This window comes from Siphateles boraxobius, unplaced genomic scaffold (assembly GCF_051911475.1).
Source record: "Siphateles boraxobius isolate OS27281-9 unplaced genomic scaffold, OSU_SipBor_1 65, whole genome shotgun sequence".
Lineage (NCBI taxonomy): Eukaryota > Metazoa > Chordata > Actinopteri > Cypriniformes > Leuciscidae > Siphateles > Siphateles boraxobius.
In genome coordinates this window covers 4,390,920-4,679,277 of record NW_027509192.1, presented here as the reverse complement: position 1 = coordinate 4,679,277, position 288,358 = coordinate 4,390,920, and the positions used below count along the sequence as shown (strand labels likewise).

General features: G+C 38.7%; 1 protein-coding gene and 1 long non-coding RNA gene across 5 annotated transcripts; both read left to right on the top strand.

Moving 5' to 3' along the window:
- The first annotated feature begins 16,647 nt into the window (after positions 1-16,647).
- LOC143720412 (uncharacterized) lies at positions 16,648-21,825 on the top strand. The gene is made up of 3 exons (XR_013196550.1): positions 16,648-17,054; positions 19,821-19,963; positions 21,418-21,825. It is a non-coding gene; the product is annotated as an uncharacterized LOC143720412 (long non-coding RNA).
- Positions 21,826-50,076: 28,251 nt separating this feature from the next.
- Positions 50,077-274,647, top strand: lrrc4ca (leucine rich repeat containing 4C, genome duplicate a). 4 transcript variants are annotated; one of them, XM_077210331.1, is made up of 4 exons: positions 50,077-50,605; positions 122,390-122,479; positions 248,893-248,962; positions 269,795-274,647. In XM_077210331.1, exon 4 carries the CDS (start codon positions 269,849-269,851, stop codon positions 271,790-271,792), a length of 1,944 nt encoding a protein of 647 aa, XP_077066446.1. In that variant the 5' UTR covers positions 50,077-50,605; positions 122,390-122,479; positions 248,893-248,962; positions 269,795-269,848; the 3' UTR covers positions 271,793-274,647. The 4 variants fall into 4 exon arrangements, with proteins under 4 accessions (XP_077066446.1, XP_077066443.1, XP_077066444.1 ...); XM_077210329.1 differs by lacking the exons at positions 50,077-50,605; positions 122,390-122,479 and adding exons at positions 196,145-196,477; positions 196,558-196,596; XM_077210328.1 differs by lacking the exons at positions 50,077-50,605; positions 122,390-122,479 and adding an exon at positions 194,302-195,751.
- Positions 274,648-288,358: the final 13,711 nt, after the last annotated feature.

The following is a 288,358-nucleotide window of genomic DNA, read 5'->3' as shown; positions in this document are numbered from 1 at the left end:
TCCCTTAATCAAGAGGAGTAGAGCGCGTTGATTGGTATTGTAGACCTCTCGCTGCCAGGAATCAATCGCGATAGTTGTCATGGCGTGGAGTCGTGCATGAATGATTCGTTGGGCTCAGAAACGATTCGTTGGAGACAGTCGAGCTTGTCGCGGTCAAGGAACCCCACGGACTGCATGTTGTTGTTTTTTTTATTCAGTGGATCTGCCAATCTCGTTGTACCGCTGGCTTATCAGCAATATTGGACGCACCTGTGAACAGAACCTTGCAGATACACGTGCACACCTGATAAACATTAACCCACCCTCACATGTTGTCAACAGTCAATGTTCTCCTTCCGTTACACTAGCACCACCCACTTTAACAACAGGCCCACCCTTTTCTTTAAAAAAAAAAAACCTTTTCATTTTGTCAAGAATTATTACAAATCGGTAAATAAGCATATCATATGTGCTAAAATAGTCTAAATGTTTAGTTTTTTTCAAGTTTAATAGCTTCCTCCCTATTATAAACGAAGCATTTTATCGAATCAAGCTCTAAATGGATCCTTGTTGTGGATTCAATTGGGCGAGGTGTCGTCACTTAGCACCATTCGAGTTTTCAAAACAATTTTAAAAAGCTGGTTATGTCTATTTTGATGTTTCTGTGCAAGTTCAGCAGATTAATTTGCACAAGATGTTTGTCACATGCACGTTGGGGAAAGCGACAAGGGTGAGTTTCATTTAGCCTACCCAGTTGTTATTTTTTAGCCTGATAAGTTACTGGCTTCTGAAATGTTTTTTTTTTCAATGCAGCAAACTTTGTTGATATTGTGATGCTTGATACGTTTTGCGTTAAAGGGCTGTTAATCTTCGTGGATGACCGTGAATTGGCGGAAGCCTATTGTATTAGTTATTATCTCATATAGCCTATAGGCTACATTTTAATGCATCTTCTATGTATAATAAGCCAAGCAGTCTGTTCTTTATGAAATCGAAAGAAACGAATGTTGTATGAAATCATCAAACAGGTCTATTGCTACTTATGACCGGAATTAGGCCTAATGGGTGTGACTGATCTTTATGAGCTCTTTTGGAGCATGTTTTACTTGACGTTGTCAATGAACAAGTTCCGTGCCCGAGTATTGATTAAAACCATCGGGCAGTGTTGTTGATCTGTATTGTTGAAAACTTAAAACAATTAAACAGAATTGTAAAAATTTTCGGTCTCATGTTATATTGTACTATGTTTTGGGGGAATTCCTGGCCACTTTTACAGTCTATAGGTGTAACGAATAAGATTCGGAAGCAAGTGCAAGTTAACTCAGTTTATTAATAGTTGAAGTAGAATATATATAGTCCAGGCGAGACAGGCTAGTGGCGCAGGGACTCCGATGGCCAGATGAAACAGGTGCGGGAAGTGACGAGGAGTGATGAACAAACACGACGAATCCAGAAACATCCACAGGAACACGACAGGAACAATGATGGTATGAGACTGGAACATGGAGCGATCAGCAACACCGGACACCAACAAACAACGATCTGACAAAGGAGATGAGAAAGTGGTGAGTATTTGAAGGGAGATGGAATGAGTTGCAGCTGGTGGAGAGAAGTGATTGCAGCTGATTGCTGGATCATGGTAACGAGTTGGCACGCCCACACACACATCCGCACTCACTCATAACACAACAAAAGCACATGACAAAGAGGAGACCTAGGATTTACAAACCATGACAGTACCTGTGGGCGTACTCCACCATAGACAGTTGTTGACTCCACGAGGAAGGATTCTTGGAAACTAAACATCGTAACGTTCTCTCCAAGTCCTGGTTGGCTCGCTCAGATTGACCATTGCTCTGGGGATGAAACCCTGAGGACAGACTGACAGTCGCTCCCAGTAAATTACAAAATTCTCGCTAAAATTTGGACACAAATTGGGGTCCTCTGTCAGAAACCACGTCTGTCGGGAGGCCATGTAACTGAAAGATCTGGTTAATGACAACCACCGCTGTCTCCTTGGCTGATGGTAATTTGGGCAAGGGAATTAATTGGGACGCCTTCGAGAACCGGTCCACCACGGTTAAAAGTACCGTGTTACCCTGGGAGGGTGGGAGGGCGGTAATAAAATCTAGAGCGATATGGGACCAGGGTCTCGAGGGCACCGGCAGCATTTGGAGTAACCCGTCTGGGGGTCGATTAGAAGTCTTACCAGTGGCACAAACTGAACAAGCCAAAACAAAACTGTGAACGTCACAAGCCATAAGAGGCCACCAGAATCGTTGCTTGACTAAAAACTTAGTTTGATTGACTCCCGGATGACAAGCCACATGGAACAATGCCCCCACTGAATAACGCTGGACCGTAATCCCTCCGGCACAAACAAACGATTCGGTAGGCATCGAGCCGGAGGCGTTACCCCTTCCAAGGCTGTCTTCACCTTCGATTCGATCTCCCATGTGAGTGTAGAGATGAATAGATTCTCTGGTAAAATGCACTCGGGACTAGACGGGCGTTCGGAGAGGACAAAAATACACGATAAAAAATCGGGTTTGATGTTCTTGGAACCCGGGCGGTACGAGAGAGTAAAATCAAAACGACAGAAAAAAAGAGCCCACCGAGCCTCCCTGGAATTTAATCTTTTAGCCGTGCGAATATATTCCAAATTCTTGTGATCGGTCCAGACGATAAAAGGTACCCCCGAACCTTCCAACCAGTGGCACCATTCCTCCAATGCTAACTTGACTGCCAACAACTCTTTGTTACCAATGTCATAATTCCGTTCGGCTGAGGACAAGCGATGAGAGAAAAACGCGTAAGGGTGCATCTTGTCGTCTGAAGGAGAATGCTGGGATAACACTGGACCTACCCCCACCTCTGACGCATCGACCTCTACCACGAACTGACGTGACGGATCAGGGGTTATCAGGATGGGAGCTGAAACGAAGCAGCTTTTAAGTTTGGTAAACGCCGCCTCAGCTGCGTCTAACCACCTGAACTTTGTTCTGGGAGAGGTCAAGGCAGTCAGAGGTGCGGCTAGTTGGCTGAAGTTGCGAATGAAACGCCGGTAGAAATTGGCGAACCCCAGAAACCTCAGTAGGGCCTTACGGGAATCTGGACTTGGCCAATCCACCACAGCCTTGATCTTCTCAGGGTCCATGCGCATTCCCTCAACCGACATGATGTATCCTATGAAAGGAACAGACTGTGCATGAAAAGCGCATTTCTCCACCTTGACAAAAAGCCCATTCTCTAGCAACCTCTGAAGTACTTGTCGGACGTGCTGCACGTGTTCCTGGCGAGAAGAAGAAAAAATCTATATGTCATCCAGGTAGACATATATGAACTGATCAATCATGTCTCGCAGCACGTCATTGACAAGTGCCTGGAAGACCGCTGGGGAGTTGGACAGACCGAACGGCATGACCAAGTATTCAAAGTGCCCCCTGGGGGTGTTAAAAGCGGTCTTCCATTCATCCTCCTCCCTGATGCGGACCAAATGATAGGCATTACGTAAATCCAGTTTCGTGAAGATAGATGCTCCCTGCAACCTCTCGAAGGCAGAAGACATCAACGGCAAAGGAGAAGTATTCTTTACCGTGATGCTGTTCAGCCCTCAAGGTCGCAGAGATCCATCCTTCTTCCCCAGAAAACAGAATCCCGCCCCCGCTGGAGAAGAGGAAGGGCGGATGAACTCAGTTGCTAGAGCATCAGAAATATATTTCTCCATGGCCTCTCTCTCTGGAACTGAGAGTGAATATAACTTGCCCTTAGGCGGAGATGTACCTGGCAATAACTCTATGGCACAGTCATAGGGACGATTAGGAGGGAGAGAAGCAGCCCGAGACTTACTGAACACCTCCTTCAGGTCCAGGTACTCCGCAGGCACGTTAGATAAATCCACAGTCTCCTCTTGAAACACAGGGACAGAAACAGACGGACAAGCAGACACTAGACAGGACTTATGACATTGAGCACTCCACGCCGACACAGACTTCAACTGCCAGTCCACTTTAGGGTTGTGCTGGGCGAGCCAAGGATGACCAAGAACGATGGGGGCCAGGGGAGTGTCCAGGATGTAAAAGGAGATGGTTTCAGTGTGATTGCCTGACGTGATGAGAGTGACGTCTTCAGTGACTAGTGAAATGGTGGGGAGTTCATGGCCATTGAGGGCGTGTACGGCAATCTGATGAGTGAGGGACCTGAGGGGAACTTGGTGGTTGCGTGCAAAAGTGTGATCCATGAAGTTACCTTCGGCACCAGAGTCCAGAAGTGCTCGACAGTCGTGACGGTGGGTAGACCATCGGAGTCTAACTGGAAGGAGAGTAGATGTTGATGAGGTCTTCTCGGCGGAGATCCCACCCGATAGTAGCCTCATACTTACTATCGGGCTGGGCCTTTTAACGGACAGTTGTAGGCGAAGTGTCCAGTTCCTCCACAGTACATGCAGAGGCCCTGGGATCTCCGCCTTTCCTTCTCCTCCCGGGAAAGCTGGGCTCGACCCACCTGTATGGGCTCGGGATCGTAGACCGGGCTGACCGCGTCCCCGCCTCCAGAACGTTGTCCTTTGAATTCCCCCGAAGAGCGGTTAGTTGGTACTCGCCGTTCCACTCGTGAGAGTCTGGCGTCCACTCTTAACGCTAAAGCGATTAAGTCGTTGAGTTTGGGGGATAAGTCCATGGCGTATATCTCTTTTTGGACGAGGTCAGCCAGCCCATGCAGGAACATGTCCCACTGCGCCTCCTCGTTCCATCCTAGGGTCTGGAACTCGTTCGAGAAGTCCGACACGGATAGCTGTCCTTGACGCAAATCGGCCAGCACTCTGGCTGCTTCTCTGCCGGCCACCGCACGGTCAAAGACTCGCTTCATTTCGTCTGAGAGCGCTTGGAACGAGGCGCAGCATTCGTCCTGGTTCTCCCACACCGCTGTTCCCCCTAAAGCCGCTCTCCCAGTCAGTAGCGTCAGCACAAAGGCGACCTTGGTTCTCTCCTCTCGGAAGGTTCTGGGCTGTAGAGAAAAATGCATTGAGCATCTTGTTAGGAAAGCTCGACAAAAGTTAGGTTCACCTGAGTATGCCTCTGGGGCTGGTAAGCGGGGCTCCGACTGGGAGAGGTCCTCTGGTGGTAGTTGGGGAATCGGTGGTGGGGGCGGCGCAGTGGGAATTCGCAGCTGTCGGATTTGCTAGGTGAGCCCGGACACCTGCGCCACTAAAGCCTGAACAGCGCGAGCTGTGTCGTTGAGATTTCTCTCTTGGTTCTCCATTCGACGTCTTCTGTTGTTAACAAAATCCTCCAGGCTCTCTGAAGTGTGACTCGCTGCTTCCATCTTGGGTCAGATCGTTCTGTAACGAATAAGATTCGGAAGCAAGTGCAAGTTAACTCAGTTTATTAATAGTTGAAGTAGAATATATATATATAGTCCAGGCGAGACAGGCTAGCGGCGCAGGGCCTCCAATGGTCAGATGAAACAGGTGCGGGAAGTGACGAGGAGTGATGAACAAATACGACGAATCCAGAAACATCCACAGGAACACGACAGGAACAATGATGGTATGAGACTGGAACGTAGAGGGATCAACAACACCGGACACCAACAAACAACGATCTGACAAAGGAGATGAGAAAGGGGTGAGTATTTGAAGGGAGATGGAATGAGTTGCAGCTGGTGGAGAGAAGTGATTGCAGCTAATTGCTGGATCATGGAAACGAGTCGGCACGCCCACACACACATCCGCACTCACTCATAACACAACCAAAGCACATGACAAAGAGGAGACCTAGGATTTACAAACCGTGACAATAGGCCTTAGGTCTATAGAGAGATGCGCTAAAGCACAGCCAGGTATGGTATGTAATGGAGATTCCGAAGCGCTCTTCTTTGGTCAGAACCAAGGAGAGCGATTGCGGATAGGTGCACCGAAACTTTTTACAATGCAAAAAAGAGCATCAAGCTATTAAAATCTCTATTATGTAAGCATGACATTACAGTATATTAGTCAGTCATTTTTATTAGGTTAAACAGTGATTTGATAACGTTTTTAATTTTAGGCCCACCCACAATTGGTCCGGCCAATCCATAACTGGAATCCTGGCGTAAACTGATGTAAACTCAGCATGTTTCCTAAATATCTGCAAACTTATTTATGCTTTAGTAGAGAGAAAAAAATACATACATCACCTTTGAGCGATCTTGGAAAATTTAGCCTTTTGTAGATTCATCCCAAACACATTCAGATGACATTGACTACGTTTACATGCAGCCAATAACCCGTTCAAAACCTGGATATTAGCAATACCCCGGTCACGCACGACCATGTAAACCCCGGCAAAAACCAGAATATGTGACCAGTCACGGAAACTAGGGACACAAGTCGGTTCTGGGGCATTTTGAGTTATTCATAGATTCTGAGAGTGTAATATCCAAGCTTTCCAACGATGTGTAACATGTGGAAATCTGATAATATTTGGAGAAGTTGTGGCCATTTTAAAGTAGGCACTTAAAAAAGCTCAAAGAGGAGAAAACGAGCTCTAAAGATTGTGCAGTTCTCACCTGTCTCTGCTGCTGGGGGTGACAATAGGGCTCATTTACATCTCATTTAGATAAGCCATACCCCCTGTAAAGCTCCTCCATGTGCTTTACAGCTTTTTTTACACTTCGAATGAGTGCACTTCTGCCGCACTAGGCGAAAAACAATTGTGCTGCCCCTCTATTTGCAACGTACCAGCAACAACACACAAAGACCAATAATGCCATATAGCCTGCATATAACGCGAAACCAGCAACAACACATAAAGACCAATATGCCATATACATATAACGCAAAACCAGCAACAACACACAAAGACCAATATGCCATATAGCCTGCATATAACGCAAAACCAGCAACAACACACAAAGGCCAATATGCCATATACATACAGTATAACGCAAAACCAGCAACAACACACAAAGACCAATATGCCATATACATATAACGCAAAACCAGCAACAACAAACAAAGACCAATAAGCCATAGGCCTACATATAGCGCAAATAGTGCGCAACGCTCGCGTGCCCAAAATGTCAACAATATTAAAGTTTATGTAGGAGGCAAATGCCTGCTGGCATTTTTCTTTAAGCAGTCATTTCTGCAATTTTCCAAATAATCACATTTCACCTCCTCAAATTACTGTTGCAAATCTCTTTACACCACTTTCTTATGTGCGTATACACACACAAATGAAATGTCCACAAGCACATTATATCATCAGCAGGTTCAGCATCTTAAATAACGACTAAAGAGCAAATGAAGCTTAACTTTCATTTCAGAAACACGCACGGCAGGCCTTCATCTCAGCAAAGGTCTCAACTGCATCCTCTATTTCGATTCTCCGTCACATATGAAACAGCCAGCCACCGCTGTCAGCGAGCCGAGCCGCCGTATTGAAGCACTGAGGGCGCGCGCGCCCATACCTCCGGTTCAGTTTCCCGAGCCCACGAAGTGCGGCGAAAACATTTCGGTGTAACTGCCAGACGGTTCATCTCGTCTGCGACAATCTTTGCGGCATCCATCTTCATTGAATTTTGATATCAGAGAGAGCCGGCCAGAGCACAGCATAATAAGTAGCCATGTGGTTGACTTGGAGGGCGGGGGCAAAAGCGCCGGGTTATTCAGTATGGAAATACACACAGACAATGACACGCCACGCCCCTACTGCATGCTAGAATCTCCGAAAACAAGCCGATTTCAACCTCAAAATGTAAGCTTTTAAATATACCAATACTGCTATCTCAAACATGGAGAGGCTTCTTCGTGATTTCAATTAACAGATTCTCCAAAAAATTGAAAATCACCAATTTTGAAAAAAAACTCTTCTTTCTCATTTTGCTCGAAAGTTGTGCTGCCGACTTGTGTCCCTGGTTTCTGTGACGGGTCACATATGCTCATATCCCGGATTTTTAAAACCCGGATATGATACCTGCGGTACCCCTTTTCTAACCCGAATTTTTGGTCATGTAAACACGTATCGGCATATCCCTATAATGATTTGTGTTCTGCGCATGTTCTATTCGCAAGGAATCTTGGTCTTTTGAGTAGAGGAACTTCTCAGCACATACAAAAACCCTCGTGCAGTATACCGGAAGTAAACATGGCGAGACGCAGCACAGCATACATTTGGAGCGAGGTCAGTACCAGCACCAAAGCGCAAACAAAGGCGATCGCTATCTGCCCTGAAATATTCATTATCCGCGTGCTGCTGCTGTTGTTGTTGTCTTTGGATACAGGAAGAAGAATCGGAAATGATGCATATTGCGTCTTAAGGTTGTCCGTACGTACAGACGCTAACCGTGCATTGCCGTTTACATCGGGATATTGCAGTTCCATGTATACAGGAGTAACTCTCTCTGCTCACGCATGTAAACGGGTTATTCCTAATGTTTCAGAAACCTGAATAGTGACCTTAAACCGACCATAACCCGAAAATTGGCTGCATGTAAACGTAGTCATTGTTAATTGATGCGTCACATTTCAGGAGTAGTGTGTAGATGAGTTTACCGGTCTGTTGAGATTACTAATGTCCCTTCAGTCTCTGTATTCCCATTCAGCCACTTATTAGCAACACCTTTCTTAAGACCAGTAAAAGCTAAAACAAATTACAGGGAGGTAATACTGATGTATTTTATCCACTGTAATAAAAAGAAGTTGCTGCCTTAAATTTTTAAGTACAATCAACTTGGATATTTAAGTCATTTTAACTCAAATTACATTCAAATGGGTTGAATCTTGAATAACTTATAAAAAAAGTTTAAAATTGCTTCACTAATTTGGATGAATAAAAGCAATATAAAAACATGTTGTCATAACTTATATATACTGTATATATATATATATATATATATATTATTTATTTTTTTATGTGTCATAGAATAAAACATGAAAATATTTTGAGCTCGAATCAACCAAAGTGTAACGTCTTGTCTAGTTTTGGTTTTGTTTCATGCTCTTGTTTCATGTCTGTCATGTGATCCTCTGTTCTGTGTATTTAAGCCCTCATGTTTGCCATGTGTCATTGTCAAGTATTGTTTCCTGTAACCACTTTTGTGTCTTGTAAATTCATGTTCATGTTTTGAGTTTCATGCCACGCCATGCTTTTGTTTTATGTTAGATCACATTTTTGTAAATAAACTGCACTTGGGTTCTCTCTACAAACTTGCCTGCAGTGGACTTCCCTTTACAGAAATTCATTTTTCGGCATTAAACCAAAAACCAATTGACTTCAGGACGATGGAACCAGAAGTGTTAACATGCTAAATGGTTTCTCTCATGACATGAAATGACAAGAAATATGAAAACATGAAATAACAAAACAAAGATCTCAAAGCATAACAGGCTTAATTGTGCAAGTCGAGGTGTCTGGAAAGACGAGACGTGAAGAATGGCCAGTTAACGTCCTAACCAATAATAGATCCTGACTGTGAGTCAAACCTAATCTTCAACACATAAAAGTCTCATTTCAGTGCAGATTTAATTTTCAGAAGGCCACGTGACGGCCACCATCAGTTTGTAGGTGCTGCAAATCGGATCACGTTCGCACACCCTCCTGACTTGCCGTCCTACGGTTCGAGAGTCTGTGTCCTCTCCAATTAACCCGTGAGACTGCATGCACAGTCCCAGTCCTGGCCCAACACGGACCCTTGTATCACCTGCGCTGTACATACAAATCACTTTCAAGCCACCTTACTTCCCGTTTTTCCTTCCCTTGTTGTTGTAATTCTGTCCAGCGAACAAGGTCATCCATCACATTGACAGAAAGGTGCTGCACAACTCCGCCTGGAGCACGAGGTGTCTGTCCGGGCCCTGTTTGTGCGTTTGCTGCCTGATCGCTTTTAAGATGTCAGAGCCTTGCTGTAATTTGTTGATCAGCCAGCTCATCAAATAAGTGTTTACGGCCATTATTGCCGTTATTTGCTCTGTGATGTTGGCATAAGGTAAGCTTACCGAACACAACAGAGCCGCAAGGTAGTTACCAAACTATGGGAGATGAGATAGCCTAATCAATCTGTTATAGCCTACGTTGTGGTGCCTAAAATTTAAGAGATAGCTATTGATTTTAGGATTTCTTGTGCCAAGAAGTAAAATGGTGAACTTTCTGTGGAAGACACACACAGTTGGAGCTGTACTTAGGTTGAGAAAGAGCAATGGAGATAAAAAGAAGCATTCTTGGACCAAAAACCACATAATGCTTTCGAAAGAAAAATCATTCATATAACTTACATGCATATATATTTACAGTGCTTGTGAAAAAGCATTTCCCTTCATTTTTTCACATTTTTTAATGTTGAGGCCTTTAACTGTTTTAAATTAAATAAGTTTTCACATCAATTTACACTCCACATCCCATAACGACAAAGAAAGAAATGATCTAAACTTCAATTTGAGTTAATCTGTGGTCCTGTAATCTTGTTAATTTAACAATCAAAGTGTAGAAACATCTCACAGATGATCAAGCGAAATTGAAAAAAAGGTTTGACTTGTTTAATGCAATGTAATTATTTCAGTTTTTTTTTTGCATTCTCATTTTGATATATGGAGTGTACATTGAATTTAAAGCAGTTTAGCATAAGGCTGCAATATTACAAAATGTGAAAAAATGAAGGATTAAAGAAATTATTACAAAATGTGAAAAAAAAAATTGCTACAGTCTTAAAAATAAAGGTTCTTTATTGGCATTGGTAGTTCCATGAAGAACCTTTAACATTCATGGAACGTTTCAATTGTACAAAAGGTTCTTTAGATTATGTTCTTCACAATAAGAAAAAATAGTTCTTTTAAAAACTGTTCACTGAAAGGTTCTTTGGGAACCAAAAAATTGTTCTTCTATGGCATCACTGTGAAACCCCCCTTTTGGAACCTTTATTTTACTGTAAAATATTTTTACAGTGTAGACACCATCTAGACATGGTGTAGCACAAAGCATGTGCTATCAATTGCATAAAAACTTAAAACTGGCCTTGACTTTGTTTGAGAAACTTTGTCAACCGCACCAAAGTCTCCGACCTCGCTAATATACACGCCATAGAGCCACGCTCGCGCACTGAAACATAACACTCCGTCCAGGGTCTTTTGTAATTCATCAAAGATTTCATCTGCCAAGAAAGCACTTAGGAGAGCAGCACAGTTGCAGAATTGTAATGCAGTTTTGCAGCAGTATGTATTTGATGTTCTTTGCTCTGTGAACTAAATGCTGCACTATGGGATTCCAGCTTGAAACCAAATCACAGACTCTGTTATGAGAATAGACTCATTTTAGAACTTAAATGGCACACAAGCAGTAAAACAAATGGCTTTATAATCACTAGTGTTTTAAGCTTAAGTGCTTTGCAAACACATTCAAATACATTTTTAAAGTGTGTGTGTCCTAGCGGATTGCCACCTACAAAGCTATTAAGATTGGTTGAAGTGCTTGTGCTTATTCGTTTAATTTAAAAAACAGAGCAAATAGGAGTCGGAAAAGCAAAGATGAACTGGTGAATGACACTTCTGTGCCTCTCTGAACAAACAAAAACAACATTCAGATGCCCAGAATGCAGGTTAAGAGTGGCGTGGAACAGGTCAAGTTTGATTCACTGTTCTCGATATCACAGTAACATCAGCGAGTCAATAGCCCGAGGGTCCAGCCGCCATGCAAACATCATTAGTCACTGATTGGGGGCTGTTTGATCACCCCACACAAGAGTCCCATTGATTTTACCGGGACCTGGGAATCAACAGGCGCCATCCCATAGTTTGAGAGATAAAGGGGAGGAATACTTACTAGAAAAAGATTTTAGATTAATCCCAGCAGCATACAACTGGTATCCTTATAAGTGTAGATATTGATCGGAAGGGTAACAAATTATTCAAAGGCCGCCGTTGCAGCTCGAACAAAGCACGGAGCAAAGGTTGGTATCGATCTCGGCTCAGTCACGTGACGTTGTGCTACTCTCTGTCCTTAAGCCACCTCTCGTCGCATGAATAAACTTAGCGGACACTTTGAATGAGATCAATTTAAATTGAGTTGAAATTACTTGAAAATAAAAAAAAAGACATCTTCTTGTAATTACACTCAAGTTAAATTTTAATTTGTTGGTACATTTCAAATGCATTAAAAGAAACTGCCTGTGCTCTTTGCCTTTCTTCTGCAAAATCAATTTCTCTATAACCAAAACAGAGCTTGAAGGATTTATGTGTTTTTCTATTCGGGGACTTTTCTGTCCCAAGGGTGGATTTTTATTAAAAAATAACAGATTTCAACTTTTTTTTTTCTCGTCGTATGAAGGTCACATTAAAACTGTATTGGAAACTTTTGACCATGCTGTCAATGTTTTATTTTTGCTACTTTTCTTTTGCTTTATTGATATTAGATTATAGAAGTATAGGTTTTATTGATTTAATCTTATCCCAGACCCAGATTCATTATAATTAAGGAAATAAAATTATCATAAAAATAGAAAAAAAATTTAACATTAAGATAATCTTAGTGAAAAAAGTAATGTTTGCAAATGATTTATATAAATATTTATTAGATTTTTTGACAAATTATGCGAAACATGAAAATGTTAATTATGTATCAAGACAAAGTTGATTATTTTATTTAAACAAAATGTTTTAAATTATTTCCATCACCATCATTTCCATCAGTGTCATTTCTATCATAGAATGCTATTAACATAATACATATTGTCTTATTTGGCTGCGAGGAATAGAAGCAGAGAAACTTTTACTGAATTATTAACAATGTGTTTCCCTTCCAAGGGAACTCAAGCTGCGTTTGAGACGCGGTGGGAACGCTCTGTGTGGTTACGTCGTGAAGCACGTGTAAAATCAGTCCAATGGAAGCCCGCTACAACATAGGTGACGTCATAGACCAGGAAACTATAAAGCAACCCTGAAATCAGACCGCGATAGCTTCTGTACCTTCAGCAAGCGCTCTCTGTATATCTGTCCATGTCTATTTATTGTTGTCTGTCAAGCCCAATATATATTCAAATATCTATCATATAAAATGGCGAGCAAGCGAGATTATAGACGGTGTGTTGTTCCCTGCCCTCGCTATATCACGGGTGGGGACATGCATCAGTTTTGTGTTGCTTGTTTGGGAGTGGAGCATGCCCAGTCAGTCCTCGAGGGGTCTGATTGTGAGCATTGTATGAGTCTATCTATAAAGACGCTCCGCTCCCGCCGATTATTCTTTGAGGAGGACAGTTCGGTTCGTGTTCCCCAGGGTGCAGGTCCTGCTGCTGCTGAGGCTCAGCGTCGACTTTCCTCTTGGGGTTCGCAGATGGATCTAGTAGCGGGGCTTGAGACGTTCCCGGCCCTTTCTCAGCCCTTACCTGTTGGATCCGGTGTCTCTGCACAGGAAGGAGCCCGCTCTGCGGCTTCTCCTTCCCGGGCTGGGGCACCAATATTGCGGCTATCCAGTTCTGAGGATCTGGATGTCGCGAGTATGGGGGATTTTGAGTGTTCGCCAGCTCATACCCCTGCTGATGAGGAGCTTATGGAGGTTTTATCTCGTGCTATAGCTAAATTAAATATTGACTGGCCAGCCGATGATGTTGATGTGGTATCTAGAAAAAAGTCTGTTAGATGAGCGTTTTCTACCATCTAGATCACAACCTCCTCGTCGGGAACTCACGTTCTTTCCCGATCTCCACACTGAGGTGTCGAGATCGTGGATCAAACCGGCATCTTTCAGAGTACATAACCCTCAGACCAGTAATTATAGCAAAATTCAAGGTATTGAGCCTTTTTGGTTATCTATCTATGCCTCGCACAGAAGAGTTATCTTTATCGAGTTATCTTTCCCCCGAGTCATCTTCTCCTCTGAAAGCCCCGACGTTACCCACCAAACCTTTAAAAAATACATTTTTGTTGGTGGGTAAAGCGTATTCGGCAGCAGGTCAGGCCGCGGCATGTTTGCACACTATGTCGATTCTCCAAGCGTACCAGGCTGACCTGCTGAGGGACATAGACGATTGTGAGGAAGTTAGTGCTGACGCAATTCGAGAATTGCGTCGCACGACAGATTTATCTCTCCGGGCCACGGAACGCCATTTATGATTAAATTTATCTGAAATAAAGGATAAAGATAGATCTGTTCTTCTGGACGCACCGCTGTCACCTACAAGTCTGTTCGGCGACGCTATAAATTGTTTAGTCGATAGGTTTCAAGAAAACAAAAAAACAAGCGGCTGCGTTTCAGAGGTTTCTTCCTCGCCGGTCTTGTGTCCCCGAGGCTGCTCGTGGTATAAAGTCTGAGCAGCCTCGTCCGTCTACGAGCTCAGCTCACAGAGATCAGCAAAAACAGAGCGTTGCCGCTCGGGCAGCTCCTCAAACTATGGTTCCTGAGTGGCGGTCGCAGCCCAAGCCTGTTAGGGGTAGACAAGATCTGAGGACTGTTATCTCTAGGAGAGCTTGGTCTAAGAAGAAGTCCTGACGACAAGGCTATCAGGCTTCTGAGGGTGGTCCCCTCCAGGGAGGAACGATTCCAAGGAACCGTCCCTCCTTGGCACCCTCAGGGGGGCGACTCTCAGAGGAGAGCCGCAGCGTTGCCACTTCGGTTGTTCCCTGCCGGTTCGCCGCTTCAGGGCACCGAGGTGTCAGCGTCCCCGTGCAATCCTCTGAGGAGGGTTGTAGAATGGTCAGTTCGGTTAGTTCCCTGCCGGTTCGCCGCTTCAGGGCGCCGAAATGATTGTTCAATCAAATCCAGAGGCCAGTCTCGAGAGACTGGTTCCCTTATCGGAATTTCTGGCAGCGTGGAAACTTCTGACAAATATTTCTCTATGGATCCTGCACATAATAGAAAAGGGTTACAGAATTCAGTTCAGTTCTCGTCCACACACATTTCAAGGGGTCCTCCCCACGGTGGTGGACTCACAGCAGGCTCTGGTTATGGAGCAAGAAGTACTGACACTTCTTCGAAAAGTAGCTATAGAAAGGGTTTCTCCTCCCAGCAGAGAGTCAGGGTTTTACAGCCGTTCCTGTTCCAAAGAAGGATGGAGGGTTGCGTCCTATTCTAGATCTGCGCCAGTTAAACAGCAGAGTTCAGAAACTCAAGTTCAGAATGCTTACACTCAAACAGATTGTATCACAGATTCAGTCCGATTTCATTGGCTTATGAAGCGGCCGGACAGCCTTCACCTATGGCTGTGCGGGCCCATTCTACTCGGAGTATGGCTGCCTCTATGGCCTTCATTTCGGGAGTTTCCCTTCTTGACGTGTGTAATGCGGCAGGATGGTCCTCTCTGCATACATTTGTCAGGTTTTATGACCTTGACCTCTCCACTCCTGGGGCGAGGTTGCTTGCTTCTTAGTGTGCGCAGGACTTCACACAGAACGGGCATTTGTCACTATGGCGTAGTGGGTATGGGGTTCCCACCGCATCTCAAACGCAGCTCGAGTTCCCTTGAAAGGGAACGTCTCAGGTTATGTATGTAACCCTGGTTCCCTGATAGGGAACGAGAGGCTGCGTTGGCCTGGCATACTTCCTGCATGCCCTGATCGACTTGCTTCAGGTTTTTCAGAAGCTATCGCGGTCTGATTTCAGGGTTGCTTTATAGTTTCCTGGTCTATGACGTCACCTATGTTGTAGCGGGCCTCCATTGGACTGATTTTACATGTGCTTCACGACGTAATCACGCAGAGCGTTCCGACCGCGTCTCAAACGCAGCTCGAGTTCCCTATCAGGGAACCAGGGTTACATACGTAACCTGAGATGTTTTTTAGCATACCCATAATTTATGCAAAGTTCTGAAAGTTAATCCTCAAGTTTTGTTAATTTACTCATACTAAATCATTGAGCTCTCTTACATCAAGTACCAAAAACAGAATGAGCAAAACATCTAATTAGTCAGAATTGTGTATTTCTCTGAAGCCCAAACATGTGAGAACCAGAACTGATTAAATATTGACTGGCCAGCCGATGATGTTGATTTTTGAAATACATGGAGGAATGTTGCTATCTGGCGAAGAAGATACACAGCTTCTTAATTATTATTCAAAGTAAATAATCTTCCATATATATTTAAAATATTTACTTTTTTTTAACAAATTTGCTCTTAAATCAGACGCTCGCTCGATTTTGAATTCCACTTTTAAAATCCTGTTTACAATGTTAAGTAGGTTAATGTTGTGATTTAATGTTTTTTTTCCAAGTATCAGAAAATATACCGTGGCAAGACAAGAGTCCATGATGAGCTTTATCTATTCAGTTTATTAATCTTTTTCTATTCTATTCAATCCTTAAGCCATCAAAACAGGTTCTCATCAATGGTAAGTAACAAAACAGTGTCAAAAACATTATAAAAAATAATACGAACAAGGGAAAAAAAAAAGCCAGAAGCTGTGACATACACAAAGCAATACCAAGAATTAGAAATGAATCAAGACCGCAGTGCATCATGGGAAATCGACTGCTTTGGCTAATACCTCGATTATGTATAAAAAGCTTCAAAGGGACCCTGTTGGACTTACTCGTATTGAAAGACCTCATGCTCCTGGGTTTCCGCTATCACTTTGAAATATTTTTACCTCAGCGGATCACATCTTGTTGATGGACAAACCAGTGTGACATTTTTTTCCTTTGTGTTTTTTTCCCCAGCCGAGCAGATAATATACTCTCTTAGTGGATTGTAGAACCGCACCTGTTTGCAGGTGTTGAGGTGGATCTTTATAATGGTGCGGTAATGAGTTTTAAGCGTCAGAAGGTGTTTCCTGCAGCTGCTTGAGTCTCTAGTGCGGGAACAACAGTGATCAGCCATCCATCACGTTACAAAAGGATGGTCTGGTTTGACGCTTCCTTCATTCTGTTGTATAACATCCCATTTTATCATGCATGGCTCAAGTGGTCTTCTGTAAGGAAAAGACACTATAGGTGGTCATTCCTCATATTTTTCTAGTTCTGTTTGAACTTTGTACTCTTTTTTTTCCTGTTTTTCACAGAGAAGCCTGAGATGAACCACCGATGGCCTGCGGTACGTTGAACCTCAAGCTGAACGCTTTTGTCGTTTTGACAGCTACATTGACCTCGGCTTTGCCATTTCATCTTTCAAGACGAAAGGTCTGTGAGTTGGTGTGGCCGTCTGAGAGCTCACTCTTTCTTTCTTAACACACACGCACGCACGCACGCACGCACGCACGCACGCACGCACACACACACACACACACACACACACACACACACACACACACCTCATTACAGTTATCCTCCACCTGGCCTGCTCTGCTTTTGAGCTCTCAATCTCTGGTGACATCACTCCTCTGACATCATTGCCTCCTATGAAAGAAGGGTTAATTAGGTCCAACTGTTCCTGGCCCTTGCGATCCAGCCATCTGTTTCTTCACTCGCGTACCGGACTTACATGCTTGTTGTTGAAACTGATGCAATCAGCAATATGTGATGATCCTCGATTGGTTGCATTGTGTTTGGATGAGAATATACTATATGCTGTGTATAAAAATATAATGAAATATAAATAAATACTTTTAATTATAGTTTTTATTTTTCATTTGACATACAGCATTATATATTAATATATTCATATATATATATATATATATATATATATATATATAAATGAAAATAACTTTTTAGCAATTTAAAATATCCTTGCTGAATAGGTTTCACTTACTAAAAAAAAGTAAAAATATATACTTTTGAATGGTAGTTTATGTATTAGTTTATTACAGTTTGTTTACAATCGCTATGACAATTTTTTCAATACTTTTAACAAATTTCCTAAACTCTTAACACAGTTAGCATTACATCCATCTGTGTAAGCTATACTATTAACACATTTCTTGTTGCTTTAACACAACATGCATACAATTAACACAAATTTAAAATGCTTGAACTTCTTTTACACACAAGCTCAAACAAGACCAAAACAATGGATTTTTACTGGCAAATTTACCAATGCTTTAACACTGTATGTCAAAACAGATAACACCATGTTCTAAACCTAACCCAGGCTAAAGTCAAGGTAAATAGCTGTTTACGGTATATTGTGAATTGAAACACAAATATATCCCCTGTATTATTACTGAGAAACAACTGATTGAATTATTTAAATATATAAATTTATTTTTATTTATTTTCTTTATTGCAGCAATTCTGTCTCTGTCTTCGTTTTTTCATTACAGTAACCGTACATTCTATAAAGCACTCTGAGATCGGTCTTTTTTTTAATTGAATTTCTGCAGCAAAAAACCTAAACCCAACAAAACAAAAATGTAGAGAGGGTTCAAAAGAAACTGCAGTGCAAAACACAATCTATGATCAATACAATATACTGTCTGTTGTATAAGGGCATACCCGATACATATAAAATAATGCAGTTTTTGTAATTCCATCTGATGTTAGTGTTTTTATGACATTGTGCTATGGTTGACTAAATCTTCCTGTTTGACGAGAACATATGTTAGTGTTTTGAAAAATTATTTGATTTTGAGACATATTTGCAGTGTTTTGGTAGACATAGTGTATTGTTGATAGTGTATTATTGTATTTTGAAAATCAGTGTTGGAGTTTAGTTTACAATGTGTGATTTTGAGCATGAAATTACCTGTTTTGCCAATTGTGTGTTGTAGGTGTGTTGGTGCATTAAGAGTTTAGGAAATTTGTTAAAAGTATTGAACAAATTGTCATAGCGATTGTAAAAATCTGTATTTAACGTATTTAGGGGTACTTTAGACTCATTTTGTTTTATATTGGTGTATTTTATAATGTTGTTTAAAAAAAAAAAAAAAAAAAAAATATATATATATATTTATTTATTAATGTTGTTATGTATAAATGGTTTCTCGTAGACAATTGTGAAATCTGTGGTTGAGTGTTTTTTATCTTCTTTGACAAAGCAATGGCCCTACTATAAGTGTTGCTAACCTAGTGGACCCCCGAAAAAAATAGTGCAAATGATTCAGACAGCTTCAAATATTGGAATTTTATGGAAATTTAGCAGCAAAAAAATAAATAAAAAATACACAAAGCAAACTTTAGACTTGACGACTGTCAGACATGAACCACAAATGTATTCAAAGATAACATCCCTTTTACTGTAGTTCCTTCCTCACTTATCATTGAAAGTTCAATTGGCCTAACACAATTGCAAATGGTTATCCACCACAGAGACCCAGCTACGCTAAACGCTTCAAAAATTTGCTGTTTCAGCCAAGGCTTTGTTTACATGTTTGGGGACATAAGTCTAAATGATTCATAAGAGAACTGGAGCCACGCTGGACGGCTGACAGAAGCGTTATGAGCGTTCGAGGCTGATAGTATCTCTTTCATTTCCTCCACACAATGCCCTGAAAACAGAAGCCCTGTAGAGGACTGGGGCCTGTGTTCAGTTCTGATAACCTTGAAGGGGAGATGGAAGAAATCATTTACTTTCATAAGGATATGGGCGCTCTAGTCCCATCTTGCTGCCTGAGTGGGCAAAATGGATTTGATGATTTCTTTTCCACTATGCTCTTGCTCTAATGATTTTAATACGCCATTGTCTCTTCCAGATGTTTTTATACATTGTTAGGGAGCTGGTATTACTCTAGATGTTAAATATTCATCCGGATGTGAAACACTAAAGTTGTAAAGGGGAAGAAAATGTATTTTTTTGTATACAATGCATTTGTTTTTGATGATTCAAGGTGACTAAACATGGATTGGGTGTTAAATAAATCTTTGAGTTTCCAAGAAAAGGAAGGCACAATCGTGCAAACAAAGAGAACACAAACTTTATTTACGGTTGTACGTGAAATTAATTTTCTCACTCTTGCGCTTTCTCTCACCTTTTCTCATCTCTTTTTCCTTTGATCTGTTCACCTATAGAGAAATGCAGAATTTCTGTTGAAAGCCTGCGTGGATGCCCAAGAGGATGAGGATACTGCTTTGAGGTAAAACACAACCGAGATGTGAAAGTCAAGGGCACGGCTATAGAAACTTATAGTTGGAACACATCTAAAAAGGAACAGGTAAGATTTGAGTTAATTTTAAAAGAACAACAACAACAACAATAGAGACACTGTTTACACTTGATTAGACACAATTATTGTATCATATGTACATAAATATTGATTACAAATTGATTAATCGTGATTAATCGCATATAATATAAAAGTTTATTTATATAATATATGTGTCTATATATATATATATATATATATATATATATATATATATATATATATATATATAATATTTTTGGTGCTGGTAAATCGATTAATTGTGATGTGTGTATATATATCCATATTATGTTAGATGTGATTAATTGTTTTGACAGCCCTGCATTTTAAATAAATGTAGAATTATTTGTAAGAGGTTGTCAAAGATTCTTGACAAGGTGGTTGTTTATTTTTAAAGCTGGTAGTGTAAATTGCGGTGCATGTTGTCACACTATATAAGGTAAATTATCACAATGGGTAACCTGACATTACTAACAAAAATCTAACTCAAACTCAATCAAACTTTTGACACATTTGTGTAATTGCACTTTTGACTAAAAATGAATGTGAAAATTAGCCGCTGTGTAATCATCCATAGCCAGGATTAAGTCTTAATTCAATTAGGTCATTAGCTTTTATAAACGTGCCTTAGAAAAAGACGTGACTGACGGGTATCTTAAAGACCAAACAATGGCACTGACATATTTTAAGATATACCAGTGCAAGTTGCTTTCAGTTAAAACAGCTCAAACATGCATTCTAGTTTGAGACAAGGTTTACGTCTTGTCTGTGAAACCTAAGAATGATGTTTTTTTATTACAACATATAGCTTCCAAAAGGCAGCCATGAACACACGAAATGGAAACAGACCAACATGTGCTGTATTCCGCAGCTCCTTGATCAATTATTTCTTAACGCGTGACACAGGGAATCGGAGATATCCTTGAAAATAAAACAACTCGTGTCATTTTTCTTTTCTTCAAATGAAGAGCTTTATTCCGGTGTCTGCGGCACAGCATGTTGCCTTTTACGATGTACAACTTCAAGCGAAGCACGTTTAGTTTCTACTTTTGAAACAAATCCAGAAGATTACAGCAGACAAACATCCCATGTAGAAGATCTATTGAGAGCGAACGGCTGATATACCCAGTACCACATTACCGTGCTCATTGTTTCGCTTTTTTTCTCTTCTTCATGATGGAGGATTAAGCAGTGTCTTTAAATGGGTGCCAGGCTCTTAGCAAACAACCATTCACAAACGGAAAACGCAATCGGGCAAATACTGTTAGCAGACAAAAGGAACAGGGTGCATGTCTGCAGACACGGAAAAGCCATTTTAGTTTGCTTGTCAGAGCACACAAGGGCATGAATATTCATTGCCCTATATTTTCAGCTGTGTTTTATTTATTTGTTTAAATTATTTCTCTCGCTCTGTCTCTCTAACACTCTCTTACACTTTTCTTTGTTTTTTCCCCTACGTATAGTTTCACAAAAGCGCAGTTGAGGTCCAAAAGCAGCAGATGTGTTTTCTACCTCAAAGTCTGGGATTCGGCGCACGAAACAAAAAAAAGCGAAGAACGGTGTTTGGCTTTGGAGCAAGAAGCTATTTTCTGCAAAATTCCTCCCAAACCCATTGAGAGAACTAACTACACTTCCACCAAGGATTGCCAACCATGACTAAATGAAAAGTGTTTTGTGCCAATATTTTAGTGCTATTTTTCCATCAAAATGCATCAGCATTGATAATTGCAATTTGATTGTTTAATTGCAATCTCATTAGCAATTTTGAACTATATGCAGTACACATGTAACGTTTGTACGTTTGTATATGGAAACATACATACAATATAAACATGCTGACTGCATCTAAACTTTAGTAGTCTTTACACATGCACAGCTTTTGAAGATTAAGAATCTTTATGAATTCTTAAATATATGTGTCTATTTATATTTTACACTACCATTAAAACGTTTTTGGAAAGTAAGATATTTTTTTTTTCTTTTCAGCAAGGACAAAATTAATCAAAAGTGGCAATATTGATTTCTATTTCAAATAAATATTCATAAATCAAAGATTCCTGAAAAAAATGTATCAGTTTCCACAAAAATATTAAAGAGTTTTCAACATTGATAATTATAAGAAATATTTCTTGAGCATAAAATCAGCATATTAGAATGATTTCTGAAGGATCATATGACACTGAAGACTGGAGTAATAATGCTGACAATTCAGCTTTACATCACAGGAATAAATTACATTTTAAATTATATACAAATAGAAAACATTTATTTTAAATTGTAATAATATTTCACAATATTACTGTATTTCTGATCAAATAAATGCAGTGTTGCTGAAAATAAGAGAATTACGTTCAAAAATAGTATTGACCCATTTTGCATTTTTGGTTGTACTGTTCATCATAAATGAAATGTAAATTTTGAAATATGAATACAATCAGCCAATTTTTTTTGTTTTTTTTGTGCATTTCATTGATGCATATTTCCCCCCGGGGTTTGTTGCTATGATAATTAAATAGTCTAAAATGCTTTTTTTTTTTTGTGCATTTCATTGATGCATATTTCCCCCCGGGGTTTGTTGCTATGATAATTAAATAGTCTAAAATGCTTTTTTTTTTTTGTGCATTTCATTGATGCATATTTTCCCCCTGGGTTTGTTGCTATGGTAATTAAACAGTCTAAAATGCAAAGCACATAAAGGCATCAATTTGAAATATGTAGTCAAATTGTCAAGTGTTATAATTTGCCTAGGTAAAAGCTAAATTTATGTGCAGTGGTGTGTGACGCTTTAGTACGACATTAAAAACCATTTATCGTTACAGATGCAAATGAAGTCACATGTCAGTGTGCCAAATTAAAACTGATTGCATTTCAAAGGAATTTTACCACTTATTTTAATCAACCACTATCTTTTTATAGCTGCAGGCATAAATGTAGCATTGTGTTTTCATTTTCAATGTGGTCAGTATACTTTAGAAGTCCTTTTTCAGAACTAAATGCTCACATATTTGTACTCTAAATTTGAATATTTATATATATATATACATATATAGTCCCCTGGTTGACTTAAATCTCAAATGGCACACGTGGCGTATAACAAATAGAGAATGTCCCTTATTTTCCACTGTTAAAGTTGGCAACCACTGCATATTTAATTGAGCAGGTAGAGCAAACAACAACACAATGAGTGCAGAATACCCCAGGGATCCTGCTCCGGATCCATTAAAGTTCATCAGCAACTTTGACAAAACACAGCCGAACGGGAACTCGAGTCACCGGCGCTCCTTTGAGAGAGGCGCAGAATCAGCAGCGACATCCCCAGGTGTTTGCATAATGAATGAAATGTTATTTGTCTGTTGTATCGGCGTCATGCTTATTCATGCTGCAATGAGACAAAATAGTGAATGGATTCCTCAGGTGACTCATGCATAATGCAGCGCGAGCTCAGGCGCATCACCTTTGTGTGTGTTCAGGCTTCTCATTGATTTGCAGCTCTTGAACATAGCCCAGACTCTGGCATGATGAGATGGTGGCCTTGGGTTACTTTATGTTCAGTGTGTAGCTAGTGGAGTTATTCATTATCAGGGTGTTATTCAATTACACTAGAGAATCTTAAGGGGATGGTTTACGCAAAAATGGATATCCTGACATTATTTACTAACTCTCGTGTCATTCCAAACCTGTATGTTGTTATTTTATTCTGTGCAACAAAAAAATGATTTTTTTTTTCGAAATATTCTCAATTCTCTCATGTATAAGGACAGTGTATAGTTATCATGACTGTCGAGCTTCAATTAGAAAAAAAGTGGTGCACTATATATTCCAAGTCCTCTGAAACTGAAGAAGAAACCAAAATTGAAAGCGTTATTTATCAATTTCTGGCTTGTGAATTTTTCTGATAACCGAGACTTTATATCTCACAATGTGACTTTATATATCATAATAGCAACTTTATATCTGACAATGTTACCTTATATCTCAAAAGTGCCATCAAAAAAGTGGTGCACACAACTGAAAGCTTTCTGGCTTGTGACTTTTTTCTCATAACTGACTTTTTTTCTCATAATAGTGACTTCATATCTCACAATGTGACTTTATATCTCACAACTGCAATATCTTGCCATGAGACTACTTTATATCTTGAATATGTGAATGTATTTCTTATTTTAAAGTTTATCTCACATTCTCCTTTTTTTTTTTACTCCGAGGGGTGGAAATAGGCCTTCATAGAGAAGAGCTGTGTGAAGAATCTACAGAAATGTAAAAAATGGGACAACATTAGGGTATAAATAATGACAGTTTTAATTTTGAGGTGAACTTTTCCTTTAAAAAAAAGAATCTCCAGATATAACCAAATGTAATGAGGTCACCAAACAAATCTATAAACGTAGATACAGTATAAGATGCCCTAATGGCATACTTGAATAAAAAAACAAGTTTGACGGTTTATGGTGTGATTCTCTCTTTCTGTGTCTGTTTTTCATTATAATCTGAGATCATTCCTTTTTTTTCTCATATTTCTTCTCAACTCCCTTTGCAAAGTTCTGGAAATAACTGCTAGAGAGATAATCTGTCTCTCTTCATGCTCAATACTATTCACAAGATGCATAATTTATATTTTTCCTCTAGCTCCCACTGTTATTGGTATGAGTAAGTATAATCAAATTTTTTTGCTATTGCAGTTATTTGTTTTACACATTTAGCAATTTTCTCATCAAGCTGTTGCAATTATAAGTTAAATGCACCATAAATAAAAGGCATTAAGATGACAAATATAATATGGGATAGTTGTTGATTCAAAAGTAATTTTGCAGAGCATTCATGAACCATTGACTGCAAAATTTCCCTGATAAGATGAAAGATGTAATGTAATGCAACTTATGATTTTGCAGCAGAGTGAATCTTGCAAACAAAATCGGTTAAAAGAGTTTCAACAAATATTAGCTGTGCTTACATTGTGTCACGTTGCTTTGGGTTTTGTTTCATGTTTATATTTTTGATGTCTTATTTTGTAATTTTGCCTTAAGTCATTCTTTCAGTTTGTCATGTGCTTCCCTTGCTCCTCATATCTTCTTCTTCTTCTTCTTCTTCTTCTTCTTCTTCTTCCAGTTTAATGGCGGTTTGTCAAACCAACTTAAAAGGTGCATTTCCAGCACCTACTGATTTGGAGTGTGGAGCGTACATAGATTTAACTATCTAAAGTGTTCCCCTTGTCCATGTGTCATGTTCTTATTGGGGGACTAGTCATGTGTCATATGTTCTCATTGGTTCATTGATTATTCACAGGTGTTCCTTAGTCATTAGTCCTTGTGTATATATAGCCCTCATGTTTCCATTGTTCTTTTGGTGCCACTTTATATTAAGTGGCTTTAAGTACTTTTTACTTACATTGAAAAATAAGTACAATGCACTTATTGTGTACGTGTTGTATTGTAAAACACTTTTGCTGCCATTGAGGTGTGATACGGGTAAGGTAAGGGTCAGGTGTGTTGGTATGGGTAGCTTTAAGGGTGGATTAAGGTGTAAGGGAAGGGTCAACAGTGTAATTACAAATGCAATTACATAATTTATTACAGCTGTAAATACATGCAGGTATTTTCAAAATATAAGTACAATGTAAAAACATGTATGTACACAATAAGTCCATTGTATCAAATTATTAATTTCAATGTAAGTACATAGTACTTAAAGCCACTTAATATAAAGTGGGACCTTTTTTTTTTTTTAGCTTTGTGTGTGTAATCTCTATTGTTGAGTTTATTTTTTTTTTATTCATGTTTATTTCATATTACAAGTCAAGATTCAAGTCAGGTCTTTGTTTATTTTGTATTTTATTCACGTTTATGTTAAATAAAGTGCACATGGGTTCTTATTGCAACTTTCCTTCAGTGGACGTTTGTTACACGTGGACACCTAAAATCTGACTGTATTCGGAAAAAAAAAGTCTTTCCGATTGAAACAAATGGTGTCCATTGAATTGTACATTGTGTCTCATTAATTCCTGTTAGTCACTGATAAACACTCCCATTAGAGGGAAAAAACCTAGTATGTAAATATATGTTGTTTGGTTTTGAGTTGGTTTATAAATATTAATTTTAAATTCAAATTTTAGTAAAAAAAAAAAAAAAAATCTGGTAAGTGTTATGCTGGAGCTTTGGTTATTCGCTCGTCTTCGGCCTGCCACTCTTGAGTTCCCCAAGTAAAGAAGAACGGTTGGAGTGTAAGCTAAATTTAATAAATGTCAATCTCCTTGACAAGCACAATTACACATCAGCGAGGCATGCCAATTACATAGACGTTCACACCCTGTTAAACCCCGGTCACACTGGAATGTTGATAAGCTCGCTAGCCTCACAAAGTACACACAAACACCACACATCACATTCATGGCCGTGAACATGCTAGTATGTATTTATCTATTTTCAAAAAGATTAAGACAAAATATGTGACAGGCAAAGATTAACTAGCTTTTTATATTTTCTGAAGAAAATGGCTGCTAGATTGTTTTGGGTATTTGCAACGCATTCTCATCCCAAGGCGTCATTTTATTCACACTTTTGACCATGCTTCCAAATCCGACGCGCATGGCACCCTTTAGCGTCAGGTAGATGACGCTTATCCTCGCGCGTCATCTATCGCCTTTAGCGTCAGTTAGATGACGCTTCCGTTTTTAGCGTCAGTTACATGGCGCTTCCGTAATGGGTAGGTTTAGGTCTGGGGTAGGGTTAGCGTCTCATATTGACGCTAAAGGGTGCCTTGTGCGTTGGATGTTGAAGCATGGTCAACAGCGTCAGTTAGATGAGAATGGGCTGGTATTTGTCAGGGTGTTACTATGCAGTTGCTAATGTGTTCTGAGAGTAAAAAAAGAAAAAAAAAAGAAAAAAGATTGCCAGGGTGTTCTGGATAATTGCAAGGTGGTTGCTTTCTGACACAGGTAAAACATTTTAAAAAAATCCCGTAATACGATGTAACTCGCTGCTTAACGTTGAAGAAATAAACTAGCTAATCACGACTGTTTCTCGATACCATAATTAATGCTAGGTGTTTTGCATTATGGACATGGCATCTGAGGACTATTTCTACTTTTTCTCAGTTATTTTGCTGTATTTCCCGATTCAATCATTGGCTCGATCTTACGTACTAGAGCACGTTCGCACATGCGCAGTCTTCAAAAACGGCGCTTTACATCTCTTGACAAACTAAAACATGTAAATGACATTTGTATTTTAAATACATATTTGTATTCTAAATAAAAGATATAGACTGTACTGGATGTTAGCTTGTTTATTTGGCTCAATATAAGGATTTACTGAGTCCACATATCATGCAAACAAGAAATGATGCTTCTAACCACAGGTTGAAAACTGTCGTTCCAACCACACGACTTTGCAATGCTGCTTGCGAATGTTCGTTAGAATTATGGTTTCAGGAATCACCGACTTGTTGAGCTATGCTGATAATGACGGAACTTCCAACTACAGTTGGCTAAAGATGCTTTTGGGAAATGCACCCATGAGGTTTTTTGTTTTGTTTTTGTTATTGGGTGTTTTGGGATGTCTTTAACGCAGTTAGTAATTCAGGGAAGAAGGAGGCGGGAATCGGCAAATGTTCAAACACTTTAATCTTAAATAAACACAAAATGAATGTAAAAGCGGCAGCCCCTCATCGACGACGCACACGCATAAACATATCAAAACATAAAATAGTCCAGTATCCAGATGTAAAATCCTATGTAACAGCATGCTTGATGCTTGGAATCCTGGCACTTATGTACCGTCCTGCAAAAGATTTCACACAGGGAGATTTGTAGCCTTTAGACACAAAATGAGGCACCAGCGCTACTTCTAATGCTTCAGAAAAGCCACCTCAGCAAGGATTTCTCACACTTGGGCTCAATAGCGCTGTAATGTTCTGTAAGCTTTTCACAGGAAAGAGCACCTCTCTGCAAAAAAGCAGCAAATTCCTCCTATTCGACTGAAAACTTCCTCCTGCTTTCTAAGCTCACTTTTTCAATGTAATATTAAAAGAACATTCGTCTAATCAGAAATAGACTGATAGACTTTTGTCCTCCCATGTTTTCTTAAATAGCCTTTATTTCGGGGTGTATTTGCCTGATTTAGATTAATTCCTTTAGTGATTGACTGCTAAAAATAACAGCGTGTGCAAATAAGTGACACTATCATTGGCCACAATTCATTCTTTATGTGTTATTGGCTAAACATATGCACGCACACACACACACACACACACACACACACACACACACACACACACACACACACACACACACACACACACACACACACACACACACACACACACACACACACGAGTGTGTGTGCAGGTGAAAGTTACAGGAAGTGCTGGATGATTTAGACCAGTAGCTTCGGAGAGAGTAGTCCTGTACCTTTAGTTTGAAAAGGCCATACTCCACACATCATCCATCACCACTGTCACAGACTGGCCAACCTGCCTCCATTCACACTGAAATTTCTCTCCCCACCTCTCAATATATCTTTTTTTCATGGCCTCTTCTACATTTCTATCTCTCACTTCCCCCAGCCTCTCTCTTCTCAACTGTCTTGCTTTCTCTCTGTTCCTCTCCCTCATCTCTCTCCCAACCTGCCATACTTGTGTTTAATAGATGAGGTAGCCATTTTCACTTTTTACTTTTCAGTAGCAGAGAAAGACTGAGGTGGAGCACCGTCTATCACTGCCATCCCACCGGAGAGAGAAGGCCGGCATATGGGCGTGTATACTCTTGGATTGGACATCCCATCGTGGATGTTATCAGTGTTGCCAACAATCTGTTCGGGGCTGCGGCAATGAATGCTGCTTCTAAAATTCCCAACAGAACCTTTATGCATTACAGGAGGATTATAGGTACTTTTGAATAAATTAGAAAAATATGGTGCTTGAGGGGTTTGAGCGACATTAATATGCCAGGATTTGAAGTTTGGGATCTTTGGGAAAGTTTGTACATGTGGTGCATTTAGCAAACAGCATAAGGCATGGTTTAATTGGAAATGAGGATTTTTCTCACATTTTTTTAATTCAAGAGTTCAATTACTTTTTCCAAGTACTTTTCCCCAGTAATTTAAAAATGTAGCTTTTTTTTCTTCTTCAGAGAATGTCTTAAATTGAGTGTGTTTTTCTTATTCCACTTTTCAAGCATAAATCTATTAATATTTTAAGGAAAATACATGCATAAAATGGATTGTTTTTTACATTTTTTTTAATGAATGACAGTGTGAATTATGTCAGTTTAATTTGGTTAGTCTTACAATAACATTATGGAAAGAGTGTTCTTTATTATTATTATTTATACCATTATAGTATGTATTCATATTTTCAATTAGCTTTTATTTTTATATTTTCAGTTTTCATTTCAAGTTTTAGTATTTTAATAGTTCTTTGGGTTTTTAATATTTTTATTTAGCTTTACTTTATTTTATTTCAGTCTGATGCCATATTATGCTGTTTAATATTTGATGATCACATTGTGCATACGCAATGTTTCTATCGGTTGTTTCTGCTACTTTTTCATCTGTGTTTTGATCAGGAGATTCAGTACTCTTTCAGAAGATGCGCAACAGCGCCCCCTACCGTGACAGTGAAAACATTGAAGTCCGGAAAATTCCGTCAATGGCAGAGCAAGAGTTAATATTTTTAACAATAACAAAAAAGAAGGTGCAAATAGTCATGCAAAACTAAATTACGTCTATTTTTGGAACAAGAACCCTAGACTAACTTTGTAAACGGACTAGAATGATTCCAAACTGTAGATTAAAGCAATGGTACTTGAAAGGATGAAAGGATGAAAGGATGGTCATGATGTAAAGCACGTACTATGGCTCAGTACTGTTGATTTATTGTTTAGCACTGTTGTATTCATGTGTAAGCAGGCTGCACAGTTCAAAGTGTTTAATGACTACAGCAGTGTTATAATGGCATTAAAGGGATGTTCCAGGTTCAATACCAGTTAATCTCTATCAACAGCATTTGAGGCAGCATGCTTACAGTAATGCACTTCAATAAGGCAAGACAATCAAGGTTTTAAAAGCAAAAAAGAGTAATTTGATCAGTTAAGTTGTTTAAATCATACTTTAACAGCGAGACTACTGTTGGTGGATGAATTGTGTGTTACTGATGTAATTCCAATGTAAACAGGCGCTTCTGGTAGTGTTTAGGATATCATGTTAAAGTTTCAACATTTTTTATGATCGCAAGTGAAGTTTACTAGATATATTTGAAAGGAACTTTGCACAGACATTGTTGTTAAGTGATTGAATAACCTTATTTTTATGTTTTTAAATGTGAAGGTCTCGTGACTGTATGTTTTATATTAATCAATCCAGTGCAGTGTTACACTTTATCTTAGTGTCTTTGTTACAGTAAATTATAGTTAATATTAATAAGAAACTAACACTAAACCAAAGAGTATAGAAGTAACAAGAGGCGAAACTCAATAGAACGTTCCAGTATAACAAACGCGCCCATGCGCAGAGCTGCAGCTCCGCCATCTTGGACTGAACGCAACACAGCTGTCATAGAATTGAACAATACCGGTTCCAATTCAAAAGCGGTTAAGGGAACTAAATAGTAGTTTCTAGTTTTCAATATCCCTATAGTATAAACTAAAACGAGGTGTTGAATAATGTACAACAAAATAATGCTTATGGATCGGTTTATTAAACAATTTCGTAATAGAGCATGAAGCTGTCAAATATGCTATTTATTTACCCCAATAACTTTTAGGGATAACTCCCGTTTTCATACTGCACAATTTTACAACACCAGTAACAACAGCCCATGTTCATCATGAAATGATTAACACATTCATTGAAAAAGCCAAAACACAATGAACAGTGAGTAGGTGAAAGGGACAAAACATTAGTCAAGAGAGAATATTAAATAGTAACAGAAGGTCAACACAAAATGAACAGTAATAAAATTGGTGATGGTAAGTAGATCACATAATTTCTGGCTGCATTACACACAACAAATAAAACACTGTTCAAGTAAAGTGCACACGTTTACTACAAATAGAATGGCAATGATAAGTATATTAGCTGTTCTATATGTTTTAGTCTCTAGTTTTATTATAATTTAATTCATCTTGACTGATAAAAACTTTGTACAACACATGTTACATTTGATACAGAAAGAGAGAGTTTATGTACAGATTTACAGATGACTTAGCTTTAAAATAAAATTCTGTAGCGCTTCTGTTTTGGGCTGTGAGAGTTGTCGATTTTGGGTCCGTAATATATGATGGATTCTGACTCTATTGAATAGTTTCACCATGTATAAAAGAGTGTTTTTGCACTTTTCCTTGTCACACACAACATCCCTGCACTCACTGTTGTACACCTCCATGCTTCTATTTACGTATGGAGACGTACGTGCGCTGCTCACTTTAACGTTAATAAAAACCTTTTCTACTTTACCTCGCTGGATCTTTGGGGAATCTATGAAATACTAGTTGATTGGTTGTACACTGGTAGTTTTTGCAGTTGATGGCAGAACACTGTTTTCTTTGTTTCCAATTATTTCCAGACATAATGCTGTACAGTTGTGCTAATGGTAAAAGCATTGGTTCAGTCCAAAATGGCGTCAGCACGACAGCTGCGCATCTAGCGATTGTTACCAAAACTGCAATGGAGTTTCGCCTCTCGTTACTTCTATACTCTTTGACTAAACCAAACCCTACTTTTAATACTAACCCTATAATACGTACATGTTGTTAATTGGTATTACTCAGGACTTAATTGTATAATTACACTGTAACAATGGAACCTTAACATAAAGGGTTACATTTTATTGTAAGGTGTCGTTGTTACACTGTAATTATACATTTAAGTAATGAGTAATATTAAGTAACTACATCTAATTACTATAGGGTTAGGATTAGGGTTTGGTTTGGTTTAGGGTTAGTTGCATGTAATTATGCATAATTTATAGTTATTACTATGGTAACTACATGTAACATATGTAACAATGACATTGTCAAATAAAGTGTTAAATAAAGTGTAACCCAATGCTTTGCTCCATAGACTTCTTTTGTGTGTTACAGTGAACACAACTTTTGCTTGTTTTTACAAACTGAGGGATAAGGTTAAATTATTTTCAGTTGTAATGGATGGGATGCCATGGATGCTGTTGATCAAGCTTAGCTTGTGTTGAACTCATAACATTCATTTAATTTAAAAATGATTTGCATGTTCATGCAGCATTCCGCACCTCAATTAACAATCTGTCTTTAAAATCTTCACTCAAATGATAATGAGATAACGCATTAATGTTTCTGTACATCAAAAAGTCCCACCTGGCATTAAAAAAAATATCTGACTCGGATCAACCGCTTATTAATTTGAGAGCAAATTAATTGCATTTTAATCTTTTAACATTCAATTGAGCGCCTCTGTATTTGAGAATGACAGAAAGTAATTTCGTTCTGCTGCTCGTGGAGTCAAATGTTCCCGATAGTTCACCTGTTTTCAGCTAAGTAGGTGCAGATACCATAAAAGTAAAAAAAAAAAAAGAAACCTGGTGAAAGGAATATTCTCTGAAGAGGAAAAACAGTGTTCTGTACACACTCAAATGCACAACCAAATAGAAATCATTATTTCTCTCTCTGCAGATAATTGATGTGGCGGCTTGCCGGAACGCTCAAACCTATTTTGTAAATTGAATGAGAAAAAAGAAAGAAAAAAGGAAAAAGACGCATATTGTGAATTAAATCTCTCTAGTTGTGTGGCAGGACATTAAAATAAGCATACATTTACCAGGTTCAGTTTTTAAAATGAAAATTATGTTGTGTCACTGACCCCTAAAATGTGTATGTACCCCTAAAATGTGTATGTTTTACGTTCATTATGGCAAGCAGCTAACAGTCCTGACATGGGGGGATAAGCTTATTAAAAATGAAATATTGAACATGTGAGGGTGTTGGTAAAGGGTTATGCAAGCACATTTTTTGCCAGTCCTGATTTTCCAGATTGAAATGCAAATGGAAACTGAGAGAAAGGGATTTTGAATGCCACTGGTGTTCAACCACGGCACAGTCCCAAGGTGGCCAGCAAGACCATCTGCTGTTTAAATAACCTCTCACCCTTGGCCCTCCCTGGAACCCACAGGGGCCACCTGTGTACGCCCGTGACAGGTACGCACCAGTCAGTGGAGGACACAGGACTCAGATGCTCTCAGCCCAGCTGGAATTCCGAGTGGCCCCGTGTAACCTACGGGATTACCGTACTATACATCCCGCCCACATTGAGAGGTTGGAGGGAGGGAGAGTTGAACAGATGTAGAGACTGAGACTGCTTGGTGCTGAACAGAGACGGGGCTATCACGCAGAGACAGGGTTTAATTACTTACTACGCCGAGACACTTCTGCAGCAGGTGGCACCGCAAGCCCACCGCAAGTCCACCGCAAGCCCACCGCCACGTCTGATTGGAGGGCACGGAGTAAAGTAAATTGTAATGTGTTGCCTTCAGGCACACACTCTCTCAAGCACATACATCTATATAAGTGTTTTTAAAGTCAAACTTTAAAAGAGGAATTAGAATAACTGAATGAATTAAAACCGATTCGACAAAAACTGATACAAATTATTTGACAAAATTCATGATTAAGGTACAGTTTTAGGTTAAAAGCCACATTTGGTTTTATTTTTGGTAAAAAAAACACAACAGCACTTTTCTGAAACCAGTTTGTCGATATGTAATAAAAGATTATAATCTATAGAACTATAGGTCATTGCAGATTTGATCTGGAGATTATTTTTGTAGATTTATATAGCTAATTAGAATTCCTGAAATTATATATATATATAGAAAAAAAATATTACAAAGCTTTTTTTCTTATGGGTCTCACGGGGGTATATATACATATATATATATATATATATATATATATATATATATATATATATATACAGTCACCTAAAGGATTATTAGGAACACCATATTAATACTGTGTTGACCCCCTTTCGCCTTCAGAACTGCCTTAAAGGTGCAGTGTGTGATTTTTAGCCACATCTAGCGGTTCGGCTGCGAGTTACACTAATGGCTCAGCCCACTGCTCACCTCTCCCTTTCGAAGAAGCTACGGTGGATAAAACGGGACAAACATATTGTCGACTGAGACAGCAGAGAATAGCCAGAGTTAGCCAAGAGTGTATAACATTGTCACTGTTTCTGTACCACAGTCCATTATAAACCACATCATGGATAAAGCTTACAAAGCCATAGTCAGGTGAGGATCAAGGGTCTTAATATATAATATAATAATAGTATAATAGCTGATTGTCTCACAAACGTAACCAGCACATTTACCCCCACATAGCAAACCCCTAATACAGCGAGGGAGAAGAACCACATAAAACTATGCAACTATATATTTTTTCTAACAGGGTAGTAAAAGTTTAGCTGGCTAAATATGAGCTGTTACTGTGGCTGAGCTGGTTAAACCGAAAAGCCTTGTTTAAACTCGACGCATCCGCATGAGCCCAAAGGTGCGCACAGCAAAAATGGCATGATTGTAACAGCGTGCATGCCTCCTCATCCCCTAGACACCATCAGAGCCGGCCCGAGCCTTTTGGGGGCCCTAAGCAGAATTTGATTTTGGGGCCCCCTCCCACTACGCAGAGTCACCTGTGCTTGACGATTATTGACACAAATACCACGCATAATGATACATTATAAATTAATACAGTGAGGTTATGTCTTATTAATACAAAATAAATACTTAATAAAAAATAGATAGCCTACTTGAATAAAAAAGTTTTAACTTTTACTTTACTCTTTTACTAACTCTCTGAAACTTGACAAAACTGAGAAATCAGAAACATAATAAGAGCAAGGGTTCAACAATGGCAATTATTCTTGAAAACTGTAAAAATATTATTATTTCTCAACTGTCTCAATACAGTGTAACTGTCCTCGAAATCTTTTTTTCTTTTTTTTGATTATCATTGTAACAGACTTTGTTGGATTGTACATGACAGAATCCAACAAAGCCTGTTACTATAATACCGGTAATGATGTACTGGCGCTCGTTGTATATGTGTATATGTGTGTATGCAATGTATTTTTCCCCTCGGGGCTTGCCGTAGATAGGAATGGGTCAATTGTTGCACAGAACACACCGTAAATAATCATGCAAACATACTTTTATCTTGCTCTTTTTGTCTCCTCCTCTGTCATTTTTGTCTTTCTATTTTCGGCACCAGAGGGATACGTCCTTTTTGTGACATGGCTTAACATTACCGTGACTATGCACAGTTGCGCACGAATTGTCTATGCACGCGCGAGGTGTCTAGATTATGCGCATGACTTAAACGCTGGCAGACCCAGCAGCCGTTGTAGGCAGGTATATTGATCATGAAATCAGAATTTTCTTGTCTTTAATTATTCATTCATTCATTCATTCATTCATTCATTCATTCATATTAATTCATTCATTTATGTCACTTGTTTAAGTCATCTAAAAAATTTTTTTGCGATTTTTCGACTCGAAAAAATCGAGCGAACCAAGGGGCCCAAAGCAGCCGCTTAGTTCGCTTATGCCTTGGGCCGGCCCCGGACACCATTTACTACACACAATAGGCTTTTTTTCTCTGTAGGCTTTTCAAAGCCATAACACAGCGAGGGAGAAGAACTAAGTTACATGAAACAATCTTGCAGTTGATGGAGATTTGTGGGATGCACATCCAGGGCACGAAGCTCCCGTTCCACCACATCCCAAAGATGCTCTATTGGGTTGAGATCTGGTGACTAGGGGGCCATTTTAGTACAGTGAACTCATTGTCATGTTCAAGAAACCAATTTGAAATGATTCGGGCTTTGTGACATGGTGCATTATCCTGCTGGAAGTAGCCATCAGAGGATGGGTACATGGTGGCCATAAAGGGATGGACATGGTCAGAAACAATACTCAGGTAGGCCGTGGCATTTAAACGATGCCCAATTGACACTAAGGGGCCTAAATTGTGCCAAGAAAACATCCCCCACACCATTACACCACCAGCCTGCACAGTGGTAACAAGGCATGATGGATCCATGTTCTCATTCTGTTTACGCCAAATTCTGACTCTACCATCTGAATGTCTCAACAGAAATCGAGACTCATCAGACCAGGCAACATTTTTCCAGTCTTCAACTGTCCAATTTTGGTGAGCTCTTGCAAATTGTAGCCTCTTTTTCCTATTTGTAGTGGAGATGAGTGGTACCCGTTGGGCCCTTCTGCGGTTGTAGCCCATCCGCCTCTAGGTTGTGCGTGTTGTGGCTTCACAAATGCTTTGCTGCATACCTCGGTTGTAACGAGTGGTTATTTCAGTCAAAGTTGCTCTTCTATCAGCTTGAATCAGTCGGCCCATTCTCCTCTGACCTCTAGCATCAACAAGGCATTTTCGCCCACAGGACTGCCGCATACTGGATGTTTTTCCCTTTTCACACCATTCTTTGTAAACCCTAGAAATGGTTGTGCGTGAAAATCCCAGTAACTGAGCAGATTGTGAAATACCCAGACCGGCCCGTCTGGCACCAACAACCATGCCACGCTCAAAATTGCTTAAACCACCTTTCTTTCCCATTCTGACATCCAGTTTGGAGTTCAGGAGATTGTCTTGACCAGGGCCACACCCCTAAATGCATTGAAGCAACTGCCAGGTGATTGGTTGATTAGATGATTGCATTAATGAGAAATTGAACAGGTGTTCCTAAAAATCCTTTTGGTGAGTGTATATATACCTTAATGAGACCCATCAGAAAAAAAAAAAAAAGCTTTGTAATATTTTTTCCTTCTTTTTTTTTTTTACATCAGTACATTGTTTGGACGGAGTATAAGAAAGAAAGTGTGTGGGGGAATCAGATTTTTTTTTTATATAATAATTTATGGTATGCCATCAGGTCTCAGTTAATTAGACAATGTAACCAAAACAATCTTTTTTTATATTACATTTTTATATTCAGTATACCATTAATTGTTTTTTTGGTTCCAGGCTTTTCTTTGTATAACTTGTCCACTGTAAAACGGATATGAGAATAATGTTAGTAAATGATGTTTAGAAAATGTTTATATTTGGCATTTTGTATGCATACTAGTATACCTGCATTTAATAAGCATTTAATGTAAATCAGGGTGTTCAGGACTTCAAAAGCGCCGGGAAACTTCAACCTGAACAAACTATGCATAAAGATTATTAACTATGATATGAAAGACATTAGAACATGATTTTATTTACTATTTTACTGTACACAATATGTGTGTAAACATGGCCAAAAATGGGTGTTATCATTATTTACAGTGTTTCTATTCATTGTCTCTAATTTGCATAATAATGTCTTCTTTGTGCAACAGTAATATAATAGTGAGAGTAACTTGGCAACAGTTTCATAATATCTCATATTTCATAGAATTCCCTATTCATTTATTATGTCTCCCTAAAAATGCCAGATGTCCTGTTGTCCTTTACAGTGGTCATGTATGAAACTGATGCACGTCTCATAACAGAAAGTCATATTCAGATTTTAAACCGCACTAAAGTTGTCTTCCAATGTTAATTTTCGACAAAAATGCAACAATATGTATCATGGATAGTGATAATATATATTTTGTATAGTTAAAATAAAAAATAAAAATTACTGTGTGAGAAATTAAATTCAAGTTTTCAGAGTTTTAGTGTCAGTACTACATTAAACTACTATATATAATGTTGAATATGATGTATAATAATGCAATGGGGGAATGAATATTCGTGGTTCTTGATAATGACAAATGTCTTATGTTACCAGGAAACCATTATTTGAAATATATAGTCAGTGACAGAGTGCAAGCATATTCGTCTAAAATAATTCAGTATTTTCAGCTTCAGAATCATGAATATTTTTATTCTGGTGTCACCATTGTCTTGTGCATTGGGTTATCAGCACTAAGTACTTATTCATTTACACCCACAATGTAATATCAAATTGAGAATTTTAATCAACCACACATTTTTTGTTAACCTTTTATCATATGTCTTGGAGTAGCGTAATAATATCGTATCGTGAGTTCAGTATCAGGATATGTATAGAATTTGACATGACGTTATCGGTACACCCCTATTAGTCTGTGCGGAATTTAGTCATTCAGTCAATGTCAGTCATATTTACAGTCCAAGGAGAGGGAATTGTCATGGTGGAACCTCCAAACATTTGGTATCTCTAAAAAGCACAGAATGTTCTCTTTGCACAACATCCAGACTTAAAATGTGGCTTATATTGTCTTAAATAAAATGAATAAAATATAATGTCCTCTACAGAGGAAAAAAAACATGTGATCGTATCTTTGTCAGCATCATTGTTCACAGGTTTGCAACAACCAATCTAATGCTTTTTCCTAGTTATATTACAAAAAGTTTCCAAAAAAATCTTTTCAACGAATGTAATATTGTCCCTGTAGGCCTATTTTTTTTATTTTTTACTTTGATCAAGATTTGATAATGCAGTTCTGCAACGAACTAGCGTTTTCATTACATCTCCGAGCTTTATCTCGCCTGAATAACTATTGCAGCAGTGCTTTCCTGCACATAATATACAAAACTAAATAAACCATGTATCTTAACTTAGAAATGCTGTTCTAGACAATATCTACTGTATATTCACACCTTGGCACTTCTGATTACCCTTACCAGACTAGGCATGACCGTTGCTAAGAAACTGTTGCCGCAGTGAGGGCTAATGCACGACAGATAAGTGGATTTCTATGTGAAAATGCTGGGAAATTAGGGAGTTTGGATTATGTCCTCTCCTGAGCCACACTAAGCACAACTCATCCTCTGAGTGGACTTGACACACGATAAAATGCCTCTATTTTATGTAATCCCAAAGATAAATCTGTTAGCACAGTCTATAACAAAATCCACAATTCTCTGCTAAACAAACAAATGGCTGACTAAATCTTATACATCAATGCAAGAGTGATTAAAAGACAAAATAAGAAGAATGATGAAAAAATCAATCTTGCGGGACTTTTGGAAAGACATGCATTCCATTTGGTCGCCCGCCAGCTCGTTTTCGACTGACAAAAGTTCTGAACACTTCAGTTGTTGCATCACAATGCCAAAAATCCATTGGTCCAGGATCCTGAACACGCGTCCTTGGCAGGTGGCAGGCTTTGCTTTGGCTCGCATTCATGTGTGTTTCATTTAAGACTTTTAAATGTGGCAAATCTGAACCTGCCAGGAAAGGGATCTCTCAAACATACAATACTGATCAGTGTTAAAGCGACAGACAGGGGACATTTGTGCAAGTGGCTATTGGAGAGTACATTAAAGGAATAGTTCAACCAAAAATGAAAATGTCTCATCGTTTACTTAAGCCTTTGTCATTCATTTCATATGACTTTCATTCTTCTGCAGAACACAAAAGAAGATATTTAGAAAATTATCTCAGTGAGGTTCAGTGAAGAGGTCTGCGTGGGACACAATTTTCAGACCCGCTCCCGCCCGCTCCCGCAGTGTTCAGTCCCGCTCCCGCCCGCTCCCGCAAAGATTTGTCATTTTTAGTACCGCTCCCGCCCGCATCTGTGATATAATGTCCCGCTCCCGCCCGCACTTTCTGTCTGACGAAAGGTCTTGGGGAAAAAAATGCGTGCACACAAAATTCCTTACCAATACTTGGTAACATATTTATTGGTCCCATATTACGAACAGCATAATATTCACAACAGTACTTTATCTGAAGCACTAGAGGCGCTCTGTTCCTCGTCCATGCTGTCTATTTTGAACTTGAACTAGCTTTCGAATTCGAACTCGGAGCAGCGGGAAAGGAATTGTCTCTAAACAAGTGTGCGTGAGATTAGGCCCCGCCCTACCCGACAACATTCACAAGTTTAGGCTGCTTAAAACGTTTTTATTGCTGCCAATCAGAATCTCCCTCACAACTACAAATTATGTACGCTACTTTAATCATTTATATATTTTACTTTATACTCATATTTAATTTGCGGGAGTGCAGCGTATCATCCCTCCCGCCCGCACCCGCAAGTGCACCTCATCATCCCGCCCGCTCCCGCAATGACCTTTAAAAATTTCCCGCGGGAGTGCAGACCTCTAGTTCAGTGTTGTTTTGCACCTCAATGCATTTCTTTATATGGACAAAATCAGTTGATAGATTCAGAGAAAAGAACCATGACGGTGAATAACAGAATTTTCATTTTTTTGGGGTGAGCTATCCATTACCATTTGAAATCGACATGTTTGACTTTGTTATTGTGGTTATGACTCAGGCCCCGTTTCTGGAATTATAAGATGCGTTGGTTTCACTTTATTTTGATGGTCCTTTTAACACATTCTAGAGGCTATGAGTAACATTGCACCAACATGTCAACTAACTCTCATTAGAGTGTTAGTAAACTATTAGTAGACTGGTTGGGTTAAGGTTATAATAAGTTGACATGTACTTGCAAAGTTACTGATAGTCAGTAGAATGTCTTTTGGAGGACCATCATAATAAAGCAGATATTAAAGGGGACATATCATGCTAAATCCACTTTTTTAGCCCGTAAATGCATTTTGATGTATATTTGAAGTGTTTTATAAGTACAGAAAAGTTGAAATTAGTCTCTTCAGGTACTTCGTTGATATCTTTAACGACATATTTTTCAACCTGTTCCGATTTTTCTGTTATCTATGACGTTTTTTTTAACTATTACGTCACACTATTTGCAGCGGAACTGCCAAATAAGGACATTGACTCCCGGCCCAACACTTCGAGCAATGCGCCATTTTTATTTCTCGCTGTGATTTTGTAGTCCAAGCTCAAGGATGCAGAAGTTACGAGAGGGTAGGTACAAATGTTCGGTTGTTGGATGTAGTAACCTCTTCGAAGTGCCTGGTTGCGTTTTATTTATCAATGAAATGTACCCACATCTCTGGGTAAAGTCATTTTTTTTGTGCGCAAAGCACTTCAAGGACACCTGCTTCTGCAACCTCCGCCAGTATATAGAAGGATTTGCCGACAGACTTCGTCTGATTGAGGGGTCAATTCTTTCTATCTTTGGAGACGACGAACAGAGCACTTCGGTAAGCTGTAAATAACGTTAATAAAAATAAAGTACTTTACTTTCTCAAAACACACGGTGGTCATGGTTTAGCAGTACCTTTGTCTTTATTTTTTATTTTTTAAGTACACGTCTGCAGTATTAATGTTGTTGAGTTTCATCATGACAATGGTCATTTAGCTGCTGTATTTTCGAATGCTTTTCTAAACGTACCATATTATCAATATTTTTAGTGGTAAGATTGGGCCGTAGTCATTTGTCTTGTTAGTGTGCTTGTTTTAACAAGATAAACTTTCACTTTATTTAGAGGGCTAAACCAACAAGTCACAAACCAACATTTGTGAATACAGTAGCATACCATTGCGATACATCCATCTGAAGACGTTGTTCTGCAGGTTCGTCGTCTCAATTTTCAACTCGCTCCGGGTCCGGCTCTGGCTCGAACATGTAAGGCTTGATTGACAAGTCTTCAGTTGTTGACATTTTGTTAACGTGTGAATAAAAAGTTTCTGTGCCGCTAGATAATCGTATATCTCTAATCAAACTACAAAAATGGCCGAACGGGGTAGATTTGAACCTAGTGTCACCTCTGCGAGCTGGAGAGGGGGCGGGGTATGAAGTGTCTCATTTGCATTTAAAGAGACCGCACCAAAACGAGTTGCTCTCAGACGCACATCAGAAAAGGGGTAGAAAAGGGGCCTGTGGAGCTATAATAATGAGGAATTCAGACCCAAGAATTGCAGTTCCGCTTTATATAGACCACAAATGTATGATTTATATGTAAAAAGGAACGATTTTAAAAGCATGATATGTACCCTTTAAGCAGACAGTCTGCTAATAATTTAACGATAGTTGACGTGTAGGGGCAAAGTTACTTATAGTAAACATAATTTTAAAAAGGGACCATCAAAATAAAGTGTTACCGATGCGTTTTGGTTGATTGGATCACAAGTAGACAATGGAGATACATTCCCGTTTGCACCTGGTGTTTTAATCCCTCTATTTTGTGGTTATTTCGAATAAACTTCGAAAGCAATCCGTTCGAATGCGTTTTCGACTACCTCTAGAAGTGGTCGAAATGGACAAGTTCAAAACGTTTTAGACCCCGTTTACACCTGTATTTAGCTTCGTCCACTTGTTATCCAACCGACTAGAACAAATCTTAATACCAGGTGTGAACAGGGTCTTAGGGAGATGTGGACATATGTATTATTATTATTAATTACAATTATTACAATTTAAATGTTTTCTTTTTGAATTTATTCTAAAATTTCATTTATTACTTTGATGACAAAGCTGAATTTTCAGCTTTGAAAATACATGATCCTTCAGAAATCATTCTAATCTACTGATTTGCTGCTCAAGACACATTTCTTATTAATATCAAACTTGAAAACAGCTGTGCTGCTAAATATTTTTTTGTGGAAATTTGGATCAAGATTTTGTCAAGATTCTTTAATAAATAGAAAGTTAAAAAGAGTAGTATTTAATAGATTTTTTTCTTTACTGTGTCTTTTGATAAATTAAATGCATCGCTGAATAAAATAATTCATTTCAATAGAGTGAAGATATAGTGGAGTTGAAATAGAAGTAGAAATATCTATACTACAAGTTGATTGTTTTTCAATGGAATGCAGCATTATTGCGTGTGTTTGTGATTCATGGGGAAAATTATTGTAATTTTTTTTTTTATCATACTCGATTTTCCATTTCAGATACAACCTTTCCCCTGAGGTTACGGATAAATAATATTCATCAATAATAAATAAGCAAAGATTTACACAACCATGATAATTATTGAAATTGTGGTGAATAAATTCAAGCCCTTTAATAAACATTCAGTTTTACTTGTGAATGTATCCCATTATGGATGTTCAGTACGTTGCACATGCCGTTTCATGTTGTCGTTAATGCCGATTGTATGATGAACCTTACAAAGACATCAAAAAAATTAGAAGAAAGGCTTCATAACCACACAATGTAATAGCTTGACATGTTTGGTCATCTAGTTAAAAGGAATGATTGAGGAACATGGCAGCCAGATGTTCAGAAGAGAAAACAGATTGAGTAGGATGACCTATCAAGTAAAGAAGACTCAACGCGTTTTATCATGACTCTGATACGGATAACCTTATCAACAACTTAGCAGTCCATGTCGGCTTAAAGATTTTCTGCTCGAAAAGAGACAGGCGGCAAGAATGACAGAGAGAGAGAGAGAGAGAGAGAGAGAGAGAGAGAGAGAGAGAGAGAGAGAGAGAGAGAGACATTGGGAGAACAAGAGAGAGCGGTCTTTTATTTTCGTTATTTTTTGTAACATTTCCAGGATGACAACATGTGAAATCCCAGCGATAAGAGAAGGCTACGTCTTCGGAGCCTGGCCGTCATGCTTACGCGATAAGACAATCTCTGTAGGAATGGCTGCTGATGGCTGATTCATCTGAACCTTGAGGATATGAAAAATTAAATAAGGTGGAAAACAAGGTCAGCGGTGGGTTTCTCGACCTTGCCCGCAGGTCGCGAACTATGTAATCCACAATCTCCTTTTTTCACGTCTCTCTTACACAGTTAAGATGTTCTTGCAATCAGAACACAGGAGTGGCTGCGATATGCAAGCAAAAAAAAAAAAAAAAAAAAAAAAAATTATATATATATATATATATATATTGTTTTCTAAAAGGCCATGTATTCTGACTAAAATGTATTAGCAAGCAAATATACATTTTTATTGTGTAATAATATAATATTATTTATTTTTTCTGAATTGCAAATAGTGTGATTTTTTTCCCTCACACTCTTTTATTCTATTATTCCAGTGGATATCTCAGGTTCCCTTTCAGTAGCTCACGTTCGATGTAGTCGACATGTCGACTGATTGGGATCACGCCAGGGACCCAGTCATCTTCGAGTACTATTGAAAAGAGCCCATGGAATTGGCCTACGTAATTTTCATCACACACTCCACCCCCTTGGCACGAATATAAATATGGAAGTGGATGCACGCACTAGTTGCCTTTCGCTTCGGAGCCGATCGTTTTATGTCTCTGAAGAGTGCTGTTGTTTACAACGAGCGAGTGTGTCGGTGTTCTTCTGGAAGTCTGTCCCAGTACTGTGGTTTCTACAGCGCGAGTGCAACGTACATGTTTGTGTTTGTTGACGGCTGGTTAGAGGGCGGAAAAGTGAGTGCTTCACTGTTTCAGTTCACTGTTCAGTGTTGCCATGGTCATTCCCCTGTGTGCTCCGGCACTGGTGATGGGTCCCATTTCCTGAAAGAGCAACAAGGGTGCGTTTGCGTCTTTTTCAAGATGTCATTCCAACCGTGCGTTTTTGGATGTGGTCGTTCCCTGTTCCACTCTGACGGTCACAATTGTTGCATCACGTGTTTGGGCTTACAGCAAGCTGAAGCAGCTTTTGTGGACGGTTCATGTTACCATTGTGGGAATATGACTGTCGCGGTGTTGAGATCGAGACTCGCCTTTGTCCGCAAAGCTGGAGTCCCCATTACCATGCCCCACCCCCGGGTGCCATGTGGGATGGGTGATCGGCGGATAGTACTGGATGTCTTGCCATTGACCCTTCGGAAACGGACGTGGCGGAACGTCCGAAGCCAGGCCTATCACTCGTATGCACTGGTGGAACCTGTGTTAGGCTGGGTCCATATGTTGTGGTGCCTACGGCGATCCCATATGTGTATTCTTCCACGGTACGGCTCCCTGCGGCGAGCCCGTGTCTTCCCTCGCTGTCCGGTTGAGTCTCCCCCCTGTCATAGGCTGGAGCCACCCCAGTGACATTGCATGTGTTGTACTGCCCGGTCATCCGCCCCGTCCATATGTGTATTCTCCACATGTTACCTCCCTTCGGGCAGGATGTGGCTACCGCAGCGTTCCTTCCTTCCCAGTGGTCTTGTGGAACAGCAGTAATTTCCCTGGACTAAGCCCTGTCCCATCTCCGCCTCAAATTATGCGGGGGAATCAGAAGGCTTTTGTCTAGGGACTGGAAGGTGGCAGCACTATTGGCATTTTAATTTGGATCCCAATCAGTCGACACGACGACTACGTCGAACGTGAGCAACTGAAAGGGAACGTCTCAGTTACGTATGTAACCCTCGTTCCATGAAGGAGGGAACGGAGACGTAGTCCCGTCGCCACTATTGCTGCACCACCACTGACTGACTGACTGGCTCCTCAGCGAAAAAGCAACTAGTGCGTCCATCTGCTTCCGTATTTATACCTGTGCCTCGGGGACGGAGTGTGTGATGAAAATCATGCACGCCAATTCCATTGGCTCGTTCCAATAGAACACGAAGGTGACTGGGCCCCTGGCGTGATCCCAATCAATCAACACGTCGACTACGTCTCTGTTCCCTCCTTCAGGGATCAAGGGTTTCATATGTAACCGAGATGTTCATCTTAAAAAAGTAAGACACGTTTCAAGCACATTTTTGGAGTTGACTGTATAAAAGCTTCGTAAATGTTTCACACTGTGATGACATATCTTTAATTGTATTGTTTTTTAACCAGTCAGTTTTGTCCTTATAGCATATAGCATTTTTTGTAGTTCTTGCTAACCTTTGGCAAGTATTGTGTGTATGCTACAAACAGAAATGCTAACTTAGTTTATCCAGCTTATTAAAAGAGGTGTGATATTACTTTTCTATACTGTAAGCAAACAGATTTGAGGTTCCCTTTCGTAGTCACTCCAAGTTACGTCGGATGACGGAGAATGGGGGTTTCGCCTAGAAAGCCAATCATCTTTGTGTATTATAAAACGAGCCAATGGCGATGAAATGCCATGGGTCTGCGGAATTTGCATAGCGTATCTCCGCCCCACCTCGTGGGTATAAAAGGAGGACGCCGGCAACATGCAGATATGTTTTCGCTTCGGAGCCAAGAGCTTCTCTTCACTCAACAAGCCAAATCCTGTGACATCATCTTCTTCGAGACGAGCGAACTCTCCGGTGCGACGGCCTGCTGCTGCCTCCACCCAGCCGTCGGTACAGACACCTCAGACTGCTCGCCGCCGAGGGCGCCCTCCTGTGGCTCCCTCCCCTCCCGCACGGCCCCACCAGCAGCCTTCACCCGGGCCGCGTCGTGGAGGAGGCCGCAGGAAGGCGGAGGGCCGGGGGAGAATCTTTTGTTCTCCCGCTGCTCACCCACGGGTGGGCAGTACCCTATTATGGTCAAAGAAAGAACCAATACACCCATCACTGAGCACACAGAGCCGGTTGACAGTGCGCGACGCCCCGGGCCTCGCCGCTCTCATCCCTCTCTGTCACAGAGTTCTCGGACCGCATTGTGTGCCGCCTCCGGGCCTCGCCACTCCCGTCCCCCTCTGTCCCAGAGGGTGCGGACGACAGTGTGTGCCGTCTCCGGACCTCACCACTCTCGTCCCCCTCTATCGCCAGACCCCTGGCAGAGGAGATCCCCGTGGAACGCTGGTCCTTCCCTGGTCTCCTCTGTCAGGACGCGGAGCATGACCGCGCCGCCGCACCGGGCCGCTTTGCCACCCTCGCCTGGGCCGGTCACTCCGCTTCACTGCCCCTCCGGGGGGACGCCTGTGGTTTGTATGACCCCGCTGGTTCAGTATCTGACAGCTTGGTTGGAGCTTCCCAGCCTTTCTCGCTGGGTCGCCCGAACTATCAGGCTCGGCTATGCGATTCAGTTCGCACGGTCTCCTCCCCGCTTCAGGGGAGTTCGCTTCACTATGGTCGGTGGCAATGCCCCTATCATGAGAGCGGAGGTTGCCACCCTGCTGGCGAAGGGTGCAATCGAGACTGTCCCTCCAGCCGAGATGAAGTCAGGGTTTTACAGCCCGTACTTCATTGTCCCCCAGAAGACCGGTGGGTTGCGGCCGATCCTGGATCTGCACGTCTTGAACCGCTCCCTTCACAGGCTGCCGTTCAAGATGCTCACGGCCAAACACATTTTCGAATGTGTGCGGCCACAGGATTGGCTTGCAGCGATAGACCTGAAGAACGCCTACTTTCATGTCTCCATTTTACCTCGACACAGACCGTTCCTACGGTTTGCTTTCGAGGGGCAGGCATACCAGTACGCGGTTCTCCCCTTCGGGCTAGCCCTGTCTCCTCGCGTCTTCACGAAGGTCGTCGAGGATGCCCTTGTTCCCCTTCGGGAACACGGGGTTCGCATCCTGAATTATCTCGACGACTGGCTGATCCTAGCTTACTCTCGAGACCAGGTTTGCGAACACAGGGAACTTGTGCTCCGGCACCTAGCCCGTCTGGGCCTTCGGGTCAACTGGGAGAAGAGCAAACTCTACCCCGTGCAGAGGATCTCTTTTCTCGGTATGGAGATCGACTCGGTCGCCATGTCCGTGCAGCTTACGAGCGAGCGCGCACACTCGCTGCTGACTTGTCTTCGACAGTTCGCTGGCAAGAGTGCGGTCCCATTGAAATTGTTTCAGAGGCTCCTGGGGCATATTGCATCTGCAGCCGCGGCAACGCCGCTCGGATTGCTTCATATGAGACCGTTTCAGCTGTGGCTTCGCGATCGAGTCCCGAGGTGGGCATGGCATCATGGCACGTTCCGAGTCCCAGTGACTCCGACCTGCCTTCAGACCTTCACTCCGTGCAGGAACCTCAGTTTTCTACGGGCCGGAGTTCCCCTAGAACGAGTTTCCAGGCATGTTGTTGTCTCCGCAGATGCCTCTTCCACGGGTTGGGGCGCCATGTGCAACGGACATGCTGCCGCGGGCTCCTGGACAGGACCCCAGCGCCTTCTGCATGTCAATTGCCTCGTGTTGCTGGCAGTACGCCTTGTCCTGCACCGCTTTCTCACGTTGCTCAGGGGTCAACACGTACTAGTCCGTTCAGACAATACCGCGACTGTAGCTTACATCAACCGTCAGGGTGGTCTACGCTCCCGCCGTATGTCTCAACTCGCAGGAGACTGAATCCTCCTCGCCCTCCTCTCGTTCCCTCTTGGGACCTCTCAGTGGTCTTAAATGCCCTGCAGAGGGCTCCCTTTGAGCCTCTGCAATCAGTTGAGCTTAAGTTCCTGTCTATGAAGACAGCGCTCCTGGTTACTTTGGCCTCTATCAAGAGGGTAGGGGACCTGCACGCATTCTCCATTGACGAAGCGTGCCTGGACTTCGGGCCCGGTCACTCTCACGTGATCCTGAGACCCTGGCCTGGATATGTGCCCAAGATTCCCACCACTCCCTTCCGGGACCAGGTGGTGAACCTGCAAGCGCTGCCCCTGGAGGAGGCAGACCCAGCCTTGACACTGCTCTGTCCAGTACGCGCTCTCCGTGCTTACGTAGACAGAACGCAGTGTTTCAGGACCTCAGACCAGCTCTTTGTCTGTTATGGTGGGAGACTGAAGGGAAAGGCTCTCTCAAAGCAGAGGTTGTCTCACTGGATAGTGGACGCCATTGCTTTGGCTTTCCAACAGCAAGGCCGACCGTGCCCCCTTGGTGTGACAGCCCACTCCACCCGGAGTGTGGCTTCCTCTTGGGCTCTAGCGCATGGCGCCTCACTGGCAGACATCTGTAGAGCTGCAGGCTGGGCGACACCCAACACATTCACCAGATTTTATAATCTCCGAGTGGAGCCTGTGTCCTCTCGTGTACTCGCTTCAACCAGCTAGTACTGGACCCGCTCAGGTGTCTTCGCTTGCTCGCCATTCCACTCTACGGACTGGATATGTGCAATATTCTCCTCAGGTGAGCCTTCCTCTCCGAAGCCCTGAGTTCCTCCAGCACTGTTGACGCTGGTGCCAGTGTCTATTGCCTGTGCGTCGGCTAGGTGCCTCCGTGTGCTTGGTTCCTCCCCTGAGTAGCCCCCACATCTGTATTTCCACTGTAAGCCTCCTTGAGCATGTGTCTTTCCCTTGGCAAGTCACCTTGCCTCTCCTGGAGTTGAAAGTTGCCACCCCACGGGCTGGTCACTCCAGTGTTCCTCCATATGTAGCCCTCCAGCCATATGTGTATTCTTAAGTCCTCCCTACGGGTAGGCATGCTGTGGCATATTTCTTCTGAGATATGCTTCCCAGTGTACCTTGGTATTCCTGTGCTAAGTAGGACTCCTTCGTCCGTGCCAGTATCACGACAGGGGGATCAGACTTTCGCAGGGCACTGGAAGACAGCTGTGAAGGTGGCGTGATTACACGGGGACCCCCATTCTCCGTCATCCGACGTAACTCGGTGTGACTACGAAAGGGAACGTCTCGGTTACGTATGTAACCCTCGTTCCCTGAGTAGGGAACGGAGACGTTACGTCTCCCTGCCACTTCCGCTGTACCGCTGCGTAGACGCCTGAGTTCAGTCTCGGCTCCTCAGCGAAGACATATCTGCATGTTGCCGGCGTCCTCCTTTTATACCCACGAGGTGGGGCGGGGATACGCTATGCAAATTCCGCAGACCCATGGCATTTCATCGCCATTGGCTCGTTTTATAATACACGAAGATGATTGGCTTTCTAGGCGAAACCCCCATTCTCCGCCATCCGACGTAACGGATTTACGTTTTTTTGCGCAGAATGTGATAAAACAGGCATGTTGCAAGATGACAATCTCACAGTTATGACTTTGTTTCTTGCAGTTGTGACTTGATACCTCACAACTGACTTTATACCTCACAACTGTGACTTGATACCTCACAACTGACTTTATACCTCACAACTGTGACTTTACCCCTCACATCTGTGACTTGATACCTCACAACTGTGACTTTATACCTCACAACTTTATACCTCACTACTGTGACTTTACCACTCACATCTGTGACTTGATACCTCAAGTCCGAGAACAGAGAGAGAGAGAGAGAGAGAGAGAGAGAGAGAGAGAGAGAGAGAGAGAGAGAGAGAGAGAGAGAGAGAGAGTGAGAGAGAGAGATGTCCATTTGCCCAGGGCAGCATCTAAAATTGTCAGAGGTGAAGGAAGACAATTGCGTCTTTAAGGGTTTCAGACTAAACAGCTTATTTGTATTCCTGTCATACTGTGCGCCTCCTCACGTGTGACTGAACGAGGACGGGAGGCTTAGAGTGATGATAGTGAGGAGGGAGGTAAGGAGGGAAAGAGAGAGAGATGAGCCTATATGTGATGCAGAACAGAACAAGCTTTAGTTGACGAGGGAACACTGGCAAGTGCACACTCACACGCTGCCTCATACATACACACACTAACACATGTTCGCAGAAAGAATGAGAGAGGGGGGAAGCAACGCATGGCATCTTAAGTCAGCGCTTTGGTGTACGGATGTACGGTTTCACTTCCAAACCCGTAGTCAAGGTCTTGTCAGTCAGCAGCACTTCAACAAAAGACTCGTGCCAAACAACATGCGGCATCTGTGATTCGGTCCACAGGTGAGGGAGGAGAATCGAGTCATTACGTTGAGAGATGATGCGCTCCTGAACTTCTGCCCTCTTAAGGCTGAAAGAAAAGTTAAAATTACATCTGAGTTTGAATAAAAGGATTTTTTTTTTTACTAAACACGGATTTTGGAGGCTGCATTTTTTTGTATCTGTGCACTAAAATGAAGATACTTTTGTGATAATGTCCTGGGAACTTGCAAGGTCAAACAGGCAATTTTGTGTTTCGCCGAACGAAACAACTCCAGATCCAGCAAGTCGTCACACTGACTTCATCAGTGGTGAGTACCTGAATGACTTTTATGACATATTAACATTATTGTGGTTGTCATTTTAAAAGATATTTTGGCTCATTTGTGAGCAACAAAAACTTTAGCATCTGATTTATCATTTTTGTTTTATTTGAATTAATTTATTGTTCTATTCATTTTATTATTTTATTTTTTAGATATTTTAATTATTTTATTTTATAATCCAGTTATTATTATTATTTGGACATTTTAGCTGGCCATTTTCTTCATTTATTTATTTATTTTTTAGAAGAAGAAAATAAAAAAGTCTATATTTAGATTACATTAAATGGATAGTTAACTCAAAAATGAAAAGTCTGTCATCAATTACTCACCCTCAAGTCATTTCAAACCCGTAAGCGATTCATTCATCTTTGGAACACACATGAAGATATTTTTAATGAAATCTGAGAGATTTCTGTCCCTCCATTGACATGTACGCAACTGCAACTACCACTTTGACGTTTCAAAAAGTTCATAAAGAGATCGTAAAACTAATCCATATGAATTGAGCGGTTTAGTCCAAATTTTCTGAAGAGACTTGATCGCTTTATATGATGAACTGATTGAATTTAGGCTTTTATTCACAAATAAACATTGATCAGCGAACATAAACATAAGCTCGACCGAACCTGCTTGGCACGCAAGAACAAACCTCATTGGTTCTTGCGGAAGCTCAAACGTGCTGCTTAACACATGAAAATTAACCTTATTGGTTCTCTAACATTACACGAACATGCTTGAGCTTCTGTTTACCACAACTGATGAGTGTGATGATGTCATCATGTGAATAAAAGTCGAAATTCAATCTGTCTATCCATTTAATGTATTTGGCAGAGAGTTTTATCCCCAGTTGTTTACTGATTCAAGACATAGTATGTGTTTCCATTTGGTATCAAACTCATGATGACCTTGATGTTGCTGGCACCATTTCCTACCAAGAACAGAAACAATTTCAATAGCATTAGAACATAGACAATTAAAAGTGTTTGTCTCTTTTGTAAGATCACAATAGTGTCTCCCAAACACAGTCATCTAATGTACCAAAGCTTTTGAGACATAATTTCTGTGACAGTATTGGTTAGACTCCAGAATGCCACATGTTTGGCTTATATCTCGCTGATACCTGAAGGCATTTTGGGGGAATTAATGGAAGTGGTGACGTATCAAAGAATCTACTAAATAAGTAAGATTTAAGTTTGTCCTCAAAGTTCCTATTTTATTTGAGGAGGAAGGACAGCTATCTGCTCATTTTAACTGACAGTTCATGTAACGACCATGTGCTGCATATCTATAATGCTTTCTGCTTGGACCGTTTTATCCAAAAGAAAATTGCATTCAAGTAATACATTTTATCAATGCATTTCCTTGGAATTAATTTAACCCAAGGTATTTGTTTGAGGTACAGGGCAAGTAATTTCCCAATATGTGGCAGATGATATGGGACGGATGTCTCCATTATTACATGGCTTCCCTCTGAAAGTGTGACTGCTTGTGTGATGAGTTGCTTCCTGCGGTGATTGGGGCACAAATGACCAAATGGGAATAAAACTCGGCAAACTCTGCATTCGTTTGGTCTTCAGGTTTCATGAAGCTTCTAATATTCTGCAGATTAGCCTCAGGCACTAATTCATATAATCTCAAAAATGCAATTTTAACGGCTTCAAAAGCGACACTTGTGTTCAGACATCAGAGATAAGTGAATCTCTTGAGCCTTACCTGCCAAAACACACAGCAAAATCAACTTCCAAATGTTCAGGCCAACCCAAAGTAGCTACCTTAAAATATATATTTATTTAAAATAATATATATTTTTATAGTAATTTAATTTAATACTGTATGCACATATTGTCCTTCTGATGCAGAATTCAAATCGCATTGGGTTTAAGTAGGACATTACTGATTTTAAACCTGGGATAGTGTCTATAAAATTAAATATTTTATAATTTTTTATATATATAATTCTTATTTTTACCCTTGACACAGATTTCAAATCTCGTTCATGTGTTTAAATATAGCCTAACATTTTTAAAATAAAAACTGGGTTCACGTCTTAAAAATGTATTTATAATATTGTATAAAAATTTATTTTTCCCCCCTTTATTGGGGAACAATTGGACAACATTATTGATGTCAGACCATGTGAAACATTGATTCGTTTTGGAAGAATTTGATGTAAAATGGGTTTTATTGCTGATTTTTGACAAATCGGAACACATTTCGAGATGTTTTTGAGATCTTATGAAACTCTAAAGGAGACATTTGTGAGGTTGTGCATGTCAGGAGAACAATCTGGGAAAAGGTTTCCATTTTCATCTGTATTTAATCGTATTGGTGTCAAAAGCAAGCGAGATATGAATAAGCTTTTTCATTTGCGATTTATTCTTTGCCTGAAGTCTTAGTTCTTTCGAATGCCCTCGCAAATCCATTTTATTTGTAATAAAGCGGGCAACAAGCATTGACGATGGCAAACTAGGTATTTCTAGTGCTGTTAAACCACATTTCTTGCTCTCAAACAAGGTTTAACAGTTTCACCCAAAGACAGAGCTGATGATCTCCTCTTCCCCCGGTGGTCCTCAGAGGACCAGGGAGACAGTTGTCTTGATTATGTTGTTAGTAGAAGTGCTCATCTCGTCTTAATGCAATTAGGGATGTGACAGCCTTCTCTGTGAGTTATGATGTTCAGTGCGCTGCACAGCTCAGTGTATCACAAAACCCATGACACCACTGTGATTGACAGCATAATAACTGACATTGTTATGAAAATGAATGTGGAGGTAAACTCCTGCTCCTCTGTGTCTGTCGTAGATCGCAGACAGGAAGTCGTCAGATGTAACATCTCATATTATGATATTTTTGGCCCTTTTTACACACACACATATACATATATATATATATATATATATAATATATATATATATATATACACATATATACACACACACTATATTGCCAAACAAATTGGGACACCCCTCTTAAATCATTGAATTCAGGTGTTCCAATCACTTCCATGGCCACAGTTGTTTAAAATCAAGCACAGAAAGGTTTGATGAAAAAGTTTGATGGAGGGGGGATTATGGTGTGGGCTTGTTTTTCAGGGGTTGGGCTTGGCCCCTTGGTTCCAGTGAAAGGAACTCTTAATGCTCCAGCATACAAAGTCATTTTGGACAATTTCATGCTCCCAAGTTTGTGGTAACAGTTTAGGCCCCTTTCTGTTCCAACATGACTGTGCACCAGTGAACAAAGCAAGGTCCATAAAGACATGGATGAGCGAGTTTGGTGTGGAGGAACTTGAATGGCCTGCACAGAGTCCTGACCTCAACCCGATAGAACACCTTGGGATGAATTAGATCGGAGACTGGTAGCCAAGCCTTCTCGTCCAACAACAGTGCCTGACCTCACAAATGCGTTTCTAGAAGAATGGTCAAAAATGACCATAAACACACTCATAAACCTTGTGGAGCCTTGTGCCTTCCCAGAAGAGTTGAAGCTGTTATACCTGCAAAGGATAGGGTAACTCCATATTAAAACCTACGTCTATATATATACTGTATGTGCATGTATGTATATGTATATATACAATATTTTTTTAGTAGTATTGAATGTATTAAGTGCCTGCCAAGAAATAACACAAACAGCTATTTTCTTTGTCCATTCTTTGTTTGGTCGTGGTGTTTTAAAAATTCACAACAGTCTCTGTGAAATGCCCACAATCAAAATAATAAAAAAATAATAGATGGCTCAAAGAAATGCTGTCATTTTTTGATTCACCCAAATTCAATTTTGTGGAACAGAAAAAGTAAAACTTTGAAGCTTTAAAGCAGCATAAAGCATGCAATAAAAACACACACTAAAATAATGAAACTATTAAGAAAGTGATGGATTCATGTCATGTGATTCAAACTTTCTGAGATGTTCAAAGATTCATAGCTTTTTGTATGAGGAACAGACTGAATCATATAGACCATTTTTTGTGAACAGGAACAATGTATTCATTCAAAGAGGATTCTTGAATGAGCCAGACAATGCTACTTCTTTCATGAACGCACCAAGAAGTGTTAATGTCTTCAATTTTAGTCTGTATTCCACATAAATCTATAGTTTGACTTCAAAAGATTTAGACTATTTCTATTGACCCTTTAGGATTCATCCATGGTGGTTGTTGTCATTCACTTTCACTTTAAAAACAAGCATGATATTCTTAAATAAATAATATTTTGTGTTTCACAGAAGAAAGTCGTAAAGGTTTAGAACAACATGCAAATGAGTAAATAATGACAGAAACTATTCATTTAAATAGGGTAAGACATCAGTCAGTCACACTGGAGAGAGGATTTGTCCTTTCTAGGGCAACGTGTGTTCCTGTAAGACCATCTGTAGCTTGTGTGAGTGTGTGTGTGTGTGTGTGTGTGTGTGTGTGTGTGTGTGTGTGTGTGTGTGTGTGTGTGTGTGTGTGTGTGTGTGTCCATCCATCTGTGAAATGCACACTTGTCTTATTAGTGTCTCAACATAACCATATCCCTGTCAAATGATGACAGCTCTATTTCCAAACCCGCCATATTGGCTGATTGAGTCTGTCATTGGTACATTTTGGGGATGGTGGAGTAATTTCTTTACTTTCTCCAAAACATGCTGTGGCTTTCCAGAAGATCATTTATTGCTCAAATGTTGCTTTATGTATCTTAGATAAAGTTCACCCGTGAAAATGCTGTCATCATTTAACCACTTGTAATTTAAAGAACATTTTAATTGTTTGTGTCCCTACAGTGAAAGGTCCAAAACAACTTGTACAGATTTTTCTTGCAACATGACATCATGACTTTGCGTAAACATACACGCCACTTTCAAGTCAAGTGGCGTGTTATCTATACGCATTTTGAGCTATCCGCGTGTTATGTCCACGCCGAAACGAACCGTCATCTTCCGCGTGTATGCTACGCCGTTAAATGTCCGAGTGAAACGAAGAAAAATGTATACCTACATCTGGGGAGCGATATTTTTTTCCTAGGATGGTAGGGGAAGACTCATAAATGGTAGTAACCCCAGTGACGGGTAGGTTTAGGGACGGGGTTGTGTTAGGTCATATATATATATATATATACAGTAATGTAACGTTAAGTCAACGGCGTTGATAAAAACGCTGAAAAGCGATTATGCGTGTTGATAGCACGCCAAAAATGGAAATACGAATTGGCGTGTCATACATACACCATTTCATGAGATCAGTCTGTTTCTTGTATGGACCAAAAAACAACAACAAAAACAAAACATATTTTGTGATCCACATCAGATGGGTTTGAAACTGCAGAATTTAAATTTTGGGGTTTTGATTTACATTTTTCTTTCTATTCGTTTGGTGGTTTCTGGAGTTATGTTGTAATCCGATGTGTCTATTTGTTGTTCAATGAATCTAGGAGAAACTATTGTTATATTAAAGTGGTCTATTTAGTGATTTTTCCTATGAGTTCATCGATCACTTGTTACTAAGAAATGTTGCATATCTTTGTACAGCCAAGAAGTTGAGAGGTGTGGCAAAACACTGAGTGAGTAATAACTCAGAATATGATTTATAAGCAGCTCCTTAAAAGTTGACGTTAATCTAAAACCAACCATTATTCAATAAATGCTGCAAATGAAAATGAAATATTAGCAATGTGTATTGGCTTTTCTTTGCGCACAGCTTTCAAACAAATCAGTTAAAACACTAGCAAGAAATAATCAACTATACAGCTTATAATTAAAGCAAATCCACACTCCCGGCAGGAAGGGATGAAAATAATTGTTTTTCCATGCAATTGGAGATGCCCAGGGGGTCAGATTAAAGAACGCCTCCAGGCTACTTCATAAACTTCCCTCGTTGATGCCTTTGAGATCTGACTTTTAAAGTAATGACATCAAAACATGGTCTTTTGCTGAGAGTATCTCTCTTCCTCAAAGGTCTGAGACATGGGAGCCTCATGTCTCCTAATTGGAACTGATTAAAGTTTTCAATGTTGTTCACTCCATCCTGCTCTGTTTGCAGTTCTTTCCCAGCCCTCTGTGACCCTTATTGCCCTTTGATGAATGAACAGCGTGTTTTTAACACTTTTACCATGATCAGTTCCAATAACTGTACTGTTATGTTGTGCTCAAATCTTTCTCAGGTTAAACTGCAATGTCTTTGAACATATGTTTGTTTTTATGTAGAGGCAACAAGATGAAAAATGATTAACTAATTTTAATGACAGAGAAATAGCATAATTTGGACCATTTCTGAAGCACGGCAAGACGACAAGAAAATTATTTCATTCTATTTTCTTTAAATAAATGACTATAAAAAATTGATTATACACCATTTCCCCCCCACCAGAATATAAGCCAACTTAATTTAGGCTGAATTTGCTACCCCGAAACTTGCAAATGTTTGACTGATTCTGGAATATTTAAATGTTATTAAATGTATTTACCTTTATGTCCAAAAGTTGGTGTTGCTAAAAAATGCACAGTTGTTTTTCAACATTGATTATAATGTGAAATGTTTCTTGAGCACTAAATTAGAATATTGAATGTTTCCTGAAGATAATTCTGATAAATTATATATTTTTTAAATATATGAAGATAGAAAAATCGCTATATATTATGAGTTTAAGGCCTTATTTTTGTCTTTAGGTTTCCATATTAAAATGTATAAAACATGTCTGTTCGATTGTCATTTTTTTTTTTTTTTTGACTGAGATTTTCTTTTTCTTTTTGAGATTCAAAAAATCTGGTCATTGTATTTTACGAGATTTTAAGCTGTTATCAGAAGCATCTTGGCAGCAGCCATGTCTAATGTCACTGTAATGTGAAGGTTTTAAATGTATTGTGCTAACAGATTTCCTACAATTACGTAATGTGATAAACAGAGAGCTTCCTCAGCATTGCCGTATGGGCTAATGCAACCTTGCGGTTCCTCATATCAGATCACAGAACTCGCGGGAAAGTGATGATTCTGCATTTCTGGGACTGTAGGGAGATTCACACACTGGTTCGCTGAAGCCTGTCGCTTTCACGCCCATTAACATCACATCTCTCTGTCCAGGCCTTGTGTATTATTAGCCAGAGGGATGATGTTAACAAAGTTTGCATTGCTTCCCTATAGTAATAGTTCAGATTATCATGCATGGTTATGCTTTAGATATCACTGCTGTAAACAGCTCATTTTCCAACTTCAGAGAGGGGCAGTTGCTGTTTTGATTAGAAATGAAATAGATTCCTTTGGGGCAAGTGGTGACCAAGACTTTAGAAGTATTAGTTATCATAGATTTATGATGAAAAATACATCAGTGTCAGAGCCAAACTCTAGTGCAATGAAATAAAAATGAATTTGGACTTAAAGTCAACATGAAAAGAAAAGTAACCCTATTTACTTTCATAATGTAAATTCTTTATCTTATTATGAATTACCCATTGGTGCATGTTAATCTAAAGAATGAGAAAAACATCTGAATTGAATACATTGCAAGTTACCTAAAATGCCCAAAAAGCTATGTAATGTTGGGGAAAGTTACTTTTAAAATTTATGCATTAGAACATTGCGTTATTCCCTAAAAAAGTAACTAATTGTGTTCTACTTTTCTACTTTTTCTCACCTGGGCAGGGCTTGCTTGTTTGTTTGTTTTTAAATAATAAAAGAAAGTTATATTTTTGGCAAATGTAAAGGCCCTTTTACATCAAAAGTGAAATGATTAAGGCTGAAGGAAATGCAAATTCACCCCTGTACAGTAGAGGGTGCAGCTCAAACAAACCTGTCAGCTGTTCTGTTTTTCTGGATCGCAGAAGAATAGGACACAGAAAAATAAAGTTTTTTTTTTTAAATAAATGTGATAAATCTAAAGTCATTTTTGTTTATTAGTATGGTTGAATTGGATCATCAAAGGTCAGCAGCAAAGACATTGGTTAATAAAGTGAGATTAAATACATAAAGTATATTTGTATTATTTTGTGTGTGTGTATATGTATATACACACACTTGTATACATAAATTATGTATACATAAATTACTATATATGTATATATTTGTTTATATATATAATTGTTTATTTAATGATTGTATATTATTCTATATATCATGTTATTTTACATTATAGAGACTAATGTTTTACCAACATTCTTTGATTTAATATTTTTTTCTTTCATACTAAAATAGCATTTATTGTTGTTCCAAAAAAGGTAGATTTTACATTTAATCGTTACTTTCGAGTTTGCCCTCTGTACTAAAATACATTCAAGTATATGGAACAGGTCTGACTGGAGATCATCAGGTTGACAAATTATTATGAAGGAAAAAAAGACCAGACTGGAGCCTCATATCTGAGCCTCTCTTTTTCAGAATTAATACAGAATTCTCAGAATTATGTTATTGGTCAAATTTACTTTGAAAAATGTACTTGACAAAAAACGTTTTATGATGACCTTTACAACCAAGTTGATAATGAGGTTCCTAAAACATTGCAAAAAAAAAAAAAAAAAAAGAAGTCCAAAAATATAAGGTAAAAAGGTATTTCTGTGATTTCTTAAAACTTTTCTGTCCTGGGCAGTGTTGCGTCAACTGAGATTAGCATGCTGTAATTTTGTTTAAAAACCTAGCAAGCTGACTGACATGCTGCTGCATGACAATCTTGACAAACTCGGTTTCCGCTACATCTGTTAAGTTTCTTTAATGCCATGATGATGCAACACAGCATAAAGAGTTGGAACAGATTGAAACAGAGAAGGAAAAACTCTCAGCGCTGGTTTATCTGGCAGACAGGGGTGTGATTATTAAGGAACACCTGTTCAGCAAGCCAGGGCAGGTCTTGCAGATTGAACACGGGCTAATGAAGGTCTCCTCTGGTTAATTGTGTAAACTATCAATAGAGGAAGAAGAAAATGCCGAACACGGGCTTGATCCCCCAGTGTCAGGTCTTAGACTGTTGGGGTCAGATCTTCCCCTCGGATCGGGATCATGCCTGCTTATGTGTGTGTATGAGTGTGTCCATCTTTAAATTGCTTGTATTTAATTATTCGAGGGGACGATAGTATAAATGGTCTTTTGCAATATGGCCAAGACTTAAGTTGTAAATTGATACTAATGCCCACAGCTAATAAGCAAAAGCAATGTGGGAAATAATTTCTATTCTGACTTAAATTTTATTGGAACTACAACCTAAAATCTGAATTGGAATTTATATCAGAATATCGTCGCTGTTGGGCGGAAACCTAGTCTGTGTCCAAAACTGGTACTTTTCAGGAAGAGGAAGTAGGAAATTAAACACTGTGTTGTCAACGTTGAGGTTGTGGCTTTCAGACATTTGCATGTCATTATATTATTAAAATGTGACAAAAAAAAAGTTGAAAATAAAATAAATAATCAAGCTCAAATGGAGTTATCATGTTTTTGACCAGCAAATGTCAGGCATATATGTGTTTAATCCAACATTAGAACGGCCACATCTGAGCTGTACTTGTTAAAACAACCAGTTCTTTATTTACCTTTGCATCACAAGCAGAGATTCATAAGCCTCATTAGTGGCTGTTTCTATGGGAGGCTATACTTAAGCTGTCCGCCATATTGGAACGGTCAAAGCCGATTTGTCATGACAGCGGTCCGTGAACATCCGAGAGAGTGAATGCAACCGTAATTAGACGCATGTGTGAATATCTTTATCTGCAAAAGACTTCGGCAGAGGACTTTGCTAAACTAACACAATAAGACGAAGGCATTAACAACACAACATTAAAAAGTTACCATAGTAAAAATAATAATGATTTATGACAACAACAAAAAAAGACAAAATATGAAAATATGACTTTTCTGACTGGCAACAACATTTTTTGAAACATGAATATTTTATATTATCATATTTTGTATTTATATTTTATTTCCAACTATATCACCTTGTAGAATAATTATTATTATTATTATTATTATTATTATTTTTATTATTATTATTTTATCTAATATTATTAAATTAAGCTATTTATGGAACATTAGCATTTTTTATTATAACCATTTTATAAAAGCAATATGCCACTAGAGATTGCGCATTACAGGGGTATGCACTTGCTTTATGTTGTACATTTTTTTAAACATGGTAAAACAACTGACCTCAAATGTTTGTGTGTGTTAAAATCACACTGCTTTTTCCTAAAATCTATTTGTACATACATCGTGACTTATAATACAGTCACATTGTATAAGATGTTTACCCATTGTAAATGTCTAAGTTACCTTTAAAAACAATGGCATATAAAATAGTTTGCTCTTGTGAGGTGGAGCACAAAAGAAACAAATAAATCAATGAAGAAATAAATAAATAAATAAATAAATAAATCAGAATTGAACGCAACGGAAATGAATAAATATTTGAACTGTCTCGGCAGTCTCCGGGAGACCTTTCATGCAATAATTGAATAGTCTGTGGGAAAAAAAACCCCGGCACTTTCCACCTTGAAAAGAAATCACACCACAGCCCTTGAAAGATTGAAAGTTTTCTCTCTCCAAAATGACACTGCCTATCTTTATGATGAGGCTTCACTTCCTCATGGAAGAAAGTATATATTTATATAAATATATTGGCTTTAGATAGCATGCGGGCCTTTTTTCATGTTCACTTGCTTTTTATCTGCACAGGGACAGAGGCTTTGGCCTTCGCGGACCGCGGTTGGTTTGAGAGCTTGTGGTTAAAACACTCTAAAAGTGGCAGAGGTTTCAATCTATAGGACTCACTCCAAACCTCATGCAATCAGTGACCTGGACAAAATACTGCTGACCCCTGAGATTCCAAAACAAAAACAGGAGAAAAACAATAACAGTTGGAGAGGAAACAAGCGGCCCTACAGTGTCTCAATTATACGCAGGTCCTGCTATCAGCGTCCGGTAAAGGTTGTCTTATGAGTTAATTTGTTAAAATTCATAATTACCTTAGAATCTGCAATGAAATAATTAAGAATTTACAATGCATCAATTTAACGAAACAATTAAATTTGACAAACAGGAGATTATGCGTCAAGATTTTGTGGCCGTGAGCAATTGCCCTATGCCACGTCTAATTATATCTGTTATTGTTTACGGAGTCTGTGCCAATTACGGCTCGGGATAACTCTATCTGTGCTTAGCCAAGTTTTTTTTTCCATGTTCTTCTTTCATAAGAGATATCCTTTTAGACGCAGCGGGCTTGATTCATTATTTGTTTATTTCTTGAAAGTGAATAAATAAGCAAACTGTTGGTTGTTATTGCAAGCACAAAAACGCTGCAAAGCGAAATGCATTGACGTTACACGGGAAGTTGTTAAAGCCATGTATATGCGGAGATACGAGAAAACGCTCACCCCCCTTCAGAGAGAATTATTCATGTCAGGCTACACGAGCGAGCATTCCCTGCTAAGTGAGCCCCAAAAAACTTGCCTTTTTCATCTTTCAATTCAGACCAGCAGCCCTTGACAAACCAAGCATTTCTCTGTTGTCATTTTGATTTCCGAAGAGCTTTTATGAAAGCATAAACACTGTATCCTTTAAAACTCCCGAACCATAAACGTTTTATGGCAACAAGTTGCACAGTATTAAACTCCGCTCATTGATGCTGATTAATTAGAGACAAATAAATAAAGCTGCTTTAAGTTACTCTTCAAGTTCAGCGAAACTCACAGTCTATGTAGTGTCAATGTAAAAGTCAAAGTCAATGTAACTATAGTCATTTAGTTTCAATTGGCTAATCAATATAGCATTTATAGATATTGTCTTGATATTGGTAGTTCTAACGGAATTCAGTGTTTGCTTCACCATTAAGTTTGTGACTGTTTCTGAAAACTAAGGAGGGTTTGGTTTGGGTGGATGATAACCCTTTGAGGTGTGTTACAAGAATATTCCGGGTTCAATACAAGTTAAACTTACCCGACAGAATTTGTGCCATAATGTTGTTTACTACAAAATGCTATTTTCATCTCGTCGCCAAATTGCTTTTTAAAAAAAGAGCAAAAATCGAGGTCACAGTGAGGGGCCAATTTTTGGAGGATTTAAAAACAAAAATATGAAGCTTATATTTTTATAGAAAACACTTATATTGATTCGGGACAACATAAGGTCACAGCAATGGCAAACCACAAACATCCAATCAATTCCCTACGAACAGTTCAAGTCCTGCCCTACTTTATTTTTCCACATTTGAGAAGCTGTTTAACTCATACACATATGTCACAAAAGGGAAGAAAAGACTATTACGACTTCCGTTTCATGTCGACTCAACTTGTACTGACTATAAGTCTCTCACGTTGTGACCCTGTTGCCTACATTCCCCGATGGCCTTTATAAATCGTAGCTTCCTAATCCTCATCTTTTGGCACCATCCGTCTGTACGTTCTACTCTCTGTCGAACCATGAATCCAAGCAGCAAGGCTTCCTCTGAAACTACATTGTAGAAAAAGTCTTACATGGTGTACAGACCGGCAGTGCAAACCCCACAAATCGTGTTCACATAACAGTTTGTAAACTTACAACACCTCAGAGATTGTTAGCAAGGTCAGCGACAAATCTGCCATTAGATTAGCAGCAAAAACCAGACCAAGCGTGGAAAGATTTTGGACATAATAGTGAACTAACCGTAAAAATGGATACCATGGAAACCTAAGTGATATTTCGTACAAGGCCGTGAAATACTCTCTCTCTCAGGCAATCGGGAACAAGCAACCTTGTGTTTACTTCTTGAAGCATAAAACATTTGTGCTTACTAGTGCTAGTGGTGAGAAATATTGAAGCAAGAAACTTCAGCTCTGGCTAAATTGTGCAGTTGAAAACAAGCTTTTGAGGTGCAATAAACATGCTTTTTGACGGTTTTTATACCAACACTTGGTTAGCAATTATTTAAAGTCCCCCTTTAGTCAGTCATTTTAACCATTAAAACGCACCTTTGATCACCACAATGACATATTTAAATGTTTTTTTCCTTGAAAAAAACCCCCATCATGCTTTAAAATAGCTTGAATGTAACTCTACACCCTTGCCTCCTGTAGTATAAGCGGTTCTATGAATATGCAAATTAGCCCCGCCTATACTCACTCACACCAGCTCAGAGATCCACTCGTTGACAATCACATGTTGATGTTATTGGTTACAAGGTAGTTTGTGATGCCAGAAACACCAGAGATTTCAAACCGCCTTATTGAGACTATCTTTAGTTCACTGCAGTTTTAAGGAGAAAATACTAAGCAATGGTGTTGACTTATGAATTTACACATGGTTTGTCTTAAAGCATATTAAAAAAACACCACATAGACATATAAACAACATTAAAAACTTGATTTTCAACACAGGGGGAATTTAAATGTAATACCTTGTGTTCTCTTATGTTCTCCGAATCCCACAATAGCCACCTAGGAGCTACACTGGAGTATCAGACTTGATTTGAAAGAAGTCAGAAGATATTGGAGCTTTCAATGGACAAATTTAAAAGGGATATTGTGATACTGTCCAGAGACTGAACAAGATGGACATCACAAATGCTGAAGAGTTGGTCAAAGCTTTTAATCCACTGTCTGAACAGACGAATCCCACATCGGCTGTCACCGCTTCATTTCCTGTCTAGCTCCATCAAGACATCCTGGTGACTCTTCAGTGGTGAAAGCGATCAAAGGGACCATCCATCAGGATTTACGGAAGCAGTCCGACATTGGCTTGAAAAAGAATAGTCGCTGGGTTTGAAAACTTCTTGTACCTAGAGGAAATGCAGGAGTTGAATTCTGTAAGCGTGCTTATATTTTCAGTATAAAAATAATATTAGTAGTTAAATTAGACTGAAAATATTACATTTAAACCCATAAAAAAAATGCCAAGCTGTGTTCAGTTTGCCTCTGAAATGATGACACTTATTAAAATATAGTTTTCAAAGGCTATTGTGGGAGGAACTGAAATGCAAAAACATACATTTATCACCAGTAAAGTGAAATATATTTGAGATACCTGTCAACTAAGCGAGTTGCTGTTTGTCTAATTTCTTCTACTGCAGTCCTTGGAGAAAAGTGAATGCATAATTGCAACATGACATGCAGTACTGAATTGGAATAGTTGATGTAACACTAAATATAATTAATATGGTACTGCCAGGTACCTGCCACTTCTCACTCCTACTGAGCTGTGGAGATTATTGAAGGGCAAACGCGCATTTGTACGTAAGTATGTGTGTGCTCACAAGATGAAGTTAAAGGCTTGACTAATAATGGTCTAATCTGTACCCATTTCCCCACCGAATTTGCAGAGCAGGGTGTCCTTAGGGAAGTTTGAGTTCTGTGAGCCAGAAATGGCATCCCACTGCGCTGAATGAAAGGTAGGACTAATAAGAAAAGGACATGGAGTGCTTCTCGCAGTCTTTGGTTATCTAACAGCTTCTTTTAACCTAAACTGCACCCTCTTGACCTTTTTCCTAATTAAATAAGTGCATAAAAATGCATATAAGTGCTGTTTTGTAAGATTGACAACTTCAGAATGTAATCCTATTCGCAAAGAGGCATCATTTAACCTTTGCGAGAGCGATATTGATTTTATTCAAATGTGTAAAATTAGTGTAAGATTAGTTTAATATTGACTAACTTACATTTTAAGCACAATATTTGCTGTTACCTATGTTGTTTTGGTTGCTGTTTCTATGCCAAAAAAAGTCTAAAAAAGCTGTAGTAAAATTTAACAATCTTGAGACAATGCAGAACCCACACTTTTTCCTGAATGAATCTGAATCTTTTGTTTTTGTTTTTCCGAACGAATCAGTGTTTTGAACAAATCTATTGAAGCTTATTTCCTACACAGAATACAAAATAAAAAAGGTAATTGCGACTTTTCTCTCACAATACTGCCTTTTATTAATGTAAATGTTAATATTTAAGATATATATTTTATGTATAAACTCTCAATTGCGAGAGAAAAAAATCCGACTTTATATCTCGCAAATATCTGTTAAAATGTTTTAGAAGTGGATGGATGAGTAGTTAACGTCTCAGGTTACGTATGTAACCCTGGTTCCCTGATAGGGAACGAGACGCTGCGTTTGAAACGCAGTGGGAACGCTCTACCCGGTCTCGGGTAGAGAAATGCTTTCACCATACCAGGTGCAAATTCCAGACATGAAGGAGCAACCGACAGGGCATGTAAATCACCAACTCTCTTGATGGAAGAAATCGCAAGGAGAAATATAGTCTTTAGAGTGAGGAATTTCTCTGAAACCTATTCGATGGGCTCGAAGGGAGCCAAAGCCAGACCCTCAAGTACAATGGCCAAGTCCCAAGCCGGTGCTCTAGAGTGCAGTGCAGGTCTCAACCTCAGTGTACCATGGAGAAAACGAGTGATTAAAGGATCTCTCCCGATAGAAGAACCCCCCAGAGGGGTGTGGTAGGCAGATATAGCCGCCATGTAAACCTTAAAGGTGGAAGGAGATAATCTGTCAGAGAAACGGTCTTGCAGGAAATCAAGAACTTAACTAACAGGGCACTTAACAGGATCTAAGTGACGTTCACCACACCAAGTGGAGAATCATTTCCATTTCAATGCATAAAGTCTTCTCGTGGAAGGAGCTCTGGATTGGAGGATGGTCTCCACGACATCAGTCGAGAGACCGGATTCCCTGAGCCGGGCCCACAGTTTCCACAACTCCAGCCGAGGGTGAAATATCGTGCCCCCTGCCTGGGACAGCAGGTCCCTACTGAGTGGAATCTCCATGGGAGAGCCGTCCAGAAGAGACACTAAGTCCGAGAACCAAACTCGGGTCAGCCAGTAAGGGGCTACTAGTAGCAGACAAGCCCCTTCCCGGCGAACCATTTCCAGAACCCCCGGAAGCATCGATATCGGGGGAAAAGCATACAGGTGCAGCCTCGGCCACACCTGCACCATAGCATCCAGACCGAGAGGAGCTGGGTGCATGAGGGAAAACCACATGGGACAATGGGTTGAATCTAATGATGCGAAAAGGTCTACTTGAGCCTGACCGAACTTCTCCCCCGGGCCTCAGCCCCTGTCTCGACAGAATATCCGCTCCCACATTCTGACGTCCCGGAATATATACTGCCCTGAGTGAAAGTAATCTCCCCTGGGAGCATAGGAGGATCTGATGGGCCTGTTTGCCAAGGTGACGTGACCTCAGACCCCCCTGATGGTTGATATAAGAGACCACCGATGTGTTGTTTGTGCGGACCAACACATGATGGCCTCTCAGGTCTGGCAGGAAATATTTGACTGCTCGAAATACCGCCATCATCTCCAAACAATTTATGTGCCAGGAACATTGTTGGTCTTGCCAAAGACCTTACGCCGAGCGGCCACTCATGACCGCTCCCCATCCCATGAGGGAAGCATCTGTCGAAACCGAACGCGTCAACAAGAAGCCCCCAGCACTGGGTCCTGGGCGAGGAACCAAGGTTTCTTCCACATGGCCAAGGCACGAAGGCATAGCCGCGTGACCTTGATCCTGCAGAACGGATTTCCTCTCGGAGAAAACCCCTTGGTCCTGAGCCACCACTGCAGGGGTCTCATGAACAGAAGGCCAAAAGTAATTACGTTGGACGCAGCTGCCATGAGACCCAACAGTCTCTGAAAATGTTTTACAGTGAGTGACTGGCCTAGTCTCACATTCCTTGCGGCTATGAGAGTCGCAGAAATACGTGCAGGAGACAGACGTGCCTGCATTGTGGTCGAATCCCAAATGACAACTAGAAAAGTGGTCCTCTGAGCAGGGAGGAGCACACTCTTCTTGGTGTTGAGCCGCAACCCCAAACTCTTTATGTGGGACAGAACGACATCTCGATGCCGAACTACCAACTGCTCTGACTGAGCTAAAATCAACCAATCGCCGATGTAATTTAATACGCAAATGCCCTGGAGTCTCAAAGGAGCCAGAGCTGCATCCACACATTTTGTAAAGGTGCGAGGTGATAAACCTAGGCCAAATGGAAGAAACCGATACTGGTAAGCTTCGCCCCTGAAAGCGAACCTCAGGAACTTCCTGTGATGAGGATGGCTAGATACATGGAAGTACGCATCCTTCAAGTCTATTGTGACAAACCAGTCCTCGGACTGAATCTGTGATACAGTCTGTTTGAGTGTAAACATTCTGAACTTGAGTTTCTGAACTCTGCTGTTTAGATGGCGCAGATCTAGAATAGGACGCAACCCTCCATCCTTCTTTGGAACAATGAAGTAACGGCTGTAAAACCCTGACTCTCTGCTGGGAGGAGAAACCCTTTCTATAGCTCCTTTTCGAAGAAGTGTCAGTACTTCCTGCTCCATAACCAGAGCCTGCTGTGAGTCCACTACTGTAGAGAGGACCCCCTGAAATCTTGGCGGGCGAGAACCAAACTGAATTCTGTAACCCTTTTCTATTATGTGCAGAACCCATGTAGAAATATTTGGCAGAAGTTTCCATGCTGCCAGAAATTCCGATAAGGGAACCAGTCCCTCGAGACTGGCCTCTGGATTTGATTGAACAATCATCTCGGTGCCCTTAAGCGGCGAACCGGCAGGGAACAACCGAACTGACCGTTCTACAACCCTTCTCAGAGGATTGCACGGGGATTGGCCTCTGGATTTGATTGAACAATCACCTCGGTGCCCTGAAGCGGCGAACCGGCAGGGAACAACCGAAGTGGCAACGCTGTGACTCTCCTCGGAGAATCGCCCCCCGGAGGGACGGTTCCTCGGAATCGTTCCTCCCTGGAGGGGACCACCCTCAGAAGCCTGATAGCCTTGGCGTCAGGACTTCTTCTTAGATCAAGCTTTCTTAGTGATGACAGTCCACAGATCCTGTCTACCTCTAGCAGGCTTGGACTGCGACCGCCACTCAGGAACCCCAGATTGAGGAGGTGCCCGAGCGGTGACGCTCTGTTTTTTGCTGACTTCTATATGTGGAGCTCGTAGACGGACGAGACTGCTCAGGCTTTATGTTGCGAGCAGCCTCTGGGACACTGGACCGGTGAGGAAGAAACCTCTGAAACGCAGCCGCTTGTTTTTTGTTTTCTTGAAACCTATGGACAACACAATTTATAGAGTCGCCAACAGACTTGTAGGTGAAAGCGGTGCGTCCAGAAGAACAGACCTATCTTTATCTTTAATCTCTGATTTAACCATAAATGACGTTCCGTGGCCACCAGGGCTGCCATTGAACGGCCCACAGATTTGGCCATCTCCTTGGTGGCCCGGAGAGATAGATCTGTCGTGCGACGCAATTCTGCGAATCTGACGTTGCAAGGCAAAAACCCCGGTTTTCCTGTCTACACGACAACACTGCTACCGCCGTTTCTGAATATCCTCTCCCTGGCAGGGTTTTTTAAAAATGTTTGGTTTCAGTGATCTGATACTGCTTTTCAGTGTGGACGAACAGCCGAACCGCATAAAAAAAGTCACGGTTATAAAAATACCTGTGTCCGTGTGGTAGAGATGCGCGGTTGGCGGTTATAGCCGCGGACTCCGCGGATAAACCGCGGATCGGGGGGATGACGTGACGAAAAAAATATTTTAATTAAATTCGGGCGGGCGGTTTCCAGTCTCGCAGCTGTCATCAGCAGCGCCTTGTATCAGCGGATGGCGGGCGGGTGCGGTTTTTAACATTGGTCAAAAACGTTGGTCCGGATGGATGGCGGACGGATGATGAGTTTTGTGATGCGGTTGTGGATGAAATTATAGCCCATCCGCGCATCTCTACTGTGTGGACAAGGCCTAAGTGCATAGTATACAGTGCTTCATTTGGGACGCAACTAATGTAACCTTCAGAAAGAATAGCTGAAAAATGCCTAGCACTAACTACACTGATAAACATAAGCAGAGTGATACAAACTGTTAAAAGACCATAGGGCCGAGATGTGTTAACTATGGAGTTTTAAAAAGACTCAAACAAAACTTTACTGTCCATTTTGACTTGTGGTACATTCAAGAGATGAAGCCATAAAAAAGCCTTTGACACAGCAAAAATTATTGTGCCTCCTTGTTTAAGTTGCTATGGGAGAAGAAATCAGTGCTCTTGACAGGATCTCTTTTCTCCTCACGAGTGCCTAACAAGGCCTCAGCCGTTATTCCCAGCAGGAAGACGTCACATAAAGAGCGGTGGGGATCAATGGAGCTGAGTCTTTAATATTCTCTACATAAATTATAGCAGTGCTGTGAGACTGCGGATGCTCTTGTCTGAGAGGGGATGATGAAATCAATTAGAATTCAAGAATGCCCTTGTCCAAGATACTTTTTTTTTTTTAGAATCAGTGATAGGATTTAATGTCAAGTTGTATCCTGCTGTATGGTAAAGTGGGAAGCAAATGATGGATAACAGAAAAAGTGCGAATTATAAGGGGTATGACTCCCATAATTACACTGTGAACACCCCATTACAAGTATTGTAGTATACCATTACTCTTTAAGAGTTTTGATTGGCTGTTCATCAAAGCATCAAGGGAATGCTGCCCCCCCCCCCCCTCCATTTTGCAGAAGTGTAGTGCTTACTCATGTACTTTTGTGAAAAGTTTTATGAGTAAGTAAAGTTTTATGAGTAAGCGTATTATGTTTAAATTGGAGCTTTATAAACAAAAATATTATCACTTGACAAATAAGTAAGGTACATTTTTTTTAATATTAATTTGTTTATTCAAATTTATCTCCAAAATAAATATGGCCTTGCACTTGGGGGAGCATTGTGAAAAAGCCCCTTAGTGCCTGTCATGTATCCACAAAAGTTTGATTAAAAATCCGACACTTGCCGATGTGCGAGACAAACCTCCCACGTCCTGAAAATGACCTGTATAAAATCCTTTAATATTTGTATATTAAGAAAAATATAAGCATGGACAGAGGTGTAGGTGCTCCACCTGAACACCATAATATCCCACTATCCCAAAACTGACCCCTTTACTATTTAATTCACACTGAAGCGCCAATTTTATTTAGACAAACCCAGAATATGTGTTTATGTTGATAAAGCGTTTTATTTTGCATGTATGCCATAATATCCAATTGGCTCCTCACATAAATCCCAACTGTTTTTTCAGTTCTGTTCTTCATAGTGGCTCGTCTCCAGCTTATCTTATTTTTTAATAAAACGCTTTTTCCCATGGGCACCGCTTTGCCTGGCAGTAGTCTTTATTTCTTGCCGGCTTTTCAACCTGGCAAGCTGTAGGGGATTCGGCCCCTGGGATGTTTCTGATCTCCACACGCGTATCTCCGCTTACATGTCAGTCCCCAAAGATTTCGATGACATTCATCATGTCTGCTTCAAGAAATTAGTTTTTATTGTGTTATGTAAAGCGACTGGGGAAATAATTTAACAGTAAACACACAACTAAGGTTTTAATGACATAAACTATGCATCATTAACAAACAACACAAAGCCCCTGGCAATATGTCGGGACCTCGATTGGCTATATGCTATTTTAATTACTCACAGAGGAATAAAACATAACATCAAAACTTTTTTTGTCATCATGCATGTAATCATCACATGAATTTGTGATCAATACAAATGCATTACATACCTAAATGATACATAATTCTGGAAAAAATGAGAATCACAATTGTTTGGATTAAAACAAAGATCACAATTCTTCCACAATTCTAAACATGTTATAATAACATGTCAAATAACATGTCAATTACTAGAGGTTCTGACAAAATATGAATTGCTGCAGTCTATTTAAAAAAATAAAAAAATAAAAATCATTTGAATTATCATTATTTATTTATTTTTAAAAAAGAAAATTGGTTTAAATTATTAATTCAATGAAAACTCAAAGACTTCCCTTGTTTCAATACTAGATAAATCGTCTCAGGTTACGTATGTAACCCTGGTTCCCTGAGAGGGAACGAGACGCTGCGTTGAGACGCGGTGGGAACGCTCTGCGTGATTGCGTCGTGAAGCACGTGTATAATCAGTCCAATGGAAGAGCGAGACGTCATAGGCGGTGACGTCATAGACCAGGAAGCTATAAAGCACACCAGAAAACAGACCGCGACAGCTTCTGAAAAAGCCTGAAGCAAGTCGATCAGGGCATGCAGGAAGTATGGCGGGAGAACGCAGCGTCTCGTTCCCTCTCAGGGAACCAGGGTTGCATACGTAACCTGAGACGTTCCCTTTCAAGGGAACTCGAGCTGCGTTGAGACGCGGTGGGAACCCCATACCCACTACGCCATAAGACAAATGCCCGTTCTGTGTGAAGTCCTTGCGCACACTAGAAGCAAGCAACCTAGCCCCGGGAGTGGAGAGGTGTAGGTCATAAAATCTGACAAATGTATGAGGTGAGGACCAGCCTGCCGCATTACAAATATCCTGAAGGGAAACACCCGAAATTAAAGCCTAGATGCAGCCATACTCCTAGTAGAATGGGCCTGAACAGCCACAGGTGAACGCTGTCCGGACGCTTCATAAGCAAGTGAGATAGCCTCAACTACCCACTTGCTCATTATCTGTTTAGATGCAGGGCAACCTATCTTAGGTTACCCGAAGCAGACAAATAATTGTTCTGATAAACGCCACTGAGCAGCTCTGTGGACCTAAGCATCCAAAGCCCGGACAGGGCATAACAGATTTAAGATTTTCCTGATCTGGGGTATTAAAGGTGGAGGACAGAAGGCCTGGAGCACAAATGACCGCACATTTAGTAGGGACCTAGAAATACAACCCGATCTGGGGTGAAGAAATACTACCACCAACCAGGTGCAAATCCAAGTACGTGCAGGCCTCAGCCTCATGTACCACGGAGAAGACGAAATTAGGGATCTCTCCTCAGAGATAGACCAGCAAAGAAACATTCATTACAGAAATCAAGTACTGTACCAAAAAGGGCAGAAACGAGATTCAGAAGGCGTTCTCTGCACCAGGCAGAGAACAGCATATTAGTCTTCTCGTGGAGGGAGCTCTAGACTGGAGTATGGTCTCCACGACCTCGGTCGAGAAACCTGAATCTATGAGCTGGGCCCCCTCAGAGGCCGAGCCCACAGTATCCACAACTCCAGAGCTCCCAGGAGCAAAGATATCGGGAAAAGCGTATAGGTGTAGTGGCAACCACACCTATTACATTACATCCAGTCCAAGCGGAGCTGGATGCGTGAGGGAGAAACACAAGGGCAATGCATTGTACAAGCGATGCGAAAGGTCGACTTGTAGTTTGACCGAAGTTCTCCCTAAGAAGCTCCACCACCTCGGGGTGAAGTCTCCATTCCCCGGGCCACAGCCCCTGCCTCAACAGGATATCTGCTCTGATATACGAGACCATCAGTGTGTTGTCCGGACCCTTCGCCGACCAACCACTCATGATTGCCCCCGACTTGTGAGGGAAACATCCGTCGATAGCATTATGCGTCGACAAGAAGCCCCCAACACTGGGCCTGGGCGAGGAACCAAGGTTCTTCCACATGACCGAGGCACGAAGGCATAGCCGCGTGACCTTGATCATGCGAAAACGGATTTCCCCTCGGAGAAAACCCCTTGGTCCCGAGCCACCACTGCAGGGGTCTCATGTACAGAGGGCCAAAAGTAACTACGTTGGACGCAACTGCCATGAGCCCCAGCCAAAGACCGTTCACCGAGCAGCCACTCATGACCGCCCCCCATCCTGTGAGGGAAGCATCCGTCGATAGCGTGACGCGTCGACAAGAAGCACCCAGCACTGGGCCCTGGGCGAGGAACCAAGGCTTCTTCCACATGACCGAGGCACGAAGGCATAGCCGCGTGACCTTGATCATGCGAAAACGGATTTCCCCTCGGAGAAAACCCCTTGGTCCCGAGCCACCACTGCAGGGGTCTCATGTACAGAAGGCCAAAAGTAACTACGTTAGACGCAACTACCATGAGCCCCAACAGTCTCAGAGACTGTTTGCAGTGAGTGACTGACCTAGTTTTACATTCTTTACGGCTGTGAGAATCGCAGAAATACGTGCAGGAGACAGACGTGCTTGCATTGTTGTCGAATCCCATAATACACCTAGAAAGTGGTCCTCTGAGCTGGGAGGAGTACACTCTTTTTGGTGTTGAGCCGCAACCCCAACCTCCTTATGTGGGACAGAACGACATCTCGATGTTGAACTGCCAAAAGCTCGGACTGAGCTAAAAATCAACCAATCGTCGATATAATTTAATACGCGAATGCCCTGGAATCTCAGAGGAGCCAGAGCTGCATCCACGCATATTGTAAAAGGTGTGGGGTGATAACCTAGGCCGAATGGAAGAACCCGATACTGGTATGCTTCGCCCCTGAAAGCAAACCTCAGGAACCTCCTGTGATGAGGATGGATAGATAAGTAAGCGTCCTTTAAGTCTATTGTGACAAACCAGTCCTCGGACTGAATCTGTGACACAATCATATTTAGCGTAAGCATAATATGCTGTTTAATTGACGCAGGTCTAGAGTAGGACGCAACCCCTCATCCTCTTTCGGAACAATGAAGTAATGGCAGTAAAACCCTGACTGTCTGCCGGGAGGAGGAACCCCTTCTACAGCTCCTTTTGCAGAAGTGTCAGTACTTCCTGCTCCATAACCAAAGCCTGCTCGGGGTCCACCACAGTGGGGAGGACCCCTAGAAATCTGGGCGGACAAGAACCGAATTCTGAACCCTTTTCTATAGTGTGCAGGACCCACCGAGAAATATGTGGCAGTAGTTTCCACGCTGCCAGAAATTCTACTAGGGGAACCAGTCTCTCAAGACTGGCCACTGGATTTGGTTGAACAGTCAGTACGGTGCCCTGAAGCGGCGAACCGGCAGGTACCAACCGAACTGACCGTTCTACGACCCTCCTCGGAGGATCGTATGGGGACGCTGACACCTCGGTGCCCTGAACGGCGAACCCGCAGGGAACAACCGAACTGGCAGTGCTGCGACCCTCCTCAGAGAGTCGCACCCCAGAGGGCGCCGAGGAGAAACGATTTCTCAAAACCGTCCCTGCCCCGAAGGAGCCCTCAGAAGCTTTATTAGAGATGACAGTCCTCAGATCTTGCCTCCCTTTAAATAACTTAGTTCCAATGGCCCTCCTCGGAGGATCATTGGAAAAAGCAGGCACCTCGGCACCCTGAAACGGCGAACCGGCAGGGAAACCGAACTGACTGCTCTACGACCCCCCTCGGAGGATCGTTTGGGGACACTGACACCTTGGTGTCCTGAACGGCGAACCGGCAGGAAAACCGAACTGGCAGCGCTGCGACCCTCCTCAGAGAGTCGCACCCTAGAGGGCGCCGAGGAGAAACGATTTTCTCAAAAACCATCCCTACCCCGGAGGGGACCACCCTTTAGAAGCCTGATAGCCTCGGCATCAGGGCTTCCTATTGTCCAAGCTTTTTTAGAGATAAAATAGTCCTCAGATCTTGCATATCTCTAACTGGCTAGACTGCTACCGCCACCCAAGTCCCCTTTGATTGTGGAGGAGCCCAAATGGCGATGCTCGCTGTGCTGCGAGGAGCTTAGTAGACTGAGACTGCTCCGCCCAGCATTCTCAGGAACATAGATTGGTGAGGAAGAAACCTCTGGAACGCCGCTGAACGGTTTATTCTTAGTTTTTTGAAAGCGGAGCATCCAGAAGAACAGACATAATTTTATCTTATTTTTCTTTACTTTTAAATCAGAAAAACGTATAAATATATATATATATATATATATATATATATATATATATATATATATATATATATATATATATATATCAGTGCGTGGCCACCAGCAGGAAAACAACTGAACTGGCCGTGTGCGACCCTCCTCAGAGAGTCGCCACCCAGAGGACGCAGAGGAGAAACGATTTCTCGAAACCGTCCCTCCCCAGTATAGTTTATCTGTTTTTGCACGACGCAATTCTCGAATAGCGTCAGTGCTGACAACCTCACATTCATCCATGTCTTTATAATTTACCCACCAGCGTTGCCTAATAAAAAATTTTTATTTAGATGGCTGGTGGGTAACGTCGGGGTTAAAAATTATGACGCCGACTCGGGAGAGAGAAAGCTAGCAAGCGTCTCTTTAACCCGAGGCACTGTCATACCATGATACTTAATACCCATAGCATTACTATAGTTAGATGTAGGGCATTAAACACATAAAATAGAAACCGACTTATTCCACGATCTCGACACCTCAGTGTGGTGTGGAGATAGGGAAAAACGGCAGTCCCCGACGAGGAGGCTGAGATACAGAGTTTTTCTGTTTTTAGATATATTTCATCTAATAAACTCCTTATTTTCACTCTCATAAAGCTCAGCTGGCCAGAAAATATTTAACTAGCAACAGCACTAGATAAACCTCCTTTTAAAGCTCCTCTTTATTCAACAGAGTTATGAGCTGACTTATTTATTCATTTATTGAAAACTCAAACATCTGCCTTTTTTTAATATCTTTATTTGTTTTGTTCTCTTTTTCTAAACAAAACACTAACGATACCAATTCCTCGGAACTGGAAATCGCCAGCACTGGATCTGGCAGGTGAAAGCTGAGATAGGGCGGAGCCCGTCCCAACCCCCGCTGTCAGATCCGTTTGCGAACCCCAAAATGCGAGTCGCCACCGTGCATCAGCAACAGCGGGACCCGCGCGGGGAGCGCGTACCGAACCGTCCTCCTCGAAGAACGCCCGGCGGGAGCGGAGCGTCCTCACGGACAGCTTGTCGCAATGCTCACAGTCAGCCCCCTCGAGAACTGACTGTGGCATGCTCCACTCCCAAATAGTAACAAAAAGCTGATGTGTGTGTCCCCACCCGTGATATAACGTGGGCAGGGAACAACACAAAAGCTGCTTGCTCTCTTTTGCCATAATATATATATATATTGCAACTTGACAGACAACAATAAATATGACAAGGACAGAATACACAGATCGCTTGCTGAAGGCAACAGAAGCTGTCGCGGTCTGTTTTCTGGTGTGCTTTATAGCTTCCTGGTCTATGACGTCACCGCCTATGACGTCTCGCTCTTCCATAGGACTGATTATACACGTGCTTCACGACGCAATCACGCAGAGCGTTCCCAGCGCGTCTCAACGCAGCTCGAGTTCCCTTGAAAAGGAACTGTGTTTTGTTAGATTTTTCGTAAGCATGGAATCTCTTTTCACTTCTACGCAGATGATATGCAGGTGTATTTCTCTCTGCATATCATAACTGGCTGTATATATTGCACCTGAGGGGCTTTTATTTATTTAATGTTATTTGTGGTTTTATTGTTGTGTCTTTTATGGCTGTGATTGTCTTTGTATGTGGTTCATAAAATTGGTTCTGAACTTTGGTCAATGGACTGTTGTTTAAATTGTGCTTAAAAAATACAACAAAAGAAAATAAGATTGTGTGGGTGTTTGAATCGAGATAGCGATCATTTAACGATTAATCGAGCAGCTCTGCACACCTAATATAACAATGTAAATATCTGCATATTCTATCCATCTCCATTGGATTGAAAAAGACTCAGAAGTTGACTTTTGATAGGAGTGTTGAGAGAGCATGTTTGGGAGAATCTGCCTCTTTCTGTATTTTTTATTTGACTCTTTTTCAACTCTTAATTGCTACAGTTTTCCAGAGGGACCCTCAGCCAAGGATGCAGCAGGAATGGATGGGTTTATAGTGGCTAAAGGCTCCTATCACATGGCCACGGCTATCTCAGAAACAGCTCCTCATTCAATTCACTGCTATATTTAGCATCAGTGACAAAAAAAAAAACAATGACCTTTTATTGACAGTGATTGCATTTATGCACTATATGATGAAAGGATAACAATATATGCATCCATGCTCATCTATGTCAAGGACTGTAATTAGTCTTTCAAATCAGAATAAGAATGCAGCTAAAGATTCACTCATCAAATGAGTAGACTTCTTGATTAAAATTATTCATTTTTGAAGCGCACAGCTTATCTCTTAGAAATACTCAAAGAAAATATACATTTAAATACTGCTAATATCAATATGGTACAATTCACATGCTTTGAGGAAAATTAACGTTGTTCATTTTCATATCTTGCTGCGCAAAAGTCTTAGGCACATTTGTATTTTCATTCAATTCATCCAGTGTCCCTAAGTGCATGGCGAAATAAGACACTTCGGTTTCCCTGACATTAAAAAATGTTCTGAAGACGAGCAAGTCTGTTTTTCTGTTCTTTTTCTTCTAATATGGCTGCCCTTAAGCCCTTCAGAAAGAGGCTGAGTGAAGCACTGTGTACCTGCACTAAACTGAAGGGGAATAATCCATACAAAGTGCGAGGCCAAGTCCTAATAAGGGAACTCATGTGCCTCTTTAAAGCTTGCGAAACCAATTTGATAAAAAAGGCTTGTTTTAGACTATTAACACTGATTCAGGCATAACATTTTAGAGACCTCTGCAAATGATTACATTTTTTTTTCGCAGTCCAGAGAAATAAATCCGCCTTTAACAGCTTCTTAGGAGCCAAATATGTAATTGTCAAAAAGGAAAGAACGGGAAATGTAACAGAACGTTACTATAATAAGCCATTAGGAAAATTCAAGATGTTTTTTTTTGCGGGGTGGGAGGAATCTAGGTCCCAGTTCCTTTATTAAATTAATAGCGTGCGACACTGCCCTTTCCAATAGTGACTGACTGATTTTATAGGGCCCTCTGGAACTAAGCACTAAAGGCAGGACTGGAATCAATGCCTTGGGCCCTCTGCGAAATGAGCGATGTCATCACCTGTGATGAGTTTAGTGTTTCGCTCCTAACACGCATTTGAAAATAGGAGATCACAATTTTTTTTTCAAGTGAGTTTAGTTTTTCTTTGTCATGCAGCCATTTTGGAACTAAATCCTCCCATCTGCTTCTCCGCTTTATGTCCCACTGTAAAACATTCCTCTCAATGGCGAGGTTTTGAACCAGCGCCTCCTGCAAAATTGGTGGCGCAAATAACCGTAAATGTCTCTATGACCTGGAAAAGTAGGAATCTGAATTATTGAGCTTGCAGAAATGCATCCGTGTTGTCTTGCTGAACTTAGCCATGACCCATCTCTGACACTAAATCCGGAAACTATGTAAGCTGAATTGATGCCTACATAGGCAGCATCCTGATTGAAATGAAATCAAAGCGATTGATTTGGAACAGTCTACTTTTTGTGGAGCGCATGTGAGACTTGATAGTAAGAATTGGACCCTAATCTAAAGTGTGTCCATTTATCCTGTTTCGCATGAAAATAAATGAGATTATGTAAATAAGAAATATGTTGCAGAGTACACTTTTACGTCACTAATTGCCAAAAACAGGGCATGTGGGCCAGATCTGGGCCGACACTATGTTCCTGTCTGGGTGGTTCCCTTCGACAAAAACCCAATAGGATTTTTTTATAGGCTTTTGGATGTCAAAAAATATGCTTTGTGATCAACAAAAGTTCATGATGCTTACACGTTTTGTCCATCAAGATTATTTTCACTGATGAACACAACTCTTATGAATTTTGAAGCGTAAATGCAGTCGCCAGAAGTAAAAAGCTAAAGGTAGGCTATAAATGAAGTACACCATGGTCCCACGATTTCAATATCACAAAGCTTCAAACAACTCTTTCTGTTTTTATCTAAAAAAAAACATTTTTCCTAAAAGTTTGAGTTAGAATTGTTTGTAAGAGCATGATTATAAGCTGTAAAAGTGGACTGAGCTTACCAGTTTGACGTGATGTCATTTAATGTCCACGACAGCCTCTGTTGTCCCATTTATCTACTTGTTAGCAACCACCTGTTTTCAAGACACGTAACAGCTTTAAAAATCACGAGTGAGGTAATTCTGATGTATTTTATGCCATAGAATAAAACGTGAAAGTGTCTTGAGCCTTATTTAAGCCATTCAACCAAAGACCTATTCAAAATAACCCATTGGCTTTGAGACGAAGGAACTGGAAGTGCTAAAATGCTAACTCATTCCCGGTATTAGACCTAGAAAAATGCTTCATCTCTACACTACTCATCAAAAAGTGCAAATAGCCCACCTTATAGACAAAGGCTATTTACATTAACTCCACCCACAAAGAAATCCAGCTGATAACAGGATCGGAGCATAGAGTTAAAGGCAGGTGCTGTTAGCTTTTGACACAACAGATCCAAGTTCGAAATCTGCCTTTTAACAAACTCATTCTTCCCATTACATATCAGCTCAGAAAATAAGTTTATTTAAAAAATAAATAAGAAAATATTCGAAAAGTGGATATGAACTACCTAACGTGTATAGACTAGGGCGAATAAAGTGTTTAATGGTCAGGTAGGTGTAGGGGAGGGCTTCAGGGAAAGGGACGAGTAATGTCCCAATAAGGCAGCATCCATTTATGTTTTTAATAGATATAATCATACTGTAACAAATGTTGTGTCTTAGTGGTTTCCCTGCTTCGCCCAATGACCTATTTTTCAGTTAGTCATCCTAATTTAATAAATCAGTTCACCTGTTGTTAATTCACTGTTTCCTTAAGTGTCTTTGATTTAACGACTGTTTACTGATTTATTCCTGTCGTGTGCTTTGTTCAGTACAGCTACCCGTGACACATACACACTGAATATGTTGTTATTGCACTGTTTTATCATATACAATACACTGAGTGGCAGACACAAATAGTATGCGCACCAAAAGTATAAATTGCATCAAACAACTATTACTTTACTATTACTAAAACTCAACTATTCAACTATTACTAAAAATACTTTTTGTTGCTATTTACACTTAGTGTAAATAGCATCTATCGCTATTTGCACAGTGCAATTAGCAGCTACCTAAAAAATTGTGTAAATAAATCTAATCAAGTTCATTTTGTGTTTCAAATAATCAAAAAACTTTACTCATTTATTGGTCGAAGTTGACTGTGGAGTTTTATTTTAGGATTTATTTATTTCTTCGGCTATTCAGCCTACTCGTTTTGCCAAGCCAGTGCTTAGGTGTCCGTGACAGCTGGCGGTTCACAGGTTAAAAGAAGCTCTCCGAGCCTCTGCGTGAGACTCCTTTACCTCAGGGAGCTCATTGCTCCCAGCCCTCTCATTCAGCATCACCGGAAAGGTTCCTAACCTTGCCTCGCTGCTTTAATTTTTTAAAACGCTGCTTGAAGATTTGAATTTCTGCACATCAATCTCCGGCTGTGGCGCTGGCGTGATTAATGGCCGCCATCGATCATGACGCCGCGCCGCTCGGAGGCCGCGTGCCGTCACACAGCTTTGCTTTAGAATAATGGGTGTGATCCTACACCTTCATGTCAGGAAGTGGGTGCACACACTCACGCGCACACGTTCACGTAGGCTACCCATCCCATCGATTCAGATCAGTTGTGACTATATGCGCATCTTTCTGAGCTGCCTGTCAAATCAACCGAGAAATGCAAAAATGTGTGTTATTTAATTAGTCAAAAATGTACGTTAGGTTTAAAACCATTTATTAAAATTGAGTTTTGTATTGTACAAAATAGATATAAGTTTTAGCATTGTTATAAAATATATTTTAATTATATAATTAAATACATTTTAAGTCTTCCGTGTGAACGTGTACAATAATGTGAAAGTTTGCTGTGCTGTCAGACTTGTCATCTGTCACGGATAATCCTATCAAGCTCTAAATACAAGAAAAATAACAATAAATTTAGTTCTTTTCACTTGTTGCATTTTAATTCAATAAGATTACTTAAAACAATAAAACATTGTTTTTATTTGACATTTAATATCAATAATTAAATCAATAATTAAAACTTAAACCCTTAAACAACCCTTAAAACTAATCTTTGATTACAAAAATGACATAACGTTTTTTCCTGTTAAAAAAATTCTTCATGGCTTAAAACAGCTTGAATGCAACACCCTTGCTTCATTTAGTATATGGGGAACCATGAATATGCTAATTAGCCCTGTCTCCAGTAATGCCAGCTCACAGATTCACTAGGCCAACTTACTGAGGTAAACGCTGCACAATGGTTTCGCTCTTTACAACAGCGGAAACATAACGGTAATTAATATGATGATTAGCCTTTTGCTTGACTACGTTATCAAACAGATAATAATGTGCGGCTAATGTTACACAAAACATGTTCCCCTTCACCATCTCAGAGTCAGGCAGCTGCCTTCTAACAATTATTAGAAACACATTGAACAACTCAGAACGTCAGTGGAGAAAGGCATGTAGGTCATCATAGCATATACATCATACACCCACTATATGGCTAAATATACCCGATTTTTCATATCAACAGAAAAATATACTTGAGATTCTTGAGATTCCACTGCTTCATTAATGATATAAAGCCTATGGCACTTTGATGTGATTGGTTACAAGGTAGTTTGTGAAGTCACCAACACCAGCAATTTCTTAACCGCGTTTTTGAGACTGTCTTTAGATCACCGCGGTTTTAAAGAGAAAATACTCAGCAAATGTGTTGACTTATAAATTTGCACATGGTTTGTCTTAAAGCACATTAAAAACACCACAGACATATAAACAACATTAAAAACTTAATTTTCACCACAGGGGGAATTTAAATGTAATACCGTGTGTTCTCTTATGTAATATTTACTCATAATATTTATTCCTGCTGGTAATGTAGTGGAAAAAAGTTAATATTTTCAGCGTAAATATTATGTGTAAATATGACATAAAAATGCATATTAATATTGTGCATATATATATATATATATATATATATATATATATATATATATATATATATATATATATATATATATATATATATATATATATATTTATTTATTTGTGGTAGAAATTGTATGAGAAATGTTTGATATAAATAGGTAATTACCTGTATATGGTTCACAACTTCTTTCTGGTAGCATGATAATGTTTTCTGCACTCTATGGCGCTAACCATGATTTCATGCTAGCTATTCATCAACGTCAAGGGAAATATTCGTCTGTCTTCACACTGCCTTTGTGGGCCTCATTATGACCAGACAGGAGCACAAAAACAGCCAATCCCTGTGGACCACGCAACAGACCGGGAAAAAACTGGGCTCTTTTCAACTAAGACATCATGTGGAATTTAAAAAATAAAATCACCCTTGTTAGCATATGCACCAATTTATCTGATGACAGTAAAAACTGGTACTTTTTGAGTTTGCTTTCCATCTTCGGTCGCATGGTATTTGCTCGCATTGTTTCGTAAATGTCGCTTCCCTTTTACAACGCCCGCAGGGGTTGAAGTTGATATGTGGGAGTATTATATTGTTGCCTGTTGCTGACATTTCGAATGGATATTGCTGCCTTATTCCCCAAACAGCGAGCAGACTGTCTAACGCTTGTCTCGGCTTCCGCCCTGCAGAAAGCATGCGGCTCCGGCCTGAAGATCTGGGGGAGAATAAAAAATAGTGCACGGACACGTTAAATTGTCCATGAAGAGTTCAATTCTTGAATGAAATTGAAATAATCTGAGCCCCCAAGATTCAATCCATGTGAATGCCTGAAAAGACCCCTTTTGTGAAGCATTATAATGCCTAAGCTGTTTCCGAACTCAATTTGGAAGTTAATATGTGTCTGCCGTGTCTGAAAATGGGAGGGCGAATGAAAACAGATAGTCTGAACGCTTTGTAAAAATCGGGTTCTTTACACGCTAGGCGCTAAAGAGATGGTTTGTCAGGGTGCAGCTTTTCAGTATGTATGTGTGTGGGGGGCATTTACTCATCAACAGACTCTGACAGACTTTTTTTTAATGTATGTCCAGCATTGGTTCCAGAGGACAATCTGTGGAATTCTGTGGAATGGAACGACACTGAGAGGATTGATAATTTAAAATGCAGTCAAATGGTGAAAATATTCCATAAACAGTTCTCAGTTCACTTGATACCAGCATACTTTTGAAAATTTCCATTTACAGTAACCCACTGGTCAAACATTTGCCTTCTTATGCTGCCCTTATGTAATGGAGGCCAGCTAGTAAGAGCTGTGAGTGTAAACCTCACTCCACCAATCTCAAGAGGCACACTAGCGTCATTGTTAGTGCCCACCTCCCATGCCGCAGACCCCCCCACTGCGCAATGTGACGTCAGAGTGACGTCTTTTCTATGTCATTTTTGGACGTCCAATTTCGGTCCACTGAAGGGGTTGTTTTGTAACGCCAGGCGACGTCTTTATTCGACGTCTTTTGCACGTCTAATATTGACGTCGGTGGGACTAAATGTGGTCGTTTGTAGACGTCTTTTCAACATCAAAATTAGTATCTTCTATAACTTCTATAACTGTAGTCCCATGTTTCAAAAGGGTAAAGGACTGTTTTAAAGGATGTTTTCTGTACCATGTATTTACATTTATGCATTTGGCAGACGCTTTTATCCAGTGACTTACATTACACATTTACATTCCTGCTTTCCCTGGGAATCAAACCCACAAATTAGGCGTTGCACTAGGTGGCCGTAGCCCAAGTGCCAACGCTCTACTGTTTGAGCTACAGCATTACACGTTTGTATGTGTCAATTACCACCTTCTGGTTGAGAGAATCAAATGGTGTTTTTAGAAATTATCTTAAATAATTATAAATAATCTGTATTCATATGTATTAATCATGTTGATAACAACAATGTTGATATTTGTAAATAAAAAAAATATTGCATATTAATCATGTCAATTTCCTGCACCTGTAATAGACGTCCAAATGAGGTCCAAAAAATGACCCAGTTCAACGGTCAAATGTTGAACGTCAACATGACGTCCAAGTTGGGTCATGGTTGGACGTCCAAATAGTGGACCTAGTTTGGACGTCGAATTGATGTCCAGAATTGGTCATGGACCGACGGACCCAATATAGACATGATCTGCACGTCTATCCGACGTCCAGTGTTTAGTGGGCCCGTTCGATTCCTGTTCGAATTGGGGTGAGTAGGACCGGAGGGGTTAAATATTTGCCGTTTACACCTGGTATTAAGATGTTTTTTTGGTTGATCGGATCACAAGAGGATGACACTAAGGCCACATTTACACATTGCCGGGTATTTAGAGAAACAAATATTTCCCCCCCTCCATTTTCAATAATAACATTGTGCACACAACATCGTTTTCAAAAAGGTTGCAATTTACATCAACCTGAAACAATATGCCGTCGAGCGCCATCATAACTATGCCAAACTGTGCGCTCACATGACGTTAAGGATTTTCTGGCGCATAATGTGACGTTTGAGAACCTAAAACCCCGTTTCTGCCAGTTGACACAGCAACACCACCGCCGTTATCAGAAATCTCCACTTTGGCCGGAGATTTTAGAAATAATCGTTTTCTGTATATAAAAATGGGGGTTTCGTGTAAATGAGAGGCCAAACTGCAGGGAAATATCTGCGTCTTCCCTTCGTGTAAACGGGGCATAAATACAGGTCTAAACTAAACAGGGTCTAAAACGTTTTGAGCTAGTCCACTTTCGACCACTTCTGCAAAAGATCGCCTACTGACCTTAGGTGTCAACATAATGGGGAGCATGCTAGCCATACAGGATTTAAGCTATGTCGTCTTAAGACCCAAGTTTGGTTTAAAGATTAAAAACGTACCAAGCACAATGTTCTCTCACCATTCCTGATTTTTATCACACACTCACAGTGTTCGGCGTTTTCTTGCGGCTGTCAGAGCAGAAACGAAAGCTGTTGCTCTCCATATGTCTTTCCTTCGTCTCTGGGTGCCCTCATATGTAAATTACGTGAGCTTATTTTGTCCATTAAATCGAAAGATCTGAAAAAACAAAAAAACGTGTTTACCAGCCAATACACCCTCTCCCCGAAAAAATCATGATAGAAGTGGTTGAAAGTGGATTAAAGATATGGATTAAAACTCCAGGAGTATGTTTGGTCTAAAATTAACTTCAAAAGCGGCTCAACATGTTTCATCAGGTAAAATTGTGACCTGTCACATTAGGTCTGTCTGTGCAGAATTATTAGTGTTGTAAAGATAGATCGGGAAAGTAAACAGAATGGAATTGTAATAAATGGAACGGATGCAGAATTGAACCAAACAAACTGTCCTCATATCAATTGCACAGCCGAGGGGTTTTAAATTGCTTCTGTTGTATCCACTTCTGCAGTTTGATTGCTCTTAATTGCTTCGCTTTTTATTTTATTTTCTTCAGGAGACTGTTTCCTTGTAAGGACCCAGTTTTTGTGGTCTAGATCACGTTCAGGGGTGCTTTTTCCAAAAGTGTCGTTACCCAACTGGGGTGCGTTTCCCGAACTTTGGTCACAAGATCCGTCGTTACCAACACAATTTAATGGAACTTGCGACCAAAGTTCGGGAAACGCACTCCAGCTTAGTTTATAAAAAATATTACTTCTTACCAAGGGGGTAATCCATCAGCCGGAAGTTGAAGCCTCGCGGGAGCCGCCATTGTAGCAGAACTTCACCTGCTGTTAGCATTCCATTGACTCCCATTCATTTTGGCGTCACTTTGACAGCGAATAACTTTACATCTGAGGTGTCCAAAGACTTCATTTGTCCATTATATATTTCTAAATAAACACAAGAATGTATAAAAGGCTCCATTACTTTGTACCTTACGTTATGGCCCCGTAGAAGCCGTTTTTGTTAAAAACAGGCTAACGATTGCGTCATAACCACGCGACTTTTTGTCACACAATAGAGACATTACCGTATAGACAGGAGGAGAAGCTCGCAGGCAATCGGGGGGACGTCCCGTCAAGGGAGAAGCCCATAGATAATGAGTCCATAAAAGCAACGGGACAAAATATTTCAACAACGTTTTTGGGGAATTGGAAATAATTCGGTATGTGGCAAGTTAATACATATGAAGTGATTAACGTTGGCAATTTTCACGCACAGCTACTAGAAGATTTACGTCTGTCAGACAGGTTGCTCACGTCATCAAGCTTAGTTTGAGTCGGTTTGAGTCTGCGCGTCAGGAACGGAAGTGCTAAAAATGGGCTTCAACTGTCAAAACTGAGTTCCAATGAGATGGCTCTGTCCACTTCTTATACTGTCTATGCTTCTTACATCATTTATTCACCCTCATGTGGTTCCAGAACACAAATTTTTAAAGAATATCCTTTAGAAAAAAAAATCACCTAGTTCCAAAATGTCTAAAAAAAAGTATCGTACAAGATGAACAGACCTTTATTAAAGTTGTTAAATACTGAAAATCTTCTTGGCATGTTCTTGAAAAAACGTATAGTAGCGATGTCTTTCGATTCTTTTGAATAAAATGTTTTCAAAAGAACCACTTGATCAAGGTCATAACAGTGTTATTTTAGAATTATTTATAAACGAATATAGTATTTAATAATATTTTGTATGAGATTTGTTTATTTTTGTTTGTTTTATTTTTAGTAATTTTAGTACTTTGTAGGTTAAGTTTTTCTTCTAAAGTATTTACATTTATTTTATTTCAGCATTATTTCAGTTACTGAAAATACTCTTGAATAGTTTTAGTTTTATTTAACAACAAAAACACTGGTTCGTTAAACTGGTTAAATAATTCGTTCACAGGTTTGACTGAATCTATTCAGTTCAACTCAGTAACCCAATTCAGTTAAAATAAGTGACTCAATAATCTGTTTGCAGTGTTTAACATGTCTCTGGTGTGGATGTACAATAACAATATCTCCTCTAAATGGGTCTGTTTGTCACACAAAGTGTTTTATACCATGTATTCTCCTTTTCCATATCACTTTTAGGAATAACTCATGTAATTTTCTTCCCTGTTTTCAATTCCAAGCCTCTTAAAAAGCCACTAGTTCTGGTATAAAAAGGCATAAAGCGTTTTCTACCAGCAGTGCTTTGGATGCACGCTTGCTTCAGCTTCAGGGATACGTGAAATGAGAGGGGGATCATGACTCAAAGGCTGAGCCCAGTGCATGAGTATGGGTCACAGAGGGACACAAGCCGCCCTGAGGGTCCAGGGTGGGTCATGTGGCCTGAAGATAACAGAGTGACCTTGATATGGTTCATCAGCTCAATCTGCAGCATTTTTATGTTTGTGTTAATGTGTGGGGAGTGAAAGAGAGAAAGGGATAAACCGTGATAGAAATGGAAGACAGGAAAGTCCACTGGCGTTCTGTGATGAGCTTAGCACTTCACAAGAAAACCAGCATCATATTGAAAATTCATATCTGAACAGTATTGTGACGGCTAAGCAAGCTTGTTTTCGTGGTGTGCTTTGCAAATGATAAATGAGAATAACCAGCTAACAACATAAGTCCGAACAATGTTTTTGCTAATGTTCCCATGAAGTGATAAAACATTTATTTATTATAATGTTTAAAATATCCTCTTTTTTAAATGCTTTTCTTGGTTATGTGAACATTTAAGAATTTTATTATTCTTCAAACATAATGGGAATGTTACTTTTGAATGTTCTCTGAACATTCTGAAACAAGTAGCAGCATTTAAAAAATTACACTCTGTAAACTTTATAAATGTTTTTTTTGTGCTAACGTTTTGAGAACATTATTAAAGACCATATAACACTTTGAATGGACATTCTACAGACGTTACTGGAAAAATGTTTGTTCATAACTTTGAAAGAAGCTTGCCTGAACGTTAGCAAAAGCTCTGAGAGTGTTCCCTGTTAGCTGTGTAGATTCCCTTGCTTAACAAAACAACCTTCACACGCTCAGTGTGACAAAGTCAGCTAAAAGTGTGAGCTCAAAACAGAAACCCTGCTCTGCTCAGTTACTTTTCCATTTTGTGTTTTGTTCATGCAGCACACATAGCGCTAGACACCTGAAAGTATGACCTACTTCTACCCTTTGAACAGAGGTCTTTGCTCCATTTTTGAATGCATATACCCTTTAGAATGCATTTCTGGGAATGTGCACCTTTCACACTTGACTGTTTTCCCCCCCAAAGACCTGTTGAAAGCTTTCTTTGGCAGGAGCATCTATTTGGTGGTGACTTCAGAGGCCTCGGCTGCATGAGAGAGATTGGCCTGAGGTACAGCAAATGCTTGTATTCGCTTGGTGTGTCTGTGTGTGTGTGAGCAGGTAAAATCCCACCTTCTTCTTGCTTATCCTCAGATTAAAGCATCTAGGCCCCATGGTGCCGGCTGTCAGAGAGGGCGGCATGCGGAATCAAATCCGTCGGCCTTCAAAATGAAATCCCGGAGCCGGCTGGCCCAAATGATTCCTGAACACGCATATCCGATGTACGCTTCCATCCCCCTTGACAAGACACCACAGGCAACCGTGAATATATGTTAGATTTCCCCTACTGTCGCTCACACTGGGCCTGTCGTTTCTTCTGTTAGCCATCTCTCTGAGACATCAGTCTCTTTTTTCCCCCATTTTTATAAACATACTGTACAAGTATGTTAGGATGGGGGGTAAAACAGAACAAGAGGGAACAAGAAATAAGAGTTTCAAATGAACTCTTTTAGGGTTTGTGCAGGTTTGTTTCCCAACATGTATTATATTAAGTTGTGTTGTGTGTAAAGGTTACAACATATATTTTAATGTTAAAAATACAGATATAATTCAAATATACATTGTCCATTTATATAACTCCTTTATATCACACAAATATTATATTGTGTGAACAACATATACAAGTTATATATACACAAGAATATAAGTATATATATATATATATATATATATATATATATATATATATATATACATACATATTATATATACAAGTATATATATATATATATATATATATATATATATATATATATGTATGATTTATTGAAAAGCATTTTCAAAACCATCAGTTCTTTTCCCATTCAGGGCCTTGTTACCTACATAGTAAACAGCAGCTTGCAGGTGTTTCCAAGATGCCTTATGGGTTTTTGGTTATATGCAAATGCATGAAAATCAGCAGCATCAGTTGTATTACTGCCATTTTGGGATTATTATAAGGCCTCATTAAGAAGATGCAATATGAATATGTGAGTAGGCTACTCAACATGGTTTCATTGTATTTTCTCAGCGTATTTAGAAAACCTCAGGCGATTCAACTTTCTGCCACCAAGGATGAAATTCTGAGAATGTGATGTATTTGCTGGTATTTTAACGGAGATTTGCTTGTTTGAATGAGAGCTTCAGTCTGGCAGGGAGTTTCTTTGGTTTGGTTGCTCTCCGGCTGTCCTCTCTAGCATGCCAGATAATTAGCATGTGGTGGTATAAATAGCTGCCCCGGCCTGTTGAGAAACTTCCTGTGCCCTCATAGGTCAGGATTCTTACAGCTCAATAAACTCTGAAGTTATGAACAAATATTAATGAATGAGAGTTTTACTGTCTGTTCGTGACTGAAAAGATCTGTTATTATAGGCTAATTGACCCAAAGGATGTTGAAAATTGTCATTGTTTGAAACTTAGGGTGCTTTCACACCTGCCTCATCACTAGGGGTGGTGATGGCGCAGTGGATAGGACACATGCCTTTGGTGTGAGAGACCCGGGTTCGAATCCACCGTGAGACACCAATGTGTCCCTGAGCAAGACACTTAACCCCTAGTTGCTCCAGAGGCGTGCGACCTCTGAAATATAGCAATTGTAAGTCGCTTTGGATAAAAGCGTCAGATAAATGTAAATGCCTCATTTAGTTCGGTTGAATCGCACTAGAGTTTGTTTTCCCCCTGGGTGCGGTTCGTTTGGGCGTGTGTGAAAGCATCAATCGCACTCTGGTGCGCACCAAAAGCGGACCAAACAAGCGTACCGAGACCTCCTCGAAGAGGAGAATTTCTTATTTATATTCCGTCTAGACTTAGTTGTTTATGGGGGGATTTGCGAAAGGATAAAGCTTGAGCTGATTCTGAACATATTTTGTGTGAATTCTCCGAAAGTCTGCAGGATTTTCCTCTTTGTTTACTTCCGAGAGTTCTGTTGGAATTTTCCCGCACGTTAATTCTGACCAATCTAAGTGCAGTTGTGGAAATACGTTCAAGACACATCTGGCCAACGAGTGATGTGGATGTTGTCACGTGACTGCATTTTGGTTCGTTTCATCAACTCGTCAACTGATTCGGACCTGAGCAATCAGTGTGGTGTGAAAAGGAACCAAAACGCCTGAAAATGATACAAAGTATAATTTTTTGCCCTTAATCCGGACCAAATGAACCAAACTACAGGTGTGAAAGCACCCTAAATCTTCTGTGTGTTGTATTAACTTATTATTGTGTTGAAATGAGAGTATATGTTATGACACTGTTAACAAGGGCTTTATCTTAAGCTTTGATTTAAGAAGCAACAAGACTTACACTTTTATTTAAAAGTTTGAGGTAAGTGAGACTTATAATTAAATTAATAAAATAAAATAATTAATTAATAGTCTTACTTTTATACAGCAATGACATGTTCATTTGATCAACAGTGAGAGTAATATTGATAATGTTAAAAGATTTCTTAAAAAAAAAATGCTGAAATAAATTGTAGGCTACACACATATATATACACACACACACATTTCAAAATATATAAAAATAAAAAGCAGTTATAAATTGTAATCATTTTATGATATCACTGTTTTTACTATTATGCTCAAATAAATGCTGCTTTGGAGACTTCTTTCAAAATCATGAAAACAAAATTCCTCCCCCAAACTTTTGAACAGTAAAGCAGTCGATATAATTGTGATTTCTCATAATGAAGAAAGAGTTACAGCATTTGCGAAGAGATACTGAATAACTAGCACAAAATGGGACTTAGTTATTTGTTTATTGGCTAATGTTTGTAAGTTTATATTTAGATGTTGTTTGCACTGGTATGTTTACTTCACAATTGCCCGGTTATTCAGGTGGATGGTGTATTAAACCGCTAATCAGCGAAGATGGCCGCACATCTGGGCGTTAATTACTGTTGTCTGGTGTTCTTGCTGACTCAGAGCAAACGCAGACAACGGGATTAAACTTTAAAAACAGCGGCTGTGCTTGACAGCACAGGACATGAAGCTAAACTGAGACTGATAAGGGTTGGAGAATTAACTGTATGGTAACCATTAGACAGATGTATTGTGATACGTGGATTTCGTTTGACGTGAGTGTGTGTGTGTGTTGGTGCGTTATTGTGCGATTACAGTGTAAAGCTGTATTTGTCATTCGTGACAATGGAACAATGAACTTGACTGTTTGTGGCCTGAGTTTCTTTCTTTGTCTGACTTTGTGGAAAAACGAAAAGTATAGATTTTTAACATTTAATTTTTGATGAGCTTAGTTGCAGCTAACAGTTTTTTGACCCTGTAGCCACAAGCCGAAGGCTGAAGAAATCGAGGAAGTTTACATTGGAGAAAACAACACACTATTGTAAAGAAACGACACTCTCTTTTATTCTAAATCGCCAAAACCTCACTCTGGTGCCGTGATTAGCATTTAGAGCTCAAAAATATTTTAATAATGATATGACAGGCCAATTATTCTACCTTATAGTTTTTATATTTATAGTATTAATATAATAATAGCACATATTGGTTTAAATATACTTCCATGTTTTACGTCATTCACAGAAGTTATATTAGGGTATGTTTACACGACAGTGACTTAAAGTTATTTGTATACAGAAGACAATGCTGTCAAAACAAACCCTGTTTACGAATCCGCGAACACAATTAAAAACGCTGTATTCTGCTGCCTGGCCAGTAGTTGGCAATGTCACTTTGTAAAGAAACACTAGACTGAACACGTAATACTCATGCGCATGATGTCACCCTTTTCGCAAATTTGTGTTTATGCAGTTTACAAGGAGACGATAACGGTATCGTTTTCAGAAACTTGCCCTTTGAATCACGTTTTTAAAGATTAGCATTTTCAGGCCCCCGAAATGCTGTTGTCGTGTAAATGAATGGCCAAAACACATAAAAAAGTTTTCAGTTTTTAGTTTAATTTAAAAAGTATTGACGTATTGATACCTGACCATTTTTCAGAAAATTTACTTTGACATAAAACTCAGTCACTGACGCTTCTGTTTCAGTCTGAAGCTGCTTCCACATTCATTATTATTAAATGCAGGATATGCATCCAAAGATTTTTTTTCAGATGTGCGATTTATTCTTAACTTCTTAGAGGATGTGACTGTTTTCCTTGATAATGAAATATGCATGAGCTCTCCTGGGTTCACCCAGATGCTCCGTTTTCCCTCTCTCTGAATCTTCTTTATTTTCAATGTCGGTTTTTGTGCCAAAATTAGAGCTTAGTTTTCTCTCTTTTATTCTTCCCAGAGATAATGTAATCTCTTCATCAAGACAAAGTTCACCGGGTTATTTTATTTCAAGATATTTCTAATTTACTACATTTTCATATCTGTAACATAACCAAGAAGTGGGAAATACTACTGTTAAAGAATTACATGAACAGCTTTATTCTTCACTTTGTATTAAAAACAGAAAGGATTCTTTACACTGCCAAATCAGTTGGCCATGCTTTTAATGTGAATTGTATAGTGTTATATATATTTAATACTATTTTGAATTAGCTTTTATTTTTATATTTTCAGGTTTAATTTGCAGTAATTTTGTGGGGGTTTTTTGTTTTGTTTTTGTTGGTGATTTTTATTATTATTTATAAAGCTTCTATTTAGCTTTAATTTAGTTTCCATGGCAGAACTTTCTAAGTGTTTCTTCTAATATATAAAACAGTAGCCTATACATACACACAAATATATATGTGTGTGTGTGTGTGTGTGTGTGTGTGTGTGTGTGTGTGTGTGTGTGTGTGTGTGTGTGTGTGTACACATGTGTATATATATATATATATATATATATATATATATATATATATATATATATATATATATATATATAAACTTTGTTTTATTTCAGCTTTATTTCAATTTAAAAAAAAATTGTTTTAATTAACAATTACAACACTGGAATCCTAAATGTATATGTAGTTATTAGTTTATATTAGTTTTTAAATATTCTCTCTATATATTTCTAGGAGTAATAGTAGTAGTATTCATTGTATTGAATTTTAATATGGAATACCTGTAATTCAGTTAATAAACAAAACATATATAAATAGAAATAATAATATATTGGCTCTACTAATGGTGTGACCTTGAAGTGGGTCATCTGTTAGGAACTGTGTGTCTGGGAAAACTTTCTTACTTTTGCGTTTCAGTTTGGTAGTTTGAGCGGTGCAGAAATTACATTTCACCTTTAAGACCTTTCAGCAATATTTGTGCAAGTAAATGGTTGCAAACTAACAAGTAGCCTGTTTATGTTGGTGTTGACCGTTTTCTGTTCCTGAAGTAGCCGCCCAAGTGGAACATAGCGTCAACCCTATTCTGTTATGTCTCCACCGAGTGCCCCGAGTCTCCTGAGCCCTCTAAACAAAACAAACTATGCCTGGGCGTCTTTGCTGGCAGTGAACGTGTGTCAATTCTCACAGTCCCTTCCCAGCCTTGAGTGAACTAATTGGCTATAAGGCGCTGTGTTCTTCTACTATGATTTATCAAGACTCCATGGCACTACACCCTCAAGGTTGAATTTGCTCGCTGAACAAAGTCGGACAAGAAGGGAAGGTTGTAGCACAGATGTGATTAGCTAGAGATAAGAATAAAGCACAAGCTTTGGATCCTTGAGATTCTTGGGGCTCCAGTGGTATCAAGACAAGCCGTAACTGACCGTGCACATCGGCCATGTCACCTTTTAAGACTATAGGATGAGCTTTCAGCAGTCAAAGCACTAAGTGTGATCCCATTGTAACATTCATACGTCAAAGTGCTACGCTTGTCCTGCATCTGCTGTAAAAAAAAAGAAAAAAATAAGTCTTGTTAATTTAAATGATGTTTGTGTGTCACCCTCTCAGGGCCGCCGCATGAATCTTTCAGAACAGTCTTGAAATTAACTCTCTTTTTATCTGCTTTTAACAACGGAAATGAGAGCAGATCTCACACTCAGATGTGTTCGACTCTTGTTTGAAGAGCTTTTAAAGCTGCTGTAACTGGTGGCATATGGAGAAAAATTCCGACCGGTCTTTAGGACTAAACTGAAATGGTCTTTCAGGAAAATCCGTAAGCTTTTTAGTAGCATTAAGCGGATGTGGACATTATTTTGAACAGCAGGTATGATTTATTGATCCTAATGGTGAGCTGATTGGAGACCTACAAACTGTAAGAGTTAAGAGCCAAACATTTTAGTGTAAACAAAAAGATGTTCTAGAATGGTTGCCAGATCATTGGAAGAGTTTCGATGGCATTTTCTTTTCATCTTTCTTTAAAGTGAAAGTGATGTTTGTAAGCACAGCATTGCTTTGTCTAACCACGGTAACCGCAACATTTCTGCTTTTCTATAAGTGCCACTCTCTCTGTTAGAGAATGAAGTTGCGTTCAACCTGTCTGTCGTTTTTGTTCAGACCAATTATATATAACATAATTAATCATTTATTTGGCGAAAATGGGAGGTTTATTATTTAATAAAACCTCGTCAAAACTTTTATTATATTTATTTTATTTTATAGTATTATTTGAACTGTAAAGTTTAAAATGTTACAATATAGACATTGGTATTGTTTCAAAACGATGTTGCTACCTTTACAACATAGTTCTATTCTTATATCAAAATTTTCCGAAACGAGTTTAATTGCATATTCCAATAATTTTTTGAACAAAAGTACAATTACAAAAAACTGGGAAACACATCCCTGAATGGTTGTTATCATGTTGCTATTTGGTTGCTAATGTGTTTTGAATGGTTATTGGCACATTGCTTTTCTGAGTGGGTGTTAGCGTGCTGCTGTGTAGTTGCTACAATGTTCATGGTTGTTAGCATCTTGCAATGCATTTGCTAGGGTGTTTTGAACAGATATTAATGCCTTGCTATGCAGTTGCTAGGGTATTCTGTGTGGTTGTTTTTGTGTTGCTATGTGTTTGCTAGAGGTTTTATTTTGAAGCCATGGCTGAGGCCATGTGTCCACCAAAGCGTTTTTAGCTGAAAGAATGTCTTGTTGTGTGCGCTTGTTTACTTCACCATTCAGCGTTTTATTTTATTTTTTATTTTTTCAGTTGACACACTATATACCCTATGCACCAGAGAAACAAGCACACAGCCATCTTTAGAATTTTATCTTTGAACTTCCTTTTGCAGTAGCTCTGTATATTTATGGCATCGCTGTTGAGAAGTAATTCGCTAGTGAAGTGGATTTACTTATTGTTGATTTAATGAAAGTTATTGTAGAGCAATGTTACATTGTAATGTTTGAAGAGGAAGTCATAACAAATGTCAGTAGACCGGGAAGAGTTTAAAATGAGCGGTTCATTCATAAATCCGTAAGATCTAACCTTCATGCTTTGGAAATGCAAACAGGAAGACAAGAAATGGGTGGGGCTACATACAAATTCACATACAGGGCTACACATACTGTATGTGCTGTATGTGTTAATAACTGATTTTGCAAATAGTTTGTTTCTGAATATAAAAATATATTGACACAATGTAACACTTGCTCTGGCACTTGTTTTGGATGAAGCGATGTGTTTTTTGTTGTCATTTGTTATCGTACAAGCAGGATGTGACGGTTAGTCTGTGATGTATTTGTCCCGCCCGTCCTCCACTGTGATTGGACGGCTGAGTTAAAAGTGACCGTGATGAGTGCTGCGTTTTACCCAAAGTTGAACATTCTTCAACTCTCGGGGACCAGTTAAAAAATGCAGAGCGCTCATTGTGAAATAGACGCTTATCACCTCATCACGTTGCTGCCATTTTAAAAACGTGGCACTCCCATTGAAAACAATTGGTAAAAAAAATACGTTTTCGTATTTCGTAATTCGTAAAAAAAAAAAAACTTCGGTGGACACACAGCCTTACTATGCAGTTGTTAGATTGTTACTAGATTAGTCAAAAGTCAACTCTATTCAATTTAATTTTTTTTGTTGACATTTTAGCATTCACTAACCAAAGTCTAATTGTTTTGAAAAAAATTGGCACAGCTTTCCTCATTGAACTGTACCATTTGCGCTATTGTTTGCCCATATTTCTGTCTGTAGCACATAGTATTTTATAATATGCTTGCATTAAAAACAAGGCCTCTGGGATTTGCACACTGGGATGTTGTAAAACAATGTTTGAGTTCTTCGCTCTGTGTTTGTTTACTGTAGAACAAATCATCTATGTACTTAAGTGGGCTATGCTTCTCTGTGAAGTCTTGTTTATGCCACAACTTTTTTCCCTTCCATTGGTACAACTTAAACTTTGACTCCTGGGGCTCGTTTTATGTCTGAATCACCAATCTTCCGTCTATATCTCTCAGCATCGCACGCTGATGTTTTTCAGCCTCTCACAGCCTGCGGAGCATCCACTCTGAGCGTCTGTCCTGTGATATTGTCCTCCCAATCTGTCACTTCATTTCAGATGAATCGGCCACTGCTCGGCTTGCAGAGCTTGTGCCACCGCATTCACGCAGAGGTCGCAAACGTTTGACCGCCCGGGGTCGTGCGAACGGCGCTTGCATAATTCCCGCATAACCATTTGGAACTTAATGTAGTCTGTTACGCTCCGATTATATTATAGATTGCGCAAAGATGCAGATTTCCACCCCCCAGTTTTTTAAGCCACTGGCCAGTGGATGACAGAAATTACAAATAGATCTTCTCAGACTATGTTGGAGCTTTTCCCTTGGAGGGAATGGAGAGATAACCGCTGTTTGGATGGAAAGGGCTAAGGCAGAGTGCTATGGCCAGCTACATAGACCCCTCAGGAAATGGGAAAATCTACTGCATCAGTTTGAAAGCGTATCAAGTTTACGAGCCGCCAAGTAGAGGATAAATTCCCCCTTATTTCAAAGCCTCCAAAACGGTTTGTGAATTGGAAATCACACTTGTGAATTGTTGTTGAGTTAAAGCTAAATTAGAATGAAAGACCTAGAAATTGGATGCTAATGTCTTGAATCCAATATTCATTTTACCCAAATGCATTCCACTTTGCTAACTCAAACTTCATTAACTCAAGCGGTTTTGCTTTTTTATAAAGTGAGATAGATGTAAAAAGGGTGTCGCAAGGGTTCTTCCGGTCTAATGATTAAGTATCTTGCTTGTTCAACACAAAGGCCGCTGGTTAGTCCTGAGTACAGGCATCCCTGTAGAGTTGGGAATTACTAAAACTACAATCCTGCCCTCAAGCAAGACACTGGCAGGTTTCTCCAGTGGGACTATCCCTACAAATTAGTGTACTGTAAATTACTTTGCTTGAAGAACATTTTTTAAATAACTATTAGCATTAGGAAATATTTTCAAATGTATATTTGATGACCAAAGATGTTTTATGTCCCCTAAAGCACAGAATAGTACTTCTCTCACAACAGTTTCACAACGCTATATCGTCAAGGCAGTCCCATGAGGAGCTGGGACATTTTAGGCGCTGTGCGGTGAAAACTCCCACATAAACTCAGTTTTTACACTGAGGTCTAGGAAATAGGTTGAATCTCACAAAGAAATGTCTAGGTCAAATTTTACCCAAAATAAAACCAGAAATCATATTTTGCATAAAGAAAATGAATGCCTATTTTAGCCATTTCTATTATTATTATTTTATTTTTTTTGCCTTGTGACATTGAGCACATTTCCATCCCCCCAAAAAAAGACATATACATTTTTTTTAATTAAAAATATTGCCTATAAACCGGAATTATGTTATTCAAAATGTCGTTAAAGCACTTATTAGTTTGTCATGTTGTTGAACCTACATGGATTGTTTGGTTATGTGACTTTAGTCATATTTCACCACAAACCAAAAGCAAAGATCATATTTTTCATGAAAACAAAAATGTAAGCCTACTAATTAAATTTTAGCCATTTTTTTTACATTGTGATGTTATTGATAAGGCATTTGAGCACATTTCCATCCCCCCAAAATCCCATTTTGTCCAGCAAAAAAAAAAAAAAAAGTTTAATAATTAAAAAAAATCTGCATAAATGGTATTCTGACAATTGGAGGACAAACTGTGTCTTATTGTCATGGAAATAATGGGATAATGAAAATAATCTTAACTGTGTGCACACATATTAGTTAATAAAGTTATTGAACCAGAAGTCATTTAGCATTTTTACATTTCCATCCTAAATTCTAATTACTGCAATAAAAAATTAAAAATAAAATAAAAAATCATTATTGTTTGTGTGGAAAAATCTCATTCAGTCCTAACCCTTAAAAAAAAGAAAAAAATTATAATAATTGAGGAATGTTAATAAATCAGACAACAGGGGGACAAAATGTGGTTATTGTCATGGAAAAATGTAATAATACAAAATAAAAAATCCACTTATAAGTTCACTAATTTGTTAGTGATGATGTTGTTTAACCTACATGCACACTAATTAATATTAATAACCTAAGCCTTGAGGAGTGCATTAGCCCCGGGGAGACCTAAAATGGCCTTCCTTATGACCCTAACACAAACAAGTTTTGTCTATTTCGGCTTTGATATATTTTAGTTCTCAGGAGTGAGTGAGAAAAAAAATTGAACCGCATTTGTCAGCGAGTTCCCATGCACTACTGCGGTTCATCCTCACCAGAATCTAGTTTTGTGCGATTCATATCTCTCAGTGTATTGTGCAGCCATCCTGAGAATAAGTAAAGCTGACAGTGGCTCTGCATTCCGAGGGACTGCAGAATGTGGAATGCTACCTCGAAGAAGGTTCAGTTCACTGAACTTTCCATTAGGGTCAGAGCTGGTGTAAAATTGCCCCTGCTCACAGAGAGTATATTGTGCCCCAGTCTTTAGTCTGCTGTGATGGATTCTCAGCTCTTCAGCTGGGAAACATCCGGACCACGTCAGTACTGTCGTAAAGCCCTTAAAGGGTTTTTAAAACAATGTTAAACGGCATTTGCGACCTTTGAAATATGACGTAAAGTGTTTCAGAGTGCATCTGGATGATGGAAAGTAAACTATTGTTGATTATTATACGTGATTCTAGAAAACTTTTTTCAATCTGCTGTCAAATAATGTTGCATAATGAATAAACTGTATATTTCATGTCTATTTAATTATTCATTTAGGAGTTGGCTGTAAAATGTGCTGTAATTATTACTGTGCTATTATTGCAAAATAAACTATTTCTGGGTTATTCCAGACCTATTAGCTTCATGTTGAAAGTCCTGCTTACCCATTATTTTCTGATAATGACTGTCTGTTAACATGACAGTTTTCAATCATAAAACGGATAACTTTTTATGCGTTTTGGCCGTTCATTTACACAACAAAGGCGTTTTGGTGACCTGAAAACAAACTTTTGAAAATGGGTTTCGAAGTGCAAGTTTTTGAAAATGATTCTGTTATCATTTCTGTGTAAACTACAAAAACGTGAATTTGTGAAACCGGTGACGTCATGCGGATGCATATCATGTGTTCAGTCTATAGGTGCTTAGTTTATTTACAAGGTGACATCGCCATATACTGGCCTGGCATGAATAACACAATGTTGTATTCGTTTCCGCGAATATGTGTAAACGATGGCTGCGTTAAAAAAAAATAATTATCCCATAATTGACTCAACCTCAAGCAATCCTAGGTGTATATGACTTTCTTCTTTCAGCCAACCACAATCAGAGTTATATTAAAAATATCCTGCAAAATATCCATGAATTAAAAATCTAAAACGAGATGTTTTAAAGAGAAAAGTTAGATGAGCTTGAGTGTGTTGCCCTATTAGTTTGAATAGCGAGAGGAGTCTACTCTCAACTAAGCTTACGCTACTCCTACATCACATAATGCGTCGGAACTCGATTTTCTCGAGAACGCGTGGACGGACGTTAGCGGAAGCTAGTGATTACAGTTTATAAAGTTATAATTATGGATATGTTTCTTGCAAAAACGCATCGCTTCACTTTAGAAGGCCTTTATTAACCCCCTGGAGCCATATGAATTACTTTTATGATGGATGGATGCACTTTTTTGGGGCTTCAAAATCTCAGTTACTATTCACTCCCATTATAAAGCTTGGAAGAGCCAGGGTTGTGTTTGGCTGGAAGAAGAAAGTCATATACGCCTAGGATGGCTTGAAGGTGAAAAAAATAATGGGAACATTTTCATTTTTGGGCGAACTAACTTTTTAACTCCATCTCATCAATGACGTACATCCATACACCATTGCTTACGTTAGATGACTATATTGCACAAAACATTTGGTAAAGCATCATAAGTTGTTCAGTTACATTTAAAGATTTCATATACAAACCTGGCATTTTAAAATACTGGCCACACATGTGTTTAGTGGCCCAGGCACATTTTGGTTTGAACGCTGAGGCCAGTCAGCCCCTGGAGAAATTCAGGTTTTAGTGTCACAATAAAGGGCAAAGGACCATCTCATCCAGAGGGGACTTAACCTACTTCTGCATAAGAGCTTTGCCTCACAAACAGTTTCTGAGCGTCCTATTTATGCCTGTGTTGTGTATTGTGCCGAACCTCACTGCATAAACCAGTGAATTTTATTTATAGACAGACGTGTTTTGCTTATTGTCATTATCTGTTCTTTGCATCTCTTTGTTAATGTAATACATGTCGATTAGCGCTCTAATTAAATGCTAATATAATTGCACCCAATCTCTAATTAACAGCTAATAAGTACATGAAGGATATCAAGCGTATAGCCCCTGGTGGAATCATGCCTTTTAAAAGTAGCGACCTTTAAACACTTTTTAATGCTGCATGGGACTAAACACACACACACACACACACGCACACGCACATGCACATGCATATGCACACGCACACACACACACACATGCAAAAGAACCTTTTGCAGTAACAAAATTCCCATGATAATTAGCTTGGTTCATCAGTAATCTGCAATACGGTGGTGTGAAACATTTAGACAGGGTATGTGTTCAAGTATACAATAAAAAAAAGAAACTTGTTAAAGGGATCCCCCTGTCAGTTACACTTAATTTCGATAGTCCACTTTAGACATTCTACTAACTAGAGGTAACTTTTCAACTACATGTAAACTAACTCTCATTAGAGTATTAGTAGACTGTCAGTAGACTTTTAGGTTAGGATTCGGGTTAGGAGAATAAGTTGACTTTTAGTTGTCAAGTTACTTATAGTCAGTAGAATAAACAGTATGTTGGGAAACCAACAAAATAAAGTGTTAGCAGATGATATTAAGCAAACAGTCTACTAATACTCTAATGACTGATGGTTGGCATGTAGCTGCAAAGTTACTTTGTTAGTAGAATGTCTAAAGTGGACTATCGAAATAAAGTGTTACCCTTCTGTCATCATTATATTAATTGAGTTAATTAATATCTCTTTTTTTGTTGCAATTGTTTTGATATTTTGGATAGTATTTTGATATTTTACCTTGGCTGCTGCACATTATCAGCTCCTGCTTTAATTGATAATTTTGTCATTATATTGATCTATTGAAGTACATTTATTGTTAGTAATAATTATATTTTTGTACAGAAATAAATTCATATTTTTGAAATGGGAATATTTTTTTTTCACTGAATATTTCAGTAATAAAATGTTGGTCTTATTAGTATACAAACTTTTCATATTGCTTCAAAACCGTTAGATTGCAGTGCATGAGACTTATATGGTGTTTTATTATTATTATTATTATTATTATTATTATTTTGGAGCAGCATTTTATGGACAGCCTCAGTCCCCATTCACCATCCATCATTATATATAAAAAAAGTGGCCAAGGCGTTTATCAAAAATGTATGGAAGCTTGTTTCCGCCACAGAATAAAACATTTTAAAAGATAATTGCGACTTTTTATCTCACAATTGTGAGTTTACCTCTCAGAATGAAGTATAAAGTCAGAATTGCATGATATAAAGTCGCAATTGCGTGTTATAAAGTCAGAATTGAGATGTACTGTAAAGGCTCTATTGTGAGATATAAACTCACAATTGTGTGTTATAGTCAATAAACTTGCAATTCTGACTTTTTTCTCGCAATTGACCCTTCGCAGGGAGCTTGATTGACAGGTGATCTGACCAATCATACTTCGCCATCCACCATTTTGTCCGAAAAAAGCAGTCAGGAGAGTTGGTAGATTAACATGGGAGGATTTGAACTTGAAAAAATGAATATACTGACGCCTTTCCGCGGTCAAAACAACATTCCTTCTTATGTTCATTCATGTTTATTTGATGCTATAAATTAACTAGAAGGAAGAGATGATCGGTTCACGAGCAGCTTTAACTGAGGCTCACAGGGATCTGTCACGACACATTAAAGAGCCACAAAACAGTAATTATTGTTTAAATTTGTTTTTAAAAATGACCAAATTTGAAAGGTGAGACTTAGAAAAAGTAACCTGGTCTGTCCTGTCTGTCAGCGTATTGTCAGTCTCCTCTCTGATCCGCGATGTATTTTTCACTGCGTGAGAACATGGTGTGTGCGTGAGAGCGGTGTAGCTCGTCGGACATAGCGACAGTAACTAAGGGGGGCGGGTATTTCCGAAGGGTCAATTGCGTGTTATGAAGAAAATGTCTGAATAGCGAGTTTATTTCTCACAATTGCAAGTTTATATCACGCAATTGTGAGATAAAAAGTGTGAATTGCGAGATCTAAACTCGCAAATTTTGTCAGAAAAAAAGTCAGAATTCTGAGATCAAAATTAACAATTACCTTTTTTATTCTTTATTCTGTGGCGGAAACAAGCTTCCATAGAAATGCACCTGTTGTGTTTCCCAAATAGTCATTCAGATAGTCCCCCTCTTTCGCCTTTCTATATTTCCTGTGCCGCCCAGAAATGCTGATGTGGATATAACTGATGAGAGCTGCGTGTCTCTCCTTTCATCTCCGGCCTGTCAGCTTAGTTTTTGTGTAATTATATTAATGGGGTGTGACAGGAGCGTAACGTATCAGCAGTCGGAGATGAGCAATCGCCCAGAGCCGGTCCTCGACCAGCACGAGTCAGCACAACCCCCTTCATCTGCCTCGCTAGCATCTCTCTCCTCTGTACTTGAACCGTGCAGAGACAGGGTCAAGAAGACTGTTTTTTATAAAGCAAAACATATGTAAGTGTGTGTCCATACAGCTTCCTGTCGGCCTTGCTCTCTGTCTCTGTATTTATCCATCTTTTCCTCCCATAACACACATAATATTTATGCCTCAAGTGCTTAAGCTAGTAATGCTGTAGCTATACTTCTTCACAGGTTGAAATCTCACGGTAACACTTCCACATGTCTTCCCCCCTCCTTACGGTTCCCTCAATATTGTATAAAGACTTAAATATTAATAGGGAACTTTTTAGTAGAAGCTCAGCTATGTAGTGACACCCACGTTCGGGCCTGAAGTGAGAGTTGAAGTAGTTAGCCCGTGCGGTCGACTTATTGATTGGTTGACGTTGACCCGGCTCGGAGGAAGTCTGAGGCTCATCAAGATCTGTGGCTGTCTGTAATTGATTATTTCTGGACTTATTAAGGGGCGAACATGCTTTTAAAAACTCCATTTGTATTTCAAAGCTACTTTAAGTAGCCATTTGTTTATTTTCAATATATTTAATACAAGCTCTCACTTGGATGGGCTGTGAAATGCTTGCAGTGTTCTGAATGTTTTAGAATGTTTCAGCAAGTTTATATAAGCTGTTTATGCCTGTTTCTCTATGGCTGTTCAGTTCGGTGTCTGCCTAGGGCAGTGTGACAGTCAAAGAGCTCAGCAGCAAGTGAGCAATGCTATGTCGCCTAGCCAAAATAACCGACTTTCATATATCTCTGCATACAGCAGCTGTTTGCTACAGCGATAGTGAACTCACCAGAGAGGCACAAAAATATCACATTTGTCTGGAGAGCTATGTAACTGCAGCTTAAACATAAATGTGTATATGCATCCACATTGATACAATATTATCTACATTACTAGTGTTGGGGAAATTTGAAGAAATTTTTATTTTATTTTTTTTATACACCCTCTGTTAGGCACAGTTAACATTTTTTCATTGATCTATTGGAATTTGAGAACGGTGTATATATATGAGAGAGACTTTCAGAAATATACTGCATGCAGGGCGTCATGCCATGAAATTAGTTAAGAAAAGTTGAACAGCACTTCAACAGTAATTAAAAGAGCTTGTTGGCTGGGCAGTAATGAAATCTCTCTCTTAGACTACATATTGATCCATGTTTGCTGGAGGAAAATACTGGGATGATTAAAAGCTTGCTGATACAGGCCTTTCCTCTGGACGACATGTTCTGGTTTTGCTCCTGTGTCAACATGGTAAGGCACATGGTGGCTAAAGTGGATTTTAAAGCAAATTCCTTATAATGTAGAGAGCATTATTCATTTGCATTAGCCATAATTGGAAATACAGATGTAAATGTGTATTTTCCAGGTATTTCTTTTTCATATAGATATAAGTTTGACTAAGTATAGGAAGTATTAGGGACCTTCACGTGACCAAGTTTAGCCTATATCACCCAAAACCTGTTTAAATGTTATAAAATACAGCAGATTTCAAGTCAGTGTTAAAATGTTGTGCAGACATTAGAGTTCATGAGTTTAATTGAGAAAGAAGGTTATTATACCATCCTTTTTATCAACAAGATGCCAGCGACTCACAGCAATACCAAATCAATGCTGCTAACAGTGTGAACCACCTGATGTCAGCCTCGGCGCTATCAACTAATGTCAATTGCACACCAGTGGTTTTTGTGTACGAGAAGGTAAAAGGCATGTCTGTTTTCAAGTTTATTTTGTGTGCTGATGTTGTTTAGAAAGTGAGCAATGAAAACACTCAATATCACACTTGCCACTGCGTCAAATAGCACAACACGTTCATTTTCAACAGTGTTACTGAGGTCAACAGCCACTCTGGAGAATCTCACTCCCAATATAACTGGTTCTCAACTGGACATGACTAAAAACTTTCTACATTTTGTGTGCTTTATTTATGAGGAACTAGTGGCAGTCCTTACTCACTTAAAATATATACACAGTACTGTATGTATTTATTTATTTGTGTGGGGAAGTGACTTGACGTGAAGGCCAAGTATGGCAATTTGGAATTTGTCCTCTGCATTTAACCCATCCAAGTTAGTGCACACACATTAGGACCAGTGAGTAGTGAAAACACACACACACACACACACACACACACACACACACACACACACACACACACACACACACACACACACACACACACACACACACACACCAGAAGAAGTGGGCAGCCATTCATTGGGGCGCCCGGGGAGCAATTAGGAGTTAGGTGCCTTGCTCAAGGGCACCTCAATCGTTTCCTGCCGGAATTGAGAATCGAACTCTCTAACCATTACGCTATGACTGCCTTTGAGGAACTAGTGGTAGTCCTGACTCAGTACTGTAGTTGTTTGTTTGTTTGTTTGATTAACTAGTGGTAGTCCTGACTCACTTAGTACTGTATATTAAGTAATTAATCAATTAATTAATTAATTAATTAATTCATTCATTCATTCATTTAAGATCAGCTTGACTCAGAGAGGGCATTTGCCAGTTTGAATGGGCATGATTCTTCTGTGTGAAAGTGTGTGAAATTAATGGTTCACGCAACATTTCTGGCACTCCAATAATCAAAAGTCCAAGAGGAAGCATAAATCAAATGGACCTATAAGAGACCCTTGTGGTATTCCCATTTGAAAAAAATCCTCTGCCAATAAAATTAATGGCTCCAATTCATCAAAACTGAAATCATGTTGCTTTAGACTGAAATCATATGGCCTTTTATCAGTGATAGGGGTGCATTGGCAGCTGTTTATTATTTTTGAATACACTCTAAAACGAATATAAATGAGAGGGTTTGTTACATTAGGCTTTCTGGTGTGACTGATGTCACATCAACAACATATAATGGTGTTAGAAATAGCCTTCCTCGCAGGTAGTAATAGCAGGTGTTGTGTGTCTGGAGATGCCTGCTGTTATGGCACAATTCCATTTATAGGCATTTTGTTCACTTTACAGTCTGTCTAGCACCTGCTTGTATTCTACAAATAATATACTGCAAAAAAGAATGAAACAATCTGTATCCCCCCCCCCCCCCCCCACCTCCCCCCCTTTTTAGGGGGAATACTTTTTTTGCATAAAAAAACTAATATAGAGATTAAAAAAAAATATGTTTTTAACCCATTAGCAAATATTGTTGTTTCTTGTTTTAAGCAACATTTTAGCAGGAATGCAAGGAAGATTTTTTAAAACCTATATATAGACTTATCATGAGCTCTGAGGTATGAAGTGATTTCAAAGTGCTTGTATATTGGTGTATGTTTGAACATTTGGCAAACATTGCATCATAAAAGTATTTTCAAGTACTAATTTTACTTCGACTGAAATGATTGTGAAAGAATAAACAATATTTTTACAATCTCAAACTCTTAAGATTCTATGTTCTGCCTGTCATTTCATGCTCCATTTCTTTATGCTTTTTTACTTGTACCCTTCTAATATTCCCCTTCATCTTTGCCATTTCAGAACATTTTCTTTTTCTACCATATCAATATTTCCTCACCTTCTTCAACTATAAGGCATAAAGAAAGCATTCAAAAGTTGAGAAACTTCACTCACTCCATATGAGAGGTTCCACAGTTCTCACACACGCCGGTACCGCCCATTCAATTCAGTCGGCTCTCAGACTGTCCTTTGTATGGAGTGATCGCTCTCTGAATCTTCCTTCTGTGCTGGATGAAAGCGCAAGGTTAAGTGTATCATCCTGACATCAGCCAAACATCCCTTCTCCAGAGCCTGAACATAGCTTTGTCATTAGAGTCCCGTTTCTCTCATTCCATCTAGAGGTGGAACATCCCTAGGCTTTCAGGTCAACTGTGTATCTGTGCAAGCATGAATATTTCATCCTACAGCATTCTGGAGATGCCATGCAGGAATTATATCATGGACTTACACTGTAAGGATAAAAAATTCGAGATGCATCAAAAATCGTTGCTTTCGGCATAAAATCTAGCTCAAAAAATTGATACACGATCTTTCAGTTTGGTATCCAGTTTTGATGTTTACAGGCAAATAATCTCCTACTAAAGAGCCTGGAATGTTTTTGGGGGCTAAAATGTGTCTCAAACCCTTTGGTTAGTGTCTGAATGTTGCTCTCGGTATGGTACCAGAGTCATGTTGTTTAAGTTTATTGCCTGACAGATTTTCCGCCTGAGGTTTCAATGGAACAATCAAGTATACCCAGGAGCCAAACACCACTAGAGCTCCCCTGATCTGTGTTTGAACCGCACATCACCCTCTCTGGGCATGTTCTGACAGATCAATGCAGCAGGTCTTTTCAATTAAAAAGATTTGCTGCAGTCTTCCTTGTGAGATTGAATTATTGACACACACATGTGACCCGAGAGCTTTGATTAAATCTTAACTGTGGAGTTGTGTCTTTTGTAATGTTTGGCCCCAAGACACACACAGGTCCTGTTTTTTTCTTCTGACAATTTGACATTATAAACAGTGGGGACTGATAACATTTTGAACATTTGTAGACCTGAAAAAAGTATATAGTGGAAAAGTTATGCTTTTGGCAAAATAAGTTTGGCATGCAAGCAAATTTGTGACAGTGGCCATGACAATTTTGTACAAAAGGATAATTTCTCTTATATAAAATGTTATATGAAATTTTAAAAGAATGCAAAATATTTTTCACTATTTTTCTGAGACTCTTTGAACTCACAATGTGTTTATGATCTAACTTTTTTAGTTTAAGGAATAATATTGCTGCAAGTTTGCTCTTCTATAGCTCAAGATACTTTGTGGGGTCTGTTCATTTTGAACTAATAGTCTTAAGAAATAAGACAATTGTTGACATACAGTAAACTATAGGGTAAAACAATTCAATTGGATTGCATTGCTCTTAAATTTTGGAAGAATTTGATAAGAAGTTTGAGTTCATATTGAGATCTCTGACTTGTTATTGCAGATTTTACTGTCTTGGGAATTTTTAGCATCAATGAGGTCTTTACTAAAGTTTAAGCGATGACATATGTGATATTAATGGGGTATATTTCCTCAGGAGAAAAATCTGAGAAGCAGGAGACTTAAAGGGGTCACATATTACATTTTATTATTTCCCAGAGGTCCTTTTACATTATTAGTAAAGTTTTAGTGCCCAAAAAACTTAGAATTACACGGCCATTTTCCACAATGTCTTCAACCCTTACAATTTCACAATCCCAAAATGTCGCCCTCTTTGTAAAGCCGGACAGGAATGGTAACATGCCACTACACTGTGAAAGAAGTGTTGGTAATTCTTTTGAATAAGTAATTACTTTGCCACCACTAAAAAGAATGTTCTATGCGAGTAGGATAAATGTATTCCTGACGTGCTTCATTCGTCATGCTGTCGTTGTCATGAGCAACCAGTGTCAGTTATGCCGCTTTACTGCCAATCACAAATCCTTTCACATGGCCTCATGGGATAGTAAATGTGCACTTCAGAATCTCGCCGGAAATACAGTAGTAGGTCATTCGGGTTCTTTTCATCCACTGTTAGTGTTTTATGAGTACTCTGATTTCGAAATACTCTTTTTACACTGTTTGTTGCCTAGTATATAGTAGGGAAGTATGTGATTTTAGATGCAGCCCATGACTGGGTGGACCACTATTACTGGGTCCTGATCACCCGATATTTAAACCTAAAGTCTGATTTCAAAGATTGGAGGGTTCAAAATGAGTCATTTTGTGCAGCGCCATTTCAATGTTCAGTGTTTTAAATTCTTATGAAAGTAGATTTTCATATTGAGATGAAGTTTTTTCATTTTAATCTCAAAAGATCAAGGACGATTTGATTCCTCATGATAAGACCTATCTGGGAGAAACAGTTGAGATATTAAAGAAATGTAATTTGTGATTTGTCTTTCCTGTGGGTTTCGTCTCTTCCAAAGAACCACTGATATAAATTAGGTTGAGAAGAAGCGACGCTGAACTCCATCTGGAGTTCTAGAATTAGAACAATGAGAACACTTAGAACTGCAATTATCACAGCTGACTGTGATTCCACATTAGTCGACGTTGACGTTCAGTTTGCTTTCAGAGCGAGAGGTGACTTTGCACCAGGAAGAAGGAGGAGGTGGAGGAGAGAGGGACCAGATTTACACTTCTCTGCAGTCCCAGTGTATGTCATTAAAGGCAGGGGTCCATGTAGCAATTCCACTCCCGTCCCACCTCACTCTCCGGCCCGGAAAGCCTGACTCCGATCTGATTTATCTGCCCTGTCTCTCAGCCCCGGCTTTTCCCGCCAGTGGGGGAAACAAAGCTGACTAGATTTACGCCTGTAGATGAGATTAGATTCGCCTTGGCACGAGCACATGGCTCCGGTGATGGTTCAAACCACTCCCCTCTTCGCCCCCGTCCCGCCCTCCCAGCCGAGCTCTGATTTGGCGTCTGTACGGCCACTGGGTCCAACTGATGGATGCTCGCTTGTGCTCTGCCTCTAAAAATATTCTCTGCAAGACACGCTGATATTAATTCACTCTCGCAAAGCTTCTGTTCTCTGTTCTCCCTGTGTGTCCTCTTCCCTTGTCCCCCGGTGAACTCTTGTCCTCTATATTTATTATCCTTTTGTCGCTTTGACATCGCTTTTTCTTCCTGCTTGCCGCCGCCTTCAACTTACTTTTCAAAATTTGCACACATGGGTTGGGCTATATGACCAAACAATTATATCATGTCAAAGGTCATTTTAGATCACGGTAACTTTATGGTACAATGTTTAGTCAAACAGTCATTATCACTGGAAATTGAATCATTATGAATAGGGTTTATTATGCGATATAATAAACAGACTGACTTGTCCATCTTATTACATGTTGGCTAAGCAAATAAAAATAACTTAATTGGTAACACTTTACATGAACTAACCATGAACAATCCATTTGTTACTATCTTTGTTCATTTTTGTTAACGTTAGTTAATACAAATACAGCTGTTCATTGTTTGTTCATGTTAGTTCACAGTGCATTAACTAATGTTAACAAGATTTTAATAAAGTATTAGTAAATGTTGAAATTAACATTAACACAGATTAACAAATGCTGTATACGTGCAGTTCATTATTAGTTCATATTAACTAATGTAGTAAACTAATGTTAACTAACGAACCTTATTGTAAAGTGTTGCCACTTACTTTTTTCCCCAGTTAAAATATCTACAATTGATTGAAACAAGATAAACATACAGAAGCAAAACTTGCAATTAATATTATGGGGGAAAATACTATGGAAGTCAATGGAGCTCATCAAATGTTTGGTTACTGACATTCTTTCAAATATGTTCTTTTGTTTTCAGCAGAATAAAATAAATTCATAAACGTTTGGATCAACTTAAGGGTGAGTAAATGATGACAGAATTTAGATCTTTTTATCCAAATTTCAAATACTTTTTATTTTGCAATGTTGTGATAGTTGTAATTCATCTTGTGGCTGGTTGGTTTGATTCATAGCTTGTTACTTTTTTTTTTTAACAAAGATCTTTTGGGAAAAATATTTTCGTAACCAAGGCCACTGAAAAAGTTGCACATGTGCACTCTATTGAATTCCATCTAAGCAACCACGGACAACTAAACTGCTTCATTTTGTGCATCCATTGACAACAAGTTCTCCCTCTTAGTCTGATTTGGACACATTCCGCTTTGCATTGTCACATACGTTTCTTCCATAAAGCAGTCCTGACCAGGCAAATATACCTACAACAGTATCCTCATATCACCCAGTCCTAATGTGTGTCTCTCTCTCTTCTCTCCGTATCTCTCAGCTGCAGTTCTTTTATATAGCACAGGTCGCAAGTGGGCCTACCTGTTAGTATCTGTTTAATTTGTTGCAACAGGGTAAACCATGCAGAGTAAAGAAGATTAATCTCCTCATACACACTGAGGTTTGGTTGAGGCTCTTATCTCACAGATAAATGACTCTTTACTCACTAAACATGTTGCATTGTGTAGTTTTGAATGGTCTTGTTTACCTCCAATGTAACCCGCTCAGGACTTGATTTATGATAGCACCTTCCTCATCGTTTGGGTTCTCGGTATACATTTTTTGGTGGTTTTTCTGAGGCTCATTACTATCTGTAAACTCTTCAGATTCTGTATCCCCTTCAAAAATAATGATCAGGGATCTTATTTCTATCTTATGCGAGATGCAACTGAAAATGACACGCGTGTAAGATGCAACTCTGCACAGTTTAAGTCCTAAGAAAGAATGCGCTTTTACTTCTGAAATGAAAGACCCTGGAACCTTCAAATGTTTTTCCCCAGCTCCTCTTCCATCGCTCACTCGTAGATTAATGATTCGTTGCGTGCCGACATCTTTCAAATCTCAAAATAGGATCCCAGCTTTTAAAAATAGTTTTTTATGAGCCCTTCCAGCTGATCTGTGAACCCGACGATCATTTTTAATAATGCGCTAATCATTACAGGGACTCATAAACTGCAGCACCCACTGCGAAGGCAGGGCGAGCCGGGAGTGTATCAGTTCAGGTCTTGGCAGCTGTTTGGAGGCCGACAAATACAGCAGCCAAAATCCGGTGGCCGTTATAAATGGCCCTGTCCTTCAGAGAAAGATAGCAAGGACTTCAAGACTGCTGGAGACGGAGAGAAGTAAAGGGAGCGGCAGAGAGAGAGAGAGAGAGAGAGAGAGAGAGAGAAAGATAGAGATAGAGAGAGAGAGAGAGAGAGAGAGAGAGAGAGAGAGAGAGAGAGAGAGAGAGAGAGAGAGAGAGAGAGAGAGAGAGAGAGAGTATACTACCTGCTTGGAAAGTGCTGTATTCAGGAGAAACATAATACCGATGATCTGAGGAATCGTGTCAAAATTGAGGGATCGACTCGCCCCCGGTGTTAGGGATTTCAACATGCAGGGAAACACTGCAAAATCTCTCCCCCACTCTTCTTCAAATCATTTCATATCACCTATTCTATAAATAGAAGTATCAGAAAGGCCCAGAGAGGTCATGTACCTCATGTTGCTTCAAAACTAAATGGCTTACTTTCTTCTGTGATCAAATACAAAGTTCTGTGATGAAACTCTAGATGGCGCAGGCTAATAGGTCCTTAACTCACTCTGCTTGCAATTACATAATTCTCTAAAGGGCACAGTTGATTGGTTCCTGCTGTATCAGTAGCCAATGAGCTCGCTGCGCAACCTTCAAATACTGGTCAGCATTTTCTGTAGCAGTTGCAGTGCGCTTTCAGAAACCCTCCACCTTCCCCAGCTCCACCTGTATAGAGCTGCTATGGCTATGGGTAGTTCATGTATGCTATATTATACAGCAGCAGCATGTTTTATTTGCTCACAGCGGTGTGTTGTGTATGTATTGGCAGTAGCAAGTCCCGCACAGCAGTAATAACCAATAGCAGCAGCTTAGCAGATCTGTTCCGCCACGACCAAACATATCAACATTGACATATCCATTGCCATGCCAAACACTCCAAGAGTTGTCATGGCAGAAATTATATTTTGAGAAATGGCCCATTTTTTTTTTGGCCCATACAATGGATGTCAGTATGCTCTACTGTTGTTGTTTGTCTTCAAAATGCCTTGTTTCAAAATCTCCTTTTTCTAAAGTGATGACTATTTAAATTTTTTGGTGAATATAAATTAATATACTTTAAAAAAAAAATATGTATTCACGTTCCTCATAATCTTTAATCAAAATAACGTCCACCTCCCTCTTTCAGCGTCATCTCTTCTCTGATGATGTTCATGGCTGGAGGGCTGGACAACCTGTCACTCACATGAGATCCACCAATAGTAAACCACAACCATCCAATCAATTCCCAATGGACAAAATCAAGTCCTGTCCTACATTTCTTGTTTGAGAAGCCGTTTCACTCGGATATATGTCATAATATGGTAGAAAAGAGTATTGCAACTTCACGCCGACTTTAAAGATGAATTGTGTAATTTCTGTTGAAAACAGGGTGTTAGTCAACTGCTGTTTTTTTTTTCAAGTTTAGGAGTCTTTGTTGACAAAGCAACTGAGCAATGCCTGTTTCCTTTTTTAGCATCTGTGTAAGCTGCTAAGTGATGACTCAAACAAGTTTATAATAATACAACTATAGAAGTACCTGGAGCCCTTGTAAGTATGTAAAAGGTCATATGAGAAACGGCACTCATTTTCTGAGTATAAATCATTTGAAGTGACTGAGGCCAAATAACCTTCTCGATGAACATTCACTAGAAACCAATTCATAGGATATTCAAGTGCCTCGGTTTCTTTTTGGCGACACAATGTACCGTGATGAGAAATGACAGGGAATGCGCAAATTCATCTAACCACCTTCTAACGCTGGTATCTCACACACACACACACACACACACACACACACACACACACACACACACACACACACACACACACACACACACACACACACACACACACACACAAATAAGAATGTCTGTGTGTATTTCAGCGGTTACAGGAACAGAATAGGCTGCGTGCTGTAATTTTCAAGTTACACCTCATCAGCCATCGCTGCATTCCCAGACTGCTTTGCATCCCAGACTTATGGCCGCGGTTCTGGGGGATAAGGAGCGTTCAGCACTTTCCGTTTAATCAATCTGTCCGTGAAGGTGACATTTTCAATTGATCCGCTGCAATTTACTTCACCGAGTGTCAGTCCTATTTTCATCCTCTGCTGTTTTAAGGTGCTCAGTAGTGCCAGTGAAGCCGTCGTGTGTGTTTGGAATATGAGAGGCGCTTTCATTTGAAGGGGTTTCAGGTTAATGCACTGTCCTGGAGCCAGGAGAGCGTTTGTGTGTTTACCTGGGTGTCATTTCCGAATGTTTGTTTGCTGTTAAATTCTCTTAATCTTGATTATTTTCCCAGCTTTCCCATCTGTTCAATTATTTGCTAATTAGTAATTAGTGTTAGAGATGATGATGAGAGTAGAAAATTAATCAGTTGCATGACAAATGAATGTAACAATGATGATTTTTACCAAAAAAGACAACCTGTAAACAGTGAGAAATAAATGTCTATATCATAATTAAAACTAGAAACCAATTCATTGGATTCATAGGATATTCAAGTGTTATATTATATATATATATATACATATATATATATATATATATATATATATATATATATATATATATATATATATATATATATATATATATACATATACATACAGGTCCTTCTAAAAAAAATAGCATATTGTGATAAAGTTCATTATTTTCCATAATGTAATGATAAAAATTAAACTTTCATATATTTTAGATTCATTGCACACCAACTGAAATATTTCAGGTCTTTTATTGTTTTAATACTGATGATTTTGGCATACAGCTCATGAAAACCCAAAATTTCTATCTCAAAAAATTAGCATATCATGAAAAGGGTCTCTAAACGAGCTATTAACCTATTCATCTGAATCAACTAATTAACTCTAAACACCTGCAAAAGATTCCTGAGGCTTTTAAAAACTCCCAGCCTGTTTCATTACTCAAAACCGCAATCATGGGTAAGACTGCCGACCTGACTGCTGTCCAGAAGGCCATCATTGACACCCTCAAGCAAGAGGGTAAGACACAGAAAGAAATTTCTGAACAAATAGGCTGTTCCCAGAGTGCTGTATCAAGGCACCTCAGTGGGAAGTCTGTGGGAAGGAAAAAGTGTGGCAAAAAACGCTGCACAACGAGAAGAGGTGACCGGACCCTGAGGAAGATTGTGGAGAAGGACCGATTCCAGACCTTGGGGGACCTGCGGAAGCAGTGGACTGAGTCTGGAGTAGAAACATCCAGAGCCACCGTGCACAGGCGTGTGCAGGAAATGGGCTTTAGGTGCCGCATTCCCCAGGTCAGCCACTTTTGAACCAGAAACAGCGGCAGAAGCACCTGACCTGGACTGTTGCTCAGTGGTCCAAAGTACTTTTTTCGGATGAAAGCAAATTTTGCATGTCATCCGGAAATCAAGGTGCCAGAGTCTGGAGGAAGACTGGGGAGAAGGAAATATATATATATATATATATATATATATATATATATATATATATATATATATATATATATATATATATATATATATATTTGTTGAGCACAAAATCATCATATTAGAACGATTTATGTATGATCATGTGACACTAACGAATGGAGTAATGGTTTAAATGGATTAAGAAAAAGTTATTTTAAATTTTAATGATATATCACAATATTGCTGTTTTTACTGTTGTATTTTTGTTCAAATAAATAAATCCTTGGCAATCATAAGAGAGTTCTTTCAAAAACATTAAAAAATCTTACTGACCCCAAACTTTTGAACATATATTGTCATATATATAATATAATATAATATAATATAATATAATATAATATAATATAATATAATATAATATAATATTTTATATAATTATCAGAGGTGGACAGTAACAAAGTACACAAAGTTTGAGTATCTGTACTTTACCTGAGTACGATTTTTACTTTAACTTCACTACATTTGAAAGACAAATATCATACTTTTTACTCCACCATATTTCTGTCAAGGTCCTTGAGTAGAAAGTCAGGGGAGGATTTTGGTCAAGTCAAGTCACCTTCATTTATAAAGCGCTTTTAACAGTATGGATTGTTTCCAAGCAGCTTTACAGTGATAATAGAAATTACCATAACAGATTGTTTAGGCTTTACCACAGCTCTAGGAAAAAGTTATTGTCCAGAAAAGTTCATTTTGATTGATTCACTTCCGTTGCGAAGATCATTAGTTATTAACTTAGGGGCCGCTAACACGACACCGTTCTAACAGAAAAACCCTTAACGTGCTCCGTCCGCCCATCCGCATAAAACATTGCCTGGTGTCTCGAGAACACACTCCCTGAAATAGGTTCAAAGGTGCAAATGATTATCCGTTATCTTTGCGCAAACCTCAAAAACGCAAACCCGCAAAAACGCAGACGGCGCGCACATGCACATCATGTGTTCAGTCGATAGGTATGCGAGTTTGAATATATATGTGCGCAGGCATGTAGTCCTTCTTCACAATTCAACCCTCAACAAACTTGGGTTTGGTTGCAGGGGTTGCATTTTGGAAGTGAAATGAGAGTCGGGTTGACGTCAGAACCCGACTGATGTTGAACCACAATACAGCATCTGTCCAACGTTGGAGATTGACATCAATCTGATGTTGGATTCTGACATCAACCTGATTTTAATTTTCAACGTTGGGTTTGGTCTTCTAAATGCAAGTTGTGTCATAGTTTTGGAGCATACTAGCTTATAGATAACAGTAAGGTTAACATATGAATACTAAATGTCAAAAAACGTTAAATAGGGCACTATTTGAGGGAACAGCCATTTGGGTGCCCGAAATCATTGTGGACGTTATTGACTGCACTTATTCAATCTCACATTCAATCCCTCTACTGGAACTGTGGTCTGGAAATAAATTTGATATTGATATGAGGGTATAGGGGCGATTTTAGACAGAACCAATATCTGATTAATGTTAATATTTTACTAGTCTTCTCGACTAGATGTCATCCTTTTTTTTTTACCTTGTAGGATTTTACAACGGGATCCCTGTCAATTATATTATATTATATTATATTACACATGCAGTAAAAAAATAAAATAAATAAACAATATTAAATCTTTATTCCAAACTTTTGATTACCAATGTACATTATCTTACATTATGAACCAAAACACATTTTATGATTTGTTAAAATTAACAAAAAGCTTTACTTTCAGCATGCTGGACAATCCTCAGTTTCTTAGCATGAGCGTGGCAATGGCAGGCGGTGTGAATCTCATTTGGGTCAGTCTGTATTAGGATCTGAGCGTGAGTGGGACGGACAGGCTGTTGAGTCTATCCAGCTGGCCTCAGATCAGTGGGTTTAAGAGCTGCCAGGTGTCAGATGCCAACTAAAGAACAGGCTGGAGGTGGCGCGGCCAGTTTAAATGACGCCAGTCGTACTGTCCTGTCGGTTAGAGAGGCATTTAAATCCTGCAATATTAATCAGTGCTGCTATTGTGATGGTGAAACAAGTGATACGGTTATTTATCTCCATTTCCCTCCGTCTCGGTCTCTCTCTCTCGGACTATTATTCACGCTCTATTCTCTGCGTGCTCGAATCCATGTTAGAGGCAGATGCTCAATTGGAGTCACATACGTTCATGTATTCAAGTTTGTCTCTGCCATCTTGATTATCATGCAAATCTGTTACTTCCTAGTACTTCATGCAGGCAGGGGATAAAAACAGACATATTTTGCAGAGCTGACATTAATTTGATAAAAGTGGATTGCACAAATCTATTGAAGTGGGGACTGAACCTCAATGCATTATTCAAAAAGGCTTTCGTCAATGCACAATCGAGCCCTGGAAATAAAAGCACGCAGAATAATCTAAGACACTATTTTTCATGGATGTTGTGCAATATAGCTCATATACCTTGCTGCCATATTACGGCTTTCTTTTTCTATATATTTCTCTTTCTGACTCACTCTTTTGCATATTTCCCCCAATGTGGGGAAAAGTCAAACAGATCTATTTTAAGTCCCTGTGGAGAAAATCAAGCTTTTAATGTTGTTTATATGTCTATGAGACGAACCATGTGCAAATTCATAAGTCAACATCATTGCTGAGTATTTTCTCCTTAAAACTGCGCTGACGTGATTGGTTACAAGGTAGTTTGTCATGTCAGAAACACCAGCGATTTCAAACCGCGTTTTTGAGACTGTCTTGGTTCAAGCATTTGTACATGGTTTGTCTTAAAGCATTTTAAAAACACCACATAGACATATAAACAACATTTAAAGTTTGATTTTCACCACAGGGGGACTAGGTGAACTAGTGAGAGCTCTATTATGGGCCGTTCACACAGAACACGTTTTTCCATTCCACTGCACTACTTTTCTATTATTTTTGTATGTAAACACGCGCTAGACGGACATGCTTGGCCATTGCGATCGAGTCTTGCACCTTTTGCAGCGTCTGTTGCATAGTGCGGTATTCTAAAAACACAGCTCTCAAGTTAAAATAAGTTAAATTTTAAAAGACGCGCCTCAAGACATTCAACTGTCCGCGCTTCAGGTTTTTCAAAGCAAAAACGCGTTATGTGTGAACTAGCTCTTATTCTGGTTGTTGTCTGCCAAGAGCCATGGGTCAACTGAAGTCCCCAGGTGGCCCAGGTGGCCCTGGAGGCCCCGAATTCACTCGTCCAGCTTGTATATAGGCACCCCTCTTAAAGGAAGGACCCCTGAGCGCAAGACACTTGCCACGTCTGTCACAGAGGAGCTGTGCCAGCCGACAGATCGCCTCACTTTGAAGCCAAAGGCTCTGACACTGCAGTTATAGGCCAAGAAAAAGAGATGCCAATATTAAAGAACAAGAAAGACTAGACTAGCCTTTGAAGTAAAGGAATTTCACACTATCTCCCGCTCTTTGATTCACGCTCCATAATTTTGCATGAGGAGGTCTCCCATGGCAACCAAGTGCATTTAAATTATGTCATGTCCATCACTAAGAAGATTTAAATATCTGAAATCTAAATTTTGTTTTTGAAGACATCGAAAATGTAAGCCGCATACTAATGGAGAGACAAATGTATAATTTATGATGTCAACATGCAAAGTATAAGAATGTTTATATTTATCATCTTAAAGGAATGTTCCAAACAAACAATTAAAGTTCTGCATTATTAATTCACCACGTCATGTGTTGTTCCCATTGTTGTTTTACTATTATTTAAATACTTTCAATACTAATAGTGTTTATTAATATTTTGAGTTACCTTTCATCTGTAATATTTGTAGTCTTTGCCCTTTAAACACTTTCACAAAGCAGTTTCCATTTAAGAAAACACAGAGTTTAGAGGGATAGTTCAACCCAAAATTAAAATTCGATTTTCATTTACTCACCCTCAAGTTGGTCCAACCTGTATGAATTTCTTTATCCTGCTGAACACAAAAGAAGATATTTTGAAGAATGTTGGTAACCAGACAGTTTCAGGGCCCAATTGACATCCATAGTGTTTTTCCATATTATGGAAGTCAATGGTCCCCCAAAACAGTTTAGTTACAAACATTCTTCAAAAGACCTTCTTTTGTTGTTAGCAGAAGAAAGAAACAGGTTTGGAACAACATGAGGGTGAGTAAATAGGGGCTTTCGCACCAGAGGAACCTTTAGTTCCTAGAACTATTGGCGGAAGTACCCGGATGTCGGCGAGTTCGCACCGCAGGAACTAGGAACGATTTTATTTCTAAGAACTTTTTTGGAGGAACTAATTTAGCTCCTCCTTCAGAGTAGGGTCTAAACCAGTACAATAGGAACTATCCGTGACGTTAGTGTACGCGGATTGAAACACCAGCCCCCGCCATTTTTTACAACGAATCCGGCGTACGTCACTTCAGAGTTCCTATTGGCAGTGCAATTGCAACCAGGAAAATGTTCCTATGCGAACAATTTTCTTGGGGAACCAGCCTGGTGGCTAGATCCTAGAGCTAAGTTTTTAGAACTACCTGATGCGAAAGCCTGTAATGATGACAGAATTTTTCATTTTTGGGTGAACTATCCCTTTAATAAAGCATATAGAACCATCATGTAAGCCATGTCTATCAACGCCATAAAGTAGCTGCTTAGTATTCATGTCCAATCCCAGAATTCCTCTCACCCCATGTTTACCCTGTTGTCTCAATTTCCCCTTATCACCTCCAAAGACTCGACTCAAATTGATTGCTATTAATTTTATGGTACAGAGAATTGCTTTGAATATATTGTGTAATATTTATGCCAGGTTCACACACTCGGTAACATAAAAATGAAATCGTAATTGCTGCGTCTTTCAGATTGTGGATTAGAAGTGCTCTGAATGCCTATGCATGTGTGTTTGTGTGTGTGACTAAAGTCATTAATATTCCAGCTGTGTTCAAATATCTGTCTGGAAGGCCTTAATTATGACAGTCGGGTACCTGGCAGACCTAGAAATCAGAGTTGGGGGGGAAATATCAATTGATTCACCCCAGAGGCCCTGCTGTCAATAATTACAATGGCTTGGCTACAGAATTCCCCATTACAGCCCATTTCCAACCACAGTTACAATGAAACTATTATCAATTGGATTACTTCAAGGTTTAAACTGGCCACAGTGGAGTGCATATCAATGGAATTTCAATTAAAAGGAACTGGGATTCAAAGACAAAGAGCAGTGGTGTTGAACAGGCGTGGGCTTGTGTGAGCTGCTATATTCACAGTAAAAAGAGAGTAAGTAGAAAGCTCAAGATATCACAGGGTCTCAAGTGAGCCCTTTAGATGTTACAAATGAACCAGTGCTGCTTTATTTATTAATGTGCAAAAAATATACAATGGGTCCTAAAGTTCGAGACCATTAGAAACTAGTTCCTGTATATTATTAATGTCATTTTGAATTAGAAATCTCAGATTGTATGTATATATATTTTTTTTTAATGTCACTCTCTATTTATTTAATTTGATTAGTAACCTAGAAATAGTGTGGGATTAAATATTATATACATTTAAAAACAAAAATGTCATATTCATTTGACATCATTTACTGTAGTTTATTTATGTGTGGGGGGGGGGGGGGTATTGCATTTTTTTTCTTAATTATGCATGCTGCTAAATTTATATTTTTATTGATTTATTGCTGAGTAGTTTGAACATATAAATGGTTTAAAAAAGTGTGTGAATTCAAAGAATAAAATAAAATAATCCTGGCCTTTCAGAACTGTCTGTGCACTGAAATTGGTTATGGGAATTATCTGTGCAAAGAATAAAACAGGCAAATGAAAAGTGGAAAGTAAGAAATGAAAATCATTATCTTGGGACATAACATGGAAAATAATAGACTTCTCTTATTAGTTGAGTTTTGAATGTCATCTTAGTCAAATTTGTAATGGCCTGTAAATTACCCATTTCATCTTTTTTCTTCTGACTGGCTGAATATTTTGAACATGAGGCATGGCTCTTATGTTTGACGTTAATCAGAATTTGCAGTCTTTATCAAATAAATTCAATATTTAAGAAATATGCCATTCCTGATGACACTGATGAATTTCCAAAGGGGTTATTAAATAATTTTGAGCCTGAACAAGCAAGACAGATTCTAAGAAAAGACAGATATTTCTTCCTTGGAAAAAAGGATCAATAAATATTGAAAGACTAAGGATCTTCTATTATTTATGAACTGGGATGGATCAGAATTTTTCCCTCCTAAATATATTGTAATTTTTAATGTCTGAGAACAGCCTGTAAATGACACCGCATTTGTCTCATTTAGTTTAGTCTCTTTCTGTCTTAGCGTTAAGTACTAATAGGAGAAATTTTTAATTGTAGTGAACAAGGTTGTTGGGAAACATGATTCATTTTAGTGAACCATATTGTTAGAAATTACGATTTATTTTTGTGAACCACATTGCTGGGAAGCATGATTCATTTTAGTGAACCAGTTTGTTGAGAAGCACGATTAATTTTTGTGAACAAGATTGTTGGGAGACGTGATTTATTTTAGTGAACCAGACTGTTGGGAAGCTGATTAATTTTAGTGAACCAGATTGGAAACCTAATTCATTTTAGTGAATCATATTGTTGGGAAGCACGATTCATTTTAGTGAACAAGATTGTTGAGAAGCATGATTCATTTTAGTGAATCAGTTTGTTCAGGTGCTTGATTTAAATGGAAAAACACAAACAAAACAAAAAACAATTCACCAGTTCATTTGAGTCCTCCTCTTTTTATTAAATAGTGCTTTCTGTGTTTTCAACATATAGAAATAGAAAGTTTTGTTAGTTGTATTAAGTTTGAAATGATCTGTTAACTTTAAAGCTGTCACCTTAATTAAGATAATCGTCATTCATGCAAATGTGTAACTTGTAGATTAGGAAACTACAGTTTCAAGGAAGCTTCCCAAACACTGTCTTTCAACTTTGAAATCTTTTAAGCATTGAAATCTGTGATCTGAGAAAGCCTCAATCTAAAAGTTTATCTCAAAGCAATAAATGACATTCATATAAAGATATGAAGGAAGCTTGATATTATCAGAAATTGAATCACATTTATCTTCTCCCTGAATTCTAAATGTGTATTTTTGCTCCAGGTATGAGCTGGTTGGATGTGGATTTCTAATACGGAGGTTGGAGATTTATTTGGATTTTAATCGAGACTTGTTTGAACTGTCGTTGTACAGGTAAGTATAAAGGTTTCTTCCTTTTTTATCACGGTGAAATGTTGTGTATATTACCATTGACCATCCTGTTTGAAAATGCAACTTAAGCTTACCCATCAACAGTAAATTGTTGAAAACAAATAATGAACATTTTTATGGTGAGCTTACATTTTTCAGTTTATGCTAAACATTTAATTAGTCCTCGTGAGTTTAATCTCTCTAAAATGTTAAAAAGCAACGAAACTGACTGGAAAAGTATACCTAAAATTCATGGAAATGTAACTAAAATTCAAAGAAACGTTTGGGAACCCAGTTTGCACCAGGTAAGAAACCAGTTTGCATGTTAGCTGTGTTTCAAAACACAGCTAACATTTTAAAATGGATTTTCCAGCACTATATATATAACGTATTTCACAGGTGGATTCTATTGTGTCATTTTGATTGAACAGGACTGCAATGATCAGATCACCTTCCCAACCCTTAGGTTTCCAGCAGAGTGTGTCTCGCAACCCTATCTGCAATTTTCTTAACAAGACAAATGAGAACGTGTTGGATAACTGTTAATTACATCCATCAGCGGCTAACAAAGATTAGCACTACCGTACCTGTGGAGCTAACAGCTGTTTCTAGCACCAAACGGCTTCAGTGGGCCTATCCTGGACGAGCTTTTCATATTAATTTATGACAAAAGTCATTTAATCTGAGGGATCGTTTTCATATGCTGTAATGGATATTACACAATTGTGGATGGTTTGTGAGTCTCTTTAGGGCTTAAATAAACAACAAGATGAAATATTGTCTCAAGATTTCATTCGGTTAAATTTGTTTGCATGGTTTTTCGATGAGTGGGAACCGCTTTACCTTGAGTCTGTGTTGATAGGCACTGCTGTGAACAAAGGGTGGTGTTTGGCTATTTGAATATTTTGAATGTTCATGTTTGAATCTAATCTAGAAAACACTGCGGTTGTATTTCAGTCTCTCTGTAGAGTCTGTAATAGCTTTTGAAATATTGGGCTTCAAAGGTTGTGATTTTGCTATACTGTTTGATATATTTGCATTGAAATTTCTAGGTAGGACATTATCCTATTTACATGTAAGAGTGATAAAGAAAATACAGAACACGATGTGTACCAAATGAGTGAAGACAAGAAAGACTTAATAGCATCCATCCATCCATCCATCCATTCATCCAAAATTATAGTTTTAGTAATTGTAGTACTTCAACCTAAACTTATTTTATTTCATTTAGTTTCAAGGACAACACATCACTTTTTTTTTATTAAGTTGAGCTTTATATTAAATAATGAAAACGATTTGTTTTAGTTTTATTTTTATTTTTAGTTAACAATAATACTAGTTTGTGTCACAGTTCCAAAATAAAAGAAAATAATCAAATCGCACCTTAGGATCTTGAGAATTATTTAATTCAGTCTGTGCATTTAGTTCACATCATTATTTCCAAATGTTGTATCCCATGGTTTTCACAATATAAAGTTTTTTTTTCTTCTTCATTTAATGTCCTGCTAAAACAACTATTTTGCATATGTACTGTTACTAAGCTATAGACCCAATGCGGCAGAGAAACAAGCCCGCAGCCATCTTTAGAATTTTGTGTTTGAACTCCCATTTTTGCGGTAGCTCTGTATATTTCTATGGCATCACTGTCGATGAGTATTTAGCTGGTGAAGTGGATTTGCTTATTATTGAGTTAACGAAAGTTATCACGAACATTGTAATGTTTAAAGCGGATGTCATAACAAATGTCAGTACAACGGAAAGATTTTAAAACGAGCGGTTAATTCATAAATCCGTAAAATCTTACTTTCATGCTGTGGAAACACAAACCGGAAGACAGAACTGAAAATGGGAGGGGCTCCATAAGGTCTATAGGCTACTTGACATTAAGGGGGCTCAATAACCTCATATACAGTAGCCTATACGGCAAGCCCCCCTTAAACATTATGTCCCAGCAGGCCCTGACAGCAGACGTTGGAGTTTAGAAGTACTTTGGAGGCCAAACTTTAGCTCTTCCACAGCTAAGACTATTTTGAAGTATACAAGTGTTTGTGGGACAGGCTGTCTGTTCTCGTGATGGTTCTATTTTCCCGGTCCCCACATCGCTGCTGGATCACTGATCGGCTGTATGTGAGGAACCGCTCCAACGAGCCCCTTCAGCATTAATTAACATGGTCATTAATCAAGTCCAGTACAGATAGCGGCTTAATCCTGCTGTAATGCACTTTTCTGGAGGGGAGGCTCCAAGAAGTTAATTGGATTTGATTGGATATTGCTATGATAGTCCCACACAGAACATCTTTAGCTATTAAGTGAAGTTGTTGCCTTTGATTATACTGTTTTGTAGTGGCATGTGTTCAAGCCTGACGTGAGCCTGATAGAAGTGCCCTTCAAAAGGTTATTTAATATTATTATTATTATTATTATTATTATTATTATTATTATTAAAAGGTTATTTGACAGCTGAATTCTTTTTGAGTTCGTCTCTTTCAGCTATGTTTGTTTAACCGTTCATAAGCGTCTCTGAATAAGCAGCTTTATTATGTCAGCCACGCTTAAAAGAGCACATATATTGTTTGATGTGCTATTTTGAAAGAATAAACAACAATTTTAAAGGGAAAACGCACTGAAAAATAACGATTTGGCATTCACCTTCATGTAATTTTTATTTTCAGTGAAACGCCTGTATCCACACCCTAAAATAACCATTAAACTTAATCCATATCAATTGTGTGTTATTTTCCATTTATTCTAAAGTCAGGCAGTAGCATTGATTCAGTCCGGTATGAGTTTGTGAATCTTTTCATTCATCAAAATTCATCAAAAAAAAAGTTTAATTGTTTCTGAGCTGCACTACACTTTTTACATCATATGCTTTTGATTAATTAAACTTTATGATTCATGCATTAAAATACCGCTTAACAGTCATTTGTTTTCTCTGTGTTGTTACCTTTACACTTAGTTTTTTTTAGTTTATCATTATAGTTATTCTTAATGTGAACAGGCCTTCTGTTTGTGAATCAGTCTGAAGTGATTGCATTTTTTTATTCTCTAAAAAGAACTGAATGTTTGTGAGTAACTAAAAAGAATAGAAAAGTATCTGCTCAAAAGAGTCATTTGTTTGAGAATTCGACTACATTGGCTGCACTATATGTTCCTGATTCATTTAAAAGAACCAATTCATAAGAGTCATTTGTTCATGAATCAGACTACATTGGATGTGTAGAATTGGCTAATAAGAATAATATTTTTGTGAATCATTCTACATACTGTACGCTTTTGCTTTGCTTAAAATAACTGGTTCATTAGACATTTGTTTGTAAATCGGACTATGCTGGCTGCCCTGAAGTCATTGCTTTGCACCTATAGCAACTGTCTGTTAAAACACTCTTGACTCTCAGTACCAACCAATTGGCTATGGTTGTATTTATTTGACAGTGCAAGGCGATACAATTTAACTGGCATTGATGGCTCAAATCTCAAGGAGGGTGTATGATGCGGTCTGCCCCGCAATTCTCCTCCTCATACCCGACTGAAATTGGGGCAGTACGTGAGAGCCTTGACCGGTTGCAAACACCCCCCCCCCTCCCCCTCTCTCTCCCTCTCTCTCTCCCTCTCTCTCTCTCTCTCTCTCTCTCCCTCTCCCTCTCCCTCTCTCCCCAAGGCCCCTTTCCTGTGTTTTTTGATGGCTCCCATTGAGCGCAGTAGATGTGATAGGCCTTTATTCTCAGCTTGTGGTTTTACACATACACATATATTTTAAAAATGGGGGTTGGGCATTTAATATTCATTGAAGGGGGAAATGAGAAAGTGAGGGGACAACCTTATTAAAATCGAACAATGTCTTGCACTTTTTCTCTCCAAACTTCTTTCTTCCCACATTAAGACTTATGGTGCCTTTTAAGCTTTATACTTTCACTTCTCATTTCTTTAAACGGGATGTAAGAGACAAACCGGAGGACTGCTAGATTGCTTCATCTTGGCAGGACACTGTTGTTTTTCTTAGGTCATATGCCCATCAAAGTGCCCCTATTATGCTTTTACGGATATTGCTTTTCATGTAGTGTGGAATACAGCTGTTTGTGAATGTAAAAGGTCTGCAAAGTTTCAAAGATCAAAGTCCAAGATAAATGTTATTGTTTCCCAAAAGAAAGAACCAATTCTGCCAGAAAAAAAGTCAGCAATTCCAGGTTACCTCCTGCACAAACAGATTTGCATAATGCCCGCCTATGATTGGCTGCTTGCGAACAACACCTACTTTGATCAGCCCTCAAACACTGCAATTGTAGCTGAGGCCTGAAGAGTTCATATTGTTGACATGTCGAGACGACGCTGTTTTCTGCACTGAGACAGCAAATCCTTATTGCATGCACTTCCAAGGGATGAGGACTCGAATTGATACGGTAAAAAATCATTACTGTTCATTTCGCTGTGTATGCAAGTGCTAAGACAGCCTCCTGAGATGAAATTCAGATATGGTAATGGGCGTTTAATTTCCAACTAGTGCTGTAAGCGGTCGACCAATCACAACAGACTGGGCCATCTGACCAATCAGAGCAGATGAGGCTTTCAGAAAGGAGGGATTTAGAGAGAACGAACACTCAATCGAACTATTTCCGGCACGGTGAGAAAAGAGGTGATTCTGCAATGTACAGTATATTTTGAGAATAATTGGATGCATGTAAACTGATTGTAGGAGAACTTCAAAAATAAAAGTAGGAACTATTAAAATGGTATAATGGGTACTTTAAAACACTTTATTTTATAATCAAGTTCAAATTTCATTATGATCAAGGAAACTTGTGTAGATATGAAACTTATATGCTTTTCTTATTTTTTTATTTATTTTCTGGTGACATTTAGCATGCTCACCATAGAGTATGGAGGTGTTTGGTTGAATGAACTCCCTGAAGTGAAAAGACCTTTTCAGTTGATGTTCACTGGGTTCGGGAAGACACTTGCCCTGTTTTCCTGTGGGATTTGGGGCTCTGTTGTTTTGGCTTTTGGAGACAAGAGCTTTTTCATAACTGTGAGACCCTACTGATGGCGGTTGAGGGATGTTCTTGGGTCAAACAAGGTGCCTTAATTTGTTTTATTTCACGGCTCTGTGGAATACTTGATTCTGATGGGTCAGTCGTGCCATCCAGCGGTTATTCCCAGATAACAACCGCTGAAAACAACCGGGTTGAGCCTGTGTCAGCAGCGCTACTTGCTAGGAACGTTTCTTCTTTGTGTAAGTTTTGCATTTGGTGAGCTAATAAAATATTAAAACTCAGTCAAATCAATATTTTGTGTACAGTTATTTAATTATGCCATTCAGTATCATGGACTCGCTCTCTCTTATTTCATACAAACGCAGCTGCTGCCATTTTGTGACTATTGTGTAGTACACTGTTGGATTATAAGATACAAATGGGTAAGATTTTAAAATGGTTTAATCTGAAATCATCTCTTATCTCCATATTTATTTATGTTGTGAAATGCGGTGTTATAATTGGTATGACTGCATACCGTTTGAACTTGCCGCGCTGGCAACTGCTCTCTCCACAGAAGCTTTGCATTTAAAGACCAAATAAAATATTGCAACTCAGATCAATAATTCGTGTCTAATTATTTACTCATGTGGCAAGTAGCCGTGTAATACACAGGATAATGTACATCCGGCCGGTTGTTATCTCAGAATAAACCCCCGACAGGGTGATGATGACCCCGATGCCAAGCGAATGTACATTACGTACAATGTACAAGGCTGGATGTACATTATCCCTTCTATCTATCTATCTATCTATCTATCTATCTATCTATCTATCTATCTATCTATCTATCTATCTATCTATCTATCTATATAACTGTCTATCTATCTGTCTATCTGTCTACCTATCTATCTGATATTCAATCATGTTTTCTCCCCGTATTTATGCATTTATATTCATAATCATAATGACAGTGGATGTATGAAGTCATTTCCTCTCAGGGCCACAGACACACTGCATGCCTGCTGTGCAGCAATGCATGTTGTATATGGTGGCAGCTAGCACAAAACCACTGATGCTAGCAAAGGTGTCATGCTTCACTTAGTGCCCTGCATGACCTGGATGTGTGATGTCTCATTCCCTCTCTATCTTAAATGTTTAAGTGGCTTTACTTTGAAACTCACCTCACATACTGTAATCCCCGCGGTATCCTTGTCTAAGATCTTATATGGCTTACCTACAAGACATAGATGTAAGAAGCCTTTTAGCAGATCATTTTATTCAAAGCTACTTAATACAATTATTACATTGACAATCCCCTGATTCAACCTGGGATTAAGTAGTAGAAACTAAAAGCAGTGACATTACCGACTACATTTTTCAGTAGCGTAACAGTAATGCAATAAGATGCTACATGTTAATGTCATGTTTTTGTGACACCTGTGTAAGTGCTGGAAATTCTGATGAATTCTTGTGAATTGGTTTGTTCACTGATTCGTGTTCTTGCATATGATTGTTTTTAAGAAATATAAATTAAATGTTGCTATTCATATAAATAAGGGTGTAAAATTGTAGTTTTATGTAGATGTGTATTTCATATCTGCATATGAAATTCCAGTTTTAATACATTATATATATAATGTATATTTATATTATTTTTTATCATATTTCATACATAAACTTGTCAAGCACAAGATTTATTCATTTTCACTTATTCAAGTTCTTGTTACAAAATTAATATTAATAATTCATGTTTAAAATGCCACCTATATACATTTATATTGTATTTAAATGTATTTATATAGGAACCAAAAATAATTTAATTACTTTGAATTGTTCCGTAATCAGTAAATTGCTCATCCTGTTATTCAAATTTCAACATTGTTATTGTTAACTAAAACTAACAAAAAGTCATTTAAACATAATTTTTGTCAAAGGGGTCACTCACTGTTTTGTGTAACACATTACAAGTAACGTGAGATGTGTAACCAGATTAAGTAACTAGTAAAGTAATGCAGTTCAAATAAGTAACGCAAGTTAATGCTTATTTGAAGAACCCACAAGAACCCACTTAATGCTAAGCTTTGTATTGTTAGAAAACAAGTCATATTTTTGAATGGCCGTGCATTATTCGCTCATTTTCCCCTGAGATGGAAGAAATAAGGATTTTAATGTTGCACTTCCTGCTTATAATGATGTAAAAATCGTCATGTTGCGTCATTCTAAGCAGGAAGTCCCATATCTTTGTAGAGGGGTTCAAACTACAAACACTTTTTCCTAATTTTTCCAGGGGGTTGAACCCACTCACACTACAGATTACAGATTAGTGGGTGGGACTTCACTTTCTGAAACTAAAAAAATATGCTCCATCTTGTTTGGAAGCTAAGCTAACAATCACTGTGGAGCCAGATGTGAAGTTACAACAATGGCAGAAGGTGCTCAATATGATATGGAAGAAGAGGATTTTGAAAGTCTGATGCTCGAATCAGATGTTCGTGGCTACTTTTACGAGCCGCAATTTAGCAATAGGGCAGCTGAGGCTGATGGAGGAACAGGAGGCAGAAGACCTGCCTGTTGCGAACGAGGAGCCTGGACTGGCTCGAGCGGGGGCGGACTGGTGGTACCTGTGTTCTCACTGTGCACCTACGGACAAACAGATAGAGTCCTGTGTGATGTAAATATATCGGGTAGTTCATCGCCCTCAACCACTGTTTGCATCGGGCTCCACATCTCTCGGTAGGGAATGAAAACATACTTTTTGCCAACTAACTAGTTAGCCAACTAACTAGAAATGTTGTGTAAAATGAATTTCAAGCTCTGGTGGTAGCTAGCCTTGTAGACGGAAGAGTAATTTCTCTGATAGGCGGATACCTCATAGGTGCTGTTCTGGATTAGTGGGAGTGGCTTGCGGAGCTGTGCAATGTGGTCTTTTCTCAGTCAAGAAGGCACCAATTTCAAAATGTCTTTTACATTTCGATATGACCCACTTTCAATAAAGTTTAATGTTGAAATGGGTGAAGTGTCCCTTTAAGTTAAAGCATAACTCGTTACTTTTCACAAAAAACACAAGTAACGCAATTATTTACTTTTTTTTAAGAAGTAATGCAATATTATAACACATTACTTTTAAAATTAACTTTCCTTAACAGTGATATATAGACACACTGCGTGTGTGGCCAACTTGATTCAAATTACAACTCATGAATTGCAAGGGAGGCAGTTATCTTTATTTTTTGTTATTAGGTTGTAGTGAGGCTACTTATGTTTTCAAAAGAGCCACTTGTACAGTAGCTTCAGAACTGTAGCTTTTCAAATTACAAAGCTGGATCCTCAACACAGCCCATCAGTATCCTTAAAAGCTACAGGCTAACAGACTCACTCCCAGAGAATCCACAGGAGTCCACCCGGAGTTCTGCTGGAGAACAGAGGGAAAAGGAGTTCAAGCCCTTGAAGTTGTAATGCAGGCCAGAGTGACAGTCCTTCAACTTCCATTAGTGGAGAGCACAGAGAGAGAGAGAGAGAGAGAGAGAGAGAGAGAGAGAGAGAGAGAGAGAGAGAGAGAGAGAGAGAGAGAGAGACAGAGACAGAGGCGAGTAGATTGAAGGATTGCTAGTGAGGGGGCGGTCTAAATGACCTGGGGGAGTTTCAACCATCCACACATTGACAAGAGAGAAGAGGACCACTTGTCCCTGGAGTCATATGAGGTGGAAAAAGCCTGGACCGGATCTCAGGCACACATTCCCTGCATTCCCTCAGATTCACACATTAGCATGAAAACAAACAGGACATGCGCAAAGTTCATTCTGTGCTCGTCCTATTCGGTTTCAGTGAAAAAGAACTGCTGGACTGAGAACATGTCCATATATATATATATATATTTTTTTATATATATATATATATATATATATATATAATTTCATATAGAAACATGTCAACCCCTCAACCCCATAATTGTTAATAATTAATATCCATTACATACTTGATTTTACATACTTAATATGAATATTCAATGTTTGACAAAAAATGGTGTAAGGTTAACTTCCAAGCAATATACACAAAATCTGCTACTAAATTTCACAAAATAACAAAGTAACACATTGAATTAAACACAAAACTTTAAATCAGAAGGACTGAAATTGCATTTCCTTGTAAAACGTACTTCAAAAATCATTGTTTAATTTACAACCTCCGAAAAAAAAGTTTTTTTTAAATTGTATTGAAATTTTTAGATATTTTAACTTGTTTAACAAATTTTACCAAACTTCGTTAAACCAAAAATGGTTGAATTTCACTCTTGATGGTGTCGAGTCAATGCGTTTTTTGACGGCCACCTTTCCTTCCTCCACTACCTTGGCCAAGCATCATTGCATTTTCCAATGAAGCTTTTCGCGCCACATGACCGACATGACCTCATTTCTCCCAAGTCTCCTAAGACCCAAGACCTCCCAAGTTGATAACTCTTGGTGTCTATGGTATCCTTAAGAGCCTCCAACACCACAACTCGAAGGCATCAATACTTTCATTGTTTTTTTTTCATAGTCCACCTTTTACATCCGTATGTTGATATAGGGAACACAGTTGCCTCGACTAGCCTGCATTTGGTTGAGAGGTTGATATCGTTGCTCCTCCAGATTTGGTACATGCTCAGCGCATCACATCCTAATAACATTTTGCCCTTCATTTCATGTGTGCAGTCACCGGTTTGGTCAATCACAGATCCCCAAAAGCAGAAGTCCTTAACACTTTCAATTTCCTAATTGAAATACAGATTTAACACCAAAGACACATTTAGCTCTGTTTCTATTTGTTTGGATCATAAAGCAAAGCAGCAGTTGAAAACGCTCAAGGAATTGTTTCTGGGTAACATTCGCTCATTAAGATTGGGATTACTTAGCACCATGCTAAATGACTTTGAGTTTCTCAGGCTCTCGTTTTTCTCACATTATTATCCTTGTCCATTTTTCTTCTTCTCCGCTTCATTTCTACTGGCATTCACAATGTATTACACATTTGATTTATAGTTGCTCTTGATGTTTGTGCTGAGGCATAATTCAGGGGTGGGAAACTGTATCTCTTGGGCCTGGATCAAAGCCGGCGGTGTTCTCACATGGGTCCAGGTGTTTGAGAGTCACAGCAGGAAACCAATAGAGCCGAGAAACCCAACAATCACAGAATACAATGAATGAATGAAAGAAAGCAATGATCTGAATAGAATACTAGCTTGCTTACTAAATTCTATCCTGCTCAAAAAGTATTGCATTAGTATATTCAGATAATTGTGCAGTTATAAAATAGCAGGGGCTAATTGTATTATGCTAACCTGTGTACTGTATGCATACTATGAACAGTACTGCAGAATTAGTACAAATATGCTAGTATGCTTTTTCGCATGGCAAAAGAGAATGAATAAGTCACGCAAATTTCCAGGTCAACCAAAATCCTGACACGAGTGTCTGTTGCATTTGGTCATTAAGTCTTTAAAGTGAAGCAAATACATTACACACTTGGAAAGGAGTGCATACTAGAATAGGCATCTGCAATTACCTCATTTGCCGTTGTGACAGTTTAGGCTAAAACCTGAATATTTACGAAAATGCTCTGGCAATAATTGAATGATTATCAAAGATTTTCAGTCTTAGTATTAACAAAAGGCTTATTCACATTCCGTACAATTTAGCAGGCCACCGCTGGTTGTTTCTTCAAAGAAGGAGAGGGGTTGTTTTTGTGGAGATATGGAATCATTAAAGAGAGCAGCCGCTGCCCCTGCTGTACTGCATTCTTCAAAGAAAATCTATTACCACTTCCTCTGCTTCTCCTCCGCTGGAACCCTCAGTCTGGGATTCAATTTACTCTGCAGACGAGGATTAAAAAAAATCATACATTTATTACCCAGCTTAATTTTTCTCAGTATTGCCCAATGGTTGAAAAATTGTTTTAAATCCACTCATATCTCAACCTTATAGTACAAGCTTTTCAGGTTTGCAATTCGAATACAGTACAGCAGGCGGAGCGTTTCAATACAGAAGTTTTAAGTCAGAGGTGTCTCACAATTGATGGGCTTTGTTGTTGAGGAAGTACGTTTTTGTGAAACACTTGCATTATACACAATGCACTAATATACCAATTTAAAAAGAAATTTTAATACTGGACATTTGTTAGGCTGTGATGCCTAAATTCACTTTCACAACTATTATTGTATTGTTTTATTTTTAAATTATTAAATTATTTTCATATTAAATCGTAAAAAAAGTTATGTTTTCCCATGAAATTGGGTTGAATTTGCACAAATCCTTGCACTGAATAAGATATAAGCTTTTTTCTAAAAATCGTAACAATTCACACCATACAAATTCATACAATATCACCACTTCGTAAAATAGTTAAGTTTTAGTTCCAGTGAGATTGGGTTGGATTTGCATACATCCTTGAAGTGAATAAGATGCAAAAACGATGCGTACAACTTTTTGCTTACTTTTTTCAAAATTCTTACATTTTCGTACAATTTACTGTACACCACACAAATTCATACGAAATCGACACCTTTTAAAATAGTTCAGTTTTCCCGTGAGAATGGGTTGGATTTGCATAAATCCTTGCAGTGAATAAGAAACAAAAACAATACCGTGCATGGAAATAAACACCACCATCATCTAGTGCAATTCATTCAGTGAATTCCCCCACAGTGTAATTTGCATGGGTCATAAGAATAAATATTTATGTCATTCTTGGACATAAAAGAGACTCCTAAAGAGCCTAGATCTCACACAGGCATCGGGATTGACATCAGATGATTCCCTTATCAAAGAAATAAGAATTTTTTTACTGAAGAGAACGCGTATCAAAGCGCTGGTCAATTATTTAAGAGTATGCATGGTGGAAAATGTTTCAGCAAGTTGCTTTTACAGCAATGGACAAGGATACACACTTGGCCCAGTTGGACGGCTGGCCAAAAGCAGACTTCTGGTTTGGGTGTGTGCTCAAATCAGCAGGCCATGGCCTTTCTTCCTTCTTTCCTCGCCATATGGAGATTAGCAGGAGTTCAGAATCTAAGCGAGCGTCATGATCAGAGGACTTTCTTCCTCTTATAAACAGGCAAGGTAAAATGTCTCTTGGTAACAAGATAGGACTTTCATTCCCCCATCTTTAAAAGTCAGGTTTGCCGGTGCTCTGGCGCACATCAAGAGCTAAAATCGAGTTAACGTGTTTTCACAGTCCTCCGCCGTTATCGAGGGATAATTAGAGCCTATAAACTTGGTTCGCCTGAGTGTCTCTTCAGAGATGAATGTGGACTCACACTGTTAAGTTGCTGTTGCGGGCGCTCAAATTGCCTGTTTGCTGGAATTACCTCAGTGAAGTGTCGCTCATGGTGGCATTCATCTGTATGGAGAACACCACATCTGTGTTTGATTACAGGTTTCAATCCCTGTTTTGCAGTTTCATCTCGAGTATAAAAAACGCAAGAGAACGGAACACCCAGGGAAGGAGGAAGCAATGGATAAAGCGAGGAAAAAAGTAAAGGAAAAGAGCCTAGTTTCGATGTTGTCACGCTGTCACATTTCATTCTGGTGTTGACTCTTGTCTCTGGTTGAGTTTGGGGTAATTGGAAGAGACTGACGCTAAAAATGGCAACGGAAAAGTGAGGCCTGTCAACTCGTGAGAGGAAAAAAATCACAGGATGTGTCTCATTAAATGTTTCAAGAGGTCTTGAATGGGCAAATCCTGCAGGGTTGAGACAATAAACTGCTTTTTGATCCCTGCCCATCACAACACCTTTGGAGTGTGTGATGCGTTTCCTACCTACTCCCGCAGACACCTGAAACACGAAGTCAAGAATCTCTGACTAAAAAATAAAGAGACAGTGACTTCGAGGCAGATTTGTACACGCTTTAAAGTCAGTTCTGATTGGTCAACAGTGACGGTAACTTTGAAAAGACGGTTGATTTGTGAGGCTGTTTGATAAGTAAACCATACATGCGTTCAGTACTTGTTTGTTATGACGCATAGATTTGATAAAGCTTTGTAGTCATCCTGATACCAGTTTTCTGTTTGGTTTAGATTTAATTTTTGGTTTAATTTCCAACCTTAGCGGAAATTTCCTGATCCGCTGATGTCACATAAGCCGCATGGATTACTGAAAAATGTTAACTTAAGGGATGCAAAATATGTCTATTTTTTTGTGTTTTTTTTATTTGTGTTTCACTAGTAATTAGGTCACATATGGATGTAAAAATAGTAAATTTTGCATTTTATACTCTATATATCAACTCAACTGTAATTATAGGAAAACTAAATAAAACAATACATTAATTAAAGCTATTAAATTAAATAAAGTAGGCCCTGGTGGTCCGTAAATAAAGTAGTCCCTGGTGAGCCGTTTGCATCTGAAGCTCTTCCTCTCTCTCCATCTCTGTTCCAGGTTCCTATTGTATTCCATGACAGGCCTTGATGGTGTAATGAATATGTATACACTGATGTGCTTAAACTCCATGGCGGATGATTGCCTCTCAGCTCTGTCAGGCTGCACCGTGAGAGGCTCTTTTCTCGAACAGAAGCACCGCTCGCAGTAACATTTGGTCATGCGTGTCACTGACAGCGCAACCATGAATGTTTGTCAGCTGCATTGTACGTTATTGAACGCGAGCCCAAAACCGGTCTCGGGCTGCGGCCTGCCAGATTGGCTCGCGGCTCCGTTTAATCAGGGAGACAGACCCCCCACCTCAGACCTGAATTCCTATGAGGGTTGTAAAAACAGCAGGAAACATTTGTATAAACACTGCTTCTCTCGCAACGACAAACATGTAGAATATTTACCTGAACGTGATCCAGTTACTTTGGGACCGTTACAAGAAAGTTTGTTAGGTGTAGTATGAATGTGTGAAAGTAATCCGGACGTACTATCCGTCGTGTTGTCATTGTTATGTGCCCTACAGTGTCACACACACACACACACACACACACACACACACGCACACACTCACACACACACACACACACAAACATAAGTTGAGTTTTCATGTTTTATGGTGACTTTTCCATAGACATAATGATTTTTATACTGTACAAACTGTATATTCTATCCCCTTACACTAACCCTACTCCTAAACCAACCTATCACAGAAAACTTTCTGCATTTTTGCATTATCAAAAATCATCACTTAGTACGATTCATAAGCTGATTTCTGCACTGGAAATGTTAAATACTCTTCTCTTTTCAATCTGACTAATTTCATACAAATAATTGTTTCTTTAACAATAAACTTAAAATAAACTTTTTTCCCCCCCACATTTTATTACAGTTTTTTTCTGATTGCTTAAGCTCATTTTTTTGTAACTATTGGCTATTTTTGCAAAACTCTACACACAAATAAGAAAACCTTTCACCCAATTATCAAAACATTGTAATTCTCTTGCAAAAGCGAACACAGCTAGATTAACTCTTCACACCTTCGTAAAAATGGTGTTTTCGTATCAAACAGTAAACACAAGCCATCATCTACTAAGCATACAATGTGTCAACTACACGCTGATGGTATGAATACAAAACACATCTGGCTTTTGCTTTCTCTGTGTACAGATGTCAATTTGAGGTCATGCTTTTGTCATAGTGTAATGTAAACATACAAGGATCCAAACTTCAAGTATTGGTGTTTATTCACACTCATCAAAACCAAGACCAAGTCAGAACACAAAATAGTAATTTCACAAAAAAAAAAAAAAAATACAATCAGCCTACATCATGTCGTCTTTCTGGGTCCGGCCACAAAATTTCGTCCACATCGCATGCGATATCCTCCAGTCCAAGGCACCAGGGAAAATATCTCCATGAATGCCGTATCCAGGCGTATGATGCCGTATGATGCCTGGTCAGTATCTCCACATGCCTCCTCCATTGCCTGTAAAAGGGCTACCTGTTGATGAGGATGACGGTCGTACACTTTCCAGCGCCAGGCAGAGAAGAACTCCTCGATGGGATTTAAGAATGGAGAGTATGGAGTGAGGTTGAGTGCCATGAAGAATGGGTGGTCTGTAAACCAGTTGCGGACCAAAGCAGCCCTATGGAAACTAACATTGTCCCATATGATAACATACCGGGTATGCTCTGGTCTCTGAACAGTGAGCATGTCATGTAAGGTGTCCAGGAATGCAATAATGTGTGCAGTGTTGTATGGGCCTATGGTTGCATGATGGTGAACAACACCATTTTGGCTTATAGCTGCACACATGGTTATGTTACCACCACGTTGTCCTGGGCCATTGATGATGGCACGGTGTCCAATAATGGTCCTGCCACTTCTCCTGGTTTTACTGAGGTTAAAACCGGCCTCATCTACAAAAAGTAGCTCATGACCCATGGCATCTGCTTCTAGTTCCATCACTCTCTGTACAAGACAAAACAAATGCAACACATCAGGCCCATGCACAGCACTACAGTATGGACTTCCAAATTCAGAACCAATGACACTATAGCTTACCTGCACATAGTCATATCGCAGTTGCTTTACACGTTCTGTGTTTCTCTCGAAAGGAACTCTGTAAATTTGCTTCATTCTTATTATGTGGCGCGCAAGTACACGACTTAGTGCAGAAATGCTTACACTGTGTATATTTTGAAAGATGGTGTCATTATCAATTATGCGCTGCTGTATTTCACGCAGTCTTATTGCATTATTGGCAATCACCATGTTCACTATATGGGTCTCTTGCTCTGGAGTGAACATTCTTCCTCTGCCCCCAACATCTGGACGTCTAGCAATTCTGTAAAGTAACAATTTCAGTATTTTTGCATGTATGGTACTGTTGTGTTTCTCATTAGAGTATGGCAGTGCTAAAAAAAGTACTTACCGATTCTCATTTCGAAATGTCCTAATGATGCTTGCCACAGTGTAGTGGCTCAAATTAGGCTGAACCCGTTGGCCAGCTTCCCTCAGGGTCATCCCATGGTTGATGACATGGGCCACTATTGTAGCTCTGATGTCATCAGTTATTCTATTTCTTACTCTTCTTACCCTTCCTCTTTCCCCTCCTCGTCCTCTTCTTGCTCCTCCTTGTCCTCTTCCTCCAACTTCTTCACCTCTACGTCCTCTCCCTCGGCCTCCTCGTCCTCTTCTTGCGCCTCCTTGTCTTCTTCCTCTAACTTCCTCTAACCCTCTCGCTTCTTCACCTTCACGTCCTCTTCCTCCAACTTCTTCACCTCCACGTCCTCTTCCTCCAACTTCTTCACCTCCACGTCCTCTCCCTCGGCCTCCTCGGCCTCCTCTGATTCTCACTCTTCTCACTCTTACTGCTCCTTCCATTGTACTCCACACAGACAGTTTACCTGTGGCTTATTTATAGTGCTTAGGCTGATTGCAAAGTGAACTAATTATCTAAAACAGTTTGCACATGGTAAAGTGTGCTAGACAGTTGGCAAAATAGTGTTAATGATAGCCATTGTGTATAATTTTGCTAGGAATGTGTTGGAAATTTGGTAATTGAGTGTAAGCAGTGAGTTGTGTTTAAAGTTCTGCAAAAAGAGTGTTGTGCAGTGAATTGTGCCTACAGTTTTTCAAAGTGTGTGTTACAAAATTGCAAACTGAGTGCAAAGCAGTGTTTGTGCTTTTAGTTTTGCATACTCAGTGAGTGGTTTTGCTATACGTATTAATAGTTTTAGAAATTGTGCTACAAGAACCACAATTAGCGCTTTAGCATTCAGAAAAAAAACTGTAAATACATTGAGTAATGATTCACATTGCAGGGTGGGAAAGTAAGTTAAACATTGAATTTAGTAATTTATAGATCCTCCTTCAGCAGAAAATATTTTCTGTAGCTGCTTATGAGAATTTTTACCAATTTTGGTCCATACCTATATCTTCCCCCCCCCCCAGAAAAGTACAGCTGTTTGTGTTTTAGAAATTTAGTGTGTGTGTGTGTGTGTCTGTGTGTGTGTGTGTGTCTGTGTCTGTGTGTGTGTGTGTGTGTGTGTGTGTGTGTGTGTGTGTGTGTGTGTGTGTGTGTGTGTGTGTGTGTGTGTGTGTGTGTGTGTGTGTGTGTTCGTGCGTGCGTGCGCATATATAAATATTTAAAAATATAAATATTTTTACACCATTTTTGTTGTTAATCCATTAGTATGCATCACCTTAATGCACGGTTATATAGCAGTGCACTTGTTTACTAGTACACTTGACTAGTCAGTCCTCAATCCACAAATAGCCATGATGAAGTTCCCCGGCAGACACTCAAAATCAGTCCAGTTGCTTGTTCACATGAGCTGTTTGGTTCAAATTCAATTCGCTTAAAAAAAAAGAAAAAAAAATTGATTGAGTTCAGTGTGTTTTACAAATTTAAATTAATTACAAACAATGAATTTATTTTGGTTGCATTAGCTCATTTGAATTAAGCAAATTGTGTAAATTGCAAAAATACAATATTTTGAGTGATTATGTGTTTGTATTGATTTATAAAACTGATAATGATTCAATTCTGGGTTTGCATCTTTGATGTACAGTTTGTTATCAACACAGCGCTAGCTATTTGTGAAATTCACTCGCTATTTGTCAACTGCAGTTTGCAGAGAGCAACATCACATCTGATTATATAAACCGTAAATTCTCTTTACTGAGCACTTGCTGCTCTCACATAGGGAGCAATTATGCAGGAATCATTGCTGGATGCTGCTTGTCCTGGATTTGTTTCAAAAATAAATTATTCCCCTGATGTGCATTACATGATTAATGCTGGGTAGCTGTGCAACCCTATGCAGAAATCTTATTTGAAAGAAGTTTAGTGGTCAGAGTCGTCTTTTTTTGTCATTTAAGGGCAGTAGAGCAGTTTCTAGTTTTTCCATGATATTTGAAATATAAAGTAAAAAGCAACCTAATTCAAATAGCACTGTTCCAAGGCAGTCCGAATGTGTTTGGACTTTTCACTTTTTGTATCATTCCACTTGTCTGTATTTGCACAAAATGTGAATTGTGGTGAGGATTTTCCATGAATGCTACATTCAGCCTGACAATAAGTGACATTCTAGCAGGACCATATCGATTAAAATGAGGAGAATTAATATATATTTTTCAATTAGTATAATTATTTCACTCTAATGCTAAAAATCTGTAAGACAATTATTATAAATTAATAAAATGTAAAATATAATCACTGTCACGCAGAAACTTTTTATTTTTTTTCATAAATGATTACTATTGGCCACCCTTTATGTCTGTCTGTGGATTTTTAAAATATTTACCCAATGAAAAGTATTAAAAATAGCTTGTGACTAAACCTAGTACCGTTTATACTGTCGGTCAAACCTCATAAAAAAAAAAGAAAAGAAAAATTAATTCAGGAACTAGACACGTGACTGGCTGCATCCAAAATCTCATATTCTATGATGGGGTACTTGTTTTGAATAAGTACTTACTTTGCAACCATTAAAAAGGTATATTCTATATAGTATGCATGTGTGTCGTATGAATGTAATTTGGACGTACAGTACATCTGTCATGCTGTCATTGTCATGTGAGATGTGCATATTCACTCTTTATAAGCAAGTCATTGAATCATTTATTTAACCGATTGATTTTTTGCCCAATGACTTGCTGCTGTGAGCATGCAAGATATACTGATGCTGCATAAATAAACATGCATAAATCAAGGAGCAGATCTAGACAGGTGGAGCTTGGGGAGGTGGAGAGGTTCAGAGTAAATCTGATAGCATGCTCCAGGACCAGTTTACAGCAAACAATGAACCAGACTATTTAATCGTTGAGCAAGCAATCTCATTGGCTGCTGGATCAGCAGAGGCCAATCAGATTAAGCCATTTGTACTTGTTTGCAAGTACTCTTGATTTGTCAATCCTCAATCAACATATAGCCGTGATGAAGTTCCCTGGCAGACACTCAGAATCAGTCCAGTTGCTTAGTTCTGCTCACCATTACGCTTTCGCATAGTACACTGATGTGGAATGCTATACTGAAAAAGCATGTATCACTTTATATAGCAAGCCTGAGGTTATAGTTTAACAAAGTGCACATCCAGTCAGGCCACGGCACTTAAGAATTGCCGTTCATGGCTCAAAGCTAGTGGGAATTTAGCGTGTTTAAGCATTTTCCATAAAGTATACTGGTTTATAATGGACATTGTCCATTACAGTTGATCTAATCCTAGGCCATACCATGTTTTAAATGAGTTTATAAAAGCAATTTTTTCTATAGGTCGGGTTGTCAAACCGCACTCAGCTGTAATCCTTAGGGAATACTGTTTTATTTTCAATGCTAAACCAGTATACTTCAGACAAGCAGGCTCAGACAAACCAAACATCCACGAGTCCCAAGTGGCCAAATGTTCTCCATAATCGCAAAATGGCCCCGCTGTCTCATTTGAAAATGCTGAGTGACAAGTGTGCTAGGGCCTGAATGCACACACACACTTTATCATATCAAAAAAAAAAATGCCTCCACAACATATTTGTTTATGCAGCTGACACCATTCGATTACATCTGCGCAGACATGAAAATTGCCCTGCTTTTTACGTCCCTCCCTGCATCTATTTAAATTTGACTTGTCACGCTCCAAATGCTGCCGCTGTCAAGCTGTAACGACAGGCTGGCAATGGCTTGACATGCAACTAAATATATAATAAAAGAAGTTGAATGCGGTCAGCAAAAGCGCTTTCCATCCTGCCCCCTGAAAAGTTATTACTCGCGCACAACCGGGTTTTAGGTCTTGGATTAGACTCTAAGTGCACATATTTTTACCTGTTTTTACCCTCCGGAAGCGTGGGCTCAGATCTAAAGGGGTGTTTTGTGACAGAGGAAGAACACAACAGATGTTTATGGGTATGTTGTCGGTATGTTGGCACTGCTATTATTGGAAATGCACTTCTCTGACGAACAGACAGACAGACGAGAGAGAGAGAGAGAGAGAGAGAGAGACAGCTGTTCATTTTCCTTTTCCTCTCTCACTTTCTCCACCTCTGAGTGACCCACAACTTAATTCTAATTGCCACGCAGGCCTTTTAAGTTCCCAAGCTGCAATTATGCTCACAACTGCAGTATTGACAGCCTTTATGTAAAACTATAATAGCAGAGAGGGTGAAAAAGTACTAGGCCAACGCGTTTTCGTTCAGAGCCAGCGTCACGTAACTGAAAGCAGCAGAAACAGAGGAGCAGGAGAGCGAGGCGTTGGAGAGCACATTTCGTTTGAATGCAAAATACAATTTCACCGTTAGATGGGAGAAATTCCTACACAATGTCCCTTTAAAGGTATAAAAAATTAAGGGAAAATTGGCAATTCTTTCATCATTTAATCCTCTGTATTATATATTTTTTTGATCTTTGTAATCATCAAAGGAGTTTTTTTAACGTTTTTGAAAGAAGTAGCATATGTTCTCCAAGGCTGCATTTATTTGATCGAAATACAGTTAAAACGGTAATAATGTGAAATATTATTACAATTTAAAATAAATGTATAATATTTTCATATTTTTAAGAAACACATTTATTCCTGTGATGGCAAAGGTGAATTTTTTGAATTTTTTGCGTCGCTTCAGTGTCACATGATCCTTCAGTAATCATTCTAATATGCTAATTTGGTACTCAGTAAATGTTTCTTATTATCAATGTTGAAAAAAGTCATGCTGCCTTGTATTTTTATGAAAACACACACACACACACACACACACACACACACACACACACACACACACACACACACACACACACACACACACACACATATATATATATATATTATCTTTAATTAATAGAAAGTTCAAAGAACAGCTTTTATTTGAAATAGAAAGCCTAACCCTAATATGTAACATTACAAATGTCTTTACTGTCACTTTTGATCAATTTAATGCGTCCTTGCTGATTAAAAGATGAAAAAAAAAAACGTACTGACCCCAAAGTATATTTGTAAGTGTATATTCATGATTTGAAATAATCTGACAGATTCAAACGTGCAATGCTCTATGTTTCGGCACATACTCAAGCCATAGTTCCAACACATGCGTGAGTGTTTATTTTTAATCAGTTGTATTATTAATAATATGTTCATGCTAACTCTGTTCCCATTTAACAGCTCACTGTCAGATCAGAGTTTGCGAGGAACATATGCCCCCTCAACAGTTTCCGGATGTGATGCATTTTTACTTATTTTAGCGATGAAAGCACATTTACAGCTCATGCAGGCAGGGGACAGTCCCCACTTCGGCTGTGCTGTTTCATGGAGTTGAAATGATGCCTGTATAATTCATACATCATCCCTATGGTTGTCAAACTCCAACTGTCATGGGAAGCTCTGATTGAATCACCAATGTGAGTAAAGCAACCCTGTTTTCCTCCTGATCACGCAAGCAGAAAGGGCCCCAGTTCAAGATAATTTCTTACTGACATGGAGACAAATCATAAGACGCACCAGTGATATACAGTAATAGATGATTCTCTATGAGGGGGCGAAACTTTTTATCCGCACAGATACGTCTTATGCTCAGTGGGTGATGTGCATCTGTACAGTTAAGCTACTCGAAAAAACACTGAAAGTGTCCCTCTTGAGGTATTATGCATGAGAAAGTTGCATTTCAAACCCGTTTTAGATATTATGCATGAGAAAGTTGCTTTGCTAGAACCATTTGAGGTATAATGTATGACACAGTTAAAGTACAATCTTGTTCTGTGCCATGTTCACAGCAACTTTTTTTTCCACTTAGCGAAACATGGAATTAATATTTTGTATTCAACAGAATCATTTTGTTTTTCTGTCACATCATGGAATGACACAATGACACTTCAGAGACTGATTTTGTTCACAGCAGCCATACGAAGCGGAAGCTAGCAAAATGTTCAGCTAAAAATGTGTGTTTTTTTAGTGCAGTTAGCAAAACCAAAAGTTACTATTTGGGGAATGAAAGAAAACAAACTAGTATGCTAATTTATCTACATTTTTCAGCAGCATAACCGAAGGTCATCCGTCTTAGTGTAGTTTTTCCAGTAACAAACTACTTTTTTACTAACAGTTAGCAATTGTGTTAGCAAAGTGTTATATTGTTGTTTTAACATCACACTTGTGCATAATAGCTTTCATGTAGCTACATTTTGTTGGTAATCTTGACTAAATTTTTACTACTTTAAATAAGGAGTACCCTTTTGGATACCATAAATGCTTGTCAGTACATTCGGCAGTACACTTTAACCATATTTCAAAAGATAATAGAGTACTTATGAATTTACATATTATAAAAAAAAATTACATAATCATTTTTCCAAGGTTCTTTGATGAACAGAAAGTTCAAAAGAACAACATTTATTTGAAATGGAAATCTATTATAACATTATAAATAGTGTAATTTGGAAGAGATGGAAATCTGTGACGTTGTACTAGGAGTGGTTCGTGACTCGAAAATGCGTTTCAATGGCAAGACTATCAATGCCGAAATGAATTTAAGTTGTTTATGTTCATTATTATTGTAATGTTATGTGCTTTGAGACATGAGGTAAATAATGCCGCCCCTCGCGATGCTTTGCTGTATGTGTTCATCTGTTTTGAAGGATGCGTGGCTTTGAAGGGAGGGTGGTCTTATGCTTTCAAAGCTAGCTCGCTATTGCTAACCTCTCCGAAAATTGCCTACCCTACCTTTAAGACCTTCAACAACTCTTTTTCATACTGTAGTTAAACTTATAAGCCCCATTCAGGACAATAACATTTACTACGATGGCGTAATCGCATTCTAAATAGGGAAATGGAGTGTATGCTGGAGGGGAACTGTGAAGGAGGCTAAATAGCACTCAGCGTGGGCCATACGACAACAAGAGAGGGAAGGATGAGAAGAAAGAGTCAGAGATGAGGGTAATATAGGCTCAGCTGGAGAGAGAAGAACAATGTGATGGGTTAGGTCTTCTCCCATGGATACGCTGAGACTCAAAGCTGCGTGAAGGTGGCAGGCAGCCAGTGTGTTTTCATCCTCAGCTTTCATTAACTGTGGAATTATCTGCTATGGATCATGGTTCCCGAGGCTACCTGGTGTTAGCATATGTGCAGGTGCTTTAGTCGCCATAAGGCAGTGCGTTGAGAAATGCAGCTCAGATCTTCTGTCATTTCCTCCGTCTCTTTCGATGTTTATGTAATTTTTTGAGTTTTGAAGTAGTTTTTATGTTAGTTTTTATAGATTTTTTTTCATATATATTATTTGTTTGTAAAGGAGATGAGATGAGCAAATGGAGATTCTTTTCCCCATTTTTTTAATATCTACTTTATGTATTTAATCTCACTTTATTAACCAATGTATTTGCCTTCGCTTATCCAATTCAACCATACTAATTAGCAAAAATTACTCAAGATAAACATCACATTTGCTGATTTAAAAAGAACATTTAAGTAAGAGTGCTTTGACACTTTTTTTTCTCCTCCGTCCTATTCTTCTGGAATCTAGAATGGCAGAACAGCTGAAAGGTTTGTTTGAGCTGCGCCCTCTACTGTACAGCCGTGAATTTGCATTTCCTTCAGCCCGAGGCTTATTAATTTTACTTTTGGTGTAAACGAACTTAAAAAAAACAAACAACTAAGCCCAGCCCAGGTGATAAAAAGTACCGCAAAAGTAATGTAAATAAAAAGTAACTAGTAACACAATAAGTTACTTTTTTAGGGAGTAACTTAATATTGTAATGCATTACTTTTTAAAGTAACTTTCCCCAACACTATTATAAATGTCTTTACTAGGGGTGTAACAATTATATCGGGTCACAATATATCGTAATACAAAAATGCAACAATGTGTATCGTGGATAGTGACAATATGTATTGTGTGTAGTAATGTTAAATATAATATATAATAATGCAATGGGGAATATTTTGGGGTCCTCATAATGCCAAATGTCTTATATTACCAGTAAAAAGTGGCCAACATTATTTTAAATATATAGTCAGTGAAAGAGTGTAAGCATATTCATTCATATTATTATGAGCATAAAATAATTATATTTTCAGCTTCAGAATTATGAATATATTTTTACGGTGTCACCATTGTCCTGTGCTTTGGGTTATCAGCACCAAGTCCAATTCATTTACACACCCAATGCAATACCAAATTTAGCATTTTAATAAACAGTTCATTTTTTTGTTAACATTTTACCTAACAGTATGTCTAGTAGTATCGTGAGTTCAGGATAGTGATATGTATCGAATTGTGACATGAGGCTATTGTTTCACCCTTAGTCTTTACTGTATACTTTACGGTTGTTTTTGATCAATTGTGCCCTTGCTGGATTTGCTTTTATTTAAACATTACGGAAATTACTCAAAAAAGACTGCAAGACATTAACAACGCACAAAGAAAATACATCTAAAACTAAGCTACATGCTAGTAAGAATGTATAATGTTGTGTTGTGAATATATTTTTGCCATGTCAGCACATTATATGTAATGCAATATGCCAAAAGCAAAACATGGAAAAGTTTTTTATTAAATTTATCATGTGATAATTGTATCATTCTATACTGTGACTATGATCATCATCTAACTAATTTCCTCTTAAATCCACTGGCGCACCAACGCTATCTCACGACCAATTCGTACGAATTTGTACGAGTGATTAAAAAGTGTCTAATTCGTATGAATTCGTACGACCTCACTTGTACGAATTTGTACGACCCACGTGATGGGTAGGTTTAGGGGCGGGGTCATGGGTAGGTCATTCGTACAAATTCATACGAATTGGGCAACTCTTAAAATATGTACGATTTAGCAAAAATCTTACTAATTCGTACGAGTGAGGTCGTAGGAATTCGTACAAATTAGCCACCTCGTAAAATTCGTTTTATACGAATTGCTGTGAGATCGGGCTGGGCACACCAAACAACATGTTCTGAATCAAATCTGTATTTCCTTAATATTCTTAAGGCTTTTAATGATTAGTAAAGGTATTATTTGTAATTAATCCTCTTGCGTAAAATGAGAAACACTGACAACTACAACATGTGATACTGTTTTGCCTTTTTGAAATCTCATTCTAATCGGTTCACATCTAAATGGAGCAAAATGTAAATCCGTGAATGTCATTACCCTGAACCTGGCCTCTTCTATCTTTTACTTTCTGCTTATGTGCTCCAATAAATTTGCAAATGCATGCTGCGTGTTGCAGTAGCACCATAAAAGCAGTCCGCAATTGCTTCCATCGGCAATGCTATTAGGACCGGCATCAGTATTCAATGCATGCTGCGTAGCAGTCTATACATGTACTCAGCGGGCCTGTAAGATGGTCTCACGTAAGGGTACAGGATGAATTAATAGATTGTGTGCATGCGAATGAATCAATGGGCTAATGCAATTAGTGTCTGGCTCTATGAAGCAGATGCAGCCGCATCCTTTCCCTCGACCACTTTCAAGAAGAATTAATTATAATTTAATTACTTAGAGCATTAATTATAGTCACAAAATCTTATTTACCTTGAATTATTTACGATTAAAGCCATCGATGGTAAATCCAGCACCTTAAAAGTGCACCGGCACCAGATTTGTTGCCAGCTTTTACCTGTGGATGAACATATGTTTCCTGTCTCTTAGCAGACTCCTGTCCGCAGGCTACCGCTCGGTGTTTTTCAGGGGCTTCTGGTTTTCCTTCAGGCCCGCTAAACTTGTTTCCCCAGCCCGGGCTGACGGCACCTGAGCTTTAACAGGAAGGCGTCCCTTCAAGGCTGCTGATAAGTTTATCTGAGGGCAGTGGGACTCCATATCTCGGTTGCCTTTGGCTTGCCCTGGAGCCTGAACCCACTTCAGTCAACCTCCCTTTGGCAGGAGAGAGGAGGCCCCCGGTGGCAGGAACCTCAGGGGCCCACAGCACTGACTGTATGATGAGGAAATGAAGACCAGGTCGGTTTGCTCAGATTCGTGTTTCTGTATAGGACATGACTACACTGATGGTTAGTGTTTGTCTTGTGTGTTATTGTTGATAGTAATGCATCATCTAGTCTGCATTTTTATCAAAAAGGGTTTTGGCAACAATCTGTTTTAATTCAAATTGTTTAATGTAACTGACTATACACTTTGACTTTAGTTTATTTTACATTTACATTTTACATTTACGGTGACAAATAAAACCAATTATTAATTAAATGAACACTATGATATAGATAAATATGAATATATTAATTTTAAAATGAATAATATTATAAATATCATTATACATAAATTATACATTTTTCATGTATATATATATATATATATATATATAAATATAAATATATAATTTATATTGATGTTAATGTCAATATTCATGACACTAACAATAATTATATATTAATAGTAATTAATATAATTGATTATCTGGATAATTTTTCATATAAAAATAATAAAGTTAGGCATTCCAGATATTGATTGAATTTTTTTCTCTCGATCTTCTTTAAAAAAAAAGTATAAAAATACGATAAAAAAATCTTGCATATATTCATTATTAATGTTAATTTTAGTACAAAATAAATATCATTATAACAATATATTTTTATATAATATTTTATTATTTTTTGGTATATTAATATTGGTTTTTAATATAAAGTGGGGCACTCCCAGACATTATTGACTATGATTGGATTTTTGATTCTTGATTTTCTTTAAAAAAAAACAATATATATTAGTGCATATGGTACACAAAGTTAAAGATTTTTCCAGTCTGTTTTCCAGTTGTGTACTTTTTTTTATCTTCATATTATCAATGACAATCAATACTTTTGTTGAGATTTGTACTGGTGGTAATGTCATGTTAATTTGTACTTTTTATTTCCAAAAGTTGCTTTTTAGCAACTTTTAAAAATATATTTTATTCAGTTCCGAGTCCTCCGACACAATCCCTTTTGAATATATAAAATAGTGCACAATCCTTTTGATGATACTTTTTTGTGTGTCATTTTACAGCTTGATTGCCCCCATCCTCATTCACTTTCTTTTTGTAACATTTCTGTGCATATGATTAATAACTGTCTCGCCACCACTATCGTTTGTCTTTTAATCTCGGTTATTCTCATCCCGGTGAAGCCATCAGGATTTCTTTCAAATCCAAATGAGTCTTCTTAGTAGTTGCTTCTGTCACCGCTGAGGAGTTCAAAGTGGGACAGTGGATAGGCGAGCAGGCGAGCGAGCGGGCGAGCGGGCGGACAGCTAAAGGTGTGAGCTGTTCTCTCGGGCAAGCTGAGGGTCAGGGCAAGTCAATCAAACACAATCGTTTGGGGGGCCTGTTAATGACTACCCATCTGTTGGTGCAGCCCGGGTGTGTTGTGTGAGAGTGAGAGAGAGAAAGAGAGACCGTGTGAAAAGAGATAGGGTGCTTGAGGTACACGGTTTGAGAGAAATGATCCAAAAATGTAGGGCAGAAATGTACAGTGAGGAAAGCAAGTGGTTATATATGTTTGATTGCGGAAAGCAATGTGTTTTGCCTTAATATACATGATCAGATTAAGATTTTTACACATACAGTTAAATAATACAGTAAACCAAGGGCTATATTTACTAAACCCTCTTTTGGCGTTAACAACTACTATTAGGATTTACTAGACACGCAATGCGAAATTAGCATTGAAAAGATGTGAGCATGGATATTTTTGTGCTCAACCTCATTGCATATGCATTTGAAGGAGTTTCCCTGTCAGGACTCTAAATTTATTAGTGGAGAGTATTTAAGCCAATCATACAGTGTGATTTACTTTATTTTACTAAGGTTTGCCGTAGAGTTGTCAAAAGTACAGACTTCGGTACTTTCATTGTTTCATTGTGTTCACACGCTCAACATATGTCTCTGATTGGCCATAGTGTTGATGCGCTCATCATATACGTCTGTGATTGGCTACAAAGATCAATTCTTCAAAAAAAAATTGTCTTTGTCACTCGTCATCGATTTCATTTCATTTGAAAGCTGCGTCTATCATCCTGCTTTTAAACGCTTCCGTGTGTATCTATGAAAGCGCTCGGTGAAGAGCATAAAGATGTCATTGTTGATCATTGTAGCCAATCACAGACATATATTTTGAGCGCATCAATGCAATGCCCAATCAGAGACATATATGTTGAGTGCTTCAACACAATGGCCAATCAGAGGTGTTTACAAATCCGTTCAACAGCGCTCCAAATGCTAGAGGGAAATGCTGGTATCGTCAATTTATTTATTTTTTTAATAAAATAATTAACTTGGTACCAAAAGTCGGGACTTGGTACCAAAGACGGTACTTTTTGACAACTCAGTCAAAAACAGATATACAGTTTGCAGTATATAATGGTATCCACGGCATTATTTTACCATCCAAAAAAAAGCATCACACATGTGTCCACACAAATCATGACAACATGAAGGCACATGGCTGATGAAAAACACGAGGATGGACATGGACACAAAAAACACACACGGACAGAAGAGCATATGGCGCGAGAGAACTTGAAGCCGCATGCTCACACAACAAGACAGAGCGCAAAGACAATTAGTGAATGCTGATCCCAAGGGTTTTTTTATTTTGAAATTATTTCAAACTCCCATCATTCGTCTTTGTATTTACACATCATCTACGTAAAGAAAGAAAAGAGGTTTCTGCTACTATGCCGGCAGATATGCTACTTACTGTACTCACTTAGGCAGCATGTTTTTCAGACATTTCGCAACTAATGTTAGTGAATTACTTCAGAGTGAATTGCCGTTTCGGAGTCGACGCAAGGTATTTTACATTTTAATGAAAAATGTTGTAGATGTTTTTATTTTATGTCGTATTTATTGGTAATTTATTTCTTTTTTTTTCAACTCTCCAAATCGAAGTGTAGTGCACAAATGCACCTTAAACACTGAGCTGATCATGTTCCTTGACGGTTTATTGGATTGACTTCATTGAGGCTGCCATTGTGATCATGCTGTTTTGCCCCCAATTTAAATGGCAGCAACTTCTTGAATGCACCAGTGGCGGCATATAAAAGATGATAAATTGACCATTGTCCTTGATTCTTCTCTTCCTTAGAACAGACTCCCCTAATAAATTGACCCCAGTTTCATTCAGCCATCAGTCAAACAGGCCTGAGAAACGTAATAACGGAGGATAATAGTGCAGTAATAGGCCGGGGAGATCTGGGGAGTCTCGCGTCTTGTTATCTTCCTCCACGGCTGGTGCTCGTACTACTCTGCGGGCAGGCAGACAGGACAGAAGGTCAGTGCGTGCCCCTCTGCCAAAACTCGCAGGGTTTTTCCCTTTTCCCCCGTTTTTTCCTGTGGATTTTAAAACCTCCTGATGAGACTGTGTTTCTTTGAGATGCCATCTGCTCCTCTATGCTTCTCTTACAATCCAGATTGAAGAAACAAACAGGAAAATAATTGAATAGGCAAAATGTCAAACCTGTCAAGAGGTTGATAGACAGACATATAGATCCCATCACAATTAACTATCCATATCTATCTATCTATCTATCTATCTATCTATCTATCTATCTATCTATCTATCTCCATCCATCCATCCATCCATCCAGTAGGTTTTATGAATAAAACAAATCCACGTGATAGTAGATATGCACGATTTGGGGAAAATGTCATATTGCGATTATTGAGGTCAATTTTGCAATTGCGATATAATATGGTTTCATGAGTCAACTTGCTTGGTTCTAAAGCAAAATGAACACACAGATTAGTGATCATTCTGAAATGTGTATTTCTCAACTCAAACTAGCAACAACAACTAAATGATTGATAACACCTATAATGATCAATAAGCCAACGATGTCTGGATAAAAATGACCCCTCCCCATTTTAAACATTTATTATAGCCATCCAACATTACAGTGATTCCGTCATTATAATTGAAAGCTATACATTTTTTTTAACATTTATTAGGCTTCAACAAATATAAAAGCTTTTACTTTAATACTGGCATGATACTGGCGCGCGTCTTTCTGTGAGTCACAGTCAGGACATTCACGGGCAGCAACCATGAATGGTTTAAAAGCATTCGCACAAATAAGAGCGGTATCCTGTGACACTAGCCAAAGGATGACAAAAAATAGCAGATGGTGCGTTAATTACGTTAACAACCCTAATTTGTTTATTTCATATAAAATCGGAGCATTTTGCGTCACATAGTCGCATGGGATTGACATCGCGATTGAGATATGATTAAAGTCCCATGTTACAGAGTCATCCCTGATGTTCCCTGCTTTAAATATTTCTAAAGTCTGACTGCAACATTCAAAGATGTTATGGATTGAGGAGATATACTCTATAAGGTCAATAAAAGGTCAAACAAATCACAATGACATTCCAGAAAGTTCTGTGCTTCCAACTTTATATCAACAGTTTGGGATGTGTCTTTTCTGTTCCAAAATGACAATACTGCTGTGGGGAAAAAAATAGTTATTCTACACCAGACTCAGCAAATCATTTCTTTATGTATCTCACTTTGTGTGCAGAGACATTGTCATGCCGGAACAGAAGAGAACCCTCACTTAATTGTTGCAATTCTTTAGAATACCATTCATTGTATGGGGTCACTAGGATTTGTTCTCTTAGAAATGACAGTAATAGCCAAACCTGTTCAATTTAACAAGGCTGTATACTCGTCCATATCAGTTGCACATCAATTGAATTCTATAATGCATAGTTGCAAATCTATGGTTTGTCCAATGAACTATATTGCTTTGAGGAAACATTGTTTATTGTGATTATTATTATGTTAATAATTGAATTACTTATTGAATATTGTTTGGACTGTGTCATATTGCTGTTGCCACTGGTTTATATAGTCAATAAGTTACTCAAGGCTGCACATTTACCACTGCCTTATTAATATACATATTAGGGTATGGATTGTTTGGTATAATAATACATATACATAAACTCATAATGTGTCTCTGTGTAAGTGGAATTGCGTTTAGGGGGCGTAAATCATTAGTGGTTTGCATTACACATATTGCTTTGATCAAAGTCATTACATGGCCATAATTCAGCCTTTCATCTTTTATAATTCTTAAGCTTCTAATGGGGAGAGCTGATCAAGGGCTGTGATGATATAAGGTGTCTTTACAAGCCGAGAGACTTGCAGGAAGAAACCCCTGGAGATGTCACACCAATTACCATCAGGGGCTGAAGGAGACCTCGATTTGCTCGTCAGTCTGACATGTAGGGCTACAAAAAAGTGCAAAAGAGACGTTTGCAGAAACACAAAATCCTGCCACTTGAAGAAAATCAAACAAAGTCACTTGTGAGAAACTGAACTCAATAAGATTGAACTATTCAAGGCACCTTTTTACTTCCTTTTTATACTTTTTGAAAACTGAAATGTTAACTTCACAAATCCATGTTTTACTGAATATCTTGTTTCAATCAGAAATATGTTAAATTACAGTAGTAAAATTGACTGTTGGTGTATGGTGGCTTAATCATTGTTTAATATTAATTTTTTTGATAATTGCATAGCAAAATAGCATTTTGTACAACCACAAAATATAAAAATCAAATACAAAAAATAGTGGTTTCCTGTATAGCCCTGATAATCAGAAATCAGAAACAACTGAGCACACTGGGTTCATTCCTTGCGGAAAGTGACAACCGCCGACTGGTCGTTGCACGAATCAAATCCGCCTTTTGTCAGACAACTCGAGAGGATTCCAATCCAGCAATGAGAAGTGACAGCGGACAGGCTCGTTCTCGTAAGCCAATCACTAAACACGGCGAGGACGTTTTACATTGATTAAGAGTTTATCACGCAGCTGGACAGCGACTGCAGAGCCAGAGATGAAAAGTCGTTGAGAGAAAGTTAGAGCGGTTTTTGACAGCCATGAATTTTAATACTCTTACCTACCAAAGTGGCTATATTGCAGTAAGACAAGGCACTGTTTTTGCAATCAATAAACTTGAAACTATGACAGTGACTGCATTAAATGTTCTGTTTAAAAAAAAAAAAAAGTAACCATAACGGATGGTAGAGTTGAGTAATATATTTTATATAATCTTTAGAAAGAGTACCTTCATTGCTTGTCAAAGCCATGTTGAAAACAGATACAAACAATTCTAAAAAGTGTCCCACCAGGCCTGTGAATGTCTGGGACACATCCCACGAGCTCTACCAGCCTCCAAAGAATGATTTAACAATTGAATCAGAAACGGAGAGCTGTCTGGTTTGTTGTAACCTGTTGCCTTTGGTTGTTTTTAGCACAGTTCTGCATCGCAGTCACAATTATCACGCGTAAATGGTCAACATGACCTTATTAGGTTGATTTGAAGCCAGTGAGTGAACGGACCACACACACACACGCACAGACACACAGACAGACACACACACACACACACACACACACAACACACACACACACACACACACACACACACACACACACACACACACACACACACACACACACACACACACACACACACACACACACACACACACACACACACCAGTTGTCAGTTATGTTAACTATTGAAGTTGTGCCATAGTAGCCTAGCTAAAAAAAGCTAAAATGTGAATATGTAAGTCTGTACCTGCGACTGATGGATTGATGAATAGATAGATACACAGACAGATGGGTAGACAGACGGATAGACATGGATAGATATACAAATTGGAGAGACGAATTGAAAGATTAATAGAGAGGTTAATTGACAGATAAATACATACAAACAGCTGAATGGATAGATGGACAATCTGAGAGATGGATGGATGGATGGATGGATGGATGGATGGATGGATGGATGGATGGATGGATGGATGGATGGATGGATGGATGGCAAATAGATAGACGGACAAATTGATATGTAGATAGACAAATGGATAAATGTACAAATTGCATCGACAGACAGACAGATAGACAGATAGACATATAGATAGATAGATAGATAGATAGATAGATAGATAGATAGATAGATAGATAGATAGATAGATAGATAGATAGATAGATAGAACATTTTCATGTGGATAGAAAGTTGAATGATAAATTGAATGGAGAAAACAGATGAATGAATGGATAGACTAATTGACAGAAGGATAGATAGAGAGTTTGAAGAATTTGAAAGATAGACAGTTGAATAGATAGACAGATAGTTGAATAGATAGACAGATAGAAGCCAGTTTAGTTATGTTCAAGAGTCCCACATCCAGATCTCCTGAATCTGAGCATGTGATTGTCTTCTTGCTGACCTCAGTGTGTGTGTCATGACAAGTGTCTGTGATTAAAGAGACAGTGTGTGTGCAGTAAAGGAAGAGAACTCATTACCAGTCTGATGCAGTAATAAGAGTATCTCTGTCCTGTGGGGAGCATTACTTACAGAACCAAGGGTTAGGACTGGCCGAGGACCTTTATAAACGCCCGCATTAATGAGATCTCGCAGGCCAGCTCTAATGGCTCTCTCTCTCTCATTCTTCCACTTCTAAAAAAGACTACAAATTCTGATATATTCCACTTTCTCATTGTTATTAACATTTCCTTTATTAACTTTTTCTTTTCTTTTTCAGGGTCTGTGTAACCTTGAAAATCAGGTGCAGTGCACACATAGTCTTATTTTATACAAGCTGTGCACATTATATTGGATAAGAGTTGATTTCTGTGCTCCAGGAAGAGTTGAATTTGGCATAGGTCAGAAAAGATCCTATTAACAGTTGCAAACACACATGTATAGACCAAACAATGACCAGACCTGAGCCATTGTACAAATTCTGGACCTTTAAGACAGAGAATGAATAAAAATAGGGCAATTTTGTCACAGCTGTGGCACAATTTGCTCATTGCAAGTACAGTATGTGAAATTGTGTATGGGTTTGAATGTCGCTTACCATCCCACCTCTCTCTCTCTCACTTTTTAACTTTCCAGCTTTTTATTTGTGCTTTTGGACAATCATGCATGTATATATAGACTATCATACGATATATATATATACCCATGGCTCTATATCAACCATGTGCAGTCACTGCAGGCAGAATGAAAGTATAATCTAACTGTTCATCAGTTCAAGAGAGGCTTGTCACATTTGAAACATGGAGCTCATTTACTCTAAAGGGCATAATTGTGAGAATAGATGAAAGTGTTACAAATGCAAGATTCGCTTTCATCTCCCTCTCGCTTTTTCTCTATTTCTTTCTCTCGCTCAGTTTTTTCCCCCCCAATCGAATCTGGCAAAAATAAACCCTTTGCTTTATTTCCTATAGTTGAAAGACTACAGTCACAACATTTCCACGTTTATTGACGTTTGAACCGTACTTCTGACTAGATATTTTAAGAAAAACACGCCGTTCGGCACCACAATATCATGCATTACTGATCTGTATGATATGTAGAGTGTTAAGACTAAAAACACGATTGATTCAATCGATGCCTGAGATGCTTTTGTGCGCAAAACTCCTACCTTTCATTGTATCCACTTTTGTGTCTGTAATTATTTATAATTCAGGCTTTCTCCTTGAAACTTGGGAGAAAGTAGCAGTTGAAATGGAGTCGAGCGCAGACATTGCAGCAAACACAGGGGAAGGGCGGAAAAGGAACAAGTACGCACGTGTTGTTGTCTCACCCCAGATAAACTTTAGTATTTTCAAAGATGAGTGTGTTCACTGGAAAGAAATCATTCCATGGAGTCGAGGAGGGAGTAGCTGTTCGCAGGTATTACAGTAAAGAAGAATCTGAGTGTGTTTCTCACCCAACACAGCCTTGACATGAACTGGATGTGTCAGTTTTAAAAGGGCGAGGATGATGGATTCTGGCAACACAACAGAAGCATGGTGAACAGAAACATACAGTAGCACTGTACGGGATAGTTCACTCAAACAATGGACATTATATAATTTACTCAGTACTCAACCTCATGTCGTTCCAAACCTGTATGACTTTCTTTCTTCAGTGGAACACAAAAGATACATTTTTAAAGAGTGTCCTCATAAAATCACTTTTATTTTACAAAAAAAGTATATATTATATATAAAAAAAAATTTTTTTTTTTTTTTTTGTAAAATAAAAGTGAATGAGAGCTAGGGCTGTCAAGCACCAAAATCAATAACAGATTTAATTAAAAAAAATTCCTTAGGTGAGCTGTTAACTATAGTGCGATTGAATTGAGTAAGTGAGTCTTTGTACTCAATTATCAGATAAGTCGGTTTAGTGAACAAATCATTCAGACCGACTTTGTGGACTGGAATAATTGATTTATTTGATAAGATTTTATTCGAAAGAGTAATTCGTTCATGAATTGGACATTGCTAATGCTTCATGCTATGCAGGGCTGATGTCACAATCTTCAGTAAATAATGACTAGGGATGCGAAATATATCGGTACCATATTAGTTATCGGTCAATATGTTTGTAAATGTAAAAGTATTGTCAGTATTTATTTATTCATGCTCATTTTACTCTACATTTAGATTACAGTTGGTGCCATCTAATGCGCACTTAAAGTTCATCTTTAAGTACACTAATAATTCAATGACTTACATTTTTAGAAAATCTCAAAATTAATATCCATTTTTCATGCTGTACATTTTGTGATGCCGGAATTCACATGTAGATCACTTGTAAATCATTGATTGTAGTTTTTAGCGTTTTGTTTTTTTAGACGAAATAGTATTAAGTAAGTTTAATATTGACTATTTATCAGCACAACATGATCAAAAAAATCATTGACATCAAATACAGTCAAATCAGTCCATCCATATTAGTCATTATTAGGGATGGACCGATTTTTTGGACCGAGTCAATAATTTGTTCATGCTGTGCTGACAAATTGTCGATATATTAAACTTATTTAATACGATAATCACACAAAGAAATCATATGACTTCAGAAGATTTGAACATTTGCAATTTTTTTTTTTTTATGTTTTTTTTTTCGCTCTTATATTCTTCATAAATTCCCTTTTTTAGCTACAAGGGAGAAGAAAAGCTGTACATGTTTGTATGGAAGCTTGTTTCTGCCAATCCAGAATACAAATAAAAAGGTAATTGTGACTCTCCATTACGTAATTCTGATTTTTTTTTTCGCAATTGCAAATCTATATCTCACAATTCTGAATTGTGTGATATAAACTTATATAAAAAAAGTATGAATTGTAAAATAGTAGTCAAAATTAACTTTTTAATTTTCTATTACGTGACGGAAACAAGCTTCCATAGGTTTGTAAAGACATGAAGCTGAGTAAATAATAACAGAATTTTCTTTTTTTTGGCTGAACTATCCCTTCAAGCTCTCCTTTCCCACATCCTGTTCTGTAATTATCAGAGATCTGCAGGGTGCCATTTGACGGTATTGATTTGTGTGGCCAGACTTGACACACACAAACATGCACATACATACACTTTGCACCAGTTTTGTGAGAATGCCTTAGGCCATTAAGTCATTATCTGCTGGAATCATCATTCCCCTTTCCCCTCAGCGTAAACAGGAAACTATGAGAAAGCGAAATAAATCTAAACAAACCACAAAACCCCATATTCACGTGTGTAGTTGGATGTTTCGACAGTGTGTGCCATCACAACAACATATTTTATTAGTTAATATGCTCTAAAGGGAAGGAAGGGTCTAAAAGAATGATACAGTATAAGACAGGAACGGAGGGTTTCAGACCAATTTCTCCTTAACTTTCACAAGGATTTTAGTATGCAGGAATGGGCAGCTAGGAAGCCTCCATGCTATTTCAGTTCTTTTCATTATTCGGCTCCCAAGGCTATGATGGAGAATGGGTGCTTTTCACCCACACATGTTAATAAAACTCTGATGCAGAGCCCGAGTGAAGTCTCAATTCTTAGCCTTTTGCCATATGTCCAAGTCAAATCCATTTTGTTTGCTTTTTTGTTTTATTACTATATGATTTAGTTTCATTTGATAGGCTTATGCATAATTATGGATAATTAATTTGTAAAATGTTAGGTTTTACTTGAATCATAACATCGTGTAATCTTTTACATTATCTGTAAAAAGTTTAGAATAATTAAAATTGTGAAAAGTCTCTTATGCTCACCCAGGCTGCGATCAAAATCAATAGCACCAAATCAGCATATTAGAATGATTTCTGAAGGAACATGTGACCTTGTAGTGTACTGAAAATGTAGCTTTTAAAAAATATTACATATAACAATATTATATTGTAATATGAAACATATTACAATAGAAAACAGTTGCAAAATACCTTGAAATGCAATGTAAGTCGCTTTGGATAAAAGTATCAGCCAAATGCATAAATGTAAATGTAAATATCAGTATCAGAACTGTTACTCACTCAATGGGGTATCTGTTGGGTTGTATCTTGGGATGCTCAGTTGAATGGCTACTGCAGTGCAGGGGAAACATGTGTGACCTTGAGCTCCTTTCAACTCAGAGGCTTTTAGGATACTCAAGCCTGATATTTATGCTACATTTGATAAGGACCCATGGCCCATGACCGATCCCTCTCCGCTAGGTTATCTGAGTGTTATACAGGCCAGCGATGACTCCTCGGAGTGCACCTCACACATCCTTCACACCTTCTAAATCGTGACAGATTCTGAGCAATGGTTGCCATGGTTCACCCTGGGCATTTTAATCAAGCTCAGCGCTGCTATCCATTCACTCCTTTGATTTCTTAGACAGCTTTCCAGGTGCTATTATAAGATCTCTTGTTTTTTCTCAAATTACTTAGACCAGCTTAGACCAGCATGCATTTTCACGGATGGTTAGTGTTTAGTGTTAGTAAGGCTAACAGAACAAAATATAGCCAAAGTTAACCAGCAAAATGTGTTTACGCTTAAATTCAAAGTTCTGGAACGGAACTCTAGATGGCGCAGACTAATAAATCCTTAACTTCAACTGCTTGCAATCACTCCATTATCGATAGGACACAGCTTGGTTCCTGCTGTATCACTAGCCAGTAACTCACTGCTCAACCTTCAAATACTTGGTTAGCATTTGCCTTCGCAAGGCAGCACTCTTTTAGAAATCCTCCACCTTCCCCAGCTCCACCTGTATAGATCTGCTACAGGTAATTTGTGTACAATCTATTGTACAGCAGCAGCATGTCTTACTTGCTCATGGCAGCAACAATAATAGCAGCAGCGTAGCAGATCTATTCTGCCAATATCAAACATATCAACATTATCATATCCATTAGCATACCAAACGCTCCGAGAATTGTCATGACAAAACCACTTTTATGATAGATTTGGTCCTTTTTTGAAGCTTGAAATGTTCACAGTCTCCAAAATGTGGCTTGGAAGGACATAAGGGTCAGTAAACGATGACAGAATTTTATTTATTGGTATACTATTTCTTTAAAAATGTAATTTGAAAACGTGGTTACTGTAAGTACCATCATATACAATTAAATCATCATAATTATTTAAGTACTTTTATTCAGACTCTGTCTCAAATAAAACTGTCATGTTGCCTTTGGCAATGCCTCCTAGTTGTCATCTGCAGGGTTGTGGGTTCAAAGCCCAGCAGGCCACCTGTGATGTTTACTTAATAGTTACCGCTGTCCTGGCCCTACATTTCTATTGCCCACAGCAGGCCTTAGGTAAAACACTTAACCCAGAGGACTACTGTACATGTGTGGGGGGTGTTTATTATGGCAATTAACAGCCTGTTGAAAAAAGGAACAACAACAATGTGGATAATCACTAAATTCTTGAATAATACCTGTCCTGATTAATGTGGCATAAACAGTTAAACGGTTTTCTGCACTTTACTCTGTTTGATAAATTTGCACGTTGAGGATTTAGTTCACCTATTTCACATAGTTTATTGTGTGAGATAATCTGTTCTCTGAAATCTGTTCGTTTCGAGGTTAGAGTTTGAAAGGTTTATGAAAATCAATTATGGTGCTTTTGTTGCGTCTCCAAAGACTACAAAACAGCTGGTTATAGCTGTTCCATAAACTAAAATGACACAAAACACATTTGTGGTTTGTGTTTAGTGTGCTAAATAGCAGAGTTTTAAATGACAAACCGAGAGAAGTCTAAACTTTGTTTACGCCTGAAACTCACTGTAAGAGATTATATACCCAGCAAACACAGAATGTTCCCCTAACATTAGTATTTGGTTCCTGTTTGGTTCTTTTTTTGCAACCATAAAGTAATGTTCCCAGAACGTTGCAGGGTAGTCATTTTTAAATAACCTAAACATAACCATTATAAAGTTATTTTTAGATTATTATTTAATAACCATGTAAAAAAAAAACAAAAAAAAAACTTGCAGATGTTTTTGTGTAACGACCTACACAGAGCTCTAAGACTAGTTTACAGCATTTATGTTGAAATGAGATCAATCAAAATGCTGTGATCGGGTTATTAATAAAATTCAAGGGTTTGAATAATACTGATTATTGGTGTCCATACATACATCTTCCATACCGATTAACAGCGTGGTAGTGATAGCGGAGTAAAGTGGTTAGGGAAACGTTCTGGGAACATTAGAATAACGTTAATCAAGGTTAAAATAATGCTAGAGCAACGTTAAAATAATGTAGAACAACGTTAGTGGAACGTTAAAGTAGAGTTAGAATAAATTTCTACAAAACAAAAACTAATGTTCTATTTCCATTGAGAAAACTTCCTTGTCTAACCAAAAACAAACCTAAAGCATTTTTTCAGACTCTTATGTTACATCATAATGCCCGTAGGTGGCAGAGCCGGCCCGAGCCTTTTGGGGGCCCTAAGCAGAATTTGATTTGGGGGCCCCCTCTCACTACGCGGAGTCACCTGTTCTTGACGATTATTGACACAAATGTCACGCAATAGTGATACATTATAAATGAATAAAGTGAGGTTATGTATTGATACAAAATAAATACTTAATAAAAAATAGATGCCTACTTAAAAAAGTTTTAACTTTTACTTTACTCTTTTACTAACTCTTTGAAACTTCTTAAAACAAACTGTCTCAAAAAATATAAAATAAATTATTTGCAAAAAATAATGACAAAACTGTGAAATCAGAAACATAATAAGAGCAAGGGTTCAACAATGACAATTATTGTTGAAAACTGTAAAAATATTATTATTATTTCTCAACTGTCTCAATACAGTGTAACTGTCCTCAAAATCTTTTTTATTATTATTATTGTAACAGACTTTGTTGGATTGTACATGACAGAATCCAACAAAGTCTGTTACTATAATACCGGTAATGATGTCCTGGCGCTCGTTGTATGTGTGTATGCAATCTATTTTTCCCCTCGGGGCTTGCCGTAGATAGGAATGGGTCGTGCGCACTTGGTACTGGAGTGTTGCGGGTTTTTGGAGTTAGTGATCTGATGTGTGGTATAATAAAGTGGAGAAGAGTTCAAACTGCTATGTTTTTTATTTATTCAAACTGCTACCCTTACACTTAGAAGGTTAAGTTCCCCTGCGGCTATTTTCTCCAACTTAAACCGATACCGTGACTATGCGCAGTTGCGCACAAATTTTCTATGCACGTGCGAGGTGTCTAGATTATGCGCATGACTTGAACGCTGGCAGACACAGCAGCAGTTGTTGGCAGGTATATTGATCATGAAATCAGAATTTTCTTGTCGTGAATTATTCATTCATTCATTCATATTCATTCATTCATATTCATTCATTCATTCATTCATTTATGTCACTTGTTTAAGTCATCTAAAAAAAAAAAATTAAACTCGATTGGGGGGCCCCCTGGTGGCCAGCAGCCGCTTAGTTCGCTTATGCCTCGGGCCGGCCCTGGTAGGTGGCGATAAGTGAATGTATGAGTGAATCACTGTGAAGCGTTTATTCAACCGATTTGTTAAAAACACAGCTTGGAGACGCGTAATCGTTTGTTTGTAACTATTTTCAACGGAAAATACAATAATAATCATGAATCTAAAATGTAAGTTGTTTTAACGTTTTGTATACACACTCGCAATTGTGTCAGCACAGCTGTGTTTACCTGAGGGTTGCCTGACAACACTTGTTCGTGTGCTATTGTCTACTTTAATGTTATGATTTATCTGTTCATAGTGAGAATTTACTTTTTTGCTTTTGATTGCAAATATTAGCATTCTACACTTTTGTTGTAGCCTATATTATGCAGTGATTTCTTCACATAAAATACAAAAAAGACTAACGTGCAAAACTGTACAAAATGTGTCCATTTATTCCAACCCAAAAACACTGTGTGAACATTTACTGCTCATCATCACAGATCAGCAACTTTCTCCAAGAGTGATGAACCATAAAGTAAAGTGGGTGATTTTAACAGGATGAGATGGTGGGGGCAGTATCCTTTTTCCCCATATATATATATATATATATATATATATATATATATATATATATATTTTATATATATATATAAAAATATAAATATATGTATATGTAGGAGGTATTCAGTACTCATAAGCCCTCAGAATGAGTAGGCGGTCGTGTGGGATCTTGCTGTAGGGGTAGCAAACACGGGTGATTAATTTCATGCTTTATTTATCTCTCCATCTTATCAAAACCAGAGCAAAGAACAAAAAACACACATCAGGATTGACTTGCTACGACAACCAGTCAAAACCTTTTTTAGAGCAAAAACGTTGACCCTGCTGGTGGTAAGCTAGGCCTCTAGGGCTAGAGAATGATCACATCACTCTGAGATCCCGCTACAGACTTTTACTTAAAGGGAAAAAGAGCTGGAAAAAACAAAGGAGACTGTTCCGAAGCAAAACTTGAAAGAATATACACGAAGCCGGCAACCGCAGGTAAATCCGCAATTTTTGAATTCAGTTAAAAGAGGTGGAAAATCTCCTCAAGTTGTTCTCCTGAGTGCTAGAAAATCTAAGATCTTCCCATGAACTTTGTTTTTATCTGTGTACTTTGCGCTTTGTGGCAAGCAGACAACGTAGACACACCTTGCAATTTCCAGACCCCAATGTCAATTTGAGAGAAATGCAAGAAGGGAAAGAACAATAGATGAAAGATTCAATTGCAATTCAACAAAAGGCTATGAATCAAAAGTTTCTGTGCGCTATGTGAAATCATTTTCTCTGCATACACTTGCTAGGCTGGAAAGTTTTTCAGGAAGTTCTTTAGTTTCAAGAGGTACAGAATACTGAGTGAATTGATATATTTTGCCGGTTTTCAGCACGTTACGAGAAACAGATGGAAACTTGATGTCTTAAGCCGTCCATCTGCAAGAGGTTGATGTAAGTTGGTTTCCTACTGGGTCCACATTGAGAGTAAAGTGGATAAAGTGTGATGATTCCTGCTGGGTAAAACGGATACGGCTCAGCATGCTACTCCGGACTCTGAGGGAACCAGAGAGGATTATCAAAAACCAAGAGCTAGAGCTTCAACATCAGGTGCTGTAGACGAGGCTTAAGCAAGTTAATTAGGTTTTATATTTTTCCCAACCGCCAAGCCAACTGCTTGCTGAAGTTTGTATGGATTTTATGAAGTCTGTAAAGTTGTATGGGTTCCTGGAAGCTATGTGCCGCAATAGGCACACTTGGAAAAACAACCTTGTTTTAGGTTTGAATCATGTGTGAAAAGAAATGGTGGCAAATCAGATGAGATTAAAGAGTTGCAACACTGCTGGAGAACTTCTGTTATTGATGTGATGTGTGAGCATTGACAGTTTGAGTAAGATTCGGACGTTCTGATGTAAGACGTCAGCTCTCTGTCTGATGCAGTTCCTTCATGCCATTTGCTTGTGGGCTTTTGTGAGGTGAAACTCTTTAGCTTTACTGTTCATAGCAAAAATGCAGTAGACTAAACACAGGCTATGTTGCCATCCAAAGACAGTTCTGCAAGGTAATTATACCAAATTATTTTGATGGCTCAGGCATTTCAGAATGACCAAATCAACATTTGAGATGCTGTGCGATGACAATGGTCCACTGGTCAGTCCAGTTATCCAAGCACATCCTCTGTTGAGGCAAAGTCACGATCACATGCATTTTTTGCATTAAGGGATTTATTCGGTAAATGTGTTTTTATCGTAATTTATCTTATTATGTCTTCTTACCGGATGAAAGATTATCCATCTCAAATAAACACATACATTTTTAATGTGCATTTTTAGAATTTATGCAAACCTTATATATGAATATATGCGTATTGGTGTTTCCATCCAGTGTTTTTTCATGTGCTATCCCAAAATTTGCATAAAAGTATGTGGATGGAAATATAGCTATTGTTAAACAAAAAGTATCAGCGCCAAATAAATCATCTCCCTGTCCCATTCATGTTGGTTAATATAGCCTAGATGTATTTCCTGACAATCAACAAACATCTGGACATATTCTATTTCAGTCTCACTAATATATAAATGTGTATATAAAATTGTTTTGACAATATAATTTATTAATAAAATTGACTTTGTCATATTGCCATCATTATCCTTTTGATAATGCAAAAAAAGTAGGGGCATGAATTGATCAAAACAGGATTTATATATATATGTATATATATATATGTATATATATACTATATATGTATGTGTGTGTGTGTGTGTGTGTGTGTGCGTGTGTGTATGTATGTGTATTATTATGTCATTGTGGCATGATTATCCTTATCCTGATTGATTGATTGTAGTTTTGTATTTCCAAGCCAGAATAGACATCCATTTCATAGAATGATCCATTAATTAGGTTTCTTGTGTGACAGTTTTGTAGTCGTGTGTTACATTACTTCGTCCAGAGGACAGTGGAAGCCAGAGCAGCAATGCAACATAATAAGTGTATCTTAAATGTAAAACTTTTGTAATGCTATTCTACAGTGTGTGCAACTAGATGTCACAATGACATCTTTCTGGAACACGACAGCAAATGTTCGGATTCCCACACTCCGCCGCGGACACCCTTCCTGTCTCCACATTCTTGATCTCATTCTGCTGAGATGGAACACCTCCAAGTCTCATTCAGTTTCACTCTGATAGAATCACTCCCAAAAAAACAACATTCGCAATGAGCCACATTGTACTGCGGCACAAAAGGGACCAGGGTTGTTCTAGCCTTATTATGCCGCTTGACCTTCTAGTGCAGTTAAAGAAAGGAATAAAGACGTAGATCAATTAGCTAAACAATGTCCCCACCAAAATAACATGGATTTCTGACTCATTTTACTGTTCGCGAAAAGTAGTTAATGCGCACACATCCTGAGGAGGTGCTCGGCTCGCAGATTAATCTTTCCTGCCAATCTAAAAATGCCAGTGAGCACCTTTTCTGCATCAGTACATTAAGAGCACATAAATCACTAGATGTGTCTAAAGAAGGAGTCTATCAAATGTTATAGCTTTTAGGGACATTTCAGCTAATTTAGCAGAATTTACTACATGACATAACGATGATGAACCTACAGTGATTTTTCTAGTCAGTATCGCACAAACATCTTAAAATGGTGTCCTCTTGTTTGGCTCTGAATTAAAGTTTAATCCAAAAAGGTCTAATTTCTGGAGAAAGCTATTTTCCTTCCCATTCATCTCAATGGCAGTTGTTAGGAAGTAACTGCAACCTGCTGCCGTATTATCTTATTTCCATTTTTTTTTTCAGTGTTGTACAGTGTGATTGACTGGAACATTTCAGTTAGAAGTGCAGAATTTCAATTACTTCAGTATCTCAGCAGTAGACATTAGCCATGTACTGCTATATACATTATTATAAGCTTGTAGATTATGTGCTGGAAAGAACCAAAGGAAAAGTGTGTAATTTCACCATTTATAATTTCTCAGCAGTGTGGGCAGCCTCGGGATGTTCACTTACAGTATACCGCTGGATACGTATTTTAACTTCTTTTTACCCACTGCACACTACTTTCCCGTTCCCGCTGGATTCTCTCCTCTGAACTTAAGCTTAATAAAGCCTGACCCTCGTCGTTGGTCCATCTGTCGTATTTTTTGAACTCCGTTGTTGATGACAACTATTACTGCACGCACCACAACAGACTTTTAAAAATGGTGGTTGAAATAAAATGTCGTGTGGAGTGAACCAATCAAAATGCTGAGTGAACTCAACCAATCGGCATGTTCAGCGCCCAAGTCCTATCCACCGAAAGCTCCTGAACTTTGAAAAAGTACTACCTCGCCAGCAGGGACTTTCTGAGGGGGACATCTTAAAAAAATAAATTGAAAAATTAAACTTAATTTAGGCCCTGGTTCTTGTGGTCGAAACACACTAAGTACCACCCCAAAGTTCCTAGTACCTGGGGAACGTTCCTGCAGTGGACATCCTGCTTAAAGTGGACTATATTGCAGCAGCCATCTCACCCTGTAGCCCAAGAATGGTTGCCCACTGAAGCTAAGCAGGGTTGAGCCTGTACCTGGACGGGAGACCTCCTGAGAAAACTAGGTTGCCTCTGGAAGAGGTGTTAGTGAGGCCAGCAGGGGGAGCTCACCCTGTGGTCTTTGTGAGTCCTAACGCCCCAGTATAGTGATGGGGACATTATACTGTCAAAGAGCACCGTCCTTCGGATGAGACGTTAAACCAAGGTCCTGACTCTCTGTGGTCACAAAAAATTCCAGGATGTCTTTCGAAAGAGTAGGGGTTTAACCCCGGCACCCTGGCCAAATTTGCTCAGTGCCCTCTGTCCATCATGGCCTCTTAATCGTCCCTATATATATATATATATATATATATATATATATATATATATATATATATATATATATATATATATATATAAATAAATATAAAAAATAAAATATAACATAATAAAAAATATAATAAAAAAATATATATACATATACACTAATTGGCTTCATCACTCTGTCTCCTCTCCTCCTGTAAGCTGGTGTGTGGTGGGCGTTCTGGCACAAAATGGCTGCCGTCGCATCATCCAGGTGGGTGCTGCATATTGTTGGTGGTTGAGGAGATTCCCCCTTCTATATAAAGCGCTTTGAGTGCAGAGAAAAGCTCTATATAAATGTAATGAATTATTATTATTATTATCGAAATAAGTGTAACCAAAAAATGAATCCCTGATTGTAAAATTCACAGACAACCCCGCAGCGTTTGTTTTTTTTTAGAAGCAAATCCATAATATATTGTTGATTTCACCACACAAGGCAAGTGTTTCTGGGAATGTTCCGTATTCCAAATCAAGGTTAACTGCATCAACATTTACTCATTTGTCTCCACTCAACGCTGGCATAAATGGCACGCTGGTGTTTTTAAGAGACCAATGGCAGCAGCTGGCATAACCGTTGCTTCAAATCACACTGGACCGCAAATGCGGCTAAAACTGCTTGATGGTCAACAGGGTCGTTTCACCCGCTCTCCTCCCCACCTGCTCGATTTTTCACTCCGTTCTTCCACGATTTTTTTTTTCAGTCAGTCTGACCACATCTCCTCTTCCATTGAGCAAAAAGGTCTTTGAGCATTGAAAATAAGATTCGTATAACAATTTTTTTTTTTTTTTTTTGTATGTGTATTTATACTAAGCACTGGCAGAGATCAAGTGCCTTTTTACCAGCAGGTTTCTTTGTGTATTTCCTCACTACAGTTATTTATATTCTCATAGTGCAGAGAAGGAACCTCTTACACTGACTCAAATAGAGAATATGCCTTCCAGCTATTTCTGCGTTTCCAACCCTTCCTCTCTGCACATGAATGCCAGTCCCTTGTGTAATTGTTGCTCTACTGTATTTTTCAAACAGGATTTCATGTGTTTGTATAGATGCCGTCGGTTCTGCCAAACCAGCTGATGTTAACGTGAAGAATCCGGCTGGTTTCCCTTGCGATGGCTCGGTTTGTGCATTGTATGTTATTCACTTGCCAAAACATTTGAGCGTCCCTCCGCGGCTGTCATGTCTTTCTGTTCAGTCTTTACACAACATTGTATGGCCCTGCCATGGGAGTGGATCGATAAAAGTCCCACTCGCAATTTAATTGCAAAAGGATGCAGGGAGAAGAGAGTCCTTGATGGGAAAGCGAAGAGTAAAACAATTCTTTTATGATTTAAGAAACCTTGGCTAAAGAAACGATGCCATACAGAGAGCCATCACGATTGGAGTGTGTCCTGTGAAGATTGTTTTTCACAAGCTTGCGGCGGATAATACTGCGAGGCTGTTATGAGCCTTTTAAAACGATGTCACTCTGTGGAATTTCTTATTTAACAAGCAATTCATCTAGCCACCCGCCTGGCCTTTTTTCCTGTATGCCAAAACGCCCTCCTTTGCCGCCTTCAATTTGCTTTCCGGTGTTGTCAAAACGATGGCGGCATTATTCGCTCATTATGTGGATAGAGTCTGTGGCTTGGATTTGCTCACTAGATGGATTGCTTGGGCTATTACCTTGAGGCCTTTATACACACCAGGTTATTACTTGTTACAGAGAGTTAATTGCAGTGGTCTGATGCTTGCTTAAATCTACACCGCAAATCATTTATAAATAATTACCGTATTATTGCTGTATTTCAAGCTGTGAACAATTATTTAATATTTGGATGCACAGGAGAACTTCTCTTGAAAAATTTCAGCATAATTCACTAATTCACATTAAAGGGGACCTATTATGCAAAATTCACTTTTGCATGGTGTTTGGATATAAATGTGTGATGGCAGTGTGTGTACACAACCACCCAGCAGTGATAAAAATCCACCCACTCCTTTTTTTTAAATCCACATAAATCATAAGCAGTGTCTCCCAACGACCTGTTTTCAGAATGTGGCTTTTGTGACGTCACTAAAGCCACAGGCCCCGCCCACGAGTGTTGACAGACACTGCCGTTCTAACAAAGAACCGCCCTGATCGAGTTCACAGCGAGTTGAAAGTTGTACACATCCGCCATTGCTGCACTGACTAGAATGTCTCCCAAGTGTTGTCGTGTAGCTGGATGTATTAATCCACATAGCTCTGTTTATTTACTGGAGCGATAGGCCTAACATTATTGATCATGGCAGTAATGAAAGTGAGAGCGCACACTTTATTACAGTTCATAGGAGTTGTTTTACGGATATACAGTTTACCAGTTTATTAAGTACCCCCTGAAAAGGTGTGTATAATATTTGTTTACTGTTAGTTGTAACGAGTGTTCTCTTACGAGAGGTTCTCTCGTATTACTTAAGTATAGCTTACGCTACGGGAAAGATTCATCTTTTACGAGATATTGAAGCCAAAAAATTATCCTTAATTTTTGTATCCATTGTCAACGCAGTGCCGCAGCTAGCAGACCTTGAGCAGGCTGTCTAGCGTGCTCATAGGCTGCCCTGTGGGAACTGCTGCAGCCTACCACTGAGCCTGACGTGACGTCACGTCCAATGAAGGGCGCTCGTGCCCTCACAGCGTCGAATCCCGCCAGAATGGTCGTGGCTTAGCGTATATAAGCAGGCTCGGAGGCTGAATTCTCAGATTTTTATCTCTTCAGCGAGCTCTTCGCATCGCTGGATCTAGAGAAGCCGCCGCCGCCGTCGAAACAGCGATAAGCCAGCTAAGGACAGTGCCTGAGGAAGCCGGCTATCTTCGCCACCTTCAGCCTTCCGTGCCAGCTACGCTATCCGGCGACGTATCCTTTCTATTCTATCTAAAAGAGCGCGAGACGTCTTTTTCAAGATGCCCGCTCCACTTGTGGCTCGTGCAGAGCCCCTCTCAGTGTCGGAGTCCGCCACGTATCTGCGCTCTCTGCCTGGGACTGGACTACGCTGCTCTTGCCCTCTCTAACGGAGGATGTGAGCACTGTGAAGAGCTTCCGATGTCGACCCTGCGGGCTCGACTCGAAGCTTGCAAAACTGAAGCTGTCACTCAGACCTTTGTGGGACAGCGCAGGAAGAAGCGCCGTTCCCAAAGACCTCCGGAGCCTGCGGGCGCTGCGACACGCTCGCCGGAGTCCCTCCCTCGAGCCTCGCCTTCTCCGCCGCCCTTCACCGACGCGCAGCCGGCGGCTACGGCCCGCTCTGCCCCCGCGTCTGACGATGAGGCGGAAGGACCCGCCACTATGGACAACTGTTCTATCCTGGCTTCTGATAGTGAGGGATGGTCGAGTTCTCAGCACTCTGCCGCCTCCTTGACCCAGGAATACGGCAGGGCCCGCACCGGAGTGGACGCTGAGTTGATGCGCCTCCTCTCATAGGCCATTGACTGCCTCGGGCTCGATTGGTCGCCGCCCAAGGAGCCCGCGCACAACAGACTCAACGGCTGCTTTCTCCAGAGTCACCGCCGTCGAGCGCCCGCTGCCAGGCCTGCACCCGTCCTCCCAGAGCTGCACTCTGAACTTTCAAAATCGTGGAACGCTCCATTCTCTGCGAGGCTCCAATCCTCTATCTCCGCGTCGCTCTCCCAAGTGGACGGCGCCGCCGAGAAGAGATACAGCTCGATCCCCAGGGTTGAGGAAGTGATTGCTGCACACCTTTGCCCGCCCTCCGAGAGATGGCGCTCAAAGCCTGCTTTGTCGTGTAAAGCTTGCAGGACTACATCCTCTCTTTTCGGTTGCGCATACGCCGCCGCCGGACAAGCAGCATCCGCCCTGCACTCCATGGCTGCTCTACAGATCCTACAAGCCGATCCCCTCCGTGAATGGGACGAGAAAGGCCTGGATCCAGCTGCCGTAACGGACCTGGGAAGCGCGACGGATCTTTCCCTTCGTGCTTCCAAGTCTGCAGCTCAAGCCTTAGGACGGTACATGGCCTCTCTGACTGTCACAGAAAGACACTTATGGTTAACTCTGGCTGACATGAGAGAGTCTGAGCGGATTGCCTTCCTCGACGCTCCTCTCTCCCACTCTGGTCTCTTTGGCCCTGCAGTGAACGGAATCGTCGACCGATTTTCTGAAGTTCAGAAAACCTCTCAGACTGTGAATCTGTTTCTGCCCCGTCGCGCTAGCGCCGCTGTTGGTCGCCCAAGTGACCGGCCGCCTGCATGAGCCACTACACAGCGCCCAGTTCAGCCGAGACAGTCCAGCCAATCTTCGCAGCGACAGGGCGGCCGCCCCAGATCGCGCTCAGCTAACCGCAGCAGACACGTGGGCCGTGGCGAAAGATCACGCTGAAACCTGAGCAAGCGAAGTCCTCCTAGCAACAGTGAGATAGAAAAGACGGTTGGGTCTCGCCGCGGCCGGACCACCGTCAAAGTTTTTCGCCCTGTCAGTCCCATTAACAAAGGCTACTGCAGTGAGTTATTTAGCAGCCAACGAGTCGGTAACACAACCGCTCGCCTGGACACAACCGCCTTTGTGTCGGTTTTTACGGCGAACCAGAGAAATCTCAGAAAGAGCATAATGTCTGGTTATCCGGCTCACGCGACAGTGTTTTAAGTGTAGAAAAAGTGCCCACATCACAGTGCTCACCCCTACACACAAACACAGCAATCCCCGTGTCATCCGCAGAGCCCACTCTCATAAAGCTGGCCAGTGCCGCTCGAGTGTTAACTGCAGGAGATGTGCCCACATGTCCCCCACATCTACTATCTGCCCGCTCTGTTACACGGCCAAGTCACGCGCTTCACAAAGTGCAGACTCATATCAATCAGGTTGTGGATGTAAGTCTCGTGCCCGCTCGCAAGCGCTCACGCTTACTAACAAGCACTTCGCACACAGCGCCGCTCACGCACCTAGAAGTACAGCCTTACATGAGTCAGAATATGAACGTAAGTCTCGTGCCCGCTTACAAGCACTCACGCTTACTAACATACACTTCACCCACGGCGTTAGACGCGCGCCACAAAGTGCAGCCTCATACCGGTCAAGCTATGAATGTAAGTCCCGTGCCCGCTCACGAACGCCCACGCTTACTAACATACACGCCGCTCGCGCATCACAATGTGATTGTAAAGCGCAACCCATTCACAGCTTTCGGGATGCTATGCATGAATCAGCCTGCTATTGCTGTCAGCGAGCCGCCCCATTCAAGCACAGAGAGCACGCGCACCGCGCTCATTCCTCCGGTCCAGTTTCTCGAGCCAGCACAGCACGGCGATCAGAACCCGGAGGTCATTCTGCCCCTAGCTGCACATATAAAAGCATGGGAAGCGATTCCAGGGGTATCAGAATGGGTGCTAAGCACAATAAATCAGGGCTATGCTTTACAGTTCGCTCGCCGTCCCTCACGCTTTCGAGCACGGACCACGACGACAGTGAATGCGGAAGTAGCACATCTACTTCGCTCAGAAATAGCAAAACTGCTGTGCAAAAGGGCCATAGAACAGGGGCCGCCTTCTCTGAGCGAGTCAGGGTTTTACAGACGTTATTTTCTCGTGCCCAAGAAGGACGGGTGTCTCAGACCCATACTAGATCTGAGACATTTGAACAAAGCTCTTATGATAAGACCGTTCAAAATGATTACAACCAGACAACTCCTAGCGCACGTTTGCCCGAGAGACTGGTTTATATCTCTCGATCTGAAAGATGCCTATATTCAGATTCAGATAATACCCCCTCACAGGCCATTCTTGAGATTCGCCTTCGACGGACAGGTTTATTAGTATACTGTCCTGCCGTTCGGTCTGTCCTTAGCACACATTCACGAAGTGCATGGATGCGGCACACGCCCCGTTGAGAAATCAGGGCATGCGAATTCTGAACTATCTGGACGATTGGCTGGTTCTAGCACAATCAGAGTCAGAAATACTGTCTCACAGAGCTGTGCTCCTCAGTCACCTGGAAAGCCTTGGTCTCACGGTCAACTGGACCAAGAGCACATTAATGCCCAGTCAGTCAATTTCCTTTTTAGGAATAGAACTGGACTCCGTGGCTATGACGGCCCGCCTGTGAACTCAGCGCGTGCGCTGTGTTCAGCAACTGGCCACTTCTTTCCAGAAGGACAGCAACTCCCCTCTGAAAACATTCCAGAAGATGCTGGGTTACATGGCTTCAGTTCCTATGTGGGATCTTTCTTTGGTCCTTGAGGCCCTGAAAGCATACCCCTTTGAACCTTTAGACTCTGCGGATCTAAAATACTCATCACTTAAAACCGTTTTTCTGATCGCTCTGTCGTCAGTCAAACGTGTGGGGGACTTACGTCTGTTTGCTCCGCGTGTCTCGAGTTTGGCCCGAATGACTCAAAAGTCATCCTCAAACCTAGACATGGATATGTTCCTAAAGTGATTGGCACACCGTTCAGAGCACAGGTCATTTCGCTATCGGCTCTGCCAGCATCTTTTCATTTTGTTTGGTGGGCACACCAAAGGTCTCACCGCCTCGAAACACAGTCTATACAGATGGATAATAGATGCGATTGCAGCTGCTTATACAGCAAAAGGTCTGTAATGCCCCTTGGGCGTCAGGGCTCAGTCCACCAGAGGCGTAGCCTCTTCGTGGGCATGGTCCAGTGGAATTTCTATCCATGACATATGTGTGGCGGCGGGCTGGGCCTCCCCGTCCACCTTTGTCAGATTCTACAATCTGGAAATTCCCGCCCTGCAGGCAAAACTACTATCAGTCTAAGTGAGAGGTCAGTTCTGCCTAGGTACTATCGTGCGCAAACTACTCTCATGTGACTAGCTCTTCTGGTTGAGCTGCACTGTATCAGGTTATGTGCTATATGCTTATACATTGACCGGCATCGCCGCTCTGTATTACCTGTGAGTACTTTTACTGCGCTTACATAACATGCGCTTATTCCCGCTGATCTGGGATCCCCGTATCTTTCTGGGACTCATAAGTGGATGCTGGCGCGCACGGCGTTGACAAGGGGTTCCCGTAGCGTAAGCTATACTTACGCAATACGAGAAAACCTCTCGTAAGAGAACGTACTCGTTACCTAACGTAACCTCGGTTCTCTCTAGAAGAGGTAACGAGTATTGCGTAACCTGCCGTGCTTGCGCCACGAGCGTTTTTCCGCTTCCATCGATGAAAACCAGAGAATTCAGCCTCCGAGCCTGCTTATATACTCTAAGCCACGCCCATTCTGGCGGGCTTCGATGCTGTGAAGGCGCGAGCGGTCTTCATTGGACGTGACATCACGTCGGGCTCAGTGGTAGGCTGCAGCAGCTCCAGCAGGGCAGCCTATGAGCACGCTAGACAGCCTGCTCAAGGTATGCTAGCTGCGGCACTGCGTTGACAATGGATACAAAAATTAAGGATAATTTTTTGGCTTCAATATCTCGAAAAAGATGAATCTTTCCCGTAGGCGTAAGCTATACTTACGCAATACTCGTTCCCTCTTCTAGAGAGAACTGAGGTTACGTTAGGTAACCGAGTACGTTTTTTGTACTTCGCTGTGTATGTTGATAATAATAAAAGGGAGAGGGAGAGAGTTTATGGATAATACTTTAATATGGACTTCTTATAACGTTAGCAGTGTTTATTCAGCTCTTACAGTGATTTTCTAGAGTGAAATTGACGCTTCATTTTTTGTGTGATGTACAATAAACTTCATTGAACTCCGGGACGAAATGAACACGGCTACTTAGAGTTTATGTTTTGATATTATCATTCCGTGAGATGAGAGATTGTCCTGACACACATCCTACGAGCTCATGAGGCGCCGCCCTCTGGGCCAGCAGCAGCTGCTCATTTGCATTTAAAGGGATACACACTAAAACGGTGCGTTTTTCTGAGCCTCAAAAAGTGACAATTTAAACATGCTGTAGAAAATTATCTTTTGGGAATTTTGAGCTAAAACTTCACATAAACACTTCACATACCATGATGGGGACATCAGAGACTTATTTTACATCTTGTGAAAAGGGGCATAATAGGTCCCCCTTTAACTTGTTCCTTACCTTGTTTTTATGTTAAAGTGCCCTCTGTTAGTCTTTTTTTAAAGGTTCCTAATTTTGTTTTGGAGGTCTCCTGCAATAGGTTTACATGCATCCAAAGTAAGAGAAAAAACACTAACTCTTTCCCCGTCATTGACGGAAATTTCCAGCTTTCCGTGTTTTCACTGGTATACGCTAGGGGGCACTATGACACGTCTTCTGATAGAGTACTGAATCTCCTGATCAAAACACAGGCGAAGAAGAAGCAGAAACAAGAGCAATCATATGTAAGCACATGCATTATATAAAATAATGTGATCATCCTAATTTTCCTAATTTTAAACGGCATATAAACCAGCATATAAATCAAAAATTAAACAGCATGCAAATCAAAACTGCCTATTGTAACTGAGGTAAATGTTGACCCAGGAATAGCTATAGGACTGTGAAGCTTTGGGGGTGTTGATGGACTAGTTGTTTTGATCATGGTTCTGAATCTGATCTGGATGTAGTCTTTGACAAAAACACGTTTTTCTCATCTTTTTCTCTAAATGTTGCTTTTTTGAAGAAACTAAATATTCTGGGGGCCATGAAACTTTTGTGTAAATTATAAAAAATGCTGGCGATGGCTGGCATTTTTTTCAAAAAACGTTGGCGTGGAAAGAGTTCATTTTCTCTTAATATACATTGCACATCACCTCAATTTAAAGAGCCAATTGAAATTTCAGTCTCTCTAAACCCCTCCTATCTGAGAGCGTCCTCTGCTCTGATTGGTCAGACGGCCCAGTCTATTGTGATTGGTCTACCGCTTTTAGTGCGTGTCGGAAATGAAGCACCTATTACCATATCTAAATTTCAGCTTTGGATGCTTCCTCAGCGCTTGATACACAGTGATATGAACAATGGTGTGGTTTTTCCCTATCAATACCGGCTCGAGTCCTCATCCTTTGGAAGTGCATTAAAATGGATTTACAGCACTGTAAACAGAGTCTTCTCGACATGTTGATAACACAAACCAAACTCCAGGCCTCAGCTACAACTACAGTGTTTGAGGGCGGGTCAAAAGACATAGTTTACATGCAGCCAATGAAGTCTGTTGACAAAAATTATCAAAATGTGTTATATAGGTATGTAATAGGAAGTGAGACTGGAATTGCTGACGACTCGTTTCGGCAGTTCCGAATCAACCCTTTTTTTAAGGAGACAATAACTTGATTTGTCATGCACTTTGATCTTTAAAACATTGCAGATGTTTCACAAACAGCCCTATTACATACTGCATCAAAGAATATATTCGAAAAAGCATAAGAGGGGCACTTTTGGAGAATTCTAAATAAGTGAAAATAAATGGCCGCAGAGTGAATTGACTTTAGTAGGCTTATTTAAACGTTGTGAATTTGTTGTTTTATTGAATGATTTCATAACACCTGGAATATTGAACGTATTGAACACATGGAACACATTTATGACAGTTGAGTTATTTTGTTCTTTTGTTTCTTGATATTTGATTTGATACCAATAAATAATAATAATAATAATAATAATAATAATAATAATAATAATAATTTACAAGAACTTTACAATAACAAAGCTGCAATAATACAGCTACTTGCCGACTTTGTATTTATTTTTTACACTATAGTTTTTGGGAACCCAAGTATTTTACAATCTTTTCTGATGCTTTTACAATATTTTCTAATGCTTGTTTAACTTGTTGTAGATAAGTGACTAAAGTAACCAACAGTGAGTAACCAACGACTAAACTCTTTCCTGACCTTTGTGTTGCTTTATTTAGTTTATCTTGACAACAGTCATCTTTCATATAAAACATGTCTTGTTTGCTGCTTGGTTCCAATATGACGTCTCCAAGAGAATCTGCCTGCGCTGTTCATAATTTAAATCTTATTTTCAGCAAATTAGCTCAGAGGTGACGAATAAAACGATTGCCAAATTTAATATGACCTCTCAATTAAACCTGCACAATTATGTGTTAAAGGAGAAAAATAGCATTTAAAAACATATTTTGAAGAATCAAGCTGATACTTGTGCATTTAAATTGTGCTTCCATTTGAAATTGTGCTAAATTACCTCCAAGTGTTGACTCCGAAAAAAGCGCATTTATTTAAAATATAAAGCATCTAAATCTCACTGTATTTAACTATCAATTCAAACTTGAATCCATGTTTTTATCTGGGAGCTGATTTTGACGTACCGAATTTATATCTGTCTGCTTTGTGTGAACTGCAACTGATCCAGCTAGCAATTTGTTATCTCCACGTGCAAGCTGTTTCTTGAGGGAGGAAGCCTGCTGAGGTCGAAAATGTATCACTTTTTAATGTTTAAGGCACCTGCAGAGGCATATAAAGAAACAGCAGGATGTGGGGGGTGAGAGAACATTATTTAGGGGTCAAAAGTCTTGATATATGATTAAACATTTATTATGGTTCTTCCATCACATTTTATTTGGAAAGACACTCACAAATCATAGTGCACGACCCTTGACCCCCCCATCCCCTCATCCCATGATCTTAAATACCATAGAGTCTATTATACCATTTAAAGTCTGCATTTGGGTTACCAAGGTTGTGCTTTTTGGCAAGAGTAGGTCACTCTCGGAAGAGCACAATCGCATCTTATCTTTTTTTTTTTTTTTTTGCATCACGGATTGAAATGTTCTCTGCATCACTGTAGTCAATTAAATCTGCATTACATGTTTTTTTAAGGCAGTGTGAAAATTATGAGATATTAAGTCAAATTTATGAAACAAAATTGTGAATGTGCAGTATGGATTTAAAAAAAATAAAACAGAATAAGATGAATAATAATTGCAGGCTTGGTAGATTCATTCTTCAGCGAACTACATCTAAAGGTTATTTAAACACTTTGATGGCGGATAAAAACAACCTCCGGTCTAATGCTGCTGTTGTCTGGGGTTGTTCATAATGGCTCTTCATCTGCGGACAGTAATTACACCTTGTAGTCTTTTATTTCTGTAAAATGTGCTGTGCTGATCAATAATGTCAAGTTTACTCTATTTGGAAAACAAAGATTATATATATATATATATATATATATATATATATACTCACTGGCCAATTTATTAGGTACACCTTGCTAGTACCATGTTGTACCCCAATTATGCCTTCAGAACTGCCTTAATTCTTCATGGTCAGGATTCAACGAGGTGCTGGAAACATTCCTCCTTCCGCACTCCAGATTTTGGTCCATATTGACATGATAGTACAGTTGCTGTAGATTTGTTGGCTGCACTTCCATGATGCAAATCCTCCATTTCACCACATCCCAAAGGTGCTCTATTGGATTGAGATGTGGTGACTGTTGAGGCCATTTGAGTTTAGTGAACTGATTTCCATGTTCAAGAAACCAGTTTGAGATGATTTGAGCTTTGTGACAGCCATCAGAAGATGATGCACTGTGGTCATAAAGGCATGGACATGGTCAGCAACAATACTCAGATGTTTGAACGATGCTCAGTTGGTACTAAGGGACCCAAAGTGTGGCAAGAAAATACCCCCCACACCATTACACCACCAGCAGCCTGATCCGCTGATACAAGGCCGGACGGATCCATGCTTTCATGCTGTTTAATCCAAATTCTGACCCTACCATCTGACCGTCTCAGCAGAAATCGAGACTCATCCTACCAGACAATGTTTTTCTAATCTGTTGTTCAATTTGGCGAGCCTGTGTGAATTGTAGCCTCAGTTTCCTGTTCTTAGCTGACAGGAGTGTCTTCATGTGTGTCTTCTGCTGCTGTAGCTCATCTGCTTCAAGATTTGACGCGTTGTGCGTTCAGAGACGTTCTTCTGCAGACCTCGGTTGTAAACAGTGCTTATTTGAGTTAACGTTACCTTTCTATTTGCTTCAACCATTTTGGCTATTGTCCTATGACCTCAGGCATTAACAAGGCATTTTGTTTTGTGAGAAAGAACAGGTGTTCAAATCCCAAACTAAAGTAGTTCAAAATTGGCATTTAAAATCCACTTGCCTAAAATCAAAAAAAAGAAGCGCATGCAAGTTTGACAGTGCATGATCCTTTTGATCCTATAATTATTGGATCTATTTACTTTTTTAATTGGTATAATCTAAAGCCATTGAGATTCACACCATGACAAACTGAATGTTTGATTGGTATTCATCTTCGTAATTTTGAAAAGACACACATTAGTATTTTTCTTTCCATGTTTCCATTCACCAGCCTTGGTTATTTATTCCTTTATCAGGCGGTAGTAAACAGTGATATGCAACCATTAGGTAGTTTAAAATACGCCTGGAAGCTCCATTATATGTATTTTCTTGTCAGAAAACGACGCCCCTACTCCAAACTTAAGTAGAAAAAAGGCCTCCTTCATCGTCGAGATCCTATTTGCAGTGACAAGATTCAAAGAGGCATGTTGTGTTGCCTTTTCATTTATCTGCTGTGCGTACTACTGTGCAGGTTCATAACACTAATTAAGATGCAACTTAGAATGTCATCGGCCCAGCAGGAGAGAACCTTTAACACTAATGCAGAGTCTTCCCTTGCCAGATCTGTACATTGATATGCTGTTTTAAAGAGATATTTCAGTCTGAAATGGACCTTAGGTGTTTGCTTGAAAAAAAAAAATCTTAGGATGTGTTCACATTAGGCAGGTTTAGTTTAAAAAAAAAACTCTGGTGTGATTGCTCTGTTAGTGAGATTCATTTGAATAAGTGTGAATGCTGCCACCGAACCCTGGTGTGCACCAAACAAGCAGACCAAGACCCCTGAAAAGATGAGTCCTGGTCCGCTTCCAAACAAACTCTAGTCTTGCATATGTAGCGGGACCTTAAGAGGATTAAACTACCTGTACATGTGCACAACTACGCCACCCTGTTTAACCAGCGAAATGTGTATACTAGTGAATTTAACCACCTACATAGGGACACGCAGGAGCGTAATTTTCCAAAAGGAGGGCCAGAGACGTGGATACGAAAAATACAAAAGCTTTATTTTAGTAGTCACAACAATCTTAAAAAAACTGGATCACATACACAATTCTCAAGAGACCAAAAAGGAGGCCGAGGCTTACAATGGCAGATACAATATTTTAGTGAGCACAAGGCTCCTACCATCACTCTTACCACCCTGTGCACAGGTATCAACACACGCACTCCAATAAAGTCAAGCATGAACGCACAGCACTCCGTGACAAAACCCTCCACCACCGCACGTGAGGGCCTACTAGCGGCCTGCCTTGAAGCCTCAGCTCCTGAAACGAAACAAAAATTACCACACTGGCATCAACATTCAACAAAGACGCTAAATAAAAATAAAAAAAACATTTAAATTAATAAACCAGAAAATCATGAAACAATATTACAGTGATTGAAGTCAGAATGGGCACCATAGCTGATTAGATTTCACTCACTGTCCTTCTAACACCCGTAAAGCAAAACAGAGATGAAGCAAAAAAAAACACAAGAAACAGTCACAAACAAACCAAATAAAGCAAAAAAAAACATTCACAAAAGAATACACTGAGAAAATAAGTAATATACCAAAAGTAAATAAAGCAAATCACAACAAATTGAAAGACTAGTTATAGAAAAATAAAGAAAGCCCGGCGATCACGTGGACAAATGCTGGAGAGCAGGCATCACCCGACACCTAGCTCGACCCCGCACGCGTTGACGAGAAAGTTTGTCACAAGAGAGAATCCGGATACACAGAACAGCAGCGTCAAACAGCGTTGCCCCACAGGCCTCGCAGAACAGTCTATTTCTCCTAAAATGTGAACACAAACATATACTTGCAGTATAAAAAGGGAACGCTGCACAATAGTGGTAGTTTCACGTACCTTTATTTCATAACCAGGCGCACGTCCACATCGTACTCACAGAAAGATATCATACCACCATGTACAAAGCACGGGAATGCGAGAGAGGCACGTGAAGGGGAAGTGGCAGCCACCAACAGCCCACAGCAGCGAACTGTCCTGAACTAAAAACCAATAATTAGTAAAAAAGAAAAAGATTCCACATCTGGCGCTAACTATTCAGCCATGCCACAAGTACCTCCAAGCGGAAACGTATGAGGAACCAGGAGAGGGCGGTGCCCAGGCAATGACGCACCACGCAGACGACACTCACACGTAAACAGTGACACGAAACCCTTTTTTTATATGGTCCCGCACCGTTATGATTGAACTCACGCCCGAACGCATTTGGTTAATTGGACGCAGCAGTACGTCCCGCTACACATAGCCAGACCAGACTTTCCCCTTGTTTTCTTCAATTATGCTAAAACTACTGTTGATGGTGTTAAAAGGGGTTTTCATATCGGGTAGTTCTAGAAACATAGTTCTAGGAACTAGCCACCAGGGTGGTTCCCAGAGAACTATTCATTCCCATAGGAGCATTTTCCTGGTTGCATTTGCACCGCCAGTAGGAACTCTCAAGTTACTTCAGCCACGCTGCTTGTTGTGACTTTTATTTTGACGGCGTGGCAGAATGTCAGCCAGAACGTGAGCACACAGTGATCGCATTCTCTGTGTTTAATACGTTATTAGATAGAACTGTTATACATAGAAAGTAGACTGTATATGAAAAGGTGTTAGCATATGATGTGTGGTTGATGTCCGGTGTTGCTAGCAGAAATACATAATCAAAAGTTGCGTTGAATTTTTTCCTTAGCGTAAGAGGCCCATCTATCACTGTTTTCCATGTTTGTGGAGTTAGTTTCTGGATAAATATATAGGCTATAATCTGTGTGTTTATACAGCTTTTTTTAAATGGCGGGTACTGGTTTTTCGCGTTTGTTCAGCCAATCAGTGTATACTAACGTCAATGGTAGTTTCTATAGTGCTGGTTTAGACACTACTCTGAAGTAGGAGCTAAATCAGTTCCTCAAAAAGGAGTTCACGAACACTCCAAAAAACGGCATTTTTTTTTTGTTCGAGGAACTATGAAAAGGTTCCTCCGGTGCAAAAGCCCCTATGGAAACACCAAAAAAGCACACAAAAAAAACACACAAAAAAACCCACCATAAATTTGGTCCAAACAATGTGTGTCTTATATGGAAGAATTTTAATTTTGGAATTAACTATTTTTGGGTGAAAGCTCTCAGTAATATCCTCATCAATCTCTTCGCCCTAGTGGCCCTTAGTACAGAGACACCGATAAGAGGCGGAGCCTGATAATTATTTAGATGTGCCCTGATGTAGGGCTGTAATAAAGAAATAAAGTCCACATCCAGTCTGTGTTGAAAATCAGGAGTGTGCTCTTCGATTGCAGACCCTCCGGGCCAAAAGAACCCTTGGATAATGAGTACGATGAGAGATTAGACTGGATCAAAGTAGAGATTAAACAGGGCAGCAAACACATCAATGCTTCTAATTAGCAAGTCTGTGAAATTTGCTGAATTGGTGCAAATATCATGGATGCCACTGAGGTGTTCATATCATTCCATTAATTTCCAGGAAACCTATTGATTGTGCCAAACCCAAAATCACACAGAAGAGGTAAGAGGTGCAAGAAGACCTATCTTAAATAGGGAATCTGGTGAATTATTATTTGTGACACATGCTTTTGTGAGTCACGCTTTTTGGAGTGATTATTAACTGTGATTAGTAATGTGTCATTTCACAGCTGTGATTGCAGTGAATCTTCAATACTTTGATCAAAAAAGACCTCGCTGGTACTAATGAACAGGCCCAAACAGAATCCGCTGACTATATATACACTCACCTAAAAGATTATTAGGAACACCATACTAATACTGTGTTTGACCCCCTTTTGCCTTCAGAAGTTCCTTAATTCTACGTGGCATTGATTCAACAAGGTGATGAAAGCATTCTTTAGAAATGTTGGCCCATATTGATAGGATAGCATATTGCAGTTGATGGAGATTTGTGGGATGCACATCCAGGGCACGAAGCTCCCCTTCCACCACATCCCAAGATGCTCTATTGGGTTGAGATCTGGTGACTGTGGGGGCCATTTTAGTACAGTGAACTCATTGTCATGTTCAAGAAACCAATTTGAAATGATTCGAGCTTTGTGACATGGTGCATTATCCTGCTGGAAGTAGCCATCAGAGGATGGGTACATGGTGGCCATAAAGGGATGGACATGGTCAGAAACAATGCTCAGGTAGGCTGTGACATTTAAACGATGCCCAATTGGCACTAAGGGGCCTAAAGTGTGCCAAGAAAACATCCCCCACACCATTACACCCTGACCACCAGCCTGCACAGTGGTAACAAGGCATGATGGATCCATGTTCTCATTCTGTTTACGCCAAATTCTGACTCTACCATCTGAATGTCTCAACAGAAATCGAGACTTAACAGACCAGGCAACATTTTTCCAGTCTTCAACTGTCCAATTTTGGTGAGCTCTTGCAAATTGTAGCCTCTTTTTCCTATTTGTAGTGGCTATGAGTGGTACACGGTGGGGTCTTCTGCTGTTGTAGCCCATCCGCCTCAAGGTTGTGCATGTTATGCCTTCACTGCTTTGCTGCATACCTTGGTTGTAACGAGTGGTTATTTCAGTCAAAGTTGCTCTTCTATCAGCTTGAATCAGTCGGCCCGTTCTCCTCTGACCTCTAGCGTGAACAGGGCATTTTCGCCCACAGGACTGCCGCATACTGGATGTTTTTCCCTTTTCACACCATTCTTTGTAAACCCTAGAAATGGTTGTGCGTGAAAATCCCAGTAGCTGAGCAGATTGTGAAATACTCAGACCGGCCCGTCTAGCACCAACAACCATGCCACGCTCAAAATTGCTTAAATTACCTTTCTTTCCCATTCTGACATCCAGTTTGGAGTTCAGGAGATTGTCTTGACCAGGACCACACCCCTAAATGCATTGAAGCAACTGCCATGTGATTGGTTGATTAGATAATTGCATTAATGAGAAATTGAACAGGTTTTCCTAATAATCCTTTAGGTCAGTGATTCTCAACTCCAGTCCTCGGGACCCACTGCTCTGCACATTTGTTATGTCTCCTTATTTAACACACCTGATTCAGATCACCAGCTCGTTAGGAGAGACTCCTTGATCTGAACTGAGTGTGTCAGATAAGAGAGACATACAAAATGTGCAGAGCAGTGGGTCCCGAGGACTGGAGTTGAGAACCACGGCTTTAGGTTATTGTACATGTTTCGTGCAGTTTATAGCTGTGTGTGTGTGTGTGTGTGTGTGTGTGTGTGTGTGTGTGTGTGTGTGTGTGTGTGTGTGTGTGTGTGTGTGTGTGTGTGTGTGTGTGTGTGTGTGTGTGTGTCAAGGTTATTATAGTTTTGCATTTTTCATTCGTTTTTATTTTTATTTCGTTTTGACTTTTTGTTTTCAATTTCAGTTTAGTTTTAATTAGTTTTTAAAGTGGGTTCGCTAGTTTAGTTTAGTTTTTATTTTTTGAAAATGCTTAGTTTTAGTTTAGTTTTAGTCTTTTTTTGTAATTTTGGTTATTTGTCAGGGGCAAGATTGAAGAAGGTCCAAAAAAAAGTATTGTGTAATAATAACTCAACAAAAACATCATACAATTTTAAAATATGTATTCAACAATAACACCAGTAGCTACATAAAATGTAAATATGTGACCCTGGATGACAAAACCAGTCATATGGGTCTTTTTTTGAAATTGAGATTTATACATCACATGAAATCTGAATAAATAAGCTTTCCATTGATGTATGGTTTGTTAGGATAGGACAATATTTGGCTGAGATGCAACTATTTGAAAATCTGGAATCTGAGGTTGCAAAAAATCGAAACATTGAGAAAATCGCCTTTAAAGTTGTCCATTTATGTTCGCGATTGTGCTGCATTCACTCACAAAAATAAATGTTTTATACATTTACGGTAGGAAATTTACCAAATATCTTAATGGAACATGATCTTTACTTAATATCCTAATGATTTTTGGCATAAAAGAAAAATTGATCATTTTGACCCATACAATGTATTGTTGGCTATTCCCACAAATATACCTGTGCTACTTAAGACTGGTTTTGTGATCCAGGGTCACATATGAGCACAAATATGTAAATAGTCTACACAACGCTCCACAGTAAGTGCAAAATGTGTAAGTGACGTGTGCCAGGAAAAAACCTAAATAGCCAACAGACGAAAGAAGACACACATGAACGGCGTGTATCAACACATTTATGAGCCACACAAGACATTGCTTGGAGCTCAATCTCTTTACCTCTACAAAATCCACACGCCGTACTAAAAATCTACGTTACACATCTTCTATACAAAATGCACAACCTATACAAATCCCACAGCTGTACAATTTTCACACCCATACTAAATTTACCCTATACAATACTCATCTGGATTGAAGCAGCAAACATTCAGTGTTAGAGTAAAAAAATGACATAACATTATTTAGCTTTAGCTAATATTTGAATCACAGCTTATATCGTGTTTTGACATCGACAACCCAACTGCATTTTAGCTCAAACTTTCTAAAGAAGCCGCAATCGATTCTCGGGTCGACATTAACACACTGACAAAATTGTATTCAGAATTTAAAATATTTGTTATACTACTTTATAATGTGTGATTGTGTAAAGGTGTTCACGAGATACCAACCTTTCGCGAACTTGCTTTCAACGAACACTCGTTTTCATTCAGACGCGGTGTGCACGGAGGGGAGGGGCTGTGTGTGTGTGTGTCTGTGTGTGTGTGTGTGTGTGTGTGTGTGTGTGTGTGTGCATGCGCGCGCGTGTATGTGAGAGAGAGAGCAGGGAAAGGAAATGCAGCTGAACGAATACGCTGCATTTTTTAAAAATGATTAACGAAACACAATATGTGGCGGCCGGTGCGGCGGCCCATTGACAAAGACGAAAACTAAGGATATTTATTCTATAATTTTATTTTATTTTAGTTAGTTTTGCCATTACAGTTTTAGTTAGTTATCGTTTTTTGTAATGCCTCGTTTTTATTTTTATTTCAGTTAACGACAATGTTTTTTCCCACCTAGTTTTCGTTTTTTCATTCGTTTTCGTTAACGATTATAACCTTGGTGTGTGTGTGTGTGTGTGTGTTTTGGCTGTCGATTTAACATGTCAATTTAAATAAATTAGTTATGGAAAAATATCGTGTTAAATGATTTAACGCATTTAAAGCACCCATCCCAGCACAGACCTATAGCTCATCTTACATTTCATATAGTCAATTGTCGACAAACATGAACAACTCACTGCATGATGGAGACTATAGAATGCGGTTAGAATTACCCTGATTGGGTAATTAATTGGGGAATGAATCTTGCGTTTTCAACGAAATGGGTGAACCAATGATTCAATGGCCTATTCATACAAGATCCATTTACTTAATTCCTGAATGAATCAGCCATTTGATCGAATCAAATTAATTAATAACTCAATGACTTACCCATCTAGACATTTAACACCACCTACTGGCAATTCAAGTTTTTTATATGTATTGTAGAGTATCATTTCGTTCCCTTTTTGTCAGTCATATTTGACGTTATGTCGACATTGGGGCTCCCAAGTTTGACCCCTAATGTGGTCACTCAACATAACGTCTCCGTTCACTCCATCAGGGAAAGAGGGTTACAAAAGTAACCAAGACGCTCCCTTTCTATCAGTCACGTTCAACGTTATGTTGAGTCATGGCATTAGGGGTCATACTTCGAAAGCGACTGACAGAAAGGGAGCAAGGGTTACATCAGTAACCGAGACATTAAAATATAAAACTATTAAAGGGTTAGTTCACCCAAAAGTCCTCATTTTGTTATCATTTACTCACCCTCATGTTGTTTCAAACTTGTATGAATTTCTTTCTTTTGTGAAAAAATGAACATGTTGGTAACCAAACTGTTATGGTTACTATTGACTTCTACTGTATGGACAAAAAATACTGAGACATTTCTCAAATTATCTTCTTTTATGGTTCACAGAAGAAAGAAAGCCATACAAGTTTGACGAGTAAATTATGACAGAATTTTCATTTTGGGGGAACTATCCCTTTAATACCCAATTAAAACCGTGCCAGTATTTAATTGTAATCAGTGTAAATGCATTCATGCTACCTCTGAGCTGCAATAAACAGTCTGTAAATATATCTAAATACCAATTCAGATGCAACTTCAGTAAAAAAAAAAGTTTGTGGAATAAATTCTGTTGAATAAAATACTTTTTGTAAAGTCTACTTGATGCTTTTCGCTCATATTGTATTTGTATTTTTTTATACTAATTATAGCAGCTAAGAATAATTTATACCCTTGAAAGAGCAGGTAATTGTTGTTAGTAACTGCTGATGTTGTGCGCTGGCTGAAGTTTGAAAAGCTCTATCATATATAGGCAAGAATAGAATATTTCGATAAACACACACAGATGTGTGGAATAGCATGTGGAATGATGTGCATTAGAACTTTGTTGCAGATTCTTTATGGTGATGCTTTTATGCCGGATTTAGCTGTCTACTTTGGCAAGTATCATGATGATGTGTTCTTACAACCTTCGAGAATGATGGCAGAAGCCTTGTATCAGTGGTGCTTGCCATATAAAGGAAATATATCCGTTTTGACGCATGCAACATGGATATTGCATTATCCCACTTCCCTCACATGTTTAATTCAGCTGCTAGCAGCGTCTTCACCCCAGGACAGAAAAAAAAAACACAGCTGCTCTCCTCTTCAAACTCTGTTAGATCGTATCTGTGTTTTCTGTTTGTGATGTAAGTAAAAGATTAGTCTGCAGAATGTAAAACGCAACCAGATGTTTCAACGGTCAGGCAATGACAAGGTCCTAACAATGAGGTGTCCTGCAGGGTCTGTGATATTGACCCCCTACCCTGTGCTCGATATGTTACGCTGCATAGTGATTGTTTTGCTGTGTTGTTTGACCCTCCTTTAGTTGTAAAGTCCCAAAAGATGGAGAGGACGCAAGGACTGAAGGGCGACAAAGATTTATTCTCTCACGTGGAGAGTCAACTCTACTCTTTGTTTTTTTCCTGAAGGACGCAGCAACATCAGCCAGGACAAATAGAAAGAGGTTTTTTTTTTTTTTTGCAGGCTGCGCTGCTGGAAGTCTCAGGGTGTGTTTTATTTGAGGTTTTCTCTTCGCATAAAACTCATGATGAGTTGTTTTTGCCGTCATTTTGTTTTCTAAAGCAAACTTCAGAGTTGCTCCGACTTAGGGATTTGTACTGAGAACAGGTTCATTTAAAATGTAGAATCGCTACATGGAAGACTGTAGCAAATAATGCAGCAGTTGTTTTTGACGGTAATGTAACAAAAAGTCCAGAGCTTTACATATACATAAAAAAGAAGGTGAAACTTTACAATAAGGTCTCATTTGTTGACATTAGTTACTGTATTAACTAACATTAATTTAACCATGAGCAATACATTTGTTAAAGTATTTATTAAATCTTGTTAACATTAGTTAATCAAAATACTACTGTTTATTGTTGTACATGTTAGTTCACAGTGCATTAACTAATGTTAACAAATACTTCTGATTTTAATGATCTATTTGTTATATTTAACATCATCCAAGATTAATAAATGCTGTAAAAGTATTGTTCATTCTTAGTCCATGCAAACTAATGCTGTTTACTATTGTTAACAAATGAAACATTATTGTAAAGTGTTACCTTAATAATTATAATAATAATAAAATATGCTGTTTAAAGTCAGTGGCGGATTTAGCAAATTGGGGGCCCAAAGTGAAGGTAGGTATGGGCCCCCCCCATCCCTTCTTTAAAAGAGAACGAAAAAAATTTACCGACTGAAAGCTAATCTACAGGGAAGTAAAGGTTGGAGAGGAGAAAAAAAACCTTCCCCTTTAAACCCTGCATACATTTCTTTACTCCAAAATGAAGATGGAAAGGAGAGAACACACAAAGTGTAGCACTACACAAACTAAGTCATGATGGAACAAAACAGAGAATACGGTTTCAGATAACACCTGTCTTTGCCAAAATGCCAGGAAAACCAGCATGGTTTATTCTTTTTTTAAAGATCAAATTAATATCAATATAACCAGCAAGACAGGTAGTTATGGTAAACCCCCACAAACAGTCATATAGCCTACTTAGCAAAAATCACAAACAGCAACACATAGCAAATATAGCCAAGATGAATAATTGACTTTGTATGAGTGAGGGAAATTGGCATTGCACTTGAGATTGACATTTCAAACATTCTACAAACAAACATTTTTATAGGTTTATATTAGTTTATATATTTTATAATGTAATAATTTCACAGCTAATCTACAAATTAATGTAGAGACAACATAAAGACAGTATATTTTAAATACTTGTTTAATGGCATCTTTTTATGAATGAAGGTCAGTGGACCTATGACTGATACTAATACAGCTATTGATGTCTGGATAAAAATGATTTTTTCCCCCCTAATTTTAAACATTAATTATGGCCATCCAACATGACAATGTAATTAAAAGCCGAAAAATTAACATTTATTAGGCTTCAAAAAATATATAACAACTTTTTATTTCCGCGAACTTCAAACAATCATCAAATAAACCCATAATAAATGTCATATTTACTTTTGCCCTTTCTGTAGGATGTAACGTTATAACTTACACTTATCCTCACCTTGCATCACTTCACATAACAGCTGCTGCTGTAGCGGCATGTATCCCTAACAGAAGGCGTAAAAAAGTTTGTCATTTTTGGCAGCGTTGCCAAATACATATCGGCGTCTTTTTTCTTTTATTTGAGCCGCTTGGGTAACTTCGTTTCATTTTCGCGTTTAGACCATAGACTGGTTTAGACTCGTCTTGCTTCGTTGTGTACTTCCCAGTCCTCCTGTCATTGTGTGTTTATCTTTCGCCGTTTCGTGCCTCAGCACGCATCGTTACGGACTAGTCCATTCCATTGAGAAAGTAAGGTGTGTTATGTGTAGGGGCAGATAACCTTGAACTGGACATTTTAACTACTACTTCAACATTTCAACGTATTTCTTAAGAATATTAATAACATTTACTATGCTTTTGAAGTGTTCACGATGATAAGAGGCTTTTTCATTTTTTTTCTTTTCTATTTTTTTCTTTTTTTTTAAGTCGGTTGGGGGCCCCCCTACTACGACCGCTGTTAGGGGGCCCCAAGCAGCCGCCTACCTATGCCTCTATGTTATGACCGCCACTGTTTAAAGGTGTGGTCATTTTCACATCAACATTTCAGCAAAATTTCACTGGGAACAAAAATCATCAGTTGTACTGATGATACTTTAGTACTGTATGTATATGTACTATAGTACTGTAATTAGCATCGCTCAAAAAGAGGTCAAGCCAACTAAGCAGCTTTCTGTTCATCAAATTTGAGTAACTAACTTGAACAAGGAGCGGAATCTACATGGGGAACTTTTTGCGAAACTCCCAATCTTGCCAATTCCTATTGAAATGACCGAATTTCACCTACAAAATTCCACCGAGCAAAGGTAAATGTGACCAATGACCACAGCATGATCAAAACAGCACTAAAATACTCTGGCATTACTACTAATATTCAGCAACACAGCAAGTGAATCTAAAGTGCAAAACAAAGTACAGAGTGTTTAGTGTGATTCCCAAACAAATGACTCTTATGTGCCGATTCTACCGACAAACTGGGCTTTAATTTTGATTATTAGAATGCATTCTGCAGCCAAGAGAGTAAAATTGGCACTGGACAAACTTACAAACTTCTTTTTGCAAAATATTCTATGCAGAATAGTTTTACTGCAGCCATCAACCACCTTAAAAACTCCAGAAACAGTGTAGCAAACTAGCAATGTGCTAGCAAACAGAACCACAATTTTTTTTTTTTTTAGAAAATCTATGTTTTATGTGCTAGTGGATGCAACATACCTAGGGTCTTGTTGTGTGTTGACATGCATAAAGGACAAGCATTGACATCCTGTCTACTTCACCATTACAGCCAGTGAGAGGTAACGGCATGCTTTAATTTAATTCAGCTTCTTCTCTAAGCTCAACCTGTTTCGGAGTAAATTGAAAGCACTTTGCTATAGAAATGTTCCGTCAATCACCTCATCCTCTGGTGTCCCTGTAGAGAAATGAATTGTTACATTAAGATAGATGTTATGGTCATTCAGATGGTTCCCACAGAGCAAATAACATCCTAAGTGAAAACGTAGTGGTCGCAGGAGAATCATCGGAGGGCTGTAAAATGAAAGCTTTAAATCTGGACCATTAGATAAGGCTGTCATAACAAGGCTACCTTGCCATCATGTTGCTGTGGACATATAATTCAACCAGGAACTGTCAGATAATGTATTTATGTTTCAGAGATGCATTGAGAAGTGTTAGATGATGTTAAAGCCATTATTAAGTGGGCCTCATATGCATTTGCTTGTGTGAATAGACCACAATGTAAACTGGACTGTCAGTCAAAGAAACACATCTGCCCTTTAATGTCAAACAATTAGAATGACTCAATCAGACAGCAGGAGAGGAGGAGCAGATCTTATTTAGCTGATTTGGCTGCGTTTGACGGACAGGTGGACAGGCGCACGGACAGATAGATGACGAGATGTCCGTAAAGCGTGAGGATGTGACGGGATGCTGACAAGCATGTTCTGCTAAAAGAATGAAAAACGGTTCTTAAAATTTCACTCACAAAAAGTTTGGAAGTAAGTCTTTTTTTTTTATTTACATGCAAATCATGAGTACACTCTAGTCTTGCGTAGCCAGAACTTCAGACCGACGGAAGCAACCAGTCACAGTTTAGGGGTGTGAAAATGTAAAGTCAATGTCCCCACAATATCAGACCGGCGTGCATTTGAGTGTTGTGCAATTTTACTGCAACAATAATCCTGTGAACTTCATATTGACCCTGAGAAGCGCTCATTGTCCAACAGTTTATTTTTCCATGAGGGGGTTTGGCTTCATTATGGCTTTGTTTCTAGGCGGACCATTAAAAACGCGACACACACCTCTCCCGAAGTGTTTCCCATTTTGTGTGCCTTATGCTTAGGCGTTCAGCCAACGGTCTGAGGCTGATATATATATCTGAAAGTAACTTAAAAATATGAGTTTTAGATTATTTGATTTGACGTCACCTGTTTATGCTCCTAAAAGCAAATATATGCATTTAAAATGGACTTTATTTCTCTTTGGGAAAACAGACCAAAATATTCATTGGGTTGTATCCAAATTTTGGTCCTATAAAATGCATTTTAGTATGATGCCAACTAGCAAAAGAGCACAACGGCCATTTTTAATGGAAGTATTTTCCCCATTAATTGTCTTCATAGCGATTTAAAGAAAACCCTTACTAATGAGTACTAAGCCTTTCACTAGCACAGCCATTTTTAAGATGAATCACTACATCACAGCTTTTGATCTGAAGCAAAAGAGAAAAAAAGATAGATTTATTATAATTATTTAATGTGTTTTATAAGAGTATGAACTACAATCTCTTGAAGCAGTGGTGCAAGAGAATAAAAATGACAGTAAACATATATGGATGTATGGTCTGTATTAACTCAACCAGATCCCCTGCTGCAAAAAAAGTTATTTTTTAAAGAGATGTAAATGAAGAAGAAAGCCAAAATATTGAATACCATGGATGAATATTTACTGCAAAATCCACTATTTGTAATTACTTTGAAAAAGGCAGCATCATTATTTTATGTTTACACAGACATTGGTTGGTCTATTGATAAAACCAGTTGACTTCCTTTCTTGTTGCATTATGTGCCAATGGTGACAGTTCAAAAATGAGGGGGAAAAAAGCACTTTTCAAAACACATACTTTTTTTTCTTTTAAAGAAGTCTGAAGAACAAATAATATTAAAACTAGAAATCTATTTAATTTCCCTACATCAAAATAATTTCAAAGAATTTACCTATAGGTACCAAAGTATTATTTTTCCAAAGTTTGCGAGTATTAAATATATCTCAATATGATTATAGATTCTAATTATTAACCAAGTGTTTTTTGTTATTTTGATCTTTTAAGATCCTTTAGGGTTCAGTCCCAGAGACATGGGCATCTCAATGCGGATCCATGTGCTTCTATCTTTCTTTCTTTTTTACAATGCACTCCCACCTATGTCCAAATTAACTTTCTTCTTCTTTAGCTATTTATGAGATTGGAAATACTTTTTGATCATGATCTGTGCGTTTTGCCATCACACCGTGAGCGTACCGCATATATTACTGACTTCATAACCGTCGGAGGCGTGTGCAGGTTACTAGAACGCGCTTATGATCTGCGGTTTGAAAATTGCATGCTTGCTTTCACGCACCAGGTTTCCTTTTTTTTTTTTTTTGCTCAAGTGGTCGTAAGGCAGAGTGCAGCGTCTAGACAGGAGACGGAGAGTCGGTAGATGGCAGTCGTGTCCCTTCTGCACTAGACAGGAAGAAGCAGCGCATCAAACACTCACACTTAGTACCCAGGCTATACACAATCACACACGCACATGTGTGCGTCAAACAGGCGCTATACAGACATGTCCGAACGCGCGCACAGCCCCTCATCATATAATCTATAGCGTTCAGGGTTATTGCACTCGACCAATCATTCGTAAGATGGAAAAAGATTATTGGACCATTGACTTTTACGCATCCAAGAAGACGCCAGTGAGGACAGTCAGAAGAGTGAGACTTTGGGCTGAGGGCTACATCAATACGTGTTAGAAGATTCTTGGTGTCACCAGCGGAGTGCGCTGAGCCGATGCCCACCGTGAGCCGCGCGTCATTGGACACGTCTGGGTAGCACACTAGCACTTCACACCAGAACTTCATTCACCGAATACATCTCGACGTATTCGACGAGTCTCACCTCTTTAGATGTCCCTCTTCGCGGAGTGACTCACTTGTAGCTGTTCTCCGATCGTAATACGGCTCGGCGCGGAGCGCAGCATCATTCGCGTGGATTTTCGTCGCGTCAGTGGATTGCATTTCGTCGGAGTTGAGTTGAACTGTATTGAGTATCTGGTGGGATGTAGCTTTTGATGAATACCTCGTCTCTCACAAGTTTACGCGTATCTGAAAAGGAACTACGACAGTAGGCTGCTATACTAACCAATCAGCTAACTAAGAAAGGGATGATTTGACTCAAATTTGGCGCATTTTCATCCACTTTCCTGAAGAGAGAAAGAAACTCGGAAGATTGTGTCCTTTTTTTCCTTTCCAGATGATTCTGAGTTTCTTGGATATGATGTGATACACGAATATTTGCGTTTGCCAACGCACGAGGCTTTCTCTCGCAAGGCATTCCATAGGACATAATCACATTTCAAGGAAATAAGCATCTTGAATTCCGCACTGGGCTGCGAGTAGAAATCTAATCAGATCGGGTGCGTAAAGGGGGAAGAAAAGTTCATTTTTAAAACCATGACTGTGGAATAAGAACATCAGCTGTCTGCGTTTAAGGGCTGTTGAAGATTGAGATGAAGAAGATGCAGAGAATGGTCCATCTCAGGGATAAAACCCATCTATGCCCATTGGCTGAATGTGAAAACCCAAATCTGTGGTGTTGAACGCCAAGAATGACACGCAGAACCAGGGAGACGACGAATTAATTGATTTAACAGCAGGAAAAGACTTGGTACACCGGATTTTGATGATGCAGGGCAAGAAAGCATCGAGATATTTGCTCTAGAGGCACTCGACCATATGATGGCATTGACAGGAAGACCGAATGGATATACGGGAGCGAATTTCTTCTCATAGAAGCTTCTAAAACTGCTCTTGGGTAGCTTGGATAGTCCGAAGTACACGCTGAGGAACATTTCGTTCGCACCGCGCTACGTTCCTTTAAGAATTGCGGATTGATTTTCGTGCTTTGGACGCGAACGGAACGGTGATTTGAACCTCACCGATTGGGAAAGTAAGTCATTCATGTTTTGATATTTGCATCACTGGACACTTTGACATCTTTCTGACACCAAATGTTTCTGGTAAAGGTTAAGTATTTAAAATCAATAGCATCCTTATGTAGCCTTAACATGTAAGGGCACTTAACATACAACGGACAACGTGGTGATTTAAAACGGTAGTTTGAACACTATGAATATGAACGGTAGTTCAGTATTCATATGTATCCACAGAAGCGTTCTCTCACCGGCTGTGTCTCTCACCGGCTGTCTCTCTCTCTGCCACCCCCGTCTCTCTCTCTCTCTCTCTCTCTCTCTCTCTCTCTCTCTCTCTCTCTCTCTCTCTCTCTCTCTCTCTCTCTCTCGTGTGTGTGTGTGTGTGTGTGTGTGTGCGCGCGCTCCTGCGTGAGTGTGTGATAAATGTGTGCGCTATTGACAACTGCACAGTGTTCCACCTTTGCGGTCGAATCTTTCTTTCATTCATTCATTCATTCCTCCATTCATTCAGTCTGAATGTGATGCCACATCCGTTTTTAGGAATATTTGTTTCGTCTTATTTCATACAATTATTGATGTAAGCTACGAATCAAAATGAGCAGCTATTCAGATGGTTATCAGCTTAGACTCGGTCAGAATGAGGGTTATAGTGCAGAAAGCATTGTTGGGCACTGGAGGCAGAAATGCGGGCTGTTGCTGCTTTGCTTAGTGATTGGTCCGACTCGTTTGTGCATACATATAAGGTAACACTTTATTTTGTAGTTAGACGTTACTACTACGTGTACTTACTATAGTAATAACAGTATATTATGCATAATTACAGGTAACCTACCCTAAACCGAAACCTAACCGTAACTCTATGGTAAGTACCAGTACTATTTAATTCATATTACTCAGTACTTATTTGAGTAAGTATGTAACTATGTCAGCTGTAACAGTTCAACTATGGCATAATTTAAACTCAACCGTATTTTTGTTGCTAAATTGTTTTTGTTGTATTATAATATTTTACTGTGAAAGTATACACATTGTCTTGCAGATTTTCTGTTTAAAATACAGGGTTTAAATTAATACTTTAAACGTATGATTTTTTTAAAAATTCTACTGTATATAGTGTGAGCATACCAATATGTTTATTTAGTTAAGTTTTACTGTAGCCTTTATATATATATAATTGACAAGTTGCTAATGGTAACCTTGTTTAGAATAGATTAAAACAAATTAAATGCGTATAGTTGCTAATGGTAACATTGTGTAGTATAGATTAAAACAAATTACATGCCTATAAATGTCATTCACTCGTATAGCTTGTATATGTATATCTACAGTGCTTTATGAACAGGCCATAGAATAGACATGATATGATTCAGGGCTGAAGAGTTTGGCCTTTCTCCGGGAGCTGTCCGTGGTGCTGAAATCCCTGCCAGAAAACCGCATAACCGCTCTACTGTTTGTGTTTCTCTGCTTCCTTCTGCCTTATGTTGCTTTGCCTCATGATTTTTTTTTATTTTTTTTATGTTTTATAATCAACCATACAAGCCAACCATATTGAAGTGTGAATTACATTCTTGCAGGAAAGGAAAGCATCTACATCAGGATAATATCGAGGAGATCCATTTAAAGCGGATAGACTTGAACAAACGTGCCTAGATTAGCCATGCGGCATATTCTGAGGTCATAGCTGTCAGTCATAGTTAACTGTCCTCTCTACCCGAGGAAAACGATTATCTGTGCCTTGTACCACAGGTACCGGCGGTTTTCTTTTTGACTTCATTATCATGTGTAACAAGTCAATAAAACCTTGGCAGAGAAGTTGTACTTTTTAATTTGTAATGAATAGCCAGAGCAATCCATGAAACTGTCTTAATTCAGATCAGTTCAGGATGTTTTGCTTTTCCTGCACCCCGGTTGATGTGTATTGGTTTAAAACGGAAGTGATAAATGAAGCTACAGCCAACAGCTTATGCTGTGTGAATGTGTGATCTGAAGGAGCTGACCAGGTTGACCTTGAAAGCAGAAGTCAGGCAATCTTTGACTGTATTCTGCGCTTACTTGTTCTGAAGACACTAGCTCATATAGTGCATAGAGCATCTTCAAACTGCAGTCTTGTTATTATGTTTCTTCGCATGAACCAAATCTCCTCTCAAGCTCGGTGTATAAAATCTAGACTTTCATCTTTCCTTTTCCTTTTTAAGATCAAGAATGTGAACCTCTAGCTCTGCTTGATGTTTTGAGGTCACGAGGTGAGGTTCAACGTTTTTCTGAAAGCCAAGTGGAATAAATTGGAGGCCGTGCGTGTAATGACTGAATTACATCCATCTGTCTGACGATCTCCATTTTGTCCCTTCGAAGCAGGCAGTGCACGGCCGCCCACTCACCGTCACCCTTTGGGAGAGCTTCCTGTTGGCCGGACGCCCGATCCGAAGCTTAGAGGCCTGCGTTAAAACAAGACCCCTTTCCTGATCTGTTATATATATATATATATATATATATATATATAGATGTTATGTATACAGGAGGTTGTAGACTTGTAAAAAGTTTAATAATTTACTCACCTTCATGTCATTCCAAACCTGTATGATGTTATTTTTTCTATGAAAATAGAATGTTATTTTTCAAAAATATTTTTTTAAAGAAACTAATTTAGTAAGGATGCCTTAAATTGGTCAAAACAGTGAAAGTAAGGACTTTTAGTTTGTTGCAAAATATTTCTATTTCAAATCAATTTTGTTCTGTTCAACAAAGAATCCTAAAAAAAAAACCTATGGTTTTATGGTTTCCATAAAAATATTAAGCAGGACAACTGTTTCCAACATAATATTGATAATAATAAGAATTGTTTCTTGAGCACCAAATCACCAAATTGAAATGACAGAAATACATTTAAATTTAACATATATTTAAATAGAAATAATAAATCAGCTATTTTAAATAGTAATAATATTTCAAATTATTCATTATTCGATAATTAATAATTTATTATCAAATAAATGCAGCCTTGGTTGTCATAAGAGACTTCTTTCAAATGCATAAAAAAATCTTACCAAACTTCAAACTTTTGAAAGTTTTTTTTCTCTGTTTTTTTTCGGTTCATACGCTGTTTGGACCCCATTGATTTTCATTGTATGGACAACAGGATTGCACTTTATTTTACAGTATGTGCACTTACAGTGTACTTACCTAAGAAAACACTGGGTAATATAAGATAACTATATGGGTTAAGGTTAGTAGGTTCAGGGTTAGTACCTAGTTATTACCTAGTTATTGCAATTACTATAACAAGTACATAGCATGTATATTGGGAACATGGCTGTAAAATAAACAGTTGCAGTATTCTTCATTATATCTTATTCAAAAATATTTTATCTTCTTAAATTCCACAAAAGTAAGTCATACAGGTTTAGAACAGCATGAAGGAGAGTACATTTTGGCAGGATTATCTTTTGCGCTGTTACATGTACGTGTGAATCGGATCATGAGTAGAATAAATGGTGTTGAAAATGAACATGCGGAACTATATTTAGATTATTCCAGATCCAGAATGTGAACCCAAATAATGACACAGGAAGTAAGAATAGAAAGTTGCCGTAAACAGTGCCAATGTTTGTCTTGTTAACAACCGAATATAAACAAAGCCTTCATCGCATTTGCACAGTCAGGCACCTTTCCCTATTCCCTCAGGTGAACAAAGGACTTTATCTTCGCTCTCTTCCAGGCACTTGATGGAGGGAGAAAAAAAAAGGAGTAGAGGAATGATGGAGTGATGTTGCCTTGGGGAGACGAATTGGGCCGCTCATTTTATGTTCCTTTGCTGTCAGGAGCTTTAGCATGATGAAGCTGCCGGGTTGGGTGGAGAGATGACATTTGTTTGTTGGTGAATGATGCAGCGTGATTCATGTTTCTGCGGAGACGCTCCATTCCTCACTCCATACATCTTCCAAACTTTTCTACTTGCACATCCCGGCATGGGAACCGCCAAGAAAGGTAGAACATCCATTTATCGAGTTTTTAAAAAAATTTTTTTTTTTAGGTCAGTCATAAAATGCAGATGTCAATACATTTATTGTCCAGCATTAAGATCAAGCTTCGCATTGTAAATGATTTGTGGAATTGCCTCGGACGAGATTTTTGAGATTTATTTAACCGGTTATGTTGTCACGTAATTGATGAATGACATTGTTTTTCAAGCCCCAAAAGAAATCTGGGTTTCATATCAGTAGTATGTATGGGGTGTTTTGATGGATTTCTGGAAACATGTGCAACTCAGGGCTTGTTTATTTTACTGTTCGAGTGTGACAGTGGTAATATCCCATGAGTCTCTTGGGTGGATTCTACAAAGTGATGCATGAAGAAGGATTAATCATGGTTAAAATAAAGCCACTTCCTTGAGATGTAAATCTAGTCCCTCTCTTTGTCCTTTTCCATTGAGAATCACCTTTGTAGGAAGATTTAATGAACAAAACTTCAGAATAAAAATACATGAAAAAAATAAATATATAAGTAAAGCTCTAGAGATGTAACATACATTACGTGTACCAGGATTGGGTGTAATTCAGAACTGACTTGAAAATGCTTTTTATATTCCTGAATCTAAACAGAATTTTAATGCAGTTGGATGGTTATTAGAATCTGAATGAAATGAAGTACATTTTGAAAGGATTTTAAATTCAAATACGTTCATACTAGATTTTCAACTAGAAAAGCACAAAAAGCGACAAGGATAGATATAGATAGATAGATAGATAGATAGATAGATAGATAGATAGATAGATAGATAGATAGACAGATAGATAGATAGATAGATAGATAGATAGATAAATAGACCTTAATTTCTTTTCGACTGAAGAAAGATAGACATGAACATCTTGGATAATCTTGGTGTGAGTAAATAATCAGGACATTTTTAAATCTCTCTTTCTCTCTCTCTCTCTCTCTCTCTCTCTCTCTCTCTCTCTCTCTCTCTCTCTCTCTCTCTCTCTCTCTCATGTATATATACTGTATATATGCTTCTTTGAGTTACAGTTCAGTAAATGTGTCTTCCTGTCATTCCAATTAAAATTCCAAAAAGACTTCCTCTGAAATGTGGCAAATTCAGTTCAAATTTAAACTCGTGAATTGCAAGGGAGCCAGTTCTTCAATTGTGAATTTTGCCCAACCCCAAATGTGTACAGCATTTCCCTAACACCCGTGATTCCCAAGCTTTATCCGTCAGTTCTGCGATTCGCACCCTTTGCTATACACAATAAACACTTTGAAATCAGAGAGATTAGTGTAAAACCCAGCTTGGGCGTGAATTAGCATTCATTTCTTAAACTGCTGGAGACTGCTATCAATAATGCAACCCATCTGTCAAAATTTTTTTTTGCATCCCGAGTACAATTTCTCCCAGGAGGATTTGGTTTAGTGTGAAAGGCAGATTAAATGACGAGAGAACCTTGCTTGATGCGGTACCTCACTCTCCATTGTCTAAATCTTCCATGTCACAGCATAGAGATTTCTTTCCCGTGAGTCAAACTCCAAGGCCACGTACGGTAGGTTATGTAGGTAGTGTGTATTGATTGATGGGCTGGAGTTGTGGCGAGGATGACATTGAATTGATGTTTTTGTCTTTTTTTCCCTGTCTTAAAGCAAGTGGGTTTTCTATGTCAGAATTCAGCCGTCAGCAAATGCTGTGTATTTTGTATTCACTGCACTGGTGTGAGCGAATGGGCCGGTCGACCTTGCTTCATAGAGAGGATATGACCATATATAACACAATAACACATCTAAGAGCTTTTAAACAATCGTTTCAAGTCTTCTAAAACTCTCTCTTCAGGATATTGAGCTAAGCTGCATTTTAGAGGTTATCCTTAAAAGGATAGTTCACACCAAAATAACAATTCTGTCTTCATTTACTCACCCTCAATTTGTTCCAAAACTGTATGAGTTTCTTTTTTCTGTTGAACACAAAAGAAGATATTTTTGAAGAATGTTGGTAACCAAACAGTTTTTGGTCCCCATTGAGTTCCAAGTCAATGGCTACACTGTCTGGGTTACCAACATGCTTCAATATATCTTCTTTTGTGTTCAACAGTGCAAAGGGTCATTTTTGGGTGAACTACCACTTTTAGTCCAAACCGGTGTGATTTGTGAATGAATCATTAAAATAGATCAACTGATTCATTGAATAAATCTGACTCAAAAGAATGATTAGTTCACCAATTAGACAGCACTACTTGTACTTTCCTCAAAAACAGAGCATGGAAAGCAAAGCGGATCCCAAGATGTTCAGTCTACTTTACCACTCTTAGCAGTCATAGGGCTTGTAAAGTATTAAGTAATTGGAAATATTTGGAATGACATGAGGTGCGTAAATTATGACAGACTTTTCATTTTTGGGTGATCTATCCCTTTAGCAGATGTGTTCTGTGCATTTTTGCTGCATGTACGTTTCACCCCAGCCCTGTACGTTTCACACACACTTAAATTGACCTTCCATTCATCTCCTTCTCTTTGACCTGAGTGTCTTGAAGTGTGAGCGTGTGTTTTTCTCGAGTGGTGTCTCATCCACAGACCCTCCTACGGGATGAGCGCAGCACATTCCTCCAGTCGATGCCCTAATCAATCAGCACTCTGCTTCGCCCCATCAGTCTTCTGGAATAATCTCCCCGACATCATAAAACGGCCATCTTGATGTGCTGGATAGACACCGTTACCCCCCGCACACAGCCTGTGTGTGTGTATATATATATATATATATATATATATATATATATATATATATATATATATATGTATATGTATATGTATATATATATATATATATATATATATATATATATATATATATATATACATATACATATACATATATATATATATATATATATATATATATATATATATATATATATACTAAAATTAAAATATTATATATTAAATTATTCTAATGAAAAAAATTAATTATTATGAAATGCATTTTTCCTATATATGTATGTGGCCTACAGTGCATATATATGATACATGATGGTAATATATATATATATATATATATATATATATATATGATGGGTCAGGACTAATACAGGAATTTTTGTTGAATAATTATTATTAAAATATAAAAAAGACAGAATTTGATTGTTTTTAAGGTTTCATTCCTCCTTAAGACTGTTTTATTGACAACTAGCATATAGTTATTAGCGTTATGAAGGTACATTTAATTCATAATAAATAATTTACACATATTTACACCTATTTTTATTTTTCACAGTGGTGAGTGGATTCTATCTTAAATGCATCTCATTGGCCATTGTAGAAATCAACACATGTCTGCGATTGGCTACATTGCTCAACGCTGTAAACATGTTATAAATAGAAACTCGTTCTGGCCTGTAAATTGTTTTTATTTAGTTCTAGTTATTCTTGTTGCTTTTGTGCAACATATGAATAACAATTTATTTGTTTTTAGATGTTTTATTTTTCGATATTTCTATTTTGCGTGAGTCCCGCAATTCCGCGAATAGTTATTCTCCTGCAACCCGCGCACATACGAGTACCTTACCGCGCCACACTCTGTTGCGTTGGGTCCCGCGGGAGTGCAGGTCTCTACATCCATCGACTGAACAGCATTTTCTCGACATGTTTCCGTGTTGTTGCTCAGCAACGATGTTGTCTGGGGCAAAAGGAGGGTAGGACGGTGGGCAGTGTTTGGGGTGGCACTTAAGGCGGTGACTGAGTAGTTCTGACATCACATTTTAGGCACAGCTACTTAATGCAGACTGTGTTCATTTGTCTGTGGATTGACTGTTTTGAAACGTATGTTAGTGTAGTGTTAGTATGTTAGTAATGTTAGTTGCATAGCCCTTAGACCTCTGCTATCATGAACATTTTTAAAACATTACATTTTTAACAATATGGTACCTTTAAAATACAACAGCAGTACGACAGCTATGCACAACCACCTACGATTTCTAACAACCACAGCAAAGGCAAATCTTAGTGAGACGCACACACCATGAGAGGAATTCGGGGGAATTATCAACTTCTTTGAACCCAGTATACACCGTTCCATCGAATGCTACACTCTGGAAAACAACTGGCCACAAATACGACTCTCTAAAAGCGGACATTGCGCCTGAAATGAAAGGCAAGAATGGCTGTTTATTTGATTTTACTCTGTTACATGAAAATTCAAATATGTAATGTCATAATTATAATGTTTACTTATGTAATTTTTGCATTACGCTATGAATTAATCACAGTATCATTTAATTTACAGTAGCATGAACCAGGAGTAGTCGAGTAACTCGAGTATTGTTTTGATGAGAAATCGACTAGCAGAAATCAGTAGTCGTGCAACCCCTAATATATATATATATATATATATATATATATATGTGTGTATGTGTATATGTATATATATATATATATACACATATATTAGGCCTATATCAACACAAACTTTCATTTTGTAATCGATTAATCGTGATTGATCAATTTGACAGCACTAGTCTTTACACATAAAAAAATATAGCTGCCTTATTATTTCAGAAAATTGGAGACTCCTTCATAGATAAAATCATCTAGTTTGGGGGTTCATGGCATCCATAAGTTTGAAAACCCCTGCTCCAATCAGCCGTCCTCAGATCTGTGGCAAAGACAGCATGTCCTTAAAAAACATAGCTAAAGCAGGCCTCATGACTCAATAATGAGTGGTGAACTCCCCCACCCAACCCAAATCTAAGCTCAGCTAAAAGAAAATGACCTGAATCAGCCAGCAAATTGAGTTACGTCCGAGCTGACGTCAGCGACCTCTGAGGAGCCCTGCAGCTGGGCAGAGACGAGCCGTACCTGTGGCCGACAGCGTGCACTACAGGTGTGTCCATTAATGTGTGTGCGCAAACTGTGCCTGGGACAGTCTCCCTTTCTGGGTTGCACCTGTGAGGCATCTGTTCAAGGCGGTGCGGAACTGGTCATATTAATTCTGCTGCTAAATTGAAAGGTTAAAGCGAGCAGCAGAGGAGACGGATTGCCGCTCACCTGGTTCATCTGCTAGTAAAGCACCTGTTTAACTGAGGTGAGGTTCAGTTGTCCTCCTGTCATAGGAGAGAAAGAGAGAGAGAGGGGATTGTTAATGATGAAGCCTGGGAGAATCTACATTTAATAGGTTATTTGAGCGAGCAGAATAAAATAAGAGCCGCTGGAGTTGATTGTTCTTATCAGAGTTCATTAATGCAATTTCCTCTCACAAAGGGCTTGTGCAGAAAAGCTCTCTGCCTCAAATAATGACTGGATCAGCCTGTGCAGCCCTCTGCCACTGAATAAGACACTTTTTTTTTTCTTCTGCCGTGCACCAACGCCGGCTTTGGTTATTTACATATAGAGAGGCTCTTACGGACACCTCCGAGCCTGTCTTGGTTTTGATACACTTTAATCGTGAGTACATCATTCCGCATGAGAGCCGTAAACGGTTGTTGTAGCTCTTCAAGGTGTGGCTGTGAAACTGATCGACTGTGGATTCTTAATATACTGGTGTAAGTGTCAGGCTCTTCCCGAACCAGGACCAAAAGTTAAAGGACATTCAAATATATTTGTAGTGACAGGTTGACCTTAAACCATTCAGAATTGAACTGAGAATGGCTTTTGATTTCCAGTTCGATTCCTGAATCTGAGTTGGCCTACCAAACAGGACGCAGAATTAAAAATTGGAATGTTAGGAAGGTAATTTCGTATGACTGTACTTTTAATTAGAAAACTTTGAATGTTTGCTTGACAAAGCCTTATTTGAAAGTTCTAAGAAGGTTTATAGACTTATTAAAGGCAGGGTAGGTAGAACTCCCCAAAAATACTTTTTTCCAAATTTGTTTAAACTGTCTTTATATATCAATGCATAATTAAAATGTAAGTACTCTGGAAAAGAAATGATAAAAATCGAGTGTCTGTAGTCCTCTCAGGACTGTAATAAACACAGCTCATTATTCCATTCGGGACGAAATAAATGATTGGCTGGGGCGACTGTCACTCTCCCTCGCTACCATGGATACCACCTCTGCTGATACAGGAGCAGCCCAAATGCGCGCACCCGTTTGAAGAGGCACGGATGCTAGTAATAACAATTATGGCAGAGAAAGAACAGTCAAAATTCTCAGTACCTGCATATAGAGGCAGCGAAGTCAAACAAGTTAAAAAAAGGAAGGCAATATTTTGAAAAGGCTACGAACAAAAAGTCTTTGGATAAATCAAGAAATCATACGAGAATCAATATCGGCGTGGCTTTCCAGCGGTGGCGACAACTGAGGGATCTCAAGGGGCTGAAAAGTGACTCCATGATGGCTTGATTTCTGCTGGACAGGTAATCTTGCTGTTTTCATTTTTATGGCATTAATTTTTTCATGAAGCATGTATCACTAGCACACGTAGCTACTTAATATAGCTACCTAACATTATGTGGAATAACTAACGTTACACTGGCTTATCTATGACAGTGTAACTTTGGTGTTGACTGGTATAACGTGTTAGTGAGCCAGGGTTGAGACGATAAATAAGCAATGGGCCTATCTTCAGTTGAAAGCTGTTTTGTTTAATTTCGCCAAATCTAACTTTAGGTTAAAAAGTTTAGGGGATCTACTTTTTATACCTAGCTGCTTTACCCTCTGCCTAAACTTTGTTCCTATGTTCACCGTGAACTCTACCTGCTCCGTTTTTTCACGTTTGGTTTGTTGCTCTACATATGTTTACCTATTTCTTTATGTTGTACCTGTGTATGTTATGAATCTTACAAATTCACCTTCATCACAGTGTAACTGATAGTAACGGCAAACATGTATCAATGAAGCTATTTATAGCTTTGCCTTATATTGAGTTTGATTCGGTTACGGGCTAGTAAAATATTTTAAACTTTACCAGTATCGATATGTGAGCTTGATAGTGAGTACTCACCATGTTAATTGTTTATATTCATACTGATAAAGTTAGTTATTTTATTACTTGTGATTCTGACATGATGTCACTACATGCACTGCTCTCCTCTGCTCGGCTCTGGTAAACGCGTCCGACTCATAGGTCCGACTCTTCCAGCTGAGCGAACGGCCGGGATCGCGTGTTCATGTGTTTTGGGGGCGTGGCTTTGGAAGGAGCCGAGAAGGGAGGGGGTGACTGGGAGTTAATGGAATAATGAGCTGTGTTTATTGCAGTGCTGAGAGGACTACAGACACTCGATTTTGATAATTTCTTTTCCAGATTACTTACATTTTAATTATGCATTGATATATAAAGACAGTTTAAACGAATTTGGAAAAAAGTATTTTTGGGGATTTCTACCTACCCTGCCTTTAATCATGGATGGATGGATAGACAGATGAACAAATAGATGGGTAGAGAGACATATGATTAGATATGCAAATTGAATGATACATATATGGATATACAGATAAACAGATGAAGAATAGATGGACAAACGGATGGATGGATGGAGAGATAGACAAATTGATGGGTAGATAGACGTGAAAACCGGATAGACATTGAAAGATGGATAGAATGATGATTTATATAGATAGATAGATAGATAGATAGATAGATAGATAGATAGATAGATAGATAGATAAAGGATAGATGGAGAAACTGATGGATGGATGGATAGACATGCAGAGAGATAGACAAATTGATGGTTTGTGTATCTATTCACGTCTATCTACCCATATAGACAATAAGAGATGGATATAAATAGATGATAGATGTACAAATTGACAAATAAATAGACAGATGGATGGATATACAGACACACAGACAAAGTATAGATGGAAAAACGGATGGATGGATGGATGGACATACAGAGACATAGATAGATAGATAGATAGATAGATAGATAGATAGATAGATAGATAGATAGATAGATAGATAGATAGATAGATAGATAGATAGATAGAAGGATGGATGGATGGATGGAAGGATGCTATACCTATTGAAACTGGCATAAATCAATTAAAAATAAATGAATAAATGAAACAAAAATGAATTAAATATAGTATTTCAACTAAACCCAGCTACACAGCCCAACACTAATGCCAGGACTCTCACCAGCAAGAACGCCCACAAGTAACCAAAAGTTCACTGACCTAGCAACATCACTATCAATATGAACAGGGAATTATTCAGCGCAGCCAATGTTATTCCTGAAAGTCATCTGAAGAAAGTCCAGCAAAGCTTCTGTATGTTTTTGCCCACAATTTGTTTGGTTGAGATCAGAGAATAGTTTGTGTAGTAAACAGAGATGAAAGCAGCGAGAAGGCAACTCAGGCCATGATGACAACAGTTATTCTCTAACAACTGGGTGAGTCAAGAGAGTTCACATCAGGTCTCGACAAATCCTCGCTTGCCCTGAAGTTTGTAGATGTGTGTATTTGTAAATGTAGGCCTACACTGGAGACCTTTTGTAGTACTGACCATGATTTGTGAAATTATCACTTCAGCCATTTACCGTTTCCACTTGGATAATTAATAAACAGTTTTCCTATAAAAAAAATAAAAAAAACATTTTAGTAAATTGTAAAAGTTTTCACCTCAACTTCTCACATTGATTGTTAGGCTAAATCTTTTTTTTATTAAATTAGAAAAATGGAAACAATAGTAGATCCGTAAATAACCCTCCTGGGTCTGTATATACTGGCTATCGCCATTGAAAAAAAACAAACATTTCGGTCGACCGCTAGTCGTTTGTGAAAGGGTTTATTGCATTTCCTCACCACTTTTGAGATATACAGTACGGAAGGTTCATGACATTTTGATTGAATTACATTGACTTAAACTTTCAGGCTATCCTCCTGATGCTGCAATACGATTACCATCTACCCCCGATGTTTTTATATGGGCTTAAAGATAAAGGCATCCATCCAGCCAGAAACAGAGCTCCAGGCAATAACAGCATCCCACCGCACCTGAGATGTGTCCATTCAGGTCCATTAAAGCACAGCTGGTGTCATTTAGACTCGGAAAGGACGATTCCCTTCGCATTTTATAGAGTTGGAAAAACAGCGAGCCTCTTAGCCACAGTGCTCAATCACTCCAACACTCCAACACAGCGAAGCGCATTTTGATATTCAGACGTCAACATTAGCCTAGCATACATCATCTGCTCCGGGCTGAATTAGATGCTCACATGTGAATGCTAATAGGTAAAAGTTTCCAAGTAGAAATTTGAAAGGGAAAACAGAGTCTGTTGCCAAAATATGCTCTCCTGAGTGATTAATATGCATCAGATAAACTTGTAAGCAAAGCATACAATTGATCTAAAAAGACTCAGTCAGATGTGTGTATGCTAGATTATGATGTAATGATTGCGGGCTAGCATACATAAGTAAGTGCTTTTATAATAGCATTGAGGAGATCTATTTGTGCCATTTTAATAGATAGCCGTCTAATTGAATCTAATCTCATTTCTGCTTCTCTAGAGTCTTGTTCTCCTGGTGGTCATGCAGAAAGATGTGCATGTGCATGTGTGGTGTAGTGAGATTGTGTGCATGTATGCATGAGAAGATTTGACCAGACATTATTCATATTCTGTCACATGGTCTAGTTTATTTCTAAATGCCATCATAGAATTGGAAAGTTAGATACTTGAATTTATCAGTGCACTTTATTTAAAACGAAGAAGAAGTCGAACATTTGGTTCCATTTCAGATGTCATATATATAAATTAGGATAAAAATAAGGTTTAAAGTAAAACAAAAGCTGAAAGACTGCAGTCACTCAAGGTAAATTTGAATTTATTATAATTATTAAACAATTATTATAATGGGTATGTGTGATGTTGTATATTTACATTTAGAGTTGTTAGATGCCTGATTTTGATATTGTTATTCATAATAGTTTACCGTTTATACCTGTAAAACGGCTTTCATATAATGTAATGAGATATAATTTGTAAAATATCTATAATAATATCCATTTTTAGAGTTAGCACTATTAATTGGTATAAGTTTGAAAATAAGGTAAATGGTATCTCTTATTACTAATATTAGTTTGTGTAGTCCAATATAGCTGCACTGGCTCAACCAATTGCATGAATTTGGGGTGGGGCCCTATCTGTTTGTGTAACCAATGACAGGCAGTTGGAGTTTGAAACAAATCTAGCAATTCGTATGATGATGCTAATTCCGCAGAAAGCTTTTTTTTTTTTTAGGTAAGCTTAATCTTGACAGCTTGGATGAATTCTTGGAAGAATAAAATATCTATTACCAACTTTATTTTAGAAATATATATTTTTTCAATTTTAGGAGTTATCAATATCTGTGAAATTGAACTTTATATTACTTGGTATTATATTCAAATGAAAATAAGCTATATATTGTATTGCTACTGTTATTTAGAGCATATCCCAAGCATTCAACATAGCAGCACTGGCTCAACCAATAGCGTGAGTTTGGGGTGGGGCTATTTGTTTGTTTGACTAATGACAGGCAGGGTGATGTACAAGAAACCTGTTTGATAACAGTATTTACTAGTTTTGCAATTCTGTGAAATTGGACTTGATATGACTAGGTATTAGGTTGAAAATAAACAGTGGTATCTCTTCTTGCTATGCTAACTGTTGACCGCTCCATGGTATGAGGTCCCGTATCTTTCTTGCTCGCTCTCTCTCTTTACCGAAGACTCCCACACCTCTTTGGCTTAGTACCCTTGGGCCTTAGGAAGCTGTTGAGATGTAGAGTGAGATATGATGTGTTACAACTGTGGACACACTCGGCTGTGTCCAATTCTCTTTCCTTCTCACCTTGACACTCTCTCTCCTTTCCTGTCTTTCACACTTCCTCTCCTCCCTTTCGCCTGGTTTGGTCTGTCATCGCTCATCATGTTTCCCTCTTCATCGCTACTCTGCATCCTTTTGTTTTCGATTGTCCTGCGATTCCTTGTTGGCATATATCTCTTTCTGTCCCACCATGACTCTGTTCTATTGTCTACTACTGTCCACAACCATACCTCCTTTCTATGCTGGATGAACGAAGGTGTTTGAAGGGGGTGGATGATGCCAGGGCGGAAGCATATGTTGCTGTCCCGTGTTGTGTGCCAGACCTTTCTCCGCAGGGGGACACCATTGTTTGGCATGATATCACAAATCCTACATATAAAAATGATATTAGAAACATTATAAGTGCTCATTAGCTGGACATTTTAGCACAATTTCAGCAAAGTTAAACTGTTGTCGTCAGTCATTTTTTTATTTGAAAGTTATTGAAACATTATTTTGGCAAGTAGTTGAGTTTTTAGGCTTTCTACATTTAAGGTTTCCCAAACAAGGGTTTTTGAACCTCTTGGGGTCCATGGAGAAACTGCAGGGAGTTTGTAATTTTATCACATTATTTTACATTCACCTTATTTCAGAAGTTGTAGCATTTCACTAGATTTGTAATGAGAAGTGCTTAGAAACCTGTTTTCAACCTGTAGTTTTCTGACAAAATTAAAAGCCTGAGGGTTTAATGTTTGAAAGTGAACAGTTTAAGACATAAAAATTAGTATTGGAACTTGCAGTGTAAAATACAATTCTTATTACACACACACACACACACACACACACACACACACAAAAAAAAAAAATATATATATATATATATATATTTAAACTGATTAAACACACCATTGTGAATGTGATGTGGAGCATAACTTATATTGTAAATAAATAATTTTAAAATAAAAACAATCAAAATAAAATACTTACTAAAAAAAACACATTTTATTTTTACTTTAAAGTCATGAGAATTTTGAACATGCAAATATGTTGTTTGTATGGGTGGTTTCACTACAGTGATTCAGGCTGCAAGACTGCCAAATGACTAAAGAAACTGTAAAACTGTACATTTCTTGTCTATTACTGTACCACCCACTGCTACTTATAACAACAACAACGGAAATAAACACAGTTAGAATAGCAAAATATGTGGGAGAGCATTGCTATAGTGACTACATTGTATTAGAATAGCTTGCACTTCAAAGTTAATACTGAATCAAAACTAGTTTGCACATAATTCATAATTGAAATGGTTTAATAACAGTATATGGTTACAGATACACATGAATTGGTTACAAAATGTATACGGTAATAAAACAGTTAGAAGTGTTTGAGTACTTTGAAGTGCACACTACAAGGAAACAAGCTCATCGTCTGGTGTATTTATTGACTAACAGTTTTGTGGTTTCTGTTGTGTTGTTAACGTCATGATGGATTACTGGGACAAATAGTCGACTTATCGTAAGGATGCTAAAAGACGCCAATGCAACTTTCCTGAGAGGATTTTATTGTGCAAACCGCTGCAAACGATTAGCATGCTAACAAAAGGTACACTGCTTAAAGTATCAGAATTAAAAATAGAAAGATCTCAAACTAGTCAACTTCATTACCTAACAATGGTTCTTAGACAGTACAGCGGGAAAAAGAGCTTTACAAATATGGGTGAGATGGTGGTTGGAGGGACATGTGCTTGTAGCTAGCTAGCATTTTGGTGTACTTTTTTTTTTGGTTCCACTACCTAACCCTCCATTTGCACTCTTTCCTTTCACAATTTAATTGGTCTTTTGCTCGTCGAAAACGATGCAAACCTGAACACTGGTTAGTTTTAAAAGTTTAAAATGTGTCATAGCATCTGTCCTAAAAGAGCGTCAGTTATTTTTTCGTGTTTTCACAGAATTAAAAAAGGAAAGAGCGACTTGCAGTGTGTGCTTAGCTTAACGCCTCATTGATTTTGAGTGTATCAGTCTCTGCGATTTGTACAGTGTGATAAAACAAATGTACAGTGTGATAAAACAAATGTACAGGTAGGAAGACAGAGGCTAAGGAGCCATTTATGCATAAAGAGCGATTCCTAGATTCATATCCTTTAAAGGCAAATGACCCCAATTTGATTTTGATGTGAGCGCAGTCTATGATCAGTGCCAGATCTCATACTCGTCCTGAATGTAGGTCATACCCATAGACTGTAATGAGCTATGAGTGACAGTTATTTTGAGATTAAATATTAATAAGAATAGAGAAATCTATTTATGGCTGGATTTTTCCTGGGTCAGGAGAGACGGAACGAACAGGGCATTCTTAGAATGAATACTTAATTTGAAAAGTAATACTTCACATAAAATATATTACAAGAAAAAAAAAAGGGTTGTAGTAATACAGTGCAAATAATACAATTATTTGGTTTGATTTTTAAAAGGAAAGTTCACCCTCATGTCGTTCCAGACCTGTATGACTTCTTCTGTTTCTTCTGTGGAACATATGTGATTTGTTTTTTATTTTATTTTATTTTATTTTTAATCCATTCAGTGGAAGTCAATGGGTTCCAATCGGTGTTGTTTTGGACCCCACTGGCTATCATTATATGGCCAAAAACAGTTTGAAAACATTCTGCCAAATATATTCTTTTGTGTTAAGCAGGAAAAAAATAGAAAAAAAACATTAAGGTGAGTAAATGATGACAGAATTTTCATTTTTGGATGAACCTCCCGATTAATAAAGACACTTGATGCCCAATGTAAAATCTTGGTCCTGAAGCAAAATCAGTTAAACTGCTGATCAATTATTCATAATCACATCTTGAAAAGGAAAAAAGACCTTAGCACCTGTCTGAAGCTAGGCTGCAAAATGGTCCTCTGCACAAACTGCCACACAAACTATTAAACAAAACATATTCAAATAGAGCGCTAACATCTGGCTCACTGATCCCAGAGCTGTTTTTAACACAAGCCAACTCACTTTGCCCCTGCTGTTCTGTAATCCCGGTTTGATCAGTTGTTTCCGCTTTTCCCAATTTGGTGACTAACCCAAACTGTTTTATCTCCAAGAGAAGCAAATGATGCATTTAAGCAGGCAGGAGAAGCTATCTGGGGGCTGTGACTTGGCGAGTGCAAATTAAGTCTTGATGAAGACGGAAAGTGGGCCGGTACTTCGCCATCAGATGCAGCGCAGTGACTTTAGCCCCTTTGATGAGACGTTCATTATGCACGGTTAAGGAATGGCAGCTATCAATCTGCAAATGAGCCGTATAAGTTGTATAAATTACTCTAATAGTGTGAAGCGCTGCCTAGATGTGTTGGAAATGGAAAATGACCCTAATTGATTGCCGTAGGGACAAGTGTTTTCTCCCCTGAAGTCACTCTTGCTCTTTTTTCATCCTCGTACCGAACCCTTCAGAGGCAACTGTCATTTATTCTGAGCTGAATATCTTCCCAGCAGCCCCCACAGTGCACAGACATTCAGCTGGAGGTTTTGGTTTCTCTTAGCAAACTAAGAATATACAGAATCACGATTTCTACCTTTCAAAATGGTGAAAGTTTCAACGATTAAGGGTGCTGTCATACTGAATTTGGTCATAGTCGCAGCTGATTGCGAGTGTGTGGCCGATTGAACGTTAAAACTTTAACATTTTCAACCTTCATTTTAATAGAAACCTTTTTTTTATTTTACTCAATATTTTGTCATACTCGTTACTTTTTTCATTTGGACTAAAATGGCATCTAATTTATTTGAGTTTTTCACATTCTAAAATAACATTTAGTTTACATTTATGTTTACATTACAGTGTAAATTTATTTGAAAAATGGAAACCACTATTCAAACATTTCACATATATTCGATTATATTAATTTCTGCTTGTTTCACTTAAATGTTTGAACTTTTTTAAATCTAATTTTAACCTTTTTTGTTTTAGTCGCTTTGATCAAATTTAAATGCAATCTATTTTTTCGTTTTGTATTGATTAGATTTTAATTTCAACTAAAATTGCATCCAATTATATTCTGCAAAAATAATATTAAGTTTATGAAAAAAGTGCATAATGAAAGACATATTCAACATTTTATATTAATTATATTAATTAATTAAATTCACTTATGCATATAGAGTAAAAAATTTAACACAGTTGTGATTTTTTTTTTGTTTTAAAGATATTAAAGATCAAAGGTAATTTACACATTCTGGCTAGCAAGTAACTTAATTCAAGGCCGCTTCAAGTTATTTTGTGCAGATGCAAGTTCTATTATTGCCATATTTTTTTCTGAAAATTTTGTTAGTGGATTGTCATTATGCAGTGTTATTGTTATCTATTTTAATGAAAAGTTTCATTATTTTAATGCTGCAAAATTGTCTTTGTTTGTTGTCCTAACCTTGACCACAAAACATGTTTAACACCCAGTTTTAATCTTTTTAATAATGTATCTCACCTAGGTATAGCCATTTGACAAAAAGTGATGATAAAACTAGGATCCATAATGCAAGCTGGAAAACCAAATGCACAACCTAACTTATTGATGGTGAAGGGTGAGGTGGGTGAACCTTGCTCATCAAAATCTCTTAAATATTCATCATTCAAGTTGTGATGCATATAGCAATCATGCACCTCTATTGAATATCGATTTACAGTGGCATAACAGCAGGGCCACACCATGATGCGTCAGCTGGAAAAGTTGTGTTGTTTTCCTGGAGGTTGAGGTTAAAGCCAGAACCATACAGGCCTTTGCCCTCAGAGACGCTGAGTCGACAGACCTGTGCTGGGTCTCTCTGACACACACACACACACACACACACACACACACACACACACACACACACACATATAAACACTTATACACGCATAATAAGACCACACAGTGAACCTTGCTCGGTACCGTACACAGCAGCGTCTTTTATCTGATGCTAAGCCTCGCGTTTTTTCTCCGCATCAGTAACGCTACAACATTGCACGTCCCTAAGGCTCTGTGTTGCTGTTTTCATCATTCGTTTTCAAAAGGCTCATGAATTTTTTCAGGAAACGCTATTGCAAAAGCAGCATGTTTAGCTTCTCTCATGCGTGGCTTTCCACCTTTGGGGAGTCTTCTCTTTTTCGCGAGTCTGAATACACGAGTACAGAGTGTAGTCTGACCGGTCTCATTTGTAGTCAATGAACGAGCATAATTGGCATGTTTCTATTTGTCCTTTGGGTCCCTATAGGCTTCCGTAGTGCCATTATCAAAGAGCCCCTTGTACTGAGGAAAACGGCAGGTTTTCTGTTCAAAGACCTCCCTGTGGAGGACGACTGCGGGTCTGAGAGGCCGAGCAGGGGAACGCTCACCTCAGGGTCTCTGGTAGACTCAGGCAAACACACACCGCCTCAGACCAGGCCAAGGAAAGGATCCCTGTTCTTTCCTCGACCCCAGATTTTAGAATTTCCTTTCCTTCTATTGCTTTCCACCCTCATTTTCTCTCTGAGTATGGAATGGAATAGTAGCGTACTGCTTACAGCACAGTTGTATTACATGTGAAACTGAATGCTGTACACAGTTACAGTTTATGATTCAGATATTAGTATGCTACAGTGTTGTCACATACAGTATACTTACAGTATGAATCAGAGCAAAACTCATGAGATTATCATTGCTCTGTCATATTAATGACATGTGGTATGTCATGGTTCATATGTCAGTCATGTGCATTGCATTGTGGGATATTACAGTGCCCATAAAGGGACATGGTGGTGGAGAAAAATTAGAGGGGGAAGGAAAAAATATATTTCAAAACATTTGCGCCCCCAGCCCCCCACACAAGAAAATGTACGTTCGTTCACAAACAACTCAATAGCTCTGCAAGCAAACGTAAAGTTTCTTGGAGAACGCAAATATTTTGCAAGCAAACGCTTTATATAAATAAGGCTTTGAGTAACGTGTTACCCTTATTTTCTACAAAACCAGTACTTAGTATGCCATTCTGAACATTCTAGTTCCTTTTGTGGTTCAAGTCTCTCTTTCTTTCTGTCTGTTTCTCTCTCTTATAACATTTTCCAAATCACATTGTCTATTTTATTCTTTTCATTTTTATTCTATTTATTTTTACCCCTTTCAGTGCTGTATTATTGTGTCTAATCTGTATGGCTTGTGTTGGATGTCATGTAATTGGCTGTTTCTCTCTCACATCATTCTACCCCCACTGAGGCGGTCCTTTTGCTCCTCAGCACAGTTCCTGCTCAATTAAAGTCACGTTCTGCTCAGTTTCTTCCACACCGTCCCTCAGGCACAGTGACATGAGAGGAAAGCTGCATATTGACTGACACACAAATACAAAGACACATGTATACAGAGAGACAGATATATATTTAAATGTTTTAAGAGTTAGTAACTAAATGTAGTGAAGATACCTACATTGTTTTAGTAGTGCGACAGTAACTTGTTAGTATCATAAAAGTTTACCTTTTCCAGGATCAAGCTATATTTTCCAACAAGAAGCTGAGTAATGTGACCAACTCTGTTGTTGTTTTACATGCTCTTCTGTCCTCTTTTCCCTCATAGGTATATTTGGGATGTCTGATTTATTTTAGTGAATTGGATAATTCAGATGGTTCATATTAAATAAAGTAACTCACCTATTCATTTGAATTATCTCTGCGATGAAGATCTTTGATCTTCCCAGTGAAAAATAAAGGTTAAGTGCTTCTGTTCATCACTGTTTTTTTTTAGTTTTTTTTTTACATTTAGTTTTAATTAATCTGTTTAAGCCTAATGTTGTCCTAAATGAGGACAACTGTCTCATAAATGTTGTTTATTATCCTTAAATAACATATTTTTTCAGTCTGGACCAGCCAATGCGCATGTGCAGGTCTTATTGTGCGTCTCGGTACACTGACACTGCGTCCGGAATTGAATTCTTCCCTACTACAGTATATAGTATGAAAAAAAACAAGTACCCCAAAAGAGTAGTAAATCCGAATACATAGCACTCGAAAAACAGTAGGCAAAAAGTCCCGGGTTTACCTACTACTTCCTTCGAGATTTCGATGTGCACATTTGATGGAAATATCCAATTTTCAATATTAACTAACTATTAACATCGACTTTTACCTCAATAAACTCCTAATTACTGCTTATTAATAGTTAGTAAGGTAGTTTTTAGGTTTAGGTATTGGGTAGGATTAGGAGTGTAGAATAAGGTCATGCAGAATAAAGCATCAATATGTGCTTTATAGGTACTAATAAACAGCCAGTATCCTTGTAATATGCATGTAATATGTCTGTTCAGCTCTGATTTTTCACTGCGTGTCTTTAGTAAATCCTGAGAGTAGTTTTTTACTCTAAAATGGGGTTTGCACTGGCGCAAGCGGATAGTAAATCTGGCCCAAAACCTCAAACATCACGGGTTTTCTCATTTGATTGTACATATAAAGTTTGATCTGTTCATCATACAAAGTGATTGTGTCATACAGAGAAGCCTCATATGGAATTATTTGACATTACCTATGTTGTTTTTGAAGCGTGAATGTTTTGGGTCCCTTTGACTAATATGGACAAAAGCATTTGACACCTTCTTCAAAATGTCATCTTTTGTGTTCAACCGGATAAAGAAAGTCATACAGATGAGGAACAGCCTGAGAGCGAATTTTCATTGTTGGGTGAACTAATCCTTTAAATTCACCTTGAAATCAAAATATAAAACTCTTATTTCTTTATGGAATATTGCAGTATTTATTTTAAATGAATTATCAGTGCACATCAGAATTATTATTTTTGGTAACACTTTATTTTTAAGGGGATGTAGTTACATGTTACTACATGAACTTACTTTAGTAATAACTGTAAATTATTTATAATTACAAGTAACCTATATAGACCTAGCCCTAACTGTAACTCTATATAGTAAGTACATGTATTTAATTAATATCTCCCAGTTTTAATTTGAGTAAGTATTTGAGTAAGAACGTAAGAGTAAGAATGTAAATATGTCACCTTAAAATAAAGTATAACCCTCATATTTATGCCCTCATAATCTTTAATCAAAATAACGTCCCCTCCCTCTTGCAGCGAGTTTTCTTCTCTGATGATATTTACTGTTGCAAGACAACCTGTCACTCACATGAGATTGACTAATAGCAAACCACAATCATCCAATCATCCAATCAATTCCCAAATGACAAAGTCAAATCCAGCCCTACATGTTTTTTTTTTCCTCATTCGAGAAGCCATTTACTCAGATACGTCACAATAGGGAAGAAGACTATCGCAACTTCCATTTCATGCTGAATTTTAGTAATGCAAATATTGTGCTCACATGCTGTTACTTTCAAGCAAGGTCCTCGTTCTCATCCCCATTCAAGATAGCTAATCGGATTCGTACGGATTCATACTTTACTTTGTAGGACCTGATAAGTACCTTATAGGACCAAACCACACCAAGTTCTCTAAATTGTCTCAAGGGAATAGATCTCATTCTTGTCATCTCTTTCCCGCTGTATTTCTACGTAATACATTTTTACTCTGAATCATCACGGACATCTTTAAAGCAGCGGCAAACATATTGCAGGTTTTAATCTCCCTACTTTTAATCAGATTAGACCAGCGTCCCCAAAGATGGTAGCCAGGATCAGGTTCCCAACTGTTAGACATAATAACATGGAAAAGAAGAAGCCAGTTGAACGAGGATGTGTTTTTTTCAGAGGCAGTGACGAGGGACTCGGGTGGAAAATCTATCACGCGCAGATCCGGCAGCCATGACTGATTAGGGCGCATGATTAATTATGAGACAGATTGCTAAACGCTCGCTCGCTCCTCGGATGCGGTGAGGTAAAGTGTCTCTGTGGACTGAAATGAAGACCCCTCCCTGCCCCTTCCATCTCTCTCTCTCTCTCTCATTCGTTCTCCATGTACCGCCCTCTTTCTCTGTCTATATAAAGATCTTTTGGGCTAATCAGTCCTCAAGGACTCCAGCCCAACAACGAAGAATCTCCTCGCAGCTGTGCACTGTCAGGGCACAACTGAACGCCGTCTTTTTAACCCTGGATTGTAGGGTGTTGCATGTGCTGAAAAAAAAAAAACTACTACAAATTGCATTGTTGGAATCAAAATGGCAGGCTTTTATAAAAACTATCAATATTTTCTCAACTTCATGTCTTATTATTATGAATAAGTTCTCAGCTTATTTTTAGTTGAAATGTTAACTTGGCTCATTACAAGTCGATAGAGATTATTTTCATGGCAGGCTTAGCCAAAAAGGGTATTTATAAGAGTAATAACGTTTTTGTTTTGTTTTGTTTTTTGCACTGCCAACCTTTTCATTGGCTCCACCACAAAAGATTTTATGAGAGTTTGTAATATATATATATATGTGTGTGTGTGCGCGTGTGTGTGTGTGTGCGTGTGTGTGTGATTAATACTCGCCAAGGCTGCATTTATTTGATCAAAATAATGCCAAAAATAGTAATATTATGAAATGTTACTAGGCTACAAATGAAAATGTGTATGTATTTTAAGATGTATTTTTTTCAGGAATGCACAATATATCGGCCAGCATATCGGTATCGACCGATATATGTTCATTTTTAATGATATCGTTATCGGCCCGATAACAAAATTTGGCCGATATATTAAAGTGGTTAAGTAATGGATTGTTTACTTCAGCTGAGACACTTCAGATGTGCACTGTTTTCCATGATGGTTTTGAACTGCTTGAAATATGTTTGGAATCACTTCAAAAAAGGAAAATACAGTTAATGCAGCATGTGCAGTGCAAGCCTGTCATATAGGCTACATAAAATTATAAAGAGAACGGTATAATTGCGTGCTTGAGACATGGATTTTAATGTTGAGGCTTTTGTTTTTATAATCAGGCTCTTAAAATTGATATACAAATTTGGATGTATAGTTATTGGCCAATATATCGGTTATTGGCTTTCAAATATCAAGAATTATCGGTTAATGGTATTGGCCAAAATTTTCATATCAGTGCATCCCTAATTTTTTTTCATTTATTCCTGTGATAGCTGAATTTTCAGCAGCCATTACTTAATATTTCTTCTTGTTATATCACTATGTTGTGGTGCTAAATATTTTTGTGAAAACCGGAATACCTTTTTGTTCCGCAGTCTTTGATGAATAGAGTTCAACATAACTGCAGTTATTTAAATGAAAATGTCTTTGACATTATAAATGTTTTGATCAAATTAATGCTTCCTTGTAGAAGAAACCCCCCACCCAAAAAAAAACAACAAAAAAAACAACCAACTTTACTGACACCCAAACTTTTGAACGGTAATGTATTTTTTTTTTTTTTACATTTATAACATGTCAGCCAGCTGGATAATGTTGTTGTTGCAGATGCAGATTTCTCATTAAAACAATGTAACGTTTACATTTGCAAGCCATAATAAAATCACTGTATGAAGAAGATTAATTGTTCCGTTAGCCGTCTCAAAACTGAATTGGCGTGCCATCCATCTTGTTGTCGTGCGGACCGATACAGTCCGATCCATGAACACATGATTCAGACCGCTTTGAACGGCTTCAACAGTTTAATTCAAAAGATAAAATATTCAAATACGTTTATCGCTCTTAAGCACCCCTTTCACAAAACCACTGACAAGATGACCAAGAGCCTTCTGTGCAATGATCCTGTCTCCTTCCTCTTCCCTGTCTTTCTCAGGCCACTCGGTGCAACTATAATCAGGGCAGTGTTCCACCATTTTCATTAAGATAAGCACTCTCTATCTCTCTCTCTCCTCCTCCGTCCTCATGCCTCCCGCAGAGCTGCAGGCCAAGCAGGGAGGCAGCCTGTATACTGTCATTTATACGCATGCATATGGGGAATTGGCCCGGCGTTGATGGATGTCTCGCTCGCTGGTCGCAGCTCCTGCGGGGAACTCTTGTGTTGTGGAAAAGGTGGCGTTTGCCTCAGAGGACCACAGCTTCAACAGATGGAGAAACCAGCAAACGGATGCTTATAAAACAATAAAACGAGCATGAAAGGTGGGTAGCAATGTTTGAGAACATTTGAGAAAGGCAGACGCGGAGGTTTTATTTAGGAAATGGAGGCGCTGTGCTTTTAGTTTTCAAACAGACTGCCTGATGGAGGAGAGACGTCATGGATCAGTGCAGTCTCTCAGGCCAGAAATAGAACATGTTGACATTTTTTCCCCCTTGCTTATATATAGATTTTATTTTTGAAAAGCTAGTATTACAGGTACACCGTAAAGGCCTGTTCACACCAAGGATGATAGCTATAATGATAATGATATAGTTCCATCTAAATATAAAAGGATAGCAAAGTCCACATCACAGCTATAACGATAACGAAGCAGAGGAACGATATCGTTGGAATCACTTTCAGATTTGTTTTTTCCAGCTGTTGAACAATGGAAGCATTAACAGCCAATCAGAATCTGTACTGCTTTAAAGAGCTTGAGCATTCAATGTGGCATTCGACAAAACTGCAGCGCACGCTTAGAATAAACAGAACAATATCATCCTCTACGTGCATGCTAATTTAGTTTTTGTTAAAGTTATCGTTCTTGGTGTGAATGGGCCTTAAAGGACAGTCTGCGTCTGTCGGTGCAGTGTGAATCGACCTTAAGTCTGCAAAACTGTCATGATTTTTGTTATATTTGTGTGCATTTGTATAGATAGGTCAGTGGTTCTCAACTGGTTTTGCTTCAAGTCTCAGATTTTCCATTGGAAATCAAGTGTAATGAAATATATTTATATTAGTCAGTCATCTTTATTTATATAGCGCTTTTTACAATATAGATTGTTTCAAAGCAGCTTTACAGTGATAACAGGACTATAATGCAACAAAGTTTCTTTCTGCTGTACAGCAGATTTAGAAGAACATAGCATCATAGTCCAGCTTAAATAAATTCAGTGATGTTTATTTTTTGTTGTAAAAAAAGGATTTTATGTATATATATATATATATATATATATATATATGTATGTATAAAGGATTAAAAAGGATTAATAATATATATATAGCTAGCCGCTCTGAAGAAAACGGTGATGTCATCATATTAATAAATCAATTGCAATTGTACAATAGTAAACCTGTGCTTATTTTTGACATTACTAACCAAAGATATCGGAAGCGTTTACATTGTGATAAACCTATTTATTCCGCTATCATAACTAGACATGATTATATGCTTAGCTGCATTTTATTAGTAACAATTAGTATGGTTATACCCTCATGTCCACAAACCAATCAGAACTGCCAAACATTGTTGGGTTTCAACACAGCAGATTTGTTATGACGGATACAAACTGCATTATGGATAACATTGGCTACATTTATATGCAACTAAATAATCCATTAGTAATCGGATTGAGCTCGATCCGAATTAAATTTCGATCGGTTTGAATTGATTGATTGAAAACCAAAACTGGAAAGGACTTTGCATGTGCAATCACGTAGCAATGGCGTAATGACGTATGACGCGCAGAACGAGCTACGGTGGTTAGATAAAATTCCATAAATTACTTATTCCTAATTTAAATAATAAGTGTTATTCTAAAATTCTCCTACCACTCATCGTCTGTGAAGTGGAGCAGAACAACGTCCCATCAATCCTCACTTCATACACTCATCCACAGGCACTTTATTTGGTTTGATAAATAAAGCAGCACAGCATAACGGTTCAAGTACTCGTCCTCTCCTGATCAGGACCCGAAATAGATCAATATTAACGCAGAAAGCAATTTTGTGTTCAAAAAAGACGTCTAAAAGGTGTCCAAACACAGCCCTGACATCTAGGCTAAAACAAGGCAAAATGTAGCTGTCAGTGAAAATTTAATAGACGTCTAATCATAGCCCAAGAATAGACTACGTACAGGCTACGAATAGAACATGTCAAAGAAATGAAACCAAACACCTTGTAATGACTGTTGACTTTGGTTACAAGATGGAATATCATACATCTCACAAGTTATTTTGGCTAGAAGTGGGTTACTCGAAGCCGGGTTATATCGGGTCTATAGTTAACCTAGATGGTGGAATGACGGCTATTGCTTGCCGGGAAATCTCCTCTTTAAAACAAAGAAGCAATTTAGGAGAAGAATAGTATGCACAAACAGCAGAAAATTCTGAATATTTGTGCAGTGTGCACATGTCAAAAAACATTTCTGAATAGAAGCTTGTGACATATAAACGCGCACATCAACCCAATCACTTTATTTATTGTTCATGTAAACACTACTTTTGGATTGATCAATCGGAAGGACAAAAGGTGTGCATGCAAACATATCCACCGTGATTCCACGTAATGGGATACCCTAAAGGGATAGAAACTTGAACTGGCTTGCTTGTGTATCGTATGTTTCTGCTAAGGCTTCAGGCTGTTGACCAGGATAGAGACTAACAGATTCCAAACATGTACAACATGACTAGCGGTTTTATTCTTCCTAACATGTGAAAGTTCTTTGGCCTGAAGTGCAATGCCTATTTCTGCCTGTCTAATTAGCTGACAAAAAGTACTCGGATTAGCTTCTCTGATGCCGAGGATTACTTGCGTTTCAAGAGCAAAATTTGAGGAGTGATATTCTGTTTTAGATGGTGTATGCGCTCGTGGAGATCAGAACACTCCATTAGATCTGCCTTTCCATTTCATTAGTCTCTACGAGATTCAAACGCGAACTTCCGATAAGACTATAACTGGGATTTAGGCCATGCCATTCTTGAATACAAGCATGTGGAGAAGCAGTGTGTGTCTCTGACTCATTTGCGTTTTTATCTCGTCTCCCACTTCCCCCGGTTTCTAAAAATAACCCTGCAAACCTGCTTATTATTGTTTCGATGTCACACGCAGGACTGACAGGGCGATTGGAGAGGCAAAGCACGAGAGCGTCTGCTCCATTATTAAAAGAGTTATGTAAAAGCGAGTGCTTTCTAGGGTGAGGTGTGTTGGGGTAACTGTTATTGACTTGTATAAAATATCCAAACCATGGTAGAGAGGCCATACCTTTGCAAGACGGAGATAGAGAGGTGGAAGGGAAATATAAGAGAGACTGAAAATGCTGCCGCTCTGGGAAGCGCACACAAAATCTATTCAAATCCAATTTGAGATTGGCTCTGCTGAGTTGCTGACCACACAAGTGATACAATGGCCAGCATCTCTGTTTCTGAGGTATTTTCTCAAGGCTGAATCCTGTCTTTATGCTTTTGCGTTTTACACATAACCTGCTGCAGGCAAACTACAGACAAACATGCTTTCTCACCAACTGAAATGGGTAGGGGTGTGCGATATTGACACAAAATTATATCTCGATATTTTATTGATACTGATAATTAGACAATATTTTGCAGTGTGTGTTTTTGTGCTGGTATCTTGGACTGTCTGGACAGCTGACTCCTGAAGTTGTTGATATTCTTCATATTCTGTGCAGTGGTCAGTTCTCAGCTGTGACAGAAATTATTTTTTCCAATAAGTTTAAATTGATTTTGACCTTTTATGGGCATTTTACCTTTATAAAGCCATTGTTTTCTAATCTAATTAAATGTATGCTTTTGTGTCAAAATTCTTACATTTGATCAATAAATTATATTCGGAATAATAAAACATAATATGGCTCAAATGGAATCAGTTTAAACATAATCCTATTTGCAATTAATTTAGATGTATTATACACTAACTGTTTAATGCTGCTCAGATGTGACATGAATGCATTTAACCTGCAGTTACAACTTCATAAATAATGTTTTTTTGTTTTAAACATAAAAAGTTGAATATTAATATATATATATATATATATATTTTTTTTTTTTTATAAAAAGATGCTTTAAATATGAAATTAAAACCACCAGTAAGTGGCAGCAAGTCACTTTTAATAAGCGAGTCATTGAGATTCAACCGATTCATTCAAATGGCTAGTTCATTCAGGAATGAAGCATTAATTAGTCTTAATTAGTAAGTCATTGAATCATTCATGCAATCGATTTCTTCAAAAAGTTGATTCATTCGGTAACGAAACACCGCTATGTGTCGCTCAGAGACACAAAACAGTGCTGTGGTTTGTTTTGAACTATTTACATTGGCGAAATGGAGCAAAAACAAAGTAAGTCACTTATAATAACTTCTTGTTTATTGAACAATATTTCAATATTGTTTTCAATATTTATTTCAATAAAATTGTATATGTTGTATTAAATCAATATCACATTTGTAACCGTGCTGATATTTGGAGAAGAAAACGGCACTCTTCGTGTGATATTAACTATATTAAATGATATACATATAAAAGCCTACAGAGGTATATGGGGTATTTGCACTTTCAAAGCAGTTTGTGGTAACTGTGGTATTTTTGCACCATACTTCTCATAGATTCGTTTATATAGTCACACCTTTCTTGCTTGTATTATAGTCTATTGTTGTGCTTATGGAATTTAGCTCACACCTTTCAAGATTGCAGTTAATGCTGCTGTTAATTACTCTAGGCTTTTCTGCACCTTTTGAGATGTGTTGTGTAAGCTAAGATCCATTGCGCTCATAGTGTGTCTGTTGGCTGGAAAAATATGACATGGAAGCTATTGGCAAATTCTGAATTCCCATCCTTTCTTAGAGGTGGTCTAGGGTGAGATGGCGCATCGTGTGACTTATGGTGAATGTCTACGGGAGCGCATTCACTGCAACAACTTTAAGACTACAGCGAGACCCCGGCTAGCCCGAAGCAATGGGGGCAGTGACTCAAGTTGAGTGGGGTTTAAATTTAGCCTTCATCTGTTCTCTATATGCTGTTTTTCCTGTTTCTCTCTCTCTCTGCCTTTCCTTCTCATTTATTATATAACCTAATTTGGCAGTGAGGACCAAAATAAAGTGCACTCTAAGGCCTAATTGCCATGGACTGCTTCTTCAGCATTTCCCCTCTGCCGACTGGATGGAGAACGGTGGCGGCAGGTGGAGGGAATATTCAAAGGAATAATAAACTAATGCATTATATTAACTAATTCAAATAATGTTACATATACAAATATAAAACATAATTAATAGTTTTAAATATAATTAAAATATAAACAAATTAATATACTATTAAATTAATATATCATAACTAAAGGAATATTAAACTTGAACTAATTAGAAGAATATCCTCGGTTCAATACAACAGCATCTGTGGCAGAATTTTTTAGAGACAAAAAGGAGGTTATGGTTAGACAGGGTTTTTATAGGAAACTAAAACACAAATAAATTACTAAAACTTTAACTCTAAAGTTAAAATGGAAAATATAACAAATAATAGCTAATTAAAAAAAACGACAATAGTATCTCAATGATACTTAAAAAAAAACACTTTAGCGAGGCACTTACAGTTCGAGTGAATAGGGCCAATTTTTGGAGGGTTTAAAAGCTTACACTTTTACATGCATTCTGTTAAAACGTGTGTATCATTTGAGCTGTAAAGTGATTTGAATCATAATTTCTTTGGTTTGGTTTTAGGATTACTGTGGTGCATGAATAAAATTGCAACAGAATTGCATAAAACAATACACAGTAAAGGGTAAAGTCATTTCATCACACTAAAATTGTGTCAACATGCATATTTGTATGTTTTGTGGAAAAAATATTGAAACAGTGAGTATCTAGGTATGTCAAATCGATTAATTGTGATTAATCACATGTAACAGGTTTTTAAATATATAATGTGTGTGTGTGTGTGTGTGTGTGTGTATATATATACACAGACTTGTTATATGCGATTAATCGATTTGACAACACTAATTTTAACGTTTTCAAACAGTGTTGTTATTGTTAACTAAAACTATAAAAAAAATATTTAATTAATTGAAATAAAGCTTAATAAAATATAGGTAAATATATTAGATAAAAAACATAAGATAAAAAAGCTCAGAAATTAGAAATGTTGTCTTGATAACTAACTAATATGGAAGTTTAATAATTCAACTTCAAAATTAAAACAATATATACAAAAATATATTTAAAAGTAATAATTTTAAGAAAAATGACTAAAGCACGCTAAAAAATTACAAAAACTTAAATTAAAAAGAAACTGAAAATATAAAAGTAGTTGCTATTTCAAAATGTTAATAGTAGAATATAAATAATACTAAAATAACAAATTGGCCCCATCTAATTTCATTGCAAGTGCTTCACTGTCCCCCAGAGTTGTCATTTGTTTATTAATATAAATATATATATTTATCATTTGTTTATAAAAAAAAGGTAAAAGTGGAAATTATTTTTTTGTGATTTTTATGCCTGCACCCTATCTGGCACTGGCGAGCAGATTAGCAGCCAGTGGACGTGTTTCTATTTGAGGAAATAATCAAGGCCGCCTGCTCTGTGCTCCTCATGGTGTAGCATCACGCATCCACTGCCTAACCAGCAAAATGAGGCCATGTTACATATCCCAGTCCCCTCGGCTCCGGCGGCGACGTGCAAGGGGACCTGAGTGTCGACACGTAGTCGCCACGAGCGCCGTCAGAAAGCAAAAGACCAAACACCATCGTCAGGTGAGAGTTTACAAGAGGATGTGCCAAAGCAGCACTGGTGTCACCTTAATTATTCTCCCTCGGTAAACGTAAGCTCAGAACTTGCTTGATTACTACAGGGAAAGTTCCTCGGTGTCGGGTAGGGCTGCGCCACTTATTTTTAGCATATTACTTTTTCCGCTACTCTCCAGAACCTCCCATATGAGATCTTTCCTGTGAAAGAATTTGACATTTTTGCTCATTAAAAGTGGCGGCGAGTAAAGACGCCAAGTTAGTTAAGCCCCTTGGTGTCGCTCAATGGACTTTCCATATGTTTTTTGGGAGTATCATCTTCAACTCTGGCCAATTGTGGTTATGTGGACTTGTAGAACATCAATCAGATTAGAACATATAGTTTGAGTTGTCTACTAGCAATTTTCAAAAGTGTACAGTAAAAGCACAGGGTCAGTATGATCTTTAAAAAAATAGTATACTGTGTTCACCAAGGCAGCAGAATTTTCAGCATCATTACTCCAGTCTTCAGTGTCATATGATCTTTCAGAAATCATTCTAATAAGCTGATTTGAACATTTAATATTAGTATCAATGTTAAAAACAGTTGTTCTGCTTAATATTTGTGCGTATTTGTGTGCGTGTGTGTGTGTGTGTATATATATATATATATATATATATATATATTAGAGGTGGGCATAGATAATTTTTTTTTATCTAGATTAATCTCACTGTAATCTTGGAATTAATCTAGATTAATCTAGATTAAGATGGCTCATTTGAATTCTGCAGAAGGCATTCAGAATATGTGTGCTACCCAAATAATGACTAAAAGTAAGTCTTTGAGAATAGTTCGCCTCGTGTAGGGATGTGAATTTCTGCCAAAAATGCCATTCGACAATAGAGGAGCAAAAGTCGAATATCGTACGAAAAAAAAAAAGAAACGCACACTCACAATGAAAGAAAGGGAGGCCAATTTCATCTTTAGCGATTTGTCATCAAACAAACTGTTTATTAATTGAACAAGTAACATGTTTTCGTCGTTTTTTTTTACATAGTAGGCTAATTAGAAGAAGAAAAAAACAATAAGCATGACGTATAGGCTACAGTCCGTTTTTGCATCGCCAAACCAGATGCTCGTTAGATCAAAAAATAATGTCATATGTCATAATGATTTTATGTGAACCTCCCTTTACTGGCAATAGCCTCCTCCTTTTTAAACAAATTAGTTTTCAATCAATGTAAACTATTCATGTGACTATGCCCCTGCGCAATATACACACATTACCGCGGGATGGCGGGTGTTCATTTCATAAACTGTACACAATGGTAACGTTAGCTTATTTAACCTGTTAACCTTTGCCAGTGCGCCGACGCTCTGAAGCGTTTTTTTGTAGCCTATAAATTAATGTATGTCCAAAAACGGATAATGTCAATCTTTTTAGTAGTGCTATTGTGGCGTAATAATCTGTTTGGTTGTAAAAAGTATTACCTGAATGAAATGAAATCGAATGTATCGTCCTGTGGAATCATTCATTCACAGACAGCATACGAAGATGTTCAACTAATAAATATCTTCATCGCTGGCAAAAATATGATGCATTTGCAGGTTTGCTTTCACTAGACTAAACAGTAGATCCACGGCCACTTCATCCAACGCTCTTGATGTTCTTAAATCTTCCTGTTACGACTCCGTGTCGAGTGTGATTGAACGCACTTCAGACGATTCAGTGCGTGAGGAACTGAACAGATCAGTCAGACTGATTCGCGAACCGATTTAGACAGATCTGCCAACTTGTTTGATGAAGTCTTTGAACAGAATCGACTGAAAAGAGTGATTCATTTGTAAATTGAGCATCGCTCATGCTCATACGAAGATACAGCGCGCTTGGAATAAACTCATTTAACAAGATGTAATTGCATTAAAATAAAGTAACGAGAGGAACGTCGCCCAACGTAACATGTAAAAGTATACACCTTGTGTCCCTGACAGGAAAATACCCTGCTGCGCGATCTGTGACAGTAGGTGCGGCATCAATTATGTCAAATATACTAGGCTACACATGGAATTGCGCGAAAATATAACGATATTCGAAAAAGCTATTTTATGAAACCTAACTTTGAGAATAGATTAACGGCGATATTTTTTGTATCGCCCGATAAGAGTCTCACGTTCACGCCGATAACGGCCCACCACTAATATATATATATATATATATATATATATATATATATATATATATATATATATATATATATATATATGTAACAATATAAATGTTGAATAGTTTCAATGTTTAATAAATATTTTGATCAGTATCATATTTTGAGATTGAATACCTGCCTACTTTCGATGTACTTTTTGTAACTTTGCAACTATCTCCCATTAGAGTATTAGTAGTAGGCTGCTAGGTTAGAATCACTTGACATGTAGTTACTTATAGTCAGTAGAATATATGTTAAAGAATCATCGAAATAAAGTGTTAGCAGATATTAATTAGACAGTCTACTAATACTCTAATTATTATTGTAATTAGTATTGAATGGTCTGTTGGGGGACCATCAGAATAAAGTGTTAGCAGATATTAAGCAGACAGTCTACTATTACTCTAATGCGAGTTATTTGACATCTAGTTGCAAAGTTATTTATAGTCAGTAGAATGTCTAAAGTGGACCATCAAAATAAAGAGTTGCCTATAAAGGATAAAGAACTGGATCTGTAAGAAAAATCAACCTGTGGGACATAAAAGTCCCCATTGCTGAAAGAATGCGCAGCAATTCAGCTGTATGCTAACAGAATTAGCAGTAGCTATTTCCACTAACCAGGAAAAGTACTAGAATTTGCTCTGTGAGAGCGAGCCATGCCGGAGGCAACAAGATCTAGGTTTTTCCATAATAAGGCGAAGTGTACTAGTGGGCCCATAATGAGCCGTCCCATGGAGCGCATGTTCCTGAGGCCTGATTGGACTGTGGATTGATTATGGAGAACCAGGGCTTTCACTTGGTGCTATAATTGAGTTTGAGATGAGAAGGAGGACACCTATTGAGGAGGCTTTAAGAAAGCGCAACAATTTAGGATGAGAGACATCGAGCAACAGTTCCCTCCTTGAGATCAAGACGGCCGAGAGTGGGAACGAATAATCCCGGGAGACTTCGTCATCTCAACAGTCTCCAGTGTAATTCCGCCGGGGCTCTCTCCATATCACTCTTCACTTTCCATTTCTAGATGAAAAATAAATAAACCTCTTCAGACAGAACCTCTCACATAGAAAGCCGGCTCAAAAAAACACCTGCTCTCTTTCAGTAGGTCTCCGATACCATTCTTTCCTGAACACCACTATCACTCTCCATCTGTTTCATTCCATCTAGAGTTGCTCACACACAACCCATATTTCTTTCTCAGACACATAAGTCAGGATTGGGAGGGCTGGTTTTGAAATGTATTCCAGTACAAGCTGTAAAATTTAGCATTGTTTGTATCGTGAGTGATGCGGAGTCAAGAGGTGATTGGGGACACACAAAGCTTCATTCTTTGGCTTCTTTTAGAACTGTTTTCAGCGGTGGAGAGGAAATATATAAACCAACTGGCCAAATTTAGTTTATTGTGCACTACCATTTAAAAGTTTGGGGTCAGTAAAGTTTTATTCTTTTATTTAAATTGATCAAAAGTGACAGTAATGAAATTTCTAATGTCACAAAAGATTTATATATATATATATATATATATAAAAATCCTGTAATAAATGGATCAAGATTTTTCCCCAAAATAAGTAGGACAAATATTTTCAACATTGACAATTTTTGTTATAATACTTTATGGCTTTTATATATACTTTTGACAAAAATTTTGTTTAAATATGATCAAATTTCATCGTGTAATGTTAATTTACTTTGCCAATTTTAATTTAATTAAGACTTTAATTAAGAAAAAAATCTGTTTTTTTAATTTATTTTTTATTTCCTCGTTTTTGTCATCATAATTTATTTTAAAATCCGTAAATAATTTTTTTTGTTGATCTTGTTGATCACAAAAGAAGATATTTTTAAGAACTGTTGATTTGGACCGAGTTAACTTCCATTATATGGACAAATCCTGTTTTAAACATTCTTTAAAATATCTTCTTTTATGATCCACAGAAGAAAAAAATGTCATGGGGTAAGTACATGATGATAGTTATACTTTAGGGTGAACTATCACTTTAAGTAACTAATACGGAACACAAAATACTAACCTTAACGGGATACATGTAACAATAAATTATAAAATATGAGGATATTTGGTTACTATTTATTTTAAAGTGTTCTAGTTTTAGTGTTATCATACATTTAAAAGCAGGATAGGCAATTTTTGTTTTTCATAAACACTTTTTAGTTATTCTGGTTGAAACTCTCTTCACATCCTGAAAACAATCAATAATAGAAGTGATTTCATATTTTAAAAAAAAGAAGTCTCAGGACCAAAAAAAAAAAAAAAAAGCATTCGGTCCGAATGCAATGATTGGTTGATTATTATAGTAATGTTATGTGCTTTGAGGCCTAAGGTAATCTAACCCCGTCTCTCGTGATGCTTTGCAGAATCTGCAGTGCGTTCGTGTGTTTTGAAGGTTTGGCTTTGGAGACTCTTTGAAGGGAGGGTGGAATCTCACGCTTTCAAAGCTAGCTCGCTATTGCTAGCCTCTCCGAAATTGCCTATCTTTTAAGTACTGGGCAACATTATTAACATAGTACTTATTATAGAGTTAAGTTAAGGGATTGGTTTAGGGTTAGTTGCGTGGAATAATGCGTAATTTACTGTTATTACTATAATTAGTACATGTAACATGCAACAAGGACACTGTAAAATAAAGTGTTTCCTGATATTTCATATTTCACTGTTACATGTATCCCATTTCACCTCATCCCTGCTGGAGGTGCTCTTTGATACTGGAAGAAGAACGGCCTGGGCAAATATTTATAACCTGCCTCACAGCCTAACTTCCCTGCTGTGGCTTGTTCCCCAGTTTAGGGTTTCTTAAGGTGCACCTGCAGTGCTCCTTTCTGCAGTCATCCATTACAGAAGGTACAGAGCAAGCAAGGGCTGCTTGACTGATCTATGAGCCAAGGGCAGAGGCTCTTACGCAAATAGATTCAGCCTATGGCCATATATCAGATTAACTCTCCGGCAAACGCAGAAGGACCCGGCGAATTTAACTTGAATAGACTGACCCTTTTATTTTGTCTCCATCAGAACCATCTCAGAATTTCGCAGCATCTTCTTGCTGCTCTTTCATCACCCGGAGTGCGGCCCGCGGCTTGTGTGTGAACTTGTGCAGATGATGGTGAACTTGGACTGTGTTTACTGGCGGAGGGGATGTGTCTGCGTTGTCATGAAGCTTTACTGCTCTGATGGGTCTGTGATTGGACGCTGTGGGAGAATGCTGGAAGATATAGCGGACAGGGCTCTTCTGGCTAGGCTGGCTCTGAAGTCTTCCATAGGAAAATGGCCATGATTGCTGAGGCATAACGGAAGTGTCAGTTTTTCTAGTTTATAGTCATTGTTAAAGAGAACCAGTATAAATAATACATTTAGGTCAAATTACTTTGTATTTAAAAATGGATGATGACTTCACAGTCTATGCTGTGATGTTATATTCAGGAATAATGGGAGAATTGGCAGGGATTTTATGTTTTTTAATATTTTATTTTCAATTTAGTTTTTGTTTTCATTACTTTTCATTCTATTCCTATTTGTTTGTTTGTTTGTTGGTTGGTTGGTTGGTTTCTTTCTTTCTTTCTCTTTCTTTCTTTCTTTCTTTCTTTCTTTCTTTCTTTCTTTCTCTTTTTTTACGTTTTGTGTTTGTTTATTTATTTTTACAGCTTTCTATTTTTAGATTTAGTTTCCATTCCTATTTTATTTATTTTTACAGTGCTAGTTTTGCTTTTGGTTCCAGTGTGTGTTTTTTTGTGTGTTGTTTTTACAGCTTTCTAGTTTTAGATTTAGTTTCCATTCCATTCGATATTTTTTGTTTGTTAATACTATTTATTTATTTAAATATTTGTTTATTTTATTTATTTATTTTTCTAGCTTTATATTTGATTTCCATTCCTATTATATCCTATTATATATATATATATATATATATATATATATATATATATATATATATATATATGTAATATATATATATATATTTTTACATTGTTTTGATTTAGATTTTTTCTTTTTGTATGTTTGTTGGTTGGTTGGTTGGATTTATTTATTTAATTTTTTACGGCTTTCTAGTTTTATATTTAGTTTCCATTCCTATTTTTATTTATTTTTACAGTGCTCTCGGATAGATTTGTTTTACCCTTACTAGTTTGTTTGTTTGTTTGTTGGTTGATTAGTTGGCTGGTTCTAGTTTTAGATTGCATGCCATTTTATTTATTTATTTAATTATTTATTTTAATTTATTTTATATTTGCAGTTTTATAGTTTCCGTTCCTATTTGTATTTATTTATGTTTTACTGTGTTCTAGTTTTGATGATTTATTTTTAAAAAAAATAACACCCTTAATAGTATTGATATCTGGCATTTTTTTAATGCATTCAGTTTGTAAAGGTTAATTTATTTATTAATTTCAATTATACCATATAGCTAAGTAATTTGCAGATATTTTCATTTCATTTAAGTTTCTTTTGGAGTCATGAAAATGTATTTTAATATAGGTTATTCCCAGTTAAATAATAATAATAATAATTTGTATTATTATTTTTCAAGTTGTGTTCTACTTTTTGGTTTTAGCTTACGATAGCACTAAATATCAGCTAGGGCTGTTCCTTTAAGAATAGGTTCAGCTGGTCCTAGATCAGAGGAGGGGGGAAAGGCATTTTATCTTGAATAATGGTCCTGACAGACTGCTTTTCTTCCCAGGGAGAGCAGTCATGGCCACTGAAGCGTGCCGTGTTCCCCCCCTCATCGCCTGGCACTTTCCCCCTCTTTGCTTCTAGAGGAAACAGAATAAAGAAGGAAAGTGAGTGATTTATAGAGCACTCTGTGTCATCACATTTTTTTGGGAGTATTTACCTTTTTTCGCTCTGCGGATGGTAGTACCACAATCTACCCCCCCACACACACACACATCTCATCGCGTCGTAATTATTGTCATTTTCATCAGCATTACCACAAGAGATGATGATTATCTTCATCTGTGTTATAAATTAGCCGGATGGTGTGAGTTACTTGTATCAGTCATGATGTAGAGGAACTGACAAGTAATGCGTATGAGCAATTGTGAAATGCTCTCACTAGCGCAGTGCACAGACATTGCCCTGTCCCTCTGACTGTTCTTTGGATAAATGTTGTTGTTTCTTGCTGATTCCTAAATTTGCATAAAGGGATAGTTCACCCAGAAATACAAATTATGTCATCATGCATTTTCCCTCTATTCATTCTGAACCTGTATGATGTTCTTTCTCCTGTCAGGCAGGATGTTCACACTGCTCTTTTCCACACGGTGAAAGTAAATGGTGACTAGGGGTTGTCAAGCTCCACAAATGGCAGAAAAGAACCACTATAACAGTAGTCATTCTGTATATATGCCAAACAATAGCTTTAGGTCGATATTCACTGAAAATCATCATTTTTTCCATAGTGCTCGATTCTTATTTTTAGGGGATAATTATATGCATATGAAACATAATTATAATTTGGTGCATTGGAATTGGTTATGATGACACATGAGAACCAATGAGATTTCAGCGTAATTGGCATCAGATCTAATGTGGCATGTTTTTATGCACCACATTTGCATATATGCAGATTTCAGTGAGATTTGAATATGATTAGCTTAACTTAAACTGTATCACTCTCTCAAAGAAATGATATACAAGAAATAAAAAAATGTTAATGTTAATTTGGTAATTTTGTTATGTGCTTTGATTAGTGTTTTTTTTATTTTTATATTTAGCTTTATTTCAGTTTTATATTTAGTCATTTAAGTACTTTAAAGTTTAAGTTTCCCATCTAGTGTTTCTATTTCAGCTTGATTTCAATTAACAAACAATTATTTGTAATATTTTAGTATCATAGTTTCATTTTAAGTCAGATGGATGCTTTTAGGATACTTTTATTGTGATTTTTGTCATTTTTCCACAGAAAATAGAAAGTCCTAAAGGTTGACGTGATATGACAATGACATGAGAACGAGTAAACCATGACAGAATGACAGAATTTTGCTGTGTTAAAATAATAATAATAATAATAATAATAATAATAATAATAATAATAATAATAAAAATAACACTCTTAATATGATTGATCTGGCATCTCCATAACATATTTTAATGTTAATTTTAGTTTTGGTAATTTTGCTTTGTGCTTTGATTAGTCTTTATATATATATATATATATATATATATATATATATATATATATATATATATATATATATATATATATATATATATATATATTTTTTTTTTTTTTTTTTTTTTTTTTTTTTTTTTATATTTTACAGAATTTTAAAGTGAAAGTGAAATATCACTTTAAATTCTGATTCTCATTCTCAATCTCATACTATCCCATCTCACCTTCCAATACTGAAAGCAGCTAAACTTGTTTCAAATCAGAATATAAGAGCAACACCAACTTAAACGCTATGATCTATCATCAAGCTAGCATTGCATTTGTGAGATTTGCAAGCGCAAACATTTATCTGACACTTAACACATTTGATGCAGCCAAACAGCTTTACTTGTGTAACATTGTAGTGTGTAGATTTTGCTACTTGGCACAACATCAGCACGCCTCGACTTAACTCAGCCATCAACTCCACAGATACCTGTATGAGCGCTCTGCTTTTAGCTGATATCCCAAATCCTCTTAAGAAAATGAGTTGCAGCGTCGGTTTTGCGCGTACACAGAATGCTCTCTTAATCGGAGGTGCCAACTTTCTGACTTTGTGGAATACCTTGATGGAGCCTGTTGAGGAACTCACTCCAGTGTTTGCTCTTCTGCATCAGTTGTACGGTTACAGAAGCTTACATGCTCTAGGAGCTGTTAATCTCTCCGGCTACGGCACTGATCGGCTCCCAAAGCAGCGGGAAATCTAGATCCAGACACTGTTTGCTAGTAGATCAAGGACAGGTCTTAAGGGTGGATTAAACACAAAGATAACTACATATTAACACTTTTCTTGGGGTCAAGCACAAAGACCACACTGCTGAAAAGGCACTGATGAAATATCTGTATACAGCACTAGTTGTTCTTTTGCGTAGGGCTGCATAATATGGAAATAAAATGAAATTGCGATATTTCGTTTTTCTGCGATATATTGTGAAATACAGGATTTTTTTTTTACTAGAATACTTGAATAGCTACTGTATATATTTGGAAAGAATGAATCATTCTAGAGTGAGTGGGGTGATTTTGTTGGGAGAGTGCATGTGATTAGAAAGTACAAATAATAATAATTTAAAAAAAAGTTGAAAAATATGTTTTTCAATGGCAAATTCCTTTTAGGGCTGAACCATTTAGGAAAAGCTTCACTGTAATAAAACAAATTGTTTGAAGTTACTTAAAAATGTCATGTTTAATTCTATGTGTTACTTGCCATTTCATTATAATTTTTGCCAATACACTATTATTTTGGAGAAAGCTGATCCTAAACTATCAGTTATGGGCAGTTTTTCTGTTAAAAAGCAATCAGAAGCAGCAGCACACTTTAAAAGAAAAAATCTGTAAAAATAGATCACAATGTACTCTATTAATTCAACGTAATTTTTTATTTATTTATTTTTTACAGGTGTTTTACCTCTATTTGTACCCGTACTTTTTCTGTCATTTCACAGAATGTATTTATTTATTTATTTATTTTTACGGTGCAGACAGTGGTTTGAGTGTGATAATTCCAACGCTATCTCACAACCAATTCATTTCGAATTTGTAAGAGTGATTAAAAAGTGGCTAATTCGTATGAATTCGTACGACCTCATTCGTATGAATTTGTATGATTTGTCTAAACCCACGTGATGGGTAGGTTTAGGGGCGGGGTCAGGGGTAGGTCATTCGTACAAATTTATACGAATTGGCCAACTCGTAAAATATGTACGATTTAGCACAAATCGTACTAATTCCTACGAGTGAGGTCGTATGAATTCGTACGAATTAGCCACCTCGTAAAATTCGTACGAATTGCCGTGAGATCGGGCTTGATAATTCAATGCTATAATCTCAAGTCAGTGGTCTCTGCCTATGCCTACAACAAATTGTTTCTAGTGTTGATTTATTTTTAAAATAACATTCCACTTGAGTTTTCATAGGCCACATTCAGACTGTTTTGACCAATTCAATATGATTTTAAATTAATATTTGTGATTTTATTGTGATTTTTATTAAATAAAAAATATGAAACAAAATAAGAAATATTGTAATAACACTATTGTATTGTAAAATAATTGTGAGTAAAAAAAAAATAGCCATAAAAAATATTTTATTTGACTGTAAAATTGCAATACCAATATTTACATCTTAATTCATTAATTTCCAGATGGTAACGCATCAAGCTTTTATTTTGACGGGGTGCCAGCTAATTAACATTTGCGCTGCTTTCAGGAGTGAACAGCAGCAATGTGAATATCACATGATATCAGCATCTCAAAACAGCTCAGTTCACAGCAAAATGAGCCAAGCTGATCTAAGACACTACACGTGTGGAAGTGAACTACAAGCGTGTAAATGCCGCGCTTCGCTCTGAAACCTGTAGCGCATATATTTATTTCATTACATCGCAACCTCGCACTAAGCCATATCATTATACCAATTTTATTCTAATCTATCATGCAGCTCTCCTTTTGCAGTAAGTAATTAAAATTTGCAGTGATAAACACTGGCTGTGACTGCAGGTTAATATGTTGCGCGTAAGCGCACATGCAGCATTGTTAGCATGCACATTGTTCACTCTGCTCTACTGCCCTGATCAATAGCCTCATTTTCTCCAGGTCTTGCTTTGCACTACTGAAGGTTAAGAGGTCTGGAATGGTATCGATCAGGGTATTCACACACCATCTGTCACGGCCATTAACGTGATGATATGTCATTGGAAAAAGCCACTCTTTTCATGCTGATTTGAAAACTTTTGTGATTTCTCATGTGGGGGTGCTGAAGGAAGTTGTTTTAATCATAACAGATTGTATATCAGTATAAATAATATATTGTGCACACTATTTAGAAAATGATGGAGTGAGTTATTATATTACGCGCACATTTTAGGAAAACAAGGGAACAAATTATTTTACCATGTGCACGATTTAGTAAAACGAGGGTGCAAATTATATTGTGCACACTATTTAGCAAAGCTAGTGAACAAATTATGTTGTGTGCACGATTTAGTAAAAAGGAGGGAACAAATTATTTTATTGTGCACACAATTTAGGAAAAAGAGGAAACTAATTATTGTACTATGCACACGATTTAGGAAAACGTGGGAACAAAATTATTGTATTGTGTGTACGATTTATTTAAAACAAGGGAACTAATTAGTAAAACGTCCTGACGTATAAGTTGTGAATTTAGAATTAGAAATATGAATTAGAATTTTTTGTAACCATATAAAAGTTTTTACTGTCATGTTTGGTCAATTTAATTTGTCCTCACTGAATGAAAGCATTAAAACGATACTCGGTTACTAACGTAACCTCGGTTCTCTCTAGAGAGGGAACGAGTATTGCGTAAGTTTACCTTACGCTACGGGAAAGATTCATCTTCTCGAGATACTGAAGCCAAAAAATTATCCTTAATTTTGTATACCTTGTCAACGCAGTGCAGCAGCTAGCAGACCTAGAGCAGGCCATCTCGCGTGCTCATTGGCTGCCCTGCGGGCAACTGCTGCAGCCTACCAGTGAGCCCGGCGTGACGTCACGCCCAATGAAGGGCGCCCGCGCCTTTATAGCGTCACAGCCCACCAGATAAGCGTGGCTTAGCGTATAAAATAGGGGCTGTAGGCTGAATTCTCTGGTTTTTCGACGACTGAAGCGAAGTCGCTCGTGGCGCGAGCACGGCCGGTTACGCAATACTCGTTCCCTCTCTAGAGAGAACCGAGGTTACGTTAGTAACCGAGTATCGTTCTCTTACGAGAGGTTCTCTCGTATTGCGTAAGTTTAGCTTACGCTACGGGAACACTTTGTCAACGGCGTGCGCGCCAAGCATCCGCATGAGAACCCCGAGCTTGAGGGGAACCCCATAAGTGGAAAAAATAAGGTGGCCAGCCACGCGGGCCATCACTTGTACATAAGCACACATAGGAAATACAGAGCAGCGCGCCGGTCTGTATAGTCATATGGCACATACCCTACTTAGTGCAGCTCAACCAGGAGAGCTGAGTCATGAAAGTGATCTGAGCAGGAGATCTGGGCAGAATACACCTCTTTTTCAGACTGACAACAGTTTAGCCTGCAAGGCAGGAACTTCTAGGTTATAAAACCTGACAAAGGTAGATGGGGAGCTCCAGCCCGCCGCTACACATATGTCATGGATAGAAATTCCACTGGACCATGCCCACGACGAGGCCACGCCTCTCGTGGAATGAGCCCTGATGCCCAGAGGGCATTGCAGACCTTTTGACGCGTAAGCTGCCGCTATAGCGTCCACTATCCATCTGGACAGGCTCTGTTTCGAGGAGGCGAGCCCCTTGGCGCGCCCACCAAACGAAACGAAAAGCTGTTCCGAACGCCTGAAGGAGGCGGAGCGCGTAATGTAAAATCTCAGCGCTCTGACAGGGCAGAGGAGATTCACATCACTTTCGCTGTCAGATGCTGGGAGAGCTGACAGCGAAATAACTTGCGCTCTGAATGGAGTGCCCATCACTTTAGGGACATAACCATGTCTAGGTCTGAGGATGACTTTAGAGTCATTTGGTCCGAACTCAAGACACGACGCGCTGATAGACAGCGCATGCAGGTCCCCCACACGTTTTACTGACGACAGTGCAGTAAGAAAAACGTTTTTTAGTGATAGATATTTCAACCCCACGGAGTCTAGTGGTTCAAATGGAAAAGCTTTCAGGGCCTCGAGGACCAATGAAAGATCCCACATGGGAACCGACGGCGGGCGCGGCGGATTCATCCTTCTAGCTCCTCTAAGGAAGCGGATGACCAACTCACATACGGCTCGATTATAATAGATGGGGAGCGCTTTATTAACGCCCTGTGTTTTGTGATAACACTTAAACGCGCAGGCGGGGCCCGGGGGGAGGTTTGTGTTAGCAAGCGTGAGCGCTCTCTGGCGGGCACGAGACTTACGTTCATAACCTGCTTCTTTGATCGTGTAACAGAGCGGGCAGACAGTGGGCACAGACCTGTGGACACATTTCTTACATTCAATACTCAAGCGGCTTTTCTGCGCTTTATGAGAGCGTGCTCTGTGAGTGACACGGGATTTGGGGTGCTAATGTGTAGGGGTGAACACTGGGGCGTGGGCACATTCACTACACTTAAAACACTGACGGCGTGAGCCGGACCAGACATTATACTCTTTTTGAGATTTCTCTGGGTCGCCGTGAAAACGGCGTTTGTGTGCAGGCGAGAGGGTGAATAAACCGGCTCGTTGGCTGCTAGTTGAACCACTGCAGTAGCCTGTTCGAAGGGGACTGACAGGGAAATGAACTTTGACGGCGGTCCGGCCGCAGCGGGACACGCGCGTCTTTTCTCTCTCGCTGTTAGGAGGGCTTCGCGTGCTCGGACTTCAGCGTGATTCTTTGCCGAGGCCCTCTGGGGGGCGGCGGTCTGTGACAGCTGTCTGAGCGCGATCTAGGGCGGCCGCCCTGACGTCGCTGCGAAGGCTGAGGCTGTGCTGGACGCTGGGTGCTGGTTCGCACAGGAGGCTGGCTTTGTCTCTCGCGAGAGCGGCCTGTGGCGGAACTCGAGCGTCGCGGCAGGAAGAGGTTCATGGCCTGCGTGGTCTTTTGTACCACAGAGAAGAGGTCAACAATCCCGTTCACCGCTGGGCCGAAGAGACCAGTGGGGGAAAGCGGCGCGTTCAGAAAGGTGGCTCGCTCAGTTTCCCTCATATCCGCAAACTTTAACCAGAGGTGCCTCTCCGTCACGGTCAACGCGGCCATGGCTCGTCCGATGGCTTGGGCTGCGGCTTTGGTGGCGCGGAGAGAGAGATCCGTCGCGCTTCTCAAATCCGTAACCGCAGCTGGGTCCCGGCCCTTCTCATCCCATTCACGGAGGAGGTCGGCTTGCAGGATCTGAAGCACAGCCATCGAGTGTAGAGCAGACGCGGCCTGGCCGGAGGCGGCATAAGCGCGGCCGACCAAGGCGGAAGTGGCTCTGCAGGCTTTAGACGGGAGGGCTGACCGTGACCGCCATCTCGCGGAGGGCGGGCAGAGGTGCGCTGCGACCGCCTCTTCCACAGGGGGAATCGCTGTGTACCCTTTCTCGGCGGCGCCGTCCACTCGGGAGAGCGACGCGGAGGCCTGTGACTGAAGTCTAGCATAAAACGGTGTATTCCATGACTTCGTCAGCTCCGCATGAAGTTCCGGCAGGAATGGAGCGGGCCTAGTTTCTGAAACTGCGCGGCGGCGACTTTGAAGGAAGCAGCCGTCGAGCCTGTTCCTTCGGCAGCGACCACTCGAGCCCGAGACGGTCAACAGCTTGCGTCAGCAGGCGCATAAGTTCCGCGTCAGCTCCAGCGCGGGTAAGGGTGGATTCCTGGATTGACGAGGAGGCGGAGTGAAGCGACCATTCCTCACTGTCTGATGCCAGGATAGAGCAGCAGTCTCTTGTGACGTGTCCCTCGGACTCATCCTCCGAAGCGACGGCAGTGAGGCTCGCAAGCGGCAGCTGCGCGTCGGTGAGGAGAGGTGGGGAAGGCGAGAGCGAGGCTCGAGGGAGGTTCTCCGGCGAGCGCGTCGTTGTGGCCACAGGTTCCGGCTGTCTCAGGGAACGGCGCTTCTTTCTGCGCGGTCCCACAGGGGGCGGAGTGACTGCTGTGGTGTTGAAAGCTTCGAGTCGAGCCCGCAGGGTCGACAGCGGAAGCTCCTCACAGAGCTCGCAGCCCCCGGACGCGAGGGCGAGCTCTGCGTGTTCCAGGCCCAGGCAGAGAGCGCAGATCAGGTGGCGGTCTCCGGCGCTGAGCGGGGCTTTACACGAGCCACAGGAAGTGCGAGGCATCTTTAAAAAGACGCTCGCTGCTCTTTTAGAATGATAAGCAAAACGGATACGTCGCCGGATAGCGTAGCTCGCACGGATGGCTGAAGGTGGCGAAGACGGCCGGCTTCCTCTGCGCTGTCCTAGGCTGGCTGTTCGCTGTTTGACGGCGGCGGTGACTTCTCTCAAATCCAGCGATGCGAAGAGCTCGCTGAAGAGTCGAAAAATTAGAGAATTCAGCCTACAGCCCCTATTTTATACGCTAAGCCACGCCTATCTGGCGGGCTGTGACGCTATAAAGGCGCGGGCGCCCTTCATTGGGCGTGACGTCACGCCTGGCTCACTGGTAGGCTGCAGCAGTTGCCCGCAGGGCAGCCAATGAGCACGCGAGATGGCCTGCTCTAGGTCTGCTAGCTGCTGCACTGCGTTGACAAGGTATACAAAATTAAGGATAATTTTTTGGCTTCAGTATCTCGAGAAGATGAATCTGTCCCGTAGCGTAAGCTAAACTTACGCAATACGAGAGAACCTCTCGTAAGAGAACTTTTCAAAGTTCTTCATATATTTCCTAATGTTCCTCATTTTACAACAGCCCACACTGGTCTTTTGGCACACACACCTGCAAATCTACAAACTGCCATGTAATTAGCAATTTAGAGCACTTCTGGTTACCATTTAGGACAGCATGCGTGATATTCTATTTATTACAGTTACTGCACCCTTAATAAAATAAATCTGAATGTAGATTAATTACACTCTCAAACCCTCAGAGCGTGAATGTGATTGGACCAAATTGAAAACGTCTGGGGTGCTTTCTGGTAATTCTTTTTTAATTTTCTTTAATGATCAGCATGTTCTATCAGTACATTAACAGGCGAATGTGCGCAAAAATCTAATGATGTCAATTTAGCTCAGGATAAAAGAAAGACAGGGTGGAAAACCACTCCAAAATTTAATTCATGGTCATGGTCTAGACCAGGGGTTCTCAACTCTGCCCCATCGAGGTCTACTTTCCCTAATAAAACCCTTGGACAAGCTAATCAAAATCTTCAGGATTACTAATGATCTACAGGCAGGGTCATCAGGGTCGGAGCAAAGCTCTGCACGAAAGTGGATCCCAGAGTTGAGAATCCCTGTTCTAGTGTATGTTTCTGACACTTTTAAGGAGACAAAACTGCAGATGTCTCCAAAAAATTTTCTTTTTGGGGAAGTTTGACATTAATTCAAAATTGACCCCATTTACTTTAACACACATTCCTGGTCTAATTGCATGATTTATCAGTGTACCGAGTGTCTGATTCAAAGATATAGGGCCCTATCATACACTTGGCGTAATGCAGCGCCAGGCACGGCACAAGTTTTTTTTTGTTATTTTGAGGCAAATGAAATAGACTGCACCATTGACCAACAAAAACCTGGTCTAAAGTCAATGGCGCAGTAATTTTTTAATTTTTTTAATTTAAAGAGCGCATTAGTAATATGCGGGCGCACAATGCGTGTACACTTTGCTTATTTCACACACAGGGACGTGCAGCAGCACACAAACATGCCAAATATTAAAAATAAATAAAAGGATTACAGTGTAAAAGATTAATGTTGTGTACATAAAGACATGGTGGAATCCGGCTTGTCCCGTAAATGGTCTGCTCGCACGCTTTAACCTCGCGCACGAAAAGATCTGTTTCCTCTCTGGAGAAGCGTTCAGTCTTTCCGCTAGCAAATCCCGTCATGTAAATAGCGAATTCGCCATGCCGTGAGTGCAACTGGCTTTTAAAGGGAATGGGAGATGAGACTCTGATTGGTTTATTGCACATAAAGCTCAAAATACACTCATTACTCATTAAGAGAATAGGGACAATCCTTTTAGACCATGTACATTTTTGTGTGCATTTTTCCTGTCGTTAAACTAGCTTAGATCGTTAAAATAGGGCCCAAAGAGTTCGTCTAGGCAATCTTTCACCAAAATATAACAATTTATCCTGCCTCTGAAACGACTTTTCTTTTTTGGTGACATCACCAATCCCTCTTACTTTTCAGCCCCACCCCTTCAACCATCTGCCTCCGTTCTGGAAAGTAACACCCACTTTTTATTATACAATGATGGATGAAATAGTCCCGCCCCCTACTTTTTTCCCCTCATCAAATATCCAGTTTCACTCAGAAATGCATCAGATTAAGAAAATAAAGTTGTTTCCAAGCTTTATTATACAAAAATAGACATCATACAGCATCTTCAAATGGAACTCAAGGTACCCTATGAGCTGAAACATGATTAATGGTTGGCCTTACTTCCTTCTTCTCTCTCAATCTCATACTCTCTCTCCTCTACCTTTACATGATACCTCATTATGTCTCCCGTAGGGTCATCGTTATTTTTCCTCGTTGTGGGACCCTCTTCTCAAACACAGATAGATTTACCATTCAAAGAAGACAAATGGACCAGACAACCTTGCTGGTTTCAGCTTCTCTCGGCACTCAGTTCCAGTGTGTCTGCTGGACCATTGATTTAAAGGCCATTTGCATTTATGCTTTTTTTTTTTTTCATCGAGGGTGATGCATCCTGACCCTACGGGTTCAAATCAAAGCAGAGATGCACCCCAGGGACTAAAGAATGGACCTTGCTTGCACTGAACAACAAAGCACGAAAGAAAGAGAAGGAAAACAAGACAACAGAGGTGATCAAACAAGTTGACGTAGCGCTACGCTGGAAGCAACGCAAATACACTGCTGAATTTGCACTCTCACAAAACACTGTTGGTGTTTTGATCTACTCACAGCGGCAGTTTAAAGATAAAAGGGCTCCAAAGTGGAGTGCGTCAAAACCAGCCTAAGGAGCATGATGGGAAACATATTTATAGATTTTTGGGTCAGGGTTGATGTTGCTGGTAGCAGGCAAAGGATGTGTGGGCAGGGAAGGTGGATTGTGGGATATAGACTGGCACTCTGTGCTTCACAACTCCACTGCATATTTGTTTTGATTCCTTCAACATGGAGCATATGTTTATCTTTATTCAGAGTTGGTGTTAAAGGGTCTGATCTTCTTAGATTAAATAGTTCATTGTGCTATGAATAAAAGGCTACTGTCGCTTTAAGAACATAAAATCTGCATATATGTATATTGTCTTTCTGTCTTTGTGCCTTGTCTGTCTGTCTGTCTGTCTATCTATATATCGGCCTGTGTCTGTCCATCCATCCATCCATCAATCAACCTGTGTCTATCTATCTATCTATCTATCTATCTATCTATCTATCTATCTATCTATCTATCTATCTATCTATCTATCTATCTATCTATCTATATCCATCCATCCATCCATCATGTGTGTGTCTATCCATCCATCCATCCATATAAGTGAACACAAATGTTTAAAAAACAAAAAGTTGAGTTCTTGAAATACTTAGCCCAAGCTTTTCTTGGCTTTTAAATGATCACAAGGCTGTTTGGGTTTTCATTTACAACCCCCCCACAATATCCGTGTCTAATGTATGCATATTTAAATATGTATGCCAGCTATACTAATTATAGCTGGCATATATTTTCCTCCTGCCAGGAAGACATGTTACTACCTCACACGAGGTGGAAAAATTTAAAAAGATGATCTATAGCACTGTCAGGGGAGAGAGAGATTGGTGATTGGACTGAGGCGCTGATGATGGCGATGAAGAGTCTAAGCATTAACAGGAGCTTACATATGGAGTCACTTTATTAGCATCAAAGGCTGCAAAACATATGAAGTGAAGTCTGGAGTCGATCAAACAAACGCAACAGACAAGCTCACAAAATATATAACAGACTCGAGCTGCTTTGTTTACATGCATGCTTATAGTATCAGTTGGCTTGAAGGAAATGCCATTATTCCATCCAATCAGATTAAAGCTTGCAAGCTTGAGAAAGTGGATGCTGTTTTTATTATTTATATGCATTATGGTTGGATTGTAGGTTGTCTCTGAACATCTGAGGCTTATATTTAAACCAATTCAACAATCTTTTGTGATTATTAATATGAGGAACTGCTCTGAAGACTGCAGATAGATGCAGTGCTCATGGGAGATTCAGCCTCGCAGTTCTTATGTCTGCATTTTTGTATCATGTGTCTCTTTTCTCAATATTATTAGTCAAAGTCTCTCTCTGTATTATATAAGACTTCCTGAAAAGCATGTTGTATAGCTCATGTCACGCCCACTCATTTTCTGGGACAGAAGGAAACGAGCATTAGTGCAGATGAGTACATATTGCATTATATTGTATTGCGCAGACAAAAAAGCCAGCATATATTTGGAGATGAGTATGCAGAAGAGCATTATGCATTATATTTATTTTCATTTACGTTTGTTTGAATATTAATAGCCATAATAGTCGTTTGTGATTGTGTGTTTGGGGCCAGACGCTCAATTGCCTGTAATTCATATAGATCGAAGGATTTTAAATATAATAATCACATTGATCATTCTGATGTGCAGTCAATTTGAGTTTGCTTGAATATGCACTGCTGCTGGGTTTAACTACAATAATTTATTCGGAGTGGTTACATTTGATTAAAATTATAGTTTCTGGACATTTTAAAGTGATGTAAAATATCAGCTTGAATACAACCCATAGTTCATCTAAAAAGTGAAAATGCTGTAATTATTTGAAAGCTCCAAAAAGGAAAGAAAAAAAAAAGGTGTGGGGGGGTAACATTTACAACATAAATGGTTGAGCTATTGCACATATTCAAAATCTAAAAAAAACTATTTGTACTGCTATGGTGCTTTTATTACACTTTTTTTTATTACACTTTTATGCTGCTTTTCATGGAATGCAAAAAAATAATTTTTGTGCATTTATCATATTTATGCCGAATATACAATGCAGTAGTTTGCAGGGCTTGCAGCACAGATCAAATCCACTATTGTTTTACATAGAAATGTTGCATCTATACAGTATTTAATGCAATTACATCAATAATAACAATGTAATTAATTACACCCAACACTGCATTTAACCATGCATTACTGTCTTTGGAAGGCTTTTGTCTTTCAAAACATTAAAATGTACAATTTCATACCATTTCATATTTACATGCAATGCAGGGATTCCCCAACTTTTGTTTGCTCAGAAATTGAAAAACCTCATTATAAAAACCCATGGGACAATCTCAAGGGAACCAATGACGAATTAGTCTTCCAGGTCTTGACATCATCCCTGCTCACTCCATTTGGTAAATAATAACATAATTATAATTATTAGATGAACTGTCCCTTTAATTTGCGGTAGCAAAGGCGCTTTTCATTGGGATTCCCACATTGTAAATGAGAGTTGAAACATCAGGTCAGCAAAATAACTCTGCAAACTATACAGGAAAAAAATAAAGTACACACACTATCCACTTACCAAAACCACTTAGACATGAGAAACTTGAGGATCAAACAAAAATGCTTCTGCTTGTTTAGCAACTGTGGCGTCTGAGTCATCTCCTCTGTTCAGGAAACTGTGAAAAATTTCTAGCTGGTCATTGTGAATGAAACCAAGTGAGGATATCTTATGTTAGTATTTATAAAAAGCACATCACTGTGTGAATTAAGTCAGAAGAAAACAGGTACACTTGTAAAAATAAGCATTCCAAAAGGGTTTTTTTGGTTCCTCGAGAATCTAACGAATAACATAAAGAACCCTTTGTGTGTTGGAAAGGTTCCATGAATTCAAAAAGGTTCTTCATGGAACCATCAATGCCAGTAAAGCACTTTATTTTTAAGAGCCTCCTGCTTCATATGTTTTTAAACTAAGGCTTTGTCTTCCCGCAGTTCCCTTTTCGAATATTTGGAGCCTGAGAAACCGACATCATCCAAGTGGTTTGCAACTGTAACGTGGCTGTTCTTCTCTTTTGTGTGCGCAGGGCGAAGCCAGCTAGCGAAACCGAGCGTGAAGATGTCCAGAAACTGCTGGCACTGTGGAAGACTTGGCAGGTGAGTGTACAGGAACAGGTTGTGAGGAACACACTTTGGCTGATTTGAGATCAGGCACTGAGCCTGGTCTGAAGATGGGATCTTGTGTGACACACACAAGCTGATGGAGGAACTGCTAGCACTGTCTCATTGGAGAGGAAGATGGAAGAGATCAAACAAGACTGTTTTACAGTTTGTTTTACAGTTTGTTCATGTGTCTGTTGTTTATTTTTTTAATACTCCCAGACAAACAGAATATTTTTAATTAATCCTCCAGATAATCATAAACATCCAGTTTCACAGACGAGGCTTAAAGGAATAGTTCTCTTAAAAATGAAAATTCTGTCATCATCTACTCACCCTCAAGTTGTTTCAAACCTGTATGAATTTCTTTCTTCTGTTGAACATAAAGAATTTGAAGAATGTCGGTAACCAAACAGTTGATGGGCCCGGCCCCATTGACTTCCATGGTAGGAAAAAAAAAAATATCATCAACTGTTTGGTTACCGACATTCTTCAAAATATCTTCTTTTGGGTTCAGCAGAAGAAAGAAATTCATACAGGTTTTAAAACAACTTGAGGGTGAGTAAATGATGACAGAATTTTCTTTTTTAACTGAACTATTCCTTTAAGCCTAATCCCAGACTAAAATGCATTTTCGAGCTGTTTTAACTGAAAGCAAAGATAGACATTTCTTAAAATATGTCAGTGTCATTTTTTTTTCTCAAGATGCACACTAGTACTGTTTTTGTAAAGGCACATTTATAAAAGCTACTTAAATGTCCTAGTTGAACTAAGGCCTAATCCTGGCTTAATCTAAACCCGGTTTGTGAAACCAGGCCAATATGTTGTAGTTTAACAGGCCTTTCACACATTTACATTTATTCATTTTGTAAACATTTGCTACAGCACATTTTGATTTAAGACAAACTCTTCTTTGTACTCAACTCAGTCTGATTTTTGTTTTTACCAATCATGTGCTGAAATCACCAAATTTGAACACTAGTTTGCGAAGCTACGGCGTTTTCACCAGCATTCGTTTCAGAAGGTAATCAGCAGTGAAATTGCTCGTATCCTGTGGAATTGTTTTTGTGGAATATTTAAGCAGATTTTCCTCTGCAATAGATTGTAGGGCTTGCAGAACATAGAAAATCAACAAGTTTGGTGAGAGATATTTTTGAAAGCACTCTCAATCAAACATTTGAGATTTCCTTTGATGGTAAATGATATGCATGCAATTCTGCATTTATGTCAATTATTTTCTTTGAAATAAATATTATATTTTCTTAAAAACATTTTTGATGACAATATACCCTACCGGTCAACAGTTTGGGGTCAGTATTATTATTTTTTCAAATTTAAAAAACCTTTATTCAGCAAGGAAATAGTTTCAAAATTGGCAAAGAAGAAATGTCTCTTGAGCAGCAAATTATCATATTAGAATGATTTCTGAAGAATCATGTGACACTGAAGACTGGAGTAATGATACTGTAAATTCAGCTTTGCACCACAGGAATGAATTACATTTTAAAATATATTAAAATAAAAATCATATATTTTAAATTGTTATAATATTTTACAATTTTACTGTTTGTACTGTATTTTTTGCTTATATAAATGCAGCCTTAGTGAACATAAAAGTCATAAACAAAACAAGTCAAAACATAACAAAATCTTACTGACCCCAGTAGTGTGTGTGTGTGTGTGTGTGTGTGTGTGTGTGTGTGTGTGTGTGTGTGTGTGTGTGTGTGTGTGTGTGTGTGCGTGCGTGTGTGTGTGTGTGTGTGTGCGTGCGCGCGTGTGCGTGCGTGCGTGTGTACTTTTGCAGCCCTGCAGAAGTCCAGTGTCTCAGTAACATTAGTGTTTTAGCATTTTTTAAAACTTTTTTAGGATTTACTAACTTAACAAAATTTCACCATCAAAAATAAACTGTTTGCATTTAAAGTGAAAAAAAAGAGAACAAAACTGTATTTCAAAGTAAATAACAGAAATAAATAAATCTAATAACCTTTTGGACGTAGATGGACGTGCAGCATGTGTAATCAAACCTCACACACCTATTCATACTCATGTTCACCTTTCTGTAATGTTATCTTTTCTTTGGATGGGGGAGCTGTTGGTGAGTTATGGGTCTGTCCTAAATGTACCCGGCTGTGCAGTTCCCCTGAGAGGGGAGCCTGGGTCAGCTGATTAAAAAGATAATGAGTTGAAGTGATAGATTTATGTTTTTTTCTGCAATATGTGGCCTTTTGCCGTCTCCCGTAGGAGGCGGTAACTGTATAAATAACAGATGGTGACATTGGAAAGCAACTGCTCCCTCGCCTTAGTTGTCTCAGCCTTTTCTGCGGCTTTGTTCAATTAAACACCACAGTGATTAGGGCCCACAACATCCGAAGCATCAAACACAACGCTGCCTCCTTCAGAAAGCCTGTCCTGACTCATGCATATTGACATTTGATCAGGACAAATTTTAATGGTTGTGTCTGCTCGTTTGTACATGTGACAGATGCTTACATAACATAGATTAGGTTCGTTTTGACGGATTGTATGAATGATCAAAGCTGGTCCGAAGTACAAAGGGGTTTAAATACGACAGTACGGCTGCACGATATATCGAAATTATTAAAAAATTGATGTACATTGAAACAATTAAAAATAATTACAAAGAAATGGAAAGTAACATGAAATAAGCGTGTCATTTTATGTATTTGTTTGTAAAAACCTTGTTTGATAATCTTATTTACAATAAGATTAATTAATAATAATTTTATTTACAACTTTAAAAAAACACTTTTTTTATCGTGTGTTTTTATTCATAAAAATACTTTTTGTGTGTGTGAATGTGCGTCTTTTTTGAAGGCTATAGACAGGGTTATTATCGTTAACTATTAAAACAAAATAGTAAAACTATTAAAAACATTTCTGTTAATTGAAATGAAGCTGAAATAAAATATAAATAGTAGTTAAAATATTTATTTTTTAGAAATGTTTCCTTGGCAATAAACTGAAATAAGTTTTAAAATGATTAATTGGAAATAAATAAGAGCAAACTAAAACTGAAATAAAAATAAATTAAACATAAATAGCAATATAAAATAAATTGATAAAAGCCCATCAAAAAATTACTAAAATGATTCATCATTTATTAAACTAATATAATTAATTAATAAACTAAAATTAACATGAAAACTAAAAATATAAGCAAACTATTAATAAAGCTATAATAAAAACTAAAATAACACTTGCAGCCTTCGTCCCCATTCACTTTCATTATGGAAAAGCAACTGGGACATTCCGCAAAACATCATCTTCAGTGTTCGACTGAAAAAAGAAAGTGTTTTGAAAGACATGAAGATATATAACAGAAATTTTATTTTTGGGTCACTATCCCTAATAAAGAAAATCATATTTTGTTGTCATAAGGGCACTATGTAGGGCAAAGTACAAAGCTGTTAGTAAATATGACCTACTCGCTTACAGGGACTCGAAGTACAGATGCCTGTCGAGGACACACTGATGTCGTGATGCTCAGCGGTAACAGATTGTGTAGAAGCAGCGTTTTTATTCTGAACCAGGAGTTTGTTCTGCAAACCTGAGCCGTTCAAAGACTGATTTCAGATGAGAGAAGAAAGCAACCCTGGATGCTGAGTTTAACGCACGGGGCACAGTGTGTTCCTGCACCTGCAGCTAAATTATCTGTTATTAATTCAACAAATGTAGTGTAACATGAGAATGTCTTGTCTCTGCACTCCTGCAGGGATTTCGCCTGTGATCTGCATCTCCTCCTACCTGAGGTTTTTAGTGCAAGAATTACAGAGTTCCTTCTTTTGATGCAGTAGAAAAGAGATACTTTAAGATGTTTAATGCAACCAACCTTAATTTGTATAATTCTTTTTCAATTCTTATTGTTGTACAAAGACACTCTTATTCAGTCACTTCTATTTTTTCTTCTGTGAAAGGAGAAGTCTCACTCTGTTATAGCTGACAAATTTTCATATTTAAACAGCAATGTGTTAATCTTATGACAGTCTAGGAATTTTTACTATAAGTTTGGATTTAATTTAAATCCAAACAGGGACTTTTTTTTTGGTTTTTAATTAGAAGACAGAATGTCAGTATAGATGCTGAGGTGCCCACATAATACAGATGGCTTTGTTCACAGACGTGAGTGTATTGGAGATGAGTGACTGGAGAGGCTCAGAATTGCCACTTGACTTTATGATCCTGAAAGAGGGATCCGTCCTTTCACGTCCCCTTGACAACCTTGGAGCATGACAAGGGACAAAGACAAACGTAGTATGGTTTGTGAAAAACACTTCAGGGAGGCAATTATTATTATTGAAGGGCGCAAAACATGTTGTGGGGATGACGTAAAACTATTGACAATCTGATTGGTTTATTGCACGCTACACCCAAAACACACCCATGACTCATTAAGAGAATAGGGACAACACTTTTAGACCATGCGCCGGGGGCACAAACCATTTTTCCCGTCGTTAAACTAGCAAAAGTGGATTCGGACATGTTCTAAGTACGCTTGCGCCGTGCACTTTAGACCATTCGCTTACATCGTTAAAAGTAGGGCCCGATGATTTTGCAGGCAGAGTGTGCGCACAAAGGTACCTCGCAAAACTGATTTCAGACAGACTTCTGAGGCAGTGTAACCGTTTAATGATCTACAGCAAAACAGAGAGAGCTTTAGTGAAAACTAAGTGAATATTTAATGACTACAATAGTAATTTATCGCTAGAAATGACATCATAAGTGGAAAATATTTACATACAAACTGACGACCAGACGCAACTTTCAGACGCCATCTTTGTTTTTTAGCTCAACTGTCACAGATAAGAAACCACAGGATTTTGGGATATCAAAGGCAGCGAAGGATACATCTATGGCTGCCTATAAAAATCCCTCAGATGAAGGCATCTCGGGAGACAGGAAGTGAAACTAACATTGCATTCGGACGTGCCTTGATGCCTTCCGACCTTTGAATGCGTTCCTCCGCAGGCAGCATTTATGAGTTTTCGGACGCAGCCGTGGTCTTGTTTTAGGTGTCTTTGAACTGACGGCGGGAGCCAACAGCATTCGCCTTTTGTGAATTCCCTTAAGTGCCGTCCAGGCAACTTTCTTCCTGATGAGCTCTGACGGTCTCCAGCTGTGCCTCGCGATGCGCCACCAGGCGTGCCCGTACCTCCAAGCCATGTGTTGGCAGCGGGCCGCCGTCCTTGGTGTCGAACAGACGCAGCTGTGAAAGGAACATCGGTTGTGAACGCACAGATGCCTTCACCAGAAGTGAAACTTCATCATACATCAATACTTCCTCAATAAGACAACCTTCTTCCCAAGGCTGCAGATACTATTTGGAGAATCAATCCAGAACGTAATATAACACGTTATGGAAGTGAAATGTGTTGTGTATATGTAACATCTCTTTGTGACGTATTGTTTAATTGGATTACATGACGACAAACTTTCTCGCAAAAGAAGCATCTGAACACATATAATAAATATTTAGACGTTGATTGTTAGAGCTGATCTCCTCGGCTGGGTCCGGTCCCCCCGCGGGCAGATCCGATCGATACGGCATCTGTGTGTCAGACACAATTCTGCCTAATTACACTAATACATCAAAGCAGGTGGCAGCGATGTGGTAGATAACGTCACGTCTGTATGTATGCGTGAGGTATTATCTGCGATAACGATTTCCTGTCATGTTTTCTGTGTTTTTGATGGTGGATCCGAATGTGTAATTGTTTTAGATAGAGAGAGGAGGACGTCAGCGGGGGATAATGTATCCCATGATGCAATGTGCTCGTCTTCATTTACCACTTCCAGTGTGACTGCTGGATGCGATGTCAAATGTGGTTGTTATATTCAAAATTGACACTGTTTTTGCACATCCTGTTGTATGTTATACATGTTCTTGAAAAATATGTTATCTTCATATGAAAAGATAGTCATTAAATATGTAATTAAAATGAATATAATCACTAAACACAAAAACACACATATCTGCACTACAACATTATGTGAATATATATGTATATATGTATATATGTATATATATATGTATGTATAAAGTATACATGTATATATATATATATATATATATATATAAAATCAATCATAGCAATAATATTTTAAACAATATTTATATATTAAATTTATTATTTAAGGCTAGTAATGTATTGCAGACTTTCTAAAATCTTAGGAAGTAATTTAAGAAAATAAAAAAAACTCTCTTCAAGAGAATAAAATGGCAGTGAAATGGGTTAATCTCTTCATGACTTATTGTTTAATTGGATTACATAACTGCAACTGAGTCAAAAAGTAAAATAGCCCTATTTTGTCCCCAAATCATATGTAACTCTACGTGCGAGCTTGCAATTTCAGGACCATTGGTCCAAAGCGCGTTCCCGGTGCGACAGTGGGGTTGGATTTTGCACGGCTCATTTGTCTGTAAAATGTGTTGCCTTAGGCCAGGCCTCACACCCCTCTCCATCCTCCGACCGGCCCGTGGAAATGATTTAAACTCAATTGTTTGGTGAATGCGATGCCCTGTGGATGTATTGGTCAGTCACTCATGATTAACTGTACACATCTACTCCCAGCCCAGTTTTCAAGTGTAGGTCAAAGGGTCAGGGGTGATTCACACCGTATCATGTACAGATGTGAACTATTGCAAAATATAGCACTATAATAATGCTGTACAGTACATGCTGTATATATATATATATATATATATATATATATATATATATATATATATATATATATATATATAATGTTATAATATTTCCTTTTGTTAAATATGCAAACATTTGTATTTTTATATAATTTGTATAATTAATAATGAATAACAATTTATTTTGCAATAAAAAATATGTAATACTTAAAACAAGATAAATGTACTTTAAGATAAATGCGAAATGTTGTGAAATTAATATATTTTTGTTTTCACAGAATATATTTTTTATATTGTGTGTCAGACACAATTTTATATTGTGTGTCAGAACTTTTTTATTTTTTATTTTTATCGTTTATAATTAGCTATAATATTTATCACACCATTTTCATTTTTTTCCCAAGCTTGAACCTCATTACATTGTTGAAATCACTTTGTCAAATTATCAAGATATTTTCTCTGAAAGCAAGGCTTAATATCTTACTTAATGTATCTTGTTTTAAGTATGTTTAAAACATTATTTTTACTGCAAAGCATGACTTGATTAGATGTAAACGCCTAGCCCACAATTATTCAGATGGCTAGTTAACTGGTCTAATAAATGGGTCCGTTGGAGTTACTTTAGATTTAGTCCCTGAGCAATGTCTCCCCTCAGACCTGCCCTTTGTATAATCATGATAATTCCTGCAAATGGATGAACGTCTGTGCAAATCAAGCCTGATGTGCTGCTCTCCACCAGCCAATTTACATGAATGGACTTTTAGGGAGCATTTTACATAAGAACAGCTTACATCATACAATCTCACTGTGTGTGTGGCCAACTCTCTTTGAGAGACTCTATCTTTCTCTCTCTTCTACTTTTTTGCTCCAACAAGCACAGAAAATCATCCCCAAAATATCCTTCAGCCATTTCAGTTTCAAAAAAGACTGACAGTAATGTATTTTAAAAAATCCCTCAGCTACTAACAGCAAAGGTCATGTGGGATTTGTGCTTTATCTGTTTATTTAATGTATTTCAATCACCAGGCATTGGTTCATTCCACTAAATAACATACATTTCACCAAACTTGGGAATTCACTAGAGTTTTTGAATATGAATAGAAATGGATAAATTGCCACAGGACGCTGAGCTTTGTCTGTTTGTTGGATTGGCAGAGAGAAGATTGGTTCTCTTATTGACATTTTAATCAAGTCTAGTGGAGAGAGTCTTATTGTGAAGGCATTAACAATGCAACACTCTAGTGGCGCGAATCGTTTCGTTCCTTGTCGGGAATAGAATAAGTTTGGATAGAAAAATCCAAAACCTTCTCAATTAGGGAAGTGTATTTCTGTCGGAGTAGCAAGAAATAGCAGTGAAGAGTTTCTATTCATAGATCTGATGTAGCTGACATGTAAGCTCAATGTCTTTTTGTCGGCATTAAATTATATATGAGATTCGTGTCGAGTCACTTTTTCGTGTCAACAAAATGATGTCGGTGAAGCACAAATGTCCTGTGACACTTCTTTACTAGTTGAAAAAGAAGGCTTTGGTGTTGATTGGGACGATTCTGTTCACAATTTGTCTCCATCATGCCTCCTTGCAGGGGGGTTGGCATGGCAACCAAGGACAGGAAGTAAATCAGTGCCAGCTGGAAAAGTGGTCGCTAAGGAGACACCGAGCAGAAACTTTGCTGCGCCCATTGACAACAAGGTGGGAGGGATATCTGGGGTCCTGGAGGGATATCTGGGGTCCGGGAGGGTGGCAGGGCTAGTTGAACTGGGGTGTGTTGAGGGAAGTGATATATTTGCAGAGATGCTAATGAGAAGATATAACTAATTTGCATAAACAGTGCTGTTTCTGAAAAGAGTTCTGGAATACAGAATACGCCAGATGGCCACTTGTTACTTTGGAAGTGCCTATTCTGTTGCAGAATTACGATGCTTCAATCTAACTCATCCAGAATAGAAAATGGGTTCTTAATTAAATTAGCAGGTTTTGTAGCTGGAGCCATTGAGGCAAAAATAGTCCTAAAAACCTAAAATGTTGACTATGTAAGGTCAATCGAGTATGGGTGCTGACTCTTTTATTTGTAGGTTGTACAAATAAATAGGCTGCCTATTGAAATGGTCACCGCACAACATGATTTACCCAAATATGACATTATTATGGGTTAACGTCCTTTGTAGGTCCTGCAACAACATTTGGCCAAACCCTGAACTTAACTTAAAATTTGATTGCTTGATTAGAATGTGGTTCCAGGACCAATGGAGATGTTGATCCAAGAAAGTCAGAATTGACATAATTGAATTCACATGATGTGAAGGCCAAGTATGGCAAATCATTCTCGGAATTTGCCCTCTGCATTTAACCCATCCAAGTTAGTGCATTAGTGAACACACACTGCAAACCGTGGACACACACACCCGGAGCAGTGGGCAGCCATTTTTGCTGTGGCGCCCGGAGTTAGGTGCCTTGCTCAAGTACCTCAGTATTGAGAATCTAACCCACAACCTTCGGGTTACAAGTCCGATTTTCTAACCATTAGGCCACGACTGCCCTTGACCGAACATTTCCAAATTGACCCTGTTGGTTTTCATAATTAAGCTGAACAATTGTGCATGCATAAATTTGGTCTGTCCAAAATTTATTTATGATGCTTTCATGCACTACACTCCTGCTATACACAGGAAATTCAGTGCCGTAGCTGGATAAATTGCATCACATGAAACTGAATGGATTTTTTTCTAGATGTTGTGAATGTGTATTCATTCAATAACCGCCATGTCTAAAACCAGATGATGAATGATTACATTCAGAGCTTTTTCCACAATAAAGAATCACTTTTATTCTGCACTGTGAACAGTGATCAATTAACGTAAATTAAAAAAGTAAGGAACCCCATTGCCAAGTAATAAACTTCATGTGTAATTGAAAAAATTAAGTTATGTGAACTTGACAATTCAACATAACTTTTTTTTTTCCCATTACGCATGTAGTTTATTTACTTAATTTTAATCTAGAAGAATCCATTCAATTTCATGTGATGCACTTTATCCAGCTGCGCGGGACTAAATGTCCACTGGTTGGGAATGATATTGATTGAGAGAGAGAGAGAGAGAGAGAGAGAGAGAGAGAGAGAGAGAGAGAGAGAGAGAGAGAGAGAGAGAGAGAGAGAGAGAATTTACCTTAACGGGATCTCCACCATTTTATTGCACCCTGTTCTCCCCTTAATTTCCCTGCTGTAAAAAATGCAGCTGACCTGCTTGTATCCCACATGTCATTAGATCGTTGGTCTGTAGAACTCTTCAAATAGCACCAGTATTTATATCACCCATATCTATCAGCCTTCATGTATTGCCATCTTGCCATTGTGTACATCCAGACACCTCTTTCCATTTCTTCTCATCAGGCGAGTTTTTCCTGACAGTGCTCGCCTCGTCTTTCTCTGTAGGGGCCTTTCCACCACTCTCCCTGCCAGTGCGTTTCCACCTGCCACCACCGCGGGGGTCTGGACTTGCGCGGTGCTAACAGATAGTCTGCTTTTGTTTCCACGGTTGCCAAAACCCATTTCCTTGCTGTAACCTCCAGTTGTGACTGTCTGACGGAGACCACATACTTCGTTCTGTACCATTCCTGAGAATGAGCGTACAGTGATGGATGCCGTTATCCTCCCTCCCCCTTTTCTGTCTTTCTCCCCCGTTCTTGAAGGAGCTGCAGTTCCGCAATGCCCTATAAATGAAACACTGTTGCTCTTTACTGATTTGGCATGACTCATCCTTTTCATCCCTCTTTTTTTTGTGGAACCAAGATCCTCCTTGCTGCAGAATTCACAGGATTACTGAGAGGGAGAAACTCTCTTTGCATGGTGCATGGCCGTATGGGGAGCTTGAAATGATCTTCTACCAAATGCTTATTGTCTACATTAACTGGAATGTGTTTTAAGTTATACAGCAGTCAGTCTGGTCCATTAATCTTTTTCAAGAGCACATAACAGTTCGACAGCAGTGGACTTCACTGTTTGCATCACTCCGTTTGTATCACTCCATTTGTGTTTGAAATTGCATTATTATGCCAGTAGGTGGCAATAAAGTGACTTTTTACAAACGATTCAAGATAATTATTCACAATAACGATTCAGTCAAAGCATTGATTCTCTCAGGAATGAAGCAAATGACTCTTTATGAGTGAATATATGCATTCAATCATCTAATTTATTCAAAACACTGATTCATTCAGGGATAAGAAATTGGTTCTCTTTGAGTGAGTCATTGAATAATTCTCAATCAACTACTTCAAAATATTAATCCAATTCATAAAAGACGGCTACACATGCTTTCAATTTTTTTTAATTTTTTTTTTATGTCATACACCGATCAATCTGCGCAGTGCCACTTCAAGCCGAACATAATTGCTCATTATGAGTGAGTGGCTAAAGCATTAATTCGCCCAATTTGTTAAACACATGGACTCATTCAGGAATTAAACAACCATCCTTATGAGTCACTGAAACATTCACAACTGATTCATTCAAAACATAGATTCATTCAGAAATGAACTAAATTACTTTTATTAACCCTAAAGTGTAAAACATTTACTCATCCAATTCATTCAAAAGCACTGATTCATTCAGGAATAAACTAGTGATCTCTGAGTTATGCATAAAATAATTTTCAACCAGTTATTTCAAAACATTGATTCATTCAGGAATTAAGCAAATTACTATTTTTGAGTGAGTCTCTGAAGCATTCACTCATCCAATTCGTACAGAACACGGATTCATTCAGCAATGAAACAAGTGACCATATGAGTCATTGAATCATTCTCAATCGATTCCTTCAAAACTTTGAATCGTCGAGAAATTAAATTACTGTTTATAAGAAATGCATTTAAACATTCAATTTAGATGTCATTAAACATTGAATTCTGCTCTGTGTATTTAGAAATATTTTCATTGACAAAGTTAAAATAGACAAGAGTGAGTCGTGTCTAAAATGTAACCCAATATTAACGACAGCATTCTTGCTTGTTTGATGTTTCTTCACTATTTTTGCTGTGTGCTGTTGTACGCGCCTTATAACATCTGAAGGTTACCAATGCTGCTGCAGGTAACTTGTTGATTCTACAGTCCATCAGCTGTTCATCCGGCTGTAGATGGATGACCCTGTGGAGAACTTCCACTCCAGTTTTCATATATGTGAAGCAATTCCCAGTCTTGTAAAGCAATGGCTGAACTATCGTAGTTTATTGATGCTATCCAGCATACCTATGAATTGTGCTCTAGCAGGCCTGCAGATAAATGAAACCTGGCTCAGGGCTTCTCTCTGACTGCGATTGAAAAATGTAAAGGAAATCTTTAATTTTCGCAATACCTTAGGGTTTAGAATAGAGCAGTTTTATATGACATGTTTGTTATATGACAGCATTACTCATAGCTGAGCTTTACCCTCATCTGTGGCTTGGGTGTGTTGCCAAATGACGATGCAATGCACACGTGGATGTTTTCTTTCTTTATTTTATCAAAGATATCCTCCTCTTCTATTCTTTTTGTACTTCCTTTTCCCCTCTCCTTGCTCTTCCTCCTTTTTACCCTTTCTATTATTTTCTGTTATCATATACATTTTCTTCCTCTTTCCTTTCTCCTCTTCTCTTCTTGTTCTATTTTTCTTCCTTATCTTTCCTACTTCCATTCATCCTTTTCCTCTTCCCGTTTACTGTCTCCCTATTTGCTTGTTCCTTTGTTGTCTTTTCTTGCCCTCCCCTTCCTCTACACTTAAATTTCCTCCTGCATTCTCCCTCTTCCGTTTTACTTCCTCTTAATCTCTCATTACTCCCTTTCTCAGTTTCCTCTTCCCTTTTACTTCATCTTCCTCTCTGCTTCCTCCTGTTCTCTTCTCTGTTCTTTTTTTGCCCTCTCCTTCCTATTCATCTTTTTCATTCTTCCTCTTATTTCTACTTACTCTTATCCCATCTTTCATATTTTTTTCTTTTCCTTCTTTTTCCCTCCTACTTACTTTTTCCTCTTCCCTTTGACTTTGTCTTCCTCTTCTTCCTCCTCCTTTTCTCTTCTCCTTGCCCCAACCTTCATGTGCACTTATTTCCTCTTCCATTCTCTCTCTTCTACTTCCTTTTATTTTCCTTCCATCTTTCTCCCACTTTCCTCCCTCTTCCTCCTCTTTCATTTCTGTCCTTCTTCAATTTTAAAATGTCTTCACTTTTATTTTAATTTTCCTTTTTCTTCTTTCTGATCTTTACTTTTTATAGTTTTCTTCCCCTTCCCTGCTACTTCCCATATTTTCTCCCTTTCCCCTTCTACTTTATCTTCCTTTACCTTTTATTTTCTTCTCCCCTTCCCTCTCCTTCTACTTCACTTTCTCATGTTGATCTAATTAATTTTTGTCTATCCTTCTTCCTCCTCTTCCTTTCTACTTCCTTTTCATTTCACCTTCCCCTTTTCCCTATTCTTTCATCTTCCTTTCACCTTCCTCACCGTTGTTCTTCCATCTCTTAATCTGTCCTTCCTTCTTCCGCTCTCTTCTCCTTCAACCACCACCTCCTCTTCTCTCCTTCCACCCTTATCTTCCCTTACCTCTCTCCTCTTCTCGAAGTTGAACACCATATTAATCCAAAATGGCTCTTGACATTTGATTATTTTGTGCGGAACTGTATGATTGCCATAATTGTTCTCACCTCAACCTGCTCACCCTGCCATGTGATGGAAAGTACAGAAGCTTTTCTAGTCCGTGCTGTGTAAAGAAGCACACAGCCTCATTGTTGTCAGCAGCAATGGCATTCACTTTCATGTTATTTGAAAAAATTAATTCAATTTGTTACACCTCACACCTTTCAAGGCTTCCGCCGCTTGATCCTTTTCTTTACCTCCCTCCCTGCTGAAGCGTTTGCCGCCTGCTTCATCATCTCTTACTGGGCCAGAAGTTTAAAAATGTATTCATTTCATAATCTTATTTTTTGTTTATCATTTTTTCATCTAATTCCCTTCCCACACAAAATCCAATTTTGCCAGGCTCATTGTTTGAAAAGCAGCAGATTTTTGTGGAGTGCTTTTTTGTTTAGCTTTTTTTTCTTTTCCTTTTTTTTTTTTGTAAAATCAAATCGGGGAAGATAAACCAGACCCCGCACTTGAATCCAGCAGGGCTTCTTTTTTTTAAAGATTTGTGATGTTAAAGCTTTATCTTTTGTTGTAATTGATCATTTACACACAAGATATATATTAAAATTATCTGTGCATGAAATTCGATTAAATGAAGTAAAAATGGGCATATCATATTATTCTCTTTCATAACGTTTAGTGATAAAATAGTTGAGTTTCATGTGTGATCATCACCAGCAGTCTAGAAGACTACAGGGCAGTAGTACAAGTAGATTTGAAATAATTGATTGTTATGGCAGTCATTATTAGGTTAAGACCAGCACCCTGCCGAGAGGAAGAGGAAAGGCAAGCAAGAGAGTGAAAAGTGGTACAAACAGTTTTGCAATGCTTTCTACATAATGTTGTAATGCCCAGAGGGAAGAACATCCATGTTCAACGCAAGGTTATTTTCGTAAACGAAAACTGAAACTAAGACTAAAACTATTGGCAAAAAACATTTTCGTAAACTGAAATAAAATTAAAAATTCATAATAAATGAAAGACTAAAACTAAACGAAACTAACAACATTTACTGAAAAACTAACTGAAATAAAACAATAATTAGCAAAAATAAATAATCGTTTTCGTAATTAATAAGCTCTTTACTTTGACGGAAAATCTGACCTGTGGCTGTTTAAGGAAATGCCTGATATGGCGCTTGGCTTCATACGTGAAGAAGTTGCTGAGGCGATTAACCGCTGTCCTTCTGTGATGCGCTCAATGAAGGACCGTAACGTAGAACACATGGCTAGTTCTAAGCGCTGTTCATAAAGAATGCGTCTGTTGCATTGGAATGGGAAATAACACAGGTAATAAGACGCAAGTTGGACTTCTTTTAACTTGAGTGCAACATTTTTAGAATGCCGTTTCATTTCCGAGACGCTGCTCCAACAGCAAAACAAGTCCGTCAAGCACAAAAAAAACTTTAATTTAGACTACTAGGCTAAAGTAGGCTAGTATGTTTCAGATGTCATGTTTTCATGAAGGTTGACAGGGTGAAAGGTGCATTTAATATTATTATCCACGTTGAGACATTTCCCCGCAATGTATGGAATACCAGGACACGACACACACACACAAGTGCGCACACACACACACACACACACACACACACACACACACACACACACACACACACACACACACACACACACACACACACACACACACACACGTTTTTATACTGTAGCCTCAAACAGACTGTATATTCTGTCTCCTTACAGTACACTAACCCAACCCCTAGATCTACCCATCACACAACTTTCTGCATTTTTACATTTTCAAAAAAAACTTTTTTGTATGATTTATAAGCTTGTGTACCTCAATTTAGGTCCTCACAGTGACACGAGTCCCCATGAGTCTGTGTGCATTCAGGTTTAGGCCCCCACAAGGATAGAAAAACATGCGCACACACACACACACACACACACACACACACACACACACACGCACACACACACACACGCACACAAACACACACACACACACACACACACACACACTGCATAGATACTTCATTATTTAATCACACTGGCTTTACAGCAGGTTGTGTTGGCTGAAGTCAGATGAATTGAGCTGGGTTTTTTTTTTTTTTTTTTTGGGGGGGGGGGGGGGGGGGGTGTTATGTACCAGTGGTCACTCTGCTACATCTACAGCTGAAAAAAGTAAACTAGGCATGTTTAACAAGATTTCATCTTTAATATGAATTAGTTTGTCTGATTTTTTCACAGTTTTTTCTTGAATATTTTTAAGTTCCATTTATTTGGTGCTTTGTTCAATCTCAAACCATTATTTTATTTTTATTATTAAGATGTCAAGATGTACAAGAGTTAACTGTAATCTGGGCAAACATTAAACTTTGCTGAAATTAAGCGGCTCGCTTTGGTCTACACTTGAAGTGTTTTGTTTGTTCTGCTAAACTATAATTACTAAAACTAAAACTGAAACTAAATAAAATAAAAACTAAATAGAAATGTCTTTGCAAAATAAAAACTAAACTAAAACTAACAAAACCATTAATGAAACTAACCAAAACTAAACTGAAATTTAAAGCAAAATTGAAAACGATATTAAAATAAAAACTAATTTAAAAAAGCAAAACTATAATAACCTTGGTTCAACGCAGTGTTGGGGTAGTTACTCAAAAAAAGTAATTAGTTACTAGTTACTAGTTACTTCTGTAAATTGTAATAAGATTACTTTACTAGTTACTGCGTTTGAAAAGTAACTTCACTACTTATTACTTTACTTTCCTGTTTCTTAATTTACCGTATAGATACATGGACAAATATCATACCCCTATCATCACTTAGCCTGTCTGCATAGTGTTTATTGTATAAATGTATACAAAATGGCATGCACAACCATATGAAAGAACAATATACCTGTCTGCACAAAGAAATATGCCTCACTGTAAAATCCACAAACAACAGGATAAAGGAAGCTATGGTGGGGTCATTTTAAAATGGGGTCAACACACAAGTTTTAAAACACAGGCTTTGGGAAACATGACAATAAAACTCTTCTCCTGAGAACAAAACCAGCTTTTTATTTGACTCATGGCAACAAAAAAAAAAAAAGTGGTCAATGAAAAATATAAAAATAAAGGTCACTTTATCACATAAAATTAAATCTTAATTTAAAATGCACTTAAGCCCATAAAAAGGAAACAGAAAATGCAATAAATTAAATAAACAAAATATCCCAAAACATTATTTTTCTCTCCTCTGACTCCTGGAGATGTGGCTTCCAGAGGCGGTAACATACCAAGTCACAAACTCTTGAACCTATTAATTAATTTTTGTGTGTTGCAATTATCTCAATACACAAAACAGAAAGTGCAACAGTGAAAACAGAAAGTGCAACAAAAAGTTTATCTCATAAACTTTATCCTATTCAATAAATTTTTCTCTCTATTCTTCGAAATAACGATTGTATCGCATAAGTAAAAGTCTTTCGAATCTTTTATCTGACAGCCTGTTCCTCCTTGGGGTCAGAACAATACTGCCCAGGCTGAAAAGCCTTTCAACCGGTGCACTTGACGGTATTGGAGTGTTGTACTGCTTTGCAATTTCCTTAATCCTGGGGAACTTGGAGAGAACATCCCACTCAGATCCAGGCAATTTTAAGTACTCCATGACTTCAGTCTCTGCTGTGTAGGAAAACTCCTCTTCAAATTCAAAAAAGTCATTGTGACTGGAGGTGGCAGGGCTCTCAACTGCTCGACTCATCAGTGGCTCTTCAGGAATCCGGCCACGACACTCAGAGATTAGCATGGTTTTAACAGCATCTCTTCTCTTCTCATCTTTGAGCCAGCGGACCTTGAATTTGGGCATTGTGGCAGCAGCCATCAGAGCATCCTTGCTGTCCAAGACAGATGCAAATCTGTCTTTGATCGCCTGTGATATGAAATAGTAGGCTACATTAGACAAACATATACAGTTCAATTATCAGCTTTTACAGCCTCATAAATTTGGGCTACATCAGCTATATTAAACTGTAGGCCTATAGCCTACACTGCAAGCTATTATTTATGGCGGCACTGAAAAAAATGATTTTGTGGTGAAGTAAATACTACAGAAAATAAATCATGTAATAAATTTACATGAAAAAGTTAGTTCAGGCAAGAATAAAAAAACTAAGTAAATTATTAATTCAATGTTATATTGTTTGAGTTAAATGTATTAAAAAAGGAAACTTCAACTAAATAGATTTTCAACCTTTTTCTAGCCAAGTTAAATTTTCTTCATTTCTTTTTTAGTTTCATTTAACGGTTAAGTAGAGTTTACTTAATTCCATATGTGAAATTTACTTTAAAAATATCCGTGCAAAAACTTGCCAAAGAAAAATTAAGTAAATTTAACTTTTTTTTTTCCGTGTAGGGCCAATTAATTGTAATATTCAATATGTGTTTACCTGTACAATAGCACCAGGCATGCCAGCTGTCATCTGGGAAAGGCCATCCTTCAACGCAAGCAACTTTGACATGAGAATCTCCAAGGTTGGCAGGAGGGTGCCGTAGTAGCAATCATCTTCTCCTTGCAGTATATCTAATGCGGTAGCAAGAGGTTTTGACACGGCACAATATTCCTTCAGGAACTGATACTCTCGCTCAGTGATGCCCTTTACACTCAGTCTAGAGAAAATGGTGTTTAAATCTCTGATTGGGATTTCTGTGATGAGAGACAAGGCGTCATGAGTCGAGTTCCAGCGTGTAGCAGTGGGTATGATGAGCTTTCTTTTTAGCACATCCTCAACCTGGTCTGAAGCCAAAGTAGATCGACTAGTTTTTGTCCAGAGAGCTGCACACTTGGCGAGAGCATTTCTGTAAACTGCTTTACAGTCATTGTTACTGGTCAGCCATTTCTCCAGGTCATTTTTTGAGATTAGGTTTAGTGTATGTGATGCACAGCGCAGATGAGGTGGCAGTGAAAATGTCTCATCTGATTCTGTGGAGAGTGCTTCAGCAACATCAGTAAAAGTGACCTCCTCCTCCTCCTCATCAGATGGCTCGTCAGAGTCAAACCCATCATCAGGATGGGATTCAAACATTCTAAAGGCTTTTACAAAATTGCTGCCATTATCGGTGACACATGCAGTTACTTTATGTGAAAGTCCAAAAGCTGAATGAACCTTTTCTATTTCGCTAGCTATGACATCGTAAGTGTGTCTTCCTCTCACCCTCTTGCAGGCAAGAGCAGCCTTCTCGCGTTTAAAACTAACGCTGTTTATCCAATGCACCGTCATTCCTAAGTAACTTTTGTTATTGGCTGACCAAATGTCCGCGGTGGTGGACACATGATCCAGGGACTCGAAAGTTCTTTTGAGCTTTGATTCCATGTCGGAATAACACTTGTCCAGGTAATGGGAAAATGTTTTCCTGTCGGACGTTGGCTTGCGAGTCGCGGGTATTTTATCGAGTATTTTTCTAAACCTGGGCGATTCAATGGTCGACAGGGGAAGCATGTCTTCTACAATAAACCCTGCAACAAGCCTGTTCATTTCATTCTGGGTTACCTGCTGCGCTCCAAGACTTGAGAAAAGCTTAGCCTGTTTAGGCGGGGTCGGCTGATCAGTGACTTTAAATGACCGGCGAGCAGGATCTTTCGCCACAAGTTTGGTATTGCCATGCTGGGCTGACAAATGCTTCGACAGGTTGCTCATTGAGTTGGCTGCAGTTGAAAGACACTTGTCGCCTGGGCATAGAGTGCATTTCACACGAATATTTTTATCCTTTCGAGCAATAAATTTAAAGTAATGTGCATATCGCCACTGGCCGAAACCCCCTATCTCCGTCTCCGTCTCCATTTCCCTCTCTCCTTCACACCAGTAGCTACGTCACTCAAATCGATCTCTATGGCAACGGTGCGCAGGCAAGCACACACACAGCACGCACGCACGCGCCACTTAAACAGACAGAACTTTACACATAGGCAAACACGGCTTGGGTAACGCAGGAAAGCGCGTTCCTATAGTATAGTAAAGTAATGTAGTTACCGATATTTTTACTGTACTGCGTTACTTTACTTCGTTACCCAAAAAAGTAATATCGTTACTGTAATCCGTTACTTTGTAATTCGTTACCCCCAACACTGGTTCAACGGTTCTCCTCTCTCCAGGTCCTACAAAACTGACTCTGAGCAGATTTTCAAGTGCTCAAAGTGTCTACAGACATAATACAAGAATGAGTCTAATCTAAACGCCCCTACAAAATTATCGCCTAGTTACGCATGACCCTAAATCCAACTAATTATATAATGCTTCTTCAAGACCAATCAGTCATTAAAGACAACCCACTGGCTAATTCCCACAATTAAAGTTTCAGGGTTTCAATAGAATTTTTCAAAACTAACACATTCTAACATTAGAGAAATTGGGTTTTTAAACTAGCATGCCACTAGCAGTGCTAATGCCATGACTTTGGTTATCAGGGAGTGTATGAACTGAAAGATTAAATATTGTACCTAGAGTGCAATTGTAAAAGCATTTTATGTTTAAATAGAACATCCGCTAAATGCATAAATACAAATATATATGAATGCTAAAAATGTTAAAGCTAAAACAAATGTGAGGAAAAAAACTAGACTCTCTAAATCTAGACTCATTTGACTAGTCAGCTGGTTGATGACTAATAAACTAGTTGACCTGACCAATTCCTTTCAGAATAGACGCTAAAGTGAGTCACATACTCAGCTGAGGGAACAAGAGGGTGCAACATGCGTCTGTCCACACACTTCCTGTCCCAGGTTTCATTCTCAGTCCGGTCACACGCATGTCTTTAGGTGCATTTTCGCTTTAGATACGTAGGGTTGACTGAAGGATCGGTAGGTGGGAAGCTGTGCTTTTATTTATGCCTCCTCTGCAAGAATAAATAAAGTGACACAGACAGACAAGGCAGCTCATATCTCCCTGACTGAGGAGAGGGGGAAACAGAGAAAGCAGACCCAATATTCCGGTGCAGCTTTATGTGACTTAGATTGAAAGTGGTGAGCGTGCAAAGACATGAGCTCACAGACACCGCACGCACTAAAAAAACAACAAAAAAAACCCGAAGAAATGGATATGAAACACTCTTGAAGGTCACCTGCGATGCATGTGTGTGTGTGTGAAAAATTGTTTTGCCTGTGATTCACTTCCACTGGGCTAAAAGGACTTACAAGAGGCTATACAAGAGATATTGTTTTCATTGCTAGAGTACAGCGACTGGCTGTTCCTCTGTACGTTTGTCTATGCTTGTGTGCTAATGTGACAAAGAATGTTCTCAAAACTGCAGTGCTAGTTATTTTTTCCATAGTTTTTCCAATTTACTTATTTGCACAATGTAAATTGATTGCAACAGAGCTTTTATGGCAGTGTTTTTGTCTAATTTAGTGAATCAAGCACTAAAGAGTATATGCAAATAAGCAACCGAAACCCAATAAGATTGTGATATTTTAGTATGTTTTATCTATTTTATATAACTGTATTAGCATTGATTCGTGTCAGTCAGTTAGTATTCCAAACCTTACATGGTTCTTTCTCTGTCTCTTTTTTTTGCAGTTTGGCCTAATATAACCTTGCCCAAAGAGTGGAGAACCTGTCAGCGAATTATGAATGATAAACAAGATGACCTCCTCCCTGATGCAGCAGACGATGAGAGGTCCTAGGTGGAACCGGGCCCTGTCCGACCCATTGTTCGTGCTGTCACTGGCCTTGCAGCTTCTGGTGGTGGCTGGCCTGGTGCGAGCGCAAACCTGCCCCTCCGTCTGCTCTTGTAGCAACCAGTTCAGCAAGGTCATCTGTACACGACGTTCCCTTCGAGATGTACCTGATGGTATTTCCACCAACACAAGGTACCTGAACCTTCAGGAGAACCTCATCCAGGTGATTAGGGTTGACAGCTTCAAGCATCTGAGGCACCTGGAGATCCTGCAGCTCAGCAAAAACCATATCCGCACCATTGAAATCGGAGCTTTTAACGGACTGGCCAACCTCAACACTCTGGAGCTCTTCGATAATCGTTTAACCACAATCCCCAATGGGGCTTTCGAGTACCTGTCCAAACTTAAGGAGCTTTGGTTGAGGAATAACCCTATTGAGAGTATACCCTCGTATGCCTTCAACCGTGTACCATCACTGCGAAGGCTGGACTTGGGCGAGCTGAAAAGGCTCACTTATATATCAGAAGGTGCCTTTGAGGGCCTCAGCAACCTGCGGTACCTGAACTTGGGCATGTGCAACTTGAAGGAGATCCCCAACCTTATTCCTCTAGTTCGTTTGGATGAGTTGGAGATGTCAGGAAACCAGCTCTCTATTATTAGGCCAGGGTCTTTCAAAGGCCTTGTCCACTTACAGAAACTGTGGATGATGCATGCACAGATCCAGACTATCGAGAGAAATGCCTTTGATGATCTTCAGTCCCTTGTGGAGCTCAATTTGGCCCACAATAACCTTACCCTCCTGCCTCATGACCTCTTCACCCCACTACACCACGTGGAGAGGGTACATTTGCACCACAACCCCTGGAACTGCAACTGTGACATCCTCTGGCTCAGTTGGTGGCTAAAGGAAATGGTGCCAGCCAATACAAGTTGCTGTGCCCGCTGTGCTTCACCTACCAGCCACAAAGGGCGTTACATCGGCGAACTCGACCAGAACTATTTCCATTGTTATGCACCGGTGATCGTGGAGCCCCCCGGGGACCTGAACGTGACTGAGGGAATGGCAGCAGAACTGAAATGCCGAGCGAATTCTTTGACCTCAGTGAGCTGGATCACGCCCAATGGGTCCATCATGACGCACGGGGCATACAAGATACGCATTTCCGTGCTCAACGATGGGACATTAAACTTTACCAATGTCACGATGCAGGACACTGGAACATACACTTGTATGGTGAGCAACTCCGCAGGCAACACAACAGCCTCCGCTACTCTTAATGTGTCTTCGACAGAGAACAGCAGCTTCAGTTACTTCACCACAGTTACCGTCGAGACCACAGAATCGTCACATGATGAGGGCCACCCAACAGTACAGCAAAAAGGCGCCCCAACTCCTTCTTCAGGAATTTGGGAGACTTTACCACCTTCCTTCACTACTACCACCACCACAGCACGGACGCCTCTGTCCACCAAGGCCACTGATAAGACCTACACCATCCCTGTAACGGCCCTGATCGACGGCTCCCTCAACACCTTGGATGAGGTCATGAAGACCACGAAGATCATCATTGGTTGCTTTGTGGCCATCACGCTGATGGCGGCCGTCATGCTGATCATCTTTTATAAAATGCGCAAACAGCATCACCAGCAAAACCACCACGCACCGACACGAACCATTGAGATAATCAATGTAGACGAGGATTGCGTGACGGGTGGACCTACCATGGAGGGCCACCTCGCCCTACCCCCACTGGAGCATGAGCACCTGAATCATTACACTGCTTACAAGACTGTGTACAATCACACCTCCACCATCAATTCTATACACAGCTCCGCCCACGAACCTTTGCTAATTCGGGCCAGCTCAAAAGACAATGTACAAGAAACCCAGATCTGAACTGCTTTTCATAATGGGGATTAAACGAAGAAAAAAAATACCTTAAAACTCTAAAGGAACAGTATGTGACATATCGATTTTGAAGATTGTCGAAACAAAGACAGTAGACGGATGCAAGATGTATAAGAAGGATGTTGACAGGTAGAAAAGGACATTGGGAGTTGAGTATACGTCAACCGTTTCAAAAGTGTCTTTACATAACAGAAGTTATTTATTTAAGGAAAATAACTATTGTGGTTTAATCAAGAAAAGATGTAATCGGCAATTATTTTTCCAGCAATTATTTCTTCATGTTTTTGAATGTTATTTTAAGAGTTGTTGGTTTACTAATTTGCTTTTAAACTCTGTTTAAGTCTGTTCTGTATGTGAGGACCCAATTCAAAGTAATTTGCAGCTGAATCTGAAACCTTTCCATCTGTCTGAAACTTTAAGATGCACATTTAGTGTCAATAATTTTAAAATATTAGGTTATAGATTGCCATATTAGAAAACTTTCCACCCTATAATTGTTTTAAATTGATCATGTTAATTCTAATTGATTCATTTTTTGACTCCCCTTAATTCATGATATTTGACAATAGCACATTATTCAATTACCCTTGCTGAAAAATAGGCTTTTTAAATCAGATTAAGCAGGTTTTCTGGTCATAGTTGGTATCTCAGCCTGGACAGACTCATCTGTTGGCTGGTTTTAGGCACTTTTTAAATTGGACAGTTTGGGAGACGAGCTTAAACCAGCTAAATTTTTCAGCAGGGATGGCTGCTACAAATTATATGCAGATGTATACCTGGCTTCTCTAGCCTAAAATTTAGAACAAACAGCCCTGGAAACATGTCCCAATTTAAAACCGGGCCAAATGTCAGGAACACATGTCTATTTGATGCATGCAGGGCAATTAATTTCGAATTGTTTCTGTGCTCGAACCAGAAGATTTATGGATTAAGTTAGCATTTGGTGTCTGCCCACTTGCTCTTAAATGCATTTTAAATGCTTAAAATAAGCTTTATGTTATTAAACTGTTTTCTTCATCTTCTTTATCATAGCAAACAACATTGTGAGTTCATGTGGCAGTTCACCCTTGATACCCTACTAAAGTTTCCCAATACTCATACACAGATGCAGCACACTTATTCTATGCCAAATGCTATATGGGCAGGAGGCCGAAGACTGTAGGCCTTTATTCAAAGGTTGACTGAATTGAGATGTGGCGAAAGCATGGAAATGGTTCTGACGTAGCACCATTTCCATTTCAATCCATTTTTCTTGGTGCTGTCCATGGATACAGTTGAATGAATTCATTCTGGGATGGTCTAAAAGCCAGACATAGAACCCTAAATAAGAGGGCAAAGTCAGTGCCGCTCAGATCTAAGGCTTCCAAAGATGCCACAGTTTTGTCTTTATAGACTCTGTAAACCGACTGTGTTATTTTTTCCTGTTTTTTTTTTCTTCCATATTCTATCTATCGCTGTCAATCGTTTAATAGGCAGTTATGCAATTCTTTTAAACTTCTAAGTCATATTCAATCACTTTTATTTATTTTTCGGCACAGACTGATACATTCATCTTTGGATTTAGACATGCTGTAGCCTTTGGCTGCAGGCGTGGATGACTTGAGATTATGAATTAATTTATGAAATCAGAATGGCCTGAGATGGTCACTATAGAAACCAATGACCTTGGACAGGGTGGGTGGGGGCGGTGAGTAGCCGACAGACATTGGTTTGACACGTTAATGTATTCAGAGTCAAATTGGAGAGCGAGGCGGGGTGAAAGAGCCAAAGTGGACTCATTTGAAGTGCATCTTTTAATATATAAAGCAATCTAGAGGGCTATAGGTAATTTGAAGTAAAACAATAAACCTGTGACATTTTATTCAGATTCATAGCCTTTCGTTTTGCCCATTCATAATTAATGCAAAACGCACAGGGGACTGACAGGAAGATTTTCTCTCGCTTTTCTGTTCTTAATATAGATGCCGACTGATACCATGTGGCATTTGTTGAACATTTTAGTATCATATTTTGTCCACATACCAGATGCACTCTGATTTTAAAATATCTAATGCTGATTTAAAATATCTTATGCTAGTCAGCTTTGCTATTCAGTTCATTACAAAAAAGTTTTTGAGAGTACCTCCTGCCCATTTGAAGCAAAGGCCATCTGGTACATTTGCTAATCAAGATATCCAAGCGTGCAAAAAAAGACTGTTCTTCATCTGAATATGCTGCTCTTTCCAATCTTAACTCACTTCCTTGTCTTTCTGATTTTATTTTGTGTTGTTACTGAAATTGACGTCAATCCGCACATAAGTTCATTACAGCGAAAATTGTCTATGGAGTTTAGCACAAAAGTAAACCAAGTCTTTGAGTGTTGTTTTCAGTTGCATTTTATTTGATTGGTTTGAGGATTTGGATCATTGTCTTAAATTGCCAATTTTTGGAAAACCTTTTTTCGTATTATGTTTGTTATGTCCCATCATGTGAACACATCTGTGTTTAGGGTTTCGGTTAAGGAGGGAACGAGATGCTTTTCTCTCCGTTCCACGTAACTTCTTTCTTTTCGTCTCTGAGAGGGAATGCTGTTCTAGTGGTAGATTTCTATAAAAATACATTTTGAAAATAAAAACAAAAAACAAAACAAAAACTTTTTAAATTTTAATTTTACATGTGCCAACCTGTTCTAAAAGATTTAACAAAAAAATGAGAGCGAGATATGCTGTAAAAGACGATTGGATTGATTTTCATGTAAACATTATTTCATGACCTTTAAAAAAAAGATGGCGTTCGATTATAGAAATCAGAGTTTGTAGTTCATACACAAGATAAGGTTACAAATAAACTATCATTGTCTTTTCTCTGTTGTCTCCTTACTTTTCTTTCACAAAGGTGTCTTGTGTTAAAATGACATGTCAAATTGTAAGCAATAATATTGATGACTGTAACACTGTATTTTAAATTACATACTTCAGCTTTAAACTTTGGAAAAACATATTTGGGTGTGTATTAGTGCTTATCAAAACAGCAGTTGCCTGCTGTGTGTGGATGATTGATTCAGTCTACTGTGTGAAAGGCTCCACCTGTTGTTTTGAGTTATTAGACAGAAATAGAAACGAGTGAATAGCGAAAAGGCAGACAAAATGTTCTTAGTTGATCTAAAGCAGTTGGACGTAGTGCATGTGAATAAATTTCACTGGCTGCCTCATTGTGTTCATCTGTGAGCACAGCAGTGCGGTTTCCCAGTGCTGTTTTCCAGTGCTGTGCTCAGAGACAAATACCTACGAGACGAAGCTCTACTCGTTTTACTTGTGCTTGACTGTTTTTAATGAATGTAATTGAAATATTTAAGAGGAGAGAAGGAACATCTGTTAGAATTTATGTCAAAAAGACATTTCTGTGCTTTTTTGTGTTTTTTTCCCAGTAGTTTTGATATTTAATTTAGCAGTATTTTTATTATACATGTATCAGTGTTTACCAACAATTTATCTCTAGGCTTAAAAAAAAAAAATAGCATTTAATCACATTTGTATTTAATCATTTAGCATATAGGCCCATGCTCTTATTCAAAGCGGTTCACAGATTATGTAAAACAAGCAATTTTTCATGCAGTACTCAACAACAATGTTCAAATAGCAAATTTGGGGAATAAAATAGTGTGCAAGAAGAGAGAAAAAAAAATCTAATTGTAAAATGTAATGTCATTATATTTGGCCTGCATTTTGAAGCCCTTTCTTGATGCTTGTTTCCTGCTTCACATAATATTAATTTCCCTTGTTGATGTCATAGCCTTTTATGAACTGTCCTGTGGCCGTTTGAAGGTATGTTTACACAACGATGTACTAAAAACAGAAACGTTTTTACTTGGCGTTCCTTGTGTATAGAAGACGATGTTGTCAAAACACTCCCCGACTAAAAACGCTGTATGCTGCTGCCGCCAGTAGATGGCGATATAACTTTGTAAAGAAGCACTATGCGACTATAGACTGAACTCGTAATACGCATGCGCATGACATCACCGCTATTTTGAGTTGAAAACGGTGATGTGTAAATGGCCCCTATTTTTTATTTTTTTGCCCCACAAACCAGTTCAGTGGAAATCCCACCGTACAGCTTATTTCATTGGTTAAGGTTAGGTTAAAGGTTAGGGTTAGGGTTAGGGATTAGTGTTTGGTGTAGGCCATCAGCCCTGTGATTTACGACCAATTAAATCTTTAGAATCGGCTGGGGGGCGGAGTTTCCGCTGAACTAGTTTAAGATTAATTAAGGAGCAGAAGGACCCACGTTGACCCACAGGAGTTTTTTTTTCTGGGATACTGCCAACTCATAATAGCAAAATGCCACCATTTTTACTTGTTAGCTTAGTCTGTTGCTGCATTTAGAAAAGTATATAAGCAAGGACACTGTTAGCTTAAATACCAATGTTACTATTTAATTCATGTTCCACAGAAGAAGGAATGTCATTCAAATTGGAACTTAATGAGGGTGAGTAAATGACTGAATTTTAATTTCTTCAAGAAAAAAAGCTGTTTTAGAGAATTTCACTATTCCCCGGGTTGTTGTTCAGCTCAAAGGTTTATTGACTAGCAAAGGATTGACACATTTGAGCATTCACATCTTTGCATTTCATTAACAATGTCGAGCAGCGGCAGAGAGCATAACCATCCCTGCGAAGACAACAAGCGCATTCACACAGAGCCGCACAATTCACTCGGCAGCAATTATCAGAGCATTTTTGTTTTGATTAAAATTCGCTGTGTGCCCTTTGTAGTCCTGCGTACTTTGCATGTTATTGTTTTCTGAACACTTCCCTCGAGTTTCTGTCTCTCTTGCTCGGTATTAGTCCTGTCTGTGAACCTCTGCACTGCATCCTCTCTTTCATCTCCCCATTGTGCCCTGAACGCAACTGTTAAAGAAAAAAAAAACATGGAAAGAGGAAAACAATTGTCCCCGGATACCTCTCGTGGAAAATGTCTGTTTGTATTTGCTAAAGGTGGTTTAAAATGCTTCAGGGAGCAAATGCATCACAGTAATGAGAGGGAAACCTGGGACTGTGGAAAGTAGCTATATATTTGGCCCCTATGACCTGTGACCTAATCACCAGCATGCCCCTGTCAGCCCGAAAGAACATCCCCAGATCTTTGATGGCCCATCTAAAGACTAGACAGGGTTTATTTGCTCCCTAATGGACTGGCCACAGGGAGTACAGGGTTTGTCGACTAAATACTGGGGTCTGATTTATTATCTTATATTGATATATTGTAAATGTACAATACAAATATTTATTTTAATAAAAAGTGTGTGTGTGTGTGTGTGTGTGTGTGTGTGCGCGGGGGGGGGGGGGGGTATCAGAGTCTGGTAAACCCTGCATTGTGGGGACAAAATGTCTATGTCAAAAATGTCTATGGAAAGTCCCTATAAAACATGAAAACACAACGTACGTGTGTGTTACATTTTTAAAAATGTTTATTAATTTTAAATATTGAATATGCATTAGTATTGTTTTTAAATATATTTTATTGCATTTATTTACATTTTTGTTGCCTTTGCAAATGTTAAAATAGCTATTTCTGAATGAAAGTGAAGAATATATAGAAACTGATTAAGGGTCCTAGATTGTATGCTATTTTATACACATACTATTTACTGTGGGCAGGTCAATCACAGCCCATTAGATAACCGACATAATCCTGTTTTCATATTTACATTCATGATTTGTGTTACAATTACATGAGCTTCCTCTCCTCTGGTCACATATGTTAATCACTGCTCTTGTTTAATCAGATCTATTAATCAAGCGAGCAATTAAAAGCAATGTGTTCCTCCCTACGGAAAAACAAATGTTACACACCACTTTTTTTTAACATACATGCTACATGTTATTGCAGGTTTTTTATTTTTTTATCTTCTGGACATCCAATTAACTTCCAACTAAATATTTGTAAATGAGAGCGGCACAGAAAGGCGTTTGCAGGAGTTCTTGTAGGAATCCTTTCTCCCTTCATTAAGAGATGGGTAATTAGTTTATTCCAGACTGAGCGTGAGATGTGAGAATAATTAGTTCCATCTAATCATGTGGAAAAGAGCTGGAATGGATCCATGGCTGTGATCCGTCAGCAAACATTCGACAGACACACAGAGTGATGAACGAGAGATGAATGGATCTAATTGGTCGATTTAGATCGTCACCAAGTCTGCGATCGGTGACACTACAAAGCCACGATCATGTTTAAATTCCATAGAAAGTTTCACGGATATAGAAGAAGGGAATTGTTTAGGTTCCATAATATTTAAAACTTTTTTCCAATCTAGTCTCAAGATTTAAGACCCACCATAAGACATGAAAAAATGACTGAATTTTTGTTTTAAATAAATAAATATATATATATATATATATATATATATATATATATATATATATATATATATATATATATATATATATATTAGTTTTTTGTTGTTTCATATGAGAAGGTAAGGGTGCAGCGTGACCAAGAATGTGCTTTTTATTAGTTTATTCAAAGTCATTCCTTCATTTTTAACCTTTTTATTGCCATCATGCATACATCTCATACTTGGAAAGTGAAGAAAATGGGGTTGTTTGCCAGAGGCAATGTGCAACAGAGGGTTAAATATGAACAATGAATGCAATTTATAACAAACCTCTTTAATGACACAACAGTAGGAAGTGTGCCTTTTATGCTTCTTTTGAAGCTCTCAGTCTCCAGACAACTTAGTGTCAACTTATGAATCCGGTTAATAATACTCAGTAATTAGGTGACTGGGAAAATACAAAGCGGTTTTTTATAAATGTCCTTTTTATGAGGCAAAACCAGAGCTTTGAGCATGTTTAATGACTTTTACAGTAAATAGTCTATTGCCTCCATACACTGTGACGAATTCCCCAAAGCGTTCACTTTGAGAATGTCACATGGTCGTAAATTTTTGGTTCCACTTCATATCCTGCTTCAATGTAGTTGGCTATTTGTAATAATGGCAGTAACAGAAGCAATTTGTGAGCACAGATGTGTGAATGTTTGGGGAAAACTGTGCCAAGAAATAAAGGGGATATATGAGGTATTACAAAGATATAAGAGATTTTTTTTTTTTTTACAAATGTATGGATACATCTGTGGAGTATTCCTCCGCTGTAGTGAAACCGTCATGCCATATTTAAGCTGTGAATGTAAGACAACATCATCCAGATTCATTTTCTGACGGGGTGCTTGATTTTAGATTAGCAATTTCCTGCAACACAGAAACACACATATTTGCTTAATCCAGTTTGTGCGCTGCTCGATTCCATCAAGGAGCCGAGCAGATCAAGAGGAAATTCGAGGGCACAAGAGAGAGCTTCCACAAACCATCTGTGGCCATCTGCTCTCTGGTGAAATCTGACATAGCAACAGACCTCTAGTGGAGTGCAAATGTCAGTTACATTTGCCAGCGCGCCTATGATCTGAATATCAGCGACTATACACCATAATTAAATTAGAGTAAGAACTTCTGTGCATAGCTCTGAGGAACGTCTTGCACTTTTTGTGACTTCTGGGCCTGAAGACAAATGATCATGGAGACATGATGAAGAAAAAGAAAAAAGAAAACATTTGTCACTTTAATTTACAAGATGGAATAATCATACAATGGTAAAAGAGGCTTTGTTTTTGATCTGAAGAGATCTTCACATGCAGCTTGCAGCCATTTACAAAATAGATTTATATAATGTTGTCACATAAAAGCCAATAATTATTTTCTTTATGTAAAGTATTATATGACATCCACAAACTGGTACATACCACCTTATGAGGTTGTAAAATGTAAAACTATTGTCAAAAGTATATTAAAAAATTAGTTTCCCCTTATATTTTAATATATATATATAAAAAAACATATATATATATATGTTTTTTGTTTTTGTTTTTTGTCAAATATGAACAATGTCATAAATCAGCATATCTGAATTATATCTGATAATATTAATATAATAATGAGATATCAATTTAATATAATGATTAATTAGCATATGATGTAATTAATTCAATATGTTTAATTACCAATTTTGTTGAGTGACGGTTCTAATAATTATAATGAAATTTCTTGTATTTTTTTCCCTAGATAACTTATTTTGTGTTTCATGACAGAAGAAAAGACATATGGATATGGAATGACTAGATCATGAGTAATAATTCACAGTTTTAGGTGAACTGTTCTCAAAGCCTCCTTTCTCTCCTCTCAAGGTGAGTGTTTGAGTAACATCAGTGTGTCTTGGGCGGGGGGTGTAGGGGCCTCTTGTTAGGGGTCCCGCTGTTAGCAACACAAGAGCATTTAGTCATTGTAGACAGGCAGACAGCTGTGGTTGGGCACAAGGACCCTGTTGCTAGATTAATATCCCTCGCAAGATCGAGCGGAGATGCCGGGAAGAAGAGCTGACTCAACTACATCAACGCTGGTGCTGGATTTAGGGCCATTTTATTGATATATCAGAAATGTTAAAACTGCAATGAATTTTAAAAGACTGTATAGATTTCTGCAGGCCCATATGAGCCGCTTTCACCAGATAACTGTTGTGTTGCAATATTTTTTTGCCGTATCTATGTTTTGTGTGAATCTTGTGACAGCTTTAGCTTTGCACATGATTAGGATGTCAGGAGAAGTAACATCTCCCCTCGCCTCCTCTTTACTGTACGACTGGAAAACTACAACAGAATATTGAGATGTGAGGGTTTGTGAATGAATTAATGAATGAACTCAGTTATGGTGATATATAATATGAACTCAGTTATGGTGATATTTATGGTGAATATTCAACTTGAACCACAACACCCCAATTTGCCTACCTGAGTAGGCAATACATGCAGGGACTCAGATAGTTGAATCATTTTTTATGCATTCATATACATTAATTGTCCCAACGAACCGATTCACAAAAATGAATCGGACTTTATGCAATAAAAAAGCTTCCATAAAAATGAATGTTGGCTATTTCATAAGCAAATATTTGCAGAACAACGGTAAATGTGTCCACACCTTGATGTTTTAAGAAAAGAAAGGACCATTCTGGATGAACTGAATCACAAAAATGATTCAGACTTTCTAACACTGCATATATGAGAGTATCGTTTAGGATTATTTAATTCAATGAAATGAATTAGACCAATGCAACATTAGAGAGAGAGAGAGACCGTTTAAGTAACCAATTCTTTCTGAAGCATAATTTGTTCAGCGCTAAAAGATACAGAGATAATTGTTCAGGTGGGCGAGTTTTATTACCTCTTCTTAGACATTACAATCAGCGATGCACCTTGTTGTTAAGTTTTAGATGTTGTGTGTTGTTTATATCAGCTTGTATTAAATTAAAGAACAATTTGAATCTAATTTAAATCTAGCAAAAGAGCCTCGCAAAAAAAGTATAGGCCTACACATTTAGATGCATCACAACAGCATTTTCACAAAAAAACATTAACTCTAAATCTGTATTTGCTTTTTCTCTCTCTACTTAAGCACTTACGGCATTTGTTTGAACCTCATGGGGGAAGCAGAGCGATTGTTTTAGGAACATTAATCCCGGAGTTCAGTAGCGACTCAGTTCAGGTCTACGTGCATGAATGTGGACCCTCTTCAGAAACCACAGTTTCATATATTGCTTTAAATATTAAAGTTTCCCACATTTATAGTTTGGCATCAGTTTTCTATCTGTTTTTCATTTTCAGATACAGGGTTTATATGCTGATAAATGAAATTTTCCTGTGATTTATTGTTACACATTTTACATGAGGAGGGTGTTTACACTTAACACACTTTGAAAAACGTGATCTATGGACCTTGGAGTAACAATGTAATGATGTTGTGGACGTTGCCAAGTACACACTCCTTTATCTGAGCTCATATTGGCCCTATGTTTCCCCTGCCAATCAATCTGAAATTCTTTTGTTAGGAAAATTGCATTTCCTCTAATTCAATTTCGTCAAGCGTTTTTAGGCCAAAGGCATACATTCACTTCTTTAAATCAATGGCGTAAGTGGAAAGGTTAAAGCTAAAGTGGAAATAGTGAAAACACTCAAAGCCACTACATGATGACAAAAAAAAAAGGCAATTTGAAAGAAATAAAGTATTTTTTTTAAACAGAAATGGCTTTGGAGTAAACACACTTGTTGTGACCTTCCTTATTGTGATTTAATATTCAGTCTTTCAGCCATAAATAATAAACAAACTACTTGAGTTGCCAATTATCAAAGGATGATTTTTTTTTCTCATGCAAAGCTATCATATGACTTTAGAAGACTTGGAATATTACAGATCCCCTACAGAGACATGGAGAAGGAAAATAAAATGTGACCCTGGATCACAAAACCAGTCTTAAGTAGCACGGGTATATTTGTGGAAATAGCCAACAATACATTGTATGGGTCAAAATTATCAAATTTTCTTTTATGCCAAAAATCATTAGGATATTAAGTAAAGATCATGTTCCATGAAGATATTTTGTAAATTTCCTACCGTAAATGTATAAAACGTTTATATTTGTGAGTGAATGCAGCATAATTGTGAACATAAATAGACAACTTTAAAGGCGATTTTCTCAATGTTTAGATTTTTTGCACCCTCAGATTCCATATTTTCAAATAGTTGTACCTCGGCCAAATATTGTCCTATCCTAACAAACCATACATCAATGGAAAGCTTATTTATTCAGCTTTCATGTGATGTATAAATCTCAATTTAAAAAAAAATGACCCATAAGACTGGTTTTGTCATCCAGGGTCACAAATGAGATGGAGGAAAGATTATTTGTCAATGCTTTCGCGTTCCCCCAAGAAACGTTGCGGTCCCCCGGAAAAACATTTGCGTTCCACCGAGAAGATTTTTTTTTTTGCAAGGTTTTTCGAGCGAACGCATAACATTTGTGAGAGAAACCAAAAGCATCGGCATTATTTTTCCTCCGATCTTTTTTTTTTTTTTTTAATGCTCCACCATATTCCTTAAGAGTCTCTGTAGAATATAGACCACTTTTGACAATAACTTTTAAAATGTATTAGGTGAAAAATGTTGGTTTGCGTGAAAAAGCTTTTTTTTTTTAATGGACTTACATATAATTAAAAATCTGGAAAAATAATCTTTTGGTTAAAAAGTTTTGATGCAACCTTCATATAACAAAAAGAAAAATGTTGTGATGAATAATCAAAAAAGGCCATTTGAAATAAATAAATGACTTGTATGACTTATAAGGTTTATAGGTCTTTCTCAGGGCACGAATGACTTTGTAGTGAACAAACTTGTAACCTCCATTATTGTCTGTACATATATTCTTGTATGTTGTAAAGTAATTTGCTGTAGGTAAATCATTGGGTTTTTTTTTCTTCAAGTGTTAAAGCTGGAGACTTCCTTCCCTTGACCTCTAAGGTCCTCACGCTATTTCACATCCACTCTATAATTAAGCTTAATCAATATCAGAAGAGGGAAAAACAGGAAGTGTGCCATTATATTATACACCATCAGCGAGATGGAGAATGGCGCTTAATCATCTCTGGCTGCATCTGTTTCAGATAACGCCACGCGTATCGATCTGTGTCTGGTGTCCACTGCGAAGCCATGCAAAATTAATCAGAATCAAAATCAATGCAAAACAAGCCTGCATGGTGAGTAATGATAAATGGAACAGTCTTTGAAAGCATCGTAAAGAACTCGTGAACCATCAAAAATAAACAGCTAAATATCACGCCATACTCTATACAGCTGATGTGATCACTGAGCAATTAAACTCAATCAATAACTCTATTAGGCAAACAGGAAGTGAGCTATTCTTTGAACGTCTCAACCACTATGAATCGCTGAATTTCAGAGAAAAGGGAATCATGACTAACAATTTTCAAGTTTCATTTGACCTCATCCAACACCATGTTTATCGATTTGTCAACAGAATGTTCTGTAGCCTACAGCACGCAAAGATCTTTCTCTCTGCTTATACATAATGCACACCTTGCATATAGCCTTTCAATAGTCCCATTTGTTCAATTCTCCTTTTTGTTAATTAGCTGAGACTTCAGAGCTCCAAATTGCTAAAAGCGAAATTGTATACTCTCTTGAGTAGGCCTAGTTACTTGTTTTAAATAAGTAATTACTTTATGACCACTAAAAAGTACGTTCTATAGGCCTAAAAGTATGAATGAGTGAAGGCTAGTATGAATGTAATCCAGACATGGCGTACTATTTTTTGTAAATGCATAATTATATTTCAATAGGCTACAAAAAAAGAGATAATACAGAACAAGGAACAAGAACATGTGGAGATACAGAGAAGAAGAAAGAAATTAAAATCCAGACAGTACTACATTCGCATTACATTGTTGTCATTATCATGTGACCTACCAACGTCAGTTGCCTCATGGGATAGCAAAGTGTCCACACTTTAGAATCTCGCCGGAAGTAGTAGATCATCCGGGTAGGCCTACTTTTATCTTACTCTTTTACTGTGAATTCTGACTTCTTTTGTCACATACTGTTTTTGCCTACTAGGGAAGAATGTGGTTTCAGATGCAGTTCTAGTTGTCATTGGTGATAGTCTCTAAAAGTTTGTTTGCGTTCACAATATACTGTTTCGTCAGATCTCGTAGCATCTCGCGTGCGCCAGCGTTCACAGCGCGAAACGTGGTGTTTGATTCGCGAACAAATGACTCTTATGAACCAGATCTTTTTATGAATCAATCAAAAAGATTCACAACCTCGTTTGTAATTTAGCGGTTTGTTTGAATGCGGTTTAATCGTTCAGACTCATTACTGAATTAGCAACCGACTCCATTAACCGTGTATCAATGTTTTATTGTCTAATGTGGAAATATTTATTTGAAATGAAATACATGTTCACAACAGAGCCTAATAAATGTTATTCATTCAAATATTTAACAAAAATATTAGTAGGCTTATTCATTGTTAAGCCCTGTCCAAATTGTAGGCTATTGATATTGATTTATAGGAAACTTTTTGGAGTAGCTATATGCCAACTAACAAAGTGTTTATTTTAGGAGCCAATTAAAGGTCCCCTATAGCCTATTTTGTTTAGTCTTTGTTTGCTAAGGCTTGCATTTGCTCTGACTTAGGGTTGAGATTTTAACAAACCCCTAACACTAGCATTAAACTTTGACATGTAACCCGTCCCACACAATGTTTATGCTACAGACATGATGGTCTAGGAGAGATGTGCTATTACTTCCAGCTATTTCTGCTTGGCGGATGATAAAATGGGAGAAAAAAAATCCCACAGATTTACACTGAAGGAGGAACTTGAGTCAAAATATCAAAGATTCTTGGGGGTGGACTCTTTTGACTTGGGCCAGTATGCATCCATCCAGAACACCCCAGCAACCGTATGGCTGTGCTCCGCCAACCACCCACAGCACCTTAGCAGCATGCCAGCACCACTCACTTTTTTCTTCTGTAAAACTTTCTTAGTCGCTATGGAGTGTAAGAACACCTCTTTCTATAATACATAATAAAAAAAAAAATAGATGCATACTGCACATGATATAATAGGCCTACATAATATAATACATAATTGACATTTTGCTTTTTATAATGCATGCATATACAGAGATATTTTAAAGCATTATTCGCTTCAATCAATGCTTTTAATCCTCTAATCTAAACCAAATAAAATAATATACTCTGTACACATTAAACAATGTTATATTTTTGAAAGAAGCCTGCATTTAAGTGATCAAAAATACAGTAAAAACTGTAATATTGTGAATTATTATTACAATTTAAAAGAACAGTTTCCTATTTATTCCTAATGTAGTATATGTATTCACATACTAAGAGTGAATGAGAGTGTTTAACCTAAACCATATGTTACATTGCAGTTCCCATTTTTGTTCACATTGGTGAGTGACCTGTAGGTTCAAGTATTGTAGTGAAGTTTTCGGAGTAGACCATAATATGATATAAAAAGTCATAAAATAGCCAATGAACACGATCTTTTCCATTTTCAAGACTGGCATTCAGAAATGTTTATGAGGTAATCAACTTTTCCATCACAATGAAATGACAATAGTTCATGGTTTTCATAGGAAACTGTTAAATGTCAACGTCCACTTGATATGATATCCACACTATACACTATCAATTCCAACAGGGCAGAGAAATCCCATCAGAAAAGCCATCTGGACAGAACAGAGCCCTCCCTTTCCCCACAGCGCCTTGTGAAAAACACTCAGCTGGTATTGGATTAAGGAAAGCAGCCAAATCGTCAATAAACAAACCCCAGCACCTCTTGAAAGGATTACATCTATTGACATTTTGACATTTGTATACACAAATTATATCCACGTTTTGGGAAATTGAGATGTCTGTTTGTCTGCCAAAAAGAGGTGGAGAGTTTTAGTCTTGATTGACAGGAGACAAGTTTCCCCCAGTGACATAATACATTGGGAGTTGAATCCTAATCCCATATTTTTATTATTCATTCATTCATTCATTCATTTGAATACATAAATAATAAAGACATGGGATTAGCATGAAAATAAATAATGAATGAATAAATAAATGAATGAATGAATGAATAACTAACTAAATAAATAATTTTATGACTTTTTCCATATGTTATCTCAGAATTGTTGTATAAAGAGTGTTCCCTTTCGAGGGAACTCGCGATGCGTCGATGACGCTTTGGGAACGCCTTTGCGTGACTGAAGGCTTGTTCGACTTGAACCGGCGCTGCAAAGACCGATCGGTTGATGACATCAAAGTACCGCGAGAGCGATTCAAAAGCATAAGGAGCCGTCTGCTCTCTAATCGCTCTCGCGGTACTTTGATGTCATAAACCGATCGGTCTGTGCAGCGCCGGTTCAAGTCGAACAAGCCTTGAGTCTGAAGCACTACTGTCAACTAATCCAATTGAATGAATGAAGCGTCACGTGCGGGTGACGTCATGACCAGGGCCGGGTTTCCCGATAACGATGTATCTTAGCTCTTAAGAGCGCTCTCTACGTGCAAGGTTACGAACGCTCGCCGCAATTCCACGCGCGTTTCCCAAAACTGCACTTAACATGAACGCGCGAGAACGCGTTCTACGTGCTACTTAAGCGTCGCTGTCCATTCGCGAAGTGCTGAAAAATAACCTTATATGGAATCGTATTCTGAACGTTTAACCTAATTATCGTCATTTGTTGTGTATTAGAAATCAAGACAAGTCTATATGAATATAAAACACCTATACAGGCTGACAAAATGGCTGAACAAAAACAAAAAAACAAGAGAAGAGACCTTTCAAAAAGATAAAATTAATGTCCTTTTAGAGGAGATAGAGGGAAACAAAGATTTTATTTTTAACAGATTTAAAGGACACCATACAAATAAGGAAAAACAAAACATCTGGAAGGACATTGTCACATTGCAAACTAACTGCAACCGTGTTCAAAGATCAGGGAAGGAGGTCCGCAAGAAATGCCCAATACATGGCTGGTTTTCGTGCACGTCAGCAAGTCATTGACAGATTTTTTTGAATTCATCCCTATTTTGCCCATATGCCCTATTTAGCATATTTCCCAGATTACTTATTTTATGATTTTTTGTTTTTTGTTCATTCGTTTAATTTACATGTGTATTTCTATTTTTTCTTCCCTTTTTAATTATTTCATTTATTCATTTAAACAAAACACGAGTACAACAAAGTGCAATCAAAACCTGTATATTATACTTACGTTGCAGTGTAATCTGTTAAATCTAGATAAAAGTGTAATCTGCCGGTTGTCCTGCAGGTGACCTCATAAATTTGTCTTCTTACGATGCACTTGGGGATGTACGATTACTCCAGAGCACTCGTAGTTCTACGAAGATTTTCAGGTGCTACTTAAGTTACGATGCTTTTGGGAAACAGACGATAATATTAAGATCAGTCGTACGATCGTTTTTACGATCAACTTAGGCTTACGATGCTTTTGGGAAACGCAGCCCAGGAAGATATAAAAGCACATCCGGTGCAATGCTCGCGTTAGCTTTTGTGCCTCAGCAAAGCGCTCTGTGTCAAAACTGTCTGTTATATTTATTGTTGTCTGTCTCTCATTATATTGTATTATGGCGAAACAACTATTCAAAGCCTGTGCTTCTCCTTGCCCTCGTTATATCACGGGTGGAGATACACATGAGCTTTGTGTAGTTTGTTTGGGAGTGGAGCATGCTATGTCAGCCTTCGAGGGGGCTGACTGTCAGCATTGTGAGCGTCTCCCGCTCCGCATGCTCCGCTCCCGTCTGTCCACATTTGAGGATGATGGACAGGCTTGCGAACCTCGGGGTTCTGGACCCGCGGCTGCCGAGGCAGCTCGGAGAAGGCTCACTTGGGGTTCGCAAATGGATCTTTCGGCGGGGTTGGGGACGGGCTCTGCCTTATCTCCTCCTTTACAGTGCTCTAGCTCTGAGGAGGTAGAGTTACTGAGCATCGGTAAGAGTGACACATACACAAATAAAGAAAGTTCAATAAGGGGAGAGGATTCACCATCCCTCTCCCCAGCACATGAGGAGCTTATTGAGGTGATAACTCGTGCTGTAGATAAGTTGAGTATTGACTGGCCAGCAGAAAAG

Bases quoted from the DNA above. Each gene is read 5' to 3' on its own strand.
- lrrc4ca (XM_077210331.1), top strand. From the start codon at position 269,849: ATGATAAACAAGATGACCTCCTCCCTGATGCAGCAGACGATGAGAGGT.